This window comes from Mobula hypostoma, chromosome 23, assembly GCF_963921235.1.
Source record: "Mobula hypostoma chromosome 23, sMobHyp1.1, whole genome shotgun sequence".
Lineage (NCBI taxonomy): Eukaryota > Metazoa > Chordata > Chondrichthyes > Myliobatiformes > Myliobatidae > Mobula > Mobula hypostoma.
The window spans coordinates 17,816,427-18,039,520 of NC_086119.1; the positions used below are offsets into that span (position 1 = coordinate 17,816,427).

Below are 223,094 nucleotides of genomic sequence, written 5' to 3' on the forward strand. Positions count from 1 at the left end.
CCTTTTGCCAATCACCTGTCCAGCTCGTGGCTCCATCCCTCCCCCTCCTGTCTTCTCTTATCATTTTGGATCTCCCCCTCCCCCTCCCACTTTCAAATCTCTTACTAACTCTTCCTTCAGTTAGTCCTGACGAAGGGTCTCGGCCTGAAATGTCGACTGTACCTCTTCCTAGAGATGCCGCCTGGCCTGCTGCGTTCATCAGCAACTTTGATGTGTGTTACCTTATATTCCATCTGGGTTGCCTCCAACCTGAGGCATGAATGTCAATTTCTCCTTCCTTCTTCTATTCCCCACTCTGGACTCCTACCACTTCTCACCTGCCTGTCACCTTCCTCTTGGTCCCCTCCTCTTTCTATGGTCCACTCTCCTCTCCTATCAGATTCCTTCCTCTCCAGCTCTTTACCATTCCCACCCACCTGGCTTCACCTATAGATAATAGACATTTCTAGCTATCCAGCTTCCTCTCCCTTACTGTTTTATTCTGTTACCTTCCCCCTTTCTTTCCAGTCCTAAAGAAGGGTCTCAGCCCAAAACGTCAACTATCTATAACTTCATAGATGCTGCCTGACCTGCTGAGTTCCTCCAGCATTTTGCGTGTGTTCTCATGTTAATGATTTGCAGAATATCTTGTGTTTTTAAAACGTTGATTGTTCCTTTCCCTCCATGAATGAAGCCTAACCTGCTGAGTTCTTCCAGCTGTGTTGCTCTGGAATAGAAAGCTGATTGTACTGGTGACGTCCAGCAGGAATATATACAATGGGAAGCTCCAAGTTGTCACAAGAATTGACAGTGTACAATAGTGAAGAATTTCTCAATAAATAAAAATTGGTAGTGAGTGTAAAAAGAGATAAAGCAAGAAACATTGCACAATTTCAAAGAAAGTACAAGAGCACAGACATCAGGGAATGTTTCATTCATATTTGGGAAACAAATTAAATACTTTGCCTTCTTTGTATGTGGTTGTTGTGTTTTTAACATTTAAGTAATTTTTGAGCAATATTGTAAATATATTGTTTGATTAAGCATTCTTTGTTGTTTACATAATGCATTGCGGGTTATGTATAAAAGTACGTAAATGGCATACGTCAACACGCCACTATGTGATATGAGTGAGCGCCATGCTTAAAGTAAAAATGAAGATATACAAGTTATTTCCTGGTTCCTTTGTTTTCCTTTCAATTAGTTTAATGTTTTGGAGTTACAAAACATAACACTGATAACAAGGAAGTTTTAAACAAACCTGAGCCGACCATGTTACCATTGAAACGCAGCGAGGCGTTCAAGTTAAAAAAAAAAGTGCAGTAGGAAACGGTCAAGTAACAGTGAAGCACATGTTTCTTCAGGAATGGACAGAGACTATCGAATTAAAGAAGGAAGAAAACGGAAAAATTCATGGATTCATAAACAGTGAGTACTGAGTAATAATAATCATAAAAAGAGCAGAAATGGCTGGCTACATCATAAAGGTAGGTGTGTTCGTTCCTCAACATATAACTGGCTCATGTAAAGTGAGCTAATTGCACAGTATTTTGAAGCTAATTAAATAGCCAATGAGAAGCAAGCACCAGTTTTGCTGAGTGCATTGGGTTTAAAGGGATACAGTTTACTTAGAAATTTGACTAACCCAACCAAACCAGCCGAAATGAGCTTTGCTGATAGGAAAGTAATGCAGGAACATTTAGAACTGAATCCATTGTTGTTTGCAGAATGTTTTAGGTTTCATGAGTGGAATTAAAAAGAAGGGGAGTCCATTTCAGTGTATGTGGCTGAATTGAAGAAGATGTTTGAGTATTGTCGGTTTAATGATGTTTTGAGCGATCGGCGGCGCTGGAGGTTTACCGTCTGTGTGAGATGATGGGAGTTTCGAGAGACTTTGAGACTTTTACTGTGCCATTGTTTGTTCTTATCAAATTACGGTATTGTTTTGCACCGTTGTAACTATTTGTTATAATTATGTGGTTTTTGTTAGTTTTTAAGTCGGCTTGTCATGTGTTTTCGTGATATCATTCTGGAAAAACATTTTACCATTTCTTAATGCATGCATTACTAAATGACAATAAAAGGGGACTGCGTGTCCTCATAATCATAATAACTATAATTTAGTTTGTGGAATCTTACAAGAAAGTATTCAAGAACGGCTCCTAACTGAAGCACGACTTACATTTAAGAGAGCAGTTGAACTAGCTGTATCAATGAAAACAGCAGAGTTACAGTCAGGAATGAAAATATGCATAAACAAAATTGCAATGTCCAAACAGAAACCTGCCTGGTCGAACAAATTGTGGTACTATTGTGGCAGGGGTCACATACACCAGACCAAAGCAGAGTTAAAGGCAAAACTTGCAGAAAATGCAACAAGGTAGAACACATACAACGAGCATGTTGGGCAGACAAAAACAAATGGGCTAAACAGGGAAGAGAAAAAGATAAAAAAGATAAAAGATAAAAAAGATAAAAAAGTCAAGTTGCAATTTCAGTAAAAGCATTAATCTGTCAGGATTGGCAGTCCAGGCACCAGCTCAGAAGAGCACCCACCTCTTGAAGCTTCTAGTTTACATGGAGAAACATACCCTCGGGGTCCTCCGAGAGGGAGGGAGAATGATGGACCCAATCGGACGGATACAGTTAATTACAGGGAACGATTATGACCAAGAGCTAGGATAAGAGGCTCTGAGTGTCCAGTGTGTTGGTGTGGGAGAGCATTTTCCAGCATTAAAGGTTTACGAGTCCACCAAGCAAAGCTGAAGTGGTATTCCATCCCAGTGGATGAAGATTTCTTCACCAAGCACAGATGATGTGGTCTTTTCAACCACTGATTCACAAGCCACAGCGATTCGCTCTGGAGAGCGTCATCATACTCCAGGTCAGACGAGAGATAACCCAGGTCAGGTTTCAGACCACAGTACCCAGGTAGATTCTTCGCACGATGGCGGTGCTGAGGAGGTAGAGAAGAAGAGGAAGGTCAAGTGGCCAGCAGTGGCAGATGAGAAGGCTTGGCGGGTATTTGATGAGGATATCAGTATGATGTTGGAGAACACTGTCGGGAACATCAAAGAGAAAGTTGGAAGTGAAGGGCCATATGATTTACGATGTTGGAAAGTACAGGCTTGGTTTGGTTGAGTTGAAGAAAACAAAGCCTACACAGCAACCAAGCAGGCGCCAGAAGGAGATTAGTAGGTTGAGGAGAGAGCTTAGATCGTTGAGACAGAGGTGGAAGGTAGCAAGTGACGGTGACAAGCCAGGGCTTGCTGATCTCTGAGAGCATTTTCGAATAAAGTTAGCATCACTCCGTCGTGCAGAGTCACAACGTAAAAAGAGAAAGAAGAGAGAGAAGGCAAGAAAGTCGTTCTTTGAGAACCCTCACGAGTTCGCAAAGAAACTGCTTGAACAAAGTAAGAGCGGGCAGCTTAACATCTCTCAACAAGAACTTGAGGATCACCTAGCAAGCAGTTACTCTAACGAACAGCAGGAGGCTCCTTTGCTTGACATTTTAGGGCTTGTGAAGCCTAAGGCCAGGAGTGAAGTTCAATCTGTCAGAACCCAAACTGGCAGAAGTCGAACGGTTCATCAGAAAGGCAAGGTCAGGCTCAGTGCCAGGACCTAATGGAGTGCCGTATAAGGTGTTCAAGAAGTGTGAACAGCTGAGGAAATACTTATGGAGATTGTCAAGAGTGATGTGGAGAGAAGGTGTTGTTCCTTTGTCATGGAGTGAGGCTGAAGGAGTATACATCCTGAAGGAAGAGAATTCTTCTACATTGAATCAGTTCCGACCAATTTCACTCCTGAATGAAGAGGGGAAGATTATGTTTGGCATTCTGGCAGAAAGAATATCTTCATTTGTGATTGAAAATGCATTAGAAAATACATCTGTGCAGAAGGCAGGAATACCAGGCTTCCCAGGATGCCTTGAATATTCTAGTATGATATGGCAAACCATCCAGGAGTCAAAAAGGTTGAGAAGAAATCTGGCTGTAGTTTGGCTTGATCTGGCAAATGCATATGGTTCTGTTCCCCATGTCCTGATTGTGTTTGCGATGGAATTCCTATGGATTCCTGCGAAGGTGAGGAACTTTGCTATGCAGTACGGTTTTCCACTCAGCAGTTTACAACTAGGTGGCAGAGCTTGGATGTTGCAATCCCAATGGGATGTGCAATTTCACCCACCCTTTTTGTGTTAGCCATGGAAGTTATTGTGAGGGCTGTAGAATCAGTGGGACCAGGTGTTGCACTTGATGGCGGAGAGGAGTTACCACCAATACGTGCGTTCATGGATGATCTTACCCTTTTGGGTCCCAGCACGGAGGCAGTGGAAAATGTACTATCTAGGCTCGAGGAGCTAATGGATTGGGGAAGAATGAAGTTCAAGACCAAGAAGTCAAGGAGCCTTGTTCTTAGGAGAGGAAAGCTTTTTGACTTTCATTTCACCCTTTGTGGAGAGGAGATTCCATCCATTCAGGACCAACCAGTTAAGAGCCTTGGGTGATGGTACACAGAGGAGCTGAGAGACACCAAGAGGGTTCAAGAGACAGCAGAACAGATCAGCAGAGGTCTGATGTCTGTTGACAAGTGTGGCTTGCCTGGCAAGTTGAAGTTGTGGTGCTTGCAGTACAGACTGATGCCACGGATAATGTGGCCGCTAACTGTCTATGAAGTGGCAATGTCCCACGTTGAGGCAATGGAATGGAAGATCAACAAGTATGTGAACAAGTTGCTTGGAGTACTGAGCAGCCTCACCAATGTTGCAATCCACAGTAGCCAGACAAAGCTTACCATCCCAGTGCAATGCCTTGTTGAGGAAGTCAAGGTAACCAAGGTAAGATCATTCTTGATGCTTCGAGACTCAAAAGACCCTGTCATCAAGAACACCCAGCCGGATGTGAGATCAGGCAGGAAGTGGTCAGCCTGTGTAGCTGTTGATGAGGCAGAGTCCAGATTGAAGCACAAGGAGACGGTTGGGGCTATCCAGCTAGGCCGCCAGGGACTTGGATGGACAACCCACAAGTGGTGGTCATCTTCTACAGGTAAGGAGCGCCGTGAGCTTGTAACACAAGAAATACGAGCAGTAGAAGAGTAGAAGAGGTTAACTAAAACAGCTGGCCTGGCCAAACAAGGAGCTTGGAACCTGTGGGAAAGTGTTGAACAATGACACCTATCTTGGAATGTTCTGTGGCAGATGGAACCGCTCTGCATTTCTTTTTTATGCAGAGCAGCGTACGATCTGCTCCCAACACCTGCCAACCTCAGCACCTGGTATGAAGATAAGACAGACAGGTGTGCTGCTTGTAGCGAGAAGGGAACACTTCAACATATCTTGAGTGCATGAAGAGTCAATCTTTCCAGCGGCATGTACACTTGGAGACATAACAATGTTCTCAAAGTTGTAACAGAAGCGGTTGAACAGAGAGTACTGCAGCACAACTTATCCCATGCCCCAGGCTGCACAGAACATCGCATATCATTTGTGAAAGAAGGCTCCAAGTCAAGGGTGTACAGCGCAGGCTCACGATCAGGCATACTTTCTTCAGCCAATGATTGGTGTGTCAAGGCCAACCTGGACGGGAAAGGCAGTTTCCCGGAGCAAATAGCTTTCACAACTTTGCGTCCAGATATAATCGTATGGTCTGACAGCTGTAGAGAAGCGGTTATTGGTGAACTCACAGTCCCCTGGGAAGACAACATCGATGAAGCCCATGAGCGCAAGTTAACCAGATATGCAGAGTTACGATCAGAGTGCAGAGACAGAGGGTGGAAGGTCTCATGCTATCCATTCGAAGTAGGCTGCCGTGGGTTTATTGTGTTCACTCTCCAGAAGTGGCTGCGTGACCTTGGCTTCACTAGAAGGGAGATCAAGTCAACCAGCAGGGCTGTAGCTGAGGCAGCAGAGAAAGGATCAGCATGGGTGTGGACCAAGTATGTCCAGAGGGGCAGATAGTCAGACAGTGTATACATATCTTGCAAACCCTTCAGTGGTTGCATAGACACCTGAAGAGCAGAATATCTGTTGGATGGAAGTGACCAACAACTCTGATAGAGGCAGATGCCAAGTTTTTAAGCTCACCAGTGGGAGGTGGTGTTTTAGCACTGCTGGCCTACCACCTCGAGAGAGTCTTGATCATAAGCGGGCCGAATCTCCTGAAGACAGGTGGCAGATCAACTGATGATTCCACTGGTGATAGCACAGGACAGTTAACATCTTAGTCCATGTGTATTTTGTAACTCTGCATGCCGTTGATGAAAAATCTGATAACGATTAAGAGTGATACAGGTCTGACAATGTGAAAACTAACAATAGACAAGCAATATGGCTTACAACATAAGTGAATGGCAAATTACTTAAAATGGAATTGAACACTGGGTTGGCTGTTTCAGTCATTCCATAAAACAATTTTGAATGGCATTTCAAAGATACTAAACTGAAGCCTGCAGATACCTAACTAAGAACATAAACCAGAGAAAAGATCATGTGGGAATGATATTCGTAACAGTGAAATACAACAAATCAAATCAAGTTTAATTATTACTCAAACCATACATACTGTAAATACAGCTGAACGAGACAGTGTCCATCTGGGGCGAAGGTGCAAAGCATTTAAAATTAGCAAGCAAACACTCAAAAATAGCAAGTAACATAATTCAAAATATCGAGCAAAGAAGCATATTCACTTGGAAAAATAAACACATATAGTCCAAGACCCTGCGCAACAATATCCAGCAATCAATGGTACAATCTCCTGGCAATGTACAGATGCACACAATCCAGCCTATCATTCCACCACTCAAACACAGGAGGGCAGCACCGATAGGAGAGGCCAGGCACCAGCCAAACTCAACCATGCTATAGCGCTTACGCTGCTGCAGACCAGCCCGAGGCTTGAGGCCTAGTTCGCACAACTGAGGCTACACAGCTCCCATGTCAACTGTCCCTCCATCAGACAAAGGTAACAGGCTTGTGGCAACTTACATTATTACTGTCCAACAGGTTCTTGCAATTGCAAGTGGTATGTCCAAGGCGATCTCCCACGGCTATACTGCACCAACTCTGATGCTTCCGAGAAGCAGGGAACATTATGGCCTGCAGTTGGGTCAACTCCCCCATACCCAAACCGGCTCCTCTGATATCCCAACAAGCTCCTTCGACACCTCTGCCGACCCCTTTGACACCTCGGCTAGGTGCGCCGCCAACACCAGTCCAACTACTTTGATCAACAAGCAGCTCACTGGTGGAGTAGCCCAGCAGTATCCGATGTTCTTTGTAAAATAAAAAACAAATTTTACGAAGAAAACAGCACCTTTGGTTGGCTCCCGAGAGGTCGCTGCATTCACACGTGCCACCATCTTACCGGAAGTAAGAACCAGCAAGCCAAATTGGGCTTGTATGTGGTAAGTTTAGAGGGCCAGCTTTGTGGGGACGTGAGGGGCTGAGACAACTACAACTCGACTGGCGATGCATTCACCATTTACATGCCACCATCCCCTGCAATAGAGTCAACTGAAAATGAATTAAGAAAGGTTCTGGATGATGCCACACTGCCTTCATGTTGTACACCATGAACCATTGCCCAACAGAAGGCAAACAGGATTTAGTGCCAACCTCCGTGCCTCTGGTTGGAAAGCCAGTTAGACCAAGGAAGCACCACGATGCTCAGAGAAATTGTGAAAGTGACGAAGACAGTGGTAATGACTACAACAGCTTTTGTAGGCAACGTATCTGAGAAAGTTTCTGCTATGTTGATTAGGCAGTTACTTGTGAAATGCAGCTTGGTTTTAAGCTGGAAGAGAGTTCAAGGAGCTTCAAGGAAGTTGCAAGAATTCAGCTTTTTTGAGCATTAGGAACCAGACTCTACTCTGTGCATATTAAGGTAATTGCATGAACTTCAAGTGGAAGACAAAAAAGCTGCTTGTAAAAGTGGATGCAAGGACCAAAGCCCAGAAAGATCAGTGGAAGGCCACAAAGAAAGGAGTCAATGGAGATATGAAAACAGAGGATTCGTTAGATGATGTAGTGGTTGAGGAAACTCAAGGGGAGAGATCAGATCATAAAGGAAGCAATAGAAAGATTAATAAGAGAATACTTCAGAGAACTAAATGAATCTTCCCAACATCAGATGCACAACCGAGAAAAAAGAAAAAGGCAAGAAAAAAAAGACAAGTTGAAAAAGGGCAAGAGATAGAGAGAAAAAATGTAAGTGAGAAAAAGAGAGAAGGAACGTGAGAAAGAAAAAGAACGGAAGTGAGAGTGTGAATGATATCGGGACCATGAGTGAGACCATGATAGGGATCGTGAGAGAACCAAAGATAAGGAAAGGGAGCATATTTGAGAGAGGCATTGAGAACAGGATAGAGGGAGCGAAAGAAGCTGGGATGGGAGAGAAGCAAGGAGTGAAGGAGATCCAGAGAGAAAAGCCGAGAAAAGAACAAAGGTGTCCAGAGCTGTCAGAACCACTTACTGCAGTCTCAGAGTCAACTCCTACAACCACTTCGGAGGAGGCCCTAGAACCTGAGATTGTTTTCAGTCACAGGTCTCATTTGCTGAACAGAGTGATGTCCCTTGTTGAGAAAGCCATTAAGCCACAAGAGTAAGAAAGCCTTCACAACAATTAAATCTTTTAGACCTGAATGGGAGAATTTACAATTTACCATGCTGTGGATATCTATATAGTTGTTATATCCTATCATATACCGTATAAATTGTATGTATATATACAGTGCCTATAAAAAGTATTCACAACCCTTGGAAGTTTTCATGTTTTATTGTTTTCAACATAGATTTAACTTGGTTTTTTTTGATACTGATCAACAGAAAAAGATTCGTGTCATAGTGAAAACAGATCTCTACAAATTAATCTAAATTATACAAATATAAAATACAAAATAATTGATTACATAAGTATTCACCTCAATTAATATGACACACCAAATCATTACTGGTGCAAGCCAATTGGTTTTAGAAATCACATAATTAGTTAAATAGAGATCACCTCCACATCTCCAAATGGAGAGTTAAGGTGTTTCAACTGATTGTAGTAAAAATACGCCTGTATCTGTAAGGTCCAATTGCAGGTGAATGAGTATCCTGGCAAAAACTCCACCATGAAGACCAAAGAACACTTGAAGCAGCTCCTCGAAAAGGTTATTGAAAAGCATGTTGGGAGATAGATATAAGGAAATTTCCAAGTCACTGAATAACCCTTGGAGTACAGTTAAGTCAATCATCAAGAAATGGAAAGAATATGGCACAGCTGTAAATCTGCCCAGAGCAGGCTGTTTTCAAAAACTGAATGACCATGCAAGAAGGGGACTAGTGAGGGAGGCCACGAAGAGGCCTCTGACAACACTGGAAGAGTTACAAGCTTCAGTGGCTGAGATGGGAGAGACACCGCATACAACAACTGTTGCCTGTATGCTTCACCAGTCGCAGCTTTATGGGAGAGTGGCAAAGAGAAAGCCACCAATGAAAAGCTCATATGAAATCTCAGCTAGGGTTGCCAATATGACAGAGCTTGATCAGTTTTGTAAAGAATGGGGAAAGATTGCGGTGTCCAGATGTACAAAGCTGATAGAGACCTATCCACACAGACTCAAGGCTGTAATTGCTCCCAAAGGTACATCTACTAAATACTGATTTGGAGGGGGTGAGTAATTATGCAACCAATTATTTTGTGTTTAATAAACAGTGAAGACTTTCCAGGCACAGATCCATGATCTCGCAAGACTAACGGATGTCTTTACTAATTGAAATGTTTAGACCAAATTGTAGAAATTTCACTTTGACATGAAAGAGTCTTTCCTGTTGATCAGTGTTAAAAAATCAAATTAAATCCATTGTGATTCAATGTTGTAAAACAATGAAACATGAAATCTTCCAGTGGGGGCAGTGGTAAAGGATGAATACTTCTTTTTATCAGCACTGTAAGTTGAGAGTTATAGGCACTCCTCAGTCGTGGTTGGTAGCTCATCTAGGAGAAGGAAAACTCTGATTTCAAACTTCTGTTGCCTTGTGGTTATACCCAACTCATGGGGGAAGCTCCGGGGGTACACCCCGAGGGAAAAATTCAGAGCTGGAGTCCCTTAGGCAGTCAACGTCGACTGACAACTCTTGCGACACTTCTGGTGCCAAACTGTATTGGTCTCTGCTGTTCCTTTGGGTTTGTCAGATGTGTGGAGAGGGGGAGCTTGCTACACGGCCAACAGCTTGCTCTCCATATCGTACTGCCCTGGCTTGCATATCTAGGCAGCCAGGATGCAATATCCATGGTCAACTCTGACCGATGGAAGCTTCAGTCAGTCAAGTCGGAGATACATTCTGTATTGAGTTGGAGTTCATAGCTAAGCAGGGAGGAGTGTTGTGTATTTAATGTTTCAGAATATTTGAGTAATATTGTAAATATATTGTTTGATTAAGCATTCTCTGTTGTTTACATAATGCATTGTGGGTTATACGTAAAGGTATGTAAATAGAATGCGTATTCATGCCACCACGAGATACATGCACATGACTCACTTAAAATAAAAATGATCCTACGAGTTAATTCCTAGCCCCCTTGTTTTCCTTTTAAAAGCTGGCACAAAGGGAGCTCTGTCCATACAAACTACAGTTATGATGTTGTTTAGATTATGCACTTACCATATTGAGCAAAACATGTCTCTTTCTGGGATGTGTTTCTGAATGAATCCTGTTTCAAAAGACCATCATTTATTAATATTTATTTTGTTTATAGATATAAGGATTATTCTGAAGTTTAATTATGGACAGGATCCTCCTACCCCGAACACCAATTGGTAAATTGGTTTATTATTGTCACATGTACCAAATTAGTGAAACTCTTGTCTGGATGCCTAACTTACATTTCCCATACGGATCCTTTACTCCCAGTTGAAGGAAGGTCAGTGAACCCCTTGTGGGCAAAGGAGTATGCTTCAAAGATAACAACAAAATCGCCTGAAGAAATTCAACATTATATCTAAAAACTGGGAAGACATTGCACTCAATGGATGCACCTAGATGAAATCTGTTCAAGAGGGAGCTGCGCTACATGAGAAGGACCTCTGCTGTGCCATAGAGAACAAGCAGCAGCTGTGAAAGGAGAGACTGAAAAACCAAGACCCAGTAACCACAGTCACCACTTACTCTTGGCCACACTGCACCAGAATATGTGGATCCCACATCGGTTTTTATAGCCATCTGATGATCCACCAATAGTCAATCCTTTAGGAGAACATCACAATTGAATCGAGTGATTGATTTAACATCCCAAGTGGGATTGCTTCTTGTCAACTGCCTAAAGACAACTTTGCACAAGGTCTTGTAACAGGGAAATAAGGGGATAGAGAATGTAGTCTTTTTCTCTGGATAAAGTTCTCTCACTCAAGCTAACAAATCTTGTCCTTGGTCCAACCTTGAGGATAAATCCACTGATGAATCATTTGTGCAGATAAAAGAAATGCGCACAGTCTACTGTAGATTAATGTAAGCATGCCCCTGTATAAATCAATGGACTATTTTCACAAAGGCTTGAAGTAATATTGACCATGTGCATTTACTAAGCCTTAAAGTTGATGTGTATTCCTGCAGTTTATTCACTGTATGATGATTACAGATGAAGTAGTTGTTCAAGAAAAGGCAATCTTGTAATCTAATGAAAGCAGCTGGAATCAGTGCAGTGTGAACAAATCTCCATGCTGTACTGAGGCCATGTTTTACTGTCTGGCTAATCAGTTTTACCTGCTCGACCACACCTATTATACGTTTCCTTTGTCAAAGTATCCACCTTGTTCACCAATTTGCCACCCATCACTTATACATGTAGTTCAGACAGCCAACAATTTAATTGATTACTTCAGTGACACAAAACTGCAGAGGGCCTATTCTGCATTGTACCTTTAAATAATTAATGAATGATATTTTCAGGGTACGTGATAAAATAGGCAAAAGTCAGTATGGTTGCCTTAAGGGGAAATCTTGCCTGACAATCTGTTGAAACAGACAAAAGAGGGTCAGTGGATGTTGTTTACTTGGATTTTCATAAGGTTTTGACAGGGTGCGGCACATGATGCTGCTGAACAGATAAGAGCCTTTTGTGCAACAGGAAAGATACTGGCATGGATAGAAGCTTGGCTGACTGGCAGAAGGAAAACGTTGGGAATAAAGAGGGGCTTTTCTGGTTGGCTGCTGATGACTAGTGTTCAGCACGGGTTGATGTTTGGTCTGCTGTTATTTGTTAATGATCTGGATGCTGGAATTGATGGCTTTATGACCAACTTTGCAGATGATACAGATAGGTAGTGGGGCAGGTAATGTTGGAAGCAGGGTGTCTGCAGGACTTGGACAGATTAGAAGAATGGGTAAGGAAGTGACATGGCAGATGGAATAGTGTAGGGGAGTGTATTATCATGCACTTTAGTAGAAGGAATAAAGGTGTAGACTACTTTCCAAATGGGAATTAAGTGCAAAGGGACTTGGGAGTCCCAGTGCAGGATTTTCTAAAGGTCAACTTACGGGCTGAGTTGATTGTAAGGAAGGTAAATGCAATGTTAGCATCATTTCGGGAGGACTAGAAAATAGGAGCAAGGATGTAATGCTGAGGCTTTATAAGGCACTGGTCAGACATTTGGAGTATCGTGAGCAGCTTTGGGCCACATATGAGAACAGATGTGCTGGCATTGGAGAGCCCAGAGGTTTAGAAGAATGATTCCAAGAATAAAATGGTTAATGTTAAGAAGAGCTTTTAATGGCTCTGGGACTGTACTCGCTGGACTTTAGAATAATGGGGGATGGGGGGAGGTGGCAAGATCTCATTGAAACTTACTGAACATGGAAAAGCCTGGATAGAGTGAACATGGAAAGTGTGTTTTCAACAGTGGGAGAATCTAGGACCAGACAGCACAGAATAGAAGGATATCCTTTTACAACAAAGATGAGAAGGAATTTCTTTAGCTAGTCAGTTTGGTGAATCTGTGGAATTCATGGCCACAGACAGCTGTGGAGGCCAAGTCACTGGGTATATTTAAAGCTGAGGTTGAGTTTCTGGATTAATAATTTAGTTCTGGCTGAAAGAACAAGGCAGGACAAGAAAGGATTCATTGACTTGTTAATGGTAATAAACTGCAGCAGTGCTATTAAATCAAAGTTTCCAAAGGTGAGAATTGGCATTGATGTTGATGGGTTAAAAGTGCCAATTGACTACAGATCAATAAATTTCTCCAAGCACTGGTCTCTAACCTTACTTCAGAAATTTCCTAGCATATTTTTGTCTCGTTTTTCAGAAATAGGGTCCAGAATTTGAAATTATTACAGCAAAGGAAACTGGAAATGGAAATATACATGTGGATGTTGGTCTTGGACATTGTCACACTGACAACAGTCTACCTATCCTACCAATGGATTTACAGGATTTTGCAGAGCCAATTGGCAGTAATGGCTTCGCCAGTGCTTTCAGATTTCTACGTGTCCATGTCCATGAAGCATACACAGGGTATCCACAAGACTGTAAGATATAAGAGCAGAATTGGCCCATTAAATGCAGCCAATGCTTGGCCTCCACAACCCTCTGTGGCAACAAATTCCACAAATTCACTACCCTCTGTCTGAAGAAATTCCTCATCTCAGTCCTAAAGGGATAATTTATTCTGAGGCTGTGCCCTTGTTTCTTGGTCTCTCCTATTAATGGAAACATCCTCCCCATGTTCATGCTGTCCACGTCGTACCTACTTTATGTCAGTACTTGGTCATTGAAAACTCGTTTCTTCAGTTGGCTAAAATGGATAGCAACAAAAATGTCAGTTGTTTTTGCTACCAGGTTTGGATATGGCCCAAGTGAAGAATGAGAGGCACTGAAGCAGGTTGATAGTTCACAAACTTTATTGCGAATGTTTAAGGGAAAATAAATAATAAACGCTAGGCCAAATAGGCCGTTAACTAAAACTCTCAAATGGGAACCGAAGCCTATACAGCGGCCGAAAAGAAAATCTAAACATTAAATGAATACCGCCAGTCTTCGAAGTCAGTTGACTCAAAAGTACAATTTCGCAAGGAAAAGGCTGAAAGCAAAATAGACAGCAAAGCGTTGCTGTTCTCTGTCCAAATCTCGACAAGCATGACGATGACAGTATGGAGTTAAATACTATTATGAATAAATAATTAGCTGACACATGCAAATTCAGAAGCGCAATTGCCGTATCTACCTTGCTGCCGAATCCGTGGTTGTGACAGTTTTGCAGTAAATGACACCAAAAACTTACTAAAGCATGTGTGTATTATCTCAGGTAGCATGGAGTGAGATGAATACCATACTTAAGGAAATACTGAGCTGTGGGTGGAAAACTGGTATTAATAATCAAACGTAATTCAGGAGTATCCCTTCCATGAGATAGGAGATTGATAATTAAGTATATGAAAACAATTTTATCAGTGAATTTAATTTCTTTTTACAGGTCATCAGCCTTGGTTCCTAATATTTGCCAGGTCTTCACCACAACATTCAGATTAATTTATTTTATCACATATACTTTGCAATGTGTCACTTGCGTTAACAAACAACACAACCCAAGGATGTGCTAGGGCAGCCCTGAAGTGTGTCCGCACTTTCAAGTGCCAACATAGCACGGCCACAATGATCAGCAGAAGACAAGCAACAACAAAACTACAAACCTCTTTGCTCCCTCCTAACCATGCTCCCACTTAGGCACACACACAGACTGTCCTCCAACTCCAGGACGGCCCACCTCAGGGCCTCCAGCTTCCAGTGGACTCGCAGATCTGAGGTTGTAATTGAAGTGTCCTCTGAATCAAATGATGGACTGGAGGCAGTGTAAGTTCTTTTTTATCCAGTCTGGTGATTATATCCATTTGTGATTATGTTAAGATTATAGATCGCAGAGTAAGTTAAACGGTTGGCACATTGTCAAGGATATAAACGTCAAGGAGAGCTGGAGACAGCATGTGTTAAAAAAGCTGCTGGACTCATATGGCTGATTGTCATTTAAGTATGAATTAACCATTCTGAACACTGAAGGTAAGTATTCAAAAGTAGTATTGTCCCAATCACACTTTTGATTTCCTGACAGTCCCGAGAGATGTTTCTTCTAAAATAGTGCTTTGAGTGAAACTCCTTACTAATTTCCATTTTGTAAATCCAATCTCAGCCAACTGGATTTATTTGTTGTGTATTTAATCTTCTGGTTCATGTAATGTTGCTTGGAAATGCAAAAATTTATCACTCCCCACAATAAAATTAGGATTTCATCTCAAGAAAATGTCTAAAACAGTAAATTCAGTGGAGCAAATTTAATCATTTTTGGTAATAAAAAAGTTTTAAAATACATCTTTATAAAAAGCATGTTTTATTGTACTGAATTCACACTACATTTACCAAAACACAAAAGATCCATAATCTGACAGTGAACAAATTCCAATCTTTAAAAAAAATAAATAAAAAATGATGTTTTTTTCCATTCTGTACATCACTGACAAAAGAAATCAGAGGTTGCCAGGTGACAGTCAGTTTTGTGTCAAGGTTGCCTAGTGACAGCCTTGGGTCACCTATTTAAGCTTTAGTAATATATCCTTCTCGAATCAGGAAATCATAGATCTTTCTAGTTTTGTTCACATCTATCTTAATGAGAGTCCTTGCCTGGGCTAGCTTTAAACCACTTAACCTGCTGCTTTCATTCATTAAAGCCGACTTGTATTCCAAGTATGCTCCGGGAACCAGTCGCACCATCTGACATAGCTGGGAAATGGGTGGAGGAAGGGTAGAAAGAGAAAATCCACAAACAGCATTATTCCAACATAAATTAAAACATTTTATCCAAATTTCATGTTTATAGGAAGGCTACGACATACCAGAACAATAAAATGTGTCACTCATCTTTTTCTAAGTAGCAGTATTTCTAAAATTTCCATTTTAATAATACCATTGAGATTCTGCTGCTTTCTCTTAAAGGTAAAAGCTATTGCAAAAACTACTTTAGAATATCAGGTTAACTCGCAACATCTTGGTTGGAACTAGAGGTAGCCTGAAGAAACTGTAAGTAACCAAAATAAAATTTGATTAGAATTATCGTATTCCTCCCCACCAATAACAGTACAATCTTATACTCCCAGAGTTAGCAGCATTGAGACTGGCGCCTGTACCTCTTTTTCCTTATCATTGAGTTTCTCTGTCCCAGGTAGGCCCGTGAGGTTCAGTGGGGGTGCATTTCTCCGACCTGCTCCATCCATAGCAAATAAAAGGAAAACAAATGGAATTTCAGTAAAGAATAGTACAGATTAAAAAGTTAATCTTCCACACTTCTTTGGGTAAGAAGCTGATAAAACAGCGTGCTAACTGTTCTACGTTTACCATGGACTTAAAATATCTGGGGTTTACCACAAATGTGTAAATGAATTTAGCATAGGGTCTGAATTGGTAATGAAGTGAGCAATAACAAGTGATTGGAACATTCTTTCCTATACAAAAAGTACATCAATTCTATTTGAAATATTTCTCAAAAGCAGTAAGGAATGGGCAATAAATTTGGCCTTGCCAGCAGGGTTAATTTCCTGTGAGTAAACCGGAAAGTCAAAGTTAGTGAACTCCAAACACTTTGTAAAGCTGCTAACATTACAACTATTGGGACAGTAAGGAAGAAAGGGAGCAAAGGATTACTGCTGCAATAGCTGGTTGATAGAGAGTCAGTACTCAAATGCGAAACACATGATCTCTTAGTGGAAACAATTATTGTACTCATCACTTGGAAATTCAATACACTCACTGAAAAGCTATGCTTTAAAGAACCTTGGGTCAGAAACAAGAATTTAATTTAATACCAATTCTCTAACTTGTACTCCCTTCAAGCATACTTCCTATCAGGATAGGGATATTGCCCATATACTCTCAGATTCACTGATAAAAGAATTGAAAAATAACATAGGTGCTGGAGCTGACTTTTAATTGCAATGAAATATGGCAAATATATTTAAAATATGCTGTGATTACGACAATGAATCACCTTTTAGCAGTTTTCAGAGTTTTTTTTGTAAAACCCCTCCTTAATATTTTGTTCAACTGGAACTGAGGCAGGAAATGGTCATTTTCAGTATAAACGAAATGAGATCGGTGGGAAAGAATAACGATATACTCTGCAGTTTGGAAATGAAGGGAAAAGAGCAGACAATGAAAAGCTCAACTCAGAATATCACTTTTAATTCTTTCAATAGTACATTAACCTAAATAAATCCAAGACTGTTTAAAAATCCAAGTTAGGATTTCTTGGGGGACAATTTTTTTGAGCAAAGATTAAACTTAAAGGAAATATTTGAAACTGGCTGAGAAAAGTTAAGGTGTTACAGTAATGAGCTTTGATGAGACAAATAGTTTATTTTAATTTAAAACATAAACCTAATTATTGATGTGACAAATTAAGCCAAACCAAGCAATAAATGCAAGTATTTATTTGAACAACAATGCTTTAAATGATGCTATATGTGATAGACTGAATGCAACGTTCACTGGGAATTGAAAGGAGGGTGGTCTAGAGAATTAAGCTCAAGCTATTTCAAAAGTCATTACTCTGTTTCAAATAGTAAGGCCTTTTAAAGGACTTTTCTAATCTGCTAGAAGTTGCAGGGAACTGATGGCATTTCTAATACACTTGAATTTCTTTTATGACTAAATAGTGAAATCCTATAAATTAATAACTCAGAATAGAACAAAAATTGGTTGAATTAATTGGTTATTTATTTACAGTATTTTCAAAGTATATTTAAAAACAAGTCATTTTGCTTTTGTTCAGGAAATCTAGTGTATGCAACTGTGACAATTAATTTATTTGACCAATGCAACCTCTGTCTGAAGCTATCCGGCAAGTAAGAATGACTCCAACTATTTGCAAGAGAAACGGGGATGTGAGATGTAGTTTATTTACCAGGTCTAATTTCTATCATATCATCAGTGCGTTTTTCTGCAAGTTAAGAACAGCTTTGTGCACTTCACTCTAAGCCATGAATAGCAGCTACTCACCAGCTGAAGAAATGATTGGTGCCGCTGGGTTTAGTCCTGAATCACTGAAACAAAAAAAATATGAAAAAATAATGAAATTGGTACATTTCTAGAACATGAAAGGCACTGTCTTTATAACATATATCTAAAACACTAGTAATTAGAACTGAGCAAACTTTTGCATTTCACCCTCAAAATTGAAAAAGTATTCTCTCCTCACCATGTTATTCAGGAAGTATGCAAGGAAACACAAAGTGCTCAGCACGGAACAAATGTACCCTTTTCAGCAACTTCATGGGAATTTCGAGTGAATTTTAAAAGGAAAAGGGATTTTATTATCAACAATGTATTACATGCTGAAAACCTAGCAAATATACACAACACACTAATTACCAAGAAAAACATTCAAGATTCAAAAAACTTGATTGTCATTCTAACCATATATCAGCTCTGCAGGGCAGAATGAGACAGCGTTTCTCAGGGGCAGTGCAATCATAACATAACAAACGCAACACTAAATAATAAACATAACAATAAATAGTAAAACACAACAGCCACATGTCAGTTAAATCAGTTATAAGTGTCCAGTGCATGTTAAAAGTGTCCAAAGCAGAGTCAGGTGGAGCCGCTATTTAGCAGTCTGACTGCCTGTGGGAGGAAGCTGTTTAGTAGCCTTGTGGTTTTAGTTCTGATGCTCCTGTAACGTTTGCCAACATCATTCACTAAGATTGCCTGAAATCTATATTGTAGAATGCTTGCACCACAGCAAGTGGCTATTTGGTCGATTGTGCCTGTGTCAAGTCTCCATCTTAGAAACTACACTAGTTCTACCTCTGGCACTTTCTCCATATCCTTGCAAATTTTTTCTTCACCCTAAATTAAATTAATTCCCCCCTGAAGACTGCAGTGAAACTTTCTTCCATCACATCTGCAGGCAGTGCATTCCAGATTCAAAGAAAATGCTATGTAAAATAGTCTCTCCTCAGGTTTTACTTCTCTGGACCACCTTCAACGGACCACTTTCATTATTAGCCTTCTAATAATGTGGTGACCAGAAACTAACACAATACTCTAGTTGAGCCTAAACCAGTATCTTATAAAGGTTCTGCCCTGTCACTTTCACTTGCTTGTACACCTATTTTCTAGGTCCCTCTGCTCCTGTGCCCTTTCTAGGAAGCTTCCTTTCTTCTTTATGTTCTCTCCTCATTCTTTCTGACAAAATCCATCACGTTAGATTTCTCTATGTTAAACTGCATCAACCAGGACCCTGTCTATTCCACCAGTGTGCCTGTTGTATTCCCTTCACGGTTTACAATGCTGACAAATTTTTAGTCGGGTGCACCTCCATGTCCAGGTCATTAATAGAGATTCAAAAAAATGTCAGTGAATGTCTTTTATGTTTAGTAAAATACCTTTTATAGTCAGAATTTATGTAATTATAATCAACTTAAATAACTAAAATATGCATGTTCTTCTGACATTTGTGATAAAGAAGTAAACTAAATACATGCAAACTGTAGGATCCTTCCTCATAGAGGGATCAGAAGTGGAGAGAGTGAGCAATTTCAAGTTCCTGGGTGTCAATCTCTCTGAGGATCTAACCTGGTCCCAGCATATTGATGCAGCTATAAAGAAGGCAACACAGCAGGTATATTTCATGAGGTGCTTGAGGAGATTTAGTTTGTTACGTAAAACACTGGAAAACTTCTACAGATATACGGTGGAGAGCATTCTGGTATGGGGGGCGGGGGGTGCAACTACTGCACAGGATTGACATTGCAGAAAGTTGTAAAATTAGTCAGCTCCATCATGGATAGCAGGCTCTGTAGTATTCAAGACACCTTCAAGGAGTGATGCCTCAGAAAGGCGGCACCCATTATTAAGGGCCCCAGTCACACAGGACATGCTCTCTTCTGATTGTTACTGTCAGAAAGGAGATACAGAAGCCTGAAGGCACTCACTCAGTAATTCAGGAACAGCTTCTTCCCCTCTGCCATCTGATTTCTGAATGGACATTGGACTCATGAACACTACCTCACTTTAAAATTTTTTTTTTCTGTTTTTGCACTATTTTAAACTATTTAATAGACATATATATATATATATATATATATATATATATATATATATATATACACACACACACACATATAGAAAAATATACACAACACACTATACTTAGTATAATTCAGTTTTTTTCTATTATTTATCATGTATTGCTGGCGCTAAGTTAACACATTTCACAACATATGCTGGTGATATTAAACTGGCTTTCAAGGATATGGAAAGTGCCAGAAGTATAATTTGTGAAATTACTTTGCCTTTTTTTAAATATACATGTAACTGATGTACTTACCTCAGCTACTCAGTAGCAGTAAACAGAGCTTTCATAAAGAAAGATAAACATAATGAACTTCACTTGTTTTAGCTGAAAGAACTGATTGTGGATCTAAGGGCTGTTTCCTACTGTGTGTGTGTGTGTGTGTGTGCGCGCGCGCGCGCGCGCACGCGCCCTTAACTCCTGGTGGAGTCGTCTGGGCGCTGTCATGACAAGCTTTTTTTTTGGTATGCTCATCGTACAGTGTGTCTTGGGCATCTGAAACCTGGTGGTGCCCATCTCTCTCCAGGTACTTTTTGTATATGAGGTCAAGTTGTTAGCTCGACACTCAACCCAGGCACGGATGGAGAGCGTGCAAGGGAGCCGGCCAGATTCGAACTCGGGACCTTTTGCCCCGAAGTCCAGCACTGATGCCACTATGCCACCAGCTGGCCTCCAGTTATGTTTCACGGTAGTTGGTGGAAACTTACACCACAGACTTACTTAAGTAACTTTGAAATAACTTATTTGAAACATCTACAGCATGGCTTCTGCACTGAATATATAAAGCTCATTGGTGTAATTCTGCCTATGTTATAACTACAAGCTTATTTGTAGAGTTGCATGAACACAGAAATGATTCATAGAGCAAATAATTCAGGATACCTTAAGTAAAAGGACAAAGTTCAATGCGACCAACACATGAGATTGATGAAATTTCATAAAGTACTGTGCAAACACACACACACGTGTGTATATATATACAGATTCCAAATAATTAGTTTATAAATCATTACAGAATGTCTCTCTGGTGCTTCCCTCTCTCTTCCTCTTTTCTCAACCATGATTCCTCTTCTTCTTGCCCTCTTCTCACTCTCACTCCACAATCCAGACCCATATCAAAATCAGATTTATTATCACTCACATATGTCATGAAATTTGCTATGTTTTTCTGTTTGCAGTAGCAGTATTGTGCAATACAAAATTATTACAGTACTGTGCAAAAGTCTTAGGCACCATAACGCGTGCGCGCGCTCGCTCTCTCTCTCTCTCTATATATATATATATCTATACATATACACACACATACATGCCTCAGACTTTTGCTCAGTACTATACATTACAATGTGATCCGTCTATTTCCATGTTTATTAATTCAGTTATGATTGACCAAATGACAAATTAGTGCGCCCCATATGTTATTCAGTGCAACGTCTGTGCTGAGACAGAATCCTTTTCTCAAGGTGCAACCGCACAAGGGTGCAAATTGAATCACTTGGAAACCACAGAAAATTTACGTAGTGCCAGAATCAATGACAGACAGCACATTTTTCATGAGGATGTGATTAGAATTGGAATCTTAAACATTTCATGATGATCTGGAAATGCAAGGCCACAGGGAAAGGAACCATCTCATTCACGAGCATGATTCAGCCTTCACTTTGGAAAAAAAGCAGTTTAAAGTAGTCCAGCTAGTGAATTGCAGTGAATCTGTTGAATTACATCTAAAGTGATGACAGTCTAAACTAAATGACACAAACCTAACTTAATGATTCAACATTTCTATCAAGTATCTCAGGAATAAAAGAGGAACCCATTTACTGTGTGCTGTGTGCCAGGATCCAGCTGAGGGTACACATGGGTACATTAAGCTTCAGAACTCTTCGACGACTCTCATTACCAACATTGCCAATTCTCCATGAAGTGAAAGAACCAAAGTATAATTATATAAACTATAATAATAAAAATTCTATATCACAAAGGACTGCAGAGGTCTGTCTCTGGAGAGGGGGGTGGATTTAAAGAGGAAGGAATTGAAGAGTAAGAGGAACTGCACTGGAGAGGACATGAGGCCTGAGGCAGATCAAAGAAGATTATATTGAATGGTGGGGCAGATCTAATGACTATTCCTGGTCCTACTTTCTTACATTTGTTTTTGAATTTATTCACACTGTTGTGAGCTCTTGCCTCTAGATGACCGGGGAGAACTCACATTGCTGCTTGCCTGTGTAACCACTGCTGACAAGCACTGGAGTCCTGGAGGCACTGAAGCACATCTGTGAGCATGCAGCGCTTTAGACGTTCCTCCTCACGATGCACCTTCAAGCAGTCATATACTCTGGCACCTAGATATGAAAATACCATTAAATAACAGCATGCGGAATACCAATACTCTATCAACTTTCTTTAAAAAATCTCACATAACAATAGATATGTAAATGAATAAGTTTAATTTACAGAATCTAAAAGTTAGTTTTTGAAAGTAGAAACAATCAATGAAGTGGTATCGGGAAGAAATATGAGACCAATGTTAAAGAGATTTAAGATTTTACCAGTGGTCAGAAGAACTAACACCACAGAATATATTTAGCCTTCTCCTCTCTGTACACCTCCAAATTAAGTATGATATTATTCAATCACATAGAGCTGGTTATGGCAACAAAAATATTGCTTACACCATTGGTAACAACCAGAAGGCACTGAACCTTGATAACAGTCTGCATGAATCAGATTTTAACGAATTTTGTTTTACTTCTAATTTATAAATGGATTTTTTTGATTATGAATTTAATTAAATTCATACATTAACTTCAAATTTCAATTCTGAAAGTTAGTCCATATTTACAATGAATTAATTTAATATTGTTACCTTATTCCTTTTCAGAATATATGGATAAAAATGCAAGTAACTGAGTTATACAGCTCTCGTTACATACACGTGTAGTTCAACTCAGTGATTATGCAGAAAGTTTGAAGTTAATAATTCAGCTCCTTCTACCTTAGGCCACGAACTTATCAATCACCCCTGCTGTGGACCACAGGTCCAAGATGCCGACTTCTACAAAGAAGGGATCTGTATGCTCCACGACCGCTGGACTAAGTGTGTAAATGTAGGAGGGGACTATGTTGAAAAATAAATGTGCTAGGTTTTCTAAAATCGACTCATTCTACCATAGGCCACAAACTTATCAATCATCCCTCGAATGTCCTTTCAGTCCAAAAATCTCACCTCCAACTTGACCCCGAAATATTTCACAATTGAATACCCTCTACTATTTGGGGTGGAGAATGCCACAGATTGATAACCCGTTGATTTATAAAGTCTTGTGTCCCAACTCCTGTTAATCCTGAGATAATGCCTCTAGTTTTAGAATTTAATGGGCATGAAAGTAAAACGCCATCCAGTGGAGAGCTCCACTCTAACCCAAGAGCTGCTGCAGGAGTAAGAATGAGGATCAATATATTTTGAGATATTTATAAACCACTCATTTGTCAGATATTTCTGAAAAATGAAATTAATTAAAAGGTTACATTTTATTTGTAATTCTTTTACATAGGAATTACATCTCCCAATTCTGTCTTCTACATTATTCTACCTACACTAAATGCTGGAGGAATTCAGCAAGTTACGCAGCATTTCTAGCATCTGCAGAATCTCCTGTGTTCTACATTACTCTGATTCCTGTACTTAACTTCTTTTAAAAGTCAATTTAAAATGGGGGTTGATCTTTCTCTTGTACTGCTCTTTGTAACAAATGGATCTGAACCACAGTTTATGCATGTTTAAAAAAACTCTACAGAGGAATACATCAGAAAATATAAGCCAACAGCTGTGATTAACATTGGAGTCATTCAAAAACGAAATGGTGCTACTGGGCATCAAGCTGTGGAGATGATTTTAAATTGAGCATTCCCTGCAGAGTGATGTTTGATGACACTGTTAAAAGGACTTAAGGTTTTACCATTGGACAGATGAACTTACACCACAGTGTAAATGTTGCCTCTTCCTCCCCTTACATCTCCAAATTAAGCAACAGATCAGATAGAACTGGTTAGAAACAAAAATACTGCCTGCACCAATTTTTGGTTATAAAAGGCACAGGTACATTGATAACAATCAGAAAGTGCTGAATCTTGATAATACTCTGTATCAAATTTAAATGCTTATCATTGCTTCTGCTTTTCTAATTTACAAACTTTTTTTTAAAAGCTGCTACTAGACCTAGAATTCAATGCAAAGCTTTTATTTGCATATATTATGTAAAAATATTTTACACGCATGCACAGTAACATTATTTCATGGTACATTTAACTGGATAAGATGCTCTTTATAAAACAGCTTTCCTCTTTCTTCCAGCATGCTTGTATTTACAAGGTTATTCTGAGAAACAGAAGTTATTGAATAGCATTCCCAAATAATTCACCACGGAATGTGAAGATTCCTGCCCTTCTGTATTCTTGCAAACGCTTGATTTCTTTCCGGAGTTCAAAATCCACTGTGGAAAAAGGATATGTCAAGAATTGGAATTCTGTAATTTAATTTGTGTAACATTATTATTCCCCAGGGGCCCACTCCAACCACCTTTTCATGATAGTTTATATTTCCATGACCTAATATAATGCAAAGCTGGTTGATAAAATTCTATATTTTGTGCCCTGAAAACAAACCTATTGCTTTGTGTGTATATTAAGACAGTTAAAAAGTACAAAAATCACTATTAAAAAGATAAATTCAGTGGCCACGTTATTAGGTACATCTGTTCATTACTGCAAATATCTAATCAGCCAATCATGTGGTAGCAACTCAATGCATAAAAACATGCAGAAGTGGTCAAGAGGTTCAGCTGTTAATGAGACCAAACATCAGGGTTAAGTATCTCAGACACTGCTGATCTCCTGGGATTTTCAAACACAACAGCCCTTAGAGTTTACAGAGAATGGTGCAAGAAACAAAAAAAAAATCCTGTGAGCAGCAGTTCTGTGGGTGAGAACACCTTCTTAATGAGAAAAGTCAAAGGAGAATGACCAGACTGGTTCATGCTGACAGGAAGGTGACAGTAACTCAAATAACTATGTATTACAACAGTGGTATGCAGAAGAGCATCTCTAAATGAATGCACATGTCAAACCTAGAAATGGATGGACTACAGCAGCAGAATGCCTGTACCTAATAAAGTGGCCAATGAATCTGAATTCTAACTAAGATCAAAATAAGCAATAGAACATACTATCATCATAAGAAAACAAACAAATGCAAGTACCACATACATGAATGACTTTCAATAAACTTATCATGTTCTGTAGGTCCCAATAGTCTTGCAAAGTGTCTCATTGCTTCATAGAGGTCTTGAACTTCTTTAGGATATCTTCTTTCAAGAACTGCAATTATAGAAACAAATAATTCTGAATGTATATTCTCTATGCTTATGTGATGCAATTGCAATTATCCCAGGAAATGCTTTATAATAATGCACAAAGCTTTTGCATAATTAGCTCCAAAAGATCCAATGGTTCTTTAGCTGCATCGACATCCTTTAAGTATTCAGGGATAATCAATGTGTTTCTACGTTTAACCATCAACCATTATACATAACAAACATCAACTGCTGATGAGTCACTAATGACTTCTGAGACTGGAAGACATATTAGTCCTACATTTTCTGCTTTCTTAATTTCTCTTAGAATGTTTTTCATTCTTTTGTTTGATGCACACTTTACTAAGGCCTGCTGTTTACGTATCTCAGTATTAAGCTGTTTTCATTATCTTCCTGTTACTTTTGAACACCGCCTTTTTAGTATCTATGTAACAGACATTCTTTTCCTAAAAGAGTTGGGCAAGCAACAAGAGGCACTTCAGAGATAAAGGCCATTGGGAAGATAGAAAAAATCATTTTTCCCTTTCTCTCCACCCTAAACATTCTTGCCAGTTTTAGCATCTTGTTTCTCATCAGGGCCATCTTACTTTCTCTCTACTGACTTCAAATGGATTTTCCATGTAGCCCACGGGAGATGCATCACTTGGCCTTTCACCCCTTCCTTCCCATCAAACAGTGGGTGAAGCAGTACTTCACTTGCACTTCACTACACTACATTTGGTGTTCATAAAATGCCCACCTCTGCACTAGAAAAACCAAACTGAGATTGGGTCATTGCTCTGCTGGTACTCCACAAAGTTTCCAGTTGCCTGGCACTTTAATTCACTAACCCACTCCAACTCTGACTGGCCTCCTGTAGAAGGCGCACGGTAAGCTTGAGGTACAACATCTCACCTTCCCTCTGGGCATGTTGCAGCTTTCCAGGCCCTATTCCGTAATCCCCAATTTTGGGTAACTCGCCCTTTCTTTTGATTGTATCAAAGCTGGGTAATTCGCTTGTCATCATTTTGGCCCCGTTTTTTGTATTCTATTCATATAGTTTGGGTTACTGGGCATGTCCCACAGCCTCACCAATAACAACATAATAAACAAACAAAAAGGCTTAAAGTGCTAGCAGCTGCCCACAGTAAGCCTTCTAGACACTCGCCATCAGAGATATTCCCCATGTTTTACCTATCCTTCCCTTACCTTCTCTACTACTGAAAATAAACTTAAAAAAAAAATCTCCCCATTTCTTAGGAAGGATCCCAGATCTGAAATGATAAATGTTTCTAATCCCAAAGAAGTGGCCTGACATTCTGAATGTTTCTAGCATTTTCTTTTGTATTTCAGACTTCCAGCATCTGCTGATTTTGACTGTCATTGGCTGGTTTCCCTCCCCAATCTCAATAGGATCCCCTTCAACCTAACCCAACGAGCACTAGAAGATTTATGGAAGCTACAAAGTGTCCTTATTTGCTATCAAGTTTATTTAAAATTGCAAATGTTAGATCCATTGTGAATACTTAAATATATTAATTTAAATTGCATCTTTCTCTTCAATTCCTCTCAGAAAGCAAAATATGTGAGAACTTTCTTCTATATTAGCCTTAGATCATAGTTGTTTACTGCACTATGCTTAGAATTTTACAGACTGTATAAACTGATTTTATTTTATGGGTCTACTTTTTGTCATGTGCTCAGGATCCTGAAAGACTTCTATTGTGCTACAGTTATGCTGAATATGAGTTAGCATATTCCAATAGTATGTGTGTTGTTTTAATTTGAGCTCAGTTTCTATAGCTACTCTTTTTGAATGAGTCAAGGAGCTTTCGTGAGATACAAGCTAATTAATTAATGGTTAATCATTGGCTTTGAAGATATTCTGATGTTACTCAAAACACCCAAACTCTATTTTTAATATTTGCCTGCCTATTATGTATTTCCAGTATATAGTGTGTTTATTTTTTAAATTTATAAATAAATTTTAAACAAAATAATGCAAAAGGAAAACTGATCACTATTCTGTAGAAACACATAACAAATTATAATACACATCTTAATTAGTTGACAAGCTAATTTTATCTTAGTGAATCTATTTCATAACCACACAATATCTTGTACAGTTGATTTACCATGACCTATTTTCAAAATCATTTCCCGATCAGCAGATTATAAATATTGATAATATTACTATTAAAATGTGTTGTAAAGAAGCTGCCTGCTTTGGTATTACAATTAATAAAATTGTACACGAGTAGAATGGCAAAAGCATCCTTAACTGACTAGTGCTCAACAATAAGCAATTGCAAACATGTTTGTATTAAAGCATTTTGCTTTGCAAGCTGGTGAACTGATGAGAATAACAAATCAAGGAGATATAACCAAGGTTTACCAATGTTTGAAGAGACAGGGTGTGAGTTGGGACAGTCAGCACAGCTTTCTGTATGGTAAGTCATGTTTGACAAATCTCTTGGAATTGTTTGAGGGTAGATGAAGGTAGGGCTGTCAATGTTGTCTGTAGGGACTTTAAAGTAAGGTGCTTTACGGCAGGCTAGTCTGCAAGGTTAAATTGCAGGGGATCCAGAAGGAGACAGTGGATTGAAAGCATGGAATGAGCCAATGTTTGGCCGGTTTAAGTTGAAAGCCAGATTGAAAATGTCGGTGTCAGGATCAGAGGTGAGTGACAGGCCAGTGCTTAGATCGCTGCTCAGTGAGGTTTACTTGTCTCTGTGCTGAACTAAGACTGTGACTTGTAACTAACAGGCTCCTGAACCGGCTGCAGCGATGGCTGGCTTCGCGGCTGTGATCTCACTTTCGTGAACTTTAGTTCTGAATGTTATTTGCATGATTTATTCTTTTTTTGGCACATTGGATGTTTGATGGTCTTTTTTTAAAAAATGGGTTCTATTGGGCTTCTTTGTTTTATGGTTGCCTATAAGGAGACAAATCTCAGGGTCGTATATAGTATACATATTTTGATAAGAAATGTATTTTGAACTTTGGATTCATAACTGACTTAATGGTAGGAAGCACAGGGTGATGGTCGAGGATTGCTTCCTGGACTGGAGCCCTGTGTTTAGTGGTGTACTGCAGGACATGGTGCTGGGACCTCTGGAGTTTGCAATTTACATAAACAATTTGGATAGTAAGTTTCAGGATATTAAAAGAGGTGGTGGTGTACATGTTTAGAAGATTATGAAAAATTACAGGGATCAGCTAGGTATGTGGTCTAGGAAATGGGTTTCAATACAGATAAACGGCGGGAGGAGAAGATGGTGGTGCGATGCGGCGCGCGTAGCCTCTCCAGTGAAATGATATCGTATTGTTAAATAGGGGCCGTGAACAATTCTGATTTGATGGAGACAGCTGTGAGAGCACGGAGGGACATCGGGAGTAACTTCTGAAATGCCCGGTTCGCTGCCGCTGCTACTGTGCGATTGAGAATCTCTGGAGGGAAGGCCCCAAAATCCTCGGCTTTGCCTGCTGCTGGCAACCGGGGCTAGGGTCGAAGCGTTCAGCAGAGATGGTGCTTGGTGTCGGACGGCTGGTCGGAGCTCGAAGTTTTCGGACGACTCAGAGTCGGACTGTGGTCGGGTATGGCAGGGAGAGTTTTCTTCCTTCTCCCGTATGCGTGAGATGTGGGACTTTCGAGAGACTTTGAACTTTTTACCGTGCAAATGGCCTGTTCTTCATCAAGTTACGGTATTGCTTGTACTGTTGTAACTATATGTTATATTTATGTGGTTTTTGTCAGTTTTTCAGTCTTGGTCTGTCCTGTGTTTCTGTGATATCACACTGGAGGAATATTGTATCATTTCTTAATGCATGCATTACTAAATGACAATAAAAGAGGACTGCGTGTCCTCATAATCTAATCTAAATGTAAGGTATTGCATTTTTGGAGATCAAAACAGTAGAGCTTCATCAGTCAGGGTATTGAGTATGGGAGATAGGAAGTAATGTTGCACTTATAAAATAATGTTGATACTGCATTTAGAATACTGTGTACAGTTTTTGGTTCAATAATATATTGTTAAACTCTAAGAATGCAGTAAAGATTTACCAGGATGTTGCCTGGTTTTGATGGCTTGAATTACATGGAAAGACTGTGAAGACCGGGACTTTATTCCCTGGAACATAGGCAATTAAAGGGAGATCTGATGGAGATCTTGTGGGACATAGATAGAGTGAAAGCACAGTTTTTTTTTCCCAGGAGGGGGTGCTAAAAGCAGGAATGAATAGGTGTAAGATCAGAGGAAGAAATTTAAAAAGGGACATTAGGGGCAGCTTCTTCATGCAAAAGGTGGCGTTTACTGTATTTGAAATGAGCTGTTAGAAGTAGTGGTTGATGAGGGCACATCAGCAACATTTAAAAGACATCCAGATAAGCACATGAGTAGAGGGCTATGGACAAAACATGGGCAAAAGGAACTAGCTCACTGGCAATACAGATGCCATGGACCAGTTGGACCTGCTTCCACACTGTGTGGCTTCATGACTCCATGAGGATTCAAAAAGAGAAGAGGAAAGTGTAGAGATTGAGAACTTGGGGGTGGGGGAGCTCCAAGCTGTGGGACACAAATGAAAGAAATGGCTAACAATCTGGAAGCAAATGCGAATGAGGTTTACCGAGCTCCTATGATATGAAGCTGCTAAAAGATTTAAATATGAACAGGAACGGAACAAAATCTGGACAGGAAAAAAATGGGTGAAACAAGTTCACAGTGCAGAGGATGAGAAGTTCTTTGATACGAAAAGAATAGTCAAGATCAGAAAGGACAAAAGCATGGATGAAAATAAGGGCAGTACAAGAGAGAAAGTGATAGAAATGGTAATGTTTAGAGAATTAAAAACTTAATGTGTAATATTGATTATAAATGAATATTACAATGCTCAACTTAATTTAACGCTACATTAATGGACTTGGACAGCAACCACTACAGCTAAAGGCCAATTTGCCAGCATAAAGATCAAAGGAATTAACAAATTAAAAACTCAAATAGGCACAAAAGGATTAGACAACAATAAAATTGAGCACATTTGCACCATGCTTTCCCACACAAAATTCTTGATTTACTCTATGAAATTAATAAAACATTTATTTCATTTAACATATGGGTACCAAAAACAATTGCTTAGTTGCATCAGCAAGGCATTTGACAAGGTACCCCATGCAAGGCCTATTTCTAAGTTTCTATAACTTATTCCAGGTTAAAAAAATAGCAAACAGCAAATGTTAGTTGATGTACTTCTTCACCAATAGCGTGAGGATCTGTGATAATTGTTTTTTAATTTTAAGGAGAATAACTTAGGAGTTGCAGTTCAGAATGACACATGATTTCTTCAGATCTGTAAAACTATAAGCTTGCATTTAGACTTACTGGATACTTGCTGATACTTACTCTGAAATTTCCTGAGGTTAATGAGCCCATGGTCTCTCAGAATTCTGTAGAATGCAAAATTCAACAATTAGTAAGTATCTTCTACATTACTGGTAGAATCAAATCATTTAATAGTTCAATGTCGTCACTGTTTTCACTAATAAAAGCATTCTCCTCCAAAACATTTATTAATTATATAAACAAACTCTCTGCAGTAATAAAGAGCACAAAATAGCTCACAACAGAGGTAGGGATAGGTGGGAGTACAATTTACTACTTTAATGGTCCCAGGGGCTCAAATACAGATTACACATCCTTTTCAAAATTGGCTTTGACAGAGATAAAATATTCTGTGTTATGTGTAAGGGTAGAAGGGGTCACCGGCTTTAGCGTCCAGGAGTTGATCTGTTGGTCAGAACTTAAACTGGTTAAACTATTTTGCAGTCTTGAGTAAAGTGATTTGGTGCATCACTCCAAGCTTAATCTTACAAATTTCATACAGTATGTTCTGGTCAGGAAATAATTTTGTATAATACTGGAAGCTCAGAAATTTAACTGTGAAAATATCAATATCTGAACATATTAGAACACCACTGCATGGATTTTAGTGCACTGACTTTTCAGTGGGCAAGTGGTAACAAAAAGCATGATATGCTCACAGATGGATCAGTACACTACATAAATTTGTTTAGTACTGAGGCATTCTATATAAAATAGCTCATTTGAATACTTCATTAGTAATCATATAGTCTGAGAAATCCTGTGGCCAAGAAGAACATTATATAATTCCAAGTTTGTTTTAAATTCCCAAATGGCATTTATGCTGAGCAGAAGTCACAAGCTCTTGATTTTTCTTTTGGTGAGTTATAATAGCCAAATTTGAAATGAGAGTGCACTTTACAACAAAATCAGAAGGGAATTATCTTCAGCTCCCCTCTACCCAGGAAAAGATATACTGAGCTAGGAGCAAAGTTGATAATTTCCAAAACTGTTTACTCTGGTTTAAAAAAAATGACACCAGTTTCAACAACAATCAGATTCATGCACATCATGGACAAGAAACTAGTTTTGCAATTTCGCATTTTTCCGCCTGACCTCATAAAATAGATTCAGGGGATAGTCCTTGTCACCCTGCTAATATTTTGCCCAACCGCAAGCATGGTGTAGCACTATTATGTCTACTACAGGACCTGTACTTTGTGGGACCCTTTTACCTATGGTGTTAACTTTCCAAAACTGACTAGACAAAGAACCATCTGGGAATGCTTCAGTCAGGAGGAGGTAGCGACACTGTGAAACTGTTGTACATAGCCTGCCTCAGGAGCTCAAGAGCCCCAGTGAATTATTTTTATTGGACCTTTCAAATAAAAACCCTTTCTTATCAACAGAGGGAATTTCAATGCTTTTTTAAAAAAGCATAGGAGATGTGGGAGTAGAGTAGGAAAAAGATAGTGAGAGGAAAAGAACTATGCTGCCCAGATGGCAAAATTTGCCAAAATGTTTCAGTATTTGGTTAAGAATTGCCACTCAGAACCCTTGCTACTGATTTGGATAATAAATCTAGGTCTCTTCACAAAAGAGTGTGTATCAATGTGCTACACTGTACAAACCCATTATTTTTTGGCTTTTGTTTAGACATGCATGCACTGCTAATGATTGATAACGAAAATCGCTAGTATTGCCTTAATTGTGACAAACTCCTCAAATGTGGTTAAAATATTGCTAGGAAATCTTGCTTACAAAGATTTATTTACGTCCATTTTCCATTATATCTGGAACTTTCTCACACATAGCAGAATTTAAGGCTGAGGTGCAAAAATCTGTATGCTTAGCACTGGTATGTAACTGAAGGAAAGAATCAGTTTGTTTACAAGATATAAGCAAACAAACAGAAGAGGCAATTCATCCTGATTCCTTATGGGATTGGAAATGATTTTCAAAATAAAAACAGAAAAAAAATCCAGGTGTATAAAAGGTCAAACTAATTCAGTAGGAACTTACTTTTTTCTTCGCTGTCGCTCTTTTAATCTAGAGTGATAGATATCTACCACAGCAAGCTTCAAAGCTGTTCAAAGTAAAAATATTAAAATGATGAAGGGATTACTTCAGCAAACACCAGCATTTAATCACTGTATTAAAAAGAGAAGGTTGAATTGTTAAATAAACTGCTAAGAGAGAATAATATAATTTGACTCTCTTGAATAGAGTTAATACATAGAACAGCACAACACAAGAACAGGCCTTTCGGCCCACAATATTGTGCCACACCAATTAAATTAATAATCAAATGGCTAACTAATCTCTCCTGCCTATGTCCATATCCTTCCATATTTCTCACATTTATGTGTTTTCTTCAGAATTACATTTTTTGGTTAAATTTTAATAAGTTCTAGCAATAAGGGAGTCAAAAGCAGCGGTGTGACTTCAGTGCTATAATGCAACACGCTGCAGAGCAAAATATTGTAGTGACTGGTGAGCAAACTGAAACCCTTATTGTAATTTTTGTGTATCCAGAAATACTGTGCTTGCTATATAAGAAATTGCCGAGTTAAACCCATCAATATTCTGAAACAATTTCCACTATAATTTATTTTGGCATCTTACTACAACAGACAATTACAAGTTATTTTGTTAAAAGGAGAATTAAAAAGCTCTCCTTGCATGAAGGAAAAATCATAAAAGAAGCAGTTATGTTTTGATAGGTTTTACTAAGCTAGCAAAGAATATACTGTCACTCACCGTGCAAAATATCTGAGTCATCCTCGACGAAATCAATGTCCCTCAAGTCCCATTCTGCATAATTATCAAATTCCTGTTTGAGAGATATATGCACCACAGTTTAGTTATCATTCAGTTTATTTTAAATAAATGCAATAAGTTGAAAAGCAACTGCTGCAACAGTTATTGGAAGGAAGCTGGTCAGCCTAGGCCTTCCACTAAATTGTAATTGTCAAATACAAACCAAGGTAAAACTGTTTATTCCCTCTTCAACACTGTCAGCTTGACGTTGCAGCATGTGCTCCCTGTTAACATGTCTCAAACTGGGATCTTGAAAGTGGCCTTCTGGCCATAATATTTAGGCCAGTATCCAAGATATTTCAAACATTAAAAAATTGAGGCGACCTGATGATATAGTGCATTCAACTGCCCTTCACTTGGGGTGGCAGAGGGACACAATGTGACCAGCTTATGCAAGAAAGAATTGCAAATCGATGAGAGTCCTGTCTGTGTGCATGAGTGGGTGGGAAAGAGGCTTGTTTTACTGTTGTTTTGCTTTGTTGTGTTGTTGTTGCTCAGCGGAACAACATAAGCAGCAATACCATGGGCATCATGGGCATGCTATGTAGGTACTTACCATAGTAACACTTGCATGCTGCCCCCAGCACATCCTTGGGTGTGTTGGTTGTTAACGCTAACAATGTACAGTACAGTGCAAAAGTCTTATGCACCTGAGACTTTTTATATAAATTTTGTTTTAGATGTTTAAATTTTGTCTTCTGTACTAGTGTCAGTAGAAAAGAGCAAATGTTAGATTTCCAAACATACATTTTCCAAAAAAAAGTTAGAGAAATTTTTGTACTTCATTAAAGAAAGTTACATACTAAATAATAGATGACTTTTCAAATTAAAACTTGATTACTTTGTAGGTATATAGCCCAGTGCATGATTAAACAAAGACAGTAAACAGCATGCTAATGATCAATGACAAAATGAACTGAATGAACTAAACTGATTAAATGAAAATGAAACAGGGTAGAAGGATTCAAACTGGATGAAGGACAAGCAAACTAAAAGGTAAGGGTGTGGCAAATGTGACAGTTTAATCTATAAAGAGTGAGCATAGCAATAAGACAGAAGGCCATCCTGGATCAGCAAGGTCTCTCCCAAACAGAAATTTTGCGTCAGATGGGAGTTTCAAGGTATGAAGAAGCACAAAGAAACAGGCACGGCTGAGGACCCGAAACACAGTGGTCGGACATAGAAACTGAGTGCAGTAGACAAGAGATACATCTAACTGACGTCTCTTCTATATTGGAAGAAGTCCAGCTCTGAACTCACAGAACCATCTGGATCCCAAGTACACCGCCCTACAGTCCAGAGAAGTCTGAAGTGATCTTCATGGAAGAGTTGCTGCTAAAAAGCCATTCCTCCAAAGTGGAAACAAAACCAAGACAGTCACCTACGCACAAAAACACGAGGTCTGGGCTGCTGAAAAAAGGCAGCAACTGCTCTGGAATGATGCGTCAAAATTTGGAAATTTTTGGCTCAAACAGGAGTCGGTTTGTCCTCAGAAAAACTGGAGAGCACAGCATGGATGAGTGTCTGCAGCCCACAGTGAAGCATGGCAGAGGCTCCCTGCAGGTTTGGGGCTGCATTTCTGCAAATGGAATTGGTTTTGTTGCTTCGTATGGCAGGTGTTTCTCTCTTCACAATTTTAATTGTTTTTTGTCAAGCCTCTCCTCCAGCTCAAGGCCGCATTGATGGGATGCGGCAAAGCCGTCTCGGATCTGACTGAGAGGGCATGTTTGGACCAGGTGGAGGACATCCTGGGTTGGGGCACCACAAAGGCAAGCTGGGGTTTGTTGGGTGCCCCATCGGTGTATTGTTCGTGCTGTTTTAACATGTCGACTTCTGAGTCTATTTGTACCTGTCCAGTTTTTTCTGGTAGCTATAGTAAAGCCTGGAAGGAGCAAGGTGGAGATGTTGATCAGATCTCTGCCAGCGGGTGTGTTGGTGTGCCAGTATTGGTGCATTCAGTGTGTTTGTCTTAGGACTCAAGGTTTTTCAAGCTGTAGAAAGGTCTCCGAGACCTGAATTGGGAAGTTGGAGGAGCATTTTCAATCGAGTTTGTCCATGACCTGGATCAACACATTGACGTCATGTGGAGGCTTATGTGTTTCAAGGACTCCATCAGGTGATACCAACTCAGGGCCACGCATGTTGGAACGGCCGTAGATGAGATGCCAGATGAAGATTGATCCAACCCGGCTCTCGAACAGACTCGCCTCTGCCCCTCCCGGGCCTCACATTGTCATCATCATGGAGTTGATGATCTGGTCAGAATGAATGGGATCCTCAATGCTGAGAAGTGCAAACAGATTCTCATCCATCATGCAATAGCAACAGGGAAGCGTATCATCAGTTCCAACTTAATTCTGCAGCAGGAAAATTACCCTAAACTCACGGCCAAGGTCATCAAGAACTATCTTCAGCAAAAAGAACGACAAGGAGTTCTGCAACAGATGGTAACGGCCTCCACAGAGCCCTGATCTCAACGTCAGCGAGGCTGTCTGGGATTACCTGGAGAGACAGAAGCAAGCAAGACAGCCAAAGTCTGCAGATGACCTGTGGAAAGGTCTCCAAGATGCTAGGAACACAATCTACCAGCCAATTTTCTTATAAAACTGCACAACAGTGTACCCAAGAGAATTGATGTAGTTTTAAAGGCAAAGGGTGGTCACATCAAACATTGATTTGATTTAGTTTTTCACTCTTTACTGCACTTTATAGTAATTTTTTTGATATTTAGGAAGTTATAATTGCATTATTTTTGAAAGCATCTCTGCTTTAAAGAATTCTTTTACATGTGCCTAAGATTTTTGCACAGTATTGTATTTCACTGTATGTTTTGAAGTACCTGATAAATAAACCTGAATCGCATTCTAAGAACCGAAGTCAGTATTTATAGTATTTGTAATCAGCCATTTGTACAATAATCTGACATGGAATACTTCTGAACTTATAACACTGATATAAACTATTCCGCCTGACTACTGATACTAGCATCTATGCTCTCCACACAGTTCTCACCATCCTTTCTCTAACCCCAATTTAAATCCTCTCACTTCCATTCTCTCTCCCCTAATTATTCAAATCTCCATTGAATACGTTAATGCAATTTTTCTCAACTGCTCCTTATGGTAGCAATTTCCATGCTCGATGTGGTCTCTGGGAACTTAACTGGCATCTTACCAAATAACAAAATAAATTCATGCTGCGCTCTTTTCAAAAAATTATTTAAATAATGATCCCCAAATCCAATTAAGGTACTTACCTCAACAAAGTCTGCTCGTGCTGGCATATATCCTGCCATGTCCCTTGACAGTGCTGAATCAAATGCTGGTCTAGGTGGTTCATCAGAAGCTGTGTTAATTAGAAAACAACAGCAATTTGCTTTATAATGATGAAGTACCAATTAATAATGCAAATATTAATTCTCAATGATGGATAACATAATGCAATTGTTTCGATGGACTGAGCACCAATGAAATATTAATTTCTCTCCCCCCACCCCCCAATCGCATTGTCTCTCTTGTACTCCAAACTTGGAGCAGAAATTTGGCTCCTAATATGTTAATGTAATGGTATAATGGTCTCAATAGTAACTGACCATTCAATGGGATGAGCATCCTATCCATCAAGTCACCATCTGATGTCCCACCTGAATAAGCTTGGAACACTTGTCCCTTTGTGATCTGGTAACAAAAGCTCAACCTTAGCACTCTTTATAGCACCAAGAGAAAGCAATAACTCAGCAGAGGTCAAGACTCAAACCCAGGCCCAAGATCTTCCAAGGATCATTTAGCTCGTCCAACCAATGGAATTCCATAAACCCAATCAAAGATCTGCCACATTTAAACCACTGAGGAAGTCACCTTCCACTTTGGCTTTTCACTTTTCCACTTTCAAACCCAATGATAACTCACATCTGAATGTGATTGCTGTATCAAGGTCTTTGGATTCTTCAGGTTGCTTCAAACTCAGTAACGTTGAGGAAAACAGTGGATTGTTAACAAAATGTTTCATGTAGTGCTTCTCACAATCCTCCTTGGATTTTGTACGCATTTGATTGGCTACGTCTTGCCTTCAAAGAAAGTTATTTTTGAAAAATGATGGTTAGCAAATGCATTTGACATTCTTTTAATATAGTGGAAAGTAATAGAAAACAATTAGCTTACAAGGCACCTGTGCTGCATTATCATGTGTGAAATGATCCAAATATATGCCTTAAAAGTCTGTGCAATTCTAAGCGAGTTAATGTTTTTCACTCATTTAACAACTATTGAATACATGTAGCACCTTCAACACAGCAAAGTGTTACAATCTGCTTCAAGGAATATTATGAAGATCGGACACTAAATAACATCTTATTTGTATGGCAACATTAATCCATCATAAATGTCCCTAAGCACTCAAGAGGTGTATAAACAAATAGAAAACTGCAAAGTCATAGGGGGATTTTAGTGTACCTGGCTGAAACCTTGGTCAAAGGAGTCGGTTTTAAGCAGTGGCAGAGATGTAAGAAAGTTGAGGCACTTTCAGGAAGAAGTTCCAAGCACAATAGTCACAAAAAGGAAAAGGGATTAAAATCAAGGATGCTTTGGACATACCTACAGGAGCCATATAGATCCAAGAATCAAAGAGGTAGTGAAAGTCACAGAGATAAGAAGTGACAAGTTCACTAACAGAGTTGAAAATGATGAGATTTTTAAAACCAAGGCATTTTTTAACCAGGTCCAACACTGATGAGTGAATGCTGAAGTTATCAGGTCAGTTGACTAGAAGGCTTTGTCAAAAATAGTGGTTTTGAGATCCTTGTAGTGACAAATTTTGGGAAGGAAATGGTTATAAATTGATTGAAAAATAAGCATGAGAATCTTAAAATTGATGCTCAGCTTGAGAACTTTGAGTGAGAGAACGTCAGAGAACAAAGTTTGTGGTGTGGCTTTGGTCATCCCACTATTTGGTTAAAGGAAATGTTTGCTCATCCACTACTGGACATTTGCCAAGAGATCAGATACTGGGAGGTCAGGTTGTGAGATAAATGTGAGTGCCATCAGATTCTCCAGTGGTAAGAAATAAGAGCCAAGAATAGGTCCTAAGAAGATTTTATACAGTCAACAGTGAGGGAGTGGGTAGAAAGCTATCAGTGTTTGTGTTTTTTTATTTGACACTGTTGAAGATGTTAATAGCAACTCTGGTGAGTTGTTTCTTTGCGCATTGGAAGTCACTTTGGATAGAATCAATCAGAATTGAAAATTAGCAGCTTTGAGGAATTTTAAGATGTACATACATTAGAATGGGCCAATGTTTTGAATTCACAAAATGAGATGGTTACCTTAAATTTTAAGAGTCTGGTGATAAGGGCTACATATTCAAGATTCATCTACCATGAGTCTTTGCAGGCAAAAATTGACCAAATCCTCAAATGAAAATTGCCCAGTTCCACTGATTATGATGTTAAGAATACGGAGTAGATTTTAATTAGGTGTAAAGGCAAGTTTTAACTGTTCTTTCAAATCAAAAAATACTTGATTTACTATAAAACTGCACATTGAAGTGGTTTAACGGTTTATGTTACTCATAGACAGCCATATAGCTTTATTAAAAATGTTAATGTGCACTATTACGTTTAGCTGTGCAAACAAAATTATTTGAAGTCACCTCACTAAAATACATTAATGAATTCCTTTTGATGGAAAACGAAGTTTCGTCTGAGAATTTCATGTGCATGATTAAAGAAATTTATCTTGGTAGGAATTTGAAGTGCAAACAAAAATTCAGGGTAATATTTATAATAGACACTATTCTTTATTTAATCAGACTTATTTTATAAGCAATGATTTAGTATCTTAAAGCTCATTCTGTACAAGAATCCATCATATTTTTATGCTTTATCTGAATAAGATATTTTGTAAGTTCACTTATTTCCAAACGATGGTAGGCAAATTTATTGAGCAACAGTACTTCATTTTGTCAAGCTACACAATCCTTTAAAAGTGGAGGACTGGAAAATATTGCTGAGATTTGGAAAATTATGACTGCTTTAATAGAACACCATTGTAGGCAACGATAACTTCAACAGGGAGCCTGCTAAAAATTACCTTTCACATTACAGATGAGTAGTTATTTATATATTATCACTCCAAATAACGTACTATTTACAATATAGCTAGGCTTTTAAGGAGTATAGGTTTGCGATGAGATACTTTTTGGCAAAGATATATGAATGGTATAGCCATTAAGGGTAAAAAGGAACCAACGCATTTTAACTTTAGCCAAAAAGGCACAAAGATTTTCTTTTCCTCCTTTATTCAACTTTGTTAAAATATTAATATTTTGTTGAACAATTGCTAATAAGTTAGCGTTCTCTCCCCACACCTGTTCAAAATCCCAGATATTACAAAGAAAAAGGAATAGTTTGATGCAAAAATTGTTTATTTTCCATTGTAGTCAAATTAGTGATAAAAGTTAATTCAACCTAAGATAGATATTCAAATGCTCCAAATTTGAAATAAAAAAAATTTATGTTATGATTATGCATTTAATATATACAATACAGGGAGGAGAAGATGGCAAAGCGACGCAGCTCGCAGCGGCCGCTCCGGTGGTGATGTCCGTTATTTGTCAAGTAGGGTGCCGTGCACAATCCTGATTTGATGGAGACAGACGTGAGAGTACGGAGGAACATCTGGTGAAACTTCTGAAATGCCTGCTTTGCTGCTGCTGCTACTGTGTGGTCCAGAATCTCCGCAGGGGAAGGCCCCGAGTCCTCGGCTTTGCTTGTTGCTCGGCAGCCGGGGTGGGATCGAAGTGTTCGGCAGAGGATGATGCTCGGAGAGGTTGGTCGGAGGCTCGAAGTTTTCGGACGGACTCAGAGTCTGCTGCGGTCGGGTGTTTCCAATGGTGCTGCATTGGCAAGTTTGCGGCGCTTGGAGGTTCATGGCAGGGAGAGTTCCTCCCTTTTGGCATCTGCGTGAGATGATGAGGCTATTGGGACTTTGAGACTTTTTTTTACCGTGCCCATGATCTGCTGTTTATCAAATTATGGTATTGCTTTGCACTGTTGTAATTATATGTTATAATTATGTGGTTTTGTAAGTTTTGGTCTTGGTTTGTCCTGTGTTTTCTTGTGATATCATTCTGGAGGAACGTTGTATCATTTTTTAATACATGCATTTCTAAGTGACAATAAATGAGGACTGAGTGTCCTCATAATCTAATAACTAACTTAATAAATTAAGCTTAAAAGGTTCAGAATGATATTCTGCATGAAAATAAGGTGAGGAACTCAATTGGGTATTGTGCATTTTTTTTATATGACTCTGTGATCAATGGGAAATATTAAGACAGAGAAAACAAACAAATTTTGGCTTTCAAGTGTTGACATATAACTCAATCACAGCAAATACCTTAAACACAAGATATGGGTAAACTCATATCTGTATCACCTGTCGCATAATAACTCCTTAGAACTTACTAATGATTTGGAGCTTTGGCTCATTCAATGAATGGAAACTCAATCTACAATACAAAAGACGAGCACATCTGTTGGTATGAATAAGAATGCTGTCACTCAATAGCAATTTTTGTGATGAACCCTACAGTTAAATATAGGCAGCATAGTTAAATAATGTAGTAAGTTACCAAGGATTGCAATGAATGTTCTTTACCCATAAAAAACAAGAGAAATGGGATTTGAATCTCGTGCAGTTGTGATGGCTGTACAAGGGATAATTGGCTTGCTCTTGAACAAAATACTAGCAGGCAATAAAAATATTGGTGGAACCCTGGCATAAAAATGATGCAAAAAGTTTTCTGGATTTTTTAAAAAAAATTGCAAATGAAAGATCAGTAATGTTACCAGTTTCCAAAACCACAGTCCATCACAGCCTCAAGTAACGCCATCTCTTCTTGAGCCGTCCAGTTTGGATCCAAAATTGGAAAATCTGATGTCTGTTTGTGAACAATGAAAAAGAAAAAGCAATTTAAACACAGCATCATTTGTTTTACCAGCCCCAGTGTTAAGTACGGAAATTGAATCTCATTGTCACTGTTGACTTCTGCCTGACTGAAAGAACAAAAAAGGTGGATAAATTTAAACACCTTCATTCAAGGTACACAAATTTCCATCAGAGATTGATCCATAAATTTAGCCCATCTTACTTTGAGAGTAGATAGAAATTATGAAAGCATTAATGCATACAGATTACTCAACCCAAGTTTGTTCTGCCCTTTAAAAACACTGATTTGGCATATTTTTATAATCTTAATTATTTCTTTCATACTTTCTGTAGTTTGGATCATGGCCCAATATCTAGGTGTGACATTCAAGAGAATCCAGCACAACTACTTGTTCTTACTTTACACAAAAACTATCCTCCCCAAAAGCAAGATTTTTAAAAACTCAAATATGATGTCCACTATTGTGGTGCCTTCCCTCAGCAAACCCAATTTTGTAAACAATAAGAATGCCACTTTTACTCCACAATGAACTTACTTTCCTAAATTGTTTAGGAAGTGATCAGAACGATCAAAAACAAAAAACCCATATTTAGTTTCCACTATCTATGTCTAGGAGAATTTTGAAAATCTCTATACTTACCATTATTTCATAGCTATGATCACTTTGGTGTTTCTTGTACTCAAACCCTCTGGTAAAGCACTACAAACAAGAAAAAGTAAAAAAGATATTCTTCACCTCAAATTTCGTAAAAAACGTTTGATAAGTATGGTAAGCTGTTCAAGTAGTGGAGAAAAATGCTATTTTGTTTTTGTTTTAAATAATCAACAGGTTAGGCAGCATCTGTGGAGCAAAAATAGATTTTTTTTCTTGTAGGTTGATGACCACTCATTTATTTCTCTTTCCACAGGCACGGCCTGACCTTCTGAGAATTGATAGCATTTTGTTTTATTTCAGATTCACAGCATCTGCAGTTTCTTGCTTTTTAGTTAAAATAACTTCAGGAAATTAATTATATCATTCTATTTTCTTGTGCTATTTGCAATCAAGATTCCAACTGATTCACAAGTCCTCGCTCTTTATTATACTTTTCTTTTTAAGTAGTCACGAGTACTAACTCTTTATTGTTCTGCCAAAATGTAACAAAACTTGCCAATTGCTTCTTTAGAAAAACTCATACAGAAAAGTCAATTTATAAATTCAGATGTTAAATTTCAGCAAAATCAAATTACTGAAACAATGAACTGTTATTCACGTACTTTGATTATTTGAGTTTTCACTCTGAACTCCATAATCATAAATGAGTATCTGAGAAAAAGAATTTGTGGATCTTCCAGATTCTGGGAGTAAAATGGAAATACTGTTCAAAATGACTGGAAATTATTTTGTTGCGGGGTAATATCAGGGAGAGAAAAGGACCTCCCACAGTCAACAAAAAGTGCAGATAAGACGTAAGAGCAGAAGTAGGCTATTCAGCCCATCATGGATGCTCTGCTGTTCTATCATGGCTGATTTAAGACCATAAGATATAGGAGCACAATTTTAAGCTTTCTGGCCCAACGAGTCTGCTCCCACAATTCATCATGGCTGATTTAGTTCCATCTCGGCTCCAATTTCCTGCCTTCTCCTTGTAGCTCTTCATGCCATGACTATTCAGGAATCTATCAACCTCCGCCTTAAATATACCCAGTGATGCAGTCAGCATCATTCACTGCTGGTCTCGGTGAACGACTGTCACTGCAACTAGAAAGCGCACATTTTGTCTGCCTGCAGATCCAAGGCTAAGATAAACACTAAAAGCAATTTCAATGTCTAAAACAACAAAAAATGTGGAATTTGTAGTTTGAAAGTTCATTCATACAGGGAAGAGGAACTGTATAATTGGTACAGGTATCAACCACAGCTAACAGCTTCCAGTAAAGCAATGGAAATAACAAACACAGCACTGACATGGACACCACTACTGCTGCTGACTGTGGGGTACTAAGTTGAGGCATGTATTTGAGCAAGTTCAGCCAGATACAGGGATTCTCTCGCCATGGGGGAGTTGCATTTTCAGAAAACTGCCTGTATCATGATTTTTCATAACACAAAGCTTCATGTCTAATGCAGAAATGCTGAGCAAGCTAGAACTTCTCTCTTTGGAGAGGAGGATATGAAGTGCTTTGATAGAGATGTACAAGATGATAAAAGGCAGAGATACAGCTGAAATGGCCAACACAAGAGGACATGATTTTAAGGTGATTGGAGGATAAGGGGAAGGAGGATGTCAGAGGTAAATGTTTTACATGGAGAACAGTAGGTGTGTAGAATACTCAGCCAGGGGTGGTGGTAGAGGCAAATACACGAAGGACATTTAAAAGACTCTTACACAGGCATGTGGATGTAAGAAAAATGGAAAGCTATTTGGGTGAGAGGGACTAAATTTACCTTAGAGTAGGTTAAAAGATCTATAACATCTATAAGACCATAAGACATAGGAGCAAAAATTAGTCCATTCAGCCCACCAAGTCTGTTCTGCCATTCCATCATGGTTAATTTATTATCCCTCTCAATCCCACTCTCCTACCTTCGACCCCTGCATTAAATTTTCTCAATGACTTGGCCTCCACAGATTCACCACTTTCTGGGTAAAAAAATTCTGCCTCATCTCTGTTCTAAACGGATATCCCTCTATTCGGAGGCTGTGTCTTCTGGTCTTGACACCATAGGAAACATCCCCTCTAACAATGCCTTTCAACATTTGATGTTTCAGTGAGATTCCGCGCCCACCCCCCCCACTTCTCCTGAATCCCAGTGAGTACAGGTCCAGAGCCATCAACTGCTCCTCATATGATAAGCCATTCAATCCCAGAGTCATTTTCGTGAATCTCCTTTGAATCCTCTCCCACGTCAGCATATCCTTTCTTAGATAAGGGGCCCAAAATGCCCGTAATAATACAAGTGAGGCCACACCAGTGACTTATAAAGGCTCAAAATTACACCCTTACTTTTATATTCTATTCTTCTTGAAATGAATGCTAACATTGTATTTGCCTACCTCACTACTGACTCAACCTACGAATTAACCTTTAGGGAATTCTGCACAAGGACTCCCAAGTCCCTTTGTACCTGAATTTTGAATTTTCCCTCCATTTAGGAAACAAGCCATGCTTTTATTTCTTCTACCAAAGTGCATGACCATATAATTCCTGACACTACATCTGTCACTTCTTTGCCCATTCTCCTAATCTATCTAAGACTCTCTACTTCCTCAAAACTACCTACCCCTCCACCTATCCTCATATCATCTGCAAACATGGTCACAAAGCCATCAATCCATCATCCACATCACTGACGTACAATATCCCAACATAGGCCTCTTAGACACCACTAGTCACTAGCACCCAAACAGAGAAGGCTCCCTTTATTCTCACGCTTTGCCTCCTGCCAACCAGCTATTGCTCCATCCATGCTTGCACCTTTCCTGTAATACCATGGTCTCTTAACTTGTTAAGCAGTCTCATGTGTGGCACCATGTCAAAGGCCTTTTAAAAATCGAAGGACACAACATCTACCAATCCTCCTTTGTCTATCCTGCATGTTATTTTTTCAAAGTATTCCAACAGATCTGTCAGGTAATTTTTCTCTTGAGTGAACCATGCTGCCTTTGGCCTATTTTATCATGTGCCTCCAAGTACCCCAAAGCCACATCCTTAATTGCCTCTAACATTTCCTAACCATTGTGGCCAAACTAACTGGCCTATAATTTCCTTTCTTCTGCCTCTCTCCCTTCTTGAAGAGTGAAGTGACATTTGCAATTTTCCAGTCTTCTAGAACCATTCGAGAATCTAGTGATTCTTAAAAGACCATTACTAATTCCCCCAAAATCTCTTCAGCCACCTCTTTCAGAACCCTGGGGTGTAGACCATCTGGTCCAGTAGACTTCCAAAATTTTCAGTTTCCCAAGCACCTTTGTGTGGGCACGTGGCCAAGTGGTTAAGGCGTTCGTCTAGTGATCTCAAGGTTGCTAGTTCGAGCCTCAGCTGTGGCAGCGTGTTTGTGTCCTTGAGCAAGGCACTTAATCACATATTGCTCTAGTGTCTGTGCAAGGAGTGATGCCCCACACAGACTTCCAATCTGCGCCTTGTAAGGCATGAGAATGCCCGACGCAGGCCTCTCATGGTCTGAGTCGACGTTCCCCTCCCCTCCCCCCAAGCACCTTTTTCCTAGTAATTGCAACTTCACTCACTCCTGACACTCTCAAACTTCTGGCGTACTGCTAGTGTATTCCACAGTGAAGACTGATGCAAAATACTTATTTAGTTTGTCTGCTATTTCCTATCCCCCACTACTACCTCTCCAGCATAATTTCCCAGTGGTCTGATATCTACTCTCACACTTTACTTATCTGAAGAAACCTTTGGTATCCTCTTCAATATTATTGGTTAGCTTACCTTCATAATACATCTTTTTCTTCCTTATTAACTTTTTTAGTTGCCTTCTGTTGGTTTTTAAAAGCATCCCAAACCTCTTAACTTGCCACTAATTTTTGCTCTGTTATATGCTCTCTCTGTGGCTTTTATGTTGGCTTTGACTTCTCTTGTCAGTCATGGTTATATCATCCTGCCGATAGAATACTTCTTTGCGATGTATCTATCCTGTGCCTTCCAAATCGTTCCCAGAAACTCCAGCCATTGCTATTTCACCATCATCCCTGCTAGTGTTCCCTTCCAATCAATTATGATCAGCTCTTCTCTTGTGCTTCTGTAATTCTCTTTGCTCCAATGTAATTCTGATATTTCTGACTTTAGCTTCCCCTTCTCAAATTGCAGGGTGAATTCTATTATATTCTGATCACTGTTCCCCAAGAGTTCCTTTATCTTAAAGCTGTCTAATCAATTCTGGTTCATTGTACCATACCCAACCCAAAATTCAGTTGCTCTAAAAAGCCACCTCGCAGGTATTCTACAAATTCCCCCTCTTGAGATCCGGCACCAACCTGATTTTCTCAATGTACCTACATATCAAAATCCCTCATGACTATCATAACATTGTCCTTTTGACACGTATTTTCTATCTTCCGCCACTGGTTGTCCCCCTCAACAGTATCCAAAATGGTATATTCATTATTGAAGGAAACAGCCACAGGGGGTACTCTGCATTAGCTGCCCATTTCGATTCTTTCTGCTGACAGTCACCCAGTTACTTGCCTCCTGCAACCTAGGGATGATTACCTCCCTGCAGCTCCATCCATCACTTCCTCAATTTCCCGTGTGAGCCGAAGGTCATTGAGCTGCAGCTCGGTACACCTAATGTAGATGTGGTTATCAGGGAGGCTGAGGTCTCCCAGAATTGCAACATGTCACACAAAGAACACAACACTGTCCCTGGAGCCATTCTCACTGCACTGTGCCATAACAAATGAGGAATGAAGAATAAAGAAGAAACTTAAACACAAAATAATCTGCAGATGCTGGGGTCAAAGCAACACTCACAACACGCTGGAGGAACTCAGCAGGTTGAGCAGCAGCCGTGGAAAAGATCGGTCGACGTTTCGGGCCAGAACCCTTCGTCAGGACTGTAGGGGGAAGGGGCAGAGGCCCTATAAAGAAGGTGGGGGGAGGGTGGGAAGGAGAAGGCTGGTAGGTTCCAGGTGAAAAAAAAGTAAGGGGAAAGATAAAGGGGTGTGGGAAGGGAGGCAGGGAGGTGATAGGCAGGAAAGGTGAAGAAAGAATAGGGGAAAACACAATGGGTAGTAGAAGGAGGCGGAACCAAGAGGGAGGTGATAGGCAGCTGGAGGAGGGGGCAGAGTGACATAGGGATAGGGGAAGGGAGGCAGAGGGAATTACCAGAAGTTGGAGAATTCTATGTTCATACCAAGGGGCTGGAGACTATCTAGACGGGATATGATGTGTTGCTCCTCATATATAAAGAAGAAACTTATCAGGTATTTACCTCACCCAAGCCTGATCAGCCAAAACTACTCTAACACTGGCTCACTCACACAATGGCCACTCTGCTTGCCCCTGCCTTTTTTCATTTGCCCTTTCTGATGAATCCTGTTCACCAACTGGGTGCAGTCCAACTCTGAAAACTGCCATGACCTATGTGAACTCGCTCCTGTTCACTGATTGGGCGCAGCCCAACTCCCTCTCAACTTTTATTATTCTTCTCAACCTCATTCTCCTGCCTTCTTTCTCTCCATAACCTTTGACGCCATTACTAATTAAGAACCTATCAACCATAGCTTTAAATATACCCAATGATTTGGCTTCCACAGCTGCCTGTGGTAATGAATACCACAGATTAAGCACACTCTGGCTAGAGAAATTCCCCTTATCTCTCTTTTAAAGGAACATCCTTATATTCTGAGGCAGTTCCCTTTGGTCCAACACTTTCCCACTATAGGAAACATCCTCTCCACGTCCACTATATCTAGACCTTTCAATATCACTATAGCCCAATAACACTCTGGGCTTTTATTTTCAATTCAATACACTCTCAAAATAAATATAAATATGTCTTATAATATTGTAAAAACATTAACATGCATTAATAAACACTGACAAGCTGTTTACAATTAAATTACTAAAAACAATGATTAGCTGTGTGAACAAAGGCCGAATTTTATTAGAACAGTGCATAACATGGAGCCACTTGACACAAGGGGTCTGAAAACCGATCACCCTACTTATACAGTAACTGGTTTCCCAATGTGCACATACATTACAGATATTTGTTATGAAAACAATTTGAGATGGGACTGGTGCCTGACTTTGCAGGTATGCCAATCTGAAAATAAGCGCACAACATGGACTGATTAGAGTAGGTTATAAAAGGATAAGTTGTGTTGAGCCCAATTTTTCATTTTGCAGGATATTTTCTCTAGTACAAATCAATGCAAACTTTTAATACCATAATTTAATTTCATTACCCTGGACTGCAACGTTCATGGATAGACAAAAAACAAAAACATGAGAAAATCTGCTGATGCTGGAAATCCAACACAACACATACAAAATGCTGGAGGGACTCTGCAGGCCAGGCACCATCTATGGAAAAGAGTAAACAGTCAACCTTTCAGGATGAGACCCTTCATCAGGAGGAGGGAGTCAGAATAAGAAGGTGGGGGAGGGGAGGAAGAAGTACAAGGTGGCAGGAGATAAGGTGAAACAGGGAGAAGGGGTGGGGTGAAGTAAAGAGCTGGGAAATTGATTGGTGGAAACGACAAGAGCTGGAGAAGGGGGAATCTGATAGGAGAGGAGCACAAGAGGGAGGTGATGGGCAGGTAAGAGGAGAAGATGTGAGAGGGAAACATGAATGGAGAATAGTGAAGGAAAGGAGTGAGGGTAATTACCAGAAGCTCAAGAAACTGATGTTCAGGCCATCAGGTTAGAGTCTATCCAGACGGAATACAAGGTATTGTTCCTCCAACCTGAGTGTGGCCTTATCGTGGCAGCACAGGAGGCCATGGACTGACATGTTGGAATGGAAATGGGAAGGAGAACTGAAATGGATGGCCACTGGGAGACACGGCTTTTTGAAGTAGATGACCAAAGGTGCTCAATGAAGTGGTCTTCCTGGTGCTCCTCCCCCTTCCCTTTCTTCCTTGTCTTCTGTCCTCTCCCAGCTCTTTACATTATGCCCTCCCCTCTTCCAGTTTCACCTGCCACCTTGTACTTCTTCCTCCCCTCCCCCACCTTCGTATTCTGACACCTTCCCCCTTTCCCTTCCAGTCCTGAAGGGTCTCAGCCCAAAACGTTAACTGTTTACTCTTTTCCATAGATGCTGCCTGACCTGCAGAGTTCCTCCAGCATTTTGTATGTGCTGCTATTCATGGATACAGCTAGGGTTGACACGTAAAACATCATTGCTAGTTAAACACTTTCTGACTGGAATATTAGGGTTAAGTTATTCTAAGGCCTTGATAGATTAGACTGCGGAGAGGGTGTTTCCTGTCACAAACAAGAAAAAATCTGCAGATGCTGGAAATTCAAGCAACACACACAAAATGCTGGAGGAACTCAGCAGGCCAGGCAGCATCTATGGAAAAAAGTACAGTCGACATTTCAGGCTGAAAACCTTCAGCAGGACTGGAGAAAAAAGATGAGTAGAGTTAAAAGGTGGGGGGAGGAGAGGAAGAAACACAAGGTGATAGGTGAAACCAGGAGGGGGAGGGGTGAAGTAAAGAGCTGGGAAGTTGAGTGGTGAAAGAGATACTGGGCTGGAGAAGGGGGAATCTAATAGGAGACGACAGAAGGCCATGGAAAAAAGAAAAGGGAGGAACACTAGTGGGAGGTGATGAGCAGGCAAGGAGACAAGGTGAGAGAGGGAAAAGGGGATGGAGACTGGTGAAGAGGGGTGGGGGGGACCATTAACAGAAGTTCGAAGAAATTCATGTTCATGCCATCAGGCTGGAGGATACCCAGACAGAATATAAGGTGTTGTTCCTCCAACCTGAGTGTGGCCTCATCACAGCAGTAGAGGAGGCCATGGATAGACATATTGGAATGGGAATGGGAAGTGGAATTAAAATGGCTGGCCACTGGGAGATCCCGCTTTTTCTGGCAGAGCGCAGGTGCTTGGTGAAGCAGTCTCCCATCTACATTGGGTCTCACTTATAAACAGGAGGCTACACCGGACACAATATATGGCCCGAACAGATTCACAGGTGAAGTGTTGCCTCACCTGGAAGGACTGTTTGAGGCTCTGAATGGTAGTGAGGGAGGTGGTGTACAGGCAGATGTAGCACTTATTCTCCTTGCAAGGATAAGCACCAGGATGGAGATCAGTGGGGAGGAATAAATGGACAAGGGAGTCATGTGTGGAGCAATCACTGCAGAAAGCAGGAATTGTGTGTGTGGTTGGGGGGGGAGGAGATGTGCTTGGTGGTGGGATCTTGTTGGAGATGGTGGAAATTGCGGAGAATTATGTGCTGGATGCGGAGACTGGTGGGGGGGGATGGGGTGAGAGCAGACGTGTGTGCAATGTAAGAGATGTGGTAGAAGGCAGTGTTGATGGTGGAGGAAGGGTAGCAACTTTCTGTGAAGGAGGAGGACTTCTCCTTTGCTCTGGAATGAAAAGCCTCATCCTAAGAACAGATGCAACAGAGCCAGAGGAATTGAGAGAAGTGGATGGCATTTTTACAAATAATAGGGTGGGAAGAGGTATAGTCCAGGTAGCTATGAGAGTCTGTGGGTTTATGATAGACATGGAGATAAGCTATCTCCAGAGACAGAGCTCGAGAAAGGGGAGGGAGGTGTCGGAAATGGACCAGGTAACTTCGAGGGCAGAGTGGATGAAGTCGACGAATTCTGCATAGGTGCAGGAATGCATTTGTTGATGTAGCGTAGGAAAAGTGGAGGGATGGCCACCAATGTAGGTTTGGATATTAGACTGTTCCATATGGCCGACAAAAAGGCTGGCATAGCAGGGACCCTTCCCAGTGCCCATGGCTACACCTTTTGTCTGAAAGAAGTGGGAGGAGCTAAAGGAGAAATTATTAAGAGTGAGGCCAAGTTGCACTAGACAGAGGAGAGTGGTGGTGGAGGGGAACTGGTTGGATTTGGTGTCCAGAAAGAAATGGAGAGCTTTGAGGCCTTCCTGATGGGGAATGGAGGTGTACAGGGACTGGACATCCATAGTGAAAATACAATGATGGGGGCCAAGGAACTTGAAATCATTGAAAAGATCCAGAGCGTGTGAAGTGTCACTGATGTAGGGAGGATGGGACCGAACTAGGGGAGATAAAAGATTCAAGGTATGCAAATATGAGTTTAGTGGGGCAGGAGCAAGCTGAAACTATGGGTGTACCTGGACAAGTGGGTTTGTGGATCTTGGGTAGGAGGTAGAAACAAGAAGTATGGGGTGTGTGAACTATGAGGTTGTGACTGTGGATGGGAGATCCTCAGAGCTAATAAGGTTGGTGATAATGTGGGAAACAATGGCCTGTTGCTCCTTAGCAGGGTTCTGTTCGAGGGGTAAGTAAGAGATGTCTGAGAATCGTCACTGGGCCTCAGCAATGTAGAAGTCAGTACACCAGACTACTACAAATCCCCCTTATCTACGGGTTTGATGGTGAGGTTAGGATTAGTGCAGAGGGAGTAGACAGCAGAGCGTTCGGAAGGAGTGAGGTTGGAATTGGAGACGGGATTGCTGATGCTTCCTGTAGTGGGTGAGTCTTGGACAAGATGACACTGCCTCAGAATAGGGGGACATCCATTTAGAAATAGAGATGAGGAGAAATTTCTTTAATCAGAGGGCAGTGAATCTGTGGAGATCACTGCCACAGGCGGTTGTGGACTCCAAGTCCTTGGGTATATTTAAAGTGGAGGTTGATAGGTTCTTGATTAGACAGGGCATCAAAGGTTGTGGGAGGAATGCAGGAGAATGGGTTTGAGAGGGATGCAGAATCAGCCATGCTGGAATGGCAGAGCAGATTCGATGGGCTGAATGGCCTAATTCTGCTCCTATGTCTTAAGGCCTTATCATTAGAGCAAAGTACCAAAAGACAGACAGTCCTTGGATTGCATAAGAGTACTCTTCCTGAGAATTGTCCGTAAGTTGATTCTCCCCAAGTCAGAAGTGTCCATTTTCTATGTTAATTAATAACGTATTGCTTTACATACATCTGCTTTAATTTTCATTTCATTGACTATTCACTCGAACACTACCCATAATTAACCAGTATATACACTGTATCCAGTTATTAATGTATACCACAAAACATATTGTTATTGCTTTCTTGAAAAATATATGGGAGCATTTGTTTAAAGTTGGATTTCCTTAACTCGGCCCACCCATAACTCAGGGAGGTCCTCTATAAGAATAATGACTTTCATGTAGCATTAACATTGTTGAGTACCTGTAAGCATATAAGCAAAGGAGGTGGCCCACAGTCTGCGCACTTTATGTAAGGCTCCATTAAGTAGGAAGAGCAACCACGACATGGTGGCTGATCAAATGGGTCACCTGAAACAAAATGGAAGCACACAACTGAGCAGTTACCAACTCTGAATACTATAATAAAACTGCAAATACATTGCATACTCTCAGTCAACATCCATATGCAAAAATGGAAATGTTAAATTTTCATGCAGGCACTTCAGCAACTCCACAAATCATCCTAGCACTTTATCAAATCATCAAACGAAATGTTTTTGCAGAACTAATTTTTAAGTGCTCTGAATGTGGCCTTCCATGTTTGGTGTGTACATTTTAACTGGATAACATTAAGCAGTAATAAGGACATATTTGTATAATGCTGTTATGAGTTAAATTCCAGGACTTGTCCCAGCAATATTTAAGAAAATTCAACATCAGTAGCAGAACAGCAAGCAACTCAGAAGGAAACTAGCATAAGCAGAGATAGAAGGTTTAGAGTGCTGTTGCACAAGTTTTCCATTGCTACAGTGCATCTTGAATACTGCGCATGCTGCTGCCATGTTAGATAATAGTGCAAGAAACATATCTTTGTAAAGGGGAAAGATCTGAAGATAAAAATCATTAGCTATTTGTTTGTTTATAGGTAAAAGAATGATATGGCTTCACAGCTGAATAATTAAAGGAATCTTTCATTATGCCTGCTGTCATTATGACATGAAACAAATTTCACTACGATGTGAAACAAATTCTGATTCTGTAAGAAGAGCACTATTGTCTCGATACCCAAAGGAAACAAGGTAATGTGCCTAATGACAAGCATGCAGTGGCTCTGACATCCACCATCATGAAGTGCTTTGAGAGGCTGGTTATGGCATGCATTTTCTCCAGCCTTTCAGGTAACCGCGACCCACTGCAAATTGCCAACTGCTGAAAGATCTATGGCAGATGTAATCTCCCTGGTTCTAAACTCATTTCTGGACCATCTGGACAGTAGATATCTGTGTTGTTATTGTTTACTGACTACAGCTCCACCTGAATACTATAATCAGGAGCAAGTGCATTGCCAAATCCCTAAACCAGGGACTCAACACCTCCCTTTGCAATGGGATCCTTGACTTCCTGGCCAACAGACCCACAATCAATAAGGACAGGCAGAAACACCTCTACCATGATATTGTCACACTGGCACCCCACAAGGCAGCATCTTCAGCCCCCTACTCCACTCCCTATACACTCACAACTGCATGGTCAGCTTCTGTGCTAACTCCAGCAACAAATTTGCAGATGTAACCATCATGGCGGGCTGTAGATAACAATGAATTGGAGTACAGGAAGGAGATAGAGAACCTAGTGACATAGTGTCATAACATCAGCAAAACATTGTCTTCAGGAAGAGGCAGGGGTGGGGGAGTGCCTACACATGCTCCTGAAGAATGAAAGACCCCAAGGATCCCAGACTTTATCTCTTATTCCCCCTTCCCAGCAGTCAGAAGATAAAAGCCTGAAAGCTCATACCACCAAATTCAAGGCCAGCGTCTATCCTGTTATTATGTTTACTGAATGGTTCCCTAGTATGGTAAGATTGACTCTTGACCTCACAACCTACCTCTTTTCACCTGTCTACCTGAACTGCACTTTATTTCTACTTTAACACTTTATTCTGCAATCTTATTGTTTTACTCTGTACTACATAAGTATGTGTAGGGGAATGCTTTGGATCTAGAGATTATAATGCTATTAGTTTCAAGATAATTATGGAAAAAGATAGGTCAGGATCTTGGGTTGAGGTTCTAAATTGGAAAGGGATCGGGCAAGTGCGGATTGGGACAGGTTGTTTTCTGGCAAAGGTGTGTTTGATGAGTGAGGGGTCTCGAATTTGTATGCTTCTGTCAGAATAAAAGGCAAGACTAACAGGTTTAGGGAACCTTGTTTTCAAAAGACATTGAGACCCTGGTTAAGAAGAAGGAGGTATAGGCAGAAAGGAACAAATGAGGTACTCAAGGAGTAAAAGAAATGCAAAGGAACACAGGAGGAGGAAGATAGGAGGGCAAAAAGAGGGCATGCAAGGTGAAGGAAAATCCCAAAGCCTCCTACAGATATTTTAAGAGAAAAAGGATAGCAAAAGACAAAATTGCTCCTCTTGAACATCAAAGTGGTCATCTATGCATGGAGCAGAAAGAGATGGGGGAGACCTTAAGTGGATACCTTGTATTTACTTGGGAGATGGATACGGAGTTTATAGAAATCAGGCAAAACAGCAGTGGGCCATATACAAATTACAGAGAGGCAAATTAGGGTGAATTAATCCCTAGGGCCTGACAAAGTGTTCCGTGCTAGTGCAGAAATTGCAGGGGCCCTGCGGAGGTATTTAAAACATCCTTAGTCATAGTGAAGTGCCAGAGGATTGGAGAATAGCTAATGTTGTTCTGTTGTTTAAGGCTCTAAAAATAAACCAGGAAATTATAGGCTGGTGAGCCTGATGTCAGTAGTGGGAAAGTTATTGGAAAGTATTCTAAGGGACCGGATATATATGTACTTGGATAGACATGAACTGATTAGGGCAGTGGTCTCCAACCTCCGGGCCGTGGACCGATACACTACCGCGAAGAATGCAGCGGTAGCCAGAACGCACCTGACACATCTTTAAGAAAAAAACCGAAATAAACAAGCTAATTAATTAGGTGCCGCCTGGCACATAAATGTTGGCCCAGGTAGGGATTGGGCAGCACCTAATTAATTAGCTTGTTTATTTCGGCTTTTTTCTTAAAGATGTGCTGGGTGCGTTCCGGATACCGCTGCACCACTGCATTCTTTGCGGCAATGTAGCGGTCCGCGGCCCAGAGGTTGGGGACCACTGGATTAGGGAGTCAACATGGTTTTGTGTGTGAAGAGCCAATCTTATAGAGCTTTTTGAGGAAGTTACAAGACCTTCAAGGAAGAAATAGAGCTTTGACCAGCAACCAATCTGGATATCGGAACTTTTGAGAGGAGGGAATTTCACTCAGACCCACAGCCCGAGTAGGAAAGAGAGCAGTGAGTCATAACAGCGAAATAGAGCTTTGACCAACGACTAATCCATGTTTGGGATTGATTAACAAGAGCAAATTAAAGGAGGGCAGGGGCAAGCATAGTGGCCATAGTCAAGAGTGGTGACTTTGAGGTTTCAGTCAGAGAAAGCAAAGAAAAGAATAGCTCTAGGTTTTTCCATTCCCTTCTTTATATCTGCTCAGTTAGGACAGCAGAAATGCCAGGCGGGATAATTGAATGCTTCTCTTGTGGGATGTGGGAAGGCAGGGAGATCTCCAGTGTCCCTTATGACTACAACTACAAAAAGTACATCCAGCTGCATTAAGGAGATCGAGCTGGAACTGGAGAACTCTGGATCATTCAGTAAGCTGAAGGGTTTATAGGACATATAGAGAGGTAGTTACACCCAAGGTGCAGGACACAGGAAACTGACTGACAGTCAGGAACGGGAAAGGGGATAAGGAACCAGTGCAGAGTACCCTGTGGCTATCCCCCTCAACAAAAGGTGCTATTAAAAAGTATTTACACCCTTTGGAACTTATCATGTTTATTTTTACAGCACTGAATCACAGTGGATTTAATTTGGCTTTTTTTGGGCACTGATCAACAGAAAAAGACTTTCGTGTCAAAATGAAAACAGATCTCTACACAGTGATTTAAATTAATTACAAATATAAACAAAATAATTGATTGCATTAGTATTCACCCCCTTTAATATGACACACCAAATCATCACTTATGCAGCCAATTGGTTTTAGAAGTCACATTATTAGTTAAATGGGGATCAACTGCGTGCTGCCAAGGTGTTGCAATTAATTGTAGTAAAAATACACCAGAATCTGGAAGATCTAACTGCTGGTGAGTCAGTATCCTGGCAAAACTTACACTATGACGACTAAAGTACACTCCAGGCAACTCCATGAAAAGGTTATTGAAAAGCACAAGTCAGGAAATGGATCCAAGAAGTGAAAGAATATGGTACAGCTATAAATCTGCCCTGAGCAGGCAGTCCTCAAAAACTGAGTGACCGTGCAAGAAGGGGACTAGTGAGGGAGGCCACCAAGAGACCTGACAACTCTGGAGCAGTTACAAGCTTCAGTGGCTGAGATGGGAGTGACTGTGTGATGAAGTTTAAGAGTGTTGGGGAAGTAAGAAATGATTCTCTGATTCTGTTAAATAGCGGGTTAAAATTAGGTGCCAGCTTGTGTATGTTCTGTTCTGTGAAAAGTTGGAGAGACTGTCCTTGACTGAAAAGAAAACTGCCTTCAGTTTGTTTAGATTAACAGCTCACAGCTGTCCCTTTGAGAATGATCTGTGGGCTGCATTCACACATGCTGCATACATCATGTCTTATGAGTTCACATATTGATCTATGTTCCTGCCTTTGTCTATTCAAGTTTTACTGATAAGGCAAGAATTTGTCTGTAATTAAAACCCGTGATTTAGTGTACTCTCTTATCTTGGTAATTAAGTTTTGTTGTAACTGATTTGGTGGGAATATCCATGAAACTGACTGTTCTTTGCTTCGCCAGTTCTATAAAATGTCATGTTTCTGAGTGTTAGACAGAAAGCTCATTTCGAGCGGCCAGAGAGACCTGTCTCTCTGATGTTCAGGCTCTGAGTTTTTCTCACCAGCTGAGTTCAAACAAATAAACAGGTGAAAAGCTGAAGTAAAGACTTGTGCGTGGTGTGATTATTTATTCCGGCAAATTTAAGTTTACATGTGCATACAAAAACTGTTGCATAGGTGCTTCACCAGTCGCAGCTTTATGGGAGAGTGGCAAAGAGAGACTCTAATGTCAGCTGAAAGAAGGTTCTATGGTCTGATGAAAACAAAATTGAGCTTTCTGGCCATCAGACTAGTAAGCCAGACACTGCACATCATCAAAAACACACCATTCCTACCGTGAAGCATGGTGGTGGCTGCATCATGCTGTGGAGATCATTCACCGCAGCAGGCCCTGGAAGGCTTGTGAAGGTAGAGGATAAAATGAATGCAGCAAAATACAGGGAAATCCTGATACAGTCTGCAAGAGAATGGTGACCTGGGAGAAGATCTATTTTCCAGCAAGACAATGACAATAAGCACAAAGCCAAAGCTACACAGGATGGTTTAAAAACAACAAAGTTAATGTCCTGGACTGGCTAAGTCAGAGTCCAGACCTCAATCCAATTGAGAATTCGTGGCTGGATTTGAAAAGGGCTGTACACTCACTATACCCATACAATCTAACAGAGCTTGAGCATTTTGAAAAGAAGAACGGTGAAAAATTGCAGTGTCCAGATGTGCAAAGCTGATAGAGGCCTATGCACAGATTCAAGGCTATAATAGCTGCCAAAGGTGCATTTACTAAATACTCACATGAAGGGGGTGAGTAATTATTGTGTTTAATAATTGAAATAAATTTCGACCAATTTGTTTTCACTTTGATACGAAGAGTCTTCTTCTGTTGATCAGTGTTTTTTTTTAAGAAAAAGCCAAATTAAATCTATTGTGATTCAATGTTGTAAAACAATGGCATGAAAACTTCTGGTGGGGGGGGGGGGAAGTACTTTTTTATTGGCACTATATATCATTTTGGATACTGTTGAGGGAGTTGACCTATCAGGGGAAAGGCACAGTGGTTGGGTCTCTGGCAGAGAGTCCAGCTTAATGACTTGGAAGTGGTGGTGGGGGGGGTGGGGAAGAGAAAAGGCATGTTGTGGTGATGGGGGATTTGTTAGATAGAGGAACAGACGGGAGGTTCTATGAGATTCCTAGATGGTATGTTGCCTCCTGGGTGCCAAGGTCTAGGACATCTTGGATCAAGCCCTCCATTCTTAAGTGGAAGGGGGAACAGCCAGAGGTGGTGGTCCATGTAGGAACCAATGGCATGAGTAGGATGAGTGAAGAGGTTCTGAGAAGGGAATTGATGGGAGTTAGGTGCTAAGTTAAAGGTCAGGACCTCCAGGGTTGTGATCTCAGGATTACTACCTGTGCCACGTGCTACTGAGACCAGAAGTAGGAAGATTATACAGTTTAATATGTGGCCAAGGGATTGGTGTAGGAGGGAGAGCATAAGGTTTTTGGATCATTGAGCTTTCTTCCAGGGAAGGTGGGAGTGGAACCAGAGGGGGACTAATATCCTAGTGGGAATGTTTGTTAATGCTGCATGGTGGGGTTTAAACTAGAGTTGTAGCGGGATGGGAATCAGAGTGCCAGAACAGTTAGCGGAGAGATTGTGGAGGCAGATGTTGTTAAGACCTCAGACAAAGTTAGGAATCATAAAGTTGAGCATGGTGTGATTAGTGTCTTCAGCTATGTATACTTCAATGCGAGAAGTATCGGAAGAAAGGCGGATGATAGTGCTGAAGATGAGGTAGCTGGTTTACAAACAAAGGCAATGTGTAGTGAGGAGAAGCTGTTGATGGAGCAAAATTGCTGTCAACAGGATGAGCTGCAACGTAAAAGGCGGACAAAATCGAAAAGGATGAATACAAGACTGAAGGTGTTATATCTGAATGTGTGCAACGTATGAAATAAAGTAGATGAACCTCATTTGCAGATTGGCATGTATGATGTAGGCACCACTGAATAATGGCTGAAGGAAGATTATAGCTGGGAGCTTAATATCCAAGAGTACACACTGTATCAAAAGGATGTGCAGAAAGGCAGAGGGGGTAGCATTGCTCTGTTGATAAAAAAAATTAAATCAAATCATTAGAAAGAGGTGAGATAGGGGTTGGAAGGTGTTGAATCATTATGGATAGAGTTAAGGAACTCCAAGGGTAAAAACACCCTGATGGGAGTTGTATACAGACTCCCAAATGGTAGTAAGGATGTAGTCTACAAATGACAACAGGAGATAGAAAATGCATGCGAAAAGGCCAACGGGGGATTAACAGTCATGGAGGATTTCAGTATGCAGGTAGATTGGGAAAATCAGGTTGGTGCTGGATTCCAAGAGAGGGGATTTCTAGAATGCCAGTGAGATGGCTTTTCAGAGCAGCTTCTGGATGAGCCTACTAGGGGATCAGCTATTCTGGATTGGGTGTTGAGCAATGAACTGGAATTGATTAGAGAGCTTAAGGTAAAAGAACCCTTCGGGCAAGTGATCATAAACAAAGTGTAAAAGAAAGGCCAAAGTGGATTATTGGACTGCTGGAAAACAATGCTGAAGAGGTGGTAAAGGGGAACAATGAGACAGTGGAAGAACTGAATCAGTATTTTGCATCAGCCTTCACTGTGGAAGACACGAGCAGTAAGATGGAAGTTCAGGTGTCAGAGAGCATGAAGTGTGTGAAATTACCATAACTAGAGAGAAGGTTCTTGGGGAAACCGAAAGGTCTGAAGGTAGATAAGTCACCAGGACCAGATGGAGTACACCCTGGAGTTCTAAAAGTGATGGCTGAAGAGATCGTGGAGCCATTAGTACAGATTTCAAGAATCACTAGAATGGTTCTGAAAGACTGGAAAATTGCAAATGTCACTCCACTCTTCAAGAAGGGAGAAAGGCAGAAGAAAGGAAACATTAGGCCAGTTAGTCGGACCTCAAGGTACTTGGGAGGATCATAATGGGCAGCAGTCAGCTTAGTTTCCTCAAAGGAAAATCTAGCCTGACGAATCTGTTGGAATTCTTTGAAGAAATAACGAGCAAGATAGACAAAGGAGAATTGGTTGTTGTGTACTTGGATTTTCAGGCCTTTGACGAGGTGCCACGCTTGAGGCTGCTTAATAAGCTATGAGCCCACGGTATTGCAGGAAAGCTTTTAGCGTGGATAGGCAGCAGGCCAAGAGTGGGAATAAAGGGAGCCTTTTCTGACTGGCTGCTGTTGACTAGTGGTGTTCCACAGGGGTCTGTGTTGGGATGTCCAGTCCTTATATACTTCCATCCCCCATCAGGAAGGTCTCAAAGCTCTACGCTTCTTTTTGGATTCCAGACCTAATCAGTTCCCCTCTACCACCACTCTGCTCCGTCTAGCGGAATTAGTCCTTACTCTTAATAATTTCTCCTTTTGCTCCTCCCATTTCCTCCAAACTAAAGGTGTAGCTATGGGCACCCGTATGGGTCCTAGCTATGCCTGCCTTTTTGTTGGGTTTGTGGAACAATCTATGTTCCGTGCCTATTCTGGTATCTGTCCCCCACTTTTCCTTCGCTATATCGACGACTGCATTGGCGCTGCTTCCTGCACGCATGCAGAACTCGTTGACTTTATTAACTTTGCCTCCAACTTTCACCCTGCCCTCAAGTTTACCTGGTCTATTTCTGACACCTCCCTCCCCTTTCTAGATCTTTCTGTCTCTGTCTCTGGAGACAGCTTATCCACTGATATCTACTATAAGCCTACTGACTCTCACAGCTATCTGGACTATTCCTCTTCTCACCCTGTCTCTTGCAAAAACGCCATCCCCTTCTCGCAATTCCTCCGTCTCCGCCGCATCTGCTCTCAGGATGAGGCTTTTCATTCTAGGACGAGGGAGATGTCTTCATTTTTTAAAGAAAGGGGCTTCCCTTCCTCCACTATCAACTCTGCTCTTAAACGCATCTCCTCCATTTCACGTACATCTGCTCTCACTCCATCCTCCCACCACCCCACTAGGAATAGGGTTCCCCTGGTCCTCACCTACCACCCCACCAGCCTCCGGGTCCAACATATTATTCTCCGTAACTTCCGCCACCTCCAACGGGATCCCACCACTAAGCACATCTTTCCCTCCCCCCCTCTCTCTGCATTCCGCAGGGATCGCTCCCTACACAACTCCCTTGTCCATTCGTCCCCCCCATCCCACCCCACTGATCTCCCTCCTGGCACTTATCCGTGTAAGCGGAACAAGTGCTACACATGCCCTTACACTTCCTCCCTTACCACCATTCAGGGCCCCAAACAGTCCTTCCAGGTGAGGCATCACTTCACCTGTGAGTCGACTGGGGTGATATACTGCGTCCGGTGCTCCCGATGTGGCCTTTTATATATTGGTGAGACCCGACGCACACTGGGAGACCGCTTTGCTGAACATCTACGCTCTGTCCGCCAGAGAAAGCAGGATCTCCCAGTGGCCACACATTTTAATTCCACATCCCATTCCCATTCTGACATGTCTATCCACGGCCTCCTCTACTGTAAAGATGAAGCCACACTCAGGTTGGAGGAACAACACTTTATATTCCATCTGGGTAGCCTCCAACCTGATGGCATGAACATTGACTTCTCTAACTTCCGCTAGGCCCCACCTCCCCCTCGTACCCCAGCTGTTACTCGTTTTTATGCACACATTCTTTCTCTCACTCTCCTTTTTCTCCCTCTGTCCCTCTGAATATACCTCTTGCCCATCCTCTGGGTCACCCCCCCCCCCGCCGTCTTTCTCCCTAGGCCTCCTGTCCCATGATCCTCTCGTATCCCCTTTTGCCTATCACCTGTCCAGCTCTCGGCTCTATCCCTCCCCCTCCTGTCTTCTCCTATCATTGTGCATCTCCCCCTCCCCCTCTCAAATCCCTTACTCACTCTTCCTTCAGTTAGTCCTGACGAAGGGTCTCGGCCTGAAACGTCGACTGCGCCTCTTCCTATAGATGCTGCTTGGCCTGCTGCGTTCACCAGCAACTTTGATGTATGTTGCCTGTGTTGGGACCGATTCTTTTTGCGTATATGTCAATAATTTAGATGATGGAATTGCTGACTCTGCAGTTTGCAGACATATGAAGATAGGTGGAGAGGTAGGTAGGTAGGTAGAAGTAGACAGGCTACAGAAGGACTTAGAAAGATTAGGAGAATGGGCAAAGAAATGGCAGATGGAATACAGTGTCAGGAAGTGTATAGTCATGCACTTTGGTAGAAGAAATGAAAGGGCTGACTTTTTTCTAAATGGAGAGAAAATACAGAAACAGGTGCAAAGGGACTTGGGAGTCCTTGTGCAGGATTCCCTAAAGGTTAATTTGCAGGTTGAGTCTGTGGTGAGGAAGGCAAATACAATGTTAGCATTCATTTCAAGAGGACTAGAATATAAAAGGAAGGATGTAATGTTGAAACTTTATAAAGCACTGATGAAGCTCTCTTGCAGTACTGTGAGCAGGTTTGGTCCCCTTATCTTAGGAAGGGTGTGCTGAAACGAGAGAAGTTTCAAAGGAGGTTCACAAAAAATGATTCCGGGATTAAATGACTAGTTATATGAAGAGCGTTTGATGGCTCTGGGCCTGTATTCACTAGAATTCAGAAGAATGAGGGGTGACCTTATTTAAACCTATCAAATGGTGAAAGCCCTTGATAGAGCAGATGTGGAGAGGATGGTACCTATGGTGGAAGAGTCTAGGACTAGAGGGGCATCCTTTTAGAACTGAGATGAGGAGGAATTTCTTTAGCCAGAGAGTGGTGAATCTGTAGAATTCTTTGCCACAAGCAGCTGTGGAGGTAAAGTCTTTACGTATACTTAAGGCAGAGGTTGATGGGGTCTTGATTGGTCAGGACATGAAGGGATTTGAGAAGGCAGGAGATTGGGACTGGGAGGAAAATTGGATCAGACATGATGAAATGATGGAGCAGACACTATGGACCAAATGGCATATCGTATGGTCTTGCCAGAAAAATTGACGACCTGGACCAAATGGCATATCGTATGGTCTTGCCAGAAAAATTGATGAAGGCGAGGCAGTGAATGTTGTCTACATGGACTTCAGCAAGGCCTTTGACAAGGACCTGCAAGGGAGGTTGGTCAGGAAGGTTCAATCACTTACTTCAGGATGAAGTAGTAAATTAGATTACACACTGGCTTTGTGAGAGAAGCCATAGTTTGTTTGTAGATGGTTGCCTCTGACTGGTGGCCTGTGACTAGCAGTGTGCAGCAAAGGTTGGAGCTGCGTCTGTTGGTGTTTGTCATCTATATCACCGATCTGAATGGTAATGTTCATCCAAAACATGTGGATTAGAAAATTTACAAATGAAACCAAGATTAGGACAGCGAGAATGGCTATCAAAGCTCGCAGTGGGATCTGGACCAGCTGAAAAAATGAGCTGAAAATGGCAGATGAAATTTAACGCAGACAAGTGTGAGATGTTGCACTTTGGGAAGACAAACCAAGGGAGGACTTGCATGTTAAAGGATAGGGCACTGAGGGATGCAGTAGAACAGGGGCTTCTGGCAATATAAATCCATAATTCCTTCTAAGCAGCAGCATAAGTAGAGTTTTTGACACATTGGCCTTCATAAGTATTGAGTGCATGAGTTGGGATGTTATGTTGAAGTTGTACAAGACATTGGCGAAGCCTAATTTGGAGTATCGTGTCCAGTTCTGGCTGCTTACCTACAGGAAAGATGAAATATTGAAAGAGTGCAGAGAAAACTTGCAAGGATGTTGTCAGGACTTGAATTACTGGGAAAGGATATAAGGGTTGGGACTTTATACCCTGGAGCATAGGAGGATGGGAGGGATTTGATAGAAGTATACAAAACCATAAGGGATATCATCATCATCAGGTGCCGTGCCCAGTTTGACTGCCATGGCCCACACACTCCTATTTCCAGTCAAGTGGATCAATTCATTGGTATTCATTTCCATGACGGATATAGACAAGGTAAATTCAAGCAGGATTTTTTCCGCTGGTGTTTGGTGGGACTCAAACCAGAGGTCATGGGTTAAGGGGGAAAGGTGAAATGTTTAAGCGGAACATGATTGGAACGTCTTAGTTCAGAGGGTGTTGAGAGTCTGGAACGAACTGTCAGCACAAATGGTGGATGTGGGGTTAATTTAAACATCTAAGAGAAATTTGGATAGTTACATGTGGGTGGGGGGGGGGATGGAGAGAATTTGGAGGTCTATGGTCCAGGTGCAGGTTGATGGGACTAGGCAGAATAATAGTTCGACATGGATGAGAAAAGCCAAAGGGTCTGTTCCTGTGCTGTAGTGTTCTGACTCTACGACTCTACGTCAATGCACTAATTGTAATGAAATGGATCTGTATGGACAATGTACTTTAATACATTATGACAATAGTAAACCAATTAAAAAATCATGACAATATAAAAGACTGCACATATTTACAGTACAATCCTTTTTCATTTTAAAGGGCCTCGAGACTTAAAAGAATTTCTCATGCAAATACCAAGTAGCCCTCTAACTGAATGAAGGGACTCTATAAAATACCTGAATATTTAGACATCCACTGTTTCAGTGGGATATTGATCTATTTACCCAATGATAGCATGGAAGTGTCATGTTGGAAATCAAAAAGATCAAAACACAAATATTCTTCTTACCCATGCCAATTTGCCCTGCACTATTGTTTATTTGCCCTGAACTTTTCAAGTACACGTTGTTGTTTTACCTTATTCAAACTAATTGTACTGTGTAATGTTTTGAACTGTATAAACTAGAATGCAAGACATTTGCCACTGTATCTTAGTCCATGTGACAATAAACTAAAATCAGGAAAAAAAAATCACCTGTATTTCAGGTGAATTTCATTAATTTACAAGAAGATAACACGTGGGATAAAGATTAGGGCACAAGGTCCGTCTGCCATTCAAGATGACAGTTAATCTGATTTCTGGTCTCGATTTTTTATTTTCCTGCCTGATCTCCCTGGTACTTTTGGGGGGGGGGGTGATTTATAGTAGGGAGGGAGGAGTTGGGAATCTATTAGCAGAGTTCCCTCACCCACACCAACCCCATCCAATGAAACTAAGCTTAACTGGCATTGGGGTGAGAGCGGAACGCCCGGCGCCTCAGCCGCCAGCACCCTCCTCCGTTCCGGACACAGGTCTGCGGCTTCCCCCCACCAGGTCGTTGGGGGGCGAGGGGGGGGGTTACAGGGAAGTTTACTCACTGCCAAATGGCGCCAGCCGGTCCATGTTTCGCAAACTTCCGTCAATTCTGGACGCAAGACGGCAGCAAGCACTGTGAAACGATCAGACAAAATCCGCTGCCGCAGCTCTCCTTCAGAAAACCCGCTTTGCCGCTACTGGGCCAAACCACTTTCCCCTCCGCATCGCCATTTTGAATTTTACACATATGTTCTACGGCCCGCCCGCAAAATGTCTGCTCTGTCAATCAGGATGATTGACACACGCGTAACCGATCAGAAATAGAGATGCCGCAGTTGCACCCGCCCTCAATTATGACGTATTTTTTGCGCAAATTTTAAAACTTTTGCAATGAGACCCAGCGTTGGTATGAGTGGCTGAATGTTTATGGAATTTAGAGTTTAAAGCTGTTGCTTATTTGTACTGTATGTGACTTTAATTATTGAAATATAAATTGAGTAGGTAAAGAGGCATGCATAGCTTTCACTTCCTGGATTTATTTTAATTTTTGAAACAAGAATTTTATTTGCGCAATTGTACCTTATCCAAAGCATAATTGTTTTTTCTCATAAATATTCTTAGTTATATATGTAGTACTTGGTAAATGATGCGCTAGCATTGGATGAGTAAGTATTACGAAAAGACGTTTTGAAGGATTAAACAAGAAAGATAGATTATGGTAAATTATCGAGATCCCACAAAAAAATTGAAAAGAAAGAATAACTTTGAGGAATGTTAATAGAGGATAACACGTGGGATATTTAGTAAACCTGTTGTTTTACAATTTCGGTTCAATTTTGATCTCTGGTGCAATTTGCGTGTTTTCCACGTTATTCTTGTGCCTGGGTTTGTGCAAATAGAAACAGAAACGCTAGAAACACGCATCGGATTAGACAGCTTTTTATTTGGGGGGGAGCAAAAAAACAGCTAACGTTTCGGTTCGAAGATTCTTCGTTGAGCTCAGATGCTGGCTGATTTGTTGTTTCCAGCAACTTTCTGTTTTATCGCTTAAGTGTTGTACTGGAGTTCAGGTTTAACATGAGCAACTAAGAATGTAGGCAGACAGTTGGGTAAATGATTATTGCAGGTGAATATTTCTCATAACAAACATGTCGCAAATGTCGTCATGCTTATTTTGTTCATGTAGTATTATTTAATTCCTCGATATGCTCTGCCAGACCAACTGAACTTTTGTATGCTGCATTGCCAAAGAAACCACTTGACAATTCTGAGCAGAGGATCTATTTCTTGAAGAGATGAAGTTGGAGAAATAAATGCAATTGTCGTATTTTCCTGCTTAATGGGTTTAAATGACAGATATTCGCTTGCAACAAACTGTTCATCTTGAACTATGAATTGCAAGTCTCCCCCCTCCCCCCCCCATGCCTAGCGATACTCCCAACAAGCAGGAGACTCAAAAGCTTGAAGACCCACGCCTTAAGATTCAACAACAGCTTCTTCCCCACTGCAGTCAGGTTCTTAAACTGAACTAAAAGCCTTAACAGTACCTTGCAGCATATGTGTTTTCCCCCTTCAATCTTGCACAGGTTTTGTTTATTTTGCACATACGTTGCTTGTAATTTATGATAACTTGCATTTATCCTGGTCATATAATGTTCTTTGCTGTTGCTCCAAACAATTAAACTTTCATGCCATTTATAGCTTGTGTATGTATGCCTATGATAATTAACTTGAACTGAATGCTTTTGGTAAAGTGCAACAAAGGAAGAGACCATATAATAGTAGGATACTGAATGATGTGAAGGAATTGATCCTTAAAGGTTGCAGATCAAATTAATATGGAATCAAAAGTATTTATAAGCCAAATCATTAATTTTTTTAATATTTCAAAATATACATTATATGCAATATCCACAATCAATACTCATACAGCCTGGTATGGAAACACCACTGCCCTTGCACAGAAAATCCTACAAGAAGTAGTGGATACAGCTCATTCCATCAAGGGTAAAGCCCTCCCCACCACTGAGCACATCTACACAAAACATTTTAACAGGAAAGCAGCATTCATCATCAGGGACCCCACCACCCAGGACATGCTCTCTTCTCACTGCTGCCATCAAGATGAAGGTACTGTACAGGAATCTTAGGTCTCACACCACTGGGTTCAGGAATGGTTATTACCCCTCAACCATCAGGCTCTTAACTGAAGAGGATAATTTCACTCAACTTCACTTGCTCCATCATTGAAATGTTCCCACAACCTATGGACTCACTTTCAAAGACCCTTCATCTCATCATCTCGATATTTATTATTTATTTATTATTGTTTCTTTTTGTATTTTCAGTTTGTTGTCTTGTGCACACTGGTTGAACACCCATGTTGGTGTGGTCTTTAATTGATTCTATTATGGTTATTATTCTGTTATGGAGTTACAGGTATTGAATATGTCTGCAAGAAATGGATCTCAGGGTTGTATATGGTGACATATATGTACTTAGATAATAAATCTACATTGAATTTTTGAAGTCTTTATGTATTCACTGTACCATCTTTTCAATACATTCTCTTATCAACACCACTCATGTTCCCTCTTTAATACATCTGTGAAGTGCTTGAGAATGCTAAGAAGGGCCCTGAACCTCGGAGTTTAATGGTCAAAGGTGTTTCTCTACCAAAAAATATAGTGGAGCAAGGTTCAGTGGAATGGAACACTGCATGGCACCGAGAACAAGTCCATCCTTTACAACCCCAGGACAAGCAGAACCTCAGCACAAAGTGACAGCTGGTTCCTGCCCACTCCGTGTCTACAACAGCTTGATGCAGCCACACACAAAGGATGGTTACATCATTGAGTATGTTTATCCACCCTTTCCCTGAAGATCTGTACAACACGATCAGATGGATGTAACTCGTTCTGGATCTTCAGTTGAAAAGAAAAAATGGCTCAAGTGTCTTCCATGGGTAATGGCTATACTGTGTCATGTACAGCAACACTGAGAATATCTAACACCTACTCCCACATTGAACTTCTGTTTCACATTGGGTGTCTGCTCTAACCAATCCTTGCCAGGCACCCTGGCTCCTGTGAAGCAAATTCCCAACCCCTTCAGATTGTTAAACCTAATAGTGAAAGGAAGGAGGATTGGTCAGGCCAGATGCTAGGGAATATGGTCTCAATCTTGCTGAGACTAGCTCTGGCCCAAGGTCAGCAAGGATGAGGCCATATTCTCTGGTTAGGTCAAACTGGTTGGAGGTTCTAATCAATCTGCAGTTCGGCAGTGAGTCTGAGAATAAAATCCATATACAGTGTCGCTTTAATCTGACAGCCTCCACAGCCTAGTCTCTTATTCCTGTATTCTTCCTGATAAATTCAGCATAAGCTTAATACAAACAATACAGAGGAGAGTATGCAGCCATTGATTACATTACCACAGCTTGAGAACTGTATACAGTTCTGGTCATCACGTTATGGAAAGGTGCTAGTATAGTACACTGGAAAGAATACATAAGATATTTATAAGGACTTTGCCAGAGCAGAAGAAATTTACCTTTGAAGAAAGATTTTTTTGAAACAGAAGTTGTTTAGAAGATATTAGACTGTATGAACCCTATACAAAGCAAAAGGGAAGGATGTGCTCCCCAGGAAATAGATTTATTATAATTGTCAAAGGATTAGAAAGGAATGGTGGAACGAGTATTTTACTCAGAGGATGTTGGCAGCCTGGAACTCACTGTCCTGAACTGTGATAGTGCCAGACACTTGTCGCATTTAGTGAAGAGCTGGGATTTGACCTAGTGCAGGAAGGTGGGAGTTAATTCCTTTGTACTGGCGTTAACAAAGATGGGCCAAATGGGCTTCTTCTACATCATACATTTACTATAATTTTAAGTTTTAAGCAGGCATATCCTTAACAGCAATGATCAGATTGCGCCGGAAAACACAGCTCTATCGCCTTGAAGGGTGCAATCGGTATAATCTCTGTGTTATACAGTGGACTGTAATGATTCTTGCAAACACCTCACTTATTAAGACCTCCATATTCCTCTCCCATTCCAAAACGGTATTTGGAAAAAAAGAAATATTCATAAACCTCTCAAAAGAAGAGCATGTTTGCTCACAAGCCTTACAAAAATTATCTTAAAAAAATCCTGGAACTGACGATCTGAAATTAAACAAATATTTTGAGGATTCTATTTCTTGTTTGCTTTCTGTTGCTGGGAGTAGATTGCCATCTGCTGGTTATAACAGATTTTTAGAAACATTAAAAATGCTGGTGGAACACAGCAGGCCAAGCATTTTTTGTGTGTTGCTTGAATTTCCAGCATCTGCAGATTTTCTCGTGTTTGCGTTTAGAAACATTACCTTGGATAACTTTTGGATTTAGTTTTTCAATTTTAAAACTTCCATCTCTTCCCCATCCCCACCAATTCACTGATCCTTTGCTGACAAGGAAATGGCCAAAATTCAGTTGTGTATAATGACAGGTCTTTAATTGGTCAAAAGATTGTCAGTTGGCCATGCCGGAATATTTGAAACACTTTCCCTTTGTAGATTCCCACTAGGAAACAAAATTATCCAATTTGTTTTCCAAGGCTGCAGTACTATCATCTCTGTAGTAGATGATCTGCAAAACTTTACTGCCAAATTCATCGTTCATGAAAATCATTCCAGAAAATGTGTTTGAGGTACAGTATACAGTTAGATATCTCAGTACACATGTGAACTGGAGAGTGCTATGAAGAAGCAATGGGCAGTGTAAATTTTATTATGAAATTAATTCATAATTAAACAACATACCAACAACATGAGCTACTCAATTTAACAGTGAATCAGCAAATACTGCTTTTGAAACCATGAATTATTCTAGTTAATGGTACATGCGCAGATTTTTGGTCTCTATCTTAAAGGACATTAAAATAATGTCCTCGAAGATACAGAGCAAGCAATCTGGTTCCGTGCTGATTCTAATTCTTTTTGCTTTGTGTGTGATTGCTTCTACAAGTTCATAGCTGAAAATCATTCGTCAGAATGTTAACATAGAAAGCTTATCGATAGACAAATAAATAACATTTGCTACAGAATAAGAACTTATATTTTAATGTCACTTTTAAGCACATCTATCTAAACTTATGGGATTTATTGCAGAAAAGATATTTAAGTTGCTGAACAATTTTTTAATAGAAATGACAAATGTGAATCGCTTTGCTTGTGAAGGACAATTCTGCAATATTTTGAAAGAAATTTGACACTCTCCTATTTGCTGCAAGTGCCCACCAGCACCATTCAGAACCATATGGCAGTGATAAGTCATCAGAATGACTTTACATTTATGAAGGTACTTCAAAATAGAAAGTGAAATCCATTTCAAATTGTTCTGGGTTTACACAAATCTCTTGGTACTTGAATTCCAGAAACTTTGTATTACAACTAGGGAGGATTGAAATGAGATTGGCAAGAAGGGTTGGATCCTAAGCAGAAGCATGGCAATTGAGAGGCAGGATAGTAACAGAAAATACAGTGGAAGTAAATTGAAGAGGCAGAAAAGGAAGGATCATGATGAGCAGTGATTAAATTGCATTTACTTCAATGCAGGTAAGTCTGACAGGTAAGGGGTGAATTTAAGGCATGGATACCTACGGAGGATTGGCATGTTATAGCCATTAGAGAAACATGGTTAAGGGTAGGACAGGAGTGGCAGCTTAATGTTCCGAGATACACCTGCTTTAGGCAAGATAGAAGGGAAAAGAGGAGTGGGTGTTGTCTTTTTTGTCACTTTGGGACGAGTGACCATCGTTCTGTTAGTTTTAAAATAGTTATAGAAAGGGTCAGAACTGGTTCGCAGGGGTTTGAGTTCAGAATTAGGGTGAGGTGAATTTTGACAGCATTAGACAGGAGCTTTCAAAGGTTGATTGGGTTAGATTGTTTGTGTGTACAGGGACCTCAGGCCAGTGAGAGGTTTTAAAAGAGAGATAGCAAGAGTTCAAGGACTACATGTTCCCATCATTAAAGTCGAAAGCAAAGCTGCGAGGAGTTGGGAACTCTCGATGTCATGGAATATTGCAACTCTGGTCAAGAAAAAGAAGGCAGCTGGAAAGCGTTCTGAAGGATAAGATATACAGGGCAGGATTTGATTATTGGTAGCCTGTGTGGCTTTGTGCATGGGAAATCTTGTCATAAATTTTAATCATCTTTTTGATGAAGTGATGGGGGGGGGAGTAATGAAGGGAGGTCAGTCGACATAGTATATGTTGATTTCAGTAATGCTTTTGATAAAAGTTCAGTATGGTAGGCTGCTGTGCAAGATCAAATCACATGACATCCAAGGAGAGCTAGAAAACTGGTTACAAATTGGCAGGATGGAAGGAAACAGAGGTTGATGATGGAAGGATGTTTCTCAGTCTGGTGGTCTGCGACTAGTGGTGTGTCCCAGGGTCTGGTTGGGCCCACTGTTCTATGTCACCTACATCAACAATTTGGATAATGTATAAAGAATAAGTATTAGTTTGCAGATGACATAAATATAGGTGGTGCCGGAGATGGTGAAGAAGAGTATTAAAAGTTGCAGCTGGATCTTGATTAGCTGGGTATGTGGGCTGTGAAATGACAAATGAAATAGATAAATATATATTTTGTAAGGACGTATCAAGATCAGACTTCTACATTGAAAAGGAGGATAAGTGGGTACTGTTGTAGAACAGAGAAACCTTGAAGCATAGTTCCATTAAAATGGAGTCACAGGTAGACAGGGCAGTGAAGAAGGCTTTTGACGTGCTGGTCTTCATCAGGCAGGGGATTGAATATAGGAGTTGGGAGGTTACGTTGTTACTGTACAAGACATCGGTAAGGCAACACTTTGAGTATTCTATAGGAAGAGGCGCAGTCAACGTTTCAGGCCGAGACCCTTCGTCAGGACAAAGGGTCTCGGCCTGAAACGTCGACTGCGCCTCTTCCTATAGATGCTGCTTGGCCTGCTGCGTTCACCAGCAACTTTGATGTATGTTGCTTGAATTTCCAGCATCTGCAGAATTCCTGTTGTTTACTTTGAGTATTCTGCTTAGTTTTGGTTATCCTGTTACAGGAAAGACATGATTAAATTGGAAAAGAGCAAAAAAAATTACAAGGATGTTTCCAGGTCTCGAGGGACTGAGTTTATCAGGAAAGGTTAGACAGGCTGGGCCTTCCCTCCTGGAGCGCAGGAGACTGACAGCCATCTCATAGAATATCAATATGAAATTACAAGGGGTGTAAGTAAGGTTAGGGTTCCTTTTCCAAGCTTGGGGAATTGAAAACTAGAGAACATAGTTTTAAAGTTAGAGGTGAAAGGTTTAATAAGAACCTGAAAGACAACTTTCTTTACACAGTGCGTGGTAGATACAGGGACAAGCTACCAGAGGAAATGGTTGAGGCAGGTAAGTCAAATACCTGTTAGAAGCACATGGACAGGTATATGAAATTTAGTGGGATATGGCTCAAGTGCTGGGACATGGGATTGGCTTGAATATACACTTTGGTGGGCATGGGCACATTTGAACCAAAAGGCTTTTTTCCATGCTATATACCTCCATGACTCTAAGTCTCACACAAATTCCGTGTATTTTTTACTAGTTTTTTAAAAACTCAATAATAAAGTCTGTTGGAAAATAACCGATTTGCAAGTTTACTTGAGGACAAGATGTCTAATCACCCTCTCATAATGTAGCATCTTAATACATCAAATGTAAACAATGCCTACCTCACCGCCATATTTAAAGAGCGGCATATGGAAAAATAGATTCATCATCAAAGATACCACAACTTGAGGTAAAAATAAAAAAAGGCAAGGAAAAATGTCAAGGCTGTTTTATCACTTATATTTATATTTTGCTAATTATCTTTAATAGTACATGACTTTAATGTTTCTGAGGTCCAACTTGGTAATTCTATATGGGGAAAAAACCTTAAAGTCTTTATATTTTTGTCTGTTGCAGCTAAGTCAGGGAGGAAAATAATGTAGGAAAATACATTCAGAAGTGAAAGATCAAGTGAATAATTTTGGCATGTCAAAGACAACGTTATTCTTTCAAACTGATCTTTTGATGAGGTCTGTTTATTTTTAGCAATATGTTAAAGATACTTGTTAAATTGCTCTTTACACCATAAATCTCCTTCATTGTATGTTTGAAGCATTAGAAATGAAAATTAACTTTTTACACCCAATTTATAGTGGATTAAACAGAACTAAAATCAGAAGTTTCAGTTACAAACTCCAAAGTCTAAATGTAAAGATACATGCTGTAAATGTCCCTTTGAGTACTAACACATCTAAAATAGACATTCAATGTTAAATTACCTACAACAACAACAACAAAACATTCTTGTGTTTGTACAACAATCAAGATTCAATCCTGGAACAACACAAAAGATAGCATGACAGCAATATTTATATTATACAGCTTCCAACCATCAACTTAAGATAAACTAAGGAGTACTATGAATAGAGAGAAGAAGAAGAAACTTTTTTTTTTGCTAAGCGTAGAACTCTTTGTAAAATGTAACAATGAACAACAATTTGCAGTAGGTGGATAGTATTCTGTTTCTGTACAGGGTACGGTGATTGTTTACCATCACCTAGAAGTTTGATATAAATATAAACCAAAAAAGTATAATTTTTCTCTTGCTGATTTTCTTTTAAGTGAGAAATGACATTCTCCACAGCACACACCAATTACACTCCCAATATTCATGGTAATTATGTTAATTTATGCCACCAAATATTGACAAAGCACATGTTCCCTTCCGAGGCAGGTTATTCATCAAATTTTGAGTGGTAATGAAGACCATATTGCAGAGATAATTTCTAGGATTTCAAGTGAAATGATAGTGTGTCTCATCATAACCTGAAGTTAAAATCTTTAACACAACTGTCTTAAATGCAGTCAGAGTCATAATTTAGTTGTCTGCTTCTAAAAATAAAACTACTTAATAGGGACAAGATTAAATGTGCTTGTATTTTAAACACACTGACAAAATGCAGTCATATTCACAAAAGTAATTCTCACTGCCAGATAGTAACTAATTGCACTGCCTTCCCACGAGTGTTTGTTAGCGTACACTCCAAAGCCAAGACTGCAGATATCGCCTTCGGGGATTATTACAATGAGGTGTTGAAGTGGAACCTAAATTACAGAGAAAATATAAAATAAACCTTTGATATCTCATATGGTATAACACTTTCTGACAGACCAGGTTTTAATTCTGTTTGACTTAATGACAATTACACGATCAGGTGAATTTCATTTAGGTCAGCACATTTGTATATTATTTTATTTCTTCCTGTAAACCAAAATTCTCTCTTCACTTAAACTGTTGATCTTTTTTTAAAGCATATTACGATCTCAACAATTTCATTTTACTTCAGAATAAAACAACAATGTATGTACAAGAAGACTATGCAAATGCTAACCTTATGGATTATCTGCCATTTTTGCTGAACAAGTCCAAATGTACCTGAAGGTGACAGCACAGGTAGATAGGGTGGTAAAGATGGTGTACAAGATGCTTGCCTTCATTAGCCAGGCATAGAGTATGAGTATTTGGAAGTCTTTGTTCAATTTTATAAAAACATTGGTTAATCCAAAGCTGGATACTGTTTGAGTTGCAACATTACAGGAATGATGTGATTGCATGGAGGAGGGTGCACAGGAGATACACCAGGATGTTGCCTGAGATGGAATGTTTCACTTATGAGGAAAGACTGGAGAAGATGTTTTTCTTGAGTAAAAGGGGATGGGGAGGATCTTGAGAGAGGTTTAAAGTGAAGAATCAGATATTCAGAAGTGTTTACTTTCTATGGTGGCTGCAACCTGGAGTATACTGCCTTTGAAGGTGGTGGTGGCAGGTACTCAAACATTTAAGCAGCATCTGAAGGTATACTTAAATAACCAAGATATAGAAATGCTGATAAATTGAATTGGCATTGATAGAACATCTTGGTTGTCATAGACATGATGTGGTGAATGACCAGTTTCTGTGCTGTATGACTCTGGACCCCTGGAGAAATTGTATTGGTCCTGAAAAAGTCAAAGATCGGCTGGAGAAGGCACTTTTATCTCACTGAGTCAAGGATTGTATCAATTTTAGTGAGAAGGCCAAGCAACCGCCTGTTTTTTTCAACGTACTTCTGGCTCCACATTTAGATAAGTAATTATCTAAAAAAAACCTTACATTTTCTTTAAAGACAAAATAATTTTACTGCATAAGGTCTGATAAAACTTAATCCAACAAGTATCCCTGGTGTCCAATCCTCTATTACCTGACAACTATGAGCTTCAGCTCTCCATGTAGAATGTTGTGAATATTGACGGTATTTTCATTATATCAGAGCTCTCTTGGAATCACTCTGTCCAGAAAATTTTTGGTTCAAAAACCATTAAATTTGTAGTTCAGTGCAGTTTTGTAGTACAAGGCATATATCCTTTCAAATATTATAAACTAATATATCATGGTCCATTCTATAAGATTCAATCTTATAAATAGTTGTACAATCTTATAAATAGTTGTACATCATCCCATTGGTAATTCACGGCATTTATGTTTATTTGATATTGTGTTGCTAAAACTGGCTGCCGTATTGTTGTCTCAAAGAAAATTATGGGAATCACTGTGTGATTTGAATGCCTGTTTATGTTTCTTCATACAAGAAATCTGCAACAACTTTGTCCTAACCTGTTATCACTGTGCAGATGATGTATAAAGGACATTGAAACCCTGTTTTATAGAATTTTCATTTGAGCCCACTTCTGAGTGAAGTTTATGGCCTTGAGCACTCATTTTTAGCTTTACTTTCAAGGTTATGCTAAAGTAAAGATCAGTTAAAGGAAGATTAAAATTAGAAAAAGAGCATGAATTTGATAAAAGCACATTGCACCATTCTTAAGTCATGGCAAATCCTTTCACAACACTCCCTCCATAAAAAGAAAGTTGTGTCCACTCATAAGAAAAAAATGTAGAAGCCAATTTGCACTTTGTGAAATGAAAACTCAAATTTGAACCAATCAATTCTTTTTTCTGCCTTGTCTATTTCATATAGGTCCAGATGATTATTAATATAACCAAAGCTCAAAGCCCTATCGTATAAGTAGTACCACTGTGGCCGTAGCTTTAATTCTCTACATTTACCTGTCTGTTGTGTTGATGAAACATAGATCACAGGAATAGTCTGTATCCTTGTCAAGAAGGCATTATAAGCTACAAGAAAATAATAAGTTACAGTTATCATTTGCAGTACTGTATTTTATATTAACTAAAACAATTCTTTAAACTTCTGTGCCTCGGGTAAAATTCACTGTAATCACTTGGATAAAAATAACTAACTCTTCACTTGAAAATCTCCAATAATAAACATGACATTTAAAGGGCACATAAAATTGAATTTTGAATAGGTAAGGTATTTCTAATATTCTTCAGACTGGCTGCTCATGCATTCCATAATCTACAGGAGTCAACTTTTCCCATGTTAAACCATCCCATGCTACATAACCAAACTTTCTCATACCATCATCCAATGACTATAAGTAAATGTAAATGGTTGGCTCCCAGACTTGGTGATGCTACATAGTACATTTCACAGAAAATTTGTACAGACATTGGAGAATGTATCAACTTGATTTTTCCTTTTCCTCTGAGAGAATTATTTAGAGTCATAGAGTAATAGGAAACTACAATATAGAAACAGGCCCTTCGGCCCAAATAATCTGTGTCAAACTATTAATCTGCCTAGTCCTATTGACCTGCACCAGAGCCCTCCCATGTACCTATCGAAATTTCTATTAAATGATAAAATCAAACCCACATTCACCACTTCTGCTGGCAGCTCATTCCACATTCTCACCACCCACTGAGTGAAGAAGTTTTCCCTCAAGTTCCCCTGAAACATTTCACCTCTCACCCTTAACGCATGACGATGTTTCACCAGAGTCAGCAGTTTGTTTTAAGGGTAAGAAGCAAAGATGGTAAGATTAGGGAACCCTTGTTAACAAAGGAAGTTGAAGATTTGATCAAAAATAAGAAAGAAGCATATGTCTGGTATAGGTATTTGGTATCAAGTGAGTCCCTTGAGGTGGATGGATTTGATGATCCACTGTCATTTTGTTTCTGGGATGTGGCACTGTCATTTTGTTTCTAAGATCCAACTCAGTTGAATACAAGGAGAGAATGTAAGAGAGAACTTAAGAAAGGAATTAGGTAGGCAAAAACGGGACGTTAACTGACCTTGGCAAGATCAAGGAAAATCAGAAAACCTCATAGATATATTAGAAGCAATTGAAAGAGTAGTTGGTCCTTTTAGGGATCAGAAAGAAATCCTATCTGTGGAGCAGTGGCTGTGAGTAAGATCCTAAATCTCATCTGTATTCACTAGGGAGAGGATGATGGAAAGTTAGGGGAAGGATTCACTGGTATCCTGGAATACGTTTGTGTCAGGAAGGAGGAGATGTTACTGATTTTTTACACACATTAGGGTGGATAAATCCCTAAGACATGATGGGATCTATCCCAGCATAGTATGGGAGGTAAGGAAGGAGAATTCTGGGCTTCTAACTAAGATTAGCTGTCCTTAACAAAGATGGAGTAATGTTGCTGGGAAAAAAGACAATGGGAATAAGCCAGGAAGCTACAGGCCTGTGAACCTTACATCAATAGTAGAGAAATTACTAGAAAAAAATTCAAAGGGACAGAATTTATGGTTACTTGGAAAGATGGGGACTGATGAGGAAAACTGGATCCAGAATTGGCTTTTTGATAGGAGAGTGGTCATAGTGAATTCTGACTGGCAGTGCAGCATAGGGATCAGGGCTGGAACCATCACTGTTTATCATATATCTAAATGACTTGGATGAGAATGTTGATGGACAGATCAATAAGCTTCTAGATGACACAAAAATTGGCCCGGTAGTAGATAGTGAAGAAGGTTGTGGAAGGACATAGAGGACACTGATCAGCTGGAAAGTTGGGTGGAGCAGTAGCAGATGGAACTTAATCCAAGTTTGAGAAAATACATTTTAGGATGTCAAATTATGACAGGGTGAATACAGGGTGAGTACATAGAGACTTTGGGTGCATGTTCACAGCTCATTAAAAATGGTGAAACAGGTGGCTAGGATAGTGGAGAAAATATTTGGAATGTTCATTTCATAGGCCAAGGCATAGAGTAAAGGAGTTGGGATGCAACATTGCAGCTGTACAATATACCGATTAGGCTGCACTTGGACTATTGGTGTACAGCTCTGGTCACCACACTACAGAAAGTATGAGGTAGCATTAGCAATAATGAGAAGAGGAGAGATTCACCAGGATGTTGTCTGCAATGGAAGGCTTTACTTTTAAGCACAAATTAGAGAGGCTGTGTATTCTCACTGGAATATAAGAGGTGAAGGTTGAACTTTCAGAAGTTTATAAAATTATAAAGGTCTTAGAAAGATTCCTGGAGTGAACATAGAACATAGAATAGTACAGCACAGTACAGGGCCTTTGGCCCACAATGTTGTGCGGACCCTTAAACCCTGCCTCCTATATAACCGCCCACCTTGAATTCCTCCATATTAGATTATGAGGACACGCAGTCCTCTTTTATTGTCATTTAGTAATGCATGCAATAAGAAATGATACAATGTTTTTCCAGAATGATATCACAGAAACACATGACAAACCGACTTAAAAACTGACAAAAACCACATAATTATAACATATAGTTACAATAGTGCAAAGCAATACCATAATTTGATAAGAACAGACCACGGGCACGGTAAAAGTCTCAAAGTCTCTCGAAAGTCCCATCATCTCATGCAGATGGTGAACCTCCAGCGCCGCAGACTTGCCGATGCAGCATCCTGGAAGCATCCGACCACAGTCCAACTCCGAGTCCGTCCGAAAACTCCGAGCCTCCGACTAGCTCTCCAACACCGAGCACCATCTCTGTTGAGCGCTTCGACCCTGGCCCTGGCAACAGGCAATGCCGAGGATTTGGGGCCTTCCCCTCCGGGGATTCTCGATCGCATAGTAGCAGTGGCAGCGAAGCGGGCATTTCAGAAGTTTCTCCAGGTGTTCCTCTGTGCTTCTCATGGCTGCCTCCATCAAATCAGGAATGTGCATGGCCCCCCAGTTAACACATATCGATATGATTCAGAACGGCTGTGCGCACTGCGTCACGCCGCCATCTTCTCCTGTCTAGTAGTCTCTTAAATTTCACGAGTGTATCTGCGTCCACCACCAACTCAGGCAGTGCATTCCACGCACCAACCACTCTCTGAGTAAAAAACCTTCCCCTAATATCCCCCTTGAACTTCCCACCCCTTACCTTAAAGCCATGTCCTCTTGTATTGAGCAGTGGTGCCCTGGGGAAGAGGCGCTGGCTGTCCATTCTATCTATTCCTTTCAATATCTTGTATACGTCTATCATGTCTCCTTTCATCCTCCTTCTCTCCAAAGAGTAAAGCCCTAGCTCCCTTAGTATCTGATCATAATGCATACTCTCTAAACCAGACAGCATCCTGATAAATCTCCTCTGTAACGTTTCCAATGCTTCCACATCCTTCCTATAGTGAGGCGACCAGAACTGGACACAGTACTCCAAGTGTGGCCTAATTTTATAGAGCTGCATCATTACCTCTCGACTCTTAAACTCTATCCCTCGACTTATGAAAGCTAACACCCCATAAGCTTTTATGGGGTGGGGAAGCACAAAGCTACGGAGTACAGGTTTGTCAGAGGACAGTAATTTAAAGGAGATCTGAAGGTAATGTTTTCATACAGAAGGCCATGGTAACATTGAATGAGCTACCAGAAGAAGTGGTAGAGGTAGATATAATGTTTAAAAAGCATATGGACAAGAACTTGTATAGATGAGCTGCAGAGGGATACAGATCTAAAGGCGGCAATTGGAGTTGGTGTGGATAGGAATTACAGTTAGTAAGGCCAATTTGGGCTGTGCTTATTTCCCTGCCATACAACTCTATGAAAGGAAAAACTTAGTGCTAAATGAGGGGAGAAAGTGTCTTTGAGGGTTATGGTTAAAACAAGACAGAAACATCATTAATTGCACTACATTTGATGAATATAGCCATTATCTGGAGCCTTCTAAATCAAGCAAATTTATCAGTAACGAACATCAAATAATGTCAATAAAATATACCTTTTCTTTCATGAAAATGCAACAACGCATAACTGCCATCTGTTGCTGAGGCACCAGTTCATACTCTTCTGACATTTTATAATATGTGGCAGAATTCTTTAAACTGATACTGTACAAATTGTCAGTTATTAAAGTACAGCTCTTCTGGTCATGGCATCAGTAACTGCCAATGACAAACGATGCAATGGTACTCAAAATATTTTGCAACAATGCCAATGGGACTTTTTCAATTTGTTAAAACTCTGTGCAAAGATCAAATGCAAGAAGGTTTTGTGCTATCTATATGTTTTAGCCCTTCATTTGGTAGTGTAATTTCCAAGTTTAGCAGAGCAAGAAACCTCCACTTGAATGTGATACAGTGAAACAAACAACAGAAGGCAATAAATATGACTGAATTAGTATTTAAATATTGGTACAGTATTTACCAATAAAGATGACTGCTGTTGTAGCCAGGACTGCAAATAAGGTGAACATCAGAACCTGGTAGGATTCTACTAGCTGATCAAAGAACGTAGGTTCCTCAAAAGGTAAACCTGCTATAACATATACAAAATAACTTTTCATTGGTTAGACTAAGATTCTTAAACTGCCATACAGTGATCCTAAATAATTAGATGTATTTAGTCAAATCACATTATCTTTGTAATGGAATTGGATAATTTGACAAAAAGCTTTTAACCTATACAAAAATGAAGCCATCAAATTGCATGTCACACCACAGTTTTTGTGACTTCATGCAGTTATTCAAAAACACGGACATAGGAAATGAATATACACTTAAAATCTTTCACTTACCATTTCTACCAGAAAAGATTAGATTATGCTATTGGTTCCTCTTTGCAAATCAAACTAAAAGGATATTAACTCCACTTTCTTATTTAAAAAAACTATTTACTTTAAGATAAATATTTGTGAAATCAGTGGGAAGTGGGAATTCCATAACTGACTGTGTATGAATAAATAAATTAATATATCTATACCATATGCTCCTACTCTCTGGCTGACATGCCTGGCAGAACCTAAATAACATCAGTGAGTAATAGTGTTACTGTTTCACTGTCCAGGTTTTTTGTAATTGTTTATATATTTTACCTATTAAAGTGATGATGACAATAATCAGAATTATTTTTAACTTTCCAGGGTGAATGATGGGAAATAAATAAGGTGGATGCAAAAATCAGAGCAGAACTGCAGAAATAGCGACCAAAGGTAAATGACTAACTTTGAAAGTGCAAACAGAGATTCAGCCCCAAAGGTGGAAATGTTGAAAGGGAGTGGAGTATTACAAGGACATTAATAAAGATTTTCTGATACAATGGGATGAAGTACTCAAGGTGGCAAAGTCAATACGTGGCCCAGTATTCTGGTTTGGCTATTCATATGATAGAAAAGGTTACAATAGACAATAGACAACAGGTGCAGGAGTAGGCCATGCTGCCCTTCGAGCCAGCACCACCATTCACTCTGATCATGGCTGATCATCCACTATCAGCATCTAGTTTCTGCCTTCTCCCCATAACCTTTGATTCCGCTATCTTTAAGAGCTCTATTCATCTCTTTCTTGAAAACATCCAGAGACTTGGCCTCCACTGCCTTCTGGGGCAGAGCATTCCACATATCCACTACTCTCTGGGTGAAAAAGTTTTTCCTCAACTCTGTTCTAAATGGTCTACCCCTTATTCTTAAACTGTGGCCTCTGGTTCTGGACTCACCCATCAGTGGGAACATTCTTCCTGCCTTCAGCATGTCCAATCCCTTAATAATCTTATATGTTTCAATCAGATCCCCTCTCATCCTTCTAAATTCCAGTGTATACAAGCCCAGTCGCTCCAATCTTTCAACATATGACAGTCCCGCCATCCCGGGAATTAACCTTGTGAACCTACGCTGCACGCCCTCAATAGCAAGAATGTCCTTCCTCAAATTTGGAGACCAAAACTGCACACAATACTCCAGGTGTGGTCTCACCAGGGCCCTGTACAGCTGCAGAAGGACCTCTTTGCTCCTATACTCAGTTCCCCTTGTTATGAAGGCCAGCATGCCATTAGCTTTCTTCACTGCCTGCTGTACCTGCATGCTTGCTTTCAGTGACTGATGTACAAGAACACCTAGATCTCATTGCACTTCCCCTTTTCCTAACTTGACTCCATTTAGATAATAATCTTCCTTCCTGTTCTTTACCACCAAAGTGAATAACCTCACATTTATCCACATTAAACTGCATCTGCCATGCATCTGCCCACTCACCCAGCCTGTCCAAGTCACCCTGCATTCTCATAACATCCTCCTCACATTTCACACTGCCACCCAGCTTTGTGTCATCTGCAAATTTGCTAATGTTACTTTTAACTCCCTCATCTAAATCATTAATATATATTGTAAACAGCTGCAGTCCCAGCACTGAACCCTGTGGTACCCCACTGGTCACCGCCTGCTATTCCGAAAGGGACCTGTTAATCGCTACTCTTTGTTTTCTGTCAGCCAGCCAATTTTCAATCCATGTCAGTACTCTGGCCCCAATACCATGTGCCCTAATTTTGCCCACTAATCTCCTATGTGGGACTTTATCAAAGGCTTTCTGAAAGTCCAGGGTACACTACATCCACTGGCTCTCCCTTGTCCATTTTCATAGTTACATCCTCAAAAAATTCCAGAAGATTAGTCAAGCACGATTTCCCCTTCCATGCTGACTCAGACCTATCCTGTTACTGCCATCCAAATGTGTTGTAATTTCATCTTTTATAATTGACTCCAGCATCTTTCCCACCACCGACGTCAGGCTAACTGGTCTATAATTCCATTTTCTCTCTCCCTCCTTTCTGGAAAAGTGGGCAACATTAGCCACCCTCCAATCCACAGGAACTGATCCTGAATCTATAGAACATTGGAAAATGATTACCAATGTGTCCACGATTTCTAAAGCCACTTCCTTAAGTACCCTGGGATGCAGACCATCAGGTCCCGGGGACTTATCAGCCTTTAGACCCAACAGTCTATCCAACACCATTTCCTTCAGTTCATCCATTACCCTAGGTTCTTTGGCCACTGTTATATCTGGGAGATTGTTTGCGTCTTCCCTAGTGAAGGCAGATCCAAAGTACCTGTTCTACTCGTCTGCCATTTCCTTGTTCCCTATAATAAATTCATTCTTTTCTGTTTCTAAGGGCCCAATTTTGGTCTTAACTATTTTTTCCCTTTTCACATACCTAAAGAAGCTTTCACTATCCTCCTTTATATTCTTGGCTAGTTTACCTTTCTAGCTCATTTTTTCTCCATGTATTACCTTTTTAGTTATCTTTTGTTGCTCTTTAAAAGTTTTCCAATCCTCCGGCTTCCCACTCATCTTTGCTATGTTATACTTCTTCTCTTTTATCTTTACTGTCCTTTACTTCCCTTGTCAGCCATGGCCTCCCCTTACTCCCCTTAGGATCTTTCTTCCTCTTTGGAATGAACTGAACCTATACCTTCTGCATTATTCCCAGAAATACCTGCCATTGTTGTTCCACTGTCATCCCTGCTAGGGATTACAGAAGGGTGAGGAAATAATGGACCCAAAGAGTGTAATCCATTGTGTTGAAATCACGAGAGATGAGGCCACTTGATGTGATGGAGTCACAGAAAAGTACAGCAAAGAAACAGGCCCTATGGGCCATGTAGTCCATGCCAAACTATTTAAACTGCTTACTCCCGTCGACCTGCACAGGGACCATAGCCCTCAACACCCCTACCATCCATGCACCTATCCAAACTTCTCTTAAACATTGAAATCGAGCTTGAATGCATCACTTGTGCTGGCAGAGTGTTCCAAACTCTCATGACCCACTGAATGAAGAATGAGGAAAGAAAGCTGTGGTTATCCCTGAGAAAAAATATAATGATACTTGGGTGCCTTGATTAGTTCAGTCCTAACTGCAGGAGTTTTGAGGGTTCTCCAGCCCCCATAAGCAACTTGAGACAGGGCTAGACACCCAACCTCAAGGAATCCAAGAATGGTGTAATAGTCGGGTTTTTAGAAATACAAGTCTTTCACTCCATTTTGTTCTTTTTTTTAAAAGAGAACAGAAAATATCCACAGAGCAGAAGAAAATCGACATATTTTATGATACACTACTGAGTCTTCATGTATTATTCCAATTTTAATATTTAGAAAGACAATTTTGACATTATAATATTTTAAATTTTCGAGGCATTCAGTTCTAAGTCTTAAAGAATTAAATAAATCCATTAAAGAAATCTTCCACTTAAAAAGAGCTCATTAAATACTGTGGAAAGAAAAGGTAATAATGCACATATAATAGTGGTAAATTTTACCTCTTCTACCAATGTTGGCTCCACTCCTCAGGAATGTGACTGATGTGTGAAACACCTGCCTTGTCAGTGGGCTGAATACACTGATATTGGTGCATGAAAATCCCTGCTGAAGAAGGCTAAGATTGGCAACACTTAGTGTGTAAACAATGCTGGGCACAGCATGTAATTTGATAGGCTGACTCACCACAATGGCAGGTGATTGAGAACGGACCTAAGGTTAGAATTAAATAAGATGATATGAATGTTTTTATACAGTTATCAATATATTTCATTGTACAAAAATATCTGACCTCACGGCCAAAAAATGTACACTTGACCTCATTGTCACAAGTTATAAACAGATAAACCAGGCAGTGTTGCTGTTTCTGATCATTATATGATTGTTATTAATAGTGCATATCTGTGGACATAAGATGAAGTCACCATCAAACTTATCTGTGAGATCTCACAGTCAAAATGACCATCAAATACACATATGGGTATGGTGTCAAGATGTTACAGGGTGCATAGTGCTGAATAATATGTATCCCAGTAATAGGTAAATGATTGTAAAAGAAAGGGCGAAGGCAACAAAAAGAAAATAATCAGTCACATTAGCACTAGTATTACTAATATTAGTAATAGTACTACTACTATTATTTTATTAAAACTTTGTTGGACATGTATATTCCAAAACCAAGCTATTTTGTCTCCACAATTACCAATTCAATAATTTTTTTCATGGATTCTTAAATAAGTGCCAAAGTATACTATGAAACAACTATCTAACTATTAATTCCTCTTATTGTTGAAAAAATATTTGAATGCAATTTAACACACAGTTAATGAGCTGGAAATTTAAGTGTATCTACTTCAAATTTGTTGCAAAAACCAATAAATGTAAGATGCATGTCTTGTCCGTGCATTAACAAAGGTTTTTTTTTTGTCATGCTTCTGTCAAAGTTCCAACAGTTGTGCAGAAAACAGCTAATTTTCACTTATGGTCTATTATACAATTGATATGGATGTCAACTTGTGTCAGTTGACGTTTTGTGTTGAGGCCCTTCATCTGGACTGGATTGGTATTTGTGATGCCGTGTCTCAAATTTACAACATACTAATTTACAATAAACACACACAAAACGCTGGAGGAACTCAGCAGGCTAGACAGCATCTATGGAAAAAAGTACAGTCGATGTTCTGGGCTGACACCTTTCGGCAGGACTGGAGAAAAAAAAGATGAGGAGTAGTCATTTTGTGTGTGTTGCTTGGATTTCCAGCATTTGCAGATTTTCTCTTGTTTGTGATCTAATTTCCAAAACATTGTTCAAGAATTCCTCAGCAATCTTATTTAACTCAACAGTATAATTGTTTACCTCCAATTGATTCAATACTTTATCTATGCCAAAAATGGTGATGTTTACTATTGGCTCTTTATTACTAAGAGCAACAGCTGATTGGTTCATGTAAAATCCAGGGATGAAGGGGATCTCAGTCCTTCCAACTTGTCCTGCATAATGTCCTCCCAGAACAGAAGCTTTCAGAGATACATAGGTGTCTCCCCCTATGCTTAACTCCCTCTGAAGAGAATCTGGTAATTCTTTTATAGTGACTGTACAGCTGTATTGACCTGCAAATTAGAAAGTCTCTTAGTAAATCTGATAAAGAAAGGCACCTATCATAGATACCAATGATTGCAGATTGTATTGTGGTAAATTTTAACATTTAGTCAGATGCATATTTTCTTTTATAAATGAATTGGACTTTATTTTTTTCCTCAAGACTGTTAAAACATTAACTTTTACAGCATCTTTATATTACTTAACACTTTTTAATTATTTTTTGCTTGAGGACAGGATTTCAGGAACCCAAAAAAGTGCATGCCAGCACATTTTTCTGGTTTGAAAAAGGTTCAGAAAGACCCAATGCAAGAATACAAAATTAAAAAGACACAGTGGCTGATGCCCTGATCTTCAAAAGTCCTTTCTCTCAATCAATTAAGTGCTATGCTGGAACCCTGAAGAATAGAGGTAAGTTTCAAGAATGTTGACTTTCATTGAGAGCTTACTTCTAAGATATGATATGGGGAATGATCAGTGTTTTACAGGGTTTCACAATAAATCCTCACTTTTGGAGGGCTCTGTGGTACAGTAAAGGTAGATTGGTAAACATTTTATCTTATTAATGTTGAGAGTAAGGCCCATCCAGTCATATGCTTCAATGAAAGCAACAGCAATGGCTTTAAGCTTAGCCTCTGAATATACACAAATGCTCAGCTCAACTACTGATGATTGGTCCAGATAGGTAGTTGCCATAGGCTGAACAGTTTCCCATTATTTCTGAAGATTAGGTTCAGTGCCTTAGAAGTCTATTGGAGATTGGAGGTGAGATGCCATAAGGCAAGTAAGATTAAGAAAAGTGTTGGAGCAATGATGTAGCCTTGTCTTACGCCTGTATTCACATGATTTAGTATGCCATTGAAAGTCTCACTTTGATCTTATTCAATAAAGCTTAAGATTTTCAATGTGTGTTACAGCAAGACCTTTACGTAAATAGGTTAGTTTCATGTCATTTGAAATGACTTCCATTAATTCCACGGACATAGGCTATAAGCAGTGCATGGCCGAATTACTGAAAACAGCTTTGATATTTCCATGTTAAACTCTGCATGGATGGAAATCCCAAAGTAGCTGTCAGTTACATAGAGTGATGGTGACAAAGGCATATCATTGCTTTATATCTGGAAATTTTCAACACTTCCTGGTAGCAATAATGGGCATTTCAGCAGAAACCTATTTCAAAAACCTGCTTTATGCAAACAACTTCAGGAGTCATAACTGTACAGGAAAGGATTGAAGTCATGTAACCAGCTTTGTAATCATAAGGTTCATTCCTTAAAATGTTCATTTCTATTCACAGCTCCTCAGCAAAGTAAGAAGTTCATGTTTAAATGCCTGAAGAGCTAGACAACCTGCAGACATAAATTGATCATGGGCAGTAATATGGAGGTCACAGAAACACAGGACGTCTCCAATCAAATTACCTCTCCCAATATACAATCTGAGACCATCACCAAGCCTCAAGAATCATCATTTTGTAGGGAAGGAGGCTCATTAATGACCAGAAAATCAACTGAACCAACCACATTAATACTCTGATTACAAGGTCAGACAGTGGATGTGACTTATTTCGAAGGTTACTTCGAAAAAGCACATTATCTTGACTTGGAAACATATTGCAATTGTTTCATTGTTATTGGATCTAAATCCTTATCCAACATCAGTGTGGAGATATGTTCACCAGAAGAAATGCAATGATTCAACAGAATGTCCTTGTCAGCAATGGTAAGATCTGAAAATAAAATGGCATTATTTAGGGCAATAATTAAATTCTATTAGATATCTTAATATTAGAAATGGTACTAACAAGTGTGAAATCTCGTGACTCTAGAAAATTCTGTTCACAAATTTACCTGTATCTGTAATGAATTCGGGTTCCACAGAGAAAACAGAGGCAGCTAAACCTTGTAACACAATATTATTAAATCGCACAGAGCAGGCAAGGTTTGATTCTGGGTTTAATTTTGACATAGCTTTAACATGAGCGAAACTGCAGTCTCCTGGGCAAATAAAAACAAAGTGTTGTAACACAATTTGTATATATTTAACTACATATACCAATTCAAAATCATAGAGCAAATAAATATTTCCGTAGCAATTGATAGTAACATTTTGTCAGCCAGATCTAATTCAACACAAGTTCCTAACTTTATCCAAGTCAGGAAAGTTGTAGGAGGGGAGGAAGGAAAGAGGTGGAGAGATGGCACTCCAATCAGGAAAGATATAAATAAAATTTAGTTCAACATATGAAGTAAGTCCTCCCAATGTTGGTGTTAAGGTTACTGTTTAATTAAATCAAATCTTTGCCCGTTTTTCTAATCCCACCAGTTAGATTTTTAGTGTTTTTGTGGATTAACCACTTCTACAGCAATTAGAATGTTATATACTATCTCAGTCTACAACAAACCTTTTGCTCAATAATATGAAGCAGTAGTTACCACTTAGTCTCCCATGGCTTTTTCACAGAGAAACAAGTTAACAGTCTTCTGATGAAATAGGGATAGACAGTGGAGAATAAGGATGTAATGATATAATTCAATTGTCATTTTAAATTCATGCATTGCCTTCTTTTCCCTGTTGTAAATTCCTAGGTGCAAATTTAGATTGTAAACTTCCTAGATAAAAAGGAATCGTACTGCAAGAAAGCCTTTCTGTCAGTGAAAGAAATGCAGTATTTTTTCTGATGGGCAAATAGTTTCTCAATGACCACTCACCCCTCAGGCTGGTATCTTTGTTCATAGTAGTCACGAGAAATCTGTACACATTAAAGCTAGGAAGACCAATAACATGTTTGAATCCATGAAAGGAAATGGAGACTTTTCCTACACCAGTAACTGTGATCTGAAAGGGAAAGGGGAGAATTATCGCAAAACTGTTACTGAAAATAATGCATAAGTTGTACAGGTAATGAAGGTTTCAATGTACTTACAAATTTATGCATTTCTGTTTTTCTTTGACAATTGGTAACATGAACTATGTAATGAAATTTTTGCTCCTATCTCATTTATAAGATTAAATTTGATATGCAAACTAGGCGGGTTTGAGAAAGAAGAAATTAATTTCCACGGCCTCTTACTTTTTTGATGTACTCTTAACAAGAATAATTTTTGTTAATAATTTATTTGTACTAAGAAACCAAGATAAATAGTTTTCCCATCAGTTGCTGCAGTAGCTTACAATAAGTTACTTATCAGAGCGCGTTATGTCAAAGTTAAATGATGAAAAACTTACCTCTCTATAGGTTCTCACGATTCCTGGAATATCGTAATAGATTATAGTTGACCCTGTGCTCCGGGTAACTCCCAATCCTGTGGTAGGATCGATCTGCACAATTTCATTTGATAACAAATACCAGTTCCCAGGCTCACCTAAATGAATGCTTCAGTTTTCATTTCTATATAAATAACTTTGAAAAGAATCAGCATTTTGAAAGCTCATTCAGCATTCTAAAAGATGACAAAAGCACTTATGGAGAACATATCAATAACAGAAACAATTTCATCTGTAATATTCAGCATTTGTTAAAAATTAAAAATAAGAGAAATTTAATGATAAATGTTTATTTTGAATTTAAACTCTTTCGGTATGCTGATATAGAAAAATAAAATTATACATCTTCAATGAGTATAGCGTTTTGGTCTAACAACAAACTCCTTGACCCACTCATAGGAAAGCTTTCTTCCTCTAACAGCTGTGAAGATTATAAGTTATAATTATTGCACCACCTGTAATAAAACAGACAATGTCACAAAACGAAGTGTAGAAACATGCCATATGTAGATAGTCCTAATTAGGTATAACTATCACACACACACACACATATATTATGGAGCAAACAGTGTCTGCCATTACTAAACTTCCTATGATTCTAAGATAGCGGTGGTCATGGTTGTCTGTTGTGTCCCACCAATGAGAGGATGCCACAGTAACATAGAGGTTAGCATATCATTATTACAGTTCAGGGCATGGGAATTTGGAGTTCAACCTCAGCGTCCTCTGTAAAGACTATCTGTATGTTCACCCCATGGAATGTGTGGGTTTTCTCCAGGTCCTTGGTTTCCTTCCACAATCCAAAGATATCCTGGGTAGGTTAACTGGTTATTCTAAATTGTCCCATGATTAGATTAGGGTTAAATCAGGGTTGTCGGGGTTGCTGGGAGGGCCTATTCTGTGATGTATTTCTGAATAAAAATTTTAAAAACCTGTGAGGTGGAGCTTTTAACTGGATAAGCCATTGCACTGGGGCAGTTCCACTCTTTTAATCTTGGAGGTTGGGTCCAGTGGTATGATCATGGGGTCTTCCTTGGTATCAGTGGATGACCATGACTACTTTTGTACCTCGTTGTGCTCTTCGCTTTCCACGGAATGTTGCAGAGCCGGCTTCTTGACCATTGTATTTCACTGTACATCTCATTCGCCTAGTCGCCTCGGCTTTGCATGCTGAGGCAGGGATGTCCCTATCTCACTGGGGTAGGAGGCTGCTGGCTACTCTCACCTGGTTTAGGCTGCCTGTTGAAGTAGTTTACTGGGGTGTGGCTGTGTCACACACAAACAGCTATCTGGAGCCACAGGTGAGAGAGGAGTGTCTGGTAGGAACCAAAGGTGAGTGAGATGCCCCGAAATGGACACAACAAGTCCCTTCACCAGAGGTGCTACCCCTTCCCTGGACAACCCATACATCCTAGTATGTGGTAATAATAAGGTAATTCAACCAGTTTCCTCAAGTGACTTGAACGCCTACCTATGTCACTTGAGGAATGTAAGGCGAGAGACTTGAAGCCATAGCATTCTCTAAGGCAAGTATATAATAAAACAATAAAGTAGTTTAACATTTTCGTTATTGAGACTACCTTTTACTTAAAATTTCAGATTTCAATTTACTTGAAGTTAGCTTGCACAGCAGCTTTGCTGGGATGCAATGGTCCAGATCTATAGCTGCTCAGGTAACCAAAATGTTATAATACCTATAGCCTTCTGAAGCAGGGAATTTCAGAGATTTACAAATCTTTGAGAGAAGTATCTTTTCCTCCCAGTCCAAGTGTCTGGCTCCTTATCTTGAGATTCCCTCCATTGTATTAAGTCTAAATCTTATACTGTACGTTGAATTGAGATCATTGTATCTTCTAAGCCATCATCCTTCTAAATTCTGTTGGGTCATTCTGCTCAATCTTGCCTTGTAGGACAAGAATCCCCTTCATTAGTTTAATACACTGATTGAACAGTTGGCTCTATTATCCTAGGGATAAAAGTTGGTTGGTTACATCTAAGATCAATTACAGCAGAATAATACTTTGTTATTAATTCAGATATTTCAGAAAATGATTATTTTAAATCATCAAAGCAACTACGTTAAATTCTTCTTTTCAGACAACTGACTAACCTTCTTGGCTTACGAGGACACTGGAAAAGCATATTACATCACTCAGTATCACATGCTCCGATATATTGGGCCATATTGCATACTGGATAGGTATTGGAATATAGTCTGCAATGCCTGGATGTTTCTTGTCCCAAACTGCAAGTATGGTCAATCCTACATTGGCAGCTTGAGCCATGTAAGTGTAATTACTGGTGCCAGGTCCAATCAGCAGAAGATCATCCCTAAAATGATTTAAAACAAATGTATTAACTTTTCAGGCAATGAAAACTCAATAATATGTCACTTTCAAATTTCGTTCCTGTCACATTTTTAAAGTAATCATTCTTAAAGTGCAATTAAATATGTTAATAAGAATGGGAACTATGGAACTAAGCTGACAGCTTTACCAATTGAAAATAATTTTGTAATAATAACTTTAGGTCTTAATAATAACTTGATGCTCAGCAATACATTATTTAGTGGAATCATAATCTATTCTGTCAGCCAGAAGGGGCCTGTGTAAAATGAATTCAGACAGCAGGCATTAATTCACTTCACAAAGCAAATCAAAATTTGTCACAAATAGGCACCTTCATAACATTGTTCTCAGAAAACTTTCACGTTACTTTGATACTTAAATCAACAGAAGTAGTACAATGAAGGCATCAAAGAAATATATTTTATGTCTGAGGAATTTGAAGATTACCAACTTCAGGCACTGATGGATGAAAAATCCATGGCTAGTGTACACCTGCTGTAACTCCAATGGAAGAGTTGTAAATTATTCAGGAAAGTAAACTTTCTGGATCACACACCAGTGATGTGATGTGGATGCCTTCATTTTTGTTTTAAAATTTTTTTTTAGGTAGTCTCCTTAGAAAGAGGTCAACAGTAGAAGCACTATTTCTCAGGATCACTTGTTGTTCAGCAGAACATTCCAGTCCCACTAGTGTGTTGGGTGCTTAGATCCATCTCACCTGTTTTAACGGAAATTAAGTGCCTTCTGTAACCTCTGACAAGTTTTTTTTTGTAATTTATTTTTTTTATTGAAGTTCATCATCAAACATTTCCATAAGATGTATTTCAGATACTGTACATATATATCATATAATCATATTTGTCACAAATCTCCACATAATATTTATCTGAGGTACATATATAGAAAGGAGAGGAAAGAAAGAACAATCGAAAGAAGAAAACTATGTACAAAGTAGGGAGTAATCTTTTTTTAATAACATATTCATTGACTTGTGAGAATAAAATCAGGCCTACGAGGTGTTATGTAGTTAAACCATTTTTCCCGGTATGAATCAAATTGTTCCAACTTATGATTAACAGATGCTGTTCTCTTCTCCATTTTGTAAATGTCCATTGTAATTTCCATCCATACATTTAAAGTTGGGCTCTCCTGTGATAACCATTTCCTGGTAAGGGTCTTTTTTACCAGCCACTAGCTAAATATTTATCTCTTTTCAACCATTCTTGAGGTATATACCCAAAATATATGGTCTTACTCTGTAAGGGTATTTCACATTTAAAGATGTCTTGTAGGGCATTATGTATCCCACTCCAACAGACTTTGCTCAGACAAGTTTTATTGACAATAACAGAGTTTCCTAGGAAGCATTCTGTGTGAGGGGCAGTATTTAGACAAGAGGATTTAGCCTTCCAGATATAAATAAATAAATAATTCTTGCGTTGTTACGTACCTGGCAACAATGAATATCAATCGAGACAGGTTATATAAAAACAACCAAACGTTTATTAAACACGGATAAACAATAAAAAAAAACGAAAACCTTAACCGGAAGTTAACCGCTATGCAGCCGTTTCAACAAATCCTCACTCGGCACCGGTTCTGAAAGTGTTAAATACGAAAACAGTTCTTAAAGTGGTGAATTCGAAAGTCCAACCGATTTATACGTTCAATTGGGAGAGACTTCTCTGGAGAAGGATTTCTTCATAGACGTGACTTTCCTGCTGATTCTGTCTGAAGGATTCACAATGCAGTAAATAAACAGTTTAAAACAACTGACTTTAATTTCTTTTAGAGAGCAAACCTTGCATGAACTCTTTTCTCTTTTGGCAAGAGTAATCTGCGATGCAGGTCACTACTCCTTCAACGAAGACTCAATAAGGTCGATCCTTTGTTAAACTGCCGAACAAAACCGACTCTTCTGAATCCTTCGGGTCCTGTACTTCGATAACGTCTTCACTCTCCCGTACTACTGCTAGAATAAGGTACATCAACACATCTAGCAAAAATTTCCTGTCCGGTAATATTGTACCTTGTAACAGAACGCAACACTCCCTTTTAAAAATGAAACTGCGTCATAAAAACAAATACGCAACAGAAACGGAGACACAGTACGTTCTAGCTGGAAATCTACAAACTAAAAACTAACTGCGTCATCTGGGATCTTCCTTTATATACCTGTGGTGCACGTCATCACGTGACCTCACACCGGTGGGAAAATTACATCAGGTGACCTCCAAAAGACCATTACATCATTCTCACAAAAAAATCACAGATCTCCTTGAGGCATGTAACGGCGTAAATTATTTACAAATTCAAATCTGTTATCAATACATTCATTCGGTAGTCTTGATATCACCCTGAGCCATACAGCAGTTTCTTTAGTTAAAAAATATAATGCAGGACTTAATGCTCAATGACATTGCTTTCTTCTTTATTACCAAGTAAGTATATGTTAGAAAGTACAGTTCTAGCAGAAGTGACAATATCTTCCACTAAAGACATCGTGGAATGCATTTGCTGAGTTCATTTAACATTTAACTTGCTGAATGGGAAGTCTCAAAGGATAAGATGAAGTCTGACTTCAATGGAACAATAAAAACTGAGTGGTGGATACATTCACAAAGTTGTTGTTGTTCGTCCATCGTTGACGTCGATGAGGACCTCGACACCATAATGATGGTGTCGAGACTAGCGCCTGACTTGGATTTAAGTGAGGAAGAGTTGTGCAGCGTCAGCCTCACTCTCTCTTCCCAATTCCCATCTGGGTCCAGTGGCAAGACAGAGTCTAGACGGCTGGAGATGGGACTAGGCGCAGTGGATGACCAGGACGTCTTCTGTGTCTTATCCTGCTCTGCACGTTCCACGACGCTTGCAGAGACCGCCTTCTTGACCGTTGGACCTTCCATTGGTCTCGTCCGCTCAATCCACCAGAGTCTGTCTTCACATGCTGGGATAGACAACTCCCTATCTCACCGAGGGTTTGAGACCTGGCGGCTACCCTCACCTGGTTTAGCCAGCTTGTCGAAGCCGTTGCCCAGGGTGTGGCCGCTGTCGCATGCAAACAGCTACGGGGAGCCACAGGTGAGAGCTGAGTGCCAGGTGGGGACCAAAGGTGGACTAACATTCACAAAGTGAAGTGTATGCAAATAGCAATTGTACAAGTTTTGTTTTCATGAGAGACCAGCTAGAGATCATCTGTATCTAAATAAGCAAAAGGAAACTTCTTGGAATCAGTATGGCAAAAATGTTGCTCCATGGGATTGAGGAAGCTTTCCCTATGAACAGAGATTGAGCATTGAGCATGTTGACCACTCTTTGTAGAAAGGAAAAGGGAGGTGAGTTTAGGAAACATTCAAGATTTAGAGGATTGACAGGGTAGATACTCTGGAACTGTTTCCACTAACAGAGAGACCAAAGCTAGGTGACTTTGTCTCAATGTAAAGAGAAATTTCTTAGCACGGAGTATTGTAAATACATCATGATCTTCCTGAATTTTAGAACAAATAAGAGGCTTCATGAAGTCTGCTCCTGCTTCCATTTCTTAGGTTTTTAGGACTGACACTGTACATGTGCTACCAGGAAGATGATAATACCTAGAAAATGGACTAATTATCATCCAATTTTTCCATGCAAATAATTAACAAAAGGATTTTTTGTTCAAGAGATTTTATCAATTTTCATCAGAAAAGTGTCTGTGTAGAATTGACCTGGGCACTTCTATTTGCTATTCACATTTGTGCCTTAAATTTATTTTTGATTGTGATCCACTCAAGAGCCTAAGTTGTCTTGGAATAGTGAATGTAGGGGTGATATTTCATCTTGAAGGAGAATCTAATGGGACAATATTTATCGTGAATCTTGGGAGTCCTTGCCCAAAGGGCAGTGGAAGAAGGTGAGGTAGATGGCTAGCAATGGGTAAAAGGTTAGAGCAGTTAGATAGGAATGCTGAATGAGATTGCATTCAGATCAACCATGCAGGCTTGATGGGCTGAGTGCCCTACTTCTGCACCAAATTTATATGTAGATGTGCAAATGACTCTCTTTGTTGATCTTAAGAGTATAAATTGTACTTTTTGCACGCAATTTGTCACCTCTCAGATTTATTCACAGTTCAACCATGAGTATATGGAGCTATTTTGAGCTTTGTTCATTATTTTTCATGCTGATATCAGGACAGCTAGCTTATTCTCTGGTGAAACCATAGTGAGTGAGCGAACACTACGTAATTGCTTATTTGTTTCAGTTTTCATATAAAACTATCTATCACTGAAGGAATTAATATGGTGATGATTAGAAAAGTAGAGTGGTTCTCAAACCTCCTTCCTACCTGCATATAAGCAGAGACTAAAGAACAAGACACAAGAAGTGAGTTCAGCAAAGAGATGGCCACAGGAGGCAGAGGAATAGCTATGAGACAGCTTTGAGATGGTGAACTGTGGCTTTAGAAATATACTCATGTTATTACAAAATCATTCAGAATCTTCCCCAACCAGGAGCCCTGGATGAACCAAGAGATTCACAATCTGCTTAGGGCTAGATTGGTGGTCTAGGATTTAGGAGAGGCAATCCAGGAAAGTAGAAGAGGACCAGGTATGACCTCCAGAAGTCTACCTCACGTGCAAAGTGGCAATCCTGGACTAAACTAGAATTGCAGAGAGATGCTTAACAACTATGGCAAAGCTTGAATGCCATCATTTTCTACAAAACCATGTGACATAAATGGCAAATCATAAACACAAAAGATTCTGCGGATGCTGGAAATCCAGAACAAACATACAAAATGCTGAAAGAATTCAGCAGGGCAGGCAGCATCTATGGAAGGGAATAAACAGTTGATGTTTCGGTCGAGATCCTTTATCAGGACAAAATGGCAATGAGATCTTGCTCCCAGATGAGCTGAATGTTTTTCATGCTCGCTATGACCGAATATGGAGGCATCTTCAGGAACCCACGACAACCCTGTGATCTCAGTCTCTAAGGCTAACGTGACAGCATCCTTCAGGAGTACGAATCCACGAAAGTCATATGGCTTAGACGGTGTACCCGGCTGAGTACTGGAGACTTGTGTTAATCAACTGGCTGGAACATTTGTGTAGATTCGACATGCCACCAAAACTTCGACAAAATTCTATAGATGCACAGTGGAGAGTATCCTAATGACTCCATCACACCCTGGTATGGAAACACCAATGCTCAGCAATGGAAAAGACAACAGAAATGGCAAAGTTTTCCCTATCAGTGAGTACATTTCCATGGAGCAACATCCATTATCAAAGGCCTCCACCATCCAGGCCATGCCATCTTCTCGCTACTAACTTTGAGCTGGAGGTAATAAGCCTTAGGTTCCACATCATCAGGTTCAGGAACAGTTATTACTCTACAACCATGAGGCTCCTAATCTAGCATGCATAACTTCATTTACTACTACTCTGAACTAATTCTTGAGTCTCAGTTCCACTTTAAAGGACTCTTTACATGTTCTCAGTATTATTTATTTGCACAGTTCATCTTCTTTTCAATATTATTTGTCTGTCAGTCTTTATGTATAGATTTTCATAAAACTCTATTGTATTTGGTTCCTTAAAGTTGTTATAGCCAGGGAGGGCTTGGCTTGTCAGCTGACCTAGGAAAAGGAAATCGTTGATCTCAAATCTTGGCTGCGTTACGGTTATACCCACTCATGGGGAAGGCTTCAGGAGTAAACCCCAGGGGAAAAAGTTTGGAGCTGGAGTCCCTAAGGAAGTCTTACATTGAGTTTGGTGCTGAATGGCAACACCGGTGACACCGCTGGTGCCAAACTGTATTGGTCTCTGTCGTTCCTTTGGATTCATCAGATGTGTGGAAAGGTGAAGCCTGCAACATGAGCCAACAGTTTGCTCTCCAGATTGTTCTGTCCTGGATTGCGTATCATGTATACAGCTGGGAAGCAACATTCATGGTTGACTCTGATCAATGGAGGGCCTCAGCCTCTATCATATTTCTTTTTTCCTGTAAATGTCAGCAAGAAAATGAACGTCCAAGTAGTATATGACAACACATATCATTTTGATAATAAGGTTAATTTGAACTTTAACTTTGAAACCTCACTCTGAGGCACACTATTGTCCATCAAAGAAAATCTCATTTACAGATAGTTTTCAGAAACATTGCATCTTTTCTAGATCACTCTTCATAGATGCACGATATGTTACTGACAGACATGATAAAGGTATATGATCAGCTCAGGCAAGATCTTATGTCAAACTCTTGTGCAAGGACTACTCTCTCCATCAAATTTTCACATTAATCATCGATTTTCTCACCAAACAGCGAGACCTTTGCCACATCTCTCAGTTTATGCTTACTGTTGCATTGGGATGGTATGGGACTGCAACTGCAGATGGATAACACCGAAGCCACCTCTTCCCAAGTTCTAATAATGGCAAATTCAATGGATCTCATAACCCCATCTACAAATCGGTATGATGAATTAGCACTTTTCAATCATATCAGTAGAGCTGCAGAGCTCCTTCCCCTTCTCCTGTGTTACAAAGGGGCGTTGAGAGCGGACCCAAGTGCAGGACACAGACACGGAGGTAGCATTAACAGAAGAGTATTTTATTAATAGTTGCCAGGAAGGCCAGAGAGGATTAGATGCTTACATGGATGTAAACGTTGGACAACAAACCGGAGGAACCTGGACTTGGACTCGGATGCGGAACCTAGACTTGAACTCGGACACGGAGCCTGGACTTGAACTCGGACACGGAGCCGGGGCTCGGACTTGGACATGGAGCCAGGACTTGAAATTGGACACGGAGCCGGGACTCGAACTTGGACATGGGATGACAAAACCAAACAAAGACAGACAATTCGTATCTTGGCTCGGAGTAGTGGCAAACGGCCTGCAAAACTCAGCTGGACATGCGACGACACCACCAAATAACGACAGTCAATTCGTATCTTGGCTTGGAATAGCGGCAAACGGCCTGCAATATTCAGCTGGACACGAGACGACAAAACCAAAACAATGACAGATAACTTGTATCTTGACTAGGAGTAGCGGCAAACAGCCTGCAATCCTCAACTGGACACGAGACGATAAAACCAAACAACGACAGACAATTCGTATCTTGACTCGGAGTAGCGGCGAATGGCCAGCAATTCTCAGCTGCCCACGAAAACGACAGAATTCGTATCTTGACTCGGAGTAGCGGCAAACAGCTGGACATGAAAACGACAGAATTCACGAAGCAACCCCAGGCACCGAAGCAACTTAAGAGTCCACTATTTTTGGCAGCCCGGAACATGCATTACTGCCCTGCTCAGGAGACGGACCAGCACTGAACAGATGTAAGCTGGAGTTTTTATGCTGCTGGCTCGGATGAAGATCAGGTGCCCTAATCAAGGAGCCCCGTAGAACACAGGGAAAAGGAAATTAACTGAAATGAGGAGTCAACGGACCAGACTGTGACATCCTGAGCCTCTTTATTGATCATTGGTCTCATAATGCGTGTTGCTGCCTGTGATAAGATATGTGTCTTCAAGGATAGATTTACCTGTGGGCTTGGTGCACAAGTGTGTGTGGGTTATGAACCTTATGAACTAAGTTGGGTCATGAACCTTGTAAAATAGCACAAGTTCTGCTTAGTTCTGCGTAGAAACTACAGCATGATGTCTTTAAGCTACTTTTGGGCAATTCTGCACCTTTTATGGGGAAAAACCTATGGTGTTTGCTACATGTAGCAACAACTCAACGCACCAATTTCTGAGCAAAACAATGGTTGATAGGGATTAGCTTGAGGAAGTTTTTATATTGATAATAAATATTTATTTGGTAGCAATATGTCCCTTAAAACTGGTCAAACATTAAAAGATTAATTACATAATAATAACATAATAATAATATTAATTACATAATTATTTATATAGCACCTTTCATACATTAAGATGCAGGCTCAAAGTACTTTACATACAGTGGATTGAAAAGTTTAAAATATGAAACAAAATTAAAAATCATAAGCATTATATGGAGTAAATTGTGAGAATAATTAAGCATATATTTAATCAAATAACATTTAAAATTACATCCATCGCTTGTGGAATTTAATGATTTGTTATTATTCAGGTTGATTAATTAATTCGAATCAAATTCCCAACAGAGTCCCAAGAGAACTTCTGCAGCTACCATTTCATTTATTGTGTGAATTCTGGAAATATCTGATTTACAGTTACATCAAAATATAAGAATTCCATGTAAGAGCAAGTCCAAATGTACTTTATCAATAAACAGTTAATCTTGTCAGGTTCTTTGCTAACAAGCTATACTTTAATTGGGCTGATGAGATTAGTAATACCCACATTTAATTACCTTTCCACAATTTTCACTATTTTTAACAGCCCCTTAACTAGGAGAAACTGGAAAATAAGTTTTATAAAAAGTTTTATATTATACAGCTTCTTATAAAGTTTGCTGTTGCCAGAAATTTACCATTTTTCAGCTATTTTCCTGCAGTTTAAAAGCCAGGATATAATTTCCAAAAGAAATTAACAAACCCAAAATGTATAGACAAATTGATAGTGATACATAACAACATAAGTACGTGACCATTTCATCACATCCCTTCATGTCAGCTTGAAAAGTTTGGCTCCCAGTCTGATTAACTGTTTCGTCACAGGTTCACCTAAGAAATCCTTAGAATTTGCAGATGCTTTACACATTAATGCAAAAGCTGTGAAAATATGGATATAAATAAATCAATGTTCTAATGCTGATTAATGGGACAATAATATTGAAATGATGTTATAAAACAATTCTAGCTTACTCTCAGGAACCAAAAGAATGATAATTCCAAAATTAATGACTTATAGTTTACTGATTTTTCAAATTGAACTAGAGGCCAACAGCACAGTGGTTTTTCATTAAAAAAATTAAACTGATATCAAAATAGGAAGAATACATAACGTAATATAAAATTATGAATCCAATTAAAAACTATCAGTGATTATTGGGATCAAGCCTTTCTGATGCCCTGCATCAGATGCCAAATAAAGATGGCTGATCAAAGGTATGGAGTAAACCCTTTCTGAGCTGGTGGAGTGATCTTATTAGTGGTGGCCTTGGTGCATCATCTTGGAGATTTCTCCTTGATTGTTAATAGTTCATTAGAAGAGTACTAAAATTGCACTGCATATGGGAAGGCCTTGCAGGAGTTTGGCTAGTGTAGCCAGTGGATCTCAGGTTGAGTAATATGATGTATCATAACATTGCAGCAGTTAACACTGCTTCTTCATTGCCCATTCAATTCTGATCCTTGATGTTTAATACCCTCTAAAAAAATTGACATGAGGTGCCAGTTAAAGTTTCTTTGGTGGAAACTCTATGTTGATACTGTCAACTAAATACACATAGTGTTTAGTTCCAAGATTAAACATTGAAGTCCTTTAATGCATTTATGCTTGCTATTAGATTCAGGATAAGAATTATTTTTCCTTGTAATACAAGCAGTTTAGTGAACAATGCCATGGTTTGCAAGACTGATCTGCTATTTAGAATAAAGTGCAATCACTGAGCCGTCACTTGAAGTAGGGCAGCTATATTTTATACTGAAAAAGCAATCCAAAGGCTAACGGGGATCTTTCTCCTTTGTGTTCTCTTAATCTGTACTTCCTTTTTCGTAAACAACAGGCTAGAATCTTACAGTTTCATTACTACTCAAACTTAAGTCCAGGAATTGATATGCAAATGACAAAAAGCAATTGGAGTACTGGAGATAAGAAATCGCATACGATTACTTGAGTTAAGTCAAGAATTATAGTATCTGCTTTCATATAGAAAAAGAACAGGCTATGGAACCATTAATGGTTTTTCTCAGTATTATAGCAATCCATTTATTAAGGATTTTCCTATCCATCATATGATAAACTTCAGGTATGATAAAATATTATTTAGATATAAACCTTGTAATTCCCATCAGGCACAAGCCTGTATAAATTGACAACAGTGTAGATTTTATTACATATTCCAGCACTAATTTTAAAATGAAAAGACTAGTATATCCACATGGTATATGGAGAAGGTGGAATAAGGATGAATATTAATTACTCATTCTGAAAATATTTTATCCCTACTTCTAATTAAATAAAATTAATCAAATTCCTTTAATATACAGTATATACTTAAAGCAATATATCTTAATTTTATATTAGATAAAGCAATAAAGATCAATTTTGTCATATAACAGATTCCTTTAATCTTTCCTTTGAGATAACACTATCAGTTATCTTAGATAAAAGGTGAAAGTAGTTGAAGTACTGCTCACCTGTTAAGACCTAAATATAACTCTGTGTTGTGCGCATGAAATTGGTCTCCACTGAGATCATAAAAGTTCACTGTAAAAGTCAAAGTCATTCCAAGAGGAAACGCAGCCAGCTCTTCATTTTTGGCTATGAACAACATAGGACTGGTGACAATACTGAGATATGCCACTGGAGCCACCTAATATGAAAATAACAATTAGCATCTATGTTGACTGTATGCCAAAAGAAATAATTTACTGTTAACCTGTATAAATATCTGTTAAGGACAAATACCAAGCTGTGTACTTTTGATAGGTGCTCATAAATCATAGAAGCCAAACTAGGCCATTCGGCCCATTGAGTCTCGTATGCCATTCCATCATGCATGATTTATTATCTCTTTCAACCCCAGTCTCCTGCCTTCCCCCAGTGACCTTTGATGCCCTTACTAATCAAGAGCCCATCAACCCCCATTTTAAATATACCCAATGATTTGGTCTCCACAGCCATATGTGGCAATGAATTCTACAGATTCACGACCTTCTGGGTAAAGAAATTACTCCTCATCTCTGTTCTAAAGGAATGTCCCTGTATTTTGAGGCCACGCCCTCTGGTTCTAGACTCACCCACTATAGAAAACATCCTCTCCACATCAACTCTATCTAGGCCTTTCAATATTCAATATATTTCAATGAGATCCCCAGTGAGTACAAACCCAGAGTCATCAAACATTCCTCAAATATTAAACCTTTCATTTCCCAGAATCATTCTCGTGAACCTTCTCTGGACCCACACTAATGCCAGTATTTATTATACACCTTTTCTTCATTATGGGGTCCAAAACTGCTCACAATACTCCAACCCCCTGCTGCATTAATAGGGAACTAGACAACGGGGTGACCCATTGGGGCACTCTTTGAGAGAAGGATAGTTCAATCTGATGTGACCAGAATGAACATTAAATTTTCCTGAATGCTATTGGTATCGCTTTGCTTTGGAAACTGAAGTAGAAAACCTCAGTTTATTAAAGAAGAACGATGCGTAGCAAAGCAAATATAGCTCCTCCTTGTTTAACGTAGGACATTTTTGATGGCATCATTTCTGGCTTATCTGCCATCCAGGACATCTCAAACGTCCTCTTTCTTTAAGGATCATGGTTTCCCTTCTGCCGTCATCAATGATGCCCTCACCCACATCTCCTCCATTTCCCGCACTTCAGCCCTCACCCCATCCTCCTGTCACCACAACAGGGACAGAGTTCCCCTTGTCCTCACCTACCACCCCACCAGCCTCCGGATCCAGCACATTATCCTTTGCAACTTCTGCCACCTTCAACAGGACCCCACCATTAAGCACATCTTTCCCACTCCACCCCTCTCTGCTTTCCGCAGGGATCGGTCCCTCCGTGACTCCCTGATCCACATATCCCTCCCCACGGATCTCCTGCCCGGCACTTATCTCTGTAAGCGTAAGTGCTACACCTGTCCCTATACCTCCTCTCTTGCCACCATTCAGGGCCCCAAACAGTCCTTCCAGGTGAGGCAACACTTCACTTGTGAGTCTGTTGGGGTCATCTATTGCATCCGGTGCTCCCGGTGCAGCCTCCTCTACATTGGTGAAACCCGACGCAGATTGGGGGACCGCTTCGTCGAGCACCTCCGCTCCATCCGCCACAACAGACAGGATCTCCCAGTTGCCACCCACTTCAACTCCGCTTCACATTCCCATTCAGATATGTCCATACATGGCCTCCTCTACTGGCAGGATAAGGCTAAACTCAGGTTGGAGGAGCAACCCTAATCTGAGGAAACACATTCTTGCCATAGAGGGAGTACAAAGAAGGTTCACCAGATTGATTCCTGGGATGGCAGGACTTTCATATGATGAAAGACTGGATCGACTAGGCTTATACTCGCTGGAATTTCAAAGATTGAGGGGGGGATCTTATTGAAATGTATAAAATCCTAAAGGGATTGGACAGGCTAGATGCAGGAAGATTGTTCCCGATGTTGGAGAAGTCCAGAATGAGGAGTCACAGTTTAAGGATAAAGGGGAAGCCTTTTAGGACCGAGATGAGGAAAAACTTTTTCACACAGAGAGTGGTGACTCTGTGGAATTCTCTGCCACAGGAAACAGTTGAGGCCAGTTCATTGGCTATATTTAAGAGGGAGTTAGATATGGCTCTTGTGGCTAAAGGGATCAGGGGTATGGAGAAAAGGCACAGGTACAGGGTTCTGAGCTGGATGATCAGCCATGATCATACTGAATGGTGGTGCAGGCTCAAAGGGCTGAATGGCCTACTCCTGCACCTATTTTCTATGTTTCGATGTTTCTAAGTGCGCCTGACCAATTCCTTATAAAACCTCAGCATTACAACCTTGCTCTTATATTCTAGTCCTCTTGAAATGAATGCTAACATTGTATTTGCCTTCCCTACCATCAACTGAACTTGTAAGTTAACCTTTAGGGAATCTGTGTGAGGACTTCCAAATCCTTTTTTACTTCTGATTTCTGAATTTTCTCCCCATTTAGAAATTAGTCTATGCCTTTATTCCTTCCACCAAAGTGCATGACTGCACACTTCCCAACACTATATTCCATCTGCCACTTCTTTGTCCATTCTTCTAATCTATCCAAGTCCTTCTGCTTCCTTAACACTACCTGCCTCTCTATCTATCAAGTCCACAAACTTGGACATAAAACCAATCAATTCCGTCAGCCAAATCATTGACATATAATGTGAAAAGAAGCTGTCCTCTAACACCAGCCCCTGAGGAACACCACTAGTCTCTGGCAGCCAAACAGAAAAGGCCCACTTTATTCTTGCTCTTTTTTTCCTGCCTGTCAGCAATCTTCTATCCGTTCTTGGAGGGACCTCTGACCTGGGACTCGCCAACCTAGGAATTGCTGATCTATGTCCTCAGTACCTGCTGATCCAGCATCTAATACCTCTGGCCTTCAACCCTGGAGTGCTCTGACTCAAACTCTGAACACTGGCTCCTTCCCCTGACTCTTCATTTACTGCTCCTGACCTCCAACTCCCCTTTATCCCTTCTCTAAAACCTAAACAGATCCCTAACACCTCGCATTGTCCCAAAAACAATCCCTATAGACCTAAATAACAACTAACTCAGAGCCACAACCTCAGTGTTAAGATAGCACTGATAACTGGCAATGCTTTGTGTGCAGCACCTCTCATAATCAAATATTCCTATTTAAGACTACTACAGTTGAAACCCACAATTACAGTCATTGGTACTTCAGTAAGCAACATTGTTTTAAGACTTTTAAACAATCTATCAATATTCAAAATTAGCAGATGCTGGACTGCAGACTCAGATCAGGATTGCAGTTCCCCTTTAAGAAAACATAAGCATGGAAGCCGAGCAAGTCTGCAGGTATGATAGAAACATAACGGCTTTAGACTTTCTTTCCTGACTCTCCTTCCGGTGAATCTACAGTCTCTGGAAAATAAAACTGAAGACCTTGGAGCAAGATTGCTATACCAGAGGGATATCAAGGAATGGTGTGTACTTTGCTTCATGGAAACATGGCTTACTGGTGCCATTTCGGACTGTTTCACAATTCTCCGTAAAGACAGGACAGCTCAGTCTTTTAAAAGTAGACGAGTATGCTTGATGAATAACTCACTGCAGTGCACAGACATGGTAATTCTGTCTCAATCCTGCTCACCCAACCTGAAAGATCTAGTGATCAAATGTTGTCCATTTTATCTACCAAGGGTATTTTCTATCATCATCCTGGTAACGGTCTACATTCCATCCCAGGCCAACGTAAGACAAGCATTGGAGGAGCTGAGTTCCATGATTAGTAGTCACAAAACAGTGCATGCGGATCCCTTCCCTGTCATTGCAGAGGGTTTCAATCAGGCCAGCTTGAAGAAGTCTCTGAACAACTACCATCAACATATCATCAGTAGAACAAGAGGATCTAAAACACATGAACACTGTTATCTTCTTCTCCTCCGTCGGCTGTCCATCAATTTTTGATGTTGACTAAGGCCTGGGCAAGGTTGTATGGAAGACTGGCAGTTGCCCATGCTGCAAGTCTCCCCTCTCCATGCCACCGACATTGTCTAAGGGAAGGGCGCTAGGACCCATACAGCTTGGCATTGACGTCGTCGTGGAGCAATGCATGGTTAAGTACCTTGCTCAAGGACACAAAACACTGCCTCAGCTGAGGCTCGAACTACCGACCTTCAGATCACTAGACCGACGCCTTAACCACTTGGCCACGCGCCAAACTGAACAGTGTTATGCCACCATCAAAAACGCTTACCGTGCCATCTTACACCAACACTTTGGGAAGTCTAATCACCTGGCTGTATTTTTACTCACGTTAAATAGGCAGAGTCTAAAAACTGCAGCACCAGTAATGAGATCAAAGGAAGTATGGTCAAGAGAGGCAGAGGAGCGCTTACAGTTTTGCTTTGATTCAGTGGACTGGACAATATTCAGGGATGCATCCTTGAATCTGAATGAAAATGCTACCTACTTCATCAAGACCTGTGTGGATGAGTGTGTGCTTTTGAGAACATACCAGACATACCCAAACCAAAAACCATGGTTGAACCAGGAAATTCATAGTCTGCTGAAGGCTAGGTCTGCAGCATTCAAGACTGGACAAAAAGTCTAGGTACAACCTATGGAAGGCTATTTTAAGAGCGAAAAAACAATTCTGATTGACGTTAGAGATGGAATCAGATGCACGTCAGTTCTGGATGGGTTAGCAGGCCATTACTTCTGACAAAGCAAACCTAACGTCATGAATGGCTGTGATGCTTCACTCCCAAATGAGCTTAATGTCGTTTATGCATGCTTTGAAAGGGAGAATAAAACTACACCTGTGCGAATCCCTGCAGCATCTGATGACCCTATGATCACTGTCTCAGAGGCTGACTTCAAAACATCTTTCAAGAGGGTGAACCCTCGCAAGGCATCAGGCCCTGATAGTGTACCTGAGATGGCAATGAAAACCTGTGCCAACCAACTAGCAAGAACGTCCAAGGATATTCATCAATCTCTCACTGCTGCAGTCAGAGGTTCCTAAGAAGAGTGGGATGAGCTACCTCGATGAATGTCGTCCAATTGTACTCAAATCCTCTGTGATCAAGTGCTTTGAGAGGTTGGTCATGGCCAGAATCAACTCCTATGTAAGCAAGGACCTGGACCCAGTGCAATTTTTTTTCTGCTACAATAGGTCTACAGTGGATGCAATTTCACTGGTTCTCTACTCGCTCTTGGACGACATGGAAAACAGCAATAATTACATTGGTCTGTTGTTTATTGACTACAGCTCAGTATTCAATGCCATCATTCCCTCAGCATTAATCAACAAGCTTCAAAACCTGGGCCACTATACCTCCCTCTGCAACTGAATCATTGACTTCCTCCCCGGGAGACCACAGGGCGAATTGGAAATAACACCTTCTCGCCGACAATCAACACTGGCGTGCTTAGCTCACTGTCCTACTCTCTCTCCACTCATGACTGTGTAGCTAAGCATAGCTCAAACACCATCTATGTATTTGTTGATGACACAACTACTGTTGGCAGAATTTCAGATGGTGACAAGGAGGTGCACAGAAGCAAGATAGATCAGCTGGTTGAGTGGATCGTAACAACCTTGAAATGATGTCAATAAGACCAAGGAATTGATTGTGGACTTCAGAAAGGGTAAGTTGAGGAACACACACCTGTCCTTATTGAGAGATCAGCAGAGAAAAGGGTAAGCAGTTTCAAGTTCCAGGGTGTCAACATCTCTGAAGATATATCCCAGGCTCAATATATTGATGCAATTACAAAAAGGTATGACAGTGGCAATATTTCATTAGGAGTCTGAGGAGACTTGGTATGTCACCAAAGACTCTTACAAATTTCTACAGACATACAGTGGAGAGCATTCTACCTGGTACATCACTGTTTGGTACAGAGAAGCCACTGCACAGGACTGGAAAACACCGCAGAAAGTTGTAAACTCAGCTAGCTCTGTCATGGGTACTAGCCTCCCCAGCACTGATGAGACCTTGAAAATGCAATGCCTCAAAAAGGTGGCATCCATCATCAAGGGGCCCTCTTCTCATTGCTACCATCAAGGAGGAGGTACAGAAGCCTGAAGACACACACTCAATGTTTCAGGAGTAGCTTCTTCCCCTCCACCTTCATATTTCTAAATGGATAATATACTCATGAACACTGCCTTATTATTCTTTCCTCTCTTTTTTGCACTACTTAATTTAATTTTTTATATACCTATTGTAATTAGATAGATAGATAGATAGATAGATATACTTTATTAATCCTGAGGGAAATTCGTAGATTTTTAAAATTATTAAGTATTGCAATGTACTGCTGTCACAAAACATTAAATTTTGTGACATATGCCAGTGATATTAAACCTGATTTTGATTCAATGGGCATCGTAGTGAGGCACCATGTTGACCAGAAGGGCATGGTACCTTGAATTGTGATGTGCCCTATCAGTCAAATAACGTGCTTTTCAATGACTCAGAAACAAACAATTACTGCTTAAAACAAATTACACAGACTGGATACTACTCCAAGAGTACTCTGAGAAATTAACATGATGATGAGTAAAGGCAAAAGGAGAAAATTAGAGAGTGGAAACATAGGAATAAAAGAATGTAGGATGGGATGAATGGGGTATCAGCAACCTTCAAAACAGAAGATTCACCATCTGGTTTGGCTCCTTAGTATCTGTTAAGATTTGTTATTTGTAAGGGTCTCCAGATGAGAGATAACCCTAACCTCAGAATCCCTTATCAATGATTGATGCATACTGTACCAAACCCTCAGTAAGGCCCAATCATGGGCGCTCTGCTTTCCTCTGACATTTTGAGAACTACTGTTCACTTTCTGGCCACCAAGCTAAATGTTTGTGATAACTACAAACTTGCCTGTGTCTGTGTCACCAAAAGAAAGCAGTATAGTTTTGTACAGGAAGAACAACAGCTACAAAATGCATCAAACAAAACAGCTAAACAATTTTAGTTTATCACTTAAGCCACTTGTAGGAAATCACATCAACACTGGAAATTTTGTAGAGGTACAAGGTCTTATAAGTAAAACATCAACATTAAAATACTCCACACTCATTAGAACAATACGGCTGTATTGCTATAATAGAGCCCAGCAGATACCAAGACCTACAGACTGTCCTCCCAGTGATGATCCTAGTTAATCAATCTGCAGGGAGCAAGCAGATCCTTTAAAATTTCCTTTAATTTTTAATGAAACACTTTACTTCAACGATCTTTTACTTTCTTTTGATAGAACTAGGCCCTTAACATGTCTTCAAGAGTAAACTAGCAAGGTCCCAAAGATGAACCTTGTTCTTAATTCTGGTAATAATTTTTTTGAAATTATTCACTCTGAATTGCATTATAGCACCTTAAAGATCAATTAACTAACTTTTACTCATCTGTGTTAGATGGCACTTACCCTCCATTTTGTTTTATTCACATCACAACAATATTATGATCAGGACATTGCCATGAACTGTATCAAACTGGAGGCACAAGGGACTGCAGATATTGGACCCAGGAGCAACACACAAAATGCTGGAGGATACTTCATCTGGACCTTGGCCCAAAACATCAACTGTCCATTTCTCTACATAGAAGCTGCCTGATCCTTTGAGTTCCTTGAGCATTTTGTACGCTGCTACATTATTACATTGCATTTTTGGGTGCCATCAAATGTATCACTTACTCTGCTTATAATTTCTCTATAGAAACTATGGATCTGCTTTGTGTTAGACATTAATGCACTGCAAATGAAAATAAAAGTGCTTACCCTCACTCCAGTTACAATAGTTTGGTTCAATCCAAAGTATTCGCGTGATGTTATTGTAACTGCAGAAGAACCAGTTCTGTGTCCAGAGATCAAAAGTCCATGACCATCCTCCATAACCACAGACTTATTATTTGGACATTTCCGTACTTCATAATTGACAAGAGCCTTACCATCCCTGCTCATTCCAGAAAGAAAGTATTAGAAGTTCCTGCTTCTGTGTCATACTTTGAATCCTATCACTATAAAAACAATTTGTCAAGGTGGAAAACAGCAATTCTCAGAATTTCTGATACTTACCATTTTCTTAGGAACAGATTAATGCAGCACAATATCTGCTGGCCTTCAATTCTGAAGAATAAGCTCAATTAGCCAAGACTATTCATATGAAAACTTTCAATGTTTGCTGACTGCATGGCTGAATTAATCTTGAGATATTTTTAAGTTAGCTTTGGATGGGAAATTACTACTAATTCAACACTAAATAGGAGGGATAGAGAAAATTAATATTATGTTCGGGTTATAAATGGTGTACGTCACTGGATTTAGCAGGTAGCACCTTATATCTTCTTCTTGTTATCCCAATCTGGAATGTTGATATTGGTGTTTGAAGTGGAATGTTCTATTTCTATGATGGCCACAAAGGTTTAAAAAGAAACCACTTGTGTTGTGACTGACTAAACCTGAATAGAGAAGCTGTAACTGGGAAGTACAAGTCCTTATGAACACAGTAAATCTTCAGGAGAGAGTCCAAGAGAATCTCACCCTCCTGACATAACATGATTTTTTGTACCTTTTAATCATAAAGACAACAATAAACAATTAATTACAGTTTTGATAGCTATAATCAGCAATATTAATGCTTATTTATCTATTTATTTATTTATTTATTTATTTAAACAAACATTTAAATATCTTGAATATAGTCAGGTAAATTTGCAGAATTACATACTTACAATGGTTGCACATCCCAACTAGCAGAATTCATTTGAAAATTCACTACTACTGTCCATTTTGAAACCCTCTGAGTACAAACTCCAGACATCCAAAATATATCCCTTTTGTTACGGTGTTGAGGGATGGCTCCATGAATGTATAACTGGCTAGAATGTTAAGTGACATGTTCAGAGACCTGTCCTGAATTAGCAATAGGGAGCAGGGATATGCCTTTAACAATGTATTAATACAGGAAATGGTCAACACACACACACAAAATGTTGGAGGAACTCGGCAGGCCAGGCAGCATCTATGGAAAAGAGTAAACAGTTGTTGTTTTGGGCCGAGTCACAGACCAAAACGCCAACTATTTACTCTTTTCCATAAATGCTGGCTGGCCTGCTGAGTTCCTCTAGCATTTTGTGTGTGGCTTGGATTTCCAACATCTGCACATTTTCTCTTCTTTGTGACAGGAAATGGTCTCTTGATAACTTCCCTGATCTCATTCTGAAATGTTGAATAACCACTGATTAACCTGAACATGCACCTATCGTCTGCCATCTGTAATTTCAATGCAAAAGCCATAGAGTCATAGAACATTACAGCACAGAAACAGGCCCTTCGGACAATCTAGTCCATGCCAAATTATTAATCTGCCTAGTCCTATCAACCTGCATCTGGACCACAGCCTTCTGTATCCCTCCCATCCATGTATCTATCCAAATTACTCTTAAACGTAAAAATAGAAGTTGAATCCCTCACTTCTGTTAGCAGCTCATTCCACACTCTCACCACTCTCTGAGTGAAGAAGTTCCCCACAGCTTCCCCTTAAATATTTTACCTTCCACTCTTAACCTCTGACCTCTAATTTTAGTCTTACCCAATTTCAGTGGAAAAAGCCTGCTTGCATTTATACTCCTCATAATTTTGTACACTTCTATCTTATCACCCCTCATTCTCCTACACTCCAGGGAATAAAGTCCTTACCTATTCAATTTTTCCCTACAACTCAAGTCCCCACCATCTGGCAACATTCTTCTAAATTTTCTATATACTCTTTCAATCTCACTTACATCTTTCCTGTAGGTAGGTGACCAGAACTGCTCATGATATTCCAAATTTGGCTTCAGCAATATTTTAAACAAATTCAACATAACATTCCAACTCCTGTACTCAGTACTCTGATTTACGAATGCTAATATGCTAAATTCTCTCTTTATGACCATATCTACCAATGACGCCACTTCCATGGAATTACAGTATGAACCTGTATTCCCAGATCCCTTTGTTCTACCACACTCCTTAGTGTGCTACTGTTCACTCTGCAAGTGCTAACCTGGTTTGTCTTCCTTATATCTGCTATATTCATGTAATTCCATAACTCCTGAATAATCCTTAATAAAAGGGCTTTACACCTTTTTTCCATTGACAATTTAGCGCATGAACTGCATTCACCAATCTAAATCTACCACTAACTTCTAAATTGTTGCTGAGGTGAGTTTGACCAGCATTGTCATGAGCATAGTTACTGTCCATTACTACTTGTCCTGGCTGAGAAGTTAGCGGTGGTTACTCTTCTACCATTCTTGTAGTCCCTGTGAACTGCGATTCTAAGAAAGAAACTAACTCACCGAGAAGTCTGTAACTTCAGTTGGGAATTTGGTGACATGAGTATTTCCTCTATTGACAGAGAGAGAGGCAAAAGTTGTAGTATTCCAAACACCTACAGTAAAGGAGAATATATTTATCAAAATGCCCTCATTAATCCACGTGCTTTTCTATGTCACACACTTGAAAAAAGCATAGGTAAGTTTGCGGGTATTTTCCTATTACCCTTACTAGAAGAAAATAACTACCTGGATTGAATCAGATGAAAATTTAATAAATCATATTCCATAATAAATAATTTACCATGACTATATTTACAGTTCTAGTGAAGAAAGTATGGATCATATAATATGCTAGATTCTGCTAATAATTGAGATGTACAGGCAATGCAATTTCAGTTATGGCATAATTTGCCAAAAATTAACAATTTTTGTCACATAACATTTTAAAGTTGTATTGGAGAACAAATTTAATTCATGTTTATGTACATACTTCATATTTACCAAATTTACAGTATAACATCACAGGCTTCTGTCCATTGCACTATGTAAATAGTTCAAAAGCAACCAGATTTTTATCCCTTCTCGTCTTCCTCTCACTGCAATTCTATTGGTCACCAGAGAGATTAAAACCTGGCGCTATTAAAGTCAATCCCATATCCTCCAGACTATTTGAAATCAGTATGTGAAAAATGGATTATTTACTTGAGAATTGATTCTGAATTTACTCAAATTATTACTAAATTGGAATGTAACAATAAAGTACACAAATACCATGATCTGAATCTCATCAGAAAAACTGTCAGCATGTCCTTCAAACTGTCCAGCAGATGGATCCTGTGCCTTCACAGTGACTTTCAAACCTGTTTTCCCTTGTGCTCGGCTATATAATAACATGGCAAAATTATGTTCTGCAGAAAGCTCTAAAGAAATCTATGGAATAAGCATAAGACAAGCATCATTACGATTTAGATGTTACCTTGGTGTTTTAAAATTTGTTCACTTCTATTTAAGTTTACGACCAATTGGCTATTTTCCATCAGCCTGCCATTTTGTTATGGGCACTGCTGATGATCAAAGAGAAGTGGTTGGGTTTTCCTGGTCTGAATAGTAATTGGTCAGTCCAAGCTTGCAAATGGGAGGTAGTTTTTTTTTAAATCTTTCAGGAGTTATGGAATGGGGGACAGGAGAATTAGATCCAGAAGGCCTGATTGTGTTGAATAAATACTATTTGCATCTATCAGCTTTGGGCTCCAGTGACTCAATCACAGTCACAACAATTAGAAAGAAAATACTGAATTACAGGAACATTCATTTCCTCAGGACAGAGTTATTTCAAAACAGCATGAGTTTTGCAATAGTTATGACTATAAAACTGTTAGCATTCATTGATGTTATGCCACGAAACTGTCACAAATTGCAGGATTTCCATGCATACATACTTCAATATGGGAGTACTAAAGTTTTTATTAGTGGTTCAGTATCCTTTGCAAGGCAGGCTTTTCTTTGTAGGCATTCCCAATTTATTCAAAGGAAATCACTGAAGTGATGAAAATTTTAAATATGTACAAGTTTTGCTGTAAAATACTTTGAAAATATTACATATATTGCATAAAGTGTAACTGAGTATTTAAAAGGAAGAGTAATTTCCTTTTTTAATAACTAATTATATGTACATGTGTGCTGCTTTGGATTTTCAGCATCTGCAGAACTTCTCGTGTTTATGTCAATAGATTGCAATTGCTTAAAAATTTTAAAAGATAAAAGGTTTATTTAAATATTTGTATTTTAGCCTTAATTTGAATGTAATATTTATTTTGGTGCATGGCAAAGTACTTGTATTTAAAATATTGTTAAAAGTTGTACTTTTTTCCTTTCTGGTTTTACCATATGAGAGAGTTATTGAACATCATTGCTATGCTGCCCAATGTTTCTGAATGGTTGGAATCTAATTGAATTGACATTGGAACAGACACAGAAGTCAGAAAAAATAAAAAAAAATAGCTTTTAGAAGCTATTGATCTAATTGCCTATACAACTTTCCTTTCAAAAAACATCTAAGGTCACAATATCTCTCAGTCAGGGGGATATTTGCATAAACTCTTACACATACCTAGGAAGGAAATTAAATACATTTATAAATGAGGAAGGAAATATAAGAAAAAATTATCACCTTTGACAGAGAATAAACCAAAAACTTTAAGATCTCCATTTCTTTTGAAAATGAATGTAACATATATTTCTCTAATTCTGCTTCCAAACTTAGGTTTCTTAATTATCCTGTTATCTTACAACAAAAAAAATTGCAGAAAAAATCATGTATTTTAAAATTGGAGAATATAGTTATTTGAAGCGTTTAGCTAATGGATGTTAAGATTTTGTTTCTAAATATCAAATTAACGTTATGCACTTGATTAAATATTAAGAGTATGAATATTTGAGAGAAATGACAAATTACCTCTGAGTGTCTGGTGACAAGCTCAATAACTTCCCGTTTTGTTGTTGTCCAATGAAATGTCAGACCAGGTATTCCATTACCAAAGGTAAATGGAGTCTGACAACTTGTGGTTCCTGTCACATGCACTGGTACCTGAAGAGTTAAAATGTGTCATATTTTATGGCTCTGTATCCTTATGCGTAGAAACAGAGCTTAGACTTTCAAGTAGTTTGCTTTTATTCAATACAGAACTGATTTTGCGGTAGAGCTAAGTGTTTATAGTTTTAAAGGCCAAATACATGTAGCAAAATATAATTTAAAAATAATGCAGAAGTCTTATCTATTTTGAAGATTTTATTGACTATTGCAAGACAGATAGAGTTAATTCTTTTCAACATTATATGGAATATAAATAGTTAGCAATCCATTTCACTATGAATTATTCTGATACTAAAAAATCTTTTTATAATCTATAAGTTCATTTTATTAATACAAGTTGTGTTAGTGAACTGGAACTCAATAGCATAAGAACACTGGAAAACAGGAGTAGGAGTAGGCTACCACACTCCTTAACCTGCCCTGCCATTAAGTATCAATATAGCCATACAATGTTAGCCTCAGCTCCTCTTCTCTACCAACTCCCCAGAGTCTTCAATTCCCAAATATTTCAAATTATATCTACCTTCATTGTAAATACTTCTAAAAAACATCATCCTGCAGAACTCTCCGGGGCGGAGAAGTCTCAAGATTTACCACTCTGTTCAAGAAAGAATTTCTAAGTATCTTCATTTTAAATTACCAGCCCCTTATCTTGAAACTAAATCCTCTTAGAGAGAACATCTTGATATCTACTCTGTTATGCTCCCTGAGCATCTTACATGTTCCAATAAGATCACTCCTTATTCTTCTAAACTCCAAAGACAAACCCAACCGGTTAAGTCACTTCTGACAGTTCGGTCCTCCCATCTCAGGCTAGTAAATATGTTTTGGGCTGCCTCTAATGCCACTGTATCCTTCCTTATGTAATAGGATCTAAACTGTCCACAGTATTCCAGCCTTACTCATCTACAGTTAAAATAAAACTTCCATATTGCTAAAATCCAACTACTCTGCCATAAATCCAATATGCCACTTACCCTCTGGATTACTTGCTGCACTTGCCTAACTTTTTTGTGATTCAGGCAAAAGAATTCCTAGATCACTCCAAAACTCACTCATTTGCAGTCCTTTTCTATTTAGATAATAATCTTCCCTTTGATTCAAAAGTGCCTGACTTATTTTCCCACATTAAACGCTATTTGCCAATTTTTACCCACTGCAGTGTCTCCACACTCACATCATAAATCACCCTTCCACCTACTGTTGTGTTATTGGCAAATTGGGTACCTTACATTCTGTCCCCTTTTCCAGATTATTAAATTAGATGATGAGTAGATTATTGAGGTCCAAGAATTGATCCTTGGAAACTCCCTGATGAGAAAGAACTATTTACGTCAACTCTGTTTTCATCATTCAGCCAATTTTCAATCCATTATTTAATATTATAAGGGACTCAAATTTCCTTGTTACAAATAGAGTTGAAATGCATGATGCTAGAGAACCTCAAGAGGAAGTTTCTACCCAGTTTTGCAAGGCAATTCCCTTACCCTTCTCTTTGCATATAGACACACAGAAGTCACAATATTGTCAGAATGCTGATGAACAATGTATAAAGAACGTACAACAGTTATAAATGTATACACTTCTTGCTGTCCTCAAAATAATTTTATACGATATGAATTCAACAAGCTGGTTATTTGGATTCAATACACATTCACTGCCAAGGGGAAGTTTAAAAACAGACATTTATTTAAAAACAGACTGAAGTATTGAAATGGTCTGGAAGCAGATTTCATAACATCTTCAAAGCACAGATAATGCAAAAGATCACAAGTGAGAAATAAGGGTTAAATTTTGGAGAACTAGCCTCTTCCTTTCCTTTAAAATGGTGTGATTCACAATGCAAAAAATATTAACTGGAAATTTATCCTGGGCTGTTATCAATAAATTATATAACAATATTAGCGGCGTGTACTCTACCTGTAAATTTCATTTATTTCAATGGATGCAGTATGAATTTCCAGGCAATTGTGTTATATTGTGCATTTTTGTATTGAGAAATAATTAATTTTGTTTTGAGGATATTTTAAAAAATTGAATGTGAACAAAAATATTACTAACAACCAGTTATCTTTTTTGGAATATTACAACTTTTCCCTCTGTCTCTGCCAGCAGATGAATTGCTTATGTCACCATGTTCCCAAATGTAGTCACAGACTTCATGGTAAGTTATTTTCTTTCTTGGAATTGCAGTCCACAAGGAGTACAAGAACTGTAGGAGAGTGACCGCCGATAGCTTCTCAACTAGGACAAGTAATAAGGGGCAGTGACTGTGCCCACCACAGTGCTGGTCAAACTCCCCTCAGCAATAATTGTGAAGTTAGTTAACGGTAGATTTACATTGGTGTGTGTTGTTCATGTACTAAATTCCCAATGGAAATAACGTACACAGGCAAGTTGTTCGAGATTGTTCAGGAGTTATGAATAATGTGCATATTGCAGATATTGGGAGGACACACCAGGGTAGGACTTGCAAAGTGAACACTGGGCACTGAGGAGTTTAATGGAACAAAGGGATCTAAGTGTACAGATTCGCAATTCAATGAAAATAGTCATAGTCATACTTTATTGATCCCAGGGGGAAATTGGTTTTCGTTACAGTTGCACCATAAATAATAAGTAGTCATAGAACCATAAATAGTTAAATAGTAATATGTAAATTATGCCAGTAAATTATGAAATAAGTCCAGGTCCAGCCTATCGGCACAGGGTGTCTGACCCTCCAAGGGAGGAGTTGTAAAGTTTGATGGCCACAGGCAGGAATGACATCCTATGACGCTCTGTGCTGCTTCTTGGAGGAATGAGTCTCTGGCTGAATGTACTCCTGTGCCCACCCAGTACATTATGTAGTGGATGGGAGACATTGACCAAGATGGCATGCAACTTAGACAGCATCCTCTTTTCAGACACCACCGTGAGAGAGTCCAGTTCCATCCCCACAACATCACTGGCCTTACGAATAAGTTTGTTGATGGTGTCACAGATAAATACTGTCATAAAGAGAGTTTTTGGTACATTAACATTCATATATCAGATTATTGAATACAGGTGTTGGGATGTTAATAGGCATCCGTTAGTCTCGTGAGACCATGGATTTGCGCCTTGGAAGGTTTTCCAGGGCGCAGGCCTGGGCAAGGTTGTATGGAAGATCGGGAGTTGCCCATGCTGCAAGTCTCCCCTCTCCATGCCACCGATGTTGTCCAAGGGAAGGGCACTAGGGCCGATACAGCTTGGCACTGGTGTTGTCACAGAGCAATGTGTGGTTAAGTGTCTTGCTCAAGGACACAACAGGAGGCTCGAATTAGCGACCTTCAGATCACTAGACCGACGCCTTAACCATTTAGCCACGCGCAAAGGGATGTTATGTTGAACTTTCTTAAGATATTGGTGAGGCCAAATTTGGAAAATGGCTGGCTGCTGGCGTAGTGGCATCAGCGCCAGACCTCGGAGCGAAGGTTCCCGAGTTCAAATCTAGTCGGCTCCCTTGCACGCTATTCATCCGTGCTGGGTTGAGCATTAGCTAGCAACTTGGCCTCGTAAAAATAAGAAAGCCTGCTAAAAAAATGCTGTCATGACGGCGTCCCGATGACTCCACTCGGAGTTAAGGGCATTATTCTTCTTCTTCTTCTTCAAATTTGGAAAATAACAAGCAGTTCTGGTAACCTCTCTACAGGAAAGATAGAGGAAAGAGTATAGAGAAAATTTACAAAGATTGTTGCTGGATCTGAGGACCTGAGTTATAGGGAAAGGTTGAATAGGTTCAAAGAATCAAAGTACATTTATTATCAAAGAATGTATAAATTATACAACCTTGAGATTTGTTTGCTCACAGGAAGCCACAAAGCAAGAAACCCAAAAGAACCCAGTTAAAGAAAAAAAATAATAAAAATAAAAATAAAATGCCAACACCCAATACACAAAAGTACAGATAGACTAAGATGTTAACTGTCCTGTGCTAGCACCAGTGGGATCAACAGTTGATCTGCCACCTGTCTTCAGGAGAGAGAGTAAGACAATGGAGCAGCATTTGGAAATGTTAATGAAGAGACGAGAGAGTTTAACGGAAGGAGACACCAGTCTGAATATTGTCATGACCGGCTCCTTTTGAACCTTGAACTGTTTGAAGTGTGATGGACAGGCGATACCCCAGCAGGGGAATAAAAAGGGGCAGGTTCACTAAGACACGACACCACGAGGTAACGAGACCCTGGAAGCGCTGCGCCCCCACAAGTCGGTGGGAGTTTTGGAGGTCTGGTCGCAGGACCAGCCATAGACGCACAGGGTGGAAAGATACGGTTGGCGGGAAGCTGGTGTGTGTCCGCCCTTGCCTGGGTGCCGGGTTCACTGCTGAAGAACGATCGTGTCTGGAACAGAGGGGTCACAGTCGGTGACCTCAGAAGACATTACAAAGGGCTCGCCCGAAAGCTAACTGCGAGGAATATCGAAGGTCTGTTTGGAATCCGATTTGCATATTCATTCGTTCTCTCTCTCTCCCCAACGGCACGACGGCAATTACTGCAAACTGAACTAAACTGAACTCTGTCACTTGTGATTGAACATTTTACCCCCTAGACTGCGATAGAGCTGATTGACCCTATTATCCTAGTTCTGTGTACATGTGTGTTTATTCATTGCTAACCTGTTGCATTTATATCCTTACTATTAGAGTACTGTGTTGCTTATTTCTTTAATAAAACTCTCTTAGTTCCAGTAATCCAGACTCCAACTGAGTGGTCCATTTCTGCTGGTTTGGCAACCCAGTTACGGGGTACGTAACACAAAGAATGTATAAATTATACAACCTTGAGATTTGTTTGCTCACAGGAAGCCACAAAGCAAGAAACCCAAAAGAACCCAGTTAAAGAAAAAAAATAATAAAAATAAAAATAAAATGCCAACACCCAATACACAAGAGAATTAAAAACACAAATCATGCAAACAACTGAAATGAACAAGACAATATTCTGAGCCAAAAATTGAGTCCTGAGATCTGAACTGCCTGGAGCAGGCCCAAAGCCTTGTTTATCAGTTCATCATATTAGTTTGCATGGAGCACAACAGTCAAGGAAGTCTTCATAGAGTTAATGCCATAGAGAGAGAGGAGTGACCATTGCAGAGAATGAGTGACATCGGTTCTCACTCCGAATCCCGACACCTTGTCTTTTCAATCTACCTGGGCCGACTTTTAAATTGACCAAACAATGGAACAGAGAAAGACTATGGCGCCCTGGAGAGAGGCTCTGGCCCCTAATCTGGGCCAGCGTTTAAATTGTCTATACAATGTATCGTACCTCGCACTGGGCTGCAGCGTAAAGCTCTGGCCTAGACCACGCCACCCAGCAACTCGCTCTGGGCCTAGATTTCGCCACCCAGCTCAAAGCCACTCTCAAGCTCTTCAAGTAAGCTTGATGCCCTGAGCAAACCAACCTTGCACCGGGCCAGTTGAATGGGCACCAAATCTCCTATATCTGGCCCCCAATTTCTCCTTTCGTTGCCCAGAGTGATCCAACCTCACACCTGGACCAGCTGTACAGGCATCAGAACTCCATCTGCAACGATTCTGCCACACACCATCTTGACTTATCCCTCAAACTCGCCTTGCCATCGCCCGCCCCTTCACTGTTTGCTGTGCTAATTTAACACAATTTACCTCAGAAAAGGTATTTCAAGTGATGTTTTTAGTCGGATTTCTTAATTATTTGACTATCAGAATGCTGTCACACATGTTCAGTAGCGCCATCTTAACTGGCAAATACTCTGGAGTGTGGGAGAATAAGGACAGATTCAAAAGAGGTGTACAATATTATGAGGAGTATCAATAGGATAAATACAAGCAGGATTTTCCACTAAGGTTGGGTGAGCTTAGAACTGGAGGTTGGAAATTAAGGGTAAAAGATAAAATATTAAAGGGGAAGCTGAGTGGTGTAAGTGTAGAACAAGCAACCTGCAGAAGTAGTGGATGAGGATTCAATTGCAACATTTAAGAAATGTTTGGATATATACATGGATGCAAGGGTGGGGAGGGCTATGATTCAAGTATAGCTGAATGGATCTGGGCAGAATAACAGTTTGGCATGAACTAGATGGGCCAAAGGGCCTGATACTGTACTGTATTGCTCTATGATTCTATTTAATTGTAAGTATACAAAAAGATTAAACTCTATACCTGAGTTCCAGTCTGCAGTCTGGTTACTGGAGCATGGATTTTTATCCCCTTTAGCTGAATCACTTCTACAGCCACTTCATCCTTTTTGTCAAAAAATTTGAAGTTATTGACAAAATTTAATTTCATATTAGTGCAGCCTGTTGTAAATTGTTAGTTAATCTACGTAGATTTCCATAGGCATATGCATGTCCAAACCAACTTAAAATATTGTTTGCATACAATTTAATAAATAATCATTCAGCTTCACATTGACAATCCCACTCTTCAGAAGTGTAGTGGCATTGTATGGTCACAAAAGGGCAGGAAAACAGAAGATAGCCATTACCAAATACATAAGGATGACAAATTGCTGTATATGTGCAGTACAGCACGATTTCATTCGTGACTGGGGTTTGGATTTTTTTCTGAGTGGGAACTGATGACCTTTAAAATACAGCTGTTCTTCCAGCAGCTTAACAAATGTCTAGCCTTCAGGTTAAGAGCCTTGGCTGGAGCCATCATTGCTGTTATCAAATTTACATTGTGCACAGCCTGATATTAGACCTGGCGCTTTGCAAATTCCCAGATTTCAATTTAATGTCCTAGATCTTATGCTTACATAAGTGCTGAAAAACAATTAATGCATGGTTAGGTCTCCAATTTGCATGATAAAAACAATAAAGATTTAAAGAAATTTACCTTTCAGGTACTCTCTTTTTTTTACTGTGGATCGCTGCTACAAATTGGACATAGTATTTGCAATGTCAATATACTAAATCTCTAATGACTGAAAATCACCTTAACTATCATTTGAAAGCATTGGTAACCTTGGACAATAAAATATCTCTTGTATCAATGTAGCTGAAACACAGAGGTCAATTAGGATACACTTTCTGCGCCGATCTACTGCAAGGATTGCTCTAAGCCACTTTATCAGCTTCCTATTTTTGAAATGAGTCAGTCACATTCTTCAGATCATCAAAATGCAAATCAAATTGAAAAAAATGGCATTTCACTATGAGCGCTGAGTATGATTTCTGCAGAGAAATGATAAAAAGTTAAGTTTTTTAAAAAGTGGTATTTATTCTGGATACAGTGGCATGCAGAAGTCTGGGCACCCCGGTCAAAATTTCTGTTACTGTGAATAGCTAAGTGAGTAAAAGACGAACTGATTTCCAAAAGGCATAAAGTTAAAGATGACGCATTTCTTTAATATTTTAAGCAAGATTACTTTTTTATTTCCATTTTTTACAGTTTCAAAATAACAAAAAAAGTGCCCGAAGCAAAAGTTTGGGCACCCTGCATGGTCAGTACTTAATAACACCCCCTTTGCCAAGTATCACAGCTTGTAAACGCTTTCTGTAGCCAGCTAAGTCTTTCAATTCTTGTTTGGGGGATTTTGGCCCATTCTTCCTTGCAGAAGGCTTCTAGTTCTGTGAGATTCTTGGGCCGTCTTGCATGCACTGATCTTCTGAGGTCTATCCACAGATTTTCGATGATGTTTAGGTCGGGGGACTGTGAGGGACATGGCAAAACCTTCAGCTTGCGCCTCTTGAGGTAGTCCATTGGGGATTTTGAGGTGTGTTTAGGATCATTATCCTGTTGTAGAAGCCATCCTCTTTTCATCTTTGGCTTTTTTTTTTACAGACAGTGTGATGTTTGCTTCCAGAATTTGCTGGTATTTAATTAACTTCATTCTTCCCTCTACCAGTGAAAAGTTCCCCGTGCCACTGGCTGCAACACAAGCCCAAGGCATGATCAATCCACCCCCGTTCTTAACAATTGGAGAGGTGTTCTTTTCATGAAGTTCCGCACCCTTTTTTCCCCAAACATACCTTTGCTCATTGTGGCCAAAAAGTTCTATTTTAACTTAATCAGTCCACAGGACTTGTTTCCAAAATGCATCAGGCTTGTTTAGATGTTCCTTTGCAAACTTCTGATGCTGAATTTTGTGGTGAGGACGCAAGAAAGGTTTTCTTCTGATGACTCTTCCATGAAGGTCATATTTGTGCAGGTGTCGCTGCACAGTAGAACAGTGCACCACCACTCCAGAGTCTGCTAAATCTTCCTGAAGGTCTTTTGCAGTCAAACAGGGGTTTTGATTTGCCTTTCTAGCAATCCTACGAGCAGCTCTCTCGGAAAGTTTTCTTGGTCTTCCAGACCTCAACTTGATTTCCACCATTCCTGTTAACTGCCATTTCCAAATTACATTACGAACTGAGGATCGGCTACCTGAAAATGCTTTGCTATCTTTCTATCTTCTTATAGCCTTCTCCTGCTTTGTGGGCATCATTTATTTTAATTTTCAGAGTGCTAGGCAGCTGCATAGAGGAGCCCATGGCTGCTGATTGTTGGGACAAGGTTTCAGGAGTCAGGGTATTTATAACGCTTTGAAATTTGCATCACCTGGCCTTTCCTAATGATGACTGTGAACAAGCCATAGCCCTAACAAACTAATTAAGGTCTGAGACCTTGGTGAAAGTTATCTGAGAGCTCAAATCGCGGGGTGTCCAAACTCTTCCATGGTGCTCTTTTCCTTTTTTTCACTCTAAAATTGTACAAAACAAAAATAATACACTAATCTTGCTTAAAATGTTGAAAAGAATGTTTCATCTTTAACTTTATGACTTTTGGAGATCAGTTCATCTTCTACTCACTTAACTGTTCACAGTAACAGAAATTTTGACCGGGGTGCCCAAATGTTTGCATGCTACTGTATAATCTAAAAGTAGAGTCACAACTTAGATAACCTTTCTAAACTGTTATACAAATTCTTGAGGGAAAGTAATTTGCCAGAGCTCAGGGGAACAGCTGGGGAATGCGAATGATATGATTGCTCTACAGAGTACTGGCATGGGCTCATTTTGGACCGAATGGTGTCCTGTGTTATTATGATTTTACAAAAGATTATTTTCATGATAGTGTTGTGTAAAATTGAATGCAAACATTCCAGTAACAGAAAATTGGAAAGTCTAAAGTGACTCACTTGTTTTTGATTTTGGAAAAAAATTGCAGTGAGCCTCTAATACATAAAACAAATAATAAATATAACCACAAGTCATGATATATAAACGCTGGGTATTTGGGTAGACGCATGCTTTATAGCAAATTCAAAGGCAAAAATAGCATTACCTGAGAGAAAACAACCACTCTTCCTGTGTCATCATCAACAGCCTGGATAATACCAGTCATTTTTGCAGTTCCTATTGCCAAGGCAGTAAGCTGTCCTAATTTATTTACTTTAGCAATAGTCTTGTTATTAATGGAGAAATAAATATTGGACTGTGGTTGTGGACCACCTTCAGGCATCACCTGCAATTAATTGCAACAAAATTAGAAAATGCATTGTGCTTGTAAAGAATTGTCAAAAGTACTTTCATGTATCTAACTAGAAAAGTACAGTTTTTGATGCAATGCGCTTTTGGATATACAAATGAGAGTCCCACTACAATTTAAAAATAAAGCAGCCAGTTTCTAACAAACTTTCTTATTGCTCATTGTGTATTTGTTTCCCTTTCCTTCAAATCCTGCTGGCTGTCCATCGACCTCAAGCTCACCTGAGGCAGCACAATTCTTCCCACACCTCATTCTTGACTTTTACTCTGATAATATGATCTCAACCTGAAATCTGTACTAATTCTCTGTGGCTTGACCTGCTCAGTTTCTCCATTGGTTTGTTTTTTTTTATTCTCTCTCCAGATTCTAGCATCTGCAGTCTATTGAGCCTCCAATGCTTTAAGACACTCTGGCTGACTCTAACATGGAAACAACTTGCTGGGTCTTCTGTGTGTATTGGTAATTGGTTGACAATTAATTATTGTCATATATACAGAGATACTATGAAAAGCATTAGTTTACATGCCATCCAGACAGATCATTCCATATACAAGTACCACGAAAGAAAATAAACAAAATACAGAAATGTTATAGGGAAAGTGCAGTACAGATCGACAATTAAAGTGGAAGGGCCATGAAAAGGTTGATTGAGTAATCAAGAAGTTATATTCATCTTTATCATACAAGGGGTCTATTCAAGAGTCTGATAAGAGTGGGATAGAAGCCATCCATGAGCCTGGTGAAATGTGTTCTTAAGCTTTTGCATCTTTTGCCTGATGGGATGGAGGGAGAAGAGGAATGACCGGGGTGGAAGGGTCCTGGATTATATTAGCGGCTTTCCTGAGGCATTGAGAAGTATAGACAGAATCAATGGAAGAGAGGCTGGGCTGCATTCGCATCTCTCTGCATTTTTTTGCGGTTTACATCCAAGCCTTGGAAGCTTTCGATGAGCCCAAAGACGATCATTACTTCAACCATGGAAAAAAAATCCTTGTCCTCACCTCAAAGCAGGAGAGAGACCCATCCTCCAGAATGACCTTCTGTCCAGGGTGAGAAGTGACATACCACTTTGACAAACTGTGATTCTCAAACAGAATTGCAAAAGGCCAATTTCTTGTTTGATAACTTCTCTTGACAAAATGCTTAGAGCAGGACATTGTCATATGAACACCTCGCCACAGGAACAAGCATAAGGACTGCAAGGGATCTACGTACATCACCTGCCCCATGACAAGTGCTGATGATTGTTGGAGGAGCTATTGCTTAGTTAGATGTTATCTTCCTCTACCCAGCTGCAAAATCTTAGTAAGCAACAGAGGCACTGGTGCAAAAAGATCAATCTAAACTCTCAAAGACATCACTATGTCTCACTGATAATCTGACAACTCTTACCCTTACAGTAATGGTGAAGTGTACAGTTTATAGGCTGCCCTGAATTCTGTCATATTTGATACCTGTAGGAAATTTTTGGTTTCTCACCCAAGAAGAATCAGAACTGAAGTGATGAGAATGACTGGGAAATCAAGGAGCTAGTTAATCATGAAAATTCCAAGCACTATAAATCCACATATTAAGATTCTCAACCATTCTGAATCTACATTGGTTCTCAGTTCTTTGCATGCTATGATATTATACTATTATTTAAAAACATTTAGTTTTATGTCATAGCTAACTTCTGCATTTGTGCAATAAATAAGCATTCTGATTTTACTTGGTTCTGCTAACCTGTATCATACTACCAACGATCAATGTCACTCTCCGTGGGATTAGTTTAAAAGGTGGAAATACCTGGAGCCAAAGAAAATTGCAGTTTAGTATGATGAGAGATATACAGTATATTACAAAGCCTGACTAGTCCTTACTTTTTAAGCATGAGAAAATATGATGTATCCAATTTATTAAAGTATACATTATACAGCATTCATATCTTTAAGAAAGCAACATGGCTTTTTGACACTAAGATCAAAAGTACAATTGACAAATTAGAACCCTAATCGTGAGGTTGAATTTGGCTTGAGACTCTAAAAATCAATAGGGTAATAAAAGCAAATACTGTCCTACCTCAAAAATAGCTACTTTAAAAATCTTAATTTCCCTTTACCGTGTACTATTTTAGTCAACACCTGGGCAAAATATTGTATTTTATAACTGTGTAATGCTTTCACGAAAAGTATTTTTTTCAGCAACTGGTCTGTCATCTGTAGCTTTCAATTTGCTCTTCTACATATAAACAAAAATTAAAATACTGTGAACACTGGAAGTCTGAAATAAAACAGAAAATTCTAGAAATAGTCAGGTCAAACATTTTTAACAGTGACTGGGCAGACATCCATACATCAGGATAAAATGGTTGACAGAGAATATAACAGCTGGTATATGGTCCTTCCACATCCTTGCCTCTATACTCTCTTAAAGCTTATTATATCTCAGATATTCTTCAGCTATGATAGAGGACTATCAACCTGTAACTTCAACTCCTTCTTCCTTCATAGATGTAATCTGAATGCTAACTTTATCTTTTCTAAAGCTGAATTCCTGTAAAAACTCTGAAGAGTACTAGGGTGGAAATTTGGCCAGTTGGAATCCCAGCCAATGTTCTGTTTGGGTCCAATTTAATAATACAGTATAGCAAAATTGCTACCAATATGGAAGTCACTGTAGCAAAGGGGTAAAATATAATGAGTTAAATACCCCCTGAAATACAAAATCTATATCTGCTAACAGAAAAAACAGGGAACTCCACAAAGATCTTTTTCCAAATTAGTACAGCCAGGATTCCTAACAAAAAAATGTAAGGAAATCATGAAAGAGAGAAGTGTCCATTAATATAGTCCAATTTCTACTACATGATTACATCCAGGACCAATACCTGGCATCTATCATGAGAGAAAAATTGGTTGATGACTCATGTATTGGTCCTGTCATTACTTGCAGGTTGTAGGACATTAAAGGAGCAGTTAGCAATTTTCAGTTCAGCAGAGGGAAAATGAAGCCCCAAATCTCATTACTACTGCTGTTATCACTTGGTGAAATAATGGAGGAAAAACTGTGCCTTTAGCTTTAGAAGCAAGCTTGTGACAGTACCACAAGCAAAATTACTGAGCAAGATACTGCTACTCTGTTGTTCAAAGAAAGTGACAAGCAAACTCTGCAAAGCATTCTCAGCTAAATTCAGTGCTTTCTGGCTCAGTAGCTAAAGCAGATGTATAGACAGATGCCAAATCTAGCTAACTTTCATTTATAAAATGTGAAAGAAAGACACACTTACCTCAATTTGACGTGGAGCAGAGCTCAGCTTTCGACCATTTTTGTCCCTGACACTTGCTACAAGAGTTGTTTGCCCTAAGGTCATAGCTCTCATTATGTAACTTGCAGCACGTTTATCCAAGTTAGTAATTGGTCTGAAAAAGTTTTTTTTAAATTAAGGAAGTATTTGTACTTTACAACATATTCCAACACTTTCTCAGAACTACAATTCTTTGACAAGGACTATTTGAGGGAATGCATCTATACATAACCACCATTAGTGCAATTGATATTGTATTGTATAACTGGCTGGAAGAAAAGAAAATTTGCTTATATGCAGGAAAGCCACGTCCAACCTTTCAATTGATGAGCTTCCTAAAGCTCTATACAAATTGTCAACAGTTCTATGGTGCAGGTAACAAACTTCTTCAGTTGTATTTTGCTAAAACTAATCAGTACATGACACTGATGTACATTGCGAAAGAAAACAAATCATGAACCATGAATATTGGAATTAAGTGCATTCATAACATTACACTGTGCAGTGCTCTAATGACCTAATAAACTGGAAAATGTATATTCTCCCTCTATCTTTTATCTATTATTTCTCTTTGATCTCACTTCCATTTCCCACTTACATTTTTAACTTGTTTCACTCTTGTGCATTTGTTTCTTTCCCTCAACTGACTACAGACACTGAAGTACTAGGTACAGGACTAGGATACAGGCTGAGGGCAAGGACATGGACACGAAAACCGGGAACCCGGAACAGGACTGGACAAGAGAGCTAGGAGCCCGGGCTTGGATTCCGAGCCAGAGACTGGACAAGGACCCAGTACCTGGGTCTTGCCTCTGGCTCGGACCCCAGAACTAGGCAAGGCCGAGGCTTAGCAGGCAGGCAGGACGAGGCTGGAGCCTTCAGGCTTAAGGCTAGAGGCGAGGCTTGGCAGGAGGCAGGAGGCTGGAGTCTTCAGGCTTGAGGCTAGAGGAGAGGCTTGGCAGGAGGCAGGAGGCTGGAGACTTCAGGCTTGAGGCTAGAGGCGAGGCTTGGCAGGAGGAAGGAGGCTGGAGTCTTCAGGCTAGAGGCTAGAGACGAGGCAAGGCTTGGCAGGAGGCAGGAGACTTGAGGCGAGGCGAGGCAGGAGACTTGAGGCTTGGCAGGAGGCAGGAGACTTGAGACTTGAGGCTTGAGGCTTGGCAGGAGGCAGGAGACTTGAGGCTTGAGGCTAGGCAAGAGGCTGGAGTCTTCAAGCTTGAGGCTACGTAGGCTCCTCCTGGGCAGGGAGCTGTTCACCTGGGCAAAGTGCGGATCATCACCCGACGGAGGCATGGAACAGGTGGCCATTGCTATTATGTTTGCTGTTGTGTGCTGGGGCAGCAGGCTGAGGGTAGCAGACACCAACAGAATCAACAAACTCATTCGTAAGGCCAGTGATGTTGTAGGGATGGAACTGGACTCTCTCACGGTGGTGTCTGAAAAGAGGATGCTGTCTAAGTTGCATGCCATCTTGGTCAATGTCTCCCATCCACTACATAATGTACTGGGTGGGCACAGGAGTACATTCAGCCAGAGACTCATTCCTCCGAGATGCAGCACAGAGTGTCATAGGAAGTCATTCCTGCCTGTGGCCATCAAACTTTACAACTCCTCCCTTGGAGGGTCAGGCACCCTGAGCCGATAGGCTGGTCCTGGACTTATTTCATAATTTACTGGCATAATTTACATATTACATATTATTATATGGTTCTATTACTATTAATTATTTATGGTGCAACTGTAATGAAAACCAATTTCCCCCGGGATCAATAAACTATGACTATGACTATGACTAGGAAAGGACAGAACAACCGCAGGTAACAGCAAGATGGCCTGGCTTACCCGACGGAGGCAAGGGACAGAACCAACCGCAGGTAACGGCAAGACGGCCTGGCTTACCTGGGCGGAGGCAAGGGACAGGAAGGGAGCTAGGTACAGGGTGGCTCCAGGACAAGACTGCAGGCGAGACGAGGCGAGAGTTTAGACAAGGCAAGGCTTCAGGCAATGCAAGGCGAGACGAGAACTTCAGGTGAGGCGAGAGTTACCGGCAAGACAAGGCAAGGCTTCTGGCAAACAAAGGTGAGATGAGAACTTCAGATGAGGTAAGAGGTACTGGCAAGACAAGGCAAGGCTTCTGGCAAAACAAGGCGAGACGAAAGTTACTGGCAAGACAAGGCAGGGCTTCAGGCGAGGAAACAGGAGGTAGAGGAAGGGATACAAGGAGTAGGACAAGAACAATCCAGCAGCCACGTCCTGGTCTCTGAAGGTATTTATGCAGCCAGCCCCAACGAGCATCAACTGACTCAACTAGAGATCAACAAGAACAGAAACAGGGTAGACAGGAAAACCTGGAGCAAGGGTCAATGGACCGGACCATGAACCGGAATACGGACTTCACGGACCGGACCATGACATACTGTTAGAATTTCTCTTCTTTTACTTCCTGCATGAAACTTTAATTTGTTTCTCTCTAAATTTTCACATTCCTTTTACTCTTTGTCTTTCTTGTCTAAAATATGTGGAATACTAGTTCAATTGTAGAGTTGCTGCCTCACAGCTTCAATTAATGGAAGCCAAGAAAGCTACAAATGCATGACGTTAGTGTGAAGTAGATGTTAAATGGCAGACCTAGGATCTTGTTAAGAGGTAGAGAACTTGGGTAAAAAAGCTTTTAAAGCAGGAAATAAATAACTGGCAAAAATGTATCAAAATGCACATCTGCTTGATCTGAAAATGAAATTATTAGTAGCATTAAAGAGATGAATATATCTTTTGAAACAAATATAGAACAGAGAACAATATAGCACAAGAACAGGTCCTTTGCCCTCAAAGCTATGCTGAACTAATTAGTAATCGAAACCAGCTAAATTAATCCCTTCCGTATACACAATGTCCATATCATTCCATTTCCTGCATATTTTAAGAGCCTTTTCAACATTTCTATCATATTTGCTTCCACCACCAATAGCCACTTATCACTCTACAAAAAAGAACGAGCCTTGCACAGCTTCTTTCAACTTACCAACCCCCCCCCCCACCACACCATCTTAAATGCATTTCCTCTGGTATCAGATACTTCAACCTGGAAAAAGATACTGGCCGTCTATGTTACTCGTAATTTTAGAAGCTTTTATTAGGTCACTGCACATCTTCTACTGTTCCAGAGAAAACAACCCAAGTTTGTTCAGCCTCTCCTTGGAAGTCCTCTAATCCAGGCAGCAACCCTTTCTGCAGCCTCACCAAAGCCTTAACATCTTTCATATAATGGTGCAACCAAAACTGAATGCAATACTCCAGACATGGTCTTGAACACATTTACTCGACTAATAAAGGGCAGGCATGCTCTATGCCTTCTTTACCATCTTATCAATTTGTGTCGCCAATTTCAAGGAGCTATGGACATGGACCTAAAATCCCTCTGCATGTAAACGTTGTTAAGGATCTTGCCATTAACAGTGTGCTGCTCTTTACATCTGATCTCCCAAAGTGCAAAACTTCACATCTGGCCAGGTTAAGCTCTTTCCGCCATCAGATTTCAACCCCATTACTGCACTATTTATTTTTAGTATTATATATATCTACTCCAACACCAGCAATCTTCACATCGTTGAAAAACTTAGTACCCCACCCACTTAAATTTTCATCCAGGTCATTTTCACATGTCACAAACACCAAAGTTCCCAGTATGGATCCCTGACGAACGTCATAGTGACATACCTTCTGCTAGAACAAGTCCCACTCACCACTACCCTCAGTTTTCATCAATCACCTTTGTTAGCTCCTTGAAAAACTCAAGGTAAAAATGAAAAGGTTAGCAATATTTGTCACACATACACTGAAACATCGAAATATAAGTGAAATGCTTTTTTCACGTTGAGGATGTGCTGAGGGCAGCCTGTAAGTGTTGCCATGTTTCTGGTGCCAACATAACATGCCCACAACTTACTAACTCTAACTCATATGCCTTTGGAATGTGGGAGGAAACTGAAGCACCTGGAGGAATCCACAGTCATGCGGGGAACGTACAAAGTCTTTAGAGACAGTACCAGAAATTGAACCCCGATCTTTCAACTGCTGATGAAGTAAAGCATTACGTTAACCGTGCCACCCTTAAGTTAGTAAGACATGACTTACTCTACACAAAGCTGTGAAGACATGATTACTTAGAACATGATTTTCCAAAGGATCATAAATGCTATCCCCAAGAATCCTATTCAATTGTTTCCATATCACTCATAAGAGACTCATCAGTCCTCAGTTTCCAGGATTATCCGTATTTCCATTCTTGAATAATGAAACAACATTAGCTACTTGCCAGACTGTAGGAACCTTGCCTTTGGCTAGAGAAGATATGAAAATATTGGCCTTTCTCAATAACCTGGGTATATCCCATCAGATATTGGGGATTTATCCACCTTAATGTTCTTTAAGAGACCCAACACTACTTTCTTCTTTATCTTGAAATGGCTTAGCAAATTAGCATGCTCCGCACTGGATCCTGTCTCCCTATCCTCCATGACGTTCTCCTTGGTAACTTCAGATGGAAAATACATATTTAGGACCTCACCCACATCCTTCAACTCCAAACAATATTGCATCCTTTACCTTGAGTGGTCCTGCCTGCTCCCTAGTTATCCTCTTGAAGTACATACAGAAAGCTATGGGATTCTCTTTAATCCTAAAATACACCCATTTTTCATGGCCTCTTCTGGATTTCCTAATTTCCTTCTTGAGTTCTTTTCTGACTTGTTTATAATCCTTAAGGGTCTGTGTGATATTAGCTTTGTAAACCTTATATATTTCCTTCTTCTACTTGACTAAATTCACCACCTCTCTCAACATCCGAGGCTCCCTTACCTTGCTGTCCTTGTCTTTCCTTCTTACTGGAACATACTTGTCCTGTAGAGTTGACCTTTAAGCACTCTCCACATATTGTGGATAGAGCTAAGGAAACGCAAAGGTAAAAAGACCCTGACGGGAGTTGTAAACAGACCCCCAAAACAGTAGTAAGGATGTGGCCTAAAAAATTACAACAGGAGATAGAAAATGCAAGCCAAAAGGTCAATACGCTGATTGGCCTAATCTCAAATAATAATGGGACAGCCTACAGAGAAGAAGTCATCACCATGACACAGTGGTGTCAAGAAACCAACCTCTCTCTCAACGTTGCAAAAACTAAGGAACTGGTTATGGACTACAGGAGGAAAGCAGTCAGGCTAGCCCCTATTGACATCAATAGATCTGGGGTTGTGAGGGCAAACAGCTTTAAATTCCTCGGCATAAACATCACCGAGGACCTCACGTGGTCTGTACATACTGGCTGTGTGGTGAAAAAGGCACAATAGCGACTGTTTCACCTTTGACGGCTGAAGAAGTTTGGTGTGGGCCCCCAAATCCTAAGAACTTGCTTAAGGTAAAAGAAGCTTTAGGTTTGAATTCACCCTGAAATTTGAGAAGGAGAAGGCCAAGTCAGATGTATCAGTATTATACTGGAGAAAAGGGAATTACAAAGCCTTGAGAGAGGAGTTGGCCAGAATTGATTGGAAAAGAACACTGGCAGGAGTGACAGCAGAGCAGCAATGGCTGGAATTTCTGGAAGCACCCGTGGCTGACAAGGGAAATTAGGGATAGTATCAATTCCAAAGAAGAAACATACAAATTAGCCAGAAAAAGCAGCACACCTGAGGACTGGGAGAAATTCAGAGTCCAGCAGAGGAGGACAAAGGGCTTAATTAGGAAAGGGAAAAAAGATTATGAGAGAGAGCTGGCACGGAACATAAAAACTGACTGTAAAAGCTTTTATAGATATGTGAAAAGAAAAAGATTGGTTAAGACAAATGTAGGTCCCTTACAGTCAGAAACAGGTGAATTGATCATGGGGAACAAGGACTTGGCAGACCAACTGAGTAACTACTTTGGTTCTGTCTTCACTAAGAAGGACATAAATAATCTTCCGGAAATAGTAGGGGACAGAGGGTCTAGTGAGATGGAGGAACTGAGGGAAATACATGTTAGTAGGGAAGTGGTGTTAGGTAAATTGAAGGGATTAAAGGCAGATAAATCCCCAGGGCCAGATGGTCTGCATCCCAGAGTGCTTAAGGAAGTAGCCCAAGAAATAGTGGATGCATTAGTGATAATTTTTCAAAACTCTTTAGATTCTGGATTAGTTCCTGAGGATTGGAGGGTGGCTAATGTAACCCCACTTTTTAAAAAAGGAGGGAGAGAGAAACTGGGGAATTATAGACCAGTAAGCCTGACATCGGTGGTGGGGAAACTGCTAGAGTCAGTTATCAAAGATGTGATAACAGCACATTTGGAAAGCGGTGAAATCATTGGACAAAGTCAGCATGGATTTGTGAAAGGAAAATCATGTCTGACGAATCTCATAGAATTTTTTGAAGATGTAACTAGTAGAGTGGATAGGGGAGAACCAGTGGATGTGGTATATTTGGATTTTCAAAAGGCTTTTGACAAGGTCCCACACAGGAGATTAGTGTGCAAACATAAAGCACACGGTATTGGGGATATGGTATTGATGTGGATAGAGAATTGGTTGGCAGACAGGAAGCAAAGAGTGGGAATAAACGGGACCTTTTCAGAATGGCAGGCAGTGACTAGTGGGGTACCGCAAGGCTCAGTGCTGGGACCCCAGTTGTTTACAATATATATTAATGACTTAGATGAGGGAATTAAATGCAACATCTCCAAGTTTGCGGATGACACGAAGCTGGGCGGCAGTGTTAGCTGTGAGGAGGATGCTAAGAGGATGCAGGGTGACTTGGATAGGTTAGGTGAGTGGGCAAATTCATGGCAGATGCAATTTAATGTGGATAAATGTGAGGTTATCCACTTTGGTGGCAAGAACAGGAAAACAGATTATTATCTGAATGGTGGCCGATTAGGAAAAGGGGAGGTGCAACGAGACCTGGGTGTTATTGTACACCAGTCATTGAAAGTGGGCATGCAGGTACAGCAGGCAGTGAAAAAGGCGAATGGTATGCTGGCAATCATAGCTAGAGGATTCGAGTACAGGAGCAGGGAGGTACTACTGCAGCTGTACAAGGCTATGGTGAGACCACATCTGGACTATTGTGTGCAGTTTTGGTCCCCTAATCTGAGGAACGACAGTCTTGCCATAGAGGGAGTACAAAGAAGGATCACCAGACTGATTCCTGGGATGGCAGCACTTTCATATGATGAAAGACTGGATCGACTAGGCTTATACTCGCTGGAATTTAGAAGATTGAGGGGGGATCTTATTGGAACGTATAAAATTCTAAAGGGATTGGACAGGCTAGATGCAGGAAGATTGTTCCCGAAGTTGGGGAAGTCCAGAACGAAGGGGTCACAGTTTGAGGATAGAGGGGGAGCCTTTTAGGACCGAGATGAGGACAAACTTCTTCACACAGAGAGTGGTGAATCTGTGGAATTCTCTGCCACAGGAAACAGTTGAGGTCAGTTCATTGGCTATATTTAAGAGGGAGTTAGATATGGCCCTTGTGGCTAAAGGGATCGGGGGTATGGAGAGAAGGCAGGTACAGGGTTCTGAGTTGGATGATCAGCCATGATCATACTGAATGGCGGTGCAGGCTCAAAGGGCCGAATGGCCTACTCCTGCACCTATTTTCTATGTTTCTATATCTTATAGCCTTATGTCAGATGTTAACTTGCCCAGAACAGATGTTCTCTAGTTCCTGCGAATACTCTCATCATTTGCCCTGTTCGAACTTAATGCTCTCCTGCAAGGCTCATACTTATCTTTATTTGCAGCTATCTTAAAACTTAAGGAGCAGTGATTACTACTCCCTTAATGTTCTCTCAATGAAAAATCAATCACCTGGCCCGGTCATTACCCAACACCAGATCCACTATGGCCCCTCCTCTTGTGGGACTATTTACATATTGATTTAAAACTCTTGTGGATGCACCTAAAAAAATTCTGCCCCATCTAAACCTCTTACACTAAGGAAATCCCAGTCTATATTAGGGAAATTGAAGTCACCCACTGCAATAACCCCTGTTGTTTTATCAGCTTTGCCTAATCTGCCTACATATATACTGTATCCTGGTGACTTCTGGAGATTCTGTAGTATAATCCCATCAGATTGAATGCATATTTCTTATTTTTGAATTCTACCCATATGGGAAGGTCCCTGTATGATGTTACTTCTGAGTGCAAGGATTTTATCCCTGATTAATAGCGCAACTCCACCTACCTCTACCCTTTTACCTCTTCTCAATCTTTTTCTAAACATAGAAACACTGCAATATTAAACTGTGATGTTGAATCAGGTTTGTGAGTCTGGCAAGTGAGACAAGAAATGCTAACTGCAAATGAGTATATTAATCATTATTTACAAACAGTAAAAATAGCGACCCAACATTCATGATCCTCAAGCTGCAAAAACTACAAAGATGAATATTCAACTAACATACTTAGTTAAAAGCACAAGCAGCGCATAACTTCCCAATGGCCAATTGCACCACTTGCCTTAAACAAAGGAAGAGAGGGAACCTCCTACATGTGCTCTCTATATACCAAAGATATTTGAAACTGGACACCAACCAGCTAACCAATGGGAAAATCAGCTGCAGTTTCTAAACAAACCAATTATGACAGAAGCTGCTTTCAACAATCAGAATAAGCCCCCATCCCCCACAGGACATAAGCAGCTATTCAAATATATACGCAAACAACAGGAATTCTGCAGATGCTGGAAATTCAAGCAACACACATCAAAGTTGCTGGTGAACGCAGCAGGCCAAGCAGCATCTATAGGAAGAGGCGCAGTCGACGTTTCAGGCCGAGACCCTTCGTCAGGACTGGCCGAAGGGTCTCGGCCTGAAACGTCGACTGCGCCTCTTCCTATAGATGCTGCTTGGCCTGCTGCGTTCACCAGCAACTTTGATGTGTGTTGCTTATTCAAATATATACAGTATCTTTTGTCTGGTGTACTTAAGAAGTCTACCTAAAATTGATTTTTTAAATAACTGAATATGGCTTTGTACTTACTCTAAGATGACAATTGGGGAAGCTGCCTGCAGGGTTATATTCATGAACTGAAAGTATCTGTTCAGAAAGCATTTCTTGAAGTAGTCCAGGATTCTCACGTTTACTACAGCAGATTTTCCAATTTCAATCTGAGGAAAAATTAGGCAATGAAATAACTTATTTATTTACTGCCTTACCTGCATTTTTCAAACATTTTCCCCTTTAAATTCTTTTGGAGCCTCCCCTACAAAAAGTAGTACGAATTATGTACTACAAACAGTTGTGGATACGGCCCCATCCATCATAAGTAAAGCCTTCCCCACCATTGAGCACATTTACACATAGCATTGTCACAGGAAAACAGCATCCATCATCAGGAATGCCCACCACCTATGTCATGCTCTCTTCTTCTTGTTGCCATCAGAAAGAAGGTACAGGGACCTCAGGACTCACACCACCAGGTTCAGGAACAGTTAATACAGCTCAAATATCAGGGTCTTGAACCAGTGGGGCTTACTTCACTTGCTCTATCAATGAACTATTCTCACAATCTCTGGACTCACCTTCAAGGACTCTTCATCTCATCTTCTTGATATTTATCGTTAATTTGTTCATTCATTTATTTGTTTATTATTATTATTTTTTCTTTCCTTTTGTATTTGCACAGTCTGTTGTCTTTTACACACTGGCTGTCTGCTCTGTTGATCTGCTCTTTTATTGATTCTATTATGGTTATTGGATTTATTGCGTATGCCCGTAAGAAAGTGTATCTCAGGGCTGTATATGGTGACATATATGTACTTTGATAATAAATTTATTTTTTTTAGATTATGAGACACTCAGTCCTCTTTTATTGTCATTTAGAAATGCATACATGCATTAAGAAATGATACAATGTTTCTCCAGAGTGATATCACAGAAAACAGGGCAAACCAAAGACTAACACTGACAGAACCACATAATTATAACATATAGTTACAGCAGTGCAAAGCAATACCATAATTTGATGAAGAACAAACTATGGGCACGGTAACAAAAATCTCCAAGTCCCCGAGTCCCTGATAGCAGGCAGCAAAAGGGAGAAACGCCCTGCCATAAACCTCCAGGCACCTTCAACTTGCTGATGCCTTGGAAGCAGCCGACCACAGCCCACACTGAGTCCCTCCATCCGAAAACTTCGAGCCTCCGACCAGCCCCTCCGATACAGCCTCCTGAGCGCCATCCTCTGCCGAGCGCCTTCAACCTCACCCCGGCCGCTGAAACAAGCAAAGCCGAGGATTCAGGCCTTCTGCTCCGGAGATTCCGGTTACCACACAGTAGCAGCGGCAGTGAAACGGACATTTCAAAAGTTTCTCCAGATGTTCCTCCGCACTCTCACATCTGTCTCCATCAAATCAGAGTTGTGCACGGTCCCCTACTTGACAGATTACAGATATCATTCACCAGAGAGGCCGCGCGCACTGCTGTCGCGCCTTCATCTTCTCCTCCAATTTATTTTGAACTTTGGATGTGAGCTTCTTTATTGAGACACACTGTAAATTCGACCGATCTTGGAGCCAGAAATTTCAGTTTAGCAGTAGGTTTCTACAATGGACTGAACGGCTTCTTTCTGCCCTGCTAGAATTCTATGTGACTCTCAAGAAATTAACGGGCAAGCCTTGAATATAATTTTGGTGTTCTTGAAGATTTAGATGTGAAAATATATCTTTTACTTGGTCAAAAATTAACCAACTGTTCAGACGAGGTAGCAGATTAGTATTGTACATTTCACAGTACATTATGCTTACCTTATGAATAAGATCCAACTCAATGTCCAATATATCTGATACATGGATCTGTGCTCTGGCTGGACCTTTACAGGTCAGGCAAAGGTCATATGCTTTCATTGTCACTACTCCAGGATGCAGTGGCCTTATCTGCAGCAACAAGTGGTATCAGTATCAACATAGTCAATAAAGGTAAAAATAAGTATTTTTTATAACCTGATACTAACTTGTACATAATTTTTGGCTTCTACGTATGTGGTCGTCAAGATCTCGGAGTCTGTGGTATTAACGAAAAAATATCCCGAGCCTTCACTGAAGTAAATCACTTCCTAAAGAAAAACAAAATGAAAGTTACTGACTCAAACTCAAACACGAGGAAATCTGGAGATGCTGGAAATTCAAGCAACACACATAAAACTTGCTGGTGACAGGCAGCATCTCTTACTAGCTCTTCTTTCAGTTAGTCCTGACGAAGGGTCTCAGCCCAAAACATCGCCTGTACCTCTTCCTAGAGATGCCGCCTGGCCTGCTGCGTTCACCGGCAACTTTTATGAAAGTTACTGAGTTTGCTTCATTTGCTGATAGAACATAGAAATTTACAGCACATTACTGGCCCTTTGGCCCACAATGTTGTGCCAACTATGTAACCTACTCTAGAGACTGCCTAGAATAATATGCAGATATCTAATATGCAGATTTAATCTATAATGTTTTCATAAACTCACACAATATTGTTCTATAGTAAATCACCAGGGTTTTTCAAGATGATTCTTTTGAAGAGGGAGAAATGGACAATTCTTTAACTTAGTGGCTCCTCACATTTCTGTGTTCTCCAACTATAACAGCTGAGTGTAGACTGTCACACATAGGGAAGATATTATGGGTCTCCTGTAATGGCATTTTTTTTAACCTGATCCAGTCTGGGTGTATCCTGCAGTACACACCATCAAGCAAGCAGACTGCATTGCTGATTGGTTCATGCTGCACAACCTTGGCAATAAAGTACCATGGTCAGTGCTGAAGGAGGAAGAACAAGGAGACTCGGAGATCAGGGACATGAAGCAGAACTTGTACAGCAGTAGAAGCAAGAAAATAATATATATTAGTTTTTTTTTGACAGGGGTTTACCCTGGCTTAGCATCATCCATTTCAGCTCCTGGCCAAGTTGAGGAAGCAATAATTAGTTTTGAAAAATAAAAACTCTTATGCAAACCAAATAAAACCTTCTCTATTACAATCCTTAACAAGACAGTACACTGATTATCATCCAGGAGAGTGCAGATGTGTAAAATCCACTCATATTCTATAATGCAAGTCTAACTACACTGAAAGGAACATTAACAATAATCCCTTGACCTAATGACCCGAACAGTTTTGATAAAACCTCTATTTAGTAGTGAGCAGTATCTTGTTTGAACAGAAATCAGCTCTGCATACAATATATTAATGTTGGAGATTCTCCACTCTGCAAATCTAAATATTGGTCAAGTTTTGAATCCTTAGGACTACCATGGGTAAGGAATTGAATGATCAACATCTATCTCTGATGTCCTTACCTCTGCACAGGGTGCAAAGTTACGCAGCCTGATACCTTCCTCTTTCATAATATTGTACCTGGGTTTTGATGTCCTAATACAATGCTCCCCACGTAGCTGCAGTACGAATGCTGCTCCCTTTCACTGAGACTGCTTAGATGCCCTTGAGGATCCTCCTCAGGGCCAGAAGAAGCAGTCTAGGATTGCTGGTTGTTAGGCACAGGTGATGGTCCGGCTTGAGATAATGTAGTAGGAGATTGTTATCCCCATGAGAGATGGCATCAATATATTGAAAATTAATTTCATGCTAACTACAAATCTCCATTTCATTACAATATCTCCACAATACACCCTACCAAGAAAAATAAAACACAGGTTGTGTTGGAGTTCTGGGGTGAGTCCTAAATCCATGATCTTCTGATGCGATTCAATAGTTTTCTTATGAAGTATAATATCAATGTTTCCACATTTATAACATAATGGCAAATTTAGGTCAGCTACAAGAAATTTTCAATAAATTTACAAAACCATTGTTAAATTTTTCTCATTTTGAAAACAAATAAATTTTGAATGAAACAAATTGTAAAACAGGATTATCATAATCCACCGGTGGCTTTATTTTGTGAGTTGTTCATAGAAGGTAAATATTAACTGCCTAGTTCCATCTGGAAACAGATAATGCAAATTTAGTAGAGCTCCAGACCTCAGTACATTGTAAAAAAAAATGCCATGTAACAACCTTACAGTATGCCCTTACACTTCACTTTAATTTTCTTGATCACTTGCTTAGGATTAGATCACAGGTTTTTAAAGGGTGGTTAGGTGGAATTCAACTTGAATGAGATTTGAAGATTTCTAAAGCTATTTTGTGCACTGTGTCTCTAGACTCTGTTTCACAAAAGAAATCTTGAATTATGTTCTTTAATATTTAAATGAATGTCCTACCAAAATATCAGGATGATTATATACAGTGAGGTTTCTGGGTACGAAGGACACATCATCCACCAGCAATAAGTCAATTGTGGCTGTTACTGACACAAACAAATCATTCACCTGCAGAAAACAAAATATATATATTTTGACAATGAATTATATGAATTCTAAACATAAAAACATAGAAAACCTACAGCACAATACAGGCCCTTTGGCACACAAAGCTGTGCCAAACATGTCCTTACCTTAGAAATTACCTAAGGTCACCCATAGCCCTCCATTTTTCTAAGCTCCATGTACCTATCCAGGAGTCTCTTAAAAGATCCTATCATATCTGCCTCCAACACCGTTGCTGGCAGCCCATTCCACACACTCACCACTCTCTGCGTAAAAAATTACCTGACATGTCCTCTGTACCTACTTCCAAGCACTTTAAAACTGTGCCCTCTCGTGCTAGCCATTTCAGCCCTGGGAAAAAGCCTCTGACTATCCACACGATCAATGCCTCTCATCATCCTATACACCTCTATCAGGTTACCTCTCATCCTCCGTCGCTCCAAGGAGAAAAGGCCAAGGCCAAGTACATTATTAAAGTAAAACCGAATCCCTAGAACAGCGGTCCCCAACCACCGGGCCCCAAAGCATGTGCTACCGGGCTGTGAAGAAACGATATGATTTGGCGATAGGAGTCAGCTGCACCTTTCCTCATTTCCTGTCATGCACTGCTGAGCTTGAACGAACGCGAGGTCATTACCCGCACGTCATCCATGTCAGCGTGGGAAGGAGATCAACTCCTCGAGCTTGCAAAAGACGGCGAGCTGAAAAGTATGTTTGACATAACATCTCTGCCGGCATTCTGGATCAAAGTCAAGACTAAATATCCTGAGATAGCCACGAAAGCACTGAAAACGTTGCTTCCACTTCCAACATAACTCTGCAATGAATGCAACGAAAACTAAATTGTGGAATAGACTGGACAATAAGGAACCCCCTTCGAGTATCGCTGTCTCCCATTACCCTTCGATAGGACCGTCTTGTTGCAGGGAAACAAGCCCAGGGCTCCCACTGATTTCGGCGATATTGGTGTGTTGCAATGATTTTATATGTTCATATGGGGAAAATATGTGCTGTGTGTTTAATATCCAAACATTACTTAAAATGTTATGATGCTATTGGCTTATAAGTGACTTATATAACCACATAACAATTACAGCACGGAAACAGGCGATCTCTGTCCTTCTAGTCCGTGCCAAACGCTACTCTCACCTAGCCCCACCGACCTGCACTCAGCCCACAACCCTCCATTCCTTTCCTGTCCATATACCTATCCAATTTTTCTTTAAATGATAATATCGAACCTGCCTCTACCATTTCTACTGGAAGTTCGTTCAACACTTACTTCAAGCTCCCCTGATAATTGACATCACTATATTCATGCGAGGAAAATATGTGCTGTGTGGTTAATATTAAATTCGTTAGATAAACCCTTTTAGAAACAAAATTGAGTGTATTAACCACTTATCATTTATATTCCGGTCGTGATTAACACCCCCTGAACAGAATCACCAAAAACGATTTGCAGAAAAAAAATCGGCAGGTACACGCATGTGCACTGGTGCCTGCGCAAGGCGTCATGGTCATTGTAGTCTTCCTCTGGGTAAACACAATGTATTTGACTGCTAATCTTGTCCGTTGGCAACCCTATCTGCAACCCCCCTGCCCCCCGGCCCCAGGTCGGCCGGTCCGCAAGAATATTGTCAATATTAAACTGGTCTGCAGTGCAAAAAAGGTTGGGGACCCCTGCCCTAGAACAATTGGGTGCTAACTCGTGATGCTGAAAAAAAACATTGGGATTGCAATGTGTGATTAAACTGCCTCTTTTGTCTGGTCCAGGAAACATACAATATTAATTCTTATTCCTTATTATCATGTTTTCAGTTACTAGTCAGCATTAGTAACGCTGGTTATTACCTCAGTGTGGATCCATAGCATCTCATTTTAAAAGTAGCTAGCATAAGTTAAATTTAGTTGGTGCTGATTGAAGCCATGCTTAAAAGGGAAGAAATTTGTGTTTGCAATCACTGATGGAAGGCATTTCATCAGGTTTTGGCAAATTGCTGAAAGATTTGGAGTACTTTAATGGTAATGAATGGTCCCAACAGCAACAAAACTGAATGTCACTCAGTTTTTATGATTTATAAACTGATATGTTTTGACATCAAAGCTGTGTTCTGTCTAACACAAAAGGCAGGAAATCGCCAGTTCAAAGAATAAAGTGGTGGGTGTAACATCAGGAATAACAAACCAAAAAAGAAACACTGTAGCATCTCAATGACACGCCTTGATAAATATTATTAGAGAACTCATGAGGCTCTGGAGTTAAAATCTCAATCCTTGATATGCAGAAGGTTAGACTACTTGGCATCTGCCTTAAATACGCCCATGATTCCCGCTAAGAAATTTAAGATAGATTGGTCTATTTAGGCTGTTTTCTTTTTCTCATTGATTTTCCTCCCTCAATCACGTTACCTGAAGGCATTGACTCCAAGTTGGAGTAGTTATAACATCACATTCTCAAATGGGCTTCTCAAACAAAATATCTGTATAAAAATTTGACACTAGCCTAATCTGATGTACACTTACAGCTCAGGTTGCTGGTTAGCCAATAAAAAAATTAATCAGGCAATATCATTCAGGAGCTGGAAGAACTCAGTGGATCAAGGAGCATCTGTGAAGGCAAAAGGGTGATCAAATTTTTGGGTTGAGACCCTGCATCAGGATTCAGAAGGTAAAGGGGAAAAAGCCAGTATATAGAAGTGATAGAGACGATGAGACAAAAGTTTGGTGATAGGCAGACAAGATAATGGGCAAAGCCAGGCTGGGCTGGAGGGTGGGTGGCGGTGGGGGAAGAGAGTGTCAAGATGTAAGCTGGAAGCTGGTAAGTGGAACCAGATATTCTGCAAAACTCAACATCCCCATTGCAGACAAAGCACAACAAAGCTCAGGTGCTCTACTGGACTCAAGATGGCATTGTGGACAGGTAGTTCTTTCCTTTTCCATCCCATCCCATCCCCATCAATTGACAAGACTCAATACTTCTACCATCAGTTTCCATCTCAAGTTTCTTCTCACATGACTCACCGATTTTCCCTCCTTTATTTGGTTCCACTTATCACCTACAGGCCTCTAACACTACTCTGCTCCCCACCTGGTTCTATCTGCCTAATATTCCTCCCCCTTATGTTTCCATGTATCATCTGCTTGTTTTGTCTCAAAACTTCCCTTCCCATCTCCTACTTAGCTCCAATTGCTCATCATCCCCCACCTCACCTGGTTCTGCCTGTCACAACTTGCCTCAGTCTTACCCGCTCTTCTAACTTCTACATACTGGCTATCTTTCCTCTACACTCCCAGTCCTGATGCAAGGCCTCAGCAGAAAATTTCAGTCATCCATCAGCCACACAAATTTAATTCAGAAAACACAATTAGTATCAGAACATGCCATAAGAGATAGAAGAAAAAGTTCATTTTAAATTCTTCCAATACATTCACAACAAGGTTGACAAAATAGCCCTGACACTGAGTTTACCCAACCACTTAACTGGGAATAGTTTTCTAAAGATGTATAGAAGACAGAAATTTAAAGATAAATGTATTTGCACAGCTCAAATCTATATTTTTAACTTACTTTGGCTATTATATCAGAATGAGACTTTTGGTAACCGACTAAATTTGCTGAAATGGACACAGTTCCTTTCCTCCTGTAGACCATAACCATTCTATGACCTGTTATTAAAACATACACACTCAGTCTTGATGGAGAATTATAGGAAAATGTTTAGTAAAGCAGAAATCTCTAACAATTTTTATAATGAAAAACAACGTACAGTTCAGTTTGCTCAATTCTAGCAATTTTTTGGTTCTAGATTGAATTTTACACTTTCTGAATATTCAGAGATCCTGCTTCAATCTTGAAATTGCCGAATTACCAGCAATAATCGAGTTTGAGGCATTCTGATAGTATTCATAATGACTGAATAAACTTATAAAACTTTCAATTCATAGCATAATAAACAGCATGTCTGTTTGCAGCATTACTTAGACACTGGTGCAATGCTTTAATGTGGATCCTGAAACTGGAAGTTTTAAAGTGTGATTCCTTCAATTAGAACCTTCCTTTATGCCTGACTGAGTTAACCTTCCCTTTGACAGCCTGGGAGATGGCAAGATCTCTAGAACAATTCTTTCTGCACACACAAAAGTTTAGGATTAAAGGTATGTGCTGAAAAATTCAATTACAAAACACTGTTTTTTCTTCAATGTTAAGGTAATTGAAAATCAACATTACACTGGAAGTGAAGTACAACTATGATCAGTTCCAGTATCCAGGTTTTATGCCATTCTGGAAATCTGCGCAGGGACTTCCTGATATAACTTTGTGTCTGATGTATTTTCTAGCTCAGGTATGTAGGGAAAACATTATTCTTTATGCAACACACCTTTTAGACCCTTACAGAGGTACTTAGACTAAAATAAGTACATTGAATCTTTTGAAAATCTTTCAGATTCAGATTTATTTATTACATATACATTAAAACATACAGTGAAATACCCCATTTGCATTAACAACCAACTCACCTAAGGATGTGCTGGGCAGCCTGCAACAGTCGCCACACATTCTGGTGCAACAAAGCATGCCTAAAATGTTTGGCAATATGACACAGAATGCAACAAAATGGAACAAAACAGCAACAAAACAACAGCAAAATAAGCCCTCCTTCCCTCCACACACAGACACATAGAGTCCTCCAACTCCAGGAGAGGGCCTTAGGCTCCTAGGCTTCAGCGAACAGGCAGTGACCTCTGGACCTCCAATCTCCAGGACTGACCCAGGACTAGCCGATGACAGGACACAGTGGCTCAAACTCCAAGTGTGCCAACTAACTGGCCCTTGTCCCTCCTACTCACATGGACATTCACCAGCCTGGGACAGTCTAACAACAATGGATGCCCTTCATCCCCAAGTCCACACCACTGGCCTTCGACCGCAAGGCAGAGATCATGATTTTGGATGTTCTTCGTCCAATATTCATGAGACTAGGCTTCGAATGCAGAACACAGAGCAAAGGCCTGACTTCCAGCTCCACCATATTCCAGACTCAGATGCCCTAATCGGACTATATTATTCATGTTATATTATATATAATATAAAGAATCTTGTTATAATGCCATCGAAATATCTTTTAGTGATTTTCCGCTACTGCATGTTAAGTGAAATAATCAATGGTTCTCTGATTCCCTCTCATTTTGAATAATGATGTTATATTTGTTATTTTCCAATTTAATAAAATCTTTTTCAAGTACAGGAAACTTCTAAAATTAAAATCTAATTATTTCACAGCTAATTCCTTTAAATCCTTAGGGTGAAATCCATCAGGGCGCAGGAATTTATCAGTCTGCAGTTTCAGCAAATTTGTTCAGTACTACTTCCATGGAGACTGTAATTGTCCTGAATTCCTCCCTGTCTATTTCTGGAATATTACTTGGATCTTCTATGGTGAAAGCCGATGCAAAACATTGTGGATTAGATTCTGCTCAGATGAGGCCAAGAAAGAGGAGCTTCATCCTCTTTTCAGACCTTTCAACCATTCATACTACAAATCAACATTACTCAAACCTCCTGAGTCACCTTAAGGCCGTATTATCTTTCCAATCCCCTGAAACAGTAATCCACCTGAGTCTTGTCTTGCGTGGCAATGAAGTCATAACAAGAGGTCCCCAAGATAAACAGCAGTTGGTAACGCACAAGAAAATTTCCCCAATCATAAAGAGAATTTATGGTCCACGAAGATTTCAAAGTTTTCAATGTTGAGCATGTACAAAAATAATGTGCTTCACTAGAGAAGATTACAGGCTACATTTGTATGTTACTATCCAACTCTCACTGGATTCTGCTGTCAAAGAAATCATATTACAGTATAATCTGCAATTATCCTCCAACACATTTCACTTTACTGGAGAAATCATCCTGTTTACTTTATATGGGAAAGAATTTCTGCAATTCAGGTCACAAGTTCTGTTTACTACATTCCAATAATTCTTTTAAAATAACTTATGTAGTCTACTTTTGTACTGCCCAGTTTAAATAGATTATATTCAAAATACGTAGTTTGCACAGTGTTACACCTAACCCAAGTCATTTATTGAAAAAGTCTGTTATCCCACTGTGACTCTTCACAGTATATTTCTACGGTAATGTGCTTGTTCTCAGTGCAAAATACATTACCATGTAGCCTCTTCTGTCCGCTCCCATCATTTCTCATAATCATTTCCATGTGTATCGTAGGATGAAGACTGCCCAGAGAGGTATTAGATGAATTCCAATTAATTAAGAGTGAGGTAAAGTTATCAAATTTCCTTCCATGTTGATCATATGCGGTCAGCTCCAAAATGGTGTTCCTGCAGAAAGAAACGGGTACCTATGTAAACAAAAAAAAGAATGTGATCATTTACATAATTATGCTTGAAGTTATTAAATAAATTTTGACAGTATTAAATTAAACTAGTGCAGGATAAAAGCATGCTTTTCACAAAGAGTAAGAAATCATAAAGCTATATTATCAGACAGAGAAATATTAATTGATAGATTTTTAAAATCATAAGCGCAGAGTTTTAAATTAGTAATTCTATTTTGACAGATTTTTGACTTAAGTAACAAAGTAATTTCATAATTTAATCAAAAGAAGTACTGAAAAACAACAATGGAAATGACCTTGGCTGCATTACACATCATTAAGTTTCAGAGGTTTATAAAATAAACTCAAATAGATTTTTTGTACTACAGCATTTCTGACTACTCTCATTCTTTCTGCGGTGATGAAAGATTATATCAGCAAGTGCTTCTGACATGCAAATATGAATACTAAAACAAACTTTTGGAATATCTGTTTAATATTTGGCTTCAAACCTTTCCAGTTTGCTTTAAACCTTTCCAATTTGTATCATAAATTAAGGCAATAGCAAAAATACATTATACATAGCTCTACAGAAACCAGCTAATATTAATCTAAGAAAATGTTTAAAATATTAGGACCTACAATACTTTGGGTTGATAGGCTGATTTTGTGCTCAAATTCTACATTATTGTCTAGAATTTCTCCTTTGAATTATTTCAAGTAACATTCTCTTTCAATTTTATTTTGGACTGCCATATTTCAACAGAAATGTGTGCATTATTCCATTTTAAACCTGACAACAGTGATTTCATTAACTTTTGAAAGAAATCATTTTTAAGAAATATACAATCTTAAAACCATTAAATATCATTAATAAACAAATAAGTTTATTTTTACCAATGTAGAGGTTGCAGCTTGGGCCTCAGCAACAAAGCTAACTGAACAAGTTGGATTTAAAAACGGAAACAACAGGAATTCTGCAGATGCTGGAAATTCAAGCAACACACATCAAACTTTGATGTGAACAAGTTGGAACAATGTTAAATTATTTTACCCTGTACAAAAACTGCTGAAAGGCTTGGTGCAGAGCACATCATTTGCTCCAATTCCTGAAACTAGAAATCTAGCACTTAGCGTGCTACAACCTTAGGTTTATTACAAAACGCTTGCATGACAGTGAATATGTTCCTTGCAATGATACACATTTTTTATGTACTTTAGCTAAATTTCTCACATACATAATAGTGTTGAAAATAAACGTGACCTCAGCTAACAATTAGAATCATTTTAATCTTACCAATTGTTTATTATATTGCAACAGAGGGCATGGAAGACCAAGTTCACGCAACTTGTAAACAGGAGTCAAAGTCACACTGGTGGGCACAGCACAGATAAACTTCACTTTAATGTGTTCAACAGCTGGATTCGGGTTCAGCAAGCTTGGCTGATTTCCAACTTTAAATGTTAAAAACTAAGATGGGAAAATTGAAAAGTTCATTTTAAGCATCACTTAAGCTTCGAGATTTATTTTTAAACTCCAAAATAGTAATCAGACAACAGGCAAAACAATCAATCAATGCACAGAGTATAATGCATGATCAAGTTACAATCCACATAAATCACAAAACACCACCACTCCCTGCCTCAAGGATTAGTGACCTGGTGGGTTTTTCTATCAATATACCTAACAATAGACCAAAAAGCCGCAAATATCATAAATGACTTTACAATACATAGATAATGCTTAAAATACTCTGAAGGTCTGAAAGTGTTTGAAATGCAAAGGAGAGGCTTATGCGTTCAGCTATCTCTGTTGAAGATTCCAAACTATAGTTTTGAAAGTCTTTGTGAAGTTCACTCCTTCTCAACCCTTGATGATCCAACTTGCCCTTTTTGTAACCCTTGATGTTCTTAATGACACTAGCTTCATTCATTTTCAAGCTTTATCATAATATCCTTGACTTTAACAACCATATTTTAATAATTCTAATTTCTTTAACACTGTTCATCTTTGGTTCTACTTTTCAACAACACTTAAACATATCAATGACAGCATCTGCTTGGAAGGCAAGAGCACAATCACCTCACTGCCCTCCAAGTGCACGCTCTCCTTACATACAGCATCATACTGCCATAATTAACGTTACCCACATCCTGTCCAGTTGTGATTTGTGATTAATAATTCTTTATTATTTAATCTTACTGCTGTTTTAATCACTGCCATTTATCTTCTTTCATCTATTTATAATAGAATTGCAACTCTCTTGAACTTATCCATTCTGGCAAAACCATTAGACTTCTTTAAAAGCTCATGCAAGTCATCTGTGGTTTATTATCAAAGTATATAACTCTGAGATTCTTCAATTCTCTGGATAGCCATGACACCAAGAAAGAAAAGAAAGGCAGCACGATCAACCACCTCCAAATCCCACCTCCTCACAAAAAAACGGACAAAATAGATCAGGCACATCGACTCCCAAATCCCTCCTCCGCACAAAAAAAAAATCGAACAAAACAGATCAGGTACATCAACCCCGAAATCCATCCTCCTACACAAAAAAAAACGACCAAAATGGAACAGGCTCTCCATTCTCCAGTACAGAGCAACTGATCAAAAGGCAAGTAACCGACGCTCATCCTCTGCACTCACTTCGATAACTCAATCTCCTTTGTTGCTTTAATTGGCAAACAATGGAAGCTATAATCAGTGAAATGTAGCCAAACATCAGCTTGTGCCCTGTCCTGCAGCCTGTCTGCCATGAGATTTGTGCACGCTGCCTCCGTCTCCCGTAATCTTCTCGGAGAGTGCAGAGCATTGAAGTATCCAAATGATCTCCAAACAGCAAAACACAGGATCCAACAGTGTGCAATAACTTGACCGTTGTCTTTTACATGCTTATTATCAGCATCAAAGCATACATTACCAAGTATTCAAAATCACTACACTTTTGAACCAAATATCTTTAATCAAGGACAATTCAAAAATTTCCCTAAACTCAATATATGTCCTGTTACATTCTAACTCATGATCTCCTTAATCAATTATCCTCTTTGATCTGAAGGGTAACATATTTCTTGTTCTGTTTAGGATTCTGAAATAACTAGTAGTCTGGAATTATTTCACAGAAGTCTGCACAAAACATCTCTAATCTCAACAACAGAAAATCGAAAGAGTTCCAGAAACTGGGGAATGTCATTTCTTCAACTTCTTAAGCTCCCAAAATGAACCCCTTAGCCTATGACGAAATTACCATAAACCAGAGTGTACCAGCTAAGAAATATGTGGTTATTCTCCACAATAACATTTGAACAAATTGTATCAATTTATTCCATATTTTCGTATATCAAATTGAGAAAATAGTATGATTAACTAGTTTTATTCACAAAAATCATGAGGTTTCATTCTTATCTGGTAAATCAACAACTGATTTACTAATTTTAAAAAATTGGGATTTAATTTCACCCTTTTCTCTTTCTTACCTGTTCCCCCAAGGACACACATATGACTCTGAACCCATGATGATTTTTCATTTTCACCAAAGGAGCTTGTTGATGTTTGATAAGTATTGTATCCTTCTTTTCACCACTCAGTTCTGTGAAGAATCCTGATGGCTCCAGTACCCAAGGTCTGGGACCTCCTTCAAATAGCATTTCTTTTGAAGAAGTTAGAGTGACTATAGCGACAGCAACTGGATCAATAGCCTGAAGTTTGGAGGAGCAGAATAGTAAACGCCCGGGAATCATTCTCTTGAAATTATTAACAAAAACAAGGTAAGGATTTTAATGTATTGGAAGCAGTTCAGAGAAGGGTCATCAGAATAACAATTGGAATGGGCAGATTCCCTTAATAGGAAATGTTACTTGCATGAACTGGGCTTAAATCTGCTAGAGTTTAGAAGAATGAGAGGTTACTTGACAGAAACATTTAAGATTCTGAGGAGCCTTGACAGAGTGGAAATCAATGCTGGAAAAAACTAGTACTAGGAGTGACTCTAATGAATGTAGTATACAGAAGTGAGTGGGAGGGGTAAGACAGAGGGAACCATGTGAGGTAGGGACTGATGAATAGATGGAGGGGGTGTTCTGAGACAGATAAGGTAGTTGATAAGTGGAAACAGATAAGGGAAAGAAAAGAAGAATTATAGGACAGGTGGAGCCAGGTGGAAGACAGAGGCTGAAATATGATAAATAGTATGAGCATCTGCAGTCTCTTGTCTCCATTTCACTTGATTGGGAACCACTTGCACACGTGATTTTGAGCATGATCAAGAAACCTGTATTTCTGAAATTGTGCTGAACATCAGCGTCATCATAGGTAGAATAACGTATCATAAGTGCTTACTCTAAGTCGATTGTAAGAAGCAATGGTTATGCTGCTGCTGAAATGGACCCCCAGAGATCCAGCACTTGCTGTTAGTAATGTATAACCTGGTGTCTCTGCTTGTACAATTATCCCAGTACAGTGATCCACACCTGGTTCTAAATTCCCTGGAGGGAAAAAAGTGACAAAGTTTTAACTGGTCATAAAGCTGATTTACTAGAAGAATATAATTCCAATAAAACTATATATAATTAACTTGAAATGTTTTTGTTATTATATACAGTAAGATAGTGAAAATGTTGTATCAAATATCATAGTATAAAACTGGTCTAGTATCAATGTATGGTTAGTCAAGTATAAAACTGCCTTTATTATTTTTAAAATTTCAAATCCTTCATTTTTGGCACAAACTTTGCTTAAAACTGCAAATATTTATTAATTATCTTATTTAAGTTCTTCACAATAGGCATTACGTTAGTAAAAGCTGCAACTTTTTTTAAGAACATTAATTTGTAATAGATAATTTATGAGAAAAAAAATAAAAGTAGAAACAAGAAATGTTACTTGGTAGTGTGGAGGAGCAGAGGGATCTGGGGGTACATGTCCACAGATCCCTGAAAGTTGCCTCACAGGTGGATAGGGTAGTTAAGAAAGCTTATGGGGTGTTAGCTTTCATAAGTCGAGGGATAGAGTTTAAGAGTCGCGATGTAATGATGCAGCTCTATAAAACTCTGGTTAGGCCACACTTGGAGTACTGTTACCAGTTCTGGTCGCCTCACTATAGGAAGGATGTGGAAGCATTGGCAAGGGTACAGAGGAGATTTACCAGGATGCTGCCTGGTTTAGACAGCATGCATTATGATCAGAGATTAAGGGAGCTAGGGCTTTACTCTTTGGAGAGAAGGAGGCTGAGAGGAGACATGATAGAGCTGTACAAGATAATAAGAGGAATAGATAGAGTGGATAGCCAGCGCCTCTTCCCCAAGGCACCACTGCTCAATACAGGAGGACATGACTTTAAGGTAAGGGGTGGGAAGTTCAAGGGAGATATTAGAGGAAGGTTTTTTACTCGGAGAGTGGTTGGTGCGTGGAATGCACTGCCTGAGTCAGTGGTGGAGGTAGATACACTCGTGAAGTTTAAGAGACTACTAGACAGGTATATGGAGGAATTTAAGGTGGGGGCTTATATGGGAGGCAGGGTTTGAGGGTCGGCATAACATTGTGGGCCAAAGGGCCTGTACTGTGCTGTACTATTCTATGTTCTATGTTCTTTAAGAAATGTTATTTAAATAGGCTTCAGACACTTGGTTAAGTACTACACTGGAGGTGTGGAGAAAAGCATAAGGAAGCTCATGAAATTAATTGAAATTATGTTACGAAGGCAGGAGGGTAATAGATTATGCATTCTGTTTGACCACATATAACTAGGAGTATCTCCCAGGATTCTTGACTAAAGTTCAGCTGATCACTATTTTAAATATGTATTAAATGAAGAAAACGACACACAAAGTTGATGATGACACTGAGTTAAATGATACATAACTTAGAAAGCTGAACAAGGGCACAGCCATAGTCTAAATGTGTGGTTAACAGTGCAGCAGACAGAGATAAATGTGGAGACTCACAATGAATACAAACCTAAAAATAATTAATGATGCAATGCTAGGAACTATGAGGCTGAGGAGATACCGTAGAAGAAAATCTTTATTTTGCATATTTAATTGTGGAAAACAGATCTTAAAAGAGAATCAAAGTGAAACCTCAATAGAGTTACAGAATTGTACAGGATAGAAGCAGGCCCTTCAGCCTAACTTGTGCATGTTCATTGTGATGTACTTTAAAGAGAAATTAAGAGTTACTTCCAAGTAATGCATCCGATGTGGGACGGGGAGAGTGCTGCAGAATACGCAGTGTTATTTAAACTTGAATGGGTTTGGATGAACATATCCTAATGCGTTCGTGCAACGTTCTAAATGAGCACTACACAAGCATGACATCATTACATGCATATCCAAGGCTTCCCAAACACGATTCCTGATTTTTTCCAACTGAGTAAATAGAATTTTGGAACATATAAACTCATTTAATCCAGAAGTATTGAACTCTTCACCAAATGTACAGGAAGTCAGTGCTGCTGGCAAAACTTTCATATCTTCAAAGAAATGTTTAATAAAAACAAAATACTTTGTTTTCAGTTGCAAACCATAAAACTGAATCATGCTTTCAGATGTACCTTGAATGACTCTGAATACCCCTTGCTTGTCCATTTCTACTGCCAAGTTCATTAGTGTGCAGTCATTCACTGGAACTGTTTCCATGGCATCTGTCTCCATGAGTCCATAAACCATAATAGGTAGGTAAAGAGACTGAGCAACCTCAATCTCTATTCGGGACTGGACAAAATCTATACTGACTGGTCTCAGCACATTTATCTACAATTATGCAAAATACCAAATTAATTTTTAAATCTACATTAGATTATTCATCCAAGATAATTCATTCATATGGCCCATAAAGAAAGAGTAAAAGGAAATTAATCTCCACCATGAACACCAAACTTTGCATCTGAGATACTACATGTATACTTCTAAACACAGACAGCAGACTATCAAATGAATCTATCAGTCTTGGGTGAAATACCCAATTACCAACATGATTCATGCAGAAAGTGCCTGCTTCAAATTTTAGTAAAGCACCTATCTGAAAAGAGTTTCTGCATTATGCTACAGATTGGACTTATTGTTGTGCCCATGTTAGACCCAACTTCAAAGCTATTTACAAAGGTAGAGTTTAAAAAAAAACAAACAACATCTAAATAAAAATTAATATGAGCAAGTGTTCAGAATTTTCAATGAACATTAGTTATCATCATCATTATGTGCTGTGTCACGTGACATAGGTGATCGTGGTCTTCCATCTGTCTTCAATCTGCCTGTGGGGAAGAACTGTTGTTCTTATTCTTTTCTCTATCCGTGGTTATGATTGTTCTTGGCAATTTTTTCTGCAGAAGTGGTTTGCCAATGTTTCCTTCTGGAGACAGGTGATCCCAGACATTAATCTTCTGAGATTACCTGCCTGTCATCAGTGAACGTATAACTAGGACTTGCAATATGCATCAGCTGCTCATACTATCAACCACCAATTGCTCCCATGGCATCACACGACCCTGATTCGGGCTGGGGGAGCCCAAGGTGACCTGCAGGATAGGGGAGGGAAGGAGTGCTTTACACCTCCATTGGTAGCGACATATCCCCACCCTACCACCCATGACATTAGTTAACACTAACAAATATCTTCTAAATTGGTTTGAAATCAATTCACAAACAAACGAACTTGGAAAATAGGATCATCAGTATTAAATAGTTAAGGAAATAATTATTTCTGACTTACTTGCATTTCGCCAAAGTGAATTGGATTTTCCACATCCCTCGCCTGTATAATGCTAAAACCTCGGTTATCACCAGTTGCTATCAAACCTTTTACAGTCACTAGAGCAACACTTTCATTACTTGATGACCATGTGAAGTTTCCACTTCCTCCATTAACCTGGTGAATACAAATGCAAGTTTAAAACACTTTAGAATACAAATTGCACTTTTTTTCTGAATGTGCATTAAATCATGCTTGTTTGCTTGAATTATTCAAAAACCATTTGTAGCAAGTAAGGACTTAAGAGCACTAGACTGGGAAGCATGCAAGCATTTATAACTGGGTGGACAAGGGCATTATCAGATGTCAATACCATTTTCTGCTTGTTTTAAATGACAAACGGTTTGACAGAAATACTTCATAGAATGATATAGCAAAGGACATTTAACTTAACACATCTGTGTGGTTTTTTGAGACAGCTTTCCAATTTGTCCCTCTTTTCTGCTCTCTGCCCACATCTCTGCAAATTCAAATATTCTTCCAATGATCTTTCACTTGTTAATATTGATTTATTTTACCACCTTTTAGATACTAAATTTCAGATCAAAACAATCCATTGCTTAAAGGATTCTAGTATCTCATCCGGTTCTTTTGACAATTTTACTAAATCTGCTTTCACTGGTTTCAAACCCCATTGCCAAAAGCAGTTTCTCCTCATCAAGTCTATCGAAATGCTTCTGTTTTTGAACATTTGTAACAAAATCTCCCAAAGAAGTATATGTTTAAAAGCTTTAAATATGGGATGCCCAAGGCAAAATATGCATGAGTCTTTCATATTTACTGATAATATATTTAATAAAAACAATATCGTAAGCCACTATGCACACATAACAAACAATAACATTGAGTCAGAGTACAGGAGGAGATAGAGTACTTAATAACATGGTGTCCTGACAACAAGCTCAATGTCAACAAACAAAAGAGCTGGTCAGTGAGTTCAGAAAGGGGGCAGTACACATGCTCCTATCTACATCAACGATGTTGAGGTTGAAAGGGTTGAGAGCTTCAAGTTCCAAGTTCCAATCCTAATTCAAAACGTTGATGTCACAAGGAAGAAAGCTCACCAACGCCTCTTTTTCCTCAGGAGGCTAAAGAAACTTGGCATGTCGTCAACCTTTACCAACTTTTATTGGTGCACCACAGAAAACATTTGACCTGGATGCATAATGGCTTGGTTTGATAACTGTCTGCAGATGACTGCAAGAAACTACGGAGTTGTGGGAACTGCTCAAAACATCATAGGACCCAGCTTCCCCTCTATGGACTCTGTCTACACTTCTTGCTGCCTCAGTAAAGCAGCCAGCATAATCAAAGACCCTACACACCATGGATATTCTTTCTTCTCCTCTCTTCCATTGGGCAGAAGATACAAAAGCCTGAAAGCATGTACCACCAAACTCAAGTACATCTTCTGCCCTGGTGTAGTAAGATTGTTAAGTGTTGCCGTTGTCCATAAGTTGGGCACTTGACCTCAGAATCTACCCTGTTAAGACCTTGCATTTTATTGTTTATCTGCGCTGCACTTCCTCAATAGCTTTTACACTTTATTCTGCATTGTTATTGTTTTACCTTGTTCTACCTCAATATCCTGTGTAAGGATTTGATCTCTATGAACAGAAATGAATAGAATAGAATAGTACAGCACAGTACAGGACCTTCGGCTCAGAATGTTGTGCCGACCCTCAAACCCTGCCTCCCATATAAGCCCCCACCTTTGATTCCTCCATATACCTGTCTAGTAGTCTCTTAAACTTCACTAGTGTATCTGCCTCCACCACTGACTCAGGCAGTGCATTCCATGCACCAACCACTCTCTGAGTAAAAAACCTTCCTCTAATATCCCCCTTGAACTTCCCACCCCTTACCTTAAAGCCATGTCCTCTTGTATTGAGCAGTGCTGCCCTGGGGAAGAGGCGCTGGCTATCCACTCTATCTATTCCTCTTAACAACATACATCAAAGTTGCTGGTGAACGCAGCAGGCCAAGCAGCATCTATAGGAAGAGGCGCAGTCGACGTTTCAGGCCGAGACCCTTCGTCAGGACTAGTCCTGACGAAGGGTCTCGGCCTGAAACGTCGACTGCGCCTCTTCCTATAGATGCTGCTTGGCCTGCTGCGTTCACCAGCAACTTTGATGTATGTTGCTTGAATTTCCAGCATCTGCAGAATTCCTGTTGTTTACATCTATTCCTCTTATTATCTTGTACACCTCTATCATGTCTCCTCTCATCCTCCCTCTCTCCAAAGAATAAAGCCCTAGCTCCCTTAATCTCTGATCATAATGCATACTTTCTAAACCAGGCAGCATCCTGGTAAATCTCCTCTGTACCCTTGCCAATGCTTCCACATCCTTCTTATAGTGAGGTGACTAGAACTGGACACAGTACTCCAAGTGTGGCCTAACCAGAGTTTTATAGAGCTGCATCATTACATCGTGACTCTTAAGCTCCATCCCTCGACTTATGAAAGCTAACACCCCATAAGCTTTCTTAACTACCCTATCCACCTGTGAGGCAACTTTCAGGGATCTGTGGACATGTACCCCGAGATCCCTCTGCTCCTGCACACTACCAAGTATCCTGCCATTTACTTTGTACTCTGCCTTGGAGTTTGTCCTTCCAAAGTGTACCACCTCACACTTCTCCGGGTTGAACTCCATCTGCCACTTCTCAGCCCACTTCTGCATCCTATTAATGTCTCTCTGCAATCTTTGACAATCCTCTACACTATCTACAACACCACCAACCTTTGTGTCGTCTGCAAACTTGCCAACCCACCCTTCTACCCCCACATCCAAGTCGTTAATAAAAATCACGAAAAGTAGAGGTCCCAGAACAGATCCTTGTGGGACACCACAAGTCACAATCCTCCAACCTGAATGTACTCCCTCCACCACCACCCTCTGCCTTCTGCAGGCAAGCCAATTCTGAATCCACCTGGCCAAACTTCCCTGGATCCCAAGCCTTCTAACTTTCTGAATAAGTCTACCGTGTGGAACCTTGTCAAATGCCTTACTAAAATCCATATAGGTCACATCCACTGCACTACCCTCATCTATATGCCTGGTCACCTCCTCAAAGAACTCTATCAGGCTTGTTAGACACGATCTGCCCTTCACAAAGCCATGCTGACTGTCCCTGATCAGACCATGATTCTCTAAATGCCCATAGATCCTATCTCTAAGAATCTTTTCCAACAGCTTTCCCACCACAGACGTAAGGCTCACTGGTCTATAATTACCCGGACTATCCCTACTACCTTTTTTGAACAAGGGAACAACATTCGCCTCCCTCCAATCCTGCGGTACCATTCCCGAGGACAACGAGGACATAAAGATCCTCGCCAGAGGCTCAGCAGTCTCTTCTCTTGCCTCATGGAGCAGCCTGGGGAATATTCCATCAGGCCCCGGGGACTTATCTGTCCTAATGTATTTTAACAACTCCAACACCTCCTCTCCCTTAATATTAACATGCTCCAGAACATCAACCTCACTCATATTGTCCTCACCATCATCAAGTTCCCTCTCATTGGTGAATACTGAAGAGAAATATTCATTGAGGACCTCGCTCACTTCCACAGCCTCCAGGCACATCTTCCCACCTTTATCTCTAATTGGTCCTACCTTCACTCCTGTCATCCTTTTTTTCTTCACATAATTGAAGAATGCCTTGGGGTTTTCCTTTATCCTACTTGCCAAGGCCTTCTCATGCCCCCTTCTTGCTCTTCTCAGCACCTTCTTAAGCTCCTTTCTTGCTTCCCTATATTCCTCAATAGACCCATCTGATCCTTGCTTCCTAAACCTCATGTATGCTGCCTTCTTCCACCTGACTAGATTTTCCACCTCTCTTGTCACCCATGGTTCCTTCACCCTACCATTCTTTATCTTCCTCACCGGGACAAATTTATCCCTTACATCCTGCAAGAGATCTCTAAACATCGACCACATGTCCATAGTACATTTCCCTGCAAAAACATCATCCCAATTCACACCCGCAAGTTCTAGCCTCATAGCCTCATAATTTGCCTTTCCCCAATTAAAAATTTTCCTGTCCTCTTTGATTCTATCCTTTTCCATGATAATTATAAAGGCCAGGGAGCGGTGGTCACTGTCCCCCAGATGCTCACCCACTCTGAGATCTGTGACCTGACCCGGTTCATTCCCTAGTACTAGATCTAGTATGGCATTCCCCCTAGTCGGCCTGTCCACATACTGTGACAGGAATCCATCCTGGACACACTTAACAAACTCTGCCCCATCGAAACCCTTGGAACTAATCAGGTGCCAATCAATATTAGGGAAGTTAAAGTTACCCATGATAACAACCTTGTTATTTTTGCACCTTTCCAAAATCTGCCTCCCAATCTGCTCCTCTGTATCTCTGCTGCTACCTGGGGGCCTATAGAATACCCCCAGTAGAGTAACTGCTCCCTTCCTGTTCCTGACTTCCACACATATTGACTCAAAAGAGGATCCTGCTAGATTACCCACCCTTTCTGTAACTATAATAGTATCCCCGACCAGTAATGCCACCCCTCCTCCCCTTTTTCCGCCCTTTCTATCCCTTTTAAAGCACTGAAATCCAGGAATATTGAGAATCCATTCCTGCCCTAGTGCCAGCCAAGTCTCTGTAATGGCCACTACATCATAATTCCATGTATGTATCCAAGCTCTCAGTTCATCACCTTTGTTCCTGATGCTTCTTGCATTGAGGTACACACATTTCAGCCCTTCTACCTTACTGTCTTTACACCACTTATTCTGCTTCTCTTTCCTCAAAGCCTCTCTGTATGTTAGATCTTCTCACTGTATCTTGGTACATATGACAATAAAAACCCAATACTGTATCCAACTTTCAAAGTACTCAGGGTTCAGGTCCTTTTCTTTAGGATAGGGTAGGGTATAAAAAGATCAGGTTTGATTCACTGGCTTTATATCACTCACCTCACCCACCTAAATTTGAATTAGTTGAAAAATTACCTGTCCACTCAACCCATTCTGGCATAATATATACAGACTATATATGATTCTGTAAATTAAGGAGTTATTCAGATAAATAAGTTTCACACTACCTTAATTATGTGTCGATAACTTTGAGGCTTGGGGTGCCATGGGAAGACAAGAATACCTGGCTCCAGGAAAATTGGTTTATAAATAATTACTTCTTGTTGGTTGGTAATGGGTGTAGCCAGTTTCTGTAATTATATAAAACAGACTTATAGAAGCAAAATAAATAAAAATTTTACCCTAGAACTCCGACCCTATTAAATTCTTAAGGATATGGCAGAATGACCAAGATAATCCTCTGTAGTTGGGTGTACTTCTGTGAGGCAGAGCAGAAGTCAAACAGCAACTAGGTTTCATTTGGTGTATCCTGAGGCTCTGTATCTGGAATCTTCTGAAGATCTTTTCACAACCTGCTGCCGTCCAAGTCTTTTCAACTATTCTTAAGCATCTCTGATGACCAGAGACATATACAATTGTAAATACTCTTAAATAAAATACAAATTGGTTTAATTAAAGATATGAAAGTACAGGAAAGTAATTAAGAACTTTATAATAAAGTCAAATAAAGAAAAAGAATCAAACTTCTTACTAGCACTTTTTAAGTCAAGGCCAGTAACTCTAATCAAAGGCATTGATTGCTAGTGCTCCAGTCTAATTTAGTTCAACACCACAAATTGCCATCATTTGTTTTTTAAATCAATTTTTCATTAGAAACTCAACTGTGCAATGCCTGAGGGACAAAAATTGTTCATGTTAAATTGTGTTAACTGATTTTGCACTTCTTGAACCTGGGGGAATTAAAAGTATGCGATTAATAACAAATGGACATTAATGCAAGGTCTTTGCATCTTCTGTTGTTCAACTCACCAAAATTAGAACAAAAATATAATATCCAAAATTAGTTTCTGCCCAAATTTCTAAGTTGTGAGATCCAGATTTTGCTAATGCTGAAGACTTAAGTTCCAACTGTATTTACAGGGTTAGACTTTTTTTTTAATTGTTGTAAACAGAATGCTTTACAATTCACTGCAAAATAAACCTGAAGAAAACTGGCTGAACTGGGATCCAAGTCACCATATCTGCAGGTGGTTTTAGCAGGGTGCCCCCTCAGAATGTAGTGGCCACAAATGCAAGAAGATGCCATGAAAACATTGAATTGATTCCTTGCTCAACCAATGAGAAATTAGTTTAAAAACAAAACTAGATGGGAGAAAAATGTCCATCAAAAGAGTTGGTACTAAAAATGTTTTCCATTCAGGCTTTGAGGGGAGTACCCTCTAATTAACACTTCTGACAGGAAGAATGTCTATGCACAACGTAGTCATCTCTCACATTTGTGACCTCTGAGAACCTGCATAAGTTCACATAAATGACTGATCTGTTCTCAGAGTTGAGTCAGGGTCACCATCAATCTCAAAAAGAATTGTTTCAGGATCCATGCTGCCATTGCTGATAAATGTCACATATGAAACTTCGTTGCTCACTGCTGCTTTAAGTAGTCAGAGATATTACAAGCAGATTTGACAAATTGGTTTTAAATAGTTTTATTTGTGAAAAAATAACATATGAAATAGATTTTATCCATTTATAAGAAATTAAATAAATGTGTAATAAATAGCTGCTTTGATTTTTTTGTCTGTCAAATCAAATCTTGGTGTAGTGAGTTAACATCAATACCTATTTTAATATATTAATGCTTCCCAGCAAACATAGTAAACATAAGAAGCACGAGCAAAACAATGTCATACAGCACCGCCATTCCATAAGACCATGGTGATCTAATCTATGACCCAACTTCACTTACCTTCCCTAGGTCCTATAACCTACAATTCCCTGAAGTCTAAAAATCTTGCTCTAATCTAAGCTTTCACTACTTTGATTCCTAAAACTCTGAACTATTTTGGCTATTTCAATATGCAAAGTAATAATTGTATGAATGGCAGGTATATGAGCAAAAAAGAGAAAAAAAAATCAGCATTAGATTAAAGCAACATTTACTGCGGAACTGTGAAGAGATACATAAAAATAGTTTAGTTAAAAATCCACTGCATTGATTTTGCTTCCAGTGTTGTCATGCAAAGTCTATCATCTTTAATGTGGATTGCTATGCCATTAGCAAAAATATGTAAGCAAAATATCATAAAACATATTCTCTTAGCTATAACACGAGATAAAATACGCCAGACAGATCACATTTGAAGAACTGCATTGTTTTTAATGACATTGATAAGTCATTTCACGTAGTGTTTTGTAGCATTTTGTACAAGTATTTTATCCTTACCTGCCCAAATACCCCAAACAATGTTGCATTAATTACTGCTCGGCCGTTCGACAAGACATTAACATAATGATAAGTTCCATTCCTCAGTGTTTTCAGAGTTTGGAAATGCGACTTTGGAAGGACAGTAGCAATATTTAAGTTCTAGGAGAGAACAGAAGTTTCTAAGCATATTGTTTTCCATTATACTTCTAACAAAAGGTTTCCTTTAATTTTATCTGCAATATCATATTGTAGATAAAATTAAAGGAAACAGTGGTTCTATGCCTGGAATAAATTGCAGTTGTGGGAGCTAAATTCTTCCATCTAGAAATATTACTCCTCGCAGAACGTTTGCTAGTACCTACTGAATCAGAATCATATTTATTATCAATGACACGTCATGAAATTTGCTCTTTTGCGACAGCTGTACAGTAAAAGACATAAAATTACAAAAGTAAAAAAAAAGTGCAAATGATGAATAACGAGTTACTGTTCATGGATTCATTCATCATTCAGAAATCCAATAATGGAGGGAAAGAAGCTGTTCTTAAAATGTTGAGTGTGGGCCTTCACATTCCTGTACCTCCTCCCTGATGGTAGGAACGAAAAGAGGGCATGTTTGGATCGTGAGGGTCTTTAATGATAGATACTGCCTTCATCCTGTGCACTGAAAGGTCTAAACTAGACTGTGGTGCAACTAGTTAGAATGCTCTCCAGTGTACATTGGTAGGAATTTGAAGTCTTGGGTGACATATCCAACTTCCTCATGAAGTATAGCCACTGGTGTGCCTTCTTTGTGACGCAAGCCCCTTGAAGAATTGCAGACTAGTTTTAAATTGTGCAACCTAATATTAACTGGTGTTACCCATTCATGAAATCGATGACACAATAATTTAACAAAAATTGGTTTTCAAATTGCAAATTGTATAAATAACGAGGCAGCATAACATTCGTACGATTCCATAAGACCCTAAGATAAAGGAGCAGAATAAGACTATTTGGTCCTTTGAATCTGCTCTGCCATTCAATCTTGGCTGATATTTTTTCATCCATATTCTTCTGCCTTCTTCCCATAATGGTTGATCCCTTTAACAAGAACATCAATATTTTCTCACATCAGAAGGAACAGAAGGCTAAATGGTTCAGAGTCAAGTTTAATATCACCGGCATATGTCATGAAATTTGTTGTTTTGCAGCAGCAGTACATTACAATACATAGTATTAAAAGCTATAAATTACAATAAGTATATATAAAAATAAATTAATAGTGCAAAAAGAGAGGGAAAAATACTGAGGAAGTGTTCATGGGTTCATTATCCATTAAGAAATCTGAAGATGGAGGGGAAGGAGTTGTCTGTAAAACCTTGAGTGTGTGTCATTAGGCTCATGCACCTCTTCAATGGTAGCAATGAGAAGAAGGCATAGCCTGGGTGATGGGTGTCCTTAATAATAGATGCTGATTTTTTGAGAAATCGCCTTTTGAAAGCCCTGAGGAAGAGACTTGCCCTTAAACAGTGACAGTTTATTCATTTCCACAGATGTTGCCTGTCCTGCTGTGACCCGCCAGTATTATGTATGTATTGCCTTTTGAAGGTGTTCTGGATGCTGGAAAGGCCAGTGCCCGTGATGGAGATGGCTGAGCTTACAACTTTCTGCAGCTTTTTCTGATCCTATGCAGTGTCCCCCTCCATACCAGACAGTGATACAACCAGTTAGAATGCTCTCCACGGTATGTCTTTGGTGAGATACCAACTGTCCTCAAACTCCTGATGAAATATAGCTGCTGCCGTGCCTTCTTTGTAATTGCATCAAGATATTGAGCTCAGGATAGATCTTCAGAAATATTGACACCCAAGAACTGGGCTGATGTGGGTTCTCTCGACTTACCCTTCTGAAATTCTGCCAACAATAGTTTTCATCTGCAAACTTATAGATGGTTTTTGAGCTGTGCCTATCCACATAGTTGTGGGTGTAGAGAGTAGAGCAGTGGGCTAAGCACACATCCTTGAGGTGTGTCAGTGTTGATTGTCAGTGAGGAGGAGATGTTATTTCCAATCTGCACATATTGTGGTCTCCTGATGAGGAAGTCAAGGATCCAGTTGCAAAGGGAGGTACAGAGGCGTATGTTTTGAAGCTTTTTGATTAGAACTGAGGGTATGATCTTGTTGAACACTGAGCTGCAGCCAATAAACAGCAGGCTGACATAGCTATTACTATTGTCCAGGTTATCCAAGGTCAAGTGGAGAACCAGTAAGATTGCATCTGCTGTAGATCTGTTGTGGAAATAGGCAAATTGCAGTGGGTCCTGGTCCTTGTTTAGGCAGGAGTTGATTCATGACCAACCTCTCAAAGTATTTCACCACTGTCGATGTGAGTGCCACAGAGAATTGGTCGTTCTCCCTGCTCTTCTTGGGCACTGGTATGATTATTGCTCTTCTGAGGCAGGTGGGAGCTTCCAAATGCAGCAGTGAGAGATTGAAGACGTCCTTGAACACTCCCACCAATTGGTTTGCACAGATTTTCAGAGGTCTACCAGAGCCTGATGCCTTGTGAGGGTTCACACTCTTGAAAGATGTTCTGATGTCGGCCTCCGAGACAGAGATCACAGGATCACCGGATGCTGCAGGGATCCGCATCGATGCAGTTTTATCTTCATTTTCCAAGCGTGCATAAAAAGTATTGAGCTCAAATGGCAGTGAAGCATCACTGCCATTGTTGATGTTAAATTTTGCTTTGTAGGACATAATGGCCAGCAAACCCTATCACAGCTGATGCGTATCCGATTCCGTCTATAACCTCAATCAGAATTGTTTTCTTGCTCTTAGGACAGTCTTCTGTCGGTCACACCTGGACTTTTTGTATAGTTTTGGATCACTGCTCTTGAGAACACCACAGATCTAGTTCTTAGCAGACTAAGAATCTCTTGGTTCAAGCATGGCTTTTGATTTAGGTATGTCTGGTATGTTCTTGAAGGCACACGCTCATCCATACAGGTTTTGATGAAGTCGGTGAGAACTGTGGCATATTATTCAGACTCAAAGATGAATCCCTGAATATTGTCCAGTCCACTGACTCAAAGCAGTCCTGAGAACTCTTCTCCACTTCCCTTGACCATACCCTCTTGGTCCTCACCACTGGTGTTGCGGTCTTTAGTCTCTGCCTATTCACGGGGAGTAGAAGTACAGCCAGGTGATTAGACTTTCCAAAGTGTGGGCATGGGATTGCACAGTAAGAATTTTTGATGGTGGTATAACAGTGATCAACTGTGTTGGCTCCTCTGGTTCCACAGGTGATATGTTGGTGGTAATTGTTCAAAGATTTCTTCAAGCTGGTCTGGTTGAAATCCCCCACAATGATAGGGAAGACATCAGGGTACGTAGCTTCATGCCTGCTGATTGTGTTGCTCAGCTTCTCCAGTGCCAGCTTGATGTTGGCCTTAGGTGAAATGTATACCACTACCAAGATGATGGTGGAAAACTCCCTTGGTAGATAAAATGGACAACATTTGACTGCTAGATCTTCCAGGTCAGGTGACCAGGCCTGAGACAGAACTGCCATGTTTGTGCACCACAATGAGTTAATCGTCAAGCATATTCCACCTCCTCTGCCTTTAAGAGACTGTGTAGTCCTGTCTTTGCGGAGAATGGTGAAGCCACTGAGCTACAGTGCTGCGTCCAAATGGCAGGTGTGAACCATGTTTCCATGAAGCAAAGTACATAGCAGTCTCTGATGTCCCTCAATCAGGTATAGCAATCTTGCTCTGAGGTCGTCAATTTTATTTTCCAGAGACTTTACATTCACCTGCAGGATAGTCGGGAGTGGAAGTCCAAAGCCTCTGTGTTTCCATTTAACTTGTAAATCATTGTGGCATCCCTGTTTCTGTTTTCTTAAAGGGAACTGCACTCGCAACCTGAATATGCCGTCCAAAGTTTGTTGATTTTGTGTATTGATAATTTTGTTTACACATCTTAAAACTATACTGTTTACTGAAGTACCCAAGGCTATGACTGTGAATTTCAGCTGCAGTAGTCCTAAACAGGAATATCTGATGGTTCCCATCGGAGCTGCACACAGTTGCCCCTTAATGGCACAGTTTTGAGCCATTGGTTCTTTCCAAGTTAGTCTCTTCGGATCTGAAATTTTCACTTTTGTCATATTTCTCATCATAAATTTGCTTCCAAAAGCACAACAAATACAATTGCTAATGTAAATCCTGATTAAATCTGGACAAAAAAATGACAGTATCAAACTTCCCATTCCAGTATTAAAACCATGTATCAACTACTATTAAGCAGTTACAATTATGCATATTCAAGAAACATGAAAAGGAAAGGTTCAGAGGGATATGGCCAAATGCATGAAAATTGAAATGGTAGGCAACTTGGTTGACATAGACAAGTTGGGCCTAAGAGCATGCTTCTGAGCTGTACAACTCTATGACTGTGAACATAATTCTAGAAATTAATCCTGCCATTGTCTTAAGCACACTAAAATAGCACATTGTACTCTTCCTCTAAACTTCATTTCAGTGATGTCAAAGAAATGAATTTGAGCAAGTGTGATCTTCCGGCAATACAAAATAGTGTGTTTAGTGCTCCCAACAAACCCTCACACAACAAAAACTTTAGATTTTGGTATCTGTCAGCAATACATTCTGAAAGCTACATCTTCATGTATATTCTGCAGATTGAGGTGCATTCAATGGAAGGGTTTTTAACTAACTTTCATCTACTGAAATTAGAATTTGAAAAATTACAGGCAATGTATTGGCTTTCCGTTTTCTGATATTTAGATTTGCAAACTGTGCAAAATAAGTAAAAGCATTGTTTTACAGAAAGTGGATTTAGATAGTTGGTCTTATTTTGTTTTCACAACTGACAGTAAATATGAATCTCTGATTCAATTTCAATCCCTAAAATGTAAGTTACAATAAAGAAATTTCTTTCCTTATTAATAAGCATTATATAACCAAAAAAAGCATTATCAAGAAATAGTTGTGAAGAAGATTCAAGTCTCCAGAGTTGACAGAGATAAGATTCCCTTCAATTAACTCATTCCATAAAACTGTTTATCCCCTGAAGTTAAAACCATGAGAGAGATTGGCTAGCAATAAATTCCTGAAGTGTTATTAATCTGCATTTTAAGCACAAAGTGGTTATGTTCCAGATTCTTTATTATCTGCTATTTTTCAATTTTCTATTAATCTATATTACATTTCATAATCACTTTTGCAAATTACAACATAATACTAAGATTTATTAAAATATCATACTTATCCCCTATTTATTGATTCTCATAAAATATAAATTCACCATTGTTGTAGGTAAATTCTTAGGTGGCAACGAGGTGATAGAAAGTGAGATAGATCAGCTGGTTGGGTGGTGCTGTAACAACACAAATCTGTATTTAAAGTCAGCAAGACCAAGGAAATAAATGCAGACTTCAGGAAGGGAAAGTTGGGAGGACGTGCACCAGTCCTCATTAAGGGGCCAGCAATGGAAAGAGTAAACAGCTTTAAGTTCCTGTTTGCCAACATTTCAGAGGCTCTGTCCTGGACACAAAACATGGATGTATCCATGAAGAAGGCACACCAATAGGAGTCATTAGGAGTCTGAAGAGATTTAGTATGTCATAAGAGATTCTATATGTCTATAGATGTACAGTAGATTGCACTCTGACTGAGGAATCATGGCTTGGTATGGAGGCTCCAATACACAAGATCTCAAGAGGCTGCAAAGGATTGTAGTCAGCCAGCTCAATAATGGGCACTATCCTCCTCACCATCAAATGCGCCTTCAAGAGGCACTGCCTCAAAATGGCAGCATCCACCATTAGAGACTTCCATCATCCAGGACATGCCCTCTCCTCATTACCACTAGCAAGGAGGAGGTACAGCAGCCTGAAGGCGCATACTCGATGATTCAGAAACAACTGATTCCCCTCTGCCATTAGATTCCTAATGGTCCATGAACCTCATAATTCCCAATCTTTGTACTGCTTACTTAATCTATAATTTTTAGTAATGTTTGGATACATACATGGAATTATGATATAGTGGCCATTACAGAGACTTGGCTGGCACCAGGGCAGGAATGGATTCTCAATATTCCTGGATTTCAGTGCTTTAAAAGGGATAGAGAGGGGGGGAAAAGGGGAGGAGGGTGGCATTACTGGTCGGGCATACTATTACAGCTACAGAAAGGGTGGGTAATGTAGCAGGATCCTCTTTTGAGTCAGTATGTGTGGAAGTCAGGAACAGGAAGGGAGCAGCTACTCTATTGGGGGTATTCTATATGCTCCCTGGTAGCAGCAGAGATACAGAGGAGCAGATTGGGAGGCAGATTTTGGAAAGGTGCAAAAATAACAGGGTTGTTATCATGGGTGACTTTAACTTCCCTAATATTGATTGGCACCTGATTAGTTCCAAGGGTTTCGATGGGGCAGAGTTTGTTAAGTGTGTCCAGGATGGATTCCTGTCACAGTATGTGGACAGGCCGACTAGGGGGAATGCCATACTAGATCTAGTACTAGGTAATGAACCGGGTCAGGTCACAGATCTCTCAGTGGGTAAGCATCTGGGGGACAGTGACCACCGCTCCCTGGCCTTTAGCATTATCATGGACAAGGATAGAATCAGAGAGGACAGGAAAATTTTTAATTGGGGAAGGGCAAATTATGAAGCTATAAGGCTAGAACTTGCGGGTGTGAATTGGGATGATGTTTTTGCAGGGGAATGTACTATGGACTTGTGGTCGACGTCTAGAGATCTCTTGCAGGATGTTAGGGATAAATTTGTCCCGGTGAGGAAGATAAAGAATGATAGGGTGAAGGAACCATGGGTGACAAGAGAGGTGGAAAATCTAGTCAGGTGGAAGAAGGCAGCATACATGAGGTTTAGGAAGCAAGGATCAGATGGGTTTATTGAGGAATATAGGGAAGCAAGAAAGGAGCTTAAAAAGAGGTTGAGAAGAGCAAGAAGGGGGCATGAGAAGGCCTTGGCGAGTAGGGTAAAAGAAAACCCCAAGGCATTCTTCAATTATGTGAAGAAAAAAAGGATGACAGGAGTGAAGATAGGACCGATTAGAGATAAAGGTGGGAAGATGTGCCTGGAGGCTGTGGAAGTGAGCGAGGTCCTCAATGAATACTTCTCTTCGGTATTCACCAATGAGAGGGAACTTGATGATGGTAAGGACATTATGAGTGAAGTTGATGTTCTGGAGCATGTTAATATTAAGGGAGAGGAGGTGTTGGGAGTTGTTAAAATACATTAGGACAGATAAGTCCCTGGGGCCTGATGGAATATTCCCCAGGCTGCTCCACGAGGCGAGAGAAGAGATTGCTGAGCCTCTGGCTAGGATCTTTATGTCCTTGTTGTCCACGGGAATGGCACCGGAGGATTGGAGGGACCGAATGTTGTCCCCTTGTTCAAAAAAGATAGTAGGGATAGTCCGGGTAATTATAGACCAGTGAGCCTTACATCTGTGGTGGGAAAGCTGTTGGAAAAGATTCCTAGAGATAGGATCTAAGGGCATTTAGAGAATCATGGCCTGATCAGGGAGTCAGCATGGCTTTGTGAAGGGCAGATTGTGTCTAACAAGCCCGATAGAGGTCTTTGAGAACGTGACCAGGCATATAGATGAGGGTAGTGCAGTGGATGTGATCTATATGGTTTTTAGTAAGGCATTTGACAAGGTTCCACACGGTAGGCTTATTCAGAAAGTCAGAAGGCATGGGATCCAGGGAAGTTTGGCCAGGTGGATTCAGAATTGGCTTGCCTGCAGAAGGCAGAGGGTGGTGGTGGAGGGAGTACATTCAGATTGGAGGGATTGTGACTTGTGGTGTCCCACAAGGATCTGTTCTGGGACCTCTACTTTTCGTGATTTTTATTAACGACCTGGATGTGGGGGTAGAAGGGTGGGTTGGCAAGTTTGCAGACGACACAAAGGTTGGTGGTGTTGTAGATAGTGTAGAGGATTGTCGAAGATTGTGGAGAGATAATGATAGGATGCAGAAGTGGGCTGAGAAGTGGCAGATGCAGTTCAACCCGGAGAAGTGTGAGGTGGTACACTTTGGAAGGACAAACTCCAAGGCAGAGTACAAAGTAAATGGCAGAATACCTGGTAGTGTGGAGGAGCAGAGGGATCTTGGGGTACATGTCCACAGATCTCTGAAAGTTGCCTCACAGGTGGACAGGGTAGTTAAGAAAGCTTATGGGGTGTTAGCTTTCATAAGTCGAGGGACAGAGTTTAAGAGTCGCGATGTAATGATGCAGCTCTATAAAACTCTGGTTAGGCCACACTTGGAGTACTGTGTCCAGTTCTGGTCACCTCACTATAAGAAGGATGTGGAAGTATTGGAAAGGGTACAGAGGAGATTTACCAAGATGCTGTCTGGTTTAGAGAGTATGCATTATGATCAGAGATTAAGGGAACTAGGGCTTTACTCTTTGGAGAGAAGGAGGATGAGAGGAGACATGATAGAGGTGTACAAGGTAATAAGAGGAATAGGTAGAGTGGATAGCCAGCGCCTCTTCCCCAGGGCAGCACTGCTCAATACAAGAGGACATGTCTTTAAGGTAAGGGGTGGGAAGTTCAAGGGAGATATTAGAGGAAGGTTTTTTACTCAGAGAGTGGTTGGTGCGTGGAATGCACTGCCTAAGTCAGTGGTGGAGGCAGATACACTAGTGAAGTTTAAGAGATTACTAGACAGGTATATGGAGGAATTTAAAGTGGGAGGTTATATGGGAGGCAGGGTCTGAGGGTCGGCCCAACATTATGGGCCGAAGGGCCTGTACTGTGCTATACTATTCTATGTTCTATGTTCTGTCTTTGCACTGTGCTGCTGCCACAAAACAACAAATTTCATGTCATATAAGAGACTGATAATAAACCTGATACTGATCAACAATTTTTTTTAATTCAAGGAAGAAAAGTAAAATGGTTATATATATTTTTTCCTCAATGTACTGGGTTCTTGATGTTGGAGTCCTTTGCAATAAGGAGTTGTTAAAGAACGGAATTTGCAATTGCTTAGAAGTACAGAGTGCCTGCAAAGATATGGCAGGTGAGAGTACCATCTCTACATTGCAAAAGAAACCAGTGGCAAATCTTGGCATTCCTGTGTACAATTAAGTTAATCTATATTAAGTGCTACAAACATGAATAACATCTAAAATTTGAAATGGATTAATTATTTGAATTTTATCCTCAAGAACATTCATACAGAAAGACATTCCTAAAGGTCATAACTGAATTATCAACTTACATCAGATAAATAAACTTTATTACTCTTTTTGTCGTAAACTTCCACAGTAAATTCATAATTTCGTCCTACTTCCAGAACCCATCTTTCTCCAGGCAGGACAGAAAACCCTGAATTAACCAAAAGACCAAAGTTTAAATTAATTTCAAGCACTCACTGTGACCTCTAGAATATGTATATGTATTTTAGAAAATCTAACAGATTCATACTTGTTTTTCTTTATGTTCCTTATAACGTGTGTGCACTATATGAATCAAGAAAACAAATGTACCTTAAAAGCTTTGACATCTGATCTTTATACCATATTAAATGGTTAATAGCTGGCAGGGAAACAGTGAAATTATAATCTTGAAACCAAAGTTTTACCTGTTTAAGTGATATTATACTAATACATCTTTTAAAACAATTTTTAAAAATTATTTATGTAGTAGAAATTGTAAAAATAATGTGTTCGAAGTTTATTGTGGAGTTAAAGCCGGGACAACTTTATTGTGTGATGGACAAATTGGGATTCAGGTACCTTATGTATCAGATCAGTTCGCTAACAGCTCAAGTTCCGAATTTACAGCTGAAATCTTTCCCTCTAATATTTCTTATATACTGATACAAAGATGTTTGATCTGTATTGCTTAGCTCCACTGTGAAGCAGCAGCTCATGAAGAACTACTCCCTGTAGCTGAGATGGGCTTCCATCTGGCTACATTATCATCGCGGAAAAGTTTCCAAGCATCATTGCTATGCAGAAAACTCACCTCTTAGAAAATGATAGAGAGGAAATGGCTGTTACTGTAGATACCAAAGCAGCAGAGCTAATTTAATTGAAACTAAGTACAACTAAAGTGGGTTATGCTTTAATTTATTCCACCTTAATTAGGCAATTTAATATTTCACATCTCAGTTCATTGAACATTCTGCCAGATAAAATCAATATAATACTAACCTAGAAAACCAGCTTGGACAACATATATTGTACAGTTGGGTAGATGAGAAAGTCCCTGCATGTGAATGTCTTTATTTTAGTTAAACCATAATAAGCCTTGTAATATTTTTTTAAAATGTAGAATTACAAATAATTAGTAGTTACTCAGAAATTGTTATATGCTCTTTATTATCCAAGATGTAATTCTGCATAAGGAAATCAAAAATATTTTAATAACATACCAAACCAACATTAAAATCTAATACTGCAGTCATAATAGTGCAGCATTTCAAAGCACAAGTCTCTGACTTCAGCCTTTATGCAAGTTGACTTCATTTGCTGGCTAGTCTAGATTCATTTATATGCACTGAGACAGAATTAATTAGTATCTCATATCAAATATTCCACCATAGAAATGTGATCACGGTTGATAAAATTTCACATTTAGCTTGAGTTTGACAAATTTAAGTCCAAAACTTCAGTTTTAACCTTAAATAAATAAAGGTAATTATATTTATGTGAACAGTCAATTAGTTGAGATAGATTAGGCAAGTTAAAATAGTCCTTAGATAACAGAAAAAGCTAAGGTGAGAATCAGAGTTACAAGAGTTAGCAAGAAATGGTTTATAAAGTTAGAAAGAAAAATGTCATTCAGGAATGGAAGAACTTTAGAAACCTGTGAAAAGTGACTAAAGAATTGACAAAATGGGCAAAAATGAATATGAAAATAAACTGGCGAGAAATGTAGAATTACAGTGCAAGAGTTTCTACAGTTATGTAAAAAGAGAATGTATTGCATCCTAGCAGTTCAGTCAGGTAAATATAGTACACCTAGATTTCTAAACAAAACATTCAGCGTAAAGCAAAGTATTATTGTAAGAAACATAGGATTATGTACCTGAGGTTAACATATTACTATGGATAGTAGACTGATCAACAGATACCAAAAAATAAAAATAAAAATAAATAAGCATAAATGAGTAGTTTTAAGTCAATGAACTAGCAAGTGGGATGCCTCAAAGATCAGTATTGAGGGCTCTGCTATTTACAATCTATATTAATTAGATATAAGAACTGACAAAACATTTGATGACGATTTGAAAAGGTACACAAAGGGTCTTTTAGGATTTTGACAGGTTAAATGAGTGGGCAAAAAGATGGCAGATGGAATCTGGGGAAGGGAAATGTATAGAGATTCCATGGAACCACGCCGAGAGGGCAACATAAAGTCTGATTTTTAAAAAATATATATACACACACACACACACCTGCCCAACAGGTGGGGGAGTCAAGGTTTACTATCAAACCTTATATGCTCTGTGATCTAAAACTTGAAGTGATCTAATTTAAATAGATGAGATTCTGAGCGGTAGACAGTGTATGATATTTCATCGCAAGTTAAATCTGATTTGACTGGTTTAAAAGGCACAATGCATTTTTAAGTAGAAAAAGAACAAATTCCAATTATTAAATTAATTGATCTCAGGAAAAAAAAGTAAGGCATGAGAAAAGCAAAACTAAAATTATGCAACAGATAAAAGACTTAAAAAAATGATTACTTGGAAAGTTTTCCACATATTTTAAGTATTACTGTACCAACACAAGAAAGTAAGGAAGTAGCAACTCACTTTCGGCACACATTGCTTAGAGACTCACGTTTGGTCAGTTGCACTAAATGAGTTAAATAATAGCACAGCATTTTGTACTCTGCCGCTGAAATTTGAATAGCTTTTTATTTCAAACCAGCTATTAAAAAGTTAATTTTTAGTATTTATGCATAGATTTAAATATTCCAAATAATAAAATGGATAGACTACATACTACTTTGTTAATGATGAAATTGTAGATTTATCATACTATCAATTTTCTGTCTTCAGTTTCCTCGTGCAATCACAAAATACACATCAACATCACATGTTCTGTAATACTAAGACACTACTTTGCTGATATGCTGAAAGAGATGAGTTTTACAGTAAGATGGATTTTTTTTCATTTTAGCATGTTACTACAGGAAATAAAATTATCTGAACAACGCTGTAATAGAAAGTATGTTTTTGAAAAAAGGATACGTTTGTGGGTAAGAAGTAAGATGGTCCATCCTGTATGGACTCCTAAGACAGTGGAGGAGTCAGAATCCAGCCTTGCAACTGTTCCATTTCTTCCTCCAGCAGAGCTCACTTCATTATTTTGTAACTTCAATCTATACTGTTCAGATGGCATCTCAATTTCTAAAAGAGTAATAAGAAATAGATTATTCTAAACATCATAAACAGACAAGTTGAAGTGCAGAGACATGAGTAACTGGTGAAATCTGGACAAAAGGTGTCTCACTGCTGAGATATAATACAGTGCCACCGGCTACATTACCTATTACCATTTGATGATGGTTTATCTAATCAAATGCTTTGTTTAACAAGACATTAAAATATATACAAAGTTTCTTTGGTCTTCAGGTTATAGGCAAATGACCTCTGAATTTAACAATAATCCCTTGCAACTTTGACCACCTTCAACAAAATTCTACCACCAGACAACCTTCCCCTCCCATGCCAGCATTGCAAAGAGGTCATTCACTTTGCAACTTCCTGGTCCACCCTTCCATCTCCGTCAACAAAATAAAGGAACGTTGCTGATGAGGCTAATATGGGAATAACATTCTCTTCCATAGATGCAGCAGGAAGTGGGTGGTGGAACCTTTTTTGAAAGTCATAAAAGCACAAAGCTGATGCTTTGGAAGCATTTTGTTTTAGGATTCCAATTTAGCACTTTTAAAATGTCCTGTGCGTCTCAAAGTGTGTTGACAAAGTTTTGACACCAAGATACATGGAACGTTAGATTATGTGACCAAATGTTAGTGAAAGGACCATTTTAAGAACGAATGCTAGGCAGGCATAGACATTCAGATAGGGAATTGTAGACCAATAGTATGTCAATTAAGAATAACAGTATATAAGTCTCTAGAAATAGAGGAATGTGAAACTAGAAAAGATTGCAGAGACGAGAACGGTAATGCCAAAGATAGCTTTGAAAATAAGAATTAAAGTGTGAAAATTCAGATGCTGCTTAATTGAAAGCTAGTCAGCTAGTAGAACAAAAAAAGGAAATCAGAAAAAAATTGACTTGGTTAAATACCAGGAAAGCAATCAATGTGAAAATAGACAGTTAATCTGCTTATAGTTAAAAGTGCATCATGTAAACATTGTATTCACTAGAACATTTTTTTACGTCAGGATTTGGAGTTCACTTCCAGGTTGCATTGTGCAGGAAGATTTAAATGTGTTTTTATGTTCTATAGATAAATGAAGAAATATTTGAAAGGAAGCATTTTTCAGGGTTATGGAGAAAACATGGGAGTAACTAAATGGACAGAGCCAGGATGAACACAATAGGCCAAATAGCCTCCTTCTGTGCTGTAACCTTTGATTTTGAAGTCTGGTATACTCAATGATGATAGAACAGGACCTAATTGTCAAAATGCAACTGAGATTATCACTGTGGAGTACCATATATGGAAATAAAGTGAGGACAGAGAATGAAAAGCAGATTGTGAAAAAAAAAATTGGTGAAATTTTACCAGTCTAGTCATACCGCAAACCTATCACTGAATGTACATCTGTAAGACTACAACAAATTGACTCTATAACAAATCGACTCTATAAATAGGAAGACTATTTGCTTCTAAAATGGATAAAACATTCATTTAAGGTCTACCAGAAATCAGCAAAAGCATAAAGTGCAGAACATCATTGACAGACATTTGTAGATTAATCATTCTCAATATTCCTACAAGGCATTTAATGGAATTGGAAAAAAATCCAAGGCTACAATTTTAAGTTATATATTTTGTTCCTTTCCCCTCTCCATTTCTTTTGTTATTAGTATCATTTAATGATATAAATAGTTGAACAGAGTGAGGTTAAATGTGTGGGAGTCGTACCACATTGCTGAAAGTAACATATTGAGAACAATACATTTTTTATGAAATTCAATACACGTGAAACATGTATCCAGATCTCTTGTGACGAGTATATTAACAAAGACCAAATGTAAGCCAGCTGTTTTTTAACACACCAAAACAGATTTTGCATAACTCCTTTTTTTTTGCAGTATTCTCCTTAGCAAATGTAATTTTCATGTAAAATTAATGTTGTCTTAACGATGAAAATGCCATGTCCTGTATTTTTACCTGAAGGCCAGGAAGAGGTGTGGCAGTACCTGGGATATTATTTGCAGGGAATCTGTATAAGGGGTATTTTTGTGTCACATTATATGCCTTAGTTGGGTGCATATTCAGGCGATTATGAATCAGGTACTTCACTGGCATAATTTACATATTACTATTCAACTATTTATGGTTCTATTACTATTTATTATTTATGGTGCAACTGTAACGAAAACCAATTTCCCCCGGGATCAATAAAGTATGACTATGACTATACAGTATTAGCCAAGGTACTCACTCTATGGTTATTTCATGAGAGATTTTTAAAAAACAAAGAAATTTAACTTTTGGTTCAATGTTTTAACTCACTGCTAAAGACCTAATGCATTAAACTCGAAAATGTATTTTAATAGCTCAGCTGTTGGTATATATGTATAAAATGCTTCTGTTAATATCAGTACACTAAAAGAAAATTGTTCTTTAGTCTAAAGTTGTTTTCACGCTATCCCAAAAGAACATATTACATTATATGCAAAGTAACATACACAGTTCTGCTTATGGCAGATGCTCATGGGAATTTACCTGTCATTTTTCCATTTACTAATTTAGCAACTTTGTAGTGAACAGAAGCTCCCACTAATAGGTAAACATCATGTGCGGGACTTAAAATTATGTTTTCCAGAATAATAAGACGTATTACTGCAGCAGGAACGTGCTAGAAAAAAAACAAAAGCCACAAGTTAGAATAACTCACCACCTCTAATCAATATCCTACCACATTTCAGGCCATTAAATATTTTATCAAGTGGTAAAATAAACCTATTGAGGAAGTTCAATTCTGAACCTGCAGGAACTTCAATCCAATGTACTCCCATAGTAACAAAACAATACTAATCAAATCTGTGATACCAGGGATCAAACCACTGTGTTTAGTACTCTGTTGATCAAAATTAATTAACAGATTATCAAGTTAATCACAAATAAAGACCCCCCACAACACAGATTATAAGGCTAGCAGGAAGGAGTTTAAGAAAGAAATTAGGAGAGCCAGAAGGGGCCATGAGAAGGCTTTGGCGGACAGGATTAAGGAAAACCCCAAGGCATTCTACAAGTATGTCAAGAGCAAGAGGATAAGATTTGAGAGAATAGGATCAATCAAGTGTGACAGTGGAAAAGTGTTTATGGAACCGGAGGAGATAGCAGAGGTTCTTAGTGAGCATTTTGCTTCAGTATCCCCTATGGAAAAGGATCTTGGCAATTGTAGGGATGACTTACAGCGGACTGAAACGCTTGAGCATGTAGACATTAAGAAAGAGGATGTGCTGGAGCTTTTGGAGAGCATCAAGTTGGATAAGTCACCGGGACTGGACAAGATGTACCCCAGGCTACTGTGGGAGGCGAGGGAAGAGATTGCTAAGCCTCTGGCGATGATCTTTGCATAATCAATGAGGACAGGAGAGGTTCTAGAGGATTGGAGGGTTGTGGATGTTATTCCATTATTCAAGAAAGGGAGTAGAGATAGCCCAGGAAATTATAGACCAGTGAGTCTTACTTCAGTGGTTGGTAAGTTGATGGAGAAGATCCTGAGAGGCAGGATCTATGAACATTTGGAGAGGCATAATATGATTAGGAATAGTCAGCATGGCTTTGTCAAGGGCATATTGTGCCTTATGACCCTGATTAAATTTTTTTGAGGATGTGATTAAACACATTGATGAAGCTAAAGCAGTAGATGTAGTGTATATGGACTTCAGCAAGGTATTTGACACGGTACCCCATACAAGGCTTATTGAGAACGTAAGGAGGCATGGGATCCAAGGGGACATTGCTTTGTGGATCCAGAACTGGCTTGCAGACAGAAGGCAAAGAGTGGTTGTAGACAGGTCATATCTGGCATGGAGGTCGGTCACCAGTGGTGTGCCTCAGGGATCTGTTCTGGGACCCCTGCTCTTCGTGATTTTTATAAATGACCTGGATTAAACATAGAAACATAGAAAATAAGTGCCGGAGTAGGCCATTCGGCCCTTTGAGCCTGCACCACCATTCAGTATGATCATGGCTGATCATCCAACTCAGAACCCTGTACCAGCCTTCCCTCCATACCCCCTGATCCCTTTAGCCACAAGGGTCATGTCTAACTCCCTTTTAAATATAGCCAATGAACTGGCCTCAACTGTTTCCTGTGTTACGTACCCCGTAACTGGGTTGCCAAACCAGCAGAAATGGATCACTCAGTTGGAGTCTGGATTACTAGAACTAAGAAAGGTTTATTAAAGAAACAAGCAACACAGTAATCGAAAGGATAATAAATGCAACAGTTCAGCAATGATAAACACACATGTGCACAGAATTAAGATAACAGCATCAATCAAGCTCTATCGTTGTCTAGGGGTAAATGACCAATTTCAAAGTGACACAAAAGTCCAGTTCGATTTAGTTCAGTTCGCAGTAATCGTTGCCATGGCGATGGACAACGTGGGGGGGGGAGGGAGAGAGAGAGAACGAGAACGACTGATCATTCAGAAACGGCTTCCACTCACAGACCGGCGATATTGCTCACAAGCAGCTTACGGGCGGGTCCTTTGTGCTGTCACCTGAGGTCACCGACTGTGACCCCTCCTCCAGATGCGGTCGATCCTCTGCAGTGAACCCGGCACCCAAGCGAGGGTGGACACACACCGGGTTCCCGCTGATCGTACCTTTCCACCCTGTGCGTTTAAGGTCCGGTACTTCCCACCGACTCGTGAGAGGCGCATCGCTTCCAGGGTCTCGTTACCTCGGGTGTCGTGTGTGTCCTGCCTTAGCGAACCTGTCCCTTTTTATCCCCCTGCTGGGGTATCGCCTGTCCATCACTTCAAACAGTTCAGGGTTCAAAGGGTGAGCCGCTCCAGACAGCTCTCTCTCCCGTCCCTTCATTACACATCTCCAGATCGCTTCATTGTTCCTTATCTCTCCTTCCCCTGAGGACAGGTGGCAGACCAACTGCTGATGCCACTGATGCTAGGTCAGCAAACATCTTAATTTTATGTGTCTTCTCGTCACACCTGTGGTAGAGAATTCCACAGATTCACCACTCTTTGTGTGAAGAAATTTTTCCTAATCTCGGTCCTAAAATGCTTCCCCTTTATCCTCAAACTGTGACCCCTCATTCTGGACTTCCCCAACTTCGAGAACAATCTTCCTGCATCTAGCCTGTCCAATCCCTCTAGGATTTTATACGTTTCAATATCCCCCCTCAATCTTCTAAATTCCAGAGAGTATAAGCCTAGTCGATCCAGTCTTTCATCATATGAAAGTGCTGCCATCCCAGGAATCAATCTGGTGAACATTCTTTGTACTCCCTCTATGGCAAGAATGTCTTTCCTCAGATTAAGGGACCAAAACTGTACACAATACTCCAGGTGTGGTCCCACCAAGGTCTTGTACAACTGCAGTAGTACCTCCCTGCTCCTGTACTCGAATCCTCTTGCTATGAATGCCAGCATACCATTCGCCTTTTTCACCGCTAGCTGTACCTGCAGGCCCACTTTCAATGACTGGTGTATAATGACACCCAGGTCTCGTTGCACCTCCCCTTTTCCTAATCGGCCACCATTCAGATAATAATCTGTTTTCCTGTTCTTGCCACCAAAGTGGATAACCTCACATTTATCCACATTAAATTGCATCTGCCATGAATTTGCTCACTCACCTAACCTACCCAAGTCACCCTGCATCCTCTTAGCATCCTCCTCACAGCTAACACTGCTGCCCAGCTTTGAGTCATCCGCAAACTTGTAGATGCTGCATTTAATTCCCTCATCTACGTCATTAATATATATTGTAAACAACTGTGGTCCCAGCACTGAGCCTTGTGGTACCCCACTAGTCACTGCCTGCCATTCTGAAAAGGTCCCATTTATTCCCACTCTTTGCTTCCTGTCTGCTAACCAATTCTCTATCCACATCAATACCTTACCCCCAATACTGTGTGCTTTAAGTTTGCACACTAATCTCCTGTGTGGGACCTTGTCAAAAGCCTTTTGAAAATCCAAATATACCACATCCACTGGTTCTCCCCTATCCACTCTACTAGTTACATCCTCAAAAATTTCTATGAGATTCGTCAGACATGATTTTCCTTTCACAAGTCCATGCTGACTTTGTCCGATGATTTCACCGCTTTCCAAATGAGCTGTTATCACATCTTTGATAACTGACTGTAGTAGTTTCCCCACCACCGATGTTAGGCTAACCGTCTATAATTCCCCAGTTTCTCTCTCCCTCCTTTTTTAAATAGTGGGGTTACATTAGCCACCCTCCAATCCTCAGGTACTAGTCCAGAATCTAAAGAGTTTTGAAAAACTATCACTAATGCATCCACTATTTCTTGGGCTACTTCCTTAAGCACTCTGGGATGCAGACCATCTGGCCCTGGGGATTTATCTGCCTTTAATCCCTTCAATTTACCTAACACCGCTTCTCTACTAACATGTATTTCCCTCAGTTCCTCCATCTCACTAGACCCTCTGTCCCCTACTATTTCTGGAAAATTATTTATGTCCTCCTTAGTGAAGACAGAACCAAAGTAGTTATTCAATTGGTCTGCCATGTCCTTGCTCCCCATAAATCAATTCACCTGTCTCAGTCTGTAGGGGACCTACATTGGTCTTAACCAATTTTTTTCTTTTCACATATCTATAAAAGCTTTTACAGTCAGTTTTTATGTTCCCTGCCAGTTTTCTCTCATAATCTTTTTTCCCTTTCCTAATTAAGCCCTTTGTCCTCCTTTGCTGGACTCTGAATTTCTCCCAGTCCTCAGGAGTGCTTCTTTTTCTGGCTAATTTGTATGCTTCTTCTTTGGAATTGATACTATCCTTAATTTCCCTTGTCAGCCACGGGTGCTCCATCTTCTCTGATTTATTCTTTTGCCAAACTGGGATGAAAAATTGTTGTAGTTCCTCCATGCGATCTTTAAATGCTTGCCATTGCATATCCACCGTCAACCCTTTAAGTATCATTTGCCAGTCTATCTTAGCTAATTCACGTCTCATACCTTCAAAGTTACCCTTAAGTTCAGAGACTTTGTTTCTGAATTAACTATGTCACTCTTCATCTTAATGAAGAATTCCACCATACTATGGCCACTCTTACCCAAGGGGCCTCTCACGACAAGATTGCTAATTAGCCCTTCCTCATTGCTCAGTACCCAGTCTGGAATAGCCTGCTCTCTAGTTGGTTCCTCGATATGTTGATTCAAAAAACCATCCCGCATACATTCCAAGAAATCCTCTTCCTCAGCACCCTTACCAATTTGGTTCACCCAATCTATATGTAGATTGAAGTCACCCATTATAACTGCTGTTCCTTTATTGCACGCAGTTCTAATTTCCCGTTTAATGCCATCCCCAACCTCACTACTACTGGTGGCCTGTACACAACTCCCACCAGCGTTTTCTGCCTCTTTGTGTTATGCAACTCTACCCATATCGATTCCACATCCTCCCAGCTAATGTCCTTCCTTTCTATTGCGTTAATCTCCTCTATAACCAGCAATGCTACCCCACCTCCTTTTCTTTCATGTCTATCCCTCCTGAATATTGAATATCCCTGAATATTGAGCTCCCATCCTTGGTCATCCTGGGGCCATGTCTCTGTGATCCCAACTATATCATATTCATTAATAACAATCTGCACTTTTAATTCATCCACCTTGTTACGAATGCTCCTTGCATTGACACACAAAGCCTTCAAGCTTGCTTTTACAACACTCCTAGCCTTTATCCAATCATGTTGAAAAGTGGCCCTTTTTGATTTTTGCCCTGGATTTGCCGGCCTGCCACTTTTACTTTTCACCTTACTACTTTTTGCTTCTACCCTCTCTTTACACCCCTCTGTCTCTCTGCACTTGTTCCCATCCCCGTTGTGAACTAACCTCCTCTCTCCTAGTCTCTTTAATTTGATTCCCACCCCCCAACCATTCTAGTTTCAAGTCACCTCAGTAGCCCTCGCAAATCTCCCTGCCAGGATATTGGTCCCCCTAGAATTCAAGTGTAACTCGTCCTTTTTGTACAGGTCCCATCTGCGCCAAAAGAGGTTCTAATGATCCAAAAACTTGAATCCCGGCCCCCTGTTCCAATCCCTCAGCCATGCATTTATCCTCCACCTTACTGCATTCCTACTCTCGCTGTCGCGTAGCACAGGCAGTAATCCCGAGATTATTACCTTTGTAGTCCTTTTTTTCAACTCCCTTCCTATCTCCCTATATTCTCCTTTCAGGACCTCTTCCCTTTTCCTACCTATGTCATTGGTACCTATATGTACCACGACCTCTGGCTCCTCACCTTCCCACTTCAGGATATCTAGGACGCGATCAGAGATATCCCGGACCCTAGCACCAGGGAGGCAAACTACCATCCGGGTCTCTGGACTGCGTCCACAGAATCACCTATCTAACCCCCTTACTATCGAGTCCCCTATTACTACTGCCCTCCTCTTCCTTTCCCTACCCTTCTGAGCTACAGGGCCGGACTCTGTGCCAGAGGCACGGCTACTGTCGCTTCCCCCAGGTAAGCTGTTCCTCCCCCCCCAACAGTACTCAAACAGGAGTACTTATTGTCAAGGGGCACAGCCACAGGGGTACTCTCTAGTACCTGACCCTTCCCCTTCCTCTTCCTAACCGTGACCCACTTGTCTGCCTCCCATGGCCCCGGTGTGACCACCTGCCTGTAGCTCCTCTCTATCAACTCCTCACTCTCCCTGACCAGTCAAAGGTCATCGAGCTGCAGCTCCAGTTCCCTAACGTGGTCCCTTAGGAGCTTCATCTCAGCGCACCTGGTGCAGATGTGGACATCCGGGAGGCTTGGGGACTCCAGGACCTCCCACATCCAGCACCGAGAACAACAAGTTGCCCTCACACTCATACAGCCCTCTCCTCAAATAACAACAAAAATGAATATCAAACCTTCCTTGCCTCGCCCATTTCCACCTAAGCCCGTTGAGCCGAAGCCCTTAAGCCTTCACTCTGCTCCCGGCTTACTCCGCCGCCCGCAAACTCTGCTGCCCGCTGTATAAGGCTCTGTTCCTATTAAATCTTCCGCACTTCACTGCCTGATATCACACGCCTGCGCAGTCCCTCCTCTCTGAACGCCGATGAAAAAAAAACGAACAATTCAAAAATGGCTTCCTCCGCACTCCTGCTCCGATTCTCAGACTTCCTTCTCCGAATTAAACCCGAAGCAGGATTTCTGTCCTTTTAAATCTTCCGCGCTTCATTGCCCAACGTCACACGCCTGTGCAGTCCCACCTCTCTGAACGCCGATGGGAAAAAAACGAAAAATTCAAAAATGACTTCCTCCACACTCCCGCTCCGATTCTCAAACTTCCTTCTCCGAATGAAGAAGTGGAGGGATGGGTTAGTAAATTTGCTGATGACACAAAGGTTGGAGGTGTTGTGGATAGTGTGGAGGGCTGTCAGAGGTTACAGTGGGACATTGATAGGATGCAAAACTGGGCTGAAGTGGCAGATGGAGTTCAACCCAGATAAGTGTGAGGTGGTTCATTTTGGAAGGTCAAATATGATGGCAGAATACAGTATTAATGGTAAGACTCCTGGCAGTGTGGAGATCAGAGGGATCTTGGGGTCCGAGTCCATAGGACACTCAAAGCTGCTGCGCAGGTTGACTCTGTGGTTATAAAAACATACGGCGCATTGGCCTTCATCAATCGTGGGATTGAGTTTAGGAGTCAAGAGGTAATGTTGCAGTTATATAGGACCCTGGTCAGACCCCACTTGGAGTACTGTGCTGTTTTGGTCGCCTCACTATAGGAAGGATGTGGAAACCATAGAAAGGGTGCAGAGGAGATTTACAAGGATGTTGCCTGGATTGGGGAGTATGCTTTATTAGAATAGGTTGAGTGAACTCTGCCTTTTTTCCTGGAGCGACGGAGGATGAGAGGTGACCAGATAGAGGTGTATAAGATGATGAGCGGTATTGATCTTGTGGATAGTCAGAGGCTTTTTCCCAGGGCTGGAAAGCCTAACACGCGAGAGCACAGTTTTAAGGTGCTTGGAAGTAGGTACAGAGGAGATGTCAGGGATAAGATTTTTACGCAGAGAGTGGTGAGTACGTGGAATGGGCAGCCGACGATGGTGGTAGAGGCGGATACGATAGGGTCTTTTAAGAGACTCCTGGACAGATACATGGAGCTCAGAAAAATAGAGGGCTATGGGTAACCCTAGGTACTTTCTAAGGTAAGGACATGTTCCGCACAGCTTTGTGGGCCGAAGGGCCTGTATTGTGCTGTAGGTTTTCTATGTTTCTAAATTGACTGCAAAGCAATAAATCCGATTTTGTGTAACACAGCAGCTGTTGAATCTCTTGTGTTTATGAGTCTGATTCTGTTATATACTAGGTTGTATTAAATGGATACCATAGCAAGAGACAGATAATATTTTGTGTTGTCGGGAAGAGTGTGAAACTTGTTTTTAAATTCAGAAAACCAAAGTGAACAATTTGGTGACATAATATTTCTTTATATTGGCAGAATGTCAATGAATTATAGGAATGAGTTCATAAATTAATAGTTTAGATATCAAAATGCAGCAGTTGTTCTGTCCATACTGGATGTCACAGAACCAGTGGACCACTTCTGAGAATTAATCTGCATGTAGTATCAAGCATCAAATGATTTATAAAAACAGAAATATCTATATGTAAATAAACTGGAAGCATATCTCCACTAAGTATATTTAATGACTTGAGAATGAATAAGATTGGCTGCTTCACAAAATCAGCTTGAATCCCTTTGAAAATGTACATATTGAAAAAAAATGAACTGACAACACAAAAATCTACCTGAATGTAGCCAAAATACAAGTTAAATGACCAATAAATAAGAATGCTCTCTTCAGAAGTTCACATTTTAACTCTCTACAATTACATTTTGCGATCATTTATTGCTTACTATTAGCTTATTAAGAAAAAGACATTTGGATTTATTTACTTATTAAGATACAGAGCTGTACTGCCCTCAACCCCCCGATTTAATCTTAGCTTAATCACAGCACAACTTACAATGACCAATTAACCTATCAACTGGTACATCTTTGGACTGTGGGAGGAAACCGGAGAACCCGAAGGAAACCCATGTGGTCACAAGGAGAATGTACAAACTCCTTACAGGCAGCGGTGGGAACAGAACCCGGGTTGCTACTACTGGAAAGCATTGTGCTAACGTGCCATTGTTTATAGCACATTTTCAGTAGTTTACAGTACATTTTCATTTGTGTTCTGGCATCATTGAAAAAGAGCCCAGGGCCTTTCAGAACTTTTCGGCGGGCTGCAATCATAACAATCTCTTGGGGACTCAGCAGGGGCCAATAAAAAGAAGTGAGGTGTAATCAGAGCGGCCACTGTTGTAGTGGGTAGTGTTAAAATGGCCAGGCTTTGACTCAGTGGGCTTAGGTGAAAACAGGTGTAGGCTTGAACTTAGGCTTGAGAAGTTAGAAGTATAACAGGTGTAGGCAGGATAGTAGTTAAGGCACTGGATGTGGGATTGTAGGGTACCTAATAGATTCCTTGATGACTGCAGGAAATACATCCAACCACAGTTCCTGACTGATAAGGTCAAGGAATTGGAGCTGGAGGTGGAGCTGGATGTACTCAGGACCATCCAGGAAGCTGAAAACTTCATAGATGAGATTTTTATTGAGGTGGTCACACCCAGGCAGCAGGCTTCAGATAGTAAATGTGGGACCACCAGAAGTAGGAGGAGTAAACAGTTAGTGCAGGGTTTTCCTGTGGCCATTCCCCTCTGCAACAAATATAGCCCTTTGAATACTGCTTCAGGGGATGACCTATTAGGGCACAACAACAGCTGCCAGGCCAGTGGCACTTGGCTGACTCTGAGGCTCAGTAGAGAAGGGAAATTTTCAGAGTGATAGTGTTAGGAGACTCGATAGTGAGGGGAACGAAGAGGAGGTTCTAGAAACATAGAAAATAGGTGCAGGAGTAGGCCATTCGGCCCTTTGAGCCTGCACTGCCATTCAGTATGATCATAGCTGATCATACAACTCAGAACCCTGTACCTGCCTTCTCTCCATACCCCCGATCCCTTTAGCCACAAGCGCCATATCTAACTCAGTCTTAAATATAGCCAGTGAACTGGCCTCAACTGTTTCCTGTGGCAGAGAATTCCACAGATTCACCACTCTCTGTGTGAAGTAGTTTTTCCTCATCTCGGTCCTAAAAGGCTTCCCCTCTATCCTCAAACTGTGACCCCCTCGTTCTGGACTTCCCCAACATTGGGAACAATCTTCCTACATCTAGCCTGTCCAATCCCTTTAGAATTTTAAGCAACACACATCAAAGTTGCTGGTGAACGCAGCAGGCCAGGCAGCATCCCTAGGAAGAGGTACAGTCGACCTTTCAGGCCGAGACCCTTCGTCAGGATTTTATACGTTTCAATAAGATCCCCCCCCTCAATCTTCTAAATTCCAGAGAGTCTAAGCCTAGTCGATCCAGTCTTTCATCATATGAAAGTCCTGCCATCCCAGGCATCAATCTGGTGAACATTCTTTGTACTCCCTCTATGGCAAGAATGTCTTTCCTCAGATTAGGGGACCAAAACTGCACAGAATACTCCAGGTGTGGTCTCACCAAGGCCTTGTACAACTGCAGTAGTACCTCCCTGCTCTTGTACTCGAATCCTCTTGCTATGAATGCCAGCATACCATTCGCCTTTTTCACCACCTGCTGTACCTGCATGCCCACTTTCAATGACTGGTGTACAATGACACCCAGGTGTCATTGCACCTCCCCTATTCCTAATCGGCCACCATTCAGATAATAATCTGTTTTCCTGTTCTTGCCACCAAAGTGGATAACCTCACATTTATCCACATTAAATTGCATCTGCCATGAATTTGCTCACTCACCTAACCTATCCAAGTCACCCTGCATCCTCTTAGCATCCTCCTCACAGCTAACACTGCCGCCCAGCTTCGTGTCATCTGCAAACTTGGAGATGCTGCATTTAATTCCTTTGTCTAAGTCATTAATATATACTGCAAACAACTGGGGTCCCAGCACTGAGCCTTGCGGTACTCCACTAGTCACTGCCTGCCATTCTGAAAAGGTCCCGTTTATTCCCACTCTTTGCTTCCTGTCTGCCAACCAGTTCTCTATCCACATCAATACCATACCCCGAATACCGTGTGCTTTAAGTTTGCACACTAACCTCCTCTGTGGGACCTTGTCAAAAGCCTTTAGGAAATCCAAATATACCACATCCACTGGTTCTCCCCTATCCACTCTACTAGTTACATCCTCAAAAAATTCTATGAGATTCGTCAGACATGATTTTCCTTTCACAAATCCATGCTGACTTTGTCCGATGATTTCACCGCTTTCCAAATGTGTTGTTATCATGTCTTTGATAACTGATTCTAGCATTTTCCCCACCACCGATCTCAGGCTTACCGGTCTATAATTCCCCAGTTTCTCTCTCCCTCCTTTTTTAAAAAGCGGTGTTACATTAGCCACCCTCCAATTCTCAGGAACTAATCCAGAATCTAAAGAGTTTTGAAAAATTATCACTAGTGCATCCACTATTTCTTGGGCTACTTCCTTAAGCACTCTGGGATGCAGACCATTTGGCCCTGAGGATTTATCTGCCTTTAATCCCTTCAATTTACCTAACACCACTTCTCTACTAACATGTATTTCCCTCAGTTCCTCCATCTCACTAGACCCTCGGTCCCCTACTATTTCTGGAAGATTATTTACGTCCTCCTTAGTGAAGGCAGAACCAAAGTAGTTATTCAATTGGTCTGCCAAGTCCTTGCTCCCCATGATCGATTCACCTGTTTCTGACTATAAGTGACCTACATTTGTCTTAACCAATCTTTTTCTTTTCACATATCTACAAAAGCTTTTACAGTCAGTTTTTATGTTCCCTGCCAGCTTTCTCTCATAATCTTTTTTCCCTTTCCTAATTAAGCCCTTTGTCCTCTGCTGGACTCTGAATTTCTCCCAGTCCTCAGGTGTGCCGCTTTTTCTGGCTAATTTGTATGTTTCTTCTCTGGAATTGATACTATCCCTAATTTCCCTTGTCAGCCACGGGTGCTCTACCTTCTCTGGTTTATTCTTTTGTCCAACTAGGATGAACAATTGTTGTAGTTCCTCCATGCGATCTTTAAATGCTTGCCATTGCATATCCACCGTCAACCCTTTAAGTATCATTTGCCAGTCTATCTTAGCTAATTCACATCTCATACCTTCAAAGTTACCCTTCTTTAAGTTCAGAACCTTTGTTACTGAATTAACTATATCACTCTCCATCTTAATGAAGAATTCCACCATATTATAGTCACTCTTACCCAAGGGGCCTCGCACGACAAGATTGCTAATTAACCCTTCCTCATTGCTCAATATCCAGTCCAGAATGGCCTGCTCTCTAGTTGATTCCTCGACATGTTGGTTCAAAAAACCATCCCGCATACATTCCAAGAAATCCTCTTCCTCAGCACCCTTACCAATTTGGTTCACCCAATCTATATGTAGATTGAAGTCACCCATTATAACTGCTGTTCCTTCATTGCACGCAGTTCTAATTTCCCGTTTAATGCCATCCCCAACCTCACTACTACTGGTGGCCTGTACACAACTCCCACCAGCATTTTCTGCCTCTTTGTGTTATGCAGCTCTACCCATATCGATTCCACATCCTCCCGGCTAATGTCCTTCCTTTCCATTGTGTTAATCTCCTCTCTAACCAGCAATGCCATCCCACCTCCTTTTCTTTCATGTCTATCCCTCCTGAATATTGAATATCCCTGAATGTTGAGCTCCCATCCTTGGTCACCCTGGGGCCATGTCTCTGTGATCCCAACTATATCATATTCATTAATAACTATCTGCATATTCAGTTCATCCACCTTGTTACGAATGCTCCTTGCATTGACACACAAAGGCTTCAGGCTTGCTTTTACAACACTCTTAGCCTTTACACAATTATGTTGAAAAGTGGCCCTTTTTGATTTTTGCCCTGGATTTGCCGGCCTGCCACTTTTACTTTTCACCTTACTACTTTTTGCTTCTACCCTCATTTTACACTCCTCTGTCTCTCTGCACTACTTCCCATCCCCCTGCCACATTCGTTTAAATCCTCCTGAACAACAGTAGCAAATGCTCCCCCTAGGATATTGGTTCCAGTCCAGCCCAGGTGCAGACCGTCCTGTTTGTTCTGTGGTGCGAAGTGCCATCAAGATGGTGTGTTGCATCCTAGGTGCTTGGGCCCAGGATGTTTCAGAGCAACTCCAGAAAATTCTCGGGAGGGAGGATGAGCAGCCGGAGGCTGTGGTGCACACCAGCACCAATGACATAGGTAGAAAGGGAGAGTGAGCAGTGAGTATAGGAAGTTAGGGAAGAGGCTGAAGAGCATTATCCCCAAGATAGGAATCTCCGGATTACTCCCAGTGCAATGTGCTTGTCAGGGCAGGAATAGGATGATAGTAGAGGCAAATGAGTGGGTAAAGAAGTGGTAGAGGGGACAGGGATTCAGACTTATGGTTTACTGGGATCTCTTCTGTGGAAGGTGTGAATTGTACAAAAAGGATGGGTTACATCTGAGCCCGAGGTGGGGGGCCAATATCCTTGCGGGCAGTTTTGCTAGAGCTTTTGGGAGAGCTTTAACTAAATTGACAGGGATTGGAACCGGAGTGATAGGGCTGAGGACAGGGCAGTTGGTATACAAGTCAAAGCATTGTGTAGTGTGACTGAGGAAGCACAGGCAGATGAGAGGACAAAATTACAGTCAGTGGGATGAGGAGAAGTGTGATATGGGGACAAAATCGAAAAGGATGAATACAGGACTGAAGGTGTTATATTCGAATGCACACAGTATACAGAATAAGGTAGCTGATCTTGTAGCACAGTTAGAGATTGGTGGATACAACGCTGTGGGCATCACTAAGTCGAGACTAAAAGATCATAGTTAGGAGCTTAACATCCAACAATACACACTGAATGGAGAGGACAGGCAGGTAGGCTGAGGGGTGGCATTACACATGATCTTGGAAGACTATTAACTTTCCCTTTGTTATGTTACTGAAGAATAGTTAGCCACGGTGATTTTCTCCAGAAATACTGGCAGTTCTATCGGGAATTGTTCATTTCTTCCTCTGCAACAATGAGAAAGCCCAATACCCCCACGGAAACACACAGTTAAAAGGCTATTGAATGACTACCCCAATGTTATTGAATGGTTCCCTAGTATGATAAGATGGACTCTTGATCTCACAATCTACTTTGTTATGATATTGCACCTTATTATTTACACTCACTATACTTTCTCTGTAACTGTTACATATTATTCTGCATTCTGTTACTGTTCAACCTTGTTCTGCATCAATGCACTGTGTAAAATGATTTGATCTGAATGAACAGCCTGCAAAGCAAACTTTTCACCGAATCTCAGTACATGTGACAATAATAAACCAATTCCAACTCCATGCATGCATGAACACAAATGGCCCAAAATTTCTAAGAGATGCCTTGCCAGTGTTTTTTTAATTGTGTCTGACATTGCAGTTCTCATGGAATTCAGTGTCACAATACCAACTTCAAGGTGCTTCCCTGTCCAATGAAGCTGTGCCAGGCATAACTTCATGTATTTCAATTAAGAGAAAAGGCTGCAATGAAGCGTCAGTTAATACACATACATGATTTGAAATGATTGCCCTACACATTTTTAGTGATTATATTTTTAATTACTAAAACATTTTAATAATTTAATGAAAGGAATAGCATGATTAGTATAAATATTCAAATTGTTTGGCAATTTTGACAGCTGGTTCCAGAAGTGGATTTAATCAACTATCAAAACAGAACTGTTGGCAGAATTTATTCAAATTATGCACAAAGCTAGCTACAGTCAGAAGCTATCAGGTTTTTGAGCCAATGATCGTGGTGAAAAATTGGGTGTAGCCACATATACTAAAGCTATGTGTCTCCCAATCAGTGCTTCCACTTATATCTACAGCAACCTTTTATGCTGCTGAATAGTACTGTTGTTTTTCATTTAAATTATCTTTAATGATTTAACTCTTAAAAAGAAACACAAGACACAAAGGTTGAGTTCTCAATGGCTACCAAATACAAGCCAGCCATATAAAGAATTCAGCATGTGAAGAGACCTAAAACTAGAGATTTTATACTAACCCCAGTCCCATGAAATTCTGGTGCAACCTGAAAAAGGAAGCTAATATTTATAATTTTGCCATGTTCTGAAGATGCTGCTCCTATGGATACTGAACTGTCTTAGTTTGTATTTAGTTTTACTAAAATATATTTTTACAACGACATATGTGCATTCCAACAGACCTACAGAAAATTAGCTGTGATAATAGAAAGCAAAGGTTTCATTGTATGCTAGATTTTTTATATAGTTTCTGATGGTATGGCCTCCACGGATGATCTCAACATCATCTGGGATTACCTGGAGAGATGGAAGCAAGCGAGACAGCCAAAGTGTCTGCAGAAGAACTGTAGCAAGTTCTCCAAGTTGCATGGAACAACCTACCAGCCAATTTTCTTATAAAACTACACGACAGTGCACCTAAGAGAATTGGTGCAGTTTTAAAGGCAAAGGGTGGTCACACCAAAAATTGATTTGATTTAATTTTTTTTTACTGTTTACTGCTCTTTATAGTAAAGTTTTTGATATTTAGAAACTTTTCAGGTCATTATTTTTGAAAGCATCTTTGCTTTACAGCATTTTTTACAAGTGCCTAAGACTTTTGCAGAGTACTGATAATTTTTATGTTACTTTGCTGTATCTCCAAAATAAAATAAATACATTGCAGTGCACTTCAATTAAGATGCGATCATGTTCATTGCAAAGATATGCATACTTCTTTTGACCAACAATATTAAAAACAGCTAAATAACTTTTTATTAAGTAATTGGTTTCTTGCATAAATAAGAAAAATAACCAGTACCTTATATATGGTTTCCTGCAATCGTGCTTTCAAGTTAGCAGTACCAGTCATTAACCCAGACACAAGAATGATGTCTCCTTGCTTTCCTTCTTTTTCCATTGTTGCTATGTGTGGAGGTGGTAAATAGGTAGATTCTGAAAACTTCAGTATTCTGACAAAAATAGTGAAAAGATACAAAAATTACAGTAATTATCTAGCAAAAAATTGTGAGGTTGACCATTTTGAAAAATAGGCAGATGAGTTTGATATGTGCCAAATAATTACCTGGGCAATATACTCAACCTGGAAAAACTCTTTTAAAATTGTTCAGTCTACTAAAACCATCATTCCATCAATTCAAAGCACTTCACATTCACGCATTAATATGGAATAAATAGTAAAGTATGCCTACTGTTGCTTAAATGCTGTGTTTCTAATTTCAGTCAAATAAATTATTTCCAAGGAATATACAGTAGTAAAATGAGGAACTGTTATTAAACCCTTGCCATCATCAAATATTTCCCAAATATTACTTGACCAGCATAACTAAGAGGCCCAAGAACTTGACACTTAAGAGTTTTTGCAATTTGAGTCAAATGTGCAGCACCACAGAAAACTACGGAACTGAGAGAAAATATCTCCCAGCAAAGTAAAAAGTCAAAGGAAAATTATCAGCCTTAATGATGAAATAAAAGCAACCTGATCAAATTAAATCAAAATTATATATACAGTGTAAGACCTTTAAGTACAAAAACCCTATATTTACTTCACATCAACTATCTGAAAATATACTTACAGCAACAACCTTATTTATTTCCATTTACTGTCAAATAATGTGAAATAATTGATTAGTGTTTTTTAAATCAAATTTCAAAGAAATAACCCTGCTGTTGCTTACCTAATTTTATGGATTGACTCAGAATTATCTACACTTTCATTCTTCACAATGGTCCAATCGAAAACAAATCCTTCCAAGTTGCTAAAAGTATTTCCTTGAAAATAAAAGATAAAACAAATACACTTTTTTTTTACTACATTCATTTTAAGGATCTGGGTGTTATTGGCAAACTGGTGTTTATTAACCACCCTCACTGCCCTTAAGGTGGTGGCAACTATTTTTGAACTTTGCTGTCCTGGTGAAGGTGCTCCCAGAGCACTGCTGTGCAGAGGGCTCCAAGATTTAGTGTCTGCAATGATGAAGGACTGATGGGTTAGAATCCCTCCAATTGGTGAAAGACTTTTTTGACAATAATGGTTTTGTTACTTGTCATTCTGTGCCCGAATGTTGCTTCAGTGTTATATACATTCAAGCACAGGATGCTTCATTTGATGAAGAGCTATGAACATTATGCAATTGTCAGCAAACATCCCCATTTAGGACTTTATGACTGGGAGTTCTGAGACTATCACAATTAGCACAATTGCAGTGCCACAGAGCAAAATGGAGGGTATCTTCTGTGTGAAGATATTTTCTGGCTTCTGCATGGACTGTGTCATGGTTACCTTTACAAATGGCACCATGGAAGGATGCAGCTGCAACACACAAACTGGTGTACAAGTAGATTTGTGACTCAATACCTGCTACACACCAGTTTGGCAACAAGATTAGATCTATGATGGTGCATCATAGGCACCTTTTGTAATGGATACCAAAGTCCCCTATCCAGGAAACATTTTAGCCCTTGGTGCTTTCAAAGGTTCTTTCAATTTTTGTTCAATGTGGAGAAAACTGATTAACCACCTAAGAAAGAATGGCAGGTGGTAATCAGGAGGTTATACTATATACATATATGCTTAACTACTATGTGGAATAGCTCTCTCAATTTAAACACCAGCCCCCATAAGTTTATGAAAGAACTTTGCCATGTTTGAAATTTGTGCCTTAGTCTATATTGAGCGATCAATCCAATTTTATTCCTCCTCTGCTCAAATTTCACTGTTCTGGTACAGTTGAGAGAGCAGTTAAGAATCAGCTCTAAGTAGGTCAGGAGTTGCAAGTAGGCCAAGTAAGAATGGCATCCCCTCAAATTATAGATTATAATATCAATTTAAATTTCACAGTTCCATGCTGGGACTTGAACTTGATTCTCTATATTATTTGTACAGGCCTCTGGAATGCTAGTCTGATACCTTAAGTGTTATGCCATTACATCCATTTTCCATCTTTAGAAAATGAAAGGTATGATTACGACAAATTTCGGTGTAGAAGGTAAATCAATAACCATGTAAAACAGTGAATGAAACATTATAACCACATTTGTTCTTGCAAATACTAGCTTTAGCGCTATTTCAATTAGGTAAGGTACTCAAAGGAGTAGGGCAAATATGCTTGCATTATACTGCTTTTTCCAGCTTTTCCGCTCAGTCCAATTTAGATGCATGCTTAAAATTCAGTGCTGACCTCCTGACAGTGCACTTTGCCCTATGGAGCTCAGCATTCCTTCCCTGCACCTTTCAGAACTGTCGCATTAAAGTCACTCTTCATGGAGCAACCGAGCAAATACATAGTTGCATCCAGTGTGAATGCATTTCCTTGTAGTCTAAATATTTCCAGACCTTTGAAATAAATTTTCTTAGTCTTGCTCCCCCCAGCTCTACTATTTCCCTTCAGTGAACTTGCTCTTCCTGGAATATATTTCTTCCAGTTTTCCATTCTGACACCTTTTGAGCCATCATTAAAAATCTTCAGAGCCTCCTGTTTCACTGTCCTTTTCTCTTTGGACTTCCTTCCTCCTCTACCAACTCAAATTCTGCTCATTCTCTGCTGTCTCTAGAACTTTTCATTTGTGACATAAAGCTCATTAGAATTTAATAACTCTTGCTCCTTATGAATTGAGCACACAATAAATATAGTCAAATTTGATCTGTGGCTCATGTGACTTACACTGCACACCTCTTCATCCATAAAATCGCAGTTTAAAGTCTTAAATATAAACTACCAATACAAACTTTAATTACTTCAGTTTTCCATAAGGTGAAAAGTAGACATGAGCATTACTTTTTATCACCTACCAAATCACATTTCTATTAATAACAATCATTTGATTTTAAAATTAAAACAAGAATGATTATGAAGCGTTCACAACATTCTGTTATTTGCCAATTTTAACAGATGTGTGAGCGGTGGGGGGGCAACTATCATATGGGGTGAGAACTCACTGGTTGTCAATCCCATTTAGGGTGAAACTGGTCACTAATGGTATGCAAGTTCCTGAAATGAAGTTAAACTGGGATCTGGTCTCTCTCAGAATATTGATCCCAGGACCACATTGCTCAAGATAATTTACTAGTTATTGGAAAATCCAACCAAATAAAGAGAAGCTGGATGAACACAGAGGGAGGATGGAATAGAAGATTATATTAATAGCCCTATATGAGGTGGGCCAAGAGAATGCTTGTACAGAAGATAAATATTGTTGTAAAGTGCTTGTATCAGTGCATAGATTATTTAACTGTTCAGCCAGCACTCCTTTGCTTCCCAGCCACACTAATGCCTGTTTAAGCAAAGCCTCCATTTTAGATTTCTCATCCTTGCTTTCAAATCCTTTCATGATCTTGCTCCTTTCTACCTCTGCCATTTCTTTGTACCTCCTTAACTTCCCAGACAGCCAAGCTCATCTATTTCTGATCTGTTGAGCGTTGATGGAAATTGCTCTATTATGTTAAAACCATGTAAATAGATTTTATAGATGAAAGATTGTGCCTTTCTCCAATGGTCAGATAAGCTGAGCTCTGGATTAGGAAAGTACTTGGTTTAATTGTGATCCTCACCTAAATTAGCTGCTCTTAGCCAGGGTGGCTGTAGCACTCCAATTAGCCTCAATTTTCCCACATTACAGAAATGAAGAAAAAAATCCAATAGACCTGTTGTAAAGTTATTCCGTGACTTACAATATTTACAGACACATTTCCAGCTGAGATAAAATGAGATTGAGACTGATTGCGATGTTAATTCTATAGTGTCTCATAGATGATAAATAACTACTTGGGAAAGATAAAGAATTGTACTTAGGCAACAGATGAATCCAGAAGAAATGTTCCTTGAAAAGGAAATTACATTTTATAATCATCAGATCAGGCATTGGAAATTAAAACTGAGATAATTAAGTGGATAAAATATAAAAGTCTCTAAAGAGTATTACAAAGCAATCATACCTTCTTCATCCAAGGCTCTAACTGTTAATTTTAACAGTGAGTCATCCACGTACAATTCCCGAGTTGTTGATACAATTTCAATTTGGTTTATTATATCCACCATTACATCACACCGCAACACCTGTCCTGTCACTGAAGAAAAAAACTATATTACTGCTTTGCAGATCATTTTCAATTGTTTATCCAAGATTCATTAATCATTGCACAGGAAATATATTCTGATGCACATTACTTTTAAAATTTATCATTACATGCGAGAAAGAAACTTTGTGTCTCTTAATAAGTTATATTCACTTTTTTTTGCCTTTGAGAATCACAAAGCATCTGGAAGTAAGAAGATATATGGTCTGCAAAGGAAATGATGATGATTACCAACAGTGAAACATGCTAGTAACCCTCAACAAATGTGCCAATAACTTTACTTGTCCCAATATTCACCCCAAAATGGTGAGCACCACTCCAACAATGTTGCAACCAAAATCTATATTACTATATTCTACCATGGATAAAAGATTAGCTGACTGGCAGGAGGCAAAGAGTGGGAATGAAAGGGGCCTTTTCTGGTTGGCTGCTGCTGACTGGTGGTGTTCTGCAGGGATTGGTATTGGGACCCCTTCATTTCATGTTATATGTCAATGACTCAGATGATGGAATTGATAGCTTTGTAATCAATACAAAGGTAGGTGGAGAAGCAGGTGGTGTTGAGGAAGCAGGGAGTCTGCAGAATGACTTAGACTGGGAGAATGGCAAAGTAGTGGCAGATTGAATATACTGTAAAGTATTACACACTGGTGGAAGAAGCAAAGGTGTAGACTATTTTCTAAATGGGGATAAAATTAAAAGATCAGAGGTGCAAAGGGACTCGAGAGTCCTAGTGCAGGATTCCTTACAGGTTAACTTGCAGGTTGAGTCATTGATAAGGAAGACAAATGCAATGTTAGCATTCATTTCAAGAGGAACAGAATATAAGAGCAAAGGTGTTATGCTGAAGCTTTATAAGACATTGGTCAGACCGTACTTAAAGAGTACAGTAATCAATTTTGGGCCCCTTATCACCCTTATGTGCTGTCATAGGAGATTGCTCAGAAGTAGTTCACGAGATTGATTCCACGGAAGAAAGCGTTAATGCAAGAGGAGTATTTGATGGTTTTGGGGCTGTACTCGCTGGAATTTAGAAGAATGAAGCAGGATTTCATTGAAACCTATTGAATATTGAAAGGCCCAGACAGAGAGAATGTTTCCTATAGTGGGTGAGATAGAATCAGAGGGTGGTGAATCTGTGGAATTCATTGCCACGGACAGCTGTGAAGCCAAGTCATTGGGTACATTTAGAACAGAGGTTGATGTTTCTTGATTAATCAGGGCGCCAAAGGTTATGGTGAGAAAGCAGGAAAATAGGGTCGAGAAGGACAATAAATCAGCCTTGATGGAGCAAACCTGATGGGCCAAATGACCTGATTTTGCTCCTATGTCTTATGGTCTATATTTCACAATAAATACATCATTCCCTCCAGGTGTTTTAACAAGTAGTGGAAAGATATGAATGGAGATGTGAAAGTGGAAATCTGTAATTGTCTGTCTTAGTTATATTCTTATTTTAAATGATGGCTTCTTTTGAAAAAAATTTAGAAATCAGATATTTAAAGCCTGAAAAAAGTGAGTCATGAAGAAGCATACAGAATTATACAGATAAGGACAAAGCAGCAAGGCCACGTTAGCTCTGGCACTAATTGATACAGGAATTTCCAAGGGATCGTCTGGTTTTCAGAAACAGACTATAATAGTTAAGGCAACATGAGCTCACCCAAATTCATTGAACGAAGTTGTAAGTTGCAAAACAGAAGCATTTTGATCTTCTAGCATGGTTGGTTACTGTAAGCAACATATTACACTTCATTTACATATTACAATAGGTAGTGAAAAGAAATTATCAATTCCTGACCTATATTTTTATACTGCTCATTCAAATGCAGAGCAGGTGACCCTGGATTAGATAGTGGGGCAGGGGAAGGGTAGAAAATGTTCTATATTATGATTTTCTGTAATGTGAAGCTGTCATCTGCACATGCATTAGGAAAAGTACGAGTTGAAAAGTGTGTACTGTATTCACTTCTTTCTTCTGCATAAATTTTGTAGGAATTATTTTTTAAATTCCTTATCCCAGGGTTTTTGATAGCAATTTTTGAATTCCCCAAGGGTGAATTTCCATTAGATGAATTGTTATAAGGCAGGATTTATCTGCAGTGTGCTTTAAAGTTATCTTAGTACGTAAACATTACAGAACTTTTTATTATCAGGATTCTACACTGATAGCTGAAATGCTCATCTACCCTGAAAACCAGCCTTCAACTGTTCAGAAGATTTTTTTTATGTTTACGTTCCACTCACGAGGCTGTACTGTGCAGTTATAGGAGCAATGGTAAAATCCTTCGTAGTAACCACGCAATTTTCCATACCACTGATTTGAAAGCTGGAAAGGATCTACAATAATGCATGAAGGATGGGTGGGACTACAACCAGAGGTCATAGATTAAGGGTAAAAGGTAAAAAATTTTAAAGAAACATTAGGGGAAAGTTCTTTGCCATCATTTACCTGTTGCAACAAGCTCACTCCCACCTGGATGATGCTGGTAGCATTGGGAGAATCACACTTTTTGGTTTCTCTAGTGCCTTCAATACAATCCAGCCACTACTTCTGAGCAAGAAGCTGCAAAGGATGGATGTAGACAAATCCACTTTCTCCTGAATTACTCACTACCTGACAGATAGGCCCCAGTTTACATGGCTGGGTAGTTCTCTGACTGGCACTGGGGCACTACAAGGGTCAGTCCTGTCTCTGTTCACACTGTACATTTCAGACTTTCAGTACAACTCTGAGTCTTGCCACTTGCAGAAGCTCTCTGATGACTCTGCAGTGGTTAGATGTATCAGAGATGGGCAGGAGATGGAATACAGAGGACTGGTGACAAGTTTGTGCAGTGGTGCAGGAGGAATCACCTGCTCCTGAATGTGGCCAAAACCAGGGAGATGGTGATTGATTTTAGGAGGAAGAGGACGATGACGAGTCCTGTATACATTCTGGGAGAAGAGGTTGCAGTGGTAGAGGAGTACAAATACTTGGGTGTTCACCTCGACAACAGACTTGACTGGAAAACCAACAACAAGAAGGGGAAGAGCAGACTCTATATTCTAAGGCAGCTGAGATCCTTTAATGTGTACAGCAAGAGTTGGAGATCTTTTACCAGTCTGTTGTAGCGAGTGCAGTCTTCTTTGCTGGTTTATGTTAGGGAAGCAGCAACGGTGCTGGTGATGCATAAAGTCTAAATAAACTAATCAAAAAGGCTGGATCCATCCTTGGATACAACCCAAACTCTTTTGAGTTACTGGTGGAAAGAAGGTCACTAAATCAAACTGTTATCCATTATGGACAATCTGGCACATCCTCTCCATGACTTACTTACTAAATTAGTAGCAGAGCACCTTTTCAAACAGCTTCATTCAGCTCCACTAGGATTGTTACAGGAAATCTTTCCCACCAAATGCAATAAGCATATACAACAGTTCATCTCTATGCAAAAGGAGAAGACATACCACAGTACAATAGTCTCTGCTTTATTATTCGTACATTTCATTGCACATTGGTACATTATTGTGTATATTATTATTCTGTACTTTATTATTAGGTAAGTCTGCACACTGCTAAGTATACTTTTAAATGTTGCTGCTGTAACAAAAGCATTTCTCACTCAGGATCACTAAAGTGCTTATTATTATTATAATTATTATTTAACAGTTGATGTTTCGGGATGACACCCTTCATCAGGACTGGAGAAAAAAAGATGGGAAGTCAGAGTAAGGAAGAAGTACAAGTGTGTAGGTGATAGGTGAAACCGGGAGAGGGGGAGAGGAGGAGTAAAGACCTGGAAAGTCGATTGATGAAAGAGGTAAAGAGCTGGGGAAGGGGGAATCTGACTGGAAAGGACACAAGGTCATGGAAGAAAGGGAAGGGGGAGGTGATGGGCAGGTAAGGAGATAAGGTGAGAGAGGGAAATGAGAATGGGGAATGATGGTGGGGGGGGGCAATTACCAGAACTTTGAGAAATAAATGTTCAAGCCATCAGATTGGAGGCTACCCAGATGGAATATCACTGCTGAGTTCCTCAGCATTTTGTGTGTGTTGCTTGAAATTCCAGCATCTGCAGATTTTCTTGTTTGTGTAACATCTTTCCTGACTAGGGGGAATCACTCTGGTTGGAAGGAGAGAACTGTAGCTGTGAAACAATCTCAGGGTCTGAGTCCTCCTCCATGGTGGTTGTGGGAGTTGATTCTGGGACTGCAGGAAATGGTTTGAGAGTTCTGGACCCCTTTCTTCTCATTTTCTCTTTTTTCTTCTAGTTTGTGCATCTTGATCTTAGGAAGGTGCATTTAGTTCACTGGAGTACTCTCTTATTAATCCTTCTACTGCTCCCTTTATGATCTGATCTTTCCTCTTGGTCTCATCCACGACATTATCTGACAAATCCTCAGTTTTCAAATCCCCATTGACTTCTTTTTTTTGACCTTCCATTCATCCAGCTGGGCTTTGGTCTTTGCATTTACATAACAATCAGCTTTTTGTCTCTCACTTGAAGTTCATGCAATAACCTTAATACATGCAGAGTAAATTGTTGCTCTTTATATTTACAAAAGTTGAATGTTTGCAACTTTCCTGAAGCTCCTTGAACTTTCTTCCAGTTTAAAACCAAGTTCCATTTCACAAGCAACTGCCTGATTAACATATGAAAAGTTTTCTCAGATATGTTACCTACAAAGACCGGTGTAGTCACTTTCATTATCCCTCTGAGCAGCATGGTCTTCCCTTGGTCCAATATGCTTTCCAACCAGAGGCACAGAGGTTGGCACCTCTCTTGGGCAGTGGTTCATGGTGTACAGCATGGAGACAGTTGTGGCACCATCCAGTTTCTTTCGTAATTCACTTTTAGTTGACTCTATTGCAGGGGATATGGCATGCAAACGATAGATGCATCTCCAGTCAAGTTGTAATTGTCTCAGCCAATCAAAGCTTCACAATGCTGGCCCTCCTGTTTTTACCATATACAAGCATAATGTGGCTTGCTAGTTGTTGTATTTTACTGTTACAAATGTCATTCCCACAGGAGTTTTCTTTTCTCCAGTATAAGTTCTTAGTTGGATATGATCAAACTCATTCTGTGGAATGACTAAAACAGCTGAGCCAGTGTCAAATTCCATTTTAATTAATTTGTCATTCACTTCTGGTGTAAGCTTGTCTATTGTTAGTTTTCACAGTGTAAATCTCAAGGGCACCTAGTTCTATGTCACTATCATTATGCAATTTTTCATTAATAGCATGCAGATTAGTGTTCTTTTTGAAACTGCAACTTGACTTTTTCTCTTCCCTGTGCAGTCCATTTATTTTTGCCTGCCCGACATGCTGTTTGTGCGTCCTACTTTGTTACATTTTCCGCAAGCTTTGCCTTTAAATCTGCATTGGTTTGTTGTACAGTATGTGATAACACAAATTGTTCAGCCAGGCCAGTTACTGTTTAGATATTACAATTTTGTGCACACTCACTTTCATTCCCAACTACAACTCAATGGCATCTGTCTTCTGTTTCCATTGATACATTTAAAAGAGCAGTTGAAATAGCTGTAAGTTGTGCCTCAGTTAGGAGCCATTTCTGAATGCTTTCTTGTAAGATTCCACAAACTAAACAATCTCTTAGTTGATCTTTAAGCCTATTACTGAACTGGCAATGCTTAACCAACTTCTTCAATTCCGCCATGTATGCTGAAATGGATTCCCCTTCCTTGTGATTCTGCTTATGAAACCTAAAATGTTCTATAATCAACAATGGTTTCAGTTCTAAATGCTCCTGCATTACTTTCACAATATCAGCAAAGTTTATTTCAGCTGGATTGTTTGGAGCAATCAAGCATCTAAACAAACTGTATGCCTTTAAATCTAACACTCTGCAAATTGGCACTCGCTTTTCATTGGCAATTTCATTTGCTTCAAAATTCTGCTCAATTGGCTCAGTATACATGAGCCAGTTGTCCATTGTGCAATGGAACATCAATCTTTCTGATGTAACCAGCTATTTCTGCTCTTTTTTTAAAATCAGACAGTACTTGCTGTTTATGAAGCATAGATTCTTCTATTTCTTGCCTTTTTAAAAAAAACTTGACCACGCCTATCTTCTTTTCTAAAGAGTACATGCTATGCAGTTTTTTAAAAAACTTGAACATCTCGCTACACTTCAACAGGCAGGCAGTTGTCTCAGGTTTGTTTTAAACTTGCTCATCGCTACTGTTATGTTTTGTAACTCCAAAACATAACTTGAATTGCAAGAAAAAGACGGAACCAGGAATGAGAGTCTAACCTAGTTTTTTTACATTTAGCAAGGCTTGCACATATGACTAGGTTATGTGATGACATTTGCCATTCATGTACTTTGTACATATAACAGCAATGAATTATTTAAATGAACAAGAATGCTTAATCGAACAATCTATTTACTGCATTACTCACTTACTACAGAAATGTTAAATGCACAACATCAGGTTCATTGGTGAGATCGATGTCATGGGAGCTGTGTGGCCTTGGTTATTGGGGGATCCAGACTCTCATGCCACCTGGTTGCCTGTTACAGCCACCCACGGGAGGGAGGTGTGGGGCTGCCAGAATCCTTGCAGGGCTGAAGGCTGGCTCTGCCGACAGCGCTGCTCTCCATTGTTCGCTCCAAGGACAATAAACTGGATTGCCTTCATCTGTCAGTCTGCAGCTGAACCAGCGTGAGATGAAGAACTGCTGCAAACTTGTTCTTGCAGAAATGAGGCTCCAGGCCAACACCCCATGTACCTGGAGCTGCTTTTTGTGACAGTACATGTATGTGCTGCGTGTAACTACGTGTACTGTGGCCCCAGAGGCACACTCTTTTGTTTAGTTGTTTAAATGTGTATGGTTGAATGACAACTAAACTTGAACTAGCTGCATCACATGCTGTATGAATTTCAATTTAAATTTTAATTTTAGTTTCCATTAGCCCAACAAATTAATTGTAAGCAGCATGTCACTGTAACAAAAGATGATTTTCTCCACACTCAATTGTATGGGAAAGGCAGATTTAAAAATGTAAAAAGCTATTTAAAACTGAAGTTGATGTGTGAAAAAAACAAACTGCACCATTTAATGCGTTTCAAATTCAAATTCTTTGACAGAGGTAGGGTTGAGGATGCAGATTAGAAACATGAGCATCATGAAATATTTAACTATTTTACAATACAAATAGCATACAGCATCATTTGAATTGAGCTTCACATTTTCCTAGCAATTCAAAGACACAATAAACCACCTTGCATAAATTTTGAGCACTGCAAAGTGCTTCCACTCTGAAATATTGTTTGAAGTGTAATCAATGTTGCAATGTTGGAAACACAACCAACTGCAAAGCCTTTTACCACAAAACACATGCTGCCCACATTATCTGTCGTATTGTTGCTAATTGAGAGGTATACAGTGGATCAAAATTAGGTTTATTATCACTGGCATACTGTATGTCAAAGATTCAAAATACATTTATTATCAAAATATGTATGCAATAGACAATAGACAATAGGTGCAGGAGTAGGCCATTCAGCCCTTCCAGCCAGTGCTGCCATTCACTGTGATCATGGCTGATCATCCACAATCAGTATCCAGTTCCTGCCTTATCCCCATAACCTTTGATTCCGCTATCTTTAAGAGCTCCATCCATCTCTTTCTTGAAAGCATCCAGGGACTTGGCCTCCACAGCCTTCTAGGGCAGAGCATTCCATATACCCACCACCCTCTGGGTGAAAAAGTTTTTCTCAACTCCATTCTAAATGGCCTACCCCTTATTCTTAAACTGTGGCCTCTGGTTCTGGACTCACCCATCAGCGGCAACATGCTTCCTGCCTCCAGCGTGTCCAATCCCTTAATAATCTTATATGTTTCAATAAGATCCCCTCTCAGCCTTCTAAATTCCAGAGTGTACAAGCCCAGTCGCTCCAATCTTTCGACATATGACAGTCCCGCCATCCTGGGAATTAACCTTGTGAACCTATGCTGCACTCCCTCAATAGCAAGAATGTCCCTCCTCAAATTTGGAGACCAAAACTGCACACAGTACTCCAGGTGTGGTCTCACCAGGACCCTGTACAGCTGCAGAAGGACCTCTTTACTCTTATACTCAATTCCCCTTGTTATGAAGGCCAGCATGCCATTAGCTTTCTTCACTGCCTGCTGTACTTGCATGCTTGCTTTCAGTGACTGACGTACAAGAACACCTAGATTTCATTGTGCTTCCCCTTTTCCTAACTTGACTCCATTTAGATAATAATCTGCCTTCCCGTTCTTACCACCAAAGTGGATAACCTCACATTTATCCACATTAAACTGCATCTGCCATGCATCTGCCCACTCACCCAGCCTGTCCAAGTCACCCTGCATTCTCATAATATCCTCCTCACATTTCACACTGCCTCCCAGCTTCGTGTCATCGGCAAATTTGCTAATGTTACTTTTAATTCCCTCATCTAAATCATTAATATATATTGTAAACAGCTGCGGTCCCAGCACTGAACCCTGCGGTACCCCACTGGTCACCGCCTGCCATTCCGAAAGGGACCAGTTAATCGCTACTCTTTGTTTTCTGTCAGCCAGCCAATTTTCAATCCATGTCAGTACTCTGCCCCCAATACCATGTGCCCTAATTTTGCCCACTAATCTCCTATGTGGGACTTTATCAAAGGTTTTCTGAAAGTCCAGGTACACTACATCCACTGGCTCTCCCTTGTCCATTTTCATAGTTACATCCTCAAAAAATTCCAGAAGTTTAGTCAAGCACGATTTCCCCTTCGTAAATCCATGCTGACTCGGACCAATGCTGTTACTGCTATCCAGATGTGTCGTAATTTCATCTTTTATAATTGACTCCAGCATCTTTCCCACCACCGACATCAGGCTAACCGGTCTATAATTCCCTGTTTTCTCTCTTCCTCCCTTCTTGAAGAGAGGAACAACATTAGCCACCCTCTAACCCACAGGAACTGATCCTGAATCTATAGAACATTGGAAAATGATTACCAATGCGTCCACGATTTCTAAAGCCACCTCCTTAAGTACCCTGGGATGCAGACCATAAGGTCCCAGGGACTTATCAGCCTTTAGACCCAACAGCCTATCCAACACCATTTCCTGCCTAATATAAATTTCCTTCAATTCATAGATTACCCTAGGTCCTTTGGCCACTATTACATCTGGGAGATTGTTTGTGTCTTCCCTAGTGAAGACAGATCCAAAGTACCTGCTCAACTCGTCTGCCACTTCCTTGTTCCCTATAATAAATTCACCCGCTTCTGTCTTCAAGGGCCGTATACAACTCTGCAATATACAACTATGCAGTATACAACTCCAAGATTTGTTCTCCTACAGACATCTACAAAAAAAAGAAAACCATGGAACCCGTTCAAAGGAAAACATCACAACTCCCAAAGCACAAAAAAATGAACAAATCATGCAAATAGCAAAAAAAACTCAATATAAAACATCAAACTACAAAGTCATTGAGACAGTCCATGAACATTCAGTTTCAGTTCAGTTCAATCTAGCCCAGCCCAGTGGAATACAATTAAGAATTACTATAACTTACAATAAATATATCAAAAAAGTGCAAAAAAGAGCAAAATAATGAGGTAGTGTTCATGGGTTTATGAACCGATCAGAAAATGGAGGGGAAGAAGCTGTTCTTAAAATATCTGAGTGTATGTCTTCCAGCTCCTGTACCTCCTCTCTGATGGTAGTAATGAGAAGAGGATGTGTCCTATATGGTAAGAGTCCTTAATGAGGTTTGCAGCCTTGAGGCACTGCCTTTTGCAGATGTTCTCAATGGTAGGGATGCTAGTGCCCATGGTGTAAAGCTGGCTGAATTTGCAACCCTCTGCAACTTTTTCTGATCCTGTGCACTAGCACCTCCTTACCAGATAGTGATGCAACTAGTCAAAATATTCTCAACAAACATGAGAAAATCTGCAGATGCTGGAAATCCAAAGCAATGCACACAAAATGCTGGAGGATCTCAGCAGGCCAGGCAGCATCTATGGAAAAGGGTAAACAGTTGAAGTTTCAGGCCGAGGCCCTTCATCAGAAGATAATTTTCTCCATGTTACACATGCAGAAATTTGCTAGTATTTGGTGACATGCCAAATCTCCTTAAACTCCAAACGCTGGGACACAGGGAAGAATTGCCCAGCTATTTTTCAAAATCTTGTCGTGGGTATCTTTTGTGCACCTGAGAAGGCCTTAGTTTAATACTACATCTAAAAAACTATAATTCTTAATGAAGTACTCTTTCTGTGGTAGAGTGGAGTATAATCCTTGATTTAGCACTGAAGCTTACACAATCTCCAACTACCCCAATGAAAGATACTCAACTCTATTCATGTAATTAATTTGAATTTTCCTGAAATACTCTTTACAAAACATTGCAATATTCCTTATGGCATTGCAAAATATTATTTTTGTTTCAAAATTCATATTATGTGATGACAACTTACATTTCCTTTTCAATAATTTGATTATTCCTATTGTGCTTCTCACTGGAGATCTTGAAGCACACAGGGCCTTGACAATGCATTAATCCATTACAAATAATAGCAGAGTATTCCATTAAACTATCACAGTTTGTATGTGTTTAAAGTTCAAAGTACACTTATTATCAAAGTATTTATAAATTATCCAACCTTGAGATTCGTCTGCTCACAGGTAGCCACAAAGCAAGAAACCCAAAAGAACCCAATTTTAAAAATGGACCAACACCCAATTTGAACTTTGAACTTTTTAATTCCAAGCTTGGAATCTACAGATGTAATGAAGAAAGACTTCTATTCCAACATTGAAAAAGCTTTGGTCTGTATCCCAGATGGAGAAAATTGATCCTCCTGGGCAATATCCAAGCCAGAATCAGAAAAAATGTAATCCCTCCACATTGCAAACAAAAAGAACAGAAAGTCAGCTCTGACAGAGTCTTCCTACTGACAAAATATTTGGAGCACTGTATTGTCATAACAATTCTGTTTTGCCAGAAAGACAAGCAGACCTCTTGGCAACGCTCCTGGTCTAGAAACTGGGACCTGCTACATTATGAGAGATGAAAAATAATCCAAATAATCAAAAGTTTTGATAAATTGGTTTATTACCGTCACATATACTGAGGTATAGTGAAAAACTTTGTTTTGCATACAGATCATTTCATTACAAGAGGATATTGAAATAGTACAAGGAAAAACAATGACAGAATTCAGAATAAAGTGTTAAAGTTACAGAGAAAGTACAGTTCAGGTAAACAATAAAATCCAAGACCATATCAAGATAGATTGGGAGGTTGAGTCCACTTTATCCTACTTGGGACTGTTCAATAGTCTTACAACAGTGGGATAGTGGCTGCCCTGGTCTTAATCAGTATGTGTTTCTGAGTTTTTGTAACTTCTGCCCAATGGGAGGAGAGAGAAGACAGAATGTCTACAGTGGGCGAGGTCTTTGATTATGTTGGCTGTTCTCCTGAAGCAGCAAGGAGTGCAGACAGGGTTCATGGAGTCTGTGATGTGCTGAGTTGTGTCCACAACTCTCTTTCTTGTAGTCAAAAGCAGAACAGTTGCCATATCGAGCCATAATGAATTTGGATAAGATACCTTCTATGCTGCATTGATAAAAGTTTATTAAGGGTCGACAGGGACATGTCAAAATTCCTTTAGCCTTCAACGTAAGTAGACGTTAGTGTGCTTTATTGGCCATAGCATCGACATGGTTGGAACAGGACGGGCTATTGGTGATGTTCACTCCTAGGAATTTGAATCTTTCACCCTCTCAACCTTAGCACTGTTGATGTTAACAGGAGCATGGGTGCTGACCCACTTCCTAAGGTCAATGACCAGCTCTTCTGTTTAGGATGACAACATGACAACATTCCACTTGGCTCTCCAGCACCTTCCTGTACTGATTAATTGGTATTTGAGATTTGGCCCGCTACCATCCACAACATCAAGGAATAACTGTGGCATTGCCCAATGCTTAATACACTGTTATACTTGTCAGCCAGGGTCTCCGCCAAAAACAAAACACTTAAAATGCAAGGGATTACTAGATAGAAAAATGAAATAGTTCAAGAAAATCCTCAAACCTTACTTCAAAATAGTTACCATCTCTGCTGACTCATGAGGATCACTGAAGTACAGAATGGCATTGAAAACTTGAATACATTCTTCAAAAGCCTAACAAAAATGGTGGAAAGACTACCACCCATCCATCCTATCAGGTACCTCCTGCCCCACTAATGGCAGGATGTACGAGTCTCATATTGCAGCTAACTCAGAATCAATACAATTGTGGGTAGTAGAAATAAGTTATCCTCAATCCTGAGGGATAAGCTATTTTGAGAGATCTAATTGAGGAATATCAAATGTCCACTCTGTCATTTATTCAATAACAAATTAGTACAGTGGATTCCAGTTAATTGGGCCATCCGTTAATCAGGGCAACTGCTTACTTGGGACAACTCTTAAAGAACAAAAACAAATCGAGAAAATAGCTGGGATTCCATTTTTTTATTTGGGACATTCGCTTAGTTGGGACAGGACACTGCTGTCGAACATTTTCTAACTTGCGTAAGTCGCTTCCATGTTGTGTGGCCGTTTGACAATACACCGTGCTTAGAGCAAACAGTTTTTGAGCAGCATCACTTGGATGTTTGTGTTCAAAAAGCAGTGATTTTTGTCACCGATAGTAGGCAAATAAATAGTAAGGCAGTTCAAAACTGTTGTTTCAAGCTAGGAGATAGCAGAAACAGCCAGGAGAGAAAATGAAACAATTTCACTATCTCAAGTTAGGAACTACGAAGAATTTGAAGGTATTAACAATCATCTTGAATGTTACAATGAAAATTAAGATTTGGAGGATGCAATTATCAAAAGCACTACTTAAAGGCAGTAGGTGTATGCACTGATTTTGTTCATTTACAGTCAAAAGAACATGTCAGTGTAAACCGAATGAATTCCTCCATTGATAACTGTTAGAAACACAGTTTTATAATACTGTAATAGTTTTGGTAGTGTTCTAATTTATTCTGCATTTCATTAATTGCGTCATTTGTTACTCAGTTAAACGGCAGTTTGTCTTTTTTATACCATTTTAACCATTTCTATGAAACTTTGGCTAATAGGAGCAGCTGATTAATTGAGCCAAAATGTATTGGTTCCGATGTGTCCCAATTAACCAGAATCCACTGTAGTTGAGTTATATTTTCAATTCATGTCTATCCTATAATTATATTAATCACTTGATAGTTACCTGCTTCCTCTGCTATAATTATGCTGGTGAGGCGAGTAGGTTGTGTTGAACGGGCAGATATCACTGCAGTATTGGAACAGTCAGTATCATTCTGATACACAGGTTCAACAGTTGCTATATCTGGTCGTGTTGAAAACCTGCCATGAAAAAGAACTATTCAGTTATTTGACTAGTATGAATACAATATTGTTCACTGTAAACAAGAGGAATTCTGCAGATGCTGGAAATTCAAGCAACACACATCAAGGTTGCTGGTGAACGCAGCAGGCCAGGCAGCATCTCTAGGAATGAGGTACAGTCGACGTTTCAGGCCGAGACCCTTCATCAGGACTAACTGAAGGAAGAGTTAGTAAGAGATTTGAAAGGTACAGTTGACGTTTCAGTTCACCAGCAACTTTGATGCGTGTTGCTATTGTTCACTGTATTCATTTTACAAGAGTGACAAACTCATATTCATACAATGTAAGCTTCAGTCAGATTCAGAATTTATCATCTCACTTACAACAAACATTGTAGATTAAATCTGAGTTACATGAATTTAATTATTTTATTAGCATGCCAACTCTAATAAACTTGAGGACAATATACATATCTGGAACACACACAAAATACTGGGGGAAATCAGCAGGCCAAGGAGTATCTATGGAAAAGAGTCCATTTACTGCTGTCTGGCCTGCTGAGTTCCTCCATTATTTTGCATGTATTGCTTTGGATTTTCATCATCTGCAATTTTCTCCTTTGTGATATATATCTGGACTTGTTCTTTTTCTCAATACTGACAGTTCCCAGTGTTACGGATCAATCTGGTATCGTGACATTATGGATGAACTAAAATGAGAACCAATCTTCAGGAAATAAAACCTGTCCATAATTCAACTTCCAACTGGTACTTTATGGCCAATCATTGGTTTCTGTCCCATTTAAACTACAAAAACGAAGACAATAAGATCAGAAGATATAGAGGCAGAATTAGGCCATTTGGCCCATCAAGTCTGCTCCACCACTTCATCATGGCTGATCCATTTTTCTCTCAGTTCTGATCTCCTGCCTTCTTCCATAACCCTTCACGTCCAACAAGAATCTACCAATCTCTGCCTTAAATATACCCAATGACTTGGCCTCCACAGTGGCCTGTGGCAACGAATTCCAAAGATTCACCACTTTCTAGCTAAAGAAATTCCTCATCTCCACTGTAAATGAGAGGATATATTTACAATATCCTCTATTTTGAGAGGATGTCCTCTGATCTTGACTCTCTCACCATAGGAAACACACTCTCCATTTTCACTCTATCAAGGCATTTCAACATTTGATAGGTTTCAATGAGATTTCCCCTCCCCCCATTCTTCTGAATTCCAGTGAATACAAGCCCAGAGCAATCAAACGCTTCTCATATGACAAGACTTTCAATCTCAGAATAATTTTCGTGAACCCTCCTTTGAACCCCCTCCAATGACAACACATCCTTTCTCAGATAAGGGCCTAAAACTGCTCACAATACTCCAAGAGAGGCCTCACCAGTGCTTTAGAAAGCCTCAATATTACATCCTTGCTTTTATATTCTAGTCCTCTTGAAATGAATGCTAACATTGCATTTGCCTTCCTCACCACAGACTCAACCTGCAAATTAACCTTTAGGAAATCCTGCATGAGGACTCCCAAGTCCCTTTGTACCTCAGATTTTTGTATTTTCTCTCCATTTAGAAAATAGCCTATGCTTTTATTTATTCTACCAAAGTGCATATTACCATACACTTCCTGACACTGTATATCACTACTTTGCCCATTCTCCTAATCCAAGTCTTTCTGCAGCCTTTCTGCTTCCTCAACATTACCTGCCCCTCCACTCATCTTCCTATTACCTGGAAACTTGGCCACAAAGCCATCAACTCCATCATCCAATCATTGACATGTAACATAAAAAGAAGTGGTCCCAACACACCCCTGTGGAAAGCCACTAGTTACAGGCAGCCAACCAGAAAAGGTTCCCTTTATTCCCACTCCTTGCCTCCTGCCAATCAGCCAATGCCCTATTCATGCAAGTATTTTTCCTGTAATATCATGGGTGTTTGTTCAGCAGCCTCATGTGTGGCAACTTGTCAAGAGCCTTTTGAAAATTCAATCAATGAACGCTCATGCTATTAGCACATTGTTAAGGCACAATTCAGGATAGATTTGTTTTCATCACTCATGGAGCCAACTTATATTTTGGGTGTCTGGAGTTTATATTGAGGCTTTTGGAACAGACACCAATATTACATACCCAAAGGGGTCCTGCTTGTTGGAATGTGCTACCACTATATGTAACTCTGTGAATTTACATTGCTATATTTCAAATGTTAAAGTAAGTGATCTAAGCAATCATTTATCTTTGTCTCAAAAGTATAAAATATTGTGTCACAAGAGTGAGATTCTCTTGGATTCTCCTGGAAGCTTGCTGTGTGTAAAAACAGTCACAACACAGATTCTGACAGGGCTCCGTTCCTTAGAATTGTTTGCAACCTGAACTGTTCATAAATTGGAAATTGATAAAAAGTGTGTGGGACAGCATCACAAAAACAGCTGTGACAAGAGAGAAGAGGCCATCAGCTGGTGTTACTGGCTCAGTGAGTGAGTCAGTCTGCTCAGTGCTCAGCATAACATAGCCTCCAATTGTTATGGCTCAAGAGCTCGGGTGATGAGTGGAAGGTGAAGAATGGAAAAAGTGCCTCACTCCCACTTGGTGGACGATGTCTGCAGCCCAGCAGCAGTTGGCAAATCCATCCCAATCCATTCTGCTAGTCTCCCAAACACTCATTTGTATGTAGCAGATATCCATTAGTATGCCGAGTTATACACTATATTTCAAAGTAAGGCCTGTTAAACTACTTAAAGTTAATTATGTTGTAATAGATTAACATTAACATTTTCATTATAATAATTTTAATTAATTTCCTAATTCCAATTGCTACATTTAACAGCTTAAAAACTCGGTAAAATGTATATCCACATTCAAGATTCAATCATATAATGAGACATAATTAAATGTGTGGCATATCATTCAATGGGGCATAAAATCTAAAGCAAGTCTACAACATAATACTTTACAAGCACATGACACACCCATTATTGACTTTACTAATCATTTTTGTTCGTAAATGCTCAATTTCTTTCCCAGTCTCGAGTATGAGATCAAGCAATAGCACAGTTGTTTTCAAGTATCTCAGATCTTTCTGCTTCACCTTAAACTGAACTTTGTTTCCCCCAAAATAATGTTCCCTGACATTGTACTCACTCACTGCTCAGCCTCTATCCCTTAAATGTAATTCATCCTATACATGTTATTTCCACCCCAGTTTGTGCATTACCTAAAATACAATCACTCTCAATCTATAATGGTGTGAATAATTTACTTTATGGATCCTGATGATTTAATGACAATTTCACTAAAACTAGTATATCCAGATAATAAATTGCAGATTTACACAAATGATGGATCTAAAGAACAGTGAAGACACTAGCATGTGAATCCAATTTAGTTTACAACAACAAGGAAAGAAAAGCTCAGTCTCATAAACTTGACAATAAAATTACTAGAATTTCATTCAAACACAACTATAGCTCAGCATTTAATACCATCATTCCCACAATCCTGATTGAGAAGTTGCAGAACCTGGGCCTCTGTACCTCCCAATGCAATTGGATCCTTGACTTCCTAACCGGAAGACCACAATCTGTGGGGATAGGTGATAACATTTCCTCCTCTTTGCTGACCAACACTCGTGCATCTCAGGGGTGTGTGCTTAGCCCACTGCTCTACTCTCTATACCCATGACTGTGTGACTAGGCATAACTCAAATACCATCTATAAATTTGCTGATGATACAACTATTGTTGGTAGACTCTCAGATGATGACGAGTGGGCGTATAAGAGTGAGATATGCTAATTAGTGGTGTGGTGAAGTGGAGAGAGTGAGTAGTTTCAAGTTCCTCAGTGTCAAGGTCTCTAAGGACCTAACCTGGTCCCAACATATCGATGCAGTTATAAAGAAGGCAAGATAACGACTATACTTTATTAGGAGTTTGAAAAGATTTGGCATGTCAACAAATACACTCAAAAACTTCTATAGGTGTACCGAGGAGAGCATTCTGACAGACTGCATCACTGTCTGGTATGTCGGGGGTGGGGGGGAGCTACTGCACAGAACTGGAAGAAGCTGCAGAGGGTTGTAAATTTAGTTGGCTCCATCTTGGGTACTAGCCTACAAAGCACCCAGGACATCTTCAAGGAATGTGTCTCAGAAAGGCAGCGTTCATTATTAAGAATCTCCAGCACCTAGGGCATGCCCTTTTCTCACTGCTACCATCAGGTAGGAGGTATAGACGCCTGAATGCATATTCACAGCGATTCAGGAACAGCTTTTTCTCCTCTGCCATCCGATTCCCAAATGGGCATTGAACCCTTGAACACTACCTCACTTTTTAAATATATATATTATTTTTGTTTTTTGCACAATTTTAATCTATTCAATATACGTATACTGTTATTGATTTATGAATATTCATTGTTATTATTTTTTCTATATTATGTATTGCATTAAACTGCTGCTGCTAAGTTAACAAATTTCACAACACATGCTGGTGATAATAAACCTGATTCTGATTATTCAGTAATGTTCTTTTGAGAAAACTTGGCTCTCCCTAGCATGTCGAATGCAGACACTACAGGTGACTGGCATTATTATCCTACTGCCTTGTAAGAGATCAGGGATAAGACAAGGTTTAAATAATTTGTATGATTAAATGTCAAGTAAAGTAGCAGGAGAGGATTAGGGAGGAGTAGCAGTCTACCTTGGGACCCCAACTGGAAAAATGCAAAAGGGCCAAATTTACAAACCAAGCCACTTCTGAAGTTAATAAATTGTTTCTTGTTCAGGCTTTTCAGAAAAATACATAAATGTTCTTATTAAACAGCTGGCTTAGAAGATAATGTATTTCTACGTCAGAGAGCTGAACACATCTGCTGTACGCTCTCAATAATTGCTGTATTTCAAACTAGTGTGTAAGAGACGCTCCTGAACAACAGTGAAATGCAAGGCGAAGACTGTGATGAGGATAGTAATTGAAAGAATCTCATAGCTCTTTATACCTGGATCAACTCTTTGAAAGAGATCTTTCAATCCCAGTTAATCCCATTGAGAAATCTATGTTAATCCAGCAAAGTAACAATGTTATATGATGATATATCTATACCTGCCAGTGTAGTACACTAGAGTCATAGTAAAGCAGATCTATGCCAACTAGTGTTGTACCCCATTGTTATAAAGTGACCTAACTATGCTTGCTAGTGCTCGATTCCAGTGCCACATCATGACAGACCATGGGATGCTACAGTGGCACAGCCAGGACAGCTGCTGCCTCACAACAAACCTCTAGAGCTGTAAGTTTGGAGTTGGTGCTTCCTTCTTGTGACCGTGTGGGATTTCCCTGGTGTGCAAGTCTCCGCCCACATATCAGACATGGGGTTGACTGTTTAAATGGTCACTGTAAACCAAGTTCAAGTTTATTGTCATCCGACTATACACATATACAACTAAAGGAAACAACATTCCTCTGGACCACGGGGCACCCACAAAAGATATATCACAGACGGGACATAAAATAATATTACTTTAAATAAGTTAATAAAATACAATACGAAATGCATGTAGTGTGCAGCAGGGGAAAACAGTGAACAACTCGCTGTCCTAGTGATGAGCTCTTGGTGGTAGCAGCCTGAGGGAAGAAGCTGTTACCCCAATGAATAAATAAAATTGCTTCGAACGAAGAAGTGAATAGTAGAATGTACAGCTAGGGTCCATGAACCCCTAACATTAACCAAGGGGTCCATGGACTCCAGATTGGGAACTCCTGATCTAGAGGAAGTTGATGGTGATGTGGGAAAAATAAAATTACATTGGTGTACTATTAGTGTAAGTGTGGCTTAATAGTCAGAATGGAGCTGATGGGCTGAAGGGTCTGTTTCAGTGCAGAATACATGCACTTAGAACTGGATCTGAACTCTAATCCCCATAAGACTGGACTGGCCTCGTGCCTTAGTACCTCATCTGCGGATCCCTGGTACCTAGGCCCACCATTGAGGGAGCCGAATCCTACCAGTGACTTTCATATACCACTTGCCTATATATACACCCTCCAGTGCTGTGAGTGCTCTCTATCCACTTAGACCATAAGACATACAGTATGAGCAGGATTAGGTCTTTTGGCCCATTGAGTCTGCTCCATCATTCAATCATGGCCAATTTATTTTTCCCCTTCAACCTTACTTCTGCTGAATGACATCACAGGCATTGATCAACATCAATGGAACTGCACTTTGAGAGGGCGAGTAGTTTCAAGTTCCTCAGTATACACACCACTGAAGATATCATCTGGATTGTACACACCGGCTGTGTGGGGATAAAAAAGCACTGCAGCGTCTCTTCCATCTCAGGTGACTGAAGGAGTTTGGCATGAGCCCCAAAATCGTCAAGACCTTCTACAGGGACACCACTGAAAGCATCCTGACTGTGTCACCGCCTGGTATGGGAACTGCACCAACCTTGACCGCTGGGCACTACAGAGAGTGGTATGGACAGCCCAGTGCATCTGTGAATGTGAACTTCCCTCCACTGAGAACATTTACAGCAGCAGGTGCGTAAAGTAGGCCTGGAAGATCATCGGAGACACCAGTCACCCCAACCATAAACTGTTTCAGCTGCTTCCGTCTGACAAATGGTATTGCAGTATTAAAGCCAGGACCAACAGGCTATGGAACAGCTTCTTTCTACAAACCATTAGACTTACAAATTCATGTCTGTACATTGTGACAGAGTCATAACGCGAAGAATTTTACTCCGTGATGTTGTGAGATGGATGAAATACTAAAATAGATTCAAAAATTCAAAATTAATATAGAGTTGGAGATTCTTTAGAACTATTAGCAAGCTAGTAAATGGTGAGGCAAGGCAGGTGGGCCTTAGGGGGTAGAAACTGTTTGCAGGTCTGGAAGATCAGAACATTCCTGCAGGGCAGACAGGGATCTCAAACCGTTCGTTGTGCTTCGCAGCTGTAATAGCAGATCTGGAAGTTAGAGAACCATCTCCGGGGTCGGAATTTAATTACTGGAAAGTTGGAATTCTGAAAAGGTTAAAAGTTTTCAACCCTGCACCTGAATAATCTTAATTTAAGCAAGCTCTCTGCCTCTAGGGAAAATACTGAATCCATGCTATAGTGATGTTAAACATCACACGCAACTCGAGGAGCAATCCAAAAATAACCTCACATTTTCGATATTTTACTCCATTTGACAACTTATGACCACCCATTTTGTGCCCTGCTCACAACTTTCCACTTACTTCAACACGTTTGTCGACAACACTTAGCCTTTTAACCCAAGTAATCAAAGAGTACTACAAAATAGTTGAAACACCAACACTTATTCCTGTACATTACAGCAGATCTTAGAATCTGAAGTAACAAACAAGGTGCTGGGGGAATTCAAAGGGTCAGGCAACATCTGCAGTAGGAAATGGACACTTGACGTTTCCTGTCAAGACCTTTCATCGGAGCAGCTGAAGAGTCTTGAACTAAAACAGTGATACCTATATCCTCCACAGAGGCTGCTTCATCTGTTGAGTTCCTCCAGCATCTTGTTTGTTGTCACCCCACTAATTTCCCATTGCCAGTATGAAAATAGTTCATTTATCTCTCTCTACTCAGCATTTTCTATCAGTTAACTACTCTGCTATCAAGACCAAAGCATCACCCTTACCCTGTGCCCATTAACTTGTGCATTTGTCATGTATGTGACACCTAACTGAATGTCTTCTGGAAAGGTGAGCTCTATTAAAGATTAACTTTATTTGTCACATGTTAAAAAGGTAATCTTAATCCTTCAAATACACTACATCTACTCTTTACCCACTCTACTTCTGAACTCTAGCAAATTAGTCAAACATGATTTCCCTCTCATAGTATCACATTGACTAATCTTGATTGCCTTGTGTTTTGGCCTGCTTTGCCCTGTGGTTATTTCTGCACAGTAGATCCGGCATGTTCACAATGTCAGAAGTTAGGCGAACTAACCTATATTCTAAAATGTTCTATCGCCCTCTTTCTTTAAAAAGTATTTTCAATTTTCTGGATCCATTGGGGTTACTCCAGATTCAGAATGATTGTTTATCTCAGTGTCAAGAGTCATACAGTACAGAAACAGGTCCTTTATCCCAGTTAGTCCAGGCTCATCAAACTAGTCCCATTTGCTTGTATCCCTCTAAGCCTTTCCTATCCACGTAGTTGTCCAAATGTTTTTGTGCGTTATTAAGCAACACACATAAAAGTTGCTGGTGAACGCAGCAGGCCAGGCAGCATCTCTAGGAAGAGGTATAGTCGACGTTTCGGGCTGAGACCCTTTGTCAGGACTGACTGAAAAGAAGAGCTAGTTAAGAGATTTGAAAGTAGGAGGGGGAGGGGGAGGGGGAGATCCAAAATAATAGGAGCAGACAGGAGGGGGAGGGATGGAGCCAAGAGCTGGAGAGGTGATAGGCAAAAGGGATATGAGAGGATCATGGGACAGGAGTCCGAGGGAGAAAGAAAAGGGGGAGGGGGGAAAGCCCAGAGGGTGGACAAGGAGTATAGTGAGAGGGACAGAGGGAGGAAAAGGAGAGAGAAAAAGAATATATATGTATAAATAACGGATGGGGTATGAGGGGGAGGTGGGGCATTAACGGAAGTAAGAGAAGTCAATGTTCATGCCATCGGGTTGGAGGCTACCCAGACGGAATATAAGGTGTTGTTCCTCCAACCTGAGTGTGGCTTCATCTTGACAGTAGAGCAGGCCGTAGATAGACATATCAGAATGGGAATGGGACGTGGAATTAAAATGTGAGGCCACTGGGAGATCCTACGTTATTAATGTAGCTTTCTCGACCACTTCCTTCGGCAACTCATTTTATACACTGACCACTCTGGGTGAAAAAGTTGCCCTTGAGGTTCCCATTAAACCTCTCCCCTATCACCTTCAACCCATACCCTTTAGCTCTTAATTCCCCAACCCTGGGGAAAAGACTGTGTGTATTCACTCTATCTCTACCTTCATGATGCAAATACGCCTCTATAAGTTCTACTACGCTCCACGGAATAGAATTCTAGCCAATCGCTCCCTGTAACCAAGTCGTTGGAGGCCTGACAACATCCTCGTCAATGTTTTGCGCACTCTTTGAAGTGAACTAAGATACCAGAACTTTGTCCGACTAGTACACAAGGCCTCCCGACAGCCGTAGGTCAGCTCACCAACCATAGCACCCTTCGTCGGCCTCCAGGGTGAAGTTGACCCTCACGGTGGCGGAGTAAGGCAGCAGGATCTTGGGGACGTTGAGTTTGGCTCCGGCCGAGTAACGGAACAGCACAGCCAGCAGCAGTAACTGGTCCCATGTCGCAGTCGCCATGGCAACCCTGACAGAACTCCCCCCCCAAAAAAAAATCCGTATGGGCCGCCACCAAAGAGGGAAAACACTACTTAGAAAGGGACAGGGCTTTCCCCGAGGGTCACCGCATGGTTTTCTTTTCCTATGGACTGCTGCGCTAACTCCGCCATTTGAGACTTCGACGCTGTCGACGGGACCTAGGACCCGCTTGTCCTCGCGCCCACCGCTCCACGCCCCCGACGGTCGCACGTGCTCGAGTCCACGCCACGCATCCACCACTCCACGACGTCCCCCCCCCACCCCTCCCGAGGGTCGCGCGTCCTTGGGTCCACTGCCACGCGCCCATGGCCCACCCGAGGGTAGCGCGCGTGCTCGAGTCCACGCCACGCATCCACCACTCCACGACATCCCCTCCCGAGGGTCGCGCGTCCTTGGGTCCACTGCCACGCGCCCATGGCCCACCCGAGGGTAGCGAGCGTGCTCGAGTCCACGCCACGCATCCACCACTCCACGACATCCCCTCCCGAGGGTCGCGCGTCCTTGGGTCCACTGCCACGCGCCCATGGCCCACCCGAGCGTGCTCGAGTCCACGCCACGCATCCACCACTCCACGACATCCCCTCCCGAGGGTCGCGCGTCCTTGGGGCCACTGCCACGCGCCCATGGCCCACCCGAGGGTAGCGAGCGTGCTCGAGTCCACGCCACGCATCCACCACTCCACGACGTCCCCCCCCCCACCCCTCCCGAGGGTCGCGCGTCCTTGGGTCCACTGCCACGCGCCCATGGCCCACCCGAGGGTAGCGCGCGTGCTCGAGTCCACGCCACGCATCCACCACTCCACGACATCCCCTCCCGAGGGTCGCGCGTCCTTGGGTCCACTGCCACGCGCCCATGGCCCACCCGAGGGTAGCGAGCGTGCTCGAGTCCACGCCACGCATCCACCACTCCACGACATCCCCTCCCGAGGGTCGCGCGTCCTTGGGTCCACTGCCACGCGCCCATGGCCCACCCGAGGGTAGCGAGCGTGCTCGAGTCCACGCCACGCATCCACCACTCCACGACATCCCCTCCCGAGGGTCGCGCGTCCTTGGGTCCACTGCCACGCGCCCATGGCCCACCCGAGGGTAGCGAGCGTGCTCGAGTCCACGCCACGCATCCACCACTCCACGACGTCCCCCCCCACCCCTCCCGAGGGTCGCGCGTCCTTGGGTCCACTGCCACGCGCCCATGGTCCACCCGAGGGTAGCGAGCGTGCTCGAGTCCACGCCACGCATCCACCACTCCACGACGTCCCCCCCCCACCCCTCCCGAGGGTCGCGCGTCCTTGGGTCCACTGCCACGCGCCCATGGCCCACCCGAGGGTAGCGCGCGTGCTCGAGTCCACGCCACGCATCCACCACTCCACGACATCCCCTCCCGAGGGTCGCGCGTCCTTGGGTCCACTGCCACGCGCCCATGGCCCACCCGAGGGTAGCGCGCGTGCTCGAGTCCACGCCACGCATCCACCACTCCACGACTTCCCACCCCCCCCACCCCTCCCGAGGGTCGCGCGTCCTTGGGTCCACTGCCACGCGCCCATGGCCCACCCGAGGGTAGCGCGCTCGCTCGCTGTGTGGCGTTCCCTGAGCCCGGGTGGAAAGTGTGGTCCTGCCCCGCGTTTTTGGACCTGCTCTCGGCTGCCGGAACCAGGACATGGGGAGATTAGGTCTGTTGTGTATTCCATGAACACTAGACATTGCAATATATAGTCAGTGGTCGCTTTCTTAGGTACAGGAGTGAAACCCGGTGTTGTCTTTTGCACACCGCTCTGGTAATGTGCAGTTAATTGAGTTACTGACGTCTTCTTGTCAGCATGTCTTGTCATCAACTAATCTGGTCATTCTCCTCTGACCTCTATCATTAACAAAGCGTTTTCGTTCACAGAACTGCCACACCATTCTCTATAAACTCTAGTTGTGCGTGAAAATGCCAAGAGATGAGCAGTTTCTGAGATACTCACATACAAAGTCACTTAGATCACATTTCTTCCCCATTCTACACACACACAATGCTGGAGGAACTCAGCAGGCCAGGCAGCATCTATGGGAAAAAAGTACAGTCAATGTTTGAGGCAGAGATCCTTTGGCAGGACTCATTCTTCCTCATTCTGCTGTTTGATCTGAACAACAACCGAACCTTTTGAAAATGTCTATGTGCTTTTATGCAATGAGTTGTTGTCACACCATTGACTGGTTAAATATTTGCATTACAGAGTAGGTGTACCTAATAAAGTGGCCAATGAGTGTATTTGTAAAATTGAAGTCTCCTGCTTAGCTTGCAATGGTAGGCAAATATTCACTTAAAACAAAAAAAAATATTCTTATGTATGAGAAAACATCAAGAGAAAACCAAGGAATGATTTCACTATGAACATGCAATGGGAAATCACTGATATATTCTTCTTTATGGCCAGCTGCAAACTATAATGTGAATCAAAAAAATCATACCACACTTAAATAACTAATGTGATAAAGTCACCAGAAGTCATTGCATTCAGAATCCAGAAAAGTTGTCCTTTTTTAACGTTCACAATTTTCTATTAAAGGAAACATAGTAAATCTATTTCTTTCACTTTGAAAACACAGAATTTACATCAAAGCTTGATGTGGAAATCAGAGCACATAAAATGATTCCATCCAGTTCATTTTTCCAGAGCACTTTGCATTTTTGACATGTGATAGCTTACAGACTGTGCTCTATTGAATCATTTCATTACAAGGTGCATAAGTTATAAGTTCGAGTCCTAAAGGAAATGAGTGGTTCACAATTGTATTCAGTTCAGGTTTTACATTACATGAATGTGCCCGAAATGTAAGGATATGGGCATTGTGTAGGCAGAAGGAATTACTTTAGTTGGGCATTCCATTACTAATTTAATTAGTTAAGCGCACCATTGTGGGTCGAAGGGCTTGTACCTGTGCTGTATTCTTTTACGTACTTTCACATCTCATATTATTCACATTGCTTGAAAAAAACAATTTATCCAGAGGAATGATATTTCATCTCTATGTCTGGAATTTGTTGTTTTTTAATATTGAGGGAAGAAAAATATTGTGAGCAAAGAAACAATCAATGCCCTATCAAACATTTCTTTTTACTCTTGCAGTGCTATAGCTTTGTTGTAATACCATCCAGAATTCTTGCAGCACAGGAATTCATCCAATCTCTTTTTTAAACC

At 40.1% G+C, this 223,094-nt stretch overlaps 2 protein-coding genes across 6 annotated transcripts; both read right to left on the reverse strand.

Moving 5' to 3' along the window:
* Positions 1-13,921: 13,921 nt before the first annotated feature.
* Positions 13,922-65,435, reverse strand: tada2a (transcriptional adaptor 2A). 5 transcript variants are annotated; one of them, XM_063031103.1, is made up of 16 exons: positions 65,247-65,435; positions 57,357-57,420; positions 52,405-52,511; positions 42,201-42,260; positions 41,460-41,551; positions 37,522-37,679; positions 36,870-36,958; positions 33,554-33,626; positions 32,816-32,879; positions 30,836-30,879; positions 25,345-25,455; positions 24,501-24,572; positions 22,289-22,421; positions 18,000-18,043; positions 16,133-16,215; positions 13,922-15,728 (listed from the first exon to the last, which is right to left on the reverse strand). In XM_063031103.1, the coding sequence occupies exons 2-16, from the start codon at positions 57,364-57,366 to the stop codon at positions 15,543-15,545; spliced, it is 1,326 nt and encodes a 441-aa protein (XP_062887173.1). In that variant the 5' UTR covers positions 57,367-57,420; positions 65,247-65,435; the 3' UTR covers positions 13,922-15,542. The 5 variants fall into 5 exon arrangements, with proteins under 5 accessions (XP_062887173.1, XP_062887172.1, XP_062887171.1 ...); XM_063031102.1 differs by having other exon boundaries at positions 57,357-57,478; XM_063031105.1 differs by lacking the exon at positions 57,357-57,420 and adding an exon at positions 16,990-17,119 and having other exon boundaries at positions 15,592-15,728; positions 16,133-16,206.
* Positions 65,436-73,093: 7,658 nt separating this feature from the next.
* LOC134336991 (nuclear pore membrane glycoprotein 210-like) lies at positions 73,094-219,898 on the reverse strand. The gene is made up of 40 exons (XM_063031734.1): positions 219,744-219,898; positions 210,432-210,568; positions 197,048-197,179; positions 193,791-193,884; positions 192,914-193,064; positions 177,514-177,646; positions 174,839-174,997; positions 172,791-172,859; positions 171,854-171,960; positions 162,611-162,751; positions 160,395-160,517; positions 155,288-155,443; positions 154,131-154,329; positions 151,919-152,064; positions 151,057-151,278; positions 148,874-149,047; positions 147,408-147,600; positions 144,810-144,907; positions 141,134-141,241; positions 138,881-138,982; positions 138,675-138,803; positions 136,909-137,036; positions 127,881-128,013; positions 126,338-126,400; positions 124,409-124,588; positions 121,298-121,378; positions 114,994-115,125; positions 113,310-113,468; positions 112,560-112,651; positions 109,996-110,170; positions 102,184-102,359; positions 91,645-91,865; positions 89,496-89,632; positions 88,979-89,105; positions 88,118-88,264; positions 86,022-86,275; positions 84,667-84,877; positions 80,781-80,891; positions 76,347-76,415; positions 73,094-74,344 (listed from the first exon to the last, which is right to left on the reverse strand). Exons 1-40 carry the CDS (start codon positions 219,896-219,898, stop codon positions 74,271-74,273), a joined length of 5,598 nt encoding a protein of 1,865 aa, XP_062887804.1. The 3' UTR covers positions 73,094-74,270.
* Between the last annotated feature and the right edge of the window lie 3,196 nt (positions 219,899-223,094).

What these genes read in the sequence shown, in the direction of transcription:
- tada2a (XM_063031100.1), bottom strand. Translation starts at nt 65,271, where the DNA reads ATGGACCGGCTGGCGCCATTTGGCA. An exon ending in GTTTATTGAAAGTCATTCAT is followed by an intron (nt 24,573 to 25,344) that starts GTATGTGGTACT and finishes CTTTTTCCACAG; the next exon opens with TGGATTTTGAACTCCGGAAA. An exon ending in TCAATGATAAGGAAAAAGAG is followed by an intron (nt 15,729 to 16,132) that starts GTACAGGCGCCA and finishes CCCATTTCCCAG; the next exon opens with CTATGTCAGATGGTGCGACT.
- LOC134336991 (XM_063031734.1), bottom strand. Translation starts at nt 219,898, where the DNA reads ATGGCGACTGCGACATGGGACCAGTTACTGCTGCTGGCTGTGCTGTTC. An exon ending in CTTACTTCTTACCCACAAAC is followed by an intron (nt 172,860 to 174,838) that starts GTATCCTTTTTT and finishes ACTAAAATAAAG; the next exon opens with ACATTCACATGCAGGGACTT. An exon ending in TTGTCACCAGACACTCAGAG is followed by an intron (nt 113,469 to 114,993) that starts GTAATTTGTCAT and finishes CTTATTCCATAG; the next exon opens with ATTTCTTTAGAGCTTTCTGC.